General features: G+C 48.1%; 3 protein-coding genes and 1 pseudogene across 9 annotated transcripts in view; 2 read left to right on the top strand and 2 right to left on the bottom strand.

Moving 5' to 3' along the window:
- MICOS13 (mitochondrial contact site and cristae organizing system subunit 13) overlaps window positions 1-1421 on the top strand; it is a 6454-nt gene extending 5033 nt beyond the window's left edge. The window contains exon 4 of the mRNA XM_086946774.1: window positions 1246-1421. Coding sequence (XP_086802900.1) covers window positions 1246-1343 — 98 coding nt within the window. The 3' untranslated portion in view covers window positions 1344-1421. The remainder of the gene's footprint in view (window positions 1-1245) is intronic.
- Window positions 1422-8424: 7003 nt separating this feature from the next.
- On the bottom strand, window positions 8425-49268 carry LOC147673085 (spindlin-W-like). 5 transcript variants are annotated; one of them, XR_015302596.1, is made up of 6 exons: window positions 45604-49268; window positions 21934-21978; window positions 19192-19445; window positions 17759-17992; window positions 10744-12204; window positions 8425-9902 (listed from the first exon to the last, which is right to left on the bottom strand). XR_015302596.1 is itself a non-coding variant. In XM_086946780.1 (5 exons), exons 2-5 carry the CDS (start codon window positions 21951-21953, stop codon window positions 11999-12001), a joined length of 714 nt encoding a protein of 237 aa, XP_086802906.1. In that variant the 5' UTR covers window positions 21954-21978; window positions 45604-49268; the 3' UTR covers window positions 10569-11998. The 5 variants fall into 5 exon arrangements, 3 of the variants coding, with proteins under 3 accessions (XP_086802906.1, XP_086802905.1, XP_086802904.1); XR_015302595.1 differs by lacking the exon at window positions 45604-49268 and adding an exon at window positions 31215-31366; XM_086946780.1 differs by lacking the exon at window positions 8425-9902 and having other exon boundaries at window positions 10569-12204.
- An 872-nt stretch (window positions 49269-50140) lies between these two features.
- LOC147673086 (spindlin-W-like) lies at window positions 50141-144984 on the bottom strand. Of its 3 annotated transcripts, none has more exons than XM_086946777.1 (5): window positions 144964-144984; window positions 107373-107414; window positions 86415-86668; window positions 84757-84990; window positions 50141-54408 (listed from the first exon to the last, which is right to left on the bottom strand). In XM_086946777.1, the coding sequence occupies exons 2-5, from the start codon at window positions 107390-107392 to the stop codon at window positions 54194-54196; spliced, it is 723 nt and encodes a 240-aa protein (XP_086802903.1). In that variant the 5' UTR covers window positions 107393-107414; window positions 144964-144984; the 3' UTR covers window positions 50141-54193. The 3 variants fall into 3 exon arrangements, with proteins under 3 accessions (XP_086802903.1, XP_086802901.1, XP_086802902.1); XM_086946775.1 differs by lacking the exon at window positions 144964-144984 and adding an exon at window positions 121781-121865; XM_086946776.1 differs by lacking the exon at window positions 144964-144984 and adding an exon at window positions 121767-121823.
- Window positions 144985-214822: 69838 nt separating this feature from the next.
- Window positions 214823-215120, top strand: LOC147673087 (protein S100-A11 pseudogene; annotated as a pseudogene).
- The last annotated feature ends 13616 nt before the right edge of the window (window positions 215121-228736 follow it).

Here is a 228736-nt window from a genome sequence, read left to right on the forward strand (position 1 = left end):
TTTACACAAGGAAACAACTCTCCTTACAGTCAAGTGACTACTTTAGTATGGCTTGTACCTTACTACACACAGTTAACCCTGTGCACATTGTTTTTAAGAAAAGAATTAACAAAAACCAAACATGAAAAACGCCATGACATAAACTAAGTATGCAGATACACAGAATATCATAGGCTGCTTACTACCATTGTTGTGGGAGGGGCATCATGACCTACTCGAGGCTTCACCTTTCATGAATCTGAGCCCCCACACACTCCACAGTGGTAATAAATAGTATATTACTCTTCACATCCATATATATACACAATTACTTTTCGATTTTGTTTAATAAGCATCACTTATGTGTGACTAATGTATTTTTTTCATATTCTGGTTTTCTTTTTAAATTTAGTATAAAAATATGCATGATTTGTTTTGGACTTGCAGCTAAACAGCTTTGGTAGGAGGCAGAACACGTTCACCTGTTAAGCATGGTCAAGTCGTTTCTCGAGACTTCAGCTAACCAGAGGAATGGTTTTTGTAATGGGATTTGATATAGCAGCTTATTACAATTACGGCTGCTATTAGTATGATGATCTTAAGGGTGGAAGGTTCTTCTGGGTGCTTTGTAAACCTAAAATGGTGCTTTGTCCTGAGAAACACACGGTTATATAGTGAAATCTGCACCAAGTGATGCGATCTAGAATTCTTGATGATAAAACACTCACCTGACGCTCCAAACATGCACCGCAGCCATTTCTCACCGTCTTCACATTTTGAGGTGTGACCACATGAAGTTTGCATTGGTAAGAAAATTGAGCAAGTGCTTCATTGAACCAAGGAGGCAGCCTAAAAAGCACCAAACCACTTTTGTTTAAGTCAAATTTTTTAAGTCTAAATTCAGTTATTGCCTATTTCCCATAGCTCTTTATTAAATAGTTTTACTAAGCAAAATCTGTACTTTTTCATTTTATTTTTTTGTGCAAATTTCACAGCCAATTTCCTTTTCCCTTGGTGCCAGTATCGTTTCTGTAATGTGAACCAAACGGTTTGATTAGTTCCATGTTAGAAAGCAGCATCAATGGTGTAAAAGAGCATTTGCACTAGTACAAAATTGGTGCAAACTGTATGTGATGTGGCCACTGATTTTTTGCTTTCTCCCAGGCTGGTGTATTTCGACCCCAAAACTCCCTGAACTCTTGCCTAGGCGTTGTGCCAAACCAAAGCTTCTACAACGTTTAATGCCTACTCGCTCTCTTCTTGCAGGGGTGCAGAAGTCCATTGCTGCTTTGTCTATAGCCCCAACGCGGGCCTGTGAGTACACGCAGGATGGTTGGACGTACATGAAAGGGCTCGTAAAATGAAGACTTGAAGCAATAAGCTCCATGCGGTCAGCTGTTCACAACTATATATGAACCTAAATAAAGAGGCTTCTTTTGAAATCTTCAGTGTAACGTTTTTTTCGTGGGGCTTTGCTGATGTCCCTCCGAGGGCAAGGCAGGTTGAAGGGGAGTTTTACTTGCGATTGTGGGACCCATCATCTCGTTCAGGAATGTAAAAGGTTCACCTGAACACAACCTTCAGTCTCTGGGGGAAGACTTGAGGAATGAATTCACAACAGAACTTTAGAAATAAATAAACTGCTTGCCAAAGTAGCCATAAGATTTTCTAAGCAAATCTGTGTCTTGCACGTGAGCTGCTTGACTCTTTGACAAGGACGTAATATGGCGGTTGCCAGTTAAAGCACCTTCTAACAGTCTATTCCCTGCAGTGCTTTTAATTTCCATTCACATTCTAACCAAAGCAGCAGCAGTCTAAGTCCGCGCTCACTGCAGACAGTGCATGCTTACAACTTGGAACAGTGGTGGGTCTGCAGGTTTGGGTCCCCGAGAATGGGAGCATGCGGGCCAGAGTCACCACCAAGGACGAGTGGGTTCTACTCTTGGAATGCTGGTCTCAGTCTGATGGCTCCAGCCACCACCTGATGGGGAAGTGCACCATTTCTGGATGTATTGCAGTACCTTCTTGATGGGCGGACTGGAAAATAAAGTGCATACCGCTGCTCTGTATTCACAAATGTGGTCTTTTTAAACCATATTGCTTTTGTTTTGTAAGGATATATTCAATGGGCATTGAAGCAGGTCCGTTCCGGCCCTGTAGTCATGGCCATAACTTTTCATGCAAAAGCACTCATTCATTTCTGAATAAGTGCTGAAGGGTTAAGGTAACCATGTTGTTCCTGCTTACATTTCACATGCTTTAATTAATCTTACATTCCTTATGAGTGTTTGCTTTTTCCAGAATGTTGTCACTTTTTTTTAGGCAGCATATTGCTCTTGTCTAGTGCGTAATTTGAAATGAGTCGCCTCTAGGTGTTAGTAGCGGGGCACAATTGGGTTGTAGTTGAAGGCAGTGCGAGTTTCCCTCAGTGGGGTAGTATGGTGTTCAGTGGAGAGAGGATGTGGCACTATGGTCAGAGCTGCCGAATTTGGAACTGGGGAGCCAGGTTCAGCCTTCATGACCAGTCCACCAGACCAATCTCCCTGAGGGAGCACATTTCCATGCTAGACCTTGGAAGGACCCGCACAACGTTAGAAGCCCTGGTGTCTTAGCACCAGCAGGTGAACCCTAGCAGTGGCAAGTGTGGGTTAACCTTGAAGGCCTGTCTACCACAATCCCTATTGAAGCCCACCGCAAGTCTTTTGGGCAGGCCTACGAAGCAGCACACCCTAGAGCAACAGTGACTCTGTCATTGAGGTCACAGGACCCTTGAGCAGGGAGGCTTTAGGGCGGTGCAAACGGTGAGATCGCATTGAGCGCTGACTTTGGGTCATGTTTGCGAATATATTATGTTTCTAAAAGCACTTGCTGCCTCCTTCCTGGTCTCCAGGAATTTTCGGCAACAACAAAAATGTCATGAAACTCTGGTGATCAATAATATACATCTTTGTGAGACCTGCACCTAGCTTTTCCATCTAATGAGACAAATGTAATCCATTTAACAGTTTTAAAATATGGACTTATTTCATTTGTATATTTATCTTTTTGTCCATGTTATCCACGTTAGGTCTCTTCAGGGATGCCAAATAAGATCAATAGTCCTGCGATGTCACTTTCTATGATGTCACTTCTTGTGATGTTACCAAGGGCGGCTCCTTCACTAGGGCGGAGGAGCGACGCCCCACTACTTTCTTGCAAAAGCAGAAACACAAAATGCTAAAACGACCATTTTATGTTTCTGCTTCTAGCACTGCGAGAAAGCAGAAGTGTTTCGTTGGGGGCGGGCAGGTCTGTTTTAGGGCAGGAGAGGATTGCCTTGCCAACTGCTAAGGGCGCTGACTGTTCGGCCAAACCAGTCATGCGCACTCTGGCCTTTCTCTATGTAGGCTGCAATGCAGCCTACATGGGGAAAATGGCCTCCCCATAGGCGCCTGGCTGGTCGGCGTCCTGATCAATCACAACTCTGCCATTGCAGCATTATGATTGGCTTAGGGGAGGGAGGCTGCCTGCTTCCTGTTCTCCACCCCCCCCCCTTCCGAACTCCTGCGAGATCCTCCACCCGCGAGTCATGCTGGCTGCGACTGGAAGATATATGCAAATTAGAGGGGCCTCACATCTTCTCTTTCGCCCGGGGCCCCAGGAGTTCTAGGACCGGCCCTGTCTGGAATGCTGCAGCATGTCATTGATGGGGTGGGCTCTACTCGTAATACTGGGGTAGCATGCAAGCTTGGGTCACACAAGTTGAAGAAGCATTGGTATAGAAAAGTTACCTATATAACGAACCATCTTTTACCTCTGCTCTGTGTGCCTGATTGCATGTGAAACCGTTATCTTGACTTCTTGTTGGCCCGGGCATCATGATAATCCACCATGTGCTCGGAGGCCTATGCCTGTCCTGATAATGAGGTGTGAGCGGGAAGGATGTTCCAAGTGTGCCCTCTTAAAAAGGATAGAACTACTGTCCAGGTCCTTGGAAAGTCCTATAAAGTGGGTTTGACACTATATTGAGTTTTTGTGAATCATAGTGTGAGCAGACTTTTTTTTTTTTCTCGGTGTCAAGGAGAGTGCAGTCTACAATAATCGTGTAAAGTTCTTCTCGTATGTGATTTCCAGGCCCCTAAGCGGACATTCATTGTGCATGTCGACTGCATCTATGTGCAAGTCTTGATTGGTACATGCATGGTGGTAGAACTGGGTGAGTTGGAGTACTGGTACCAGTGAGATACCTTTTTTTTATGGCCTCTAGTTTAGCATGGCACAAGATGAAGAGTGGATACAGGGTCCTCAGACATTGGAAGTGTGTTGACTGCGTTCGCGTGTGTGGAGGGCGGAGACAGACACTGACTTGACAAAGGATGGAGACCGCTACCCTTAGTAATTCAATGAGATCCTTGTTAGCCTTGGACTACTGAATATTGCTTCCTGAGCGATGCCATTTTGTGAATGGTAGAGGTGAAACTCCAAGTTTTTGTTAAATGTGTGGAAGTATCATAAGTGGAAATAAAGCTGTAGTAAATGTTGGAAAGAACATTGGTGTGTTCTTAGAAGAATGGTTGCAATAAAGTTGTACTACATCGACACAAGAGGTTTTGAGAAGTCTGATTGTTTAATGCAGGGGACCAGCCTACTTCTAGGTCGACTGAGACACAACAACAAGGTTTGGAAGATTACAAAAAAGTCACAGCAACAAATGTGGTTAGCAGAAGGAAAATATGCAATAAGGGGAGCGTGTATGTAGGTCTAGGATGAAGGAGCAAGCGTGAATGTACCAAAGGATTGAGTCATTTGGGAGAACTGTGTGCAAGACCATTGGAGCAATATTGGGCAGGTCTTTGGATAGGATGGAGGAGCACTGCCAGGCTGTGTGCCCCACCCCAAAATAGCAAACAAAACAGGTGATGGACAGAATGTGGATCAATGTCACACATTCACCCCAGTCCAAAGATCTGGGCCCAAATCCATCGTTTTTTTGCACTCCACACCACCCTGGGTTAGACAATGGCGATATGCAAATCAGCTCTGACCCTGTGCCCCATGGGAACAGTCCAGTCCGAACTACAAAAGCCATGTCCTTCCCAGAACGGAATCAAGCATCCGAGGACCGGACTGGTTTCGAGGTAACACCTCTCATCAGCCCGGCTAGCTTGACTCCAGTGGTGTGGAGTGCCTGGGACCCACGTCTGAGCATCCCCAGCGCACTTATGGCGGCAATTGCAAACAAAACAGGTGATGGACAGAATGTGGATCAATGTCACACATTCACCCCAGTCCAAAGATCTGGGCCCAAATCCATCGTTTTTTTGCACTCCACACCACCCTGGGTTAGACAATGGCGATATGCAAATCAGCTCTGACCCTGTGCCCCATGGGAACAGTCCAGTCCGAACTACAAAAGCCATGTCCTTCCCAGAACGGAATCAAGCATCCGAGGACCGGACCGGTTTCGAGGCAACACCTCTCATTAGCCCGGCTAGCTTGACTCCAGTGGTGTGGAGTGCCTGGGACCCACGTCTGAGCATCCCCAGCGCACTTATGGCGGCAATTGCAAACAAAACAGGTGATGGACAGAATGTGGATCAATGTCACACATTCACCCCAGTCCAAAGATCTGGGCCCAAATCCATCGTTTTTTTGCACTCCACACCACCCTGGGTTAGACAATGGCGATATGCAAATCAGCTCTGACCCTGTGCCCCATGGGAACAGTCCAGTCCGAACTACAAAAGCCATGTCCTTCCCAGAACGGAATCAAGCATCCGAGGACCGGACCGGTTTCGAGGTAACACCTCTCATCAGCCCGGCTAGCTTGACTCCAGTGGTGTGGAGTGCCTGGGACCCACGTCTGAGCATCCCCAGCGCACTTATGGCGGCAATTGCAAACAAAACAGGTGATGGACAGAATGTGGATCAATGTCACACATTCACCCCAGTCCAAAGATCTGGGCCCAAATCCATCGTTTTTTTGCACTTCTGGCAAGGACATGGCTTTTGTAGTTCGGACTGGACTGTTCCCATGGGGCACAGGGTCAGAGCTGATTTGCATATCGCCATTGTCTAACCCAGGGTGGTGTGGAGTGCAAAAAAACGATGGATTTGGGCCCAGATCTTTGGACTGGGATGAATGTGTGACATTGATCCACATTCGGTCCATCACTTGTTTTGTTTGCAAATTCCGCCCTAAGTGCGCTGGGGATGCTCAGACGTGGGTCCCAGGCACTCCACACCACTGGAGTCAAGCTAGCCGGGCTGATGAGAGGTGTTACCTCAAGTCCGGTCCTCGGATGCTTGATTCCGTTCTGGGAAGGACATGGCTTTTGTAGTTCGGACTGGACTGTTCCCATGTGGCACAGGGTCAGAGCTGATTTGCATATCGCCATTGTCTAACCCAGGGTGGTGTGGAGTGCAAAAAAACGATGGATTTGGGCCCAGATCTTTGGACTGGGATGAATGTGTGACATTGATCCACATTCGGTCCATCACTTGTTTTGTTTGCAAATTCCACCCCAAAATAGGACAGGGAGTGGACAGCACAGAACTCCGACAGGGCTGGAATAAAAAAAGAACTGTATCAGCTCTGCACAGAAGCAGCAGTGCAGGCTGAAGGGCAGAATTATAAGACGCTCCGAAGAGCAGCACGTGAAATCCCAGAGGTCAGATTGGCACCAGCCAGGCCCAATGGATTGTGGCTGCACTGGCACAAGCTAACAAGGGGGAAGATGATATGGTGAAGCTCTACCAGGAAGTCTGATCTTTCCCATGCTCTGGTAACATAACTCGCCATAATAGTGCCCATCGTTCACTAACTCCGCTCAATGAAATAAAAACCACAGCCTGCTTTTATAACTTAAAAACAAAAATGCTGTTTTTAATTGCAAGTCTTAGCTAATATTACAAAGCAACAACATATTTCATAGAAACTTTGAACAGGGGTGCACGGGTTGTGCAAAGACTACTGCAAGAGTGCGTAAAAGTGACAGGTAACTCGTGAACCCAGCTCCCTCTTCAATTAATGCAGCAGAGACTGGGGTACACGAGGAATGATAAACCGAGGGATACTTTTAATACTCTACCTTCATTCTCACACTAGAGTTTTGTTTACAATGCTTCTCTTCACAGCACAGCGAGTAGGCAGGGACAGGTCGTCAACTTTTGACAGTGGGTGCAGTTAGGACCAGATAGTTAGAATGAAGTCCTGCACCCTTTATGAGGATCTTCAGCAGATAAATATAGTGCACTAGAATCACATCCAAGGAGAGCTTCATGTTCGTGAACAGAGACTTCGATCACAGGCTGCACAAGGGATGGCACAAGAGCAGGCCCCGACTACGGTCTCCATATGCATTCTTAAAGCCGGCATGGTAGCACCTTTACGATGCAAGCTGCTCACAAGGCACCGCTCATCAACGTCTTGGAAGCAAAACTGCAGCTGTGTGGGGGCGGTTACAGCAAACAGCTCTGAAGTCACAGAAGGAACAGGAAGAGGTCCAAACGAAGGGAGGGTCGTTGTCAGACCGGTGTGCCTCCAGATATGGAAGCAAAGATCACACATGCCGTAAAACAAACTAGCCGAAAGTGGCACCAACAACTTTAGTCCGAGCTCGTGCTAACTAATACTCAAAAGATGTTGTTGGCACAATTCAGCCCTGACCCACCCGGTAAAGAAGCCCTGGGAGGAGGGGTTGATTTGGAGCGAAGAAAGAAATCTCCAATTTCCTCACCCGCTCTCTTCAAGAGGACGGGGTGTAGAGACAGTGAGGTGAACAACTGTATAACCAAAAGACTACCGTTTGACCCTTTTACAATCCTGCCCAGGGTTCACAGTGTACTCCCAGAATGCTGTGGCGTTCACCCTTCCTTCAGGCTCTCAACTGCACCACTAAGAATCTTCAAATGCTTGAAGTTGCTCCTAAGGAGTCCACCACTACAGGAGACTGAAACCACGAGTCTCCTTCCATATACTGCTCTGTTTTCATCAGTAGTCTGACCATGGGCAAGTCGAAATGAAAAGGAAAGAGTAATAAGTTGCCATTTCAATGCTGGGATGTGCTTTACTATGAAGTGGGGATTCACCCAAGCTACTGACCATTCTTCCAAAACCAAACACCTTAGTTTTAGCCTGAACCAGATTTACATAGGTTAAGGTGTCCACTCACCGAGCCACCACTATAACCATGTGTTGCTTCGTAGCCAGGAGCTTCCACACTGTCCCATTACATCAGGGCAAAGGGCAGCTGAATCTGAAGGATTGAATACTAGATAAAGGCCACACGTGCAATCACACCAGCCTCCAACGAACAATATGTTCAGCTTTGAGAGGCTATTTAAGAAATATCGGTCTTAGAGCACAGTGTTTTCACAGGCCCCCAGCCCAGGGCAAGAGTTGGGTTCCCAACTGAACTTTTAGACCCCAATCCAAAAAAAAATCAACAAACTTAGACATTGTTACACCCAGCGAGAGAAGAAGATATCTTTATTGTTCAATTAATTAAAATTGTTACAATATTCTATCAATAAAACAAAAGCTTGGTTAGGAACTCACACAAATATTAAGAATAAAGTAATCGTTTAAAAAAGATTTAAAATCATAAAAATGACTTATGTTTATTTTCTTCACTGGCAGTAAAATATTATAGATAGAATTTAAGAAACTTTTTATCATAGTCTCTCTTTCTCAATGGCCGACTAAGTCCTGTTATAGTTCGGTTTTCAGATTGGCTCGGATGGCATCTGTAAATTTCCCTAGTCGGGCCACAATTTGAGGTGTTTTAGTAGAGAACCACAGGTCGGACACTTCACTGCAACTTTGTAGGCCAAGAAACCTACAAATAGGGAGAACCAATCGCTGCCTCTCACTGACTAACTTTGGGCAGCAGCACAACAAATGGAGCCAGGATTCACAATGGTAATTACAGAGTCGACAAGCCACTGAGTTATCCTGCCGGGCCCAGGTTGAATTGAAATCCGTAATGGGCAAAGCGAGCAGTCTCATGTAAGAGATTCTTCCCTGGGCCAGGACTGTCAAAGCTTGCTCCAGGTAGGGCTGCGGTTTTCCCATGGTATACGAGGAGTCCAGCGAGGAGCGATTCAATTGGTGATGCAGGCTTTCCAAGTCCCTTTTAGAGGATATTTTCTTGGCTTGTGTATTCACTGTTTTCCTCCAAGCTATTAGCGGGATGTCAGGGTTATGCAGATTTTGGATGTTGATGTCCAATAATCTAATGCCTCCTGCCATGGGGAACCCTCCTCTTCAAAGAGCATTTTAATTTGTACATTGTTACACCCAAGGAGTCTCCAAATTAAATGGACAAAAGAGACAATACCTGTCTTCTTGACAGCTAAACATTCTGCTGCAGAGGAATGCGGCCAATAACTGCAGTTGGAAGATCAATTAAAACCGACAATCTGAGTGCAAGTAACTACAAACACTGGAACGGTCTGCTCAGAAACACGCTCAAGTTATTAACCAATGACAGCTCTTAGCCGGTGTGCATAACCGCTCTATGCCGTTCCAGTTCTATAAACTCAAACACTGATGGAATGACAAGCAATACCACACAATCACAACACACAAAAGCCCTTCTGAGTTTCCATAGTGAGGCACCTTTACAGGAAACTGATAAGAGTTCACCTCTCCTCCTGGAGGAGAGGAAGCAGCAGAGACAACGCTGCAGCTGTCTGGCCACAAGATGATCATTGTGATCGAACTGAACTCTTCCCTGACAAAACATATCATTACTAGGGTGAACTTAAACTGGTGCTTTACCGTAAAGTAACAGGATTTACTGGCATAATTTCCTAGGACGTACGTAAATGGTGGTTTTCAGCAAGAGTGAATTCATCAAATTGTTAAAGTGAGATCTCCTGACACCCCTTGTGAAGTCAATTGTTAGCCAGAAGCGAGAGGACGAGATCAAATCATATGCCTTATGGTATAGCTGTGCATCTTTGTAAGGCCCTCCCAAACACAGAAATTATTAGGAAAGGGGGTCTGTAGCAAACTACTAATCGCTGGATATTCAGTAATACTAAATTAAACAACTATTCTACAAATGGAGCCAATCGCAGGTGCCCTCACACAAGCCAGCCTGCTCAATCTTTGCAGGCACAATCGGGGAAAGGGAAATGGAAACCTTCAGTATTGTTGGACTCCTATGGACAATTTGACAGTAAAACACATTCTGCCACTCTCCCACACAGTGCTTGAAAGTGCTTTTATTTTCTTACCATATTGTTCACATGTACAAAGCTAGGAGTCACACCAACAACATGATCTTGGATCATGTCCTCTGGTGATGGAAAGAACAGTTTAACACTCTTGCTGATTTTAACCCCTCCCATGCTCATGACGAGCTCAGCTAGTCATGAGCCACGGTTCTCGTGTGCTCATGACGAGTTGAGCTCGTCATGACCTTTAGAACGCTCCCACGCTGGGCAAATTCCCCTGCTGTGCGAATGTTCTAAAGAAACTGGTGTGGTCATGACGAGCTCAGCTCGTCATGAGCAAACGAGCACTGTACTGCATGACTAGCTGAGCTCGTCATGAGCACAAGGGCGCTGTGCGCGTCACCCCCCCACCCCCCCACCCCCCCCCCCCCCAGCACAGCGGGGGAATGTGCCGAGCAGGGAAGGGGTTAAAGTATTCCTATTTTGTTACTGATTTGTGTAGAGGTAACAGATCATTTCTATATTTTTCCCAATTAAATTCAGGGAATCGGGAAAGACCTCTACTTGGTAAATTTGCCTTCAATGGACATCCTGCTTTGCTTTACATGTAGAGTCTCAATATTTTTAAATTGAACAGAATTTCCACTATGGAAAAAGTTTTAACACTGGCTGCCCTGAAGAGACCAACATGGGATACCATACCCTTCTGGAGCATTGCCTAGTAGCACGCACAACCTTGAGCCAACGGACATGCAAACAACGGAAAGCGTGGATTTGTAGTGCTAAGAGATGTCTGCCAAAGGTTTGTATGGGACCGTTTTAAAATGTTTGCTGATGAAGATTCAACAGTAGGATGCTGCCTTATCCTCTAAAGCCACAAGTGGCTGCATGGAAACTACGTGTGTAATTACCTGTTGGAAGACTGACCCACACAAACATATATAAACATTGGCATATTACAGACCTGCTACCTAGTTAGTGCAGCATTAGAGCTGTGTAATACATAACTAAGGAAATAAAGTTCCAGAGCTGGCCAAGTGACCTGGTTGCCAGCTCTGCTAAGACGTGCTCTTGGGTCAATCCAGTACACAGCACTAGCAAACAGCCAGTGTGGCTCACACTGACTCTTTTATCCACTTGAGGAGCTGGGACATGCACAAGCACACATACCACCAGCTCCTCGATGTAGGACAGGGACACGAGTGGTCAGTGAAAGAAAAAATGCTTTTCTCCAGTTTCCTAAGCCCCAGTTCCTAAAGTTGTGATTTACAGTTAAGATCTCTGTAGACTATTGACTGTGTTGGAATACACACACCATTACTCTTTCTGTTGGGGATTGCGACAAGTAACTGATCCTTTGGGATTGTGTAAAAACAGTTTCCTGGTGGAGGAGGATGGAGATGACCAGAACCACCTGTCACCCTAACCACTAACACTGTTATTTCCTATTGCATGAAGCGAGATGCAAAACAAAGACATCTCAAACGAGATCACAGAATAAACTGGAAGCTACTCTTAAAGCAGTTGTGCATGTTTGTTTTCATGTATGGGACGTAAAGGTCACAGGCTGCAGCTCTCGAAGACTTGTTCTCAGCTTCTGAACTTTGACCATTTTTAGAGCAAACACATCGGAGTCGGTGTGAATGGCACGAACAGCCACTCAATCTACCCCAAATACACCACAGCACATGCATCCTAACTTTTACCTGCAGTTTTTAAGCAAGCAATACGGTCTCTCCAGAAGGACTGAAAAGTGGACTTGTGCGTCAAGAGAAACTTGGGGCAAAACCAGCTCTATGAATGAAAATCCAAGGGCCCTTTCACCAGGTGCCCGCTCTTATCTCATCCCCTCCTTTTAGAAGGTTTTGACCAGGTCATAGACATAGATGTGAAAGTCGTCATTGAATTTGATGAAGTACACGGTGGACTTGGCTGGTACCTGGTAGATAAACATTCCAGTCTTCTTCACTCCTTTCTCGTTGACATACTCCACTGGCTTGCCAACTAAGCTCTCTTCCTCCTCAGAAAACCCCTGGTCTGGTGACAGCAGAGGCTTGTTCTCTGAAGAAAAAAAAAGAAAACTTTTAAAAATAATAAACAATAGACGGTGCACATAAGAAGAAAATTCCTATTATTTTTGGAACAACACTCAGTGTTTGCAAACCATGTCTCTTGAGTTTTGGAAGTGGCTGCTGGCGAGGCGCAGTACTAGGGCAAAACAAATGCCTATCTTCAAAACGCCTGGAACCCACACTACTATACATTCCCCAAGGGCCCAAGAATGACCACACTAGTGATTATGGTTATTACCTTGCCAGGTCTTTTGAGGGGCATGCACAATCATGAGATTTTGAAATGAGATTATGCTACAGCACTAAAGCTAATCAACCAGACCCTCCAGGATATCGCGATTTCGCGATTTGCAGCGAAATCGGCACTTTTTAAAAAATGCCGCGATTTTTACAAAAATGCCTGCGAAATCGGCATTTCTGTAGAAATCGCGGCATTTTTCGCTATATCCTGGGGGGTCTGCTTTATCCAAAGACATGCACCGGTTGCCCCACACCTGTAGATGATCTACAGACACTGGGGTCAGAGGGTTAAAGCAGCTCGGCTGCAGCTGGCAGTGTGAAGGTCTAGGCTCTTTGTCATTCAGAGCTGCCCGGGACTGCGCTCGTTCGCACCTCTTCCTGGCCCACAAGAATGACAATGGGAGCCCTCACCTTGCACATCAACAGGAGGGGGAGGGGGATGGGTTGCCACAGAGGATGGAGCAGGAATCGGACAGAGCAGTTCTCCTTCGAGTGTAATGTGAAAGGGTTTGCAGTGACAGGAATAGGAACTTCGAGTCTTAGGCCTGTGAGAAGGCTCATTTACTGACCTGGCAAATTTAAACACAGTCAGCAAGTCAATTTGGGAAAGAAACGGAGAACAATTTAAATTGAAAACAAAAGACACGCTACCTTAAATCTGTTAATATATATTTTTTAACTCGAATCTTGCATTGCTGAGAGATTATCTGCAGCATGCACACCCGGAACTGTCTATGTGCTTGCACTTCTACTCTAATGTGAATTGTATTAGCAAAATGTCTGACCTTGCTTTAAAGATGTTGCACTAAGTGCTCCATCCATGTACGATTTTTAGCATTGGATCGTAGCAAGCTTCTCCTTAAAGCTGAAGTTTAGTGCAAAAACGCTGGGCTCTCTATGAGCATACCATGAAATCATGGTTTTATTCTATAGATTAAAGAATTAGCAGAGTATCAATTTTCCGATTTAAAAAAAGGACTACAGGCCATAGAAGGCAAACAAGCAATGGCACCTTTCTGTACTCCAGGATATGGGTTGAATGGATGAAAGAAAGATTGAATAAATGGATAATGAGAGAGGATGGATGGATTGATGAGAGGGGAAGGATGGAGAGAAAATTTAAATAGCTGGATGTATGGGTGGAAGGGTAGCTGGATGATGGATGAGGGGAAAGATGGATGAGGGGAAGGATGGATGATGGATGAAAGGAAGGATGGATGAGGGGAAGGATGGATGGATGAAGGGAAGGATGGATGAGAGGAAGGATGGATGGATGAGGGGATGGATAGAGGGGAAGGATGGATGGATGGATGGGTGGTTGAAAGGATGGATGGATGATGAGGGGAAGGATGGATGATGAGGGGAAGGATGGATGGATGGATGTTTGAGGGGGTGGGTGAAAGGATGGATGATGAGGGGAAGGGTGGATGGATGGATGATGAGGGAATGGATGGATGATGAGGGGGTGGGTGAAAGGATGGATGGATGATGAGGGGAAGGATGGATGGATGATGAGGGGAAGGATGGATGGATGAAGAGTGGGTGGGTAGATGGATGGAACGGGCATCCGGTGGGATATCAGGTTGTGTTCAAAATACACTGTACTATTTAACGTGCTTACTAATAAAAGGGGCGATAGGTATAGCCATCATTAGTGCAGCAGGTACAGTGGCACCAAGCGCAAAAAAGCAGCGCAAGGGGCTTGTAAATCTGCCCCAAAGTGTCTACATTGTAAAGAAACCAAATATACATAGCTTCACGTTGTTAAATAACTAAAAAAACTAAGATATCTGTGTTTGTTGTAGGAAAAATGGCCACATAAAATGCCGCAAAATTTCCATATTTGTGCCGCTAAATTTCCCTTTTTGTGCCGCTAAATTTGCTATTCCATGCCGCTATATTCTGGGGGGTCTGATCAACAGCCTTTATGTAGAACAATCATTTTTCCTGCGTGGACTGCTATATATGAGGTTCTCTTGCCTTCAACCACCCAACAAGGCAATACAAAAGGGGATGATGGACGGAGCGTTTGAGCAAATCAAACACTCACCCCCAGTCAACTGATCTGGGTTTAATCCTCACCATTCTTTAGTTTAAGCGCGAGGAGCAGTTGCTACGAGCGGCGGAGAACAGCGATCAGACTCGGCTAGCAACTGCTCCTCGCGCCAGACACTGCTCGCAGTCACCGGGGCACGAAATACTTACACCGAGGTGACATAAATATTCCCAGCCAGAAATAGAGGCGACAATCAATCAAACCATCCTTCTAAGCCACCGGACTGCCCGTGGGGGCGCCGGTAGGATTGCCCTATCACACCAATTCTTTGGTATTATAACACAGAACAGATTGAACTACCCAGTGAATCATTCCCCAAGACAGTAGGTGATTCATACCCTGGAAGCTTGAACTGAATTCCCAGTTGACCAGCTTTATTGGTGCCCGATCCAGACCATTCATTGGACTACGGCCAAGCCAGCCCTCTACCCCTCCCCCGTCCTGAGGAAGACCCGCCGCCGAGGCCCCAAACATCCCATGAGCATCAGGGTCGAAACGTCGACGCTTTTATTACTAATGTGCCTGTACCCATAACGTCCCCATCCTCTCTTTACCCCCAAAACAAATCGTGCGGACAGGCACATACCAACAGCGGAAGGTTGCCCGCTTTGTTCTATTGTAAATACCAGAACTGTATATTAAATTTCTTTTCTTTCTTCTTCTAAACACTTGAGCACCCTTTACTTTCTCACTGACTATACTTAATAGTCCTTGCGCCGTTCATGATTACTATTGTTTTATAAAAACTGTAAATAAATATGTAATTTCTCTAGAAGTACAAATTTTCAGAGTGTGGTGACAATTTATTGATTTTGTTGACATGCTAGGGTATTATTTCATTTTCATTTAATGTATATAGAGCCAATTGAGATAAGACGTATATCTCCCTTATCTAGCTTGAGTCAAAGCATGCTGATTTAATTTGCATTCTCCGAATCAAAAATGTTTTTCATGTAAAGTTTGTTTCCTAATTGATAGTCAAGGACCATTGTTTTTTCTTAAACTAATTCATACCCAGGTCCTTTGATTCTATGGGCAATACCCCATTGATTTAATGCTCACCATTCTTTAGCTCACTCAGCCACCCCAGTTCAGACATGGCCATATGCAAATCAGTCTGACCCTGTACCTCATGGGAACAGTCCAGCCCGAACTGCCAAGCCATGTCTTCCCTGGACCAGAAACAAGCATCCTGGGACCGGTTTCGGATTCATAATCCTCATCAGCCAGGCTATCTTGAATCCAGTGGCCAAGTGAGCAAGGGACTCACGTCTGAGCATACCCTGCCAACTTAGAGCGAACAAAGCGATACAAAAGGGGATGATGGACGGAGCGTTTGAGCAAATCAAACACTGACCCCCAGTCAACTGATCTGGGTTTAATCCATCACCATTCTTTAGCTCACTCAGCCACCAACCCAACGGCATAAATATTAGGAATTTAAATTCAAGTAAACAAACATATCATGCAAACCCCGGTCTAACACACAGTGAGATTAACCCGTTAAGCGCGCCGCAAATTCCGCCCCAGTGTGGACGTTCGATTGCGCTAACGGGATCCGGACGTCCAACGGTCGTGCGCAGCACAAGCGAGGTAGTGCACGCGACGACCGTTGGACGTTCGCAGCACTGAACGGGTTAAAGCATACATTCGGCACTGTCAGATTTACTATTCTAACTACAGTCCAACAGACATTGTGGAAGATGTATACACTGAGCTGGATAAGATTTACTATTCTAGCTCCAGTCAAACAAATATTGTGTTAATGTATATCTACATGAGGTGGGGGTGGCTTGGGAGGTTAATTTCCTATTTTAACCCCAGTCAACATTGGAAAAAGTTAATAAAATCATTTTGGGGGGGGGGGGGGGGGGGGGGGGGGAATATACCGCACATTAAAAAAAAATTTGTAAAATAATTAAATATGTAAACACAAAATGACATCAATAATTACAAATTTACCCTACAATAATTAATATACATTTTAATAAATAACAATACTAATTCAAAGCTCTATACACTCAAAAATCCATAACAAAACTAAAAAAATTGTTTAAAATCATCAGAACATTTATGTATTTCAATTTAATATATATATGTAAAAAAATATTTTCAAAAATAAATGTGCATAATGAATACTTTAATCACTTAATTTCTATGTGTATGTGTTATTTAAACACTAGTCACCCACCAATAAAGCGCACAACCAAATATCAAAATATGCTAATTAATTAGATGTACACAAAAAACAATACATAACATTAATTAACTAACAATGAATACATCATTTGAAATATAATCCTCCCAAACTACCAATAAAAACCACAACCCTAAATTAAAATGTATTTAACAGTTTTAAGCTTTACTGAACTTATAAGAAAGAAATAACAAAAACATAGCAAATGAATCAATTAAAACAAACATACAATTTAAAAATCGGCCAATTCAATACCCAAATAAACCCCAAAACATATATTACTATAATATTACATACACAATAAAGTTCATAGTAACAAAAATAATGAAGAAAAAACATAATGAAAATATTATTGTAAACAAAATTTAAACCGTCAATATTCCTCTAATAAGTTAAAAAAAATGTATTCCAATATTTCTACCATGATATTATTGTAAACAATATATTTGAGCTGATAATAAGACAGTACAGGTTTGCCATGCAGGAACTACAAAAATATTTATGGCTCCAGCTGTGCATGTGTGGTGGGCTGAAGCAAAACGTGAAAGATAATGTACTAGACCGACGGATGAAGCCTGGAGCTGAATACTCTCTCTACGTATATTAAGTACGATTCCATTGAAAAAGAATAGTCTAATGAGACGGCTAAAGAGGCCACACCAGCCAGAGGCCAGATCAAAAGCGGAAGAAATCCCGATGGGAGTGATGTCCTTCTATTCTCTTTTGCGTTTGTTTGCCCTGTACTGCCCTCTTTACCCATTCCATCTCCCCTATAGCCTTAGGTCACATGGACTCGCTCACAATGTTGATGAGTGAGCGATCGTAAGTTTAGTTAACGGCTGGGATGGATGGATGCCAACCTGGTAACTAAAAGTCAGTAACTGTTCATGCTGTCATGTTAGCTCGCGCCTCCTCGTTCTACACTGGTGTTACTTCAGTGGGTAACAGAGCGCAAAGGACTGCAGGCTGGAGCTATAGCCCTTATGAAATGGAGGGCCACAAGCTTTTGAAGTTACAAATACAGGAGCCCAATGAGGCTGCTCATATTACCTTGGTCTGACCGGATTCGCAGGTCCCCTTCCTTGTAGTCATCGAGGAGAAGGTACATATATAGGATGGGATCCTTCTCGTAGGTGATGTAGTGCCAGGTGCTCATGATGGGGGCACGGCACAGCACCATACCGCGCCACTGCACGTTATTTCCATCATCCTTCTCGAAGACGTGCTCCACTGCCTTCCCAACAAGCTCTTCTGCTTTGCTCTCCTCCTCTGGAGTGGAGTGAACTGCATGGGGAAAAATAAGAGATTTAAGGCACTGCATTTTACACATGATTGTCTATTCAGATTACTGTGGGTTAGGGAAGAAACGGAGTCTGAAAGAAGTGCCACAAGCTGTCGAGGAAATGTGAAGGGCATGCATTTTTTAAAGCTGGCGATGAAGCAAACCAAAAGTTTACAGCACACAGGAGGTGGCAGCTAAAGGATCCGTGGCCCTTGTCTGGGACCAAATTCTGTCCAATAAGGTTTGTGGCGGCATCTTCCAAAACATCTCTCTCCGCCTGGATATGCATGTATATCAGGCACAAAATTAAGAGCAGGATTGTGACTATTTCATTCTGAAGTGCTGTGTGTGTCAGTTAAAGTTACGGTCAGCACACCTTTGAAGGCTCATCTGTGATAGGATTGTCACAAGGGAGAGAAGTGGGGAGCATTTGGGCAACAGTCAACAAAAATATGCAAAATATGTACCGAAAAGTTGTAGCAAGCAGAGACTGCAGCAGTGCAACAAGCTTGCGAAATAGGAGACCGGTAGAATCAACAGGCTTCACCGCAGGTCAATATCTACACTTCAAGTGAAGAGGTGTGTTTTATGTCACACTTCTTGCCAATTTTTAGCCAGCTTGATGTATTATATTCTTATTTATAGAGCCCCATCACAGAGCTGCAAAACCTACAAGACTTGCAAGGACAAGAAGAAACAGAACGAGGTCTACATATAGGGAAGAAAAAACTAAATTCCTCATAGATTGTGTGGTTCACTGCTTGTGAGAGGAGAGGCTGTATGTGGACAAAGACAATGAGCTCCCTCAAGTGGTCTGTTCAATGGCCACCAGGCAGACCAGGTGCTTGAGGGGATTTTTACTGTAAGAAGTTGCGGAAGCCACCCTACGTTACTCTGATCCACCCAAACGCAGGAAGCAGGTCAACAAAGATTGTATAACTTCTTTTATCAGTCCATGAAAACTGTTTCCAGATACTCCGACGGCTTGCTTCGCCCACCTCCTGCCTAACACAATGGTTAGTTGGATCAGTGGCTCCCCTTCCCATCTTCCCATGTGTTTTAATCAATCCTTCACATTTCAAAATGAACAGTATATACATGTGTTAATCTCAAAGTTCACAGATGTGATGCAAGGACTGTATTGTGTCTCATTTTGTGCAACTGTAGGCTAGACCCCAATGTGTCATGGGTGTGTACTCACAGGGTTTTCTAGGGATGGTCTTCAGTTTCTTCACCCGCTTATCCTTAAAGAGCTCAATCCCGTAAACAGAGTCAAATCCATCGTAGATCACCAAGTACAGGCTGGGATTCACTTTCAACTGATCCAGAACCAAGCCTTTCCATTGGCTTATTTTTCCATTTTGTTCCTGCCAGCCATGTTGTACCCTCTCCCCAATGAGGCTGGTCCCCTGCAGGCCCCCGGCGACATCCTCAGAGTCCTCAGCACTGAGATTCCTATAAGAGATAAGAAAGAATGGCTCGCTGAGATGTGGACACAATTAAAGGGGGGGGAAAGTCATGGGTGCCCCACCAAGTGACATGTCCCTGTGCATGAGAGACAGACAGAAGTGTGATTTTTCTTCCAAAATGCTTGTAAATGCAATCTCGTGTAAGGTCTCCTGGCGAGCCAATCAGGAGCAAGCAAGTGCTGAAAATTCTGTAGGTCTTTGTGTGTGCGAGCCAGCCAGTGAGGTGTTTCAGGTTTTGTCTATTTATTTTTTCTATGCTTGAATAGCAAATTGAAATACATAGTTAAAATGTCAGATCTGTATAATTTTAATATCTCTGCAATACTTATTGCACTCGTCTTTCTAAAAAACACAATTTTCATTTTACTGCATATCTCATGGCTCTCTATAGCCATCCTACGATTGATTGGTAGGCCTGGAGAGCAATCGGTCACAAATCGGCTATGTTGCCCCATGTCAAGTGTGGTATCCGCAACAAGGTCTGGCTTTTTAGCCAATAGCCCGCATCATGCTGAAACTCTGGAGCCCAGAGATTAAAGTCAAATATGGACGAGTAGTCCAAAAAGGCAGTGTCCTAGTGATTAAAATGCCCATGCTGCGTAAGGTGGCATACATGAAACCGGGCCCTGTGGCAGCACTGCATTCACGTCACGGTCCGATCCAAAAGACAGGCAGACTTGGAGAAAAGCAATGAAATGTCAGCGTTAAAAGTTAATGGGCAGCAGAACTGAGAAATACCCATTCACATAACACATTCACCTAGGAAAAGACTTGCTAGCTAATATTCACTGGTGCTGGGCATAGTCCGTGACATGCCAGAGTCAAATCTGACAGGCCAGGCTGGACAATGATCAGTCATAAGTCAGTTGTGTCTATCATTTTTTGTATACTCTTATTTCTGTGACATGATGCTGAACATCTCGCTGTCGGAATGCTCCTCGGAAGTTGACATTTGTAATGTTATTTCTATGCTGTCTGTTGAATACCCTAGGTCTTTCCTACAATTTTACATATCTTTGTTCATGCCCTAGTGTTATATGTACAATGCTGTTCCAGAAATTGTCATTTCAAGAAACGTCACACAGCCCTACATTTTAAACCCATCGCTGTAAAAAACACTGCCATGGCTCAATGTTTGTTGATCACATGGCTCCAGGTTAAGCAGCACTAAGTCATAAACTAATATATACGGCACGGTGCACCACAATGACGTGTACGCTCCCAGGGTTTAACTTTCAAGAGCTACTTTATTTTACAGTCTGGTCTATTCCCTTGTTTTCAAAGGCAGACCTGAACCGATGTCACTGTGGGGTCTCTTAAGAACACATTACTTCAAGTAACTGAACGTTTGAGGAGAATTAATCCTTGTCCCCGAGACAAAAATAATCATGTCCAACCCCTCTCTGCCTGTTCGCCCAATGTCACTACTTTCCAGTCCTGTGCATTTCTGTTACTAATTGGTGGTTTTATAAGATGTGTAAGTTCAACTGGTTCAAAGCAGGCAAACACAGTCTGCAACAACCAAATTCATTATATTGTTGAATTAAATCACAGGGCTAAAAACTTGGGGGTACAGACAACAGGAAAACTAGTCTGACCGCATTGTGGCAAACAACATAAGGAACAGAGGTTTTCCTCAAATCCAAGTAACTCGCGAGACCGACAGTACAATAACACTGCCACTATGCGGTCAGCTACCCTACCCTCAGCAAGGTGAGCGCTATGCCACAGTAATATGAACCGAGTCTTTACCCTCGACATACACTTCAAAATGTTTTCACTCCCGCTGATCTCGTCCACTTGTGTTGTGGAAACTGACCAATGAAGGAGAAGACAGAAAAAGAAGGAATACCACAGTCCAAATGTGCAGAATTTCTACCCACAAGTGAAATTTCACACGGCTAAAAAAATAGACAGAAATGTTGTGACGTTGCAGATTTCAAATTGAGTGCCACTCACTTCATTGAAATATTGGAACACTAAATGTGCAAAAACATGTCAAGCAAGAATAGAATTAACAAGAACTTTTTCTGTAAGGAAAAGCTGTTTTAAAAATCAGTATTATTTAGCATAAAATACCAAAGCTAAATATTTGAGTGATTGTAATTAAATAACACCTTTTTAGTGTTGTAAAGGGTACCTACAATACAATAGGCGATATTAAACAAAAAGTGATCAAATGAGACTGTACACTTAAAATGGTGGAACTTTTCAGTGAAATGTTCTAAAATGTATTTAGGAATCAATGTGTTTTTCTGCTGAATCCAATCACCAAAAAAGAATTCAATATTCGGTCTGTGCACCACAATACCCCTTACCCCCAACCCCAGCCTTCATAGGACTAAAAAACAAAAATCTGTTACCTACATGAGAGTACTCTTCCCCAAGGTCAAAAAGATGGGATTAGCCAAGCGCTGTGACCTGTGTATCTGCCAAAGAAATGGTGCATTAAAATACTTTATCTTCAGACATACCTTAACTTTTTTGGGGCCATGGCCAACTGGGAGTGCTTCACACTGCTGAGAAAAAAAGTTTAAATCTTCATTAATGTATTATAGATTGCAGATTTTACAAAAAGGCATTGGAGTCTCTAAAACGGATTCAGTAAGGTAAGAATGTGTTTGAAAACGAGCTCACTTTCTATGCAACTTGTAATACATAACCTGCAGCACCGGGAGAGCTCCACGCCTCCAAGAAAGAGTGAAGCTGCCTAAGTGAGTAGCGAAGCTTGCTCCGACGCCCCCCTTGAGCTCTTCAAGGTCTTCACTTTGAAGAGGAAGTGAAGTACACAGACAAGGCGGCAGAATCCTGGCCTGCAGATTTGTTTATTCCCCCCACTGCACTCCTGCAGCCCTTCAAGAACTTGGGTTTAATAAACAAGGCAAAAACCCCAGACTACAGTAGCAGATCAATTTTTGAGCTTTGAGTGCATAAAGGACCAGGAGTCTTCCCAAGCCATAACTCAAAGGTCAGCTGCACTAATCATTCTGCTACTTATTGTGCCTTGAAAATTCACACAGTACACAGAGCGTACAACACAGCGCTCGTCTAGAGTGAGATGTCTGATTATTGTAAAGACTTCATGAACATGTACACCTTTTTGCTAAGCTCCTCTACCTTGTCGTCTCACTTTTAAACATGTTCTACCCTATTAGACCTGCTTCTGGCCCGCTTAAGCCACCATGTCTGTTTTTGCCCCCCTTTCAGCAAACTTAAGTCCCAGGTTGGAGCCTGACCGTTCTCCGTCTCAATCATCCAAATTTCAGCAGTTTCTGTCTCATCTACCAGATTTTTGACTTCATTTACCAATTACGAGGTTCAAGCCCAGTTTCTAACACATCCCCAGTCTTGTGTGTGTTTCAACTGAAACTGTCTAGTTCGTAACTTACTTCTTAAACTGACAAACCTGACAACCTTCTGGATTTGTGGACATGGTTACCAAAAATGGCACATATTCATGGGCGTTGATTCACTGGGATAACCCAGGGGATGTGCGGTTTGTCAAGCTCCCTAGCAATGCATTCTCAGGTTGGTAGCTGGATTCGGGCAGTTATTCTGGTTTTCCCTGAGATCAGCAGCCGTGGAGGTACCGCAACATGTGGAACCACTCTGATCAGCGATCACACTCGGCAACTCTGGGCATTAGCTTGCCTCATCTTCACTAACGGCCCCACCAGACCGCCGGGGATGCCTGGTCTCACCCTGGAGATACCCATTAAGGGACCATCTCTCAGGGAAGCCAGGAAGGGTTTCGCAGCGGTCGAAGCGCCTTGGGACCCTCCGGGTAAGTAGTGCGCTATATAAATGCCTATACATTTACATACATTTACATACCATATTCTTACGGAAAAATACAGGACTGTAATGGCAGTGGAGTAAAAAGTACTGGAGAGAACGTTATATAAATATTGTGAGGGTTAATGTGAACCTCAGACCAGGGTCTAGAATCCGTGCTAAGGAAAAAGTAAGGTTTAGTGTTAGTGAGTGGCTAGAACCTGGTTTAATAAAGGCGAGTTAGGGCTATGGATAGGGTAACGCTGGCTAGCATTAGGGAAAGGGGTAATGTTTGGTACAGAGAAATCAGTGCCACCTTCAGAGCTGGGGAAAGACTTTTGTTCCGGTAAAAGGTTGGGGAGAGGAGTAAGAAAAGAACAGTGCCAGCCTCAAGAGAAGGGAAAGAGTTTTGGTCCGAGAGATGTTGAGGAAAGCAGTAGAGGAAGGTCAGAACCAGCTTTAGGGTAGATAAAGGGTTTGGGTTAAATAGATGGTTAGGGGGAGGGAGAGTGTTAAGAGTTTTGTGCAGAGAACATATTGAATAAGAGCAAGAGAAAGTTAAGATACTTGATAAGGAAAGAATAAGAGATAAGGTAAGAAAGTGTTAGGTGGCCGATGACTGAACAGAAATGTATAGTTTAGAATGAAGGGCAGCATTCAAAAGGGTAAACGGAATCTACACCCGATGTTATATCAAAAAATAATAATAATTAAAAAAAAAACACAAGTCTTGGGAATAAGACAAATTTCTCCAAAATTAAAGGTCTGTGAAATCTGCGAAACTAAAAAATTGTATAAAGGGATCAAAGTTCAATCAGCTTGAGAGTAATCGCAAAGCCATTTTTTGGTGTAGGTTCAACATCATTGTGCAGAGTCTCTCGCTCAGGGTGCAGATCTCACGCCTGCTGCCCAGTTTCTGTCAGTCTTCTTACATCAAAGAAGGGAAACCCAAAAAGGGAACCTCAGTAGCTATGAGGTGGCACTGCCACAAAAACACAAACTCTACAACACAGCATGACGGGCTTGGTGTTCAGGAAGGAGAAAAAAGGTCAACACTTGGGGCCAGTGGGAGTGAGACAGATAAAGGTAGATGATGAGCAGGAAAAAAAACAACAACTCACAATGCCCAACATAAGACAGCAGCTACAATGTGAAGGAATGGACAGCCAATGGCGAGCTTGCAGGTGATGCAGAGCAGATAAGGAGAGGCAACAGACTGGTTGTATAATACTGTGTCAAAACAAGACAGAGAGAGAGAGAGAGAGACAATGGTCGAGGAAAAGAAAGTAGTCTGTGATATGGAAGCTGAAGTCAGGAGTTGACAGTGACTGTAGACCCTCTGACACACAAGATGCCAGATTGCCACGTGGACTGGTAGTAGGAGCAGGGCAGGGAAGCAAAGGTGGGGTTATTGCCCAGTCACTAAGGTAACCATCACCTTGGGCTCTGCAAAACAAAGCTGCCCTGGGCTGCTACTTATAGTATGTGGTGCAAGTCAAAATAGAGGGACCCTCTAAACTGAATTAATGGATTTCAGTTACAAAGAAGTAACACTGGGACATACAGTGTATAGCTATCATTATAATATGTTAATGCCAATATTTCAAGTACACTAGAAAAAATAAAACAAGGCAGTCGCACCACAACTAGACAATCTATAAAAGATGGTAATGCCTTCACTTGAAATTTCCAAGTGGGTGAGTGTTGAAGATGACCCAGAGACAGACGGTGGGTGTTGAGTCTTCTTTACGGCATCCCACTTGAGAACCATGGTGCGGCCAGCAGACACCATGTACAACTGTATGCCAACATACATTTCTATGGCTCCCAACCTTGCACCTGAAGCACAAAATTCCAATAATCCAGTTTTAACAGGACCTGAGACAAACCCCCACTCTTCACACAGAATCCAACTCTAAACCCATCATATTCCTCAGAACGCAGGCTATACCTGCTGGCGTCCAATTCAACCAGGGTTACTAAAACTTGTCCACACCTGTTCGACAAGGGCTATTAAATCATTCCCATCTTTCACCCAACTAACCAAAGGCCATTATCTAGTGATGTGACTAGTTCTGCAGTGAGTGATATGACTCAGCCATATGTACACTTATGTCATAGCTCAAGACTCCAACATCAAAGTCAAAGTCAAAAGAAACTTTATTTTGATTGAATTTACAATCATAAAAGTACATTGTAGAAAATTATTTACAACAATTATAAAAAAAGTTTTCATATGAGCAATATTGACTGATAGATACAGAAAACATTAAATTAATCTTTAAAAGAATCGTCTATACAGGACACCCTGTACGGCAATGGAATAAAAGTTATTCACATAAAAAAGAAGAAAAATTTACGATGCAGAAACAATTAGTTGAGATCGAATTTTCAGACATGCCTTTAAGAAGCAAGCTAGAGATTTGGCAACAAATGGGGTATCTAAAAACTGTAGTGCCAAAAGAGCAGGTTTGCATCTTCTCAATCCTGTTTGTCAGAGAAGTGGGACCAACCAGCGTTTACGCGGGGTCTCGTAGAAGCTACAGAATAAAGTTACGTGCAAAGTAGACTGAGAAGAACAGCCGTCACAGGGACATCTAGCTAGTTCACGAGTCCAATCTGAGGGCTCAGGGAACGAGACAAGACGGTAAAAGGAATCAAACCGAAATCTAGTTAAAACATATCTATCATAATTTGACAAGTAAAAAGACAAATAGGGTTGTATGCCATAGGAGGATTGTATCGTCATTAAGTGGGTATTTGATTGTTTGCCAATTTCAGAACACATGCGTAGGTCTCTTAAATGGGCGACACATAAATTCTTCAAGGTCTTTCTGGGTATGGCCATTAGTGAGAGAGGGTTGGTGAAAAACGCTGGACAATTCAAATCATTCAAAAATTTTAAAACATATATTAACCAGGCAATCTTTTTCCAGTGGGTCAATGTAAGGCAATCAGTTATTAACGACCGAGTAAGGAGACATTGCTCCTTAGTCCATATACGGTGCCAAAGGAGGATCGGTTGGTAACTAATGGTGTCAGATAGATAATCCCAACCGAGCTCAATATGGCTACCGTAATTAGGAGCACTTCGGGGGAGGGCTAATACATATTTCAAGAAATCATTTTCGATTACTTGGAGCTCAGTAGCAGGAGCATAGCCCCATACACCCGCTCCATAAGTAGCCACACTCAAGCATTTGGCTTGATAGATTTTCAGTATCACAGCAGGAGCGGACTTGCCCAACTTCCTTGAAAAAGAGGTCAGCGCCGTTGTTGTGCGCTGAAACTGCAATTTCTTGCTGGAGGTGGCGGATTTCTAGGACATATGGTCGTCGATGAGGATCCCTAAGTAAGGATATGTTCTAGCGTTTTCTAGCCTGGTGTTGTCAATATAGAGAGGTTTGCATTTCTGAGCTTTCTTGCCAATATGCATAACAAAAGTCTTGGATTTATTTACTTTTAAGCCAAGAGAAAGCATATATTGACAATACTTGTCCAGTTGGAGCTGGAGCTGATTTGGTGTTCTCGCTAGAATGACGGAATCGTCGGCATATAGTAATGCAGGGATTGGCCGGGTGTTTATGCAGGGGAGATCCTTATTGTCTACCAGCATCGTTTGTTCCAATCCGTTTGTATAGATATTAAATAAAAATGGAGCAAGGACGCACCCCTGTCTGACGCCTTTTGCGAGGCTGAATGATTCCGATAGCTCTCCATTGATGCCATACCTCACACAAACTTTAGCATCCGAGTAGAGCTCTCGAAGAAATTTCAGGAGTGGAGGATCTACGCCCAGGTTACTCAGGATCTCCCACAGCTTAGAGTGGATTACGCAGTCAAATGCGGAACTTAGGTCCACATAGACCAGGTAGAGGTTACCGCCTTTGGCCCAAGCATATTTACCCATGAGTAGTGTCAGATTAAGGGCCTGTTCTACAGTGCCCAATCCCTATTGGAAACCGAACTGAAGGTCGGTTATGATCTTGTTCTCTTTGGCCCAGTCCTGGAGACGTTCCAAGATTAGTCTCCCAGCGACCTTACCCAGCGAGTCCAAGAGGGAAATGGGTCTGTAGCAGGCTGGGTTGTCGCGTTCTCCCTTTTTAAAAATGGGTAGAAGCACAGATGTAGACCAAGAATCGATTAGGCCGACCTGTGAAGCTGCGGACATAACTTGCATGACAATTGGAGACCATAGGTCTAGGTTGCTCACAAAGATGTCAAGTGGGACTCCGTCAGGGCCGGGAGCTTTCCCGGTCTTTGAGGAAGTCAGCGCAGCAGTCACCTCCACAAGGTCGAAGTGGAGGTCAATAGGATAGGTATTATCCCTAGTAAGGACTGCCTCCCCGATTCTGGAGGCCTCAGTTGTTAAAGGGGAGTCCCCAAAGATCTGTGAGTAGTGGGCTACCCATTTTTCAGCAGGTACTGCCACGTCTAGGTGACGAACAGCTGTGGCGTCCACTAAAAAAGGGGACTTAACTGTTCGCCAAAACAGTGTGCTGTCCTTGCTCAATGTGCTCTCATGCAGTTGAGCCCAGAGGTTGTTTTTTATTTCCAGTTTACGGGTTTTTTGGGCCTGCTTATAATTCCTTCTTAATGAGGCTATTAAGGCCACGTTCCTATCTTGGCTATATAGAGCTCGTTTTAGCGCGCTAAGGGCTTTGCGGCAATGGGAATCAAACCACCCCCGGGAATCCTTATCGTGTGTCTTATGTTGGCGAGTGAGCTCCTGCCGAATAGCTTCTAAGATGTTAACGAAACTAGAGAGGATCAACTGGGGAGATGAGGTCTCCTCTAAACAATTGTATATTAGGGGAAGGGTTTTTTGAATAATCCTGCTGGTGACCTCGTTGGGATTGATCTATGACCATTTTACTGTATAGCCATTGGTTTTACCCATCTCCAGGGATTGCTGCGTTAAAAGACTAGTCTTAGAGTGGGCTGAGGAGACTGAGTTAAATATAATGGTGATACTGTTGGAGTAATGATCACTGGAGGGATCAGTACCGGTTATAAAGTTTTTTAATCGATTATTTAGAGTTTGCGAACACAGGATATAACCAATGGTAGAGGAGAGACCTCTGCCATGAAAGGTCGGCTTGAACTCGACAACGGGACACACTGATTCGTTCGCAAATTCAAGTTCTAGTGAAAAAAGACAGTTGTTTAAAGTAGTCCCAATACTGGAGTGAGCAAAGTGGGTGATGGGGACATCATGCTCGTCTTGGAGCCCGCAGATACCTTTTTTATAGTTGCTACATAGATAAACATTAAAATCCCCACCCCACACAACATGACATTGTAACTGCGAGTTCTTAGCTTTCTGATCATGCAAATATGATGTGATTTCTATCAGAGACTTTACACAGTCGGCAGGTCCAGAGTTATTGTACACGTTGATAAAATAATAAATGGAGCTTTTGTCGGAAGCTAGCTTAAGGATTTGAAGAGTTGGGGACACTGAGGGTACTTCAATAGTTGTAAATGGAATTTGATTAGAGTTGTAGATAGCTAGGCCACCCTTAGGTCTTCCGTGTATAGACGGGCTGGCGGGAATATGGAAAGTTTTATAGCCCTGAATGTGAATAGGGTCAGTAGCCCAGGTTTCCTGGAGGCAAACTATTTTATGCCTATTAACCAAGTCGATCCAAGACTGAAGATGTATCTTGGATCTAAGGCCCGCTACATTCCAAAAGATTACTGGAAGATCCCAGGTTGGTGGTAAAGTGGAATTTGTGATCTGTGGATAAGCAGGGGATGGTGGATCGAGGATCTGGGCGGTTGGGACAAGGGTGGAAAAAGTGAGTTTTGTATCACAGGAGGTTGAGGTGATGTGTTGTTGAATCATGTGAGTCTCCTCGGAGAGGGTTGGATGAACATGGCTGGGATCTTGATCCCGAGGAGTTGTCAGTTGAGAGGGTAGAATTAACAGTCGGGTACAAGGCTCAATGTGAAAGCCAGACGGAGAAGGCAGAGTGGATCCTGCCAGCAGAGTTTTTCTGGAGATATGTTTAGAATGAATCTGGGTGTTATTGATGGCTTTGACGTTGGTGAAGGGGACTGATGGTCAGTCGACCATATCCAAACATTCGTATCTGTTGGATAACGGTGGGCCTCTCCAGTTGGTAAAGTGACCAGGGGCTGGATTGCTAAATCCGTAACCTGCCCAATGGCCTCGATCTCTATTCCCACCCCAGTTCCCCACTCTCGTCCAGCTCCAAGGGGGACCGGCATTATGTCGTGGAGCCGGGGGGTAGAAGTATGACAGGTTGTGGGTGGCTATCCCTTCAGTAGAAGTGTGATCTCCCCAGGAGCAGATATGCTCAACTGTGTTAGGGTCGGCGAAATTCACTATGACGCAGTCACCCTGAATGTTTTTAGGCTCAGTACCTAGCCAGGGCACTCTGCGCACAGTGGTGACTCTGTTGTCCAAAAAAGTTGGTAGAGGTCTGTTGTTGGACAACCAGTATATAACTTTAATGACCAGACCGGTTCGTCTCCAACATCAACAATATTGTTTACTTATATGAAACTGGTCCTCTCTCCCACAGGCACCTTTGACATTCCCCACCCCTCTGCCTCGGTCCTCCCAAAGAGCACTTCCCTGCCCTCACTCCAAAGGGGGTGGTAGCACTGCTGTAAAAAAGGGGGATCAAGACTGATGTGATGTTATTATTGAGTCAGGAGAGGGTTGGCTCAAGTGAGTATGCTGAATGTGTGTCAGGACACATTCATCCGCACATTGTTTGCTTTGCCTGCAAAGCAGCAAACCTGCATGGGGATGAAGGAAGTCTCTTATTTTCAATTCCAGCTAGATCCTACACAAATGTATTGCTTAAAGTGCCATCAGCAGCCTTTTATTTCAACTCTCATCATGGCTGGATATTACCTGGAGCCTAACACCCTGAAGGAAGCAAAGACACTCTGCTTGCCTATTCACACATGATTACAAGATAAACTATGATTTGTAGGCAGGTTTTGACTTTTGTTACCTCTGTATCTAGTTAACATGCATTGTAAGAATGATATATTCAGTGAAACGGTGTTCTGGTTCTAGTTTAAACGCGTAAAAGCACTGAAATTCAGTGTTAGTTATGGCATGTGTTGTGGATTTGGTAACCATAACTGGTGAATTTCAGTGGTTTTACACGTCTGAGTAAGGACCATAGCCCAGTTTTAATATTCGCTTTTCAGTCGGTCATTGCATTGATACTCATACCATCCTGACGTCAGAGATTAACATGGCTAATAGCGTGCCAGATTACATTGTAGCACTGTGCAGTCTGAGCTCCAGCAGCTGCGCTTGAGCCCCTAAGCCTGCAGGGAGCAACGTGCACCTCGCGCTGCCCCAGCAGCTACAGTATGGTGGATTATAGAACACTCCAGCGATGGAAAACTGGGGCGCTGTAATGCATCAAATTTCATTTCAGGGCAGTAATGCGGACCAACACACTTAAATGCGTCAGTCTAACGCCTGATGCGTGGTACCTGGCAGGGTTGTTGGCATGCCGAAGCTTAGATGCTTAGCTTAGATGCACAAACTGATGGAATGTTAAACTTCATGCATATCCATGCAGGGCAGCAACAACGGGCAAATCAGTCAACTCAGCATGTATTACTTAATTACCATGCATGCATTCACACTGTGCAATGTTACGGAGTCTGTCCGTTGCCAGGCTGCACGCGGCTCTCCTATGCAAGTGCGCGAACCCCCTGAGCTACCCTGCAGCTTTTAAACCCTGGAACTTGCAGAGTAAACAGGGACCACTGCAGGCGAAGCCTCAACCCGGACCATTGTTTTAAAATGTTGCTCGTTTCTGACAAATGAGGGCGCTCCCGCACCCCTGCACAGTGCTGTTTGTTGGGGATTCGATGATTTAAACACAAAAATATAATTTTACCATTTCCAGCATCACACACTGCACTGCCCGCCCCCTCCCTCCCCCGCCCCTTAACGGTTGCAGCCCCCCCCCGGCCCCACCTTCCGCTCGCACCGGATCCGGGGCACCGGAGCCGCAAACCGCCTCCATAGAGTCACGGTCGCGGCAGCCAATGGGGAGGCCGGGTTACACTGATCGACAGACGAAGCCACGCGCGGGTCGGATTCTTGTGCCGTAGACGAGGTGATTGGTTATTGAAAGAGCCCGCCCACGAGGCAATACCTGCTCGGCGCTGGAAGAAACCGTGCTCACAGCCGCCCCCGACCCGGAAGTGGTCCGAATCTGCTCCGGAAGTGGTGGTCCAGTTCGGTATGGATTGGCCCGGCGACTTCCGATTGGCGAGGGATGCGCTAGTGTCTGGGGCCAGGTATCGGGGGGGGGGGGCGCGCGCTCAAGCACCGGCACAGGGACCTCGGGGGCACGGGGTCCGACCACAGAGACAGGAGGACTGGCCATTGGGTCGGGTCTATGGAGGTCCAGCGGCACAGGGGGTGGATGCAACCTGTAGTGTCCTGGCTAGGGGAGACACTATTGCTGACTAACAATGAGACACAGGAGACACTGTTATGATAGTGGCCAGCGCTAAACTGCCACGCCCAGGGTCCCCCAGGCTATTTATTAACTCTTCTCACGTCGCGCTGGCCTACGCTCTGCCGACACTTTTGTTACGTGGGGGGGGGGGGTGTCATGGTCAACAGGACCACCCCTAAATTTAGAGGCGACGTGGACTCTTCCAGTCTGCCGAACACTACATTCCTCCTTTACCAGGAAAGACATGTCAAACGAATATAAACACAAGTCCAACTACAGGACAAACAATGTATGGAAAAACAGTTCAGTATAAACCACCATCTATGGGGCGGGGTGCCAATAGAACAGTCTTACTTGGTGTTTTCCGTCTTAACTGTTCATCGGGCTGCAACTCTATCCAGTGTCGCCGACTAGCCTCCGAATACGTAGTCCTTGAATTTCTGGGAAGGCTTCGGACACGGTCTCAGGTTGTATCTGCTCTGGCTGTTCCGCAGCGAAGGCGTTGGGGACTCTTCCACAAGACTACTGCAGGCAGACGGACTCTCTGCGCCGTTGGTATCTTGATCTGCTGGTGCAGTCCATGGACTGGGGCTTCGACCTTCTGTGGCAGGTTGGCCGAGATCGGACTCTTCGTTGTTGGCATCCGATGGCTCACTGGGAGAGGCTCTTTGTAGCATCTCAGGCATTAGGCCATCATAGTTGTTGGATAATAACCAGCCACACGATGATTCAGGAGAGCTGAGTTTATTAACGTCTGGTCTCTCGCACTGCGCTCACCTCAGTGAACGTTCTATGTCAAACGCCCTACCAACATTCCAATGGGCCAAACAATAGCGGAGTGGGAGGAAGGGGGGAAAAGGAACATACCATTGGTAATGTCTAACAATAATAATAACCACATATCTTAGCGCACATAAACAAGATGGGATTACAACACATCTCCCCTTGTACATGGACAACTCAAGTGAAAGGTCCTCGGAGAGGAAAGGTTACATCGCTTAAGTTACATAGTCCTTTTGCCAACTAGGTGGCTGACGCATCCTGGTCACTCTGGTTTCCTGCATGTCCGATGAATCATCGTCTGGGGTTTGCTCACCAACAGCCGTTGGTACGCACACATCTGGGCAAGCACACACATTGTCTATACTCCATGTACTTCCATCCTCCAGCACTAGCGAGTTATTATTCACTCTCTGTATCCTTGCAGGTTTAGAGAAGGAGGACACTTTAGCTCGACCCACAGCAGGTCTTTTGACCACCACCCATTGGCCCACATAGAACTTCTTGGATGATGTTCCCCATTTCTGGTCGTATCTGGTTTTGTACTCCTTTTGATGTAGTTCCACCTTGTCTTTCACAGACTGCCTGTCCACCCACACAGGACTGTTCCCATTCAACCAATTAGGGTTAAGCTTGGACCCAGGGTTTCTCCCTTTGAGGGACACAAATGGAGACACCCCTGTCACTGCATTAGGGGCAGAATGATATGACCACAGTGTTTTCCTCACTGCCTCCTCTACTGGTTCACACATAGTAACAGCCATTTGAATAGAACTCTTCACCATCCTGTTTGCCCTCTCCACCATACCGTTAGCCTTGGGACAGTAAAGGGGTGTTCTTATGTGTGAGATGGCTAAATCAGACAAAAACTTTTTCATGACTTCTGACGTAAATTGGACCCCATTGTCTGTCACTAGGGAACTGGGGATACCTTCTGTAGCGAATATTTCCTTCAGGAATTCTATCATATCCTGAGTGGTTATAGAGTGGACAAACTTGGTGCTGATCCAATGTGAATGGTAGTCTATAATCACAAACATGAATCTCTGGTTGGCTCTGAGGAAATTCATGGGCCCAATTATGTCAAGTCCCAACTTGTCCCACGGTTTACTGGGAACCTCTATAGGAATAAGGGGGGCTTTGTGTACAACTTTTGATTTGTCACTTCTGCCACACGCTTCACAATCTTTGACCATGCTTTCTACCAACCCATCCATACCTGGGAACCAATAGTGTTGTCTCACTTTACTCTTTGTCATACTTCTTCCTGGATGACCCTCATGTGCAAGCACAATGATCCTGTTTCTCATTCCAACCGGGGGAATGACCTTGTTCCCTCTCCACAGCTGACCATTCATGCTGGATATTTCATTCTTCACAGACCAATAAGGTCTGAGGTTCTCAGCTAACTCTCTATTGTGCTCAGGCCACCCTTTCTCAACAAATTTCATAAGATCCTTTAATTCTGGGTCATTTTGGGAATCATTCTTCCATTCCTCTTTACCAATGGCTGGAAGTTCCACCGCAAGTATAGTTTCATCTGGTGGCTCACTTACATTGTCTTCACCTTTTATGGGCAACCTAGACATACAATCTGCAATGGTATTTTTCTCACCAGCCACGTAACACATTGTGAAATTGTACCCTTGTAATGCCAGTACCCATTTGGCGATACGTGGAGTGGCTCTCTCCAAATTCTTAGTTGAGAATAGGGGAATCAATGGTTTATGGTCAGACCTTAGTGTGAAAGGGATACCCCACAGGAAGAATTTAAAATGGATTATAGCCCAGTAACACGCTAAGGCTTCCCTCTCAATGGTGGAGTAATTGGATTCAGGGTCCTTAAGTGTTCTGGAAGCGAACGCAATGACCCTTTCGCATCCACCATTGGTTTGAGTGAGGGACGCCCCTAGGCCCTTGCTGCTAGCATCTGTAGTAAGAGTGGTCTTTTCATTAGGATCGAACATCCCCAAAGTGGGTGCTCTTGCGATGGCTGCCTTAATGTACTTAAATTCCTTCTTGCACTCCTCACACCACTTAAAAGTGCAATTTTTCTTTAGGAGTTCTCTCATGTTGCTTGTGTGACTAGAGAAATTCTCCACAAACTTGCTCATGTACTCAACCAAACCCAGGAAGGATCTGACCTCCTCTTTAGTAGACGGAGAGGGAGCAAGGGATACAGCATCTACCAAACTGGTTTTTGGTTTTATCCCTTCACCGGATGCCTTTCGGCATACGATTATACTGGTATGCTCCGAATGGCGTAATGAAAGAGGTAAGGTTCTTGGACTCCGGATGGAGGGCAACCTGGTGGTATGCCGCCGAGAGATCCAATACACTGAAAAATTTGGCACCCTTTATGACACTGAGCATCTCATTTATTCTAGGGAGAGGATGCCTCTCTACCCAGATGTTGGCGTTGAGATCCCTAAGATCCACACACAAACGAATCCCTTTGCCACCACCTTTGGAAGCGACCACAATGGGGGCTAACCACTCAGAACTCTCAATTTTTTCAATCACCCCCAAGGACTCCAATTTCTCCAACTCCTTTTTCAGGGAATCTCTCACCACCAATGGCACTAATCTGGCTCTGTGTACCGTGGGCTTGCAATGTTTTTTAAGTTTTATTTTATGAAGGAATCCCTTTAACAAGCCTAACTCACTGGAGAATACTTCAGGGAACTCTTCACACACCTCATTACCGATATTGGGTTGCTCAATCAAATAGACAGGTTCTGAGGCGTTGGGGTCTAATCTTATGCCTAGGTCCTTTTGATGTCTCCATCCCAGTAAGCACGAACCTTTCTTGGTTAGATACACTTTACCCACAGTAGCTCTATCTTTAAATCTGATGTGCATAATGATCATTCCTACCACAGGTATGGTGTCATGGTTATAACCACCCGGGTTGATGTCAGTGGGCAAGACTTCATAAACTTTGTCAACAGACTTGGTCTTGAACGTGGTTTCATCTATAAGAGTGTACGGTGAACAAGAATCCGCATAAACTCTATACGCCACACCATCAAGCAATATTTCACATTCTGGATAGCTACATCCAGTATTTTCCAACAATTCATTAACCATAAACACAATATCCTCCCTTGGTTCCTCATCATCCCAAATCATATGGGTCATTTCTTTCTTTATATCATGACACACCTTGGTGAAGTGTCCCCTCTTGTTGCATTTTCTGCATATGGCACCCCTTGCTGGACATTTTATACTATTCGCCAGGTGATTAGGATTACCACAACGCCAGGAATTTATAAAAGCGTAACCTCTTCATGAACGAGTAAAGAGCCTCACGGAAAGAAAAAGGACGCTGGGCTCCATAAATAACTCGTCAGCAAACACAGTTCGCATGTCACATAAGACTCACGGTTACTTGACCTCGGCGTCGTGGTTCACAGCAGTGCTGAATAAACGGGGGAAGACCAGAACTGCCCCCCGCGCAGCCCCGTCGCCAATTTGTTGGATAATAACCAGCCACACGATGATTCAGGAGAGCTGAGTTTATTAACGTCTGGTCTCTCGCACTGCGCTCACCTCAGTGAACGTTCTATGTCAAACGCCCTACCAACATTCCAATGGGCCAAACAATAGCAGAGTGGGAGGAAGGGGGGAAAAGGAACATACCATTGGTAATGTCTAACAATAATAATAACCACATATCTTAGCGCACATAAACAAGATGGGATTACAACAATAGTCATCACCAAAAGGGACTCTTTTGAAGAAAGACGCATTGCGTGTTACTGTCTCGTGTCCTCTCTGAGCTGTCACCATGGTGCCTTTTACCGCTGTAACCAGCCAGGGGTGAAGCTCGAAGGGTAAGCGGAACTTTCCACCAGGATGGCGGTCCCGTACCAACACTCCATCACCGACAACAATCGGACTCTCCTTAGCATGTCTCTTCACTGATGCTGCTTTGTTGTTCAGTTCACGTCAGCGTCGGACTGTTTCAGGGGGTTGGGTGTTTCCGCCCATGTTGGGTGATGTGGTATGGAGTCAGTCATGGCCCGCTCTTTAATGTCTACATGAGTCCTCTGGCAGGGATAGTACAGCCCTTCGGTGTGCGTATTATCACCTACGCGGATGATACCCAACTGATGGTCTCCTTGGATCACACAGAGGGTTCATCCAACACCTTAGGGCCCTGTCTAGAGGCAGTAGCCAAGTGGATGCATTCCTCATGTCTCAGACTCAACGGGGAGAAGACGGAGATTATGCTACTGGGCAATTCCGCACCGACCATTCTGGTTCCCATCTGGCCCGGGTGTCCTTGGTGCTCCTCCCTTGCCGAAACCCCACATCAAAAGCCTCGGAGTCTGGCTTGATAAAGCATTGGATTTTTCTGTGCAGGCCACTAAAACTGCTTCCACCTGCATTGGTCTGTTGAGAATGCTCCGGAAGATTCTCCCATTGCTTCCTTTCCAGGCGAGGAGAATCATGGTTCAGGCCTTGATACTCTCCCGCCTGGATTATGGAAATGCATTATATCTGGGAGCCCCGGCAGCAGTGATCAACAGACTCCAAGTTACGCAAAACTGTGCTGCTCGACTCTTGTTTGGCATCCCTCGCGGGCAATCAGCAAGGAAGGCCTTGAAAGAACTCCACTGGCTCCCAATAGCTGCCAGAATGCACTTTAAAGCTATGTGCATTGTGCACAAAGCTTTTCACCGAACAGGTCCAGCCATCCTGCGCCCTTTGGTCGTACCTTACATTCCGTCGAGAACCCTTCGTTCCAGCGTCCTTCATCTTGCCACGACAACTAAAGTCAATAAGGCTCGCTGGGGAGGCCGGGCGTTTTCACACTTAGCAGCTAAGATGTGGAATTCGCTCCCGCCGAATATGCGGGAAATCAGCAATCTGATGGTCTTTAGGAAGACATTAAAAACTTACCTGTTCGCCAAAATGTGTTAACCTTGCTATCTGCTCACCACACTATTCAGTTCAAGCGCTGCGAGGCCTTAGGGTATGTGCGCGCTATATAAATATAATTTTTCATTTCATTTCAAAGCACAGCTGACACGGGGAGATGCCCGGTGTGCAATGAGGCGTGAGTCGGTACTCACGGAGAAACTGGTACATTGCCTGCACAGGTTAACTCCATCTGCCAGGGTAATTTGTATTGTTTTATTCAAAGTGCGCATCAGTCGCTCTACTTCACCATTGGCTTGCGGCCATCTCGGTGTGATTCTTTGGTGCTTCACTTTATGGGATGCAAGGTAATCCGTCAGCTCTGCACTGGTAAACAGTGGACCGTTACCTGTCCGGATCTCACCAAAAAGTCCATGAGTTGCCATTAGTTTCTTGAGTTTCTGGTTTATTTCCACTGCTGACGTTGACATGACAAACTCTACTTCGGGATATCGGGAGAAGTCGTCTACCACCACGAACATGTTCTTTCCGCCAGGTAGGCTGCCAAAGTCGGCAGTCACTCTCTCCCTCGGGGAGCTTGGAGCGGGTTCTGTGATGACAGACGCTGGTTTGTCAGACAGGCTCAGTGCGAGGCACACTGGACAGTGTTGAACGACTGCTATCTGTTGATTTAGGCCTGGGAACAAGAAGAGCCACTTGTCTAGTCAGGCTCTGCGGCAGGACAAGGCGAGGGCCTCGTAGCAGGCAGCCTTCGGTGGACACAGACAGTTTGTGCCGGACTTGGTGAAGGTCTTTCAGGGTTGCTTGGGCTGTCTCCGTTCTCCGAGGTGACTGGTTCTGCAGGAGTCTCCAGTCGTCTGAGTTGACTGCTTGGATGGTGATTTGGAGGCAGTCATCGTCTTTTGGGGCTGCGATGACCTCTTGTAGGGACATCAGCAGGGGCCAGGATCGTTCCACTACTAACCTCACGAAGTCCTCTGTGGCGGCCGCTTCAGCTGCTTCTGGGAGCTTCAGGGAGAAGTTAGCAGTCTTCCGGGTGCCAGGTTGGTACTCCACAGTGAGTTGGAACTCCTGAAGTTGCAGGATCCACTTTTCGATTTGTGGGAGGAGGGCGAGACGATGAGCCTTGGAACAGTGGAATCAGTGGTTTTGTGGTCCATGATGACTGTGAATGGGTGGCCATACAGGTATATATGAAAATGGAGGCACCCCCACAGGATCGCACTGGCTTCCTTTTCAATTTGCGAATACCGCTGCTCGGTGGGTGTGTGAGTCCGCCTTGCGTAGGCGACAGGTGCCCACTCGCCACAGTCTTGTAGATGAGCACGAACCGCGCCGAGGCCTGTGGGGCTGGCGTCGACTACTAGCTGGGAGTCGTGTCGCGGGTCAAAGTAGACGAGTGTGGTGTCTGCGGACAGCGCTGCCTTAGTTTGCTTGAATGCAGTCTCCTGCTCTAAACCCCAGGTCCAGGGAGTGGTGGTCTTAGTGAGGTCATGCAGAGGACCAGTCAGATCCGATAGGTTCCTGATTAAGCGTCCACAGTAGGTGACCATGCCCAAAAAGCTGCGGACACCAGACACGGATGTAGGGGCTGGTGCATCCTGGACATCTTTTACTTTTGTCTAGTCCGGCCAGACGCCTTGGTCCGAGAAACTGTATTCAAAGAAGCTGATGTCAGGTCGTAGGAACTCACACTTTTCTCTGTGCAGGGTCAGGCCACAATCGCGAAGGCGGGCGAATACTGCTGTCAGGCGGACGACGTGCTCTTTCAGGGATGGCGGTACAAAAGGGGGCGGGGGGGTGATGGACGGAGCATCTGAATCAATCAAACACTCACACCCAGTCAAAAGATCTGGGTTTAATCCATCACCGTTCTTTAGCCCACTCTGCCACCCCAGTTCAGACATGGCTATATGCAAATCAGTCGGACCCTGTGCCTCATGGGAACAGTCCAGCCCGAACTGCCAAGCCATGTCTTCCCTGGACCGGAAACAAGCTTCCGAGGAACGGTTTCTGGCATTCTAGCTGTATTCAGCCCAGCTTGCTTGAATCCAGTGGCAAAGTGAGCAAGGGACTCACGTCCGAGTCTGTCAGGCGGACAACGTGCTCTTTCAGGGATGGGGCGTGAACCAGGATATCGTCGCTCACGTTGAGCATCCCTTTCACCCCTCGCAGGACGGTCTTGATGATGTTCTGGAACACCTCAGCTGCGCTCGAGATTCCGAAATTGAGGCGTGCGTAGCGCCAGAAACCGGCGTGTGTGGAGAAGGTGGTGATTGAGCGAGATTCCGGGTGCAGAGGGATCTGGTGGTACCCGGAGCGGAGGTCCATCTTCGAGAACCATTTGGACCCTGCCAGCTCGCCAATGATGTCATCCACCGTGGGTGTCAAATGGCGCTCTCGCTTGATTGCAAGGTTCCGGACCTGCATGTCCACACAGATGCGGACTGCGTCAGGCTGCTTCGGTTTCCTCGTGACCACGATGGGAGACACCCACAGGGTGGGGCGTGCACTCGCTCGATTATTCCATTCGCTTCCAGCAGACGGAGCTCCGCTTCGACCTTGGGGCGGAGGTGGAAGGCCACCCTCCTGTGCCTGAGGGCAATCGGGGCTACCGACTTGTCTATATGCAGCTTGATGGCCGGTCCTTTGAGGCATCCAATCCCATCAAAGAGGGGCGTGAACTCGGACAGCAGGCGTTCTAGACCATGGGCCATCACAGTGAATGCAAAGTGGATGGGACGAAGGTCCTGTGCTGTGCGTCAACTGAGTCAGGATCCAGCTCCCTCTTGCGAGACGTAGACTTTGGTCCGCTGATTGATCTGGTCATGAGATAGATCGGCCTGAAAAACACCACAGATCCGGAGCGGCGTGCGTGTGCCGAAGGCGTACACTTGGACATTGGTGTTGCGGAGGGCTGGCAGGTTGGGCTAGAGCCTGTAGGCGCTGGCGGCCATGAGGTTGATGGTCGCACCGGTGTCTGAGCGCTGCAACCGGGTGGTTTTGCACTCTGATGGTGCACATGGGAGCAGCCTGCGGGGAGCTCGAGAGGGCATGTAGCATGTGTACCACATGCACAGTGGAGTCTTCGTCCATGTCGCCGCTTGAGGAGTCATCTGGGAGCGGCTTGAGAGCTTGCACGTGGCGAGGAGTGCCTTGTGGTCGTCGCTGCAGTTTCGAGCGGCAGACTTTGGAAAAATGATTGAGTTTTCCTCATGCACTGCAGGGTTTTCCTTGGGCTGGGCAGGCGCCGTCATGTGGGAGGGGGGCGCCACACCATCCGCAGAGACGGGGCTTTGTTTTGAGCTGTAGGCTGAAGGTCTTCTGGGCCGTTGACGGGAGTCACGGGTTTCGGTGCGGACAACGCAGACCGGTTCCTCCTTGACGACCACTGAGGATTTGGTCTCCATGTGGGCCGCTCTGGCCTTGGATAGTTCTTTGGAGCATCCTAGAGTAAGGATATCCCTCATTAGCATGTTGTGCTCTTGTAGGACACGCTAGCGTAACTTAGTGGAGATGCAGCCTTGCATGAATTGCGCTCGGATCTCGTCGTCTTCATCAGGAAGGGTGCAGGTGCTGGCTAGGTCCTCAAGGCGGGCGTAAAACACATCTACAGACTCATCCGAAAGCGGTTTCGTCTGGCGAAGAAGAAAGCGTTCATAATCTGGGCTAGCGTAGGGCTCAAAATGTGCGGTGATGGCATCGCGCATGGAGGCATAATTTCTCGGGGGGCCCAGCCTCGCGGACAGTCTTCGCGATCTTGTGGATCGCTGCGCCACCTAGGTGGAGGAGCATGGGTCTCCGTCTCGGGCCGGGATGTTTGCAGCATCAAAGAAGGTCTCTAACCTCTCTACCCATGCCTTCCATCGTGCAGCCTGAGACAGTGGCGGTCCGGTGATGGTGAAAGGCTCCAGAGGCGGGATGGACGACATGCCTGCAAGCTGTGGGGCGGCAACTGGAGATCACTGGAGTGTGCAACTGCAGGGCGGCGTAATCACTCTGTGGCGCTGGGTGCAGCGGCGTGGTTCAGGTGGTGAGAGAGAACTGAAGGAGGCCAGGACAGGCTGCAGGGGTGTGGTGGTTGGGCCCAGCGCTGAGGAGTCGGGGCAGGCGGTGTGAGCAGGCAGCCTGGGAGGCACTCGTGGATCGGCAAGGCTGGGGGTGAGCAAAACCCCAGGAGTATGCAGCCACACTGAGGGCAGCGAGGCAGAGGCAGCAGGGCGTCCGGGCCGACAGAGCAGCACAGCAGGCAGTGGGGGCTCTAGCGTCTGCAGGCCACGTGGGTAGAGACCAGCGGCAGCGGCCTTAGTGGAGTGCATGCTTGCGGCGCTCAGGCTGAGGCCCTGGAAGGTTCGCAGAGGGCCAGTAGGCGGGGGCAGCAGGGCTCGAGCACACGCCTTATTGTTTCCGCGGTGGTGACGTCAGGAGTCTGCCGACGCTGGGAGCGCTGCGGGCACGGGCGGGAGTCCAGGGCACTCTCGTGTGCGCTCGCGATGAACCAGCAGGCGCTCCACACAGCAGGCGTATTTGAGCTGTGGAGGACCGAGGCAGATCTTAGGCCGTCAGCAGGCCGCCAGGACGTTGACACCTTGGGAGCAGTAGGCAGACACGGCAGGGGCGCGGGCCAGGCCATGGGGCCAGAGCGCGACAATGGGCGCTCACACCGGGCGACAGCGCGGAGCACGGTGAGTGAGAGGGGAGGCGGGCAGCAGGCAGCCGCGCCAACCATGTCGCCATGTAGTGTCCTGGCTAGGGGGCCTAGTGCGTACTAACAATGAGACACAGAAGACACTGTTATGGTAGTGATCAGTTCTTAACTGCCACGCCCAGGGTCCCCCGGGCTATTTAACTCTTCTTACATCGCGCTGGCGTACGCTCAGCCGACACACTTTTGTTACGTTGCGGGGGGGGGGGGGGAGAGATGGTCAACAGGACCACCCCCAACTTTAGAGGAGACATGGACTCTTCCAGTCTCCCGAACACTACACAACCCATGACAGTCAGGGCCCGGCAGAGGACCCTCGAGGGAGTGAGGGCCCTGAGAGGCCCACCCTTCCGCAGAGTGAGCACAAGGGGAGTGCTTGCCCTGGAAGACCCCGAGGCATCGGGGTTTCCACAGGGAGATGAACCACCTGCAGACTGGCATAGGGAGAACGAGGGGGGGGGGGGTAACTCTGCCCCTAGGCATCAGAGAGGGGGTCCACAGGCAGATTAAACACTTTCTGACTGGCTCCGGGAGGTCCAGGGAGACCCCTTCCTCTTTGGCATCTGGAGTTCCAGTGGGTCACTGGGTGACTGGCACAGGGAGGATGGGGGGGCAGTGTCCTCTGGAAGGTTCCTTCCCCATAGGCCCAAGTAAATCTAGGGGAAGAGTAATACTGGCTGACTGGCATAGAGATGGGGAGGGTGACCTCTGGCAGACTCCCTCCCCCAAGGCATACGGGCCAGGGAAGATGAACTATTAGGAGATTATGGGGCGACATAGGGAGCAGCAAGCGCAAACTGACCTCTGGGAAACCCAGCCTTTAGCACAGTGAACCCCTGGGGCAGATGCGCCTCTGGGAGACCAAGCCCCGGGAGCTCAAGGAGAACAATCTGTGTAGCACCAGCCTCTGGCACAGGAAGCACCAGGCGCAGAGTGACCTCTGCAACACAGAGCCCCTGGCACAGGGAACTTCGGAGGCAGAGCATCCTCTGGAAGCCCTCCCCGCATCAGGCATAAGAAGCTCCAGCGGTAGATCGACCACAGAGAGACCTAGCACACCTACAGGGACTTCCAGGTATACAGGAGTCTCTTGGAGACGCATCCTCTGGCACAGGGAGGCCCATATGCTTACCCCGGCATAATACATTTCAGGGCTAGATTGACTACAACAGACCTGGCCAGCCCAAGGGGCCCCAGGTGCAGAGGGACCTCTGGGAAACTGGGCACTGAGCTCCAGGGATGAGAGTATTACCTGAGTGACCAGGCCTTTGACGTCTGCACTTGGGTGTCCAGGGTCACACCTATCTCTGGGAAGCCCAGCCCCTGGCACTGGGTACTTCAGCAAAGGCAGAGCAACCTCTCGCACTGGCTTAAGGAAGGGTGGTCCGCATTTTGGAGACAGCAGACAAATGCATAAATCTGTATCCTTGGAAAAACCTTTGTTGGGTCTAAAATAATCGCCCTCAAGTCACCAGCATTTTGAGTTAAATGCTTGAACGCTAGCAAAATTAGGCTGTCACCGGCAAATACATTGTGCTGCAGACAAACCTGCCTCGTGTGATTTTAGGGTGGACTGATCACATGCCTCTGAGATTTGTACTTCTGAAACGGTGACAACACCCAGTAGTAGCATCTCACCTTCTGTGCTGTGGTGTTTCTAATGATACATTTGTTGACCTACACTTGAAGCTCTGGGGCTCTAAAGGATGGAGTGAGATAACAGAGTTTTACTCAATCAAATGAGCTCCACAGTTGACAGAAATGACATAGGCCTAAGTCAGTATTTATGTACCAGCTCGGAAGAGGCAGGATGGAAGTGAGGTTATAGACCCCATGCCACCCAAGAGTGTCCTGTACTCTCCTGGAGCTAACCTGCAATACAACCCAAGGCAGACCCAGTCAACCAGCATCAGCTCAGTTGTCTCTAACAGAATGGCAGATGGAGAATGGATCTGTATGCTTCCAGCTGGAAATTAGTCCATCCCAGATTGCCGTCAAGGAATCCTTCTGTTACTTTTATTGCTTCTGCCTCTCTCCTTACACATTATGATGACTTAACCTTCATAGCTTCAGTTTAATTACTCTGCATGCCCAAGCTGGTTCAGAACTGTTGCTATTAAGTTGAAAAATGTAGGAATGGGCAGGCACCAGCTATATTATTATTTTACACCTTACTCCTCATCTTTATCTATTATATATTTTTACCCTTGCTCACCCCTCCTCTTCCAATGGATCAGTTAGTATTCCCTCTCTCTATCTCCTTGTGTCTTGGTTTATCCCTACCCTTCCTTTGTCATTTCATCTTTTTCCCAGTGGCTCCCTTTGTCCAGTTGACCCCGGCCCACTCTGTGATGAGGTGACAGCCTGATCGACAAATAGCCCCAAGAATTGCCAAACTTAAGACTCGAGTACCTGGGGCTACCTTTGTGGGCGATGCTGTGGTGCATCACAAATGAGAGTGCCTATGCTTTTTAGACCCAGTGCCAGGCTTGGGTCTTTGCCAGCCATGGACAGTCTGTGTGATGGATGGCATAGGCACCTCTATATTCCTGTGCTAACCATCAGGCAAATTCACATTCTGATGTTGAACAGATCCCAGATGCCTAAAAGGGAAGGCCACCACTGCAAACCACTTGACTAGTTTCTTTGGTAATGGTTTGGCAGCAGCTTTTCTTCTTACGAAGCAAGCATTGATCCAAGCTGGTCGTATTCCCTGGATAAGTAGGGGTAGCTGCACTCCCCCCTTATGCATGTGATGGCCTATTATCAGCAATTGCGATCTCCAGGTGGATACTAAAGATAGAAAGCAAATTGTCACAGAATTGCGAACCTGTGTTTCTCTATCAGTTGCAGTGTCATACTTCTGGTCTGTCCAGGAGACTGATTCAGCCCGATTGTGTTGACCAAGGCAGTCAAGGGTTACTGGTGATGATCCTGTTTCATCAGTTGGAGATGTTGATCACTCCCATTCTTCACACAGAGTGTTACTGAACCCCACACTGGATAACCGGTTATTCTTATTTGGCACGTAACTCTCTCCAGGCAGACCCAGTAGGTCGGCTGTGTGGACACTCAAAATAAATTTTACACAACACCTGCTAACAAGATCAAGGTCTAGCCAGTGCTATTTCGTAAGGGAAAAGTACTTTAATATGCACAAACAATTGTACTACTTCTAAAAGTTTGAATCATAAATGGTTTCTGTATGGTTTACATTTTTAATTTGTTGATTTCCAATACATAAGCAAAATAAACCGAACATAAAACTAAGATAAGCAGTGAAAACCAGAAGTCTCGAACATTTGGCCTGAGTTCTACCACAAACAGTATTATAGTGCATAGGCGCAAAACAAAATAAACATAGTTAACTTTGAATTCTCAAGTGAAGGTTGCGTAAGGTTACTTTTTAAAGATAAAGACAAACTAAAAACTTGTTTTGCAATGACTTGGTTTCAGTATTTGGAACTAACTCACATGTTGGTGGTCCAAACCACTGTCCCACCACCATAAGAAATAGATGCACCTACCTTTCATTGGCTGATGAGGGCTTGCACCTCAGAGCCCACTGGTCTCAGTCCAGAGCTTCTAGTATCAGCACAAACAAGGCAATGGTGTCGGATGCCACTGGTGCAGAAGACGTCAGGGTAAAGCTGGGGGCTAGGCAAGTCTGGGAGCAGGGACCAGAGGTTCCAATGGTAAGTTTTTCAAGAGGGCAATCTGCTCTACCTACTGATGGTAATTGGGTGGCTTCCACAGCACGGGGGAACGGGTCATGAACAAAGCATTCTTGCCTTCAGTGATGGTGTGACTGTGAGCTTCCCTTGAGGTGCAACAACTTTCATTATCTCAAGGAGTGGCGTACTTTATGGGCTCCAAAGTGGTAGACCTTCCATGACTGACTCCCGCAGGGCCTCAACGTTAAGTTGCTGTGTGCTGGGCTGTTGCAAGGTCCTCCATGTTTGGTGAGCTGACGCCCATATCCTTCCATCCATTGGGGAAATTCCTTTCCAACAGCAGAGTATTCACCCACTATTGAGCTCAGACAATGAGTTTACCTTAGTTAACACTTTTGGCTCGGCTTCTGCAGCAAATGGAGTTTCACTTCTTCATTTATGTACACCGCACACACCTACTGCTGGATTTGCCGGGTAGTGAGGCTAATTCACACCGAGAAGACCTCTCCCTGGTGGATGAATGAAATGTGCAGTCAGATAAATCCGTCCAAGATGGAGCTTTTGCTTTTCCACAACAACCTCAACACTTGGGACCTATTCTTGGCATCGTGGCTCAGAGATAACAAATCAAAATGAATCTCACCTACGTATTTTGTTTTACCTCAACCATTTCATAAAATTCTCACTCGTATACCCTGTCCATAAAATTTTAATACTGAATGCATTAATAGATGAAAGCATCCAGCTTTATAGTTGTGTTTACTTGGGACTTCTAAGAAAGTCAGTAAACATATTCAGAATACAGCTGCTAACAAAATAGGATTTAATTTCCGTCCAAATCCACTAATTTGCCTGGCATCTTGAGAAAAGGATGCTGTGCAGAACACACTACCTGATAAATCGCAACACCAATCTTGTTTTTCCTTGCCATAACAAATCAAAGGATTTTCAGACCGTTGTGCTTGTGAAATCTCTTTTATTTAATATTTCTTAAAAGGGGTTTCTTATCAGACCCTATTGCTAAATTACGGTGTTCATTCGTTTTGTGTGGAACTTTTTTGTTTTTAACTTCCTCTGGCTACAAGCATTATATGATACTTCTACTAAAGCTGTTCACACTGCTTATGTTCCATTCACTGTCCAGATCTCTTCCCACAGAAAAGGCAGACAGCTTCTAACAGTATGCTAGAATGCTTGCTTTTTATTACTTAGTTGTGTAAAGCAGATGCTTTAGCACATTTGTGACATTTCCTATACATGCCTCAGTACCTTTCTTTGCACTTTGAAGGCATTATCAGATAGATTTTTTTCAACCTAATCTATTTGGTCATTATGATCAAATTCTAAATGTTGTAATAGAAACTGCATGTTAAAAATAAAGTTAATATACAAGAGCTATTTTACTACTTTATTTTACTACTAAACAGGCAACCACAAGTGTGGTTATCTTGCAGACAACAGGGCCATTATTTGAATAGAGTAGCAGGTGCAGTAGCACCGGGCCCAAAAGCTGTCAGAACTCCTCTAAACACCTAATATTGCTATTAAATCAATGTATTTCCCTCTTTTATTTAATTTTTCAAAATGTTGCCATTTCTTACCCGCACTGTACCATTAGTAACAGCACAATATATTGCATTTCTACATAAACAAGTCATAACACTTTAACAGACTTTCTGTAACTTATACTGTACAACTACTCAGCAAGCTACAACTTGCAACAAAAACCAGCTTATTATTAAACACATAGGCGAAACCTAATGCATTTACCATTGCTTGTTATCTTAACCTTTGTTCATCCTCGATTGGCTGGATGTCCCCAAGTTTAGATTATCTAGCGAGAGGTGGCAGAAGATCTCAGAGCTGAGGATACTTCTTTACCCTGACAGAGTGGCGAATAATTACCCCAGAAAGAAAATAAAGACTTTGCTTTTTGGTAAATCAGCATAACTATGTTTTATCAGGAGTCTCTCTGGGATTCACAGACACACTCTTTATACAACAGTACAAGAGACACTTTCAGAGTGAATATTATGCACAACAGAATTACCCCAAAGAAACACAGCTAACTGACTGTAAAGCTGGCGGGATACATTTAGAATGAAGGAGGGTCCTGTTGAAAAGGGTAATGGGAATATAAAAAGTAACCAGTATTTCTCTGTAACACTGGACAATAGAAGTAGTACCTGGGAAAATAGTAGAAAACTGATTGCTTTAATTCTCTGGAAAGTTGCACATTTTTTACACTTTTGTATTCCCACTAACCTTTGTGCAGCAGCGACAAGGGGGTTAGTAGACGGAATAATGGTGCAAAGGGGGTTTGTTATGAGAATTCTGGTTAAGAAGGTGGTGTGGGTTTTGGACATAAGAGCATGTGTGGGTGCAAAGTTTATGCACCTTGGAAGATCTGTGTGTCAAGACCCTAATACCGATCTTGATAAGGTCCTCAGGTCAGAGGTTCACTAATAGACCCTATACGTCGTTCCAGAATCTAACTCAGAATAGAGTAGGACAGAATAGGTCCCTGTTGGAACAACAAGAATAGCACAGGTTACATACTAGAGCAGCAGCACAGGCTGAAGGGTAGAATTAGAAGATGCACGAAGAGCAACACATGAAATCCCAGTGCTAAGATGGGCATAGTGCCATAGGTCCGGCTCAGGTGCAGTAGCAGAGCTGCTACTATCACTGTAGCACCGAAATAGCCAATAGTGAAGACGATTTGGTAAAGCTCCACAAGGAAGTCAGATAGTTCCCTTGTTCCAATGCTACTATTATGTTATGTTATAAATGTTTGTATAGCGCACGGCTGCCCCAGCCAAGGGGCGTCCCGGCGCTAGCTGTCTATGTCCAGAAGAGACTGCTGAAGATGTAGACTGCAGGTGACACAACATAACTAACAGAAGAGGTGGGTTTTTATAGCTTTTCTGAAGGATAGAAGATCCTTCATCTCACGAATCTGAGCTGGGAGTCCATTCCAGAGCTTAGCCGCAAGGTATCTAAATGAGCGACCGCCCATTCGACTTAATTTAATGCGGGGAATAATGGCCAGGTTCTGTCCCTCCGACCGTAGAGTGCGTCGAGGGACGTAAGATGAGCGGAGTGGACATAGCATAGGGGGGAGGGAAGCAAGTTTCAGAATTTTAAAAGCAAGGCATAAGGTTTTAAAATGGATCCTCTTTTCTACAGGGAGCCAATGTAGACTCTTGAGGGTAGTAGTGACAGATTTGTTGCGGGGAAGGCCCGTCAGAGCTCTTGCGGCGGCGTTTTGGACTCGCTGTAATCTGGCTTTCTCGGCTACGTTAGTTCCCATCAGCAAGGAACTAGCATAGTCCAACCGCAAGAGAATTGCTGATTGATCACCATACCCGCCAATTGGTGGTACAAAGTATTTTAAGATAGGCCGAAGGTTTCGCAAAATTCCGAAACAGGTGCCCGCCACTTTTTTAGTATGATGGGTAAAATTCAAAGCAGAATCCACCCATACTCCTAAGTTTTTTACCACATTTTTGGGCACAGGTGGTTGATCCAGAGTCTCAGGCCACCAATTATTTCCCCAGGCCGTAGTATCTTTACCTAACAGCAAGACCTCCGTCTTGCCGGCATTGAGTTGGAGGTAGTTTGATGACATCCAGCTGGTGATATCTGCGAGAGTCTGTTTAAAATTCAGCGCACTCAGGCCGCTCTCGTCTTTTAATGCTACCACCAGCTGGGTATCGTCAGCATAGGACACCAGTAAAAGCCCGCGCTTCCTGGCTACCTCTGCCAGAGGTAGGACATAAATATTGAACAGGGTGGGGCTGAGGGCAGACCCCTGAGGTACTCCCTGTTCAACGGGACATTCCTTGGAGAGATATGGTGGGATGGAGACCCTGAAGGATCTATCAGACAGGAAAGCCTTGAAACAGCCAAGAGCTTGACCAGAGACCCCTACTTCCTCTAGTCTGGACAACAGCACCTTGTGGGAAACCGTATCGAAGGCAGCACTGAGATCTAAAAGAATCAGTGCTGCCGTTCCTCCTGAGTCTAGTATAGTCCGGAGATGTTCAATAACACTCAGGAGGGCTGTTTCGGTGCTGTGCCCGGCCCGGAAGCCATGTTGCGACCTGTCTAGAATGGAGTTAGACACCAAAAAATTGGTCAAGGTGGAGTTAACATGGGCTTCCGCCACTTTGGCTGGCCAAGGAAGTAGAGAAATGGGCCTGAAGTTTTCAGGTAAGTTAGGGTCAAGTGTGGGTTTCTTTATAATGGGAGAAACCCATGCTTGCTTCCAGCTGGCGGGAATACTGGCCGTGAGAAAAGACGAGTTGATAATGTCTCTGAGTGTTCACCACACAAACGATTACTATTCACTAACTCCACTCGATGAAATAAAAACAACAAAGTCCTCTTTTAAGAAACAAAAATGCTGTTTTTAATTGCAAGTCTTAGCTGATCTAACAGCGCATTAACATATTTCAAGAGAACTTTAACAGCGATGCAATACTTGCACCAACCACAAGGGAAAGCAACTGCACTTGTGCGTAACAGGCTATGTAAAGGGACAGGTCATTCATAAACACAGCTCAAGCTTCTTCTTTATTCAGCGTCGCTGCAGAGATGGCAGTACCCCAAAAACAAGAAGCGGATGGATACTTCCAATACTGTACCTTCTTTTTCACACTTGCTTCTCCTCCATGAGTTTGTTAGCAAAGCTTCTATCCACAGCAGAGTGACTGGCAGGGGGTCAACAACTCTTTGGCAGTGGGTGTAGTTAAGACCAGGTAGCTAGAATGATGGTACCGCCCTGAGGATCTTACAGGGTGGGGGGAGGGGAGTGAATATAGTGCACTAGGAGTACATATAAGAGCTTCAGGTCACCTGACATGACTTCACCCACGGGCTTCATAACAAATGGCTCAAGACCAGGCCCTGTCCATGTCCTCCGTGCACTGGTAATACTGCGCTAAAGCTGAAGTGGTACTAGCTTTACAATGCAAGCTATCTGCAAGCCACCATTCATCAACACTCTAGAATCAAAACTGGATCTGAGCTTGGTATGATTATAGAAGGCATCCTTACACTCCTACAAATCTGGGGTAGAGGGAGAAGGATAGTCCTACCCAGTGCTTCTCCAGACACTGAGGCAATGATTAGAAGGAAGAGGGGGGAAAAAACTCTTGCTCGGTGTGGACACAGCAAAGAGAAGCTCCAGACTCAAAGAAGGAATAGGAAAATGTACAAACCCAGGAAAGAGGGAGCAGGTCAAATCAGGTGCTACCTCATAACTTGTGCTACGAATCCCCAAAAGACATTGTTTACACAGTTTTGTCCTGACCCACCCCGGTAGAGAAGCCCTGGAAAAGGGAGAGGGAGTTCATGTTTTGGGGGCTAAGAAATTCATCTCAAATTTCCCCAATGTATTCAAGGAGGCGGAGGTGTAGCAACAATGAGGCAAAAAACTGGGTAAAAAAAAAAAAAGACACCACTCTGTCCCTTGCAGAATCGGAGGCCTGTGTCAGTTTAAAGTGCATTCTATAATGTTTTAAGTTCACCTCTTTGGCCTCCAACACTCCACCTCTAGGAACCTGGATATGCTTGATCTTGCCTCTAAGGAGACCACCAGTACACGAGACTGAAACCACGAGTCTCCTTCCATATACTGCACTATTTTCGTCAGTAGTCTGACCATGGGCAAGTCTACAAATGTAGAAAGTAAAAAGGAAAGAAAAATAATTTGCCATTTCAATGCTGGGATGTGCTTTACTATGAAGTGGGGATTCACCCAAGCTACTGACCATTCTTCCAAAACCAAACACCTTAGTTTTAGCCTGAACCAGATTTACATAGGTTAAGGTGTCCACTCACCGAGCCACCACTATAACCATGTGTTGCTTCGTAGCCAGGAGCTTCCACACTGTCCCATTACATCAGGGCAAAGGGCAGCTGAATCTGAAGGATTGAATACTAGATAAAGGCCACACGTGCAATCACACCAGCCTCCAACGAACAATATGTTCAGCTTTGAGAGGCTATTTAAGAAATATCGGTCTTAGAGCACAGTATTTTCACAGGCCCCCAGCCCCAGGCAAGAGTCTGAGTGCAAGTAATTACAGACACTGGAACGGTCTGCTCAGAAACACGCTCAAGTTATTAACCAATGACAGCTCTTAGCAGGAGTGCATAACCGATCTATGCAGTTCCAGTTCTATAAACTCAAACACTGATGGAATGACAAGCAATACCACACAATCACAACACACAAAAGCCCTTCTGAGTTTCCATAGTGAGGCACCTTTACAGGAAACTGATAAGAGTTCACCTCTCCTCCTGGAGGAGAGGAAGCAGCAGAGACAACGCTACAGCTGTCTGGCCACAAGATGATCATTGTGATCGAACTGAACTCTTCCCTGACAAAACATATCATTACTAGGGTGAACTTAAACTGGTGCTTTACCGTAAAGTAACAGGAATTACTGGCATCATTTCCTAGGACGTACGTAAATGGTGGTTTTGGCTAGGAGCGAATGCCTCAAATTTATACAGCGAGATCTCCCGACACCCCTTGTACAGTAAATTGTATGTTGGAAGCGAGAGGACAAGATCAAATTGTATGACTTATGGTATAGCTGTACATCGTTTTAATGACGGACAGTGGGCATGTGGCAAACTAAAACAGTACTAATCACTGGATATCCAAAACTATGAAATGAAACCAATATTCTACATCTCGTACCAACCCAGGCGCAGTCAGTGAGAACTCCCCCCGTACAAGCCAGTCTGCTTGATCTATACCGTTACCATCATGGAAAGGTGGGTTTAACCCTTAAGTATCGCTCAACTCTCATATGGACTATCCAACAGAAAAACACTGTCGCTCACTCACCCATACAAGTAAACTGTGCACATAAGTATTTTCCTTTTCCTAACATTTTAGTTTATATGCACAGAGATGCAAGTCACAACTACAACACAATCTGGGAGTCAAAACCTCTTTGGACAGAGAAGGAAGTTTAACATTCCTGCTGAATTCACTGTATTCCTATTTCACTAGTGATCTACGTAGAGTATGAAGTAATAGGTGATTCCTATGCTTTATTCACTATTAAATGTGGGGATAACAGACAGTGAAGACCACCATTGGTTAAATTATCTTTCTGGAACACTGGCAGGCTGTAAACACATTTCCCACGCAGATTCACAGTGCTAAGAGGTAGGGGTTGTTTAGGATAGCTTTAAATGTTTGCCAAAGAAAAATCAATGGAATGATGCTACCACATCCTCCAAAGGTATAAGAGGTTGTATGAAATGCATTTGTATAACTCACCTGCATGAAGATTGATCCAAACAAACACATGAACATGGCACATTTCAGAGCAAACTTCTACATAGTTGCCCTCGCACAGCATTAGATCTGTGCATTACACAATGAGCGAGATGAAAGCCAAGAGCTAGTCCAGTGACCCGGCTGCCAGCTCTGCTAAGACGTGCTTTTGTATTAACAATACAGTAGAAAGCACTAGCAAATAGCCAATGCGGCACACACTGACCCTTCTATTCACCTGAGTAGCTGGGACACACACACCACCAGTGCCTCGATGTACGACAGGGACTCAAGTAGTCATTGAAAGAAAAAAAGCTTTTTTCCTGTTTCCCACGCCCCCAATTCCTAATACTCCGAATCACAGTTTAAGGCCTTTGTAGACTATTGACTGTGGTGGAATACACACACCATCACTCTTTCTGTTGGCGATTGCTGCAAGTCACTGATTCTTTGGGTTTGAGTAAAGTCAGTATCCTGGTGGAGAATGATGGAGAGGACCAGAACCACCTCACTTAGTAACCACTTAACACTTATTTCCTGTTGCATAAAGCGACATGCAAAACAGAGACACCTCAAACTAGATCTCATAATAAACAGGAAGTTACTCTTAAAGCACGTGTGTACATTTGTTTTCATGTATGGGGATGAAGGTCACAGGCTGCAACTATCGAATGCTTGTTCTCAGTTTCAGAACATTGACCATTGTTAGAGCAAACACATCGGAGTCGCTGTGAATGGCACGAGCAGCCACAAAATCTACCCCCAATACTCCACAACACATGCAGGCTAACTTTTACCTGCAGTTTAACTGATTGTTACTCTCTTCAGGACAAGAGGACTTGAACGCAGACCTATGTCCCAAATGAATTTTAGAAACCAGGATCTCAAATGGGACTCAAACACAGAGGTAAGGTGCAAAAGAAATGTGAAAAAACCCAGCTTAAATGGGTTCTTGAACACAGACGTATGTCTCAAAGGAAATTTGAAAAAAGAGCTCAAATGGGAAACAACAATCTACTATCCCCCAACTTTGGAGTAGCCCCTCATAAGACCGGGGTGAGATCAGTCTTTTCTAAGCCCAGATCTATCAATTTCAAGCTAAGGCTCTTCCATATTGTGCCCAACTCTTGACTCCTCTTTTCAGTAAGTTTTAACAAGGTCATAGACATAGATGTGAAAGTCATCATTGAATTTGATGAAGTACACAGTGGGCTTGGCTGGGACCTGGTAGATAAACATTCCAGTCTTTTTTACTCCTTTCTCATTAACATATTCTACTGGCTTGCCAGCCAGGCTCTCCTCTTCCTCTTCCACGTCAGAAGATCCCCGGTCTGGCGGCAGCAGAAACTTGTTTTCTGAAACGAAAAGAAGGAATAATAAATGATTGCAAGCCCCCATAAGGACAAGGTTGCTTTATTTTGGAGTTTTAGAACACCCACTGACTATTTGCACACCCCATGTGTTTTGATTCTTGGAAGGAGTTGCTGGAAAGCTGCAACACTAAGGTTCTAAAACAAATTAAATCTACGCAATGCGTCGAATACACACCACCAAACATGACATCAGATCGCCACCGAAGGTCCAGCTTAAACACGCTTCAAAAGATAATCGTATGAGTAGTGATTATTGATGTATTTTGGTTATTATAGAACCGGTTCTATTGGGTACAAGTACAATTATGAGATTTTTAAACTAGATTAAGCAACAGCACAACAGTCCAAGCCTCGAAAAATGGGTGTCATTGGGGAATGATCCCAGTCAGATTGAACAACTTTTGGTACACCATGTTTAGTGGGTTTCTCCTGCTTCCTAGCCCTCTGAAGCATTTACAGGGACATACAGAACAAGAAACTGTATAACATGATATCATTTGCCACACAGTAACTAAAATAAAAGGGTTATGGCTCCAGTGGTGATAAGATGGCATCATACCAGAGCACAAAGAAACAAATATCCGAAGCTGTGAACCTTTTAAAGTGCACCTCAATTCAACAGTAACACCAGTAGGTGACTTTTATTACCTGCAAACGTAGTATTCTTGCAGGAACTTCTTTTGCTGGCTAACTCTAAAATAAACAACACTTTCTCAAACCTTTACCAAGTCCACAAATTGGTCAGGAATGTTAAAAACGGAGCTTTATTGAGAAGTACCACTTGACCACTCTACTTATGAGGAGCAGGATGACAGGAAGGTGGTGTGCAGGTCACTCACGAATCCAAAGATGCTGGTGTTGCTGAATCCAGTAAGCCCTGGATCCCAGCACCATAAAGCACAAATAGGTCTCAAAGCTTGAACTGTACAGTCCTGCTTTACGGCGTTGCTGCATGAATAATATCAACGTCAAGTCAGGAGTGGCTGGCGCAGAACATAGGAGTGTATCAAGGCAAATATAAGATGGCACAAATTCTACGGCAAGCCAAGCTGAAACCTTTCCATGTAAAAGGTTAATATTTAACTTTACAAAAGGGCCTAATTTCCGTCTGTTTAGTGTGATAATAGAAACAAAGAATTCCACCGTCCAAGACACAAACTAAAGAGCCCACAGAAGAACTGGTTATATTAATAAATAAACATTACCAAGCTGCTGACAAGACCAGTATTCCTAGCAGTTCTAAAAGTACATGACTGGAAAGCATTCTACTAACAACATCAAGTCGCATATTTTTGTAATCCTTTCTATTCAAAAACAATATGCTGTCTCTAGACGTATGCAAGATCTCGAAAACACTCAATACTGTTTTTATTTGAAAAATGCATTAAGGAAAACATGTTTGCGTCTGGCAACATTTTAAGGGGTGGGAGAGAGTGAAATGGGGACATTGTATTTTGAAATCCACTGTGCCATAATGCATTGTAGGGTCAGTCTGGACATTTGTTTTTGACAGAGAATGGTGTACAAATCAGAAGTATCATTTCCCACTTTTCGGCAACTGGCTTGCACATGGGCTGTTTATGAATTTTAAAAAGTAGCCATGATCGAGTACCAAGATTACACTAAAATAGCATTTCCTGATCCATCACGATATTCTGATATTGGTCAAATGTAAAAAACGAGCAAATTTGGAAAAACACTCTTGGATGTGAAGATCTAATACCTAGTGAGGAAAATGGAACAAACATTAAAAAAAAATAATTAGTAGGGAATCAGAAGTCCCTCCTTTTGCACACAAAAGTAGACAAAACCTTATTTTAGATTCATTATGTCTTAGGCTTGGCCTCTGGATGATAAATGGGCACTCATGCAAAGCACCCACTGCCTTCCAGGAGAGAAAGAAACAAGCATTGAGAGAGCCAATAGGTCTTGCCTTTTGGATGCCAATGCTGACCTACTAGTTTCACCATTGTTTTATTGCCACACCAGGTTACTGTGGCAGGGGCCACTGTGTAAGAAATACGCCTGGTTGTATATATGGAGTCTAAACACAGAGTTTTTAACGGTTGTTAATTACACAAACACATGTGAAAATGCACTGCATTGGCTGAACATTCTGGGCAAATCATTTAATCTCCCCGTACTCTCATGTAAAGCGCTTCAATACCTTTAGTTCAAGACTGCGCTAAATAATAATGTGGGCGAGAGTCTTGGCTCAACATTCTGGGCAGACTATATAATGATCTGGCTGCAATGGTGACACGTGAAAGCGGGTGCTTTGGTAATAAAGCACTGAAAAGATCGAGAGCTTGTGTGCAGTGCTCTTGAACAAAGGAAACATGAGTCCCTTTTACAATTGCTAAAATGGGACAAGTGGAAGAGTACAAGTACCAGGTAGGGTGACCAACCGTCCGTAAATTTCACGGACCGTCCGTAATTGGGACCTCACGTCCGTTGTCCGTGAGGATCCCTTTTACGGACGCCTTTTGTCCGTAATTTGGGCCTTTGGGGAACAGCCCTGTTCCCCTGTGAGAATCCTCTACTCCCTGATGGGGCCACTTCGCACTCCTCTGAGCGGAAGAGCAGCCCCATCTTATACTTATGAACTTTTGTAAATGTTGTGGTGTATCTTTTGATGCTTAAAAAAACTTTTTTCAAAAACTTTTATAAAACAAAAAAGTAATTCAACACAAATGGTTGTCCAGCCTAGCAATTGTGTATACTAGGTTGCGCATTATTGCAGAGACGCTAGCTGCCCGGCTTCTGTTTTGTTTATTCCATCCTGCCTATTGTCATTCTGAATGAGGCCGATTGCCACATACAGAATGACAATCGGCCAGTCTGGCTTGAAAAGCATGTGGTGGGCCTCTTCCAGCCTCGGGCATCCTGGAAGCAATGTAGGAAAATGCCCACACTGCTACGAGAGAATCCTGTTCCTTAAAATAAGCTGGTGAGAGAACTTTTAAAAAGTGTTATAGTTCTTTCACAGTCCCATCATTTTAGAACTGCTGCATTTTAAATATTATATTCAAGGAAGGCATTGTTTCTGCTTATTGTTAATGAAACTAACAATAATTGACAAAGCCAGTAGTCCTGGCTTGTTGTAGGTGTTATTTATTATATGCCCATTGGGCATAGCTGCGCATTATAAATGCCATTTCATTCATTCATTATATGGGTGCAATAATAGATGCAGAAAACCAGTCTGCCGGCACACTATGCTAAGCACAGATTTTTAGCTTAGGTGTTTTAAGCTACGGCCTTAATTACATCGAACACCCCCTTTGGAGAGACCCCACAGTTTTGTGATCCCACTTAAATCCCTGACAACACTATGCCACAGTCACCTCACCTCCTAGGACGGTGCATCAAGCATGACTTTCAAGGTTTCAGTTTGACTATGTGCAGGGGCATTTTGAACCCCTCTCTTTGCTTTGTGAACCACAGCGAGGGGTGAGTTTCTGTTCTGTAGACAAAGGCTCGGCTCACAATTTATGTGAAAAGGTGGGTGAGAGAGTAAGTGAAGGGATGGGTGGATGTCTGGATAGATAAGTGAAAGGGTGAATGGATGGATGAATGAATGAAATAGCGAATGGACAGATGATGAGAAAAAGAATGGGTGGATAGATGAGTGAAATGATGGATGGATGGATTGATGAATTAATAAGTGAAAGGGTCAATGGATGGATAGATGTGTGAAAGGGTGGATGTAGGGATGGATGAGTGAGTAAAGGGGAGGGTGCATTGGCAAAAGGTTGGATAAATGAGTGAAAGAGTGAAAGGGTGGATGGATCAGAGAAAAGATGGATGGATGATTTAAAGGATGGATGAGTGATAGGGTCGATGGATTCATGATTGGATAAGTAGATGGATAGTTGGTGGATGAAAGGAAGGATGGATGGCTAAGTGAAACGGTCGATGGAGAGAGAAAGGGAGGATGGATGTGTGGATGACTGAAAGGGTGAATGTGTGGAAAGGTGAGTTACTGTGTGGATGGATGAGTATGTGAAAGGGTGGCTGGATGGGTGAAAGGGTAAATGACTGGATGGGTGAGTGAATGGATAGATGGGTAGAAGAGTGGATGGATGAGTGTGCGGATAGATAGGGTGAAAGGGTGGATGGATGAGTAAAAGGGTGGATGGAGGAATGATTGAGTGAAATGATGGATGGAAGGATACATGCTGGATAGGTTTGCAAATGGTTGAATGTGTTTGGATCTGGATTAGCTGCATCTTGTGCTTGCCACTTTACAACTCACAATGTCTATCCGATCGGATCTTCCCGACCATTTCTCACACCAAACATGCCTGCTCAACAACATGAATTGTATACAAAATATCAGACTTGACAACCCAGTGCTGTAACCATATATATAGATTACTATCATATGAAATACCACAAAAAGACCTGCACAGTTGATCAAAGCTGCGTGCATATTGAAAACCCGTGAAGTACACGATTGTTTCAACCTAATATAAACCTATTTTGACTAGTGCTTAAAAGGTTGTCTATTTACTTACTTACATACTATTGCGCAACCTCCTCTGATGTGTCTGTAAAATCTACCTTTTGTCCAGAAGTTGTGTCCTGAATTCTGACCTCCTGTCCTGAATTTTTGTCCTGAATTTTGACCCTTTGTCCTGAATTTTTACACTCAGCGTCCTGAATTTGCACCCATGCCAGTTGGTCACCCTAGTACCAGGGGGCTGCTCCGTGGGAGTTATCAATGACGAAATGGTGGGACAAAGTGGAAAGATTAACCACTCAAACAAGATTTTGTAAAAAGCACTGACAAACAAATGAAATGCAGTTGGTGGGCTGTAAGCACACTAAGTATATCATTTCTCGGAGCGAAAGCGCAAGCACTGTCTAGGCTGGACCTAAAAATGAGAAGACAGGGGGAAAGCAAAAGAGGGAGTAATTGAAAATGAGTGCAAGCACATGCAAGTTCACACCAACCGACAAGGTCTGTGGTCGCACAATGGAAGAAAACTATCCTCTTCTCTATTCTGATAGAGAAGCACATGAAAAAAGCAAAAAGATACCAGGTTGCTTTCCTTGATGGCTGCACCATAGCTCTGAAGACCAAACTGAAAAAACATAAACCACATTCTTATTTGCCAAGAGTGAAGACTCTTCGATCAACTGATTTAAGAAGAGCATGACGAAAGTCTCCATATTAATAACGTATTAACTTGCTGTCCCTCTTGCAGACAATATAAGCACATGGGCAAAGAAAAACCATCAAAAAGCCAAGCCATAATACAGTAGGGCTGCTGGCCTATACATTACACCACACCTGACAGACATCTGCAGTCCCTCTCCGGAAGATGCCCCCCAAGACATGGAATTTGCCAAGAACTGTTTCTCGGGTGCAAATAAAACAAGCACTGGAAATGCAATACGTCTCACAATTGCTTGAGTTAGAGCTATTGGCATTGTAAATGGCAATGTCCTTTACCTATGTGTTATGGAGTGTGTGTGTGCAGTCGAATTATGTGGGTTGGATTGGAATTGTTAGTAGTGGAATAGTTTGGCATCGAATTGTGTGGTATGGAGTGGATTTTCGTAGTGGAATTATGTGGCATGGTATGCAGTGGAATTATGTGGATAGTAATTATGTGGTAATGAGTGTACTGGAATGATTGGGATTGCGTACTATGGAGTTAAATTATATGGATTGGGTTGAGTGGTCTAGAGTAGGGTGGGGTGGATTGTATTGTTCTGGGGTGGACTGGGGCGGATTGGTGTCGGGTGAGGTGAAGTGGATGGATGTGGATTGGAATGCATAAGAAGGATACCTACAGAACCACATAGGAAAGGAAAACTATTATTAATATAGTTTGTGGTTAAAGTAAGAGGTGGAGAAATAGGATAGAAAATATAATTTGGACTAGTTCTGTCGGATGTATGATGTTAGCACGCACACTTTTACCACGCATACCATTACCACGCATTTTTTACAACGCATAGTGCTTTGGGTGCTGGATAGTGAATAGTTTAATTTACTATTCCAACACCAGTCCCCGTGGACACTAGGGAAGGTTATTGGATAGTAAATTAACCTATTCACTAGCCATTCCCTAAGTCAGATTGCCTCAAAGCGCTATGCGTTGTAATGGTATGCGTTGTAACAGATGCGTGGTAATGGTAGTGGGTGCTAAAAGATGCGTGCTAAAGGTTGTATACCGTTCTGTCTTGCAAGTATGATTTTTAAAAATTCTCTCTCTTATGCTGACCACAATCAATACTAAAAAAGGCCACATATGAATTCAATTAATGTACAAGACAAGCGCACCAAGAAAACCTAGAAGGTTTTTACATTAACCCTAAAAAAGTACTAATCTTATTGCAGACCACCTTTGTATCAAATACTTGCATGCTACGTAGCCAATTATTACATATGAATGCTAAATTTGGGTGCCTTCATAATCCAAGCATTCAGCGTGATTGCAATTAAGTACATCTTAAAGAAAATAATGTATTTCATCTTCTTTGCTCTAGAACAAGGTTTTGGACACTGCCACACTTCTATTAATACACAAGTTACTACTTGTGTAGCAATATATCTGTAAGAGACATTAGTTAATGATAGATTCCTTACCTTAGAATATCCCCAGTCGTCAGACTGGATCCGGAAAGATTTGCTTAGCAGTACCCCTGCGCATCAGTAGGTGGCGTCCTGCGGATCCGCGTCCATCACTGGTGTCATAAGGGCCGAGATGACGTTACGGAGAGTACTTAGGCGCCACCCATGCGCGGACGTCAGTTCTGTAAACGACTTTCCGCACCAGGAATGCAGAGCCATGCAAGATACTGACCATTGGTACATAAAACTAGGGCCCTAAAAGGGATGACCTTAACCCTAGTAATCAGTTCGCAGAACGGGGAGGATGGGTGGGGCGGTAAGGAATCTATCACTAACTAGTGTCTCTTACAGATATATCATTACACAAGTAGTAACTTGTGCATCTGAAAGAGACACGTTAGTGACAGATTCCTTACCTTAGAATAGATACCCCAACAATACCAACCCAGGTGGTGGGTCTGCGAACAAGATTACACCAGAAAGTCATGGAGCACAGAACGGCCAAAGTAGCCGTCCCTTCGGACTCAACTGTCAAGGCAGTACTGCTTGGTAAACGTGTGCAGCGAGGCCCACGTAGCTGCCTGCCAAATGTCCTGCAAGGGAACGCCGCGTCCCAAGGCAGTAGTGGCTGCTGTTGCCCTGGTGGAATGGGCACGCAACTCTACAGGAGGCTCCTTCTTAGCCAACGAATAACAGGCTTTGATGCAGAGAACGACCCACAGAGAGATGGTCAGTTTGTGCACGGCCCAACCTTTTTAGGCGCCCACGTAGCCAACAAAGAGCTGGACGTCCACCCTGAACTGTTGTGTGCGGCTCAGATGGAAGGAAAGCGCACGTTTTGGGTCCAAACTGTGGAGCCTCTCTTCCTCTCTGGAAGGATGTGGAGGCGAAAAGAAGGTGGGCAAAGTGATGGTCTGCCCGATGTGGAAGGACGTGACAACCTTTGGCAAGAAAGAAGGACGGGTCCTCAGAACCACCTTATCCGGATGAATAGGAAGGAAAGGAGGTCTAGAAAAAAGAGCCTGGAGCTCACTCACTCTTCTGGCAGAGGTGATAGCTGCCAGGAAAGCAGTCTTAAGAATGAGAAGACGTAAAGGGCAGTTATGAAGGGGCTCGAAGGGAGCGCACATCAGAAATGTCAAGACAAGGTTTAAGTCCCACTGAGGCAAAATAAACGGCACCGGAGGGAACGTGTGCGTAATGCCTTTTAGAAAACGATTCACAACCGGAGACTTAAAAAGAGAAGGCTGATCAGGAAGCCGTAGAAAGGCGGAAATGGCCAAAAGATAACCTTTGATAGTGCCCAGAGCAAAGCCCTGCTGGGCTAAAGAAAAAAGGAACAAAAGAACCTCGCAAAGGAGGATCCACAGCCTTCGCCGTGCACCATGCCACAAAGTTGTTCCACCTGCAGGCGTACACCGTTTTTGTAGAGGGACGCCTGGCTGCCAGAATGACATCACATACTATGGGAGGAAGATAGAAAGGTGTCAACCGTCGCCGCTCAATCTCCACGCATGGAGGTGGAGGTGGAGGCTGGACAGGTTCGGGTGGAGAACCGTCCCCTGCTGCTGCGACCGAAGATCCTCCCAAAGAGGCAATCGGATCAGGGGATCGATCGCCATGCTGAGAAGCTCGGGATACCAGTATCTTCGTACCCAATCTGGAGCCACAAGGATGACTTGAGCCCGGTCGCGTCTGATCTTCTTCAGCACTCTGGGCAGAAGTGGTATAGGCGGAAGGGCGTACAACAGACCGAAACTCCACTTGTGACGAAAAGCGTCACCGAGCGAGTGCCGCCTTGGAAATTTCAAAGCGCAGAATTTATGACATTGCGCGTTCCCTCCGGTGGTGAATAGATCCAACCAAGGCTCTCCCCACTGCTGAAAGAGACCTTGCACCACGTCCAAGTTCAGACCCCATTCGTGATCCATCAAGCACCGGCGGCTGAGTTTGTCGGCCCTAGCGTTCAGAGAACCGGCCAGGTGTTGAACCACCAAGGTAATGCCATGATGCTCCAGCCATGTCCAGAGGCACAGAGCCTCCTGACATAGGGTCCAGGACCCCACAACGCCCTGTTTCTTGCAATACCACATGGCCGTGGTGTTGTCCGTTAACACCTGCACTACCTTCCCCCTGACATAGGGGAGGAATGCCTTCAGTGTAAGCCGGATCACCCGCAGCTCCAAAAGGTTGATATTGTATTGTATTGTATTGTAATTGCATTTATATAGCGCTTACTACCCCTGACGAGGCGTCGAAGCGCTTTTTCGGCGGGTAGCACGCTACTCCGGGACCCACAGAGGATTAGTTTTGAATTAGTATAGTGAAACATGCAAGTACATTTTAAGTGGTGGATATGTTAGTCAGTTATTTGGATTTGGAATGATAGCAGAAGGATAGAGTAGGACAAAGGTTAGTATTTATTTATCGCTCGCTTGTTGACGCATGCTATTCAGGGAGCCTATAAAGGATTAGTGGTGAATTAATATGGTGAAATATGAGGTAATTTCAGTGGTGGATATTAGTGTGTTACTTGGAATGAGAAGGATAGAGGATGGATAAAAGGGAAGAAAGATTTGCATTCATATAGCACTTGTTACCCCTGATGGGTGTTGAAGCGCTTTTTTGGCGAGTAGCACGCCACTCCGGAACCCATAAAGGATTAGTGTTGAAAATTAGTATAGTATGAATATGAATTAATTTGAGTAGTAGATATGTTATTCAGTTATTTGGGCAGTATATTAGTATAGTTGAATATGGAACATGGAATTTGAGAAGTGAACATGTTAGTCTGTTAATTTTGATAGAAAAAGGATAGTGGAGGGATAAGAGAGTGAAGGATTTTTTTTTTTTAAAGAGAAAAAGGGCAGCATTTCAGGCCCTAGTCCCGACCAGTCTCGAAAAGGCCCAAACAGGCAACTACCCTTGTCCACCCTTAGCCTTGACGCCCGGGCTGAGACGCCCTAAGCCTGGCCCTTTTTGTAGCCCTAATAATCAGGTGACCCCTTCAGCCAATGGGAACCCTAGCCCTAACACTATCCAATCACAACACTAGCCCTAACAGCCAATGGTACAAGTAGCCCTAGTCCCTACTTCCAATAGAAAGCCTAACCCTACTCTTAGTCCCACAACTGGTCCGAAAACCAATCACACCAGAAGCACTAAATCGCTACTTCCAATTAAAGGTCTAACCGTAGCCCTAATCCCACCCTACTCCCAACAACCAATAACATAGGAAGCCCTAGTCCCTACTTCCTATAGAAATACGAACCCTAGCCCTAGTCCCAACCCTGCAATGATTGAATCACAGACCGAGAAACCAATCAGAACCCTCAAATACCCAGCCAATGAGGACATTAACCCTAACCCAATAGAAACACCAGATACAACCACCAATCAGTGTACACATGTCAGACCCCCCAGGATATCGCGATTTCGCGATTTTGCGATTTGCCGCGAAATCGGCACTTTTAAAAAAATGCCGCGATTTTTACAAAAATGCCCGCGAAATCGGCATTTTTTGTAGAAATCGCGGCATTTTTCGCTATATCCTGGGGGGTCTGCTTTATGTGGCTATCGCCTGTGGGCGAGCAGCCAAGATACTCAGCAGCATTGGAGAGGCACAGCGGGGTGGCAACCCTCACACCTCCAGCCCTTGATGACCTGTTAAGAGGTGCTTCGAAGGTGACTGAGAGGAGGGGGGGGGGGCAGCCCTGACACCTCCAGCCCTTGCTGACCTGTTAAGAGGCGCTGCGAAGGTGACTGAGAGGGAGGGGCTGCAGGCTCAGGAGCAGCGACATCTATTCACATGCAAACAGCCCTGAATGCATCATGTCTCTGCTATTTGGAGGGGGCGCGCACATTCCATTTCTACCCAGGGCCCCAAACATCCAAGACTCGGCCAGATTACACCCCTGATTACACCGAGGCAGCACGTGGTTCTCTTCACAGAGCGTAATTACTGTCACTAAATTGTAAGCAACCCTCGGTTCTTCAACATGCAGTCTATAATGTAAGAAAATAAAGAAATGGCACAATCGCATCCACACTGATTAACAAAGTATGGTGGACAATCAGTTCAATCAGTTCTCTTAGAGCATATCCTGTAAGTAATCTACATCACAGTGGGGGATGGCATTTTGGACAGAGAGCCTGTCTTCTCGTTGTCTTGTGCAGGAGGGGGCGAGGAGCCCAAGATGATACTAGAATACTGCATGCCCACCCCTGTGCCCACCCTGGTGGATCCTGTTCCCTCTCCTGTGATGGCTCCTGCCCTCCCCTCAGTGATGGCTCCGGTCCCCCCATGTGGTGGCTCCAGTCCATCCCCCGCCTGTGATGGCTCCTGTCCCCCCATGTTGTGGCTCCAGTCCACCTACACCTGTGATGGCTCTTGTCCCCCCCTGTGGTGGATCCTGTCTCCGCCCTGGGTGGCTTCTCTCCCAGTCCTGGAACGGCCCCTGCAGCGAGGGTGAAGTTCTTGATGGGCCTCTTCTCAAAAGGCTCAGCTCAAGATTAATATGGAAAGGTTGGTGAGTAAGTAAGTGAAGGGATGGGTGAATGGCTAGATGAATCAGTGAAAGGTTGAATGTATGAATGAAAGATTGAATAAATGGATAATGAGAGAGGATGGATGGATTGATTGATGAGAGGGGACGGATGGAGAGAAAATGTAAATAGCTGGATGTATGGGTGGAAGGGTAGCTGGATGATGGATGAGGGGAAAGATGGATCAGGGGAAGGATGATGGATGAGGAGAAGGATGGATGGATGGAGGGGAAGGATGGATGGATGAGGGGAAGGATGGATGGATGAGGGGAAGGATGGATGGATGATGAGGGGGTGGATGGATGGTTGATGAGGGGGTGGATGGATGGTTGATGAGGGGGTGGATGAAAGGATGGATGATGAGGGGAAGGGTGGATGGATGGATGAAGAGGGGAAGGGTGGATGGATGGAGGATGAGGGTGAAAGGATGGATGGATGATGAGGGGGTGGGTGAAAGGATGGATGGATCGATGAATGATGAGGGGAAGGATGAATGGATGAGGAGGGAAAAGGATGGATGGGTGATAAGGGGAAGGATGGATGATGAGGGGAAGGACAGATGGATGGATGGATGATGGGTGGGTGAAAGGATGGATGGAAGGAAGGATGGCTAAGTGAAAGGGTCGATGGAGAGAGAAAGGGAGGATGGATGGATGACTAAATTAGTGGATGGGTGGAAGGATTAGTAAGTGAAAGGATGGCTGGATTGGTGAAAGGGTAAATGGCTGAACGGATGAGTGAATGGATGGATGGGATGATGAGTGGATGGATAAGTGTACAGATGGATAGGGTAAAAGGGTGGATGGATAATGGAGATGAGTGAAAGGATGGATGAGGGGATGGATGAAGGGATGGATGAGTGAAATGATAGATGGAAGGATACATGATGGATAGGTTTGCAAACGGTTGAATATGTTTGGAAATGGCTGGGCTTACTTATATACTATTGCACGACCTCTGATGTGTTAAAACGTACCTATTGTCCTGAAGTTTTGTCCTGAATTTTGACCTCCTGTCCTGAATTTGTGTCCTGAATTTTGACCCTTTGTCCTTAATTTGTACACTCACTGTCTTGAATTTGCACCAATGCCAGTTGGTCACCCTATTCGCGGGCTTGGGGACGGAGCGCCGTGCAGAGATGTCTGTCCCTCAAGATAAACAGACAGAACCACTCAGCCGAGAGAGCTGAGGCGCACACGGGACGGGGTATCTGCAGAGGCGCGCTGGACAAGGGATGAAGTCAGAGGGTTGAGCTCACCTATTGCAGACCATTTCCCCCTGGGAGTGAGCCATGGGAAAAATCCTAGAGGCGAGAAATTTAACACGGGCGTCAAGTGGCCCCATGTCATGGATGTCAACTTCAACCAGTCCCCGCTTTTAAATCGGAGACGATTTGCAGGCTGACATTTTGCAACGAAACTACAAGTACCAACATGCAGTTCGCTACTGTTTAACAAGTGACCACTTGGCGGTTTTGACTGCTCTTTCTCTAGTGTTTAGATCTGTCGAACGGGCATCCGGTGGGATATCAGGTCGTGTTCAAAATACACTGTAAAGGGGCGATAGGTATAGCCATCATTAGTGCAGCAGGTACAGTGGCACCAAGCTCTAAGGCTATTGCAAGACACAAACTGACCTGCAATGGTACGCCTCTTCTGGCGCAGGGCTTTGCAACGTGACGCATCTGGGAGATGCGTCACGTTGTAAATACCCCGCACCATGGTGCATCTTTTGTGCCTCCGCTGCGTCACAAAAGTGACACAACGGTGGCGTAAAAGCAGCGCAAGGGGCTTGTAAATCTGCCCCAAAGTGTCTACATTGTAAAGAAACCAAATATACATAGCTTCATGTTGTTAAATAACTAAAAAAACTAAGATATCTGTGTTTGTTGTAGGAAAAATGGCCACATAAAATGCCGCAAAATTGCCGCTAAATTTCCATATTTGTGCCGCTAAATTTCCATTTTTGTGCCGCTAAATTTCCATTTTTGTGCCGCTAAATTTGCTAATCCATGCCGCTATATCCTGGGGGGTCTGACATGTGCCAACCATCAGCACACTATATAAGGTCCCAGCAACCTCAGACAAGGTTTGCTGGTCAGGGAGTTGGAAGCTGCTTGCTCCTGTTCAGAATCTCCTAGGAGACAGACAGGCTCAATCCACAACTTTGGACTTCAGCAGGTAAAGGCTTCACTAACTCGAAATCTAACAATACTGTTTGAATAAAGCTTTACTCCCCCTGCTGGCCAAAAAACGAAGTGCACAGGCCCCAGTAAATACAGTTTCAACAGCTCACAGAAGCACCCTCTGATGTAGAAAATCCCTGTTGCTGGGAGAGGGGGGGCAGGGGGGCTGGCCTCACTGGCTTGTGAACACAAAATGGTGGCTGGGGCTGCACTGTTTCAGCACACAGGCCTAAGCACAGAGCAAATGAGAAATTTGGAGGGAAAACAGATTTGTCACCAAGGAATGAGAGGGACAAACTACAGAAATTGGACTGCAAATCCCACAATTCAACACACTAAATGAAGGCAATCATGGGCAGGGAAAACCACACATTTAAAACACAACACAGGTGATAAAATATGCAATTACAGGCAGGCTAAAACTACAATTTTTAACTGTAACAACCACAGGCATAGACAGTAAACAGGTGGTTATGGAGCCGGGACTCCGCCGGGGACCAGAGGCCTCTGATGTCTGCCTCTCCCAAGTGGCCACCCCATCCCAGGAGGACCGCATCCGTCACCACTGTGTTCTCCGGTTGGGGAAGGGAGAGGGATCTGCTCTTGACCCAATCTCGATTCATGAGCCACCACTGTAATAGTTGAGCAGTGCCCTCCGAGATCTGGACATGATCGGACAGGTTGCCCTGATGCTGCGCCCACTGGAATTTCAGGTCCCACTGCAGAGCCCGCATATGCCATCTGGCATGTGTCACCAGCAGGAGGCCATCAGGCCCAGGAGCCGTAGGGTCATCCGACTGAAACCCAGGATAGAGGCCGAACGATCTGAATCATAGCCTGACTCGCTGCTCGGGAGGATAAACCCGAAACCGTGTCGAATCCAGAACCGCTCCATTGAAGGGGAGCTTCTGAGAGGGACTCAGGTGCGACTTCGGCACGTTGATGGAGAGCCCCAGCAACTGCAGGAGGTCAGCCGTAGTCTGAAGGTGGTTGACGACTGCCTAGGGCAAGCCAGCCTTCAACAACCAGTCGTCGACGTAGGGGGAAGACTGAAACCCCCGACCTGCGCAGGTGAGCCGCGACCGCCGCCATCTCCTTCGTGAACACCCGAGGGGCGCTGGTAAGGCAGAAGGGGAGCACGGCAAACTGAAAATGCTCCTGGCCTACTGTGAACCGCAGGTAACGCCGGAGGGCCGGCAGGACAGGGATGTGAAAATAAGCGTCCTGCAAGTCCAACGCTACCATCCAGTCTCGAGGGTCGAGGGCAGCAAGGACCTGAGCCAGAGTCTGCATTTTGAATTTCTCCTTCCGGGGAAAGCGATTGACGTCCCGGAGGTCCAAGATGGGGCGCAGGCCCCCCTTGTCTTTCTTGGGAACCAGAAAGTTGTGGGAATAACAACCACTCCCTACTTCCTGTACAGGAATGCACTCAATGGCCCTCTTGGCCAAGAGGGCCGTAGCTTCCTGTTGGAGAGGAACCAAATGATCCCTTGACATGCTGTGGCACCCAGGCGGCATGGCTGGAGGGGAGGACTGGAAGGGAATAACCCTTGCAGATTATCTGCAGCACCCACCTGTCCAATGTAATTTCGCACCAGTGGTGGAGGTGGTGGCGGACCCTGCCACCCACCGGCGTGGGGTACTCCCTGAAGCTCACCAGACCCACACCTGCGGAAGCCACAGCCGCGCGGAGGCTGGTTCTGCACCGGCTTGTTAGAGGAGCGTGCCTGGGTGCCTCTGCACTGACCACGAAAGGAACGAAACCCATGAGTGGCAGGGTTCTTCGTAGAAAGACCCAAGGACTTGGTCGTGTCCCGTGAGTCCTAAAAGCTCTCCAGTGCACTGTTGGTCTTATCGCCAAAGAGGTGGAAGCCATAAAAGGGCATATCCATGAGCGAGCCCTGGACGTCGAACGAGAACCCAGTTGAATGCAACCAGGCGTGGCGGCACAACACCAGTCATGGAAATTGCCCTGCCCAACGAATCAGCGGTGTCCAAACCACTCTTGATGGCAAACTTAGCCACATCCTTACCTTCAGCAATCGATTGGGAAAGAACAGCCTGGACCTCCTCAGAACACTGAGGAAAGACTTGAGCAACTGAATCCCACACTGCGTTGGAGTAACGGCACAACAAGCAGGCGGTGTTAACCGACCGGAGCCTTGTCTTAATTAAATTGTGGTGGATGCCCCAAAAAATACAATTCAATTCAGTGGAGATTATCCCGGAAAATAACACTCGACATGGACGGGACCTAGTCCCTCTTTGATTTCGCCTACTCGAATGCTGCCGCATTTCAGTCTCGGACGGCTGGACATTCGTTGCTGCCTCCGTGAAGTCTTCCCATGAATAGAAATGAAACATCTATGGGAAGCAGGTTGGCAAGCATAGGCTCGAAAAAGAGGAGCTGCTTGGACCTTGTTAGTTAGTTTCTAATTTGTCCTTTTGTTTTAATCTTCCAGTTAAACTGCATACTACGCGGTTAATTGGGAGCAAGTATGGACATATGAATGACTATTGTTTGAGGAAGACTTTTTCTGAGTTTTTGAACCCAATTGCAGGTAATCTCCACTCTCCCTTCTATGCGTGAGGCTACCTATGAGTGTACCACGAGTCCTCTTGCAAAAAGAAGAACAACGTTTATGCTAAGCGTGTTCTGAAGCAGAGGCTCGATTAAGATGAGCGACTTGGACCTTAATAGTGGATTTCTAACTTTGTTCCTCTGTTTTCATCTTCCAGTCAATTGCATACTACGCGGTTAAATTGGAGCGAGTATGGACACAGGATTTATCATTGGTTGAGGAATATTTTTCAGAGTTATTAAGCCCAATTGCAGGTAATCTCCTTTTTCCTTCTATGTATGTGGTTACCTATGGATATATATATACTATTGAGTGCACCATAGGACCATGTTGACCCTAATACATACCTTGTATGAATTATTTTAGGGCATTATCCATCGAGCACTATCGATTGGAATTCGGTTTCGACCAGGAAACTATAAGGTATTTGACCTGGCCGGTTTTCTCTTTTTTAACTTCAACATTAAATGTACCTAAAAATTGACATTGACAAGTCCCTCCTGTCCGTTGATCCCTTCTATAGGACATAGAGCCATCATTTTACGTGGAATCTTCACCGCTTTACACCTCTCTGGGTAAGCGTTTTGAATTATTGGGCAGTTTCATCCAATTACTTAGAATTAGGCAGCAGTTTAAATTCCTTTTTTTTTTCTTGTAGGGACATCTATATTCCCTTGGTTGCCCTATCTAGAATTGTCCTGATGAAGACCCGCATGGCCCAGGCTTAAAAATGACCATGGCCCTAAGACGAGTCGAAACGTTGACGCAGTATTTATATAACCTGGACCTGTTTGATTCTCTACATTGATGTGCAAAATTTATGATATATTCATTTACACTGTATGAGAATATTTTCCTTTGAGTATTTTGAGGGTCAGGTTGTACAGGATGGATCAATGCTTGATCCGTTACTGTTTTTGCGAATCAGTTTGAGTATTTTTGTGTCACTATCTAGTTTGATTTTTCACTTTCTTTCTCCTCACTATTCACCTCTTGGCACTTCTTTGCTATGTTGCACGCTCCTTTGGGGCAACCACTATGGATTGTAATGTTTTGCAATCAAGAATTTTCGGGAATTTGTTTGACCGAGGAGCAATGAATTAAAAATACTGCTCTTTATTGTCACTGCTGTGTTTTTATGCCCCGAGTATTATATTGTTATATACACATATGCATTTATGGATAGAGCTGATCAATACATGCTCCAAAACTGTTGAATTAATGAACAATTTCTAATGGATTCAGTTTATAAATTATAGAGGTTGGACCACTGTATTCTTATAACGTGTTATACCCAGGTCCTGTACCTTTTGGGTTACCCCATTATCTTAACAGTCCCAGTCTTCGTCAGCCTCGGACGTAGAGGGAGACAGCCGCAGCAGCAGAGCCGGAGAAGTGACGAACGGTGTCGGGAACGGAACCGAGACTGGCGCCGGCCGTGCTGGACCCGCTTCCCAATGCAGATTCCAGGCCGGAACAAAATGGTCCTGAAACCGGGGCAGGAGTGGGATAAACTGCACCCAGTGGGGCGCCAGGGGTGGAGCTGAGGGCGGCACAGAGGCCAGAACCGGCACCGCTGTACCAAGTGGCGCCGGGGCCGGAGCCAGCGGCGCAGGATCCTGTGGTGCCGGAGCTGCCGGGCCAGCAGAATCTGGACACGGGACCGCGGGGCCCGAAGGCGCGCCAGCAGGAGCCCGGTGCCTAAAAAGGCAGTCCACGGCAGCAAGAAACCTTTGCACCTGTTCGGGAGTCGCCGATGGACCCGGGTATGGTGGGTAGGCTGCGGGACTCCCAGGCTCCAGAGGAGCCGCAGGGGCGGAGCCCCTGTTCCCCTCGTCCGCCTCAGAGGAGCGACAGGGGGACGTCTGAGAGCGAACACGCTTCTTCTACTTCTTTTTATGGCGTCGCTGACCGGAATCTGAAGGCGAAGACTTGGAGCGGGACCAGCCCCTGGACTCAGAGCGGCGGTGCGACAAATGCTGAACCTCCAGCAATTGCAGACGTCGCTCTCGCAAGGCTTTCGGGGCAATGGCTCGACAGTCCCGGGAGTCGTGATCCAGGCAGTAGAGGCACACATCGTGGGAGTCCGCCACCGACATATTACGGCGGCATGTCCCACAAGACTTAAAGCCGGGCATCCCTACATGCACCAGGAGAAACAAGCATTTGCAATGCAATAGGTCTCGCATTAGGAAAGTTTGAGCTATTGGTATTGTAAATGACGAATTTTTTATTTGTGTTGGTTTTGAAAATAGCGAAAATAATAGCTTTGTCATTTACAATGCCAATAGTTTTAACTTTCGCAAACGTGACACCTATAGCATTTGTAATACAATATGTGTTGTATTTACATGACTTAGATGTATTAATATTACAAATAACAATGGCTTTTATTTTTTAATAATGAATACTTAAATAAAAGTTATTGTAATTTATAATGGCAATAGCTTAAACTTTTGTAAATAACTTTTGGGAAGATTATGTTCAGTGTATTTTATGGTGATGAAAATCCAAGAACAGAAGTTAAATATTAAAAAATTTTTGTGACATTTGTAATAGAGCTTGAAACATTGAGAGAACATATTAGAACCAGGCGGTGCTGAGTGATGCTGTGGCCTTCAGTGGTGCTGAGTGAAGCTGTGGCCTTCAGTGGTGCTGAGTGATGCTGTGGCCTTCAGTGGTGCTGAGTGATGCTGTGGCCTTCAGTGGTGCTGTGGCCTTGAGGGGTGCTGTGGCGTTGAGGGGTGCTGTGGCGTTGAGGGGTGCTGTGGCGTTGAGGGGTGCTGTGGCGTTGAGGGGTGCTGTGGCATGCTGTGGTGTTGAGGGGTGCTGTGGTGTTGAGGGGTGCTGTGGCATGCTGTGGCGTTGAGGGATGCTGTGGCATTGAGGGATGCTGTGGCGTTGAGGGATGCTGTGGCATTCAGTGGCGCTGAGTGGTGCTGTGGCATTGAGGGGTGCTGTGGCATTGAGGGGTGCTGTGGCATTGAGGGGTGCTGTGGCATTGAGTGGCGCTGAGTGATTCTGTGGCGCTGAGTGATGCTGTGGCGCTGAGTGATGCTGTGGCGCTGAGTGGTGCTGTGGCGCTGAGTGGTGCTGTGGCGCAGAGGGGTGCTGTGGCGCAGAGGGGTGCTGTGGCGCAGAGGGGTGCTGTGGCGCAGAGGGGTGCTGTGGCGCAGAGGGGTGCTGTGGCGCAGAGGGGTGCTGTGGCGCAGAGGGGTGCTGTGGCGCAGAGGGGTGCTGTGGCGCAGAGGGGTGCTGTGGCGCAGAGGGGTGCTGTGGCGTAGAGGGGTGCTGTGGCGTAGAGGGGTGCTGTGGCGTAGAGGGTGCTGTGGCGTAGAGGGTGCTGTGGCGTTGAGGGTGGCGTTGAGGGGTGCTGTGGCGTTCAGTGGTGCCGAGTGATTCTGTGGCGTCGAGCGATGCTGTGGCGTGGTAATCTGTAAGAGTTGTCCGAACAAATGGACTAAAATATAGGGGAAATGGAACGCGTATCGGGGAGAGTTATGTGCACCTATGTCTGATACTGACAGTGATGCTCAGAGCCAAAGACATCTGGACTTTGTTACTAATTTGTGAATGGTTGGGGAGGGAGATGGGTGAGGGGGGCTTCAGGGAGAAGATGGAAATTTGACAATGTATGCTTGTGTTTTAATATTGCACAGCAAGCTGCAGTCTCATCGTATTTCTTTGTTTTCTGTGCAATAAAAAGATCTTTTAACAAATAAAACGGAGTAGATTAGTATTTGAATCATTAAATAAATGTTGCCCAACAAAACTAGTAACAGACTGCAGTCTGTTTCCATCCACATTACCATCAGCATTGCATGCCTATTAACAAGAAGTTGCTATATACGCCATGCAATCTTAACTGAAGTGCAAGTAAAAACATAGGTTTTTATTTAGGTCAATTACCAGCTACAAGTACTAGCTTCTGCCAAGGGGTCTTATTTTGTGTGAGACACAATAATCCAGCCTCAACTTTACAGTCAACAAAACGCAGAATGTTGGCATTTGAAGTTCTATTTTCACGTTATAAACTGTGGACCTACATATCCTAGCATGCAAAATGCCACTGTAAAACAAGCCGGCAGAGTAAAGGCAGCGCTGGGAAGGGGGCTGGGCAACCATGAAAGCATCCAGATTCACGAGCAGATGGTCCCGTTTATGACCTGCGTGAAGTGGATGGTAGCAAATGGACTCAAAGCGGCCAGTCGCTTTGATGTTTTTGGCTTGCTTTGTGGGATGGCGGGGCGGGGAGCAGCTTGGGAGGCTCATCAAGTCTGTAACATAACATTTAAACAATTATATGTACGTTTATAAGCAAGCCCCAAATAAGGATAATCACGGTCTTAACGTTTGTTGATGACCAGGTGATTCTAGTATTTGGCATCCTTGCAAAGCAGCCGTTCGGCGACTAATGTATTTTTGCATTTTAGGAAGCCAAAATATTCCTTGCAAATATGAATATCATATAGTTTATGTGGTTTCAATGTATAATACCGAAGACTTTCAAAGTCAGTGGAGTGTCAATTATTTATGTACGGATATTTAAGAAATACTTCATTTTGGTCTTGGTGCAAGTAATTTTCAAAATGTTGATCGGTTGTTTGCGTGAATAATTACTATTAAGTAATTTCATGGTACTGAAATAAACGTGTCCGTGTTGTTGAGCAGCTTTGATTAAACTGACCAATTGGAATGTAAAAATAGTTCAGTTATCTGTGGCTACGAACTAAAGAATCCTCACATTAACTTACCAGGCTAAATTAGCAAATAAGATGCACCATTTGATATGTGACAAAGAACTCTACACCCTGAAACGTATCACTACCCTTTCATCGCTGCCCCCTGTCAAGTTTTGGAAATCTCAGCTAAGTTAACGGAGAAGTGCATCCCATGAGTCATAGAGGTTTATGTTATGTTATCACGTCTTGACTGTAATGAATGGGGCCTGATGCGAGGCACAGACTGGGGGGAGCGGGGGGCGGGGGAGCGAGTGGGAGGGAAGGAGCATGGTGGTGTGCGAGGCGGATGGGGGTTGGGGGGGGTGGGTGGGGGAGCAGGTTTTGTCACTTCCTAAAGTATTCTGGTAGCACCTAGCCACGGGCTATTCTATAAATCCCGCCTAGGAGCAGCAGAAATACTGCATGTATGTACTGGGGAACAAGAGAGGGGCTTCTGTCAGAATCCGCCGATTGCTGCAGCTTGCCCACAGCGAAACTCATTGTAATACAAGTCGGATGGGGGCGGGCGCTTAGATGGATGCGGGGGTGCGGGGGAACGAGCGAGTGGGAGGGAAGGAGCATGGTGGTGTGCGAGGCGGATGGGTGGGGGGGGCAGGGGAGCGAGCGAGAGGTAGGGAACGAGCATATTGGATGTGAGTGAGATCAAGCGCGCGCTGGCGAAGCGTCACGGGCGGGGGAGCAGCCTGGGAGGCATTCCATTGAAGTCTGGTGCTGCAAGGCTTATGGGTTTGACGTTGGTCGCGCGTCTCACACGACTGGGTCACATGAACTGCACGTAATCTGCTTGGAATCCGCTTGGTCAAAGAGTTTGTTTCAACTAGTATACACTCGCCTATTTATCCCTGCAGGATATAATAGTCGAGACCTAAAAGGGGAGAGACAAAAGTCTCAAAAGAGTAGTCAAAAAGTGACTATGGAACGTGCTCAATCCGGATCTGCGCTTGCGGGCGCGGAAAAAGAAAGAACTGACGTCAGCGCGCATGGGTAGTGCCTAAGTACTCTCCGTGACGTTATCTCAGCGCTTACGACGCAAGTGACTGACGCGGAGCCGCAGGACGCCACCTACTGACGCGCAGGGGTACTGCTAAGCAAAACTTTAAGGATCCAGTCTGTTGCCTGGGGATATTCTAAGGTAAGGAAACTATCACTAATGTGTCTCTTTCAGATACTGGCATATATGTTAAATGAAAAGCTATGTAACATATGCAACAGTTTATGAAGTTTTCAATACTGTGCTTGTAGACTTGACTTTCAAGTGGCCAAGAATGTATAATTCAGCGGCCCACAGCACAGAGAAATCCAAATATATCTAAACCTTTCATCCGCGAAATATGGTGGTTATCGTCAGAACATCTTTATCTATATCATGTGCTGAGCTGAACTTGCCAAATCACATAACCTATCAGAGTTTCGTAAATTGAACATAATGTGTTTTGCTATGCGCTGCTTCAGTGTTTGAAGTTTGCTATCCCTGTTGTTTAAATGTATTTGTGTAATAGGCACTCATGGCAGCGAAAGGCACAAGGAAAGGCCTGACACAACTCAACTTTTAGGGGAGCGAAGGGGGCCTGTGTAAGATGGGGCTCAATACCACATTTCTGTGTTAAGGGAGCTGTTGGCGCTGGTGCTCTAGACAGGATGTATAATTTGACTAAAATGCACAAGTTAACATGCCATCAGCAGAGAAAAAAAAACACAAGTTTGCTATTTGTCAACAGCTTTGATTTAACTTTTGATCTTAATATCGCAGACAAGATTTTTGTTCACAGTTACGTGAATGGACTTGTCGTATCCTTCTGTTGCTAATTTCTAAGGTGGCTCAGTCCTCATCCTTTCAGTGACCAGGATTTGCAGAGGGGGCCCACCAAACACATCCTCCTACTTGATGAGCCACCTTCAAGCGAAGCCCGCTCAGGAAATAACTCCAAATACAGACCACTGCCTTTGTGCCGGCTACTAACACATCCATTAACTCTACTGTCACCCTTATGAAACCCGCAGTTATGCTTTTCTGCCTGTCTCCAAAACCAACCCTCGGATGTCACTGTGAACCTGTGACCACCGCCCACTACTCCCCTGTCCATCACCGACAGAAAGACTGATGGCTGGTCCCCATCTAACCACTGCCTACCAGTAAAGACAGAGCCTTTCAGCTACTGCCCTCCCCAATGCCACTGTGGTATTTTAAAACATGTTAAACAATCTCTTCAACTGACCCCACCCACAAAACCTTTTTTGCTGCTAGCCTCTACGGCATCAAAGCCCTTCCTGCTACTTTTCATCCTCTGCATGATGCACACAATAATATTACATGTACAATAAATGCTCACACCAACATTAATTTACACTATATACCCCACTAAACCATAACTCCTATCAAAGGCAAACGTGATCCATGTGTAGCACCAGTCAACAAGTACCCAAAGGACAAACACCAGCGAGAATGCACGATTCATGTAATTGTACTACAGTGCAGGGGCGTAACAAACACCCCCGCAGTGCAGGGGCCCTAGTCTTCAGTAGGTGAAGGGGGCCCCCTCAGCTCTTCAGCAGAGAGCTGTGAGAGAGAGGCTTGCTCTGAAGCAGCTGCAGTGTGCAGCCTTATCTGAGCTCCTCGCGCTGCTGACCCAGGACTGAAGATAAACAAAGTAACACGTTACATTGTTTCTCTTCAGTCGGAGCCACGAGCCAGGCCCGTAAAGAGGATGGGGGTGGGGCCCTCGAGAGAGCATTCGCCACAGGCACGGCCTCCGAGAAGGGACAAGGCAGCACAGAACTGACAGGGCCAGGAGCAGATTGCAGCTCCCTCCAAGAACAGGATCTGCTGGGACTCATTGGAAGGTAAACAAGCACTTGCAAGCACTGGTTTTGAAGTATATGTATTTGCATGTATGCAAGGCATATATGTTAGTTGTGGAATTGTGTTGTGTGGATTGGATTTGTGTAGTGAAATAATGTGGGATGGTGTGCAGTGTAATTATGTGGATAGTAATTGTGTGGTACTGAGTGTACAGTAATTATGTGGAGTGGGATTGTGTGTCATGGAGTGGGATTGTGTTTCATGGAGTGGGATTGTGTGTCATGGAGTGGGATTGTGTTTCATGGAGAGCGATTATCTGGAATGGTATTTTGTGTTGTGGAGTGGTGGTATGTAGTGGAGTTTACTTATCTGGTGTGCTGTTAAATATTGTAGCATGATGTGGAATTTTGTGGTACAGGTTGGATGTATGTGGTGTGTTGTGTAATTGTGTTGTTGGTTTGAATTATTGTATTGTAATTGCATATATATAGCGCTTACTAACCCTGACGAGGCATCGAATTATGTAGTTTGTTGTTGAATTATGTGGTGTGAAATGGAAATGTGTAGTGTTAAATTTGTGTGACGTGGAAGTGCGTTGAGTGAAAATTATGTTGAGTGGTATTATGAGGCATGGTGTGAAGTGTAGTTATGTGGAATGTTGCTACGTGGCCTAGACTGGATTTATGTGGAATGTATTGGAGTAGAGCATAATTATGTGGAGGTATATTACGTGGTGCTGAGTGGTATTATGTGGAGTGTAATTATGTTGTGTGATGAATTGTGTGGGGATGAATTGTGGAATTGTAGGACGTATGGAATTATATGGCCTGGTGTGGTGTATAATTGTGTGGAGTGGAATTATGCAGCATGTTGCAGAGTTGTATTTTGTGGAGGGTAATTGTGTGTTTTGGAGTGGAGTGTAAATATGTTGTGTGAAGTATAACTATATAGGTTGAAATGGAATTATGTGTAGTTGAATTGTGTTGTGTGGAGTGTCATTATGTGGTTTGGAGTGGTATTAAGTTGAGTGGAATGTTATTATGTAATGTGGAATTATGTGGTATGGAGTGAAGTGGAAATATGTTTTTTTTATTTTTAGGATTGTAATTATGTGGTATGGAATGTTGTAGAGTTAAATTATTTATACTTGAATTGTGTGGAATGAAATTATGAAATGTTCAAATGTGTTGTGTGTATTGTAGACTTAGCATAGCTGCCAAGGTTTCAGATTGCAATGTGTGACATTTTGATAATTGTAGTAGAATTAGGAGTGACATTTCAACGACTATGAGTGACACTTTCTCATAAGCAAAACCAAGCAATGAAAAGGAGAGAAACATATAAATATTAGAAATTACGCCCATTTGAGCAACTAGGAACTCTAAGAAAGTCACTGAACTAAAGTGAGCTAATTGCAGGCTACTGAAAACTGAGCAGAGTCAAACTGTGTGAATGTCACCCATGATTACAGTTAAATTATGAAAACGTCACACTTGCCAATCTGAAACCTTGGCATCTATGAGTGAATCAGTGTGAAAATGTGCTCTAATTGAGGTGTATTCCTCTGCACCCTCATGGTGACCAGCCTGCCAAGTGTCTTTGCAAACTTGCAAGCGCCAAGCAGTTTTCCATCAGCTACATGTTAATGTATCACTACAAAATAAATGCATAGGAGGTTCTCTGCAGAAATCAGAGGTTTGCCTGCGCCAGGTTACACTTACTCCAGCACTTTAAAAGTGACAATTCATTCAAGGACCAATCAGGCCTCTCATAATGTCTGGTTACTCTGCATTGAAATGCTGCAAAGTTTTTTTTAATGCTAATCTGTGGTCAGATTAAACCTTCCAAAAAGAGCTGCTTTCATCTATGAGTAATCAGTCTGTTTCTGGGATGCTAAAATCACCGTAAGACCCAGTGACTTACCCTCTAGTGCCTCCTCAGTGATCTTCTGTCTGACGTAGGGTGCAACTGTGATCTAACATTTTAGGACTACGTGGTCTAGACTGCCCGGGGCTGAAGTGTTTCGTCCATTTAGCCAGGAGTGTGAGGAGGAGAGATCCGAGCCTGAAGCAGTAGGTGCAGTAGTGCCTCTGATGCTCTCAGACTAGAGTCAGGCCACAGCTCTCTGCGCCACGGTAGGCACCTAGACTCTCTGCGCAATCAGCTCATCTGCGGCGCAAGGTCTGTAGGGGTATTAATAAAACACCTGCTGGACGGAGGGGAACCTGAGGCCTCTTCTGTGTGTGTGTGTGAGAATTGGGCCTCACGGGCCTGCGACCAGCAGACAGAGGCCTGAACTTGAGAGGCTGGATGAGGCAATATAGTAGACTGTTCGAGCATGCCTCTCGATGGACTCTAGTCAAAAGAGGAGCATTGAGGACCGCAGGAGGGCCAACAGGCGTTGGATGGCTGTGAGGTGTGTGACCACAGTAACTGCTGCTGAAAGTAGCTATTACCGCAATGTGAAAGTTTAGAAGAAAACAATTGAGAATCAGCCTGGAAATTAGACTCCTGCATGATATTCCTTTAATACTTTCTCATCGCTATTTCCATTCCCCCCAAAAACAAAACTGCAATGAAATTGGGCACTTCTGTGCTATGGTGTCATCGTGTTGGAATCTTAGATCCCGTCTCCTCCATGCAGAGCGGCTGGTTTTGCACATCGCTCCCCGCAAGGAAGCGGAGGTTATCCCGGGTCACATCACTCACTCCAGAGCTCCGGTGCCCTTCTCAAGCCCCTAGCTCCTGTCAGGAACCAGTCCTTGCATATGTCGCTCTCGAAACGGCTGACCTTGTAGGGCTGCCAGTGCATGGCGCACGCCTGCAACAAATCCTCACGAGACTTCATTTTATGGACATACTACGGAAATACTGCAAAATGTTGTGGGCATAGGAAAGGGACATTCATTACAGGGCTACCACGGGCCACATGGAAATAATTGCACCAGAATTGATTAGCAGCACTGGTACTCGAGGAGGCGCGTGCCTGTTATGCGTGATTTTGCATGGAAGGTTTAATCTGACCACAGATTAGCATTCAAAAAAAAAAACTTTGCAGCATTTCTACTCAAGAGTAACCAGACATTATGGGAGGCCTGATTGGACCTTGAATAAACTGCCACTTTTGAAGTGCTGGAGTAAGTATAACCTGGCGCAGGCAAACCTCTGATTTCTGCAGAGAACATCTTACATATTTATTTTGTAGAGTTTCATTAACATGTAGCCGATGGAAAACTGCTTGGCGCTTGCAAGTTTTCAAAGACACCAGGCAGACTGGTCATCATGAGGGTGCAGAGGAATACACCTCAATTAGAGCACATTTTCACACTGATTCACTCATAGATGCCAAGATTTCAGATTGGTAAGTGTGACGTTTTCATAATTTAACTGTAATCATGGGTGACATTCACACAGTCTGACTCTGCTCAGTTTTCAGTAGCCTGCTGTTAGAGCACTTTAGTTCAGTAACTTTCTTAGAGTTTCTAGTTGCTCAAATGGGCGTAATTTCTAATATTTATAGGTTTCCCTCCTCTTCAATGCTTGATTTTGCTCACGAGAAAGTGTCACTCAGTCGTTGAAATGTCACTCATGATTACACTGAAATTATGAAAATGTCACACATCGCAATCTGAAACCTTGGCAGCTATGCTAAGCTTACCACACAGAGCACATTTGAACATCTCATAATTCCATTCAACTATAAAATAATTTAACCCTACAACATTCCAAAACACATAATTACAATCCTAAAAATTTAAAAACACATTTCCACTACACTCCATACCACATAATTCCACATCACATAACTTTCCACACAACTCAATACCACTCTAATCCACATAATTACACTCCACAATTCAACTACACATAATTCCACTTCAACCTATACTTCACACAAAATCTTTACACTCCACAACACATAATTACCCTCCACAAAATACAACTCTGCCACATGCTGCATAATTACACTCCACACAATTATACACCACACCATGCCACATAATTCATCACTCAACATAATACCACTCAGCACCCCATAATTTCCCTCCACATAATTATGCTCTACTCCATATTGCATAAATACACTCCACATAAATCCAGTGTATGCCACGTAGCAACATTCCACATAACTACACTTCACACCATGCCTCATAAAAACACTCTACATAATTTTTACTCAACAGCGCACCCTTCCACGTCACACAAATTCAGCTCTACACATTTCCATTCCGCAGCACATAATTCAAACAACATAATTCAAAACAACACAATTACACAACACACCACATACATCCAATCTACACCACAAAATTCCACATCATGCTACAATATTTAGCAGCACAACACAAACTCAACTACATACCACCTCAACACAAACATTCCAGATAATCTCACTCCAAGACACACAATCCCACTCCAAGACACACAATCCCACTCCAAGACACACAATCCCACTCCATGACACACAATCCCACTCCATGACACACAATCCCACTCCATGACACACAATCCCACTCCATGACACACAATCCCACTCCATGACACACAATCCCACTCCATGACACACAATCCCACTCCATGACACACAATCCCACTCCATGAAACACAATCCCACTCCATGAAACACAATCCCACTCCATGAAACACAATCCCACTCCATGAAACACAATCCCACTCCACATAATTCCAGTACACAATTACTATCCACATAATTATACTGCACACCATGCCACATTCTTTAACTACACAGATCCAATCCACACAACACAACTCCACAACTAACAATTCAAATTCAAACCATATATGACTTGCATATATGCAAATGCATATACTTCAAACCCATATATTGAATGTGCTTGTTTACCTCCCAACGCGTCCCAGCAGATCCTGTTCCTGGAGGGAGCTGCAATCCTTCTCCTGCCCCTGTCAGTCCCTTCTAGTGCCCTGTGGAGAATGCTCTCTGGAGGACCCCCACCCCTATCTTTTCCCTTGTCAGCTCTCCTCTGTGCTGCCTACTGCGCTCTCTGAGGGCCCCCACCCCCATCCTTGTTCCAAGCCTCTGACGGAAGAGTAACAGTGCAACATGTTACTTTGTTTCTCTTCAGTCCTGGGTCAGTGGGAGGAGCTCAGAGCCGGCTGCACACTGCAGCTGCTTCAGAGCAAGCCTCTCTCACAGCGCTCTACGGAAGAGATGAGGGGGCCCTCTTCACCTACTGAAGACTGGGGGCTGCGGGGGTGTCTGTTACGCCCCTGCCTGTGGGTACAGTCTGGAAGGGTAGAAGGGGCGCCTATAAAAAGAAGAAGAAAAAAAAAAGAACAATCACTGCGAGGCAAACACCGGCATCCAGGGTGTGCAGCAAGTGAACAGCGTTAAAATGCCTGCATATCCACCAAGACAAACTGTGGAATTTAAAAACAAGGATAGAGAGGAAAAAAGTAAATATGCTAGAAGGATCACAGGGAAGGTACATAAGAAATAAATAAAAATTAAAACAGGCAAAGTAAACCAGCAAAAATGATCAATTCACTCAGAAAAAAATGGCTTACTGACACCCTGAGGGTGGAAAGCAGTAATAGCAGGGCCCAGGAAGGGTCTTAGCAATCCTTGAAAAGGACCCGGATGTGGGGACCCACAGGGGTTTTCACTCCTTCCCTGATCTTAAGATGGCTGCCAGGGGAGACTTTTCACCACGAGGAGCTCTGAACTTGGGAGTCTGTCCCTTCCTCACCTCTCCTCTCCTCTCACCATCTTTGTCCCAGTGGCCAGCTGGAGAACGTAGCTGAAGGTTCTCCCCAGTAACACCAGGACCGATGTCTCTCCTGACCTTACTTCCCTCCTCCCCTTTCTCCCTACACCCTACCCCTCTCGAGTCGACTTTGGATCACTTCCTGTTCCTCTCTCTATTCTGGTTGAACCCGAAACGCATACATGGCAGACTCCCATGGGAGCTGCACTGATAGCTATAGGGGAGATTGGCTCCAGCACACCGCCATGGCCGTCACCTACCCAGCCGGACTTCTGACATTTGTCTTGTTTCTTTCCCGCCGCTGCTTTTACTCTTTAATTGTTTTATCGCTGAGACCTAGCTGTTTGGCTGATGCCCGGTGGAGCTACCTGATAGCTAAAGAGGAGATGGACTGTGGACTTCCCCCCTCGGTCGTCACCTACCCAGCCGGACTTTAGGCAGACCCTCCTTTGTCTCTCCATTCTATCTAACTCCTACCCCTTTACTCCACCCCCTTACCCTTCTAAACTCCATTTATTTAGTCTTCTACACTCTTGAAATGTGTTTCTAGTAACTGATGTAATTTTATCATTTCGGTGGAACCTTATTTAAATCGCTCCGATACCTCCGGGTCTAGCCAGCGATATATAAAACTTTTAAAATAAATTTAAAAAATGAATGCTGGTTAGAGAGACAGCCCTCAAATGATCAAGTGTATAGCAATACCATTAGTTAAAACAAGCTCATTACACAGACACTAACTAATAAACTATAAGCAAAAACAAATACACTATAAGCACACTGAAACCAGTGCAGTGTCTGCATTGGTTAGTTGCTAGATTGCAAAGTAATCTTGAACTAGGAGCAGTGCGTGGTAGTCAGGATTTGCGATAACTCTAGAATAACCTGTGACAACAGCATCAATGGTACCAGATAGTGCTCAAAAAGTTCAAATAATGTATGGTTAGGTCACTACCACTATAGGCCACACCCTCAGTTCACCCTCGCTGTAGCAAAGCATTGGCAAGAGGTGGCACTTGGGGTGCAGAGTCTCACTTGCCACCCTTGACAGCTGCACACCACCTTTGCGAGGGCACCAGAGCTCCATAGAGCTGGAATAAGAAAGAGGACTAGACTCCTGTATGATGCTGCTCCCATTACCTTGGTCGGAGAGGATTCGCAGGTCACCTTCTGCATAGTCATCAAGGAGATGGTACATATATAGGATGGGATCCTTCTCGTAGGTGATGTAATGCCAGGTGCTCATGATCGGGGCCTTTGACAGCACCATCCCACGCCACTGCACGTTATTTCCATCATCTTTCTCGAAGACGTGCTCCACTGCCTTCCCAACAAGCTCTTCTGCTTTGCTGTTCTCCTCTGGGGTGGAGTGAACTAGATTGAGGGTAATAAAAAGGAATTTAGGTGACTACATTTTGACTGTGGGGTAGGTGCATAAGAGCTTCACAGACATGTGCCACATGCTGGGAGGGGGAGGAAGGGAGTGTGCAGGTTATGCTTTGGTAAAGCTGGTGATGAAGCAAAACCAAAGCTTTCAGTACAGGCAACAACGTGGCATGTTGGTAGGCTCTCTGGTCTAAGTCCAAAGCTCTATACATTTGGGCATATCTCTTTCTACTCAATTATACACATTTAGCTCGGAGTTAGTCCATAAGGATGGCGAACACAGAGGTACAATAGGCACAAATGTAACAGCCAGGTCGGTCATGCTAAAACATACTGTATGTCTGTAAAAGGATTTTTTGTTTCGAGGGAGAGATGTTTGTAAGCCAGTGGATGTCAGTCAAAAACATGAGAAACCACAATAGAACAATCACTGGCAATGCCAATAGCTAACACTTATGAATGCACTGTCATGCCAGACCTAAAAATCCATGTACGTTAATGACTGCCTCCTATCTGTGCTGCTGCCATAGAAAAACACCAATAATTATGTATTTATCTAAGACACTTGAATAGCATTAAAATGCCTTGTGAGGGCCCTTTCAAGCTCAGGCAGCTGGATAAAAAAAAACAAAAATCACAGTTGTGTGAAGGCAGTGCATACGCTTAATTATTGCTGGTGAGGCCCACTTACACTCAGTTTTGGGGACCAGCACTTATGCTTCCTCATACATTTCCCAAGAACAAGAGAGGGAAATCCCAACAAGCAGAAAGAGAAAGATGGGAAAAAAAGTCACAAAAGGAGAAAGCAGGATCCTGCATCAGTGTGATTAATCAGGCAAGTAATGTCTTGTGGTTAATTAAAGAAGCGTGAGGTGGAATCCAGGGAACACAGCCTTGGCATTTGAGGCTCTGATGTCGGCCGTGGAGTTCTGAGCATAACTTTAGGCACCACCACTTATTCGTCTACAAATTCAGGACTGGTGGAGGGCAAGTTCTTTTTTGTGGATGCACACAACTTCTGCCCAATCAAACATACTCTTGGCTCCCAACATGAGGGCCGAGCCAAAGTCTCTCTTCTGATGGTTTTAAAATAATTGTCAGGGGACAGTAAGACTATAAACCCTGAAGTAAACACAAACTGCAGAGCTGCAGCTTGACCACGAAACAACAGATTTAACATAGTTATACTTAAATTGCTATTTTCCTCATCTGTTTGCCTTACTCAACAGCTTGCTTAATTAGTGGCTTTCTGTAACCATTTTCTTATGTGTTTTATTCAGTCCCCAACATTTCACAAGTAACAGTATTTACATGTGAGCCTCAAAATGTATTCATGCAATGCCAGGAACACAATGTCTTTTATATTGTGCAACTGTGTGCTACAGCCCTCTGTGTCAACCGTTTGTACTCACAGGGTCTTCTGGGCATGATCTGCAGTTTCTTCACCCGCTTATCCTTAAAGAGTTCGATGCCGTAAACACAATCAAAGCCATCGTAGATCACCAAGTATAGGCCGGGATTCACTTCCATCTGATCCAGCACCAAGCCTTTCCATTGGCTGATGGTACCATTGTTTTCCTGCCAGCCATGTTGTACCCTCTCACCAATGAGGCCAGACAACTGCAGGCCTCCAACAACATCCTCAGAATCCTCAGCATTGCGATTCCTATAAGAAATGAGAAAAGATGGTAAGATAATCTGTAAAAAGTAAGAACTGTGCTAAATGCTGCTTCAAAGCACTTAAACTGACCCAGTAATGAGACCCAGAATTAGCATACTGTAGACTATTTAATCAGTAATTTTTGATCTGTGTTTGAACAAAAGCTTTTGAACAATAACAAATTACCCTATTGTGAATACTGTAAACAGATCCCATTGCGAGGGCCAAACGATCCTAACACAGTGACGAGGTCCTATATAAAAAAAGAGGGAAACAAGAAGTGCAATTTTCCATCAACATCCCTGAATCTGCACTGTTGTGCACCGTCTCCTGGTCGCTAGTTATGTGTATGGAGAATCTGCAGGTCCGGGGTGGTCGGGAGCCAGTTTTCAATGACAAGATTCTGATTTCAATAGGGTAATAAGAAAACGAATAAGTCCATGGTTGAAAATACAGAAACACTATGTTCAAAATTGTTAATTCTGTAGAACTGTAATAATCTGTGACAAATATACTTTTGTAAGGGGTGCCACGTCATTTGGTCCTCTGCTGCCCCATTTTTCCCCAGCCACCATTTTATTTTACTCTTTTAATATTGAAAATCCAATTAAAATAAATAAACGACTCTTTACAGATTATAAGAGGCTACAATGGTTAGTTTTCACTAGCTTCCAACAAAAGAAGCACATTTTAAAAATGGACACAGGCTCTATATAAATAGAAGTGACAAGGAATATCATGCACAAATCTTTGGGTTTTTTTATTAAAAGGAAAGCTGTTGGAAAAGAAGGGCTTTGTAGCCAAGTAGACAGCAGCCTACATAGGCTAAAAAACACACACTGCTCACTTATGGAAATAAATTCCATCAGTATCCCATCATAGCCTGGCAGTGACAGTTAAGCCACTTCTCTTTTTTCAAAAAAGAAATGAAGAGTTGTAAGCCCATCCCTATTAAAAGCATTAGCCAAAAAAGATTCCGTAAAGGGCGCTTTGCCTATCTGGCATTTGTACTGGAATCAGAATCAAGACAATGTCTTGTAAAACTTATGCACAGACCTCAAAGTGAACGGTTTACATATTTGAGTAACTGAACCACACTTTAGTAATGTAGCACTAGCCACTTTACCCCTTGTAGATGGGTTCTGGGCTTACCCGCAAAGTTTTGTTTGTAGTACTACAACATAATAGAATATACAAAATGATCCCTCTAGAAACAGACTGTTATGAAGTGGCTAGATTTGTATGAACTGGGCTGTAATTGATAAAAATGAGGTTTGATTAACAAACGTCTCAGTCTTATATAGGAAAACGCCAAAACCGTTTTTAACACCTAGAGGACGTAAAGCTCACTATGGTAGATAAAACGTTGGAATGGAAAAAGTTGGATTAGTTTGGAATTCGAACACTCCCTTTGCAAGGAAACTGAGACAAGTTCTTAAAACTTTACTTTTGTAGAAAACTAAACAAAATAATGCCCAATCTCAACTACTTGGGGCCCAAAGTGATCGCAATAAGGAAATCTGTTTTCCAAAATGTCTTTCAAGGTAGCCTTACGAACTAGGTCAATTCGAGGGTACTTTCATTTAAAGAGTACTTACTGTGTTGAGCTCCCATGGAACAGAAGGTCTAAATATCTTCTAGTAAATCTTGTATAACTGGTTGAGTGAGAAAATAAAAGAGACTTGTGAAAAACATTTTCTACCAGAAGTAATGGCTGTAAAATCTACCATCATCATAAAAAAAACTGCAGCTCTGCTTTGTCTAAATAGAGAAGATATGGGGGTATCAAATTCTCCTGCCATCTGTTGAGGTCACATTGGAGGACCGGTCTTACTGCTGGATCTTTTGACAGTTGCTCTGCGAGTTGAAACTACGAAAGGTGGAAGCGTCTGATTGTGGTAAGAAAGTGGGAAAAAGGCTAAATAAAAAAAATATTGAAGTGGCAGCTTCCATGAGCTTACTGGGCGGTTCAAGCAACTCAATTCATACTGTAGATCTAAGCACCCCAACGCATAATGGAGGTCAAAGCACCTCGAATGTCTTGGGTGTCCTATGTGACATATATACACCATAAGAAACACAGGGGGTCTATTAGCTAACTATTAGAGCTATGCTATCACTACGGAGTCACCTAGATCTCAACGTGTGTGCAAAAGAATAAGGACAAAGTAAGAAAACAAGTGGATACAAAGGTGAAAAAGAGATCGATACATTCTAGACTATTCATCAGTGGCTGATCAGTCCAAAAGAGTGATGTAGGGTTTCCATCAAAAAAGACTTTTGTGATCAGTCATATCATCTGGCCAAACCCTGGAGTGTGAACGGCTAGTTCCCTGATCAATGGGACTGAACCACACAGTGTTGATATCTTAGGATTTGGTCCACCAGTACTGATGAAACATCCGCAATGACTGATCTATTGATGGTTTTGAAAAAGGTGCAACAAAACAGAAAATGTGACTTAAAATAGGATGGAATGTCCTCCTTTACGCAACTTTATTCTATGGACAAGACATGCCTCCTAATTAAAAACAGAACAGTGCAAGATGACAGTAACAAATATCTGTCTGTAAAGGGGCCCCTTTACAGACAGATATTTGTTACCATCCTATTTTAAGTCACATTTTCTGTTTTGTTGCACCTTTTTCAAAACCATCAATAGATCAGTCATTGCGGATGTTTCATCAGTACTGGTGTCGTAATTGGCCCGATCGGATTAGCGATTAGCTGAACCTACACGTTTCGCTTCTTAACTTGGCTATATACGATAAACGCCATTTTGAATGTTGCAGCGGCCATCTTAGACCATGAGCGGCCTCGTGGCCGACGTGCCCTTTAGTCCTTTGTCCGTTCCACTGACCACTCTCATCTGCCCAGCAACAGGCTATTTTTAGTACTGGTCAAGCCACACATGCGCAGTTCTCACTGACCCGTAAACCTTCAGGAATGTGCCGCTAACTGACCAGTGGGTTTGAAACTCTCCAATGAGCTGGCAGTATTCCAAAACATGACCATATATGTCTCTAAAATTGTGTCTTAACTTATGCCGCCTATCTTTTATTGCCCCAAAATTGTATATAAACGGGGTCACACCGGTGTTCGGTGTGATACCTCTTGCATTACCGAAGGGTGCTGTTTGAGTGTACCACCACCCCATGGGGTCCTAATAAACTTGTTCTTTGCATTTTATAGTTTCGGTGCCAACAGGTCTTGTGTAAGTGGGTAATCTCTGAAGCGTGTAGGCCTTGGGAACCCCGAAATACTTCAATTGGCGACCACGAAGGGACTCATCGGCGACTCGGATGCCCGAAGGAGAGGTCGTGACGAAGGCTTGGAAATCCGCCATGGGCGCGCGCTGCCACGAGTGACCCGAGTCTTGGCTGCCACGGTGTTTTTTCCTTTCCTTCCGATCTGATCTTCCAGGTGGCGCCGGTCTCCGACTGAGTTTTCGAAGTGCCCGCATCACTGAGAGAGTGCCGTTTGGCTGATTTGGCTTACAAGACCTTGGCAGTTGGAACCTGGACAGTTGAGTAGTTGGTAAGAATTGTGTTCGGTAAGGTAGTCTTCGGACGCTTACTGAAGTTCTACGAATTGTGTTCGGTAAGGTAGTCTTCGGACGCTTACTGAAAAATCTGTGCTTTGTGACCGGTGAGGACGCTTGCCGAATTCTATGAACTTTGATTTGAGTTAGCTAACATTGTGAATTTGTGATCTTTGAACTTATATGTGTAGTGCACTTCACATAGGCAGGCATGTAGAGATGTTTCTCTAACTTTGTTTTTTTTCCTTGAGCGGCACAATCGTGTGGAGAATTGTAAGTGCCATTTTTCTGGTATCACGCTTTCGTGATACTTTTCGAACATGCCTGTTTTTAGCACACTCCGAGGAATGTGTTGTTTTGGAGAAGGTGCCTCAATCAGGTTAGCGGAATCACAGCCGGCTCCCCCAGAGGGGACTCCAAATAGGGAAATGTATATCAAGTTCGGCCTCCCCCCTATTATGTACAGTAAATTGTGGCATAAGTACACTAAGGCCGATCCCGAATTGCAATGGCCCCTACACGGGTCATACGATTTGAGTAAAATCCAATTTGTGGAGCAATGTATGTTTCAGCGCAGGTCTAGACAAAATATGTTTGATTGTGTGCGAATGTGGGAGAAAGCGGCGCGTGAACGAATGAAGCGTGAGGTTGCCTTGGCGGACAAAGAGCAGCGCAAGGCTGCTCGGGATAAGGCTTTACAGCTTGAGGAAAAGGAGGCTCAGGAGAAGAAAGAAAGGGAGGAACGGGAACGTAATTTGCAAACTGCTGGTCAGTTTCCTATTCGCCGACCACTTTATCCTGTCCTTAATAATGAAGTTGATGATTTTTCTTTGTTAGATCGGTCACCGCCTCCGTATGTTACGCCGACGGCTCCAGCTGTGGACTCTGACGATGACGGACGGGATAAGTCGGGCAAGAAGGGTGTATCGGCTCTCAGGTTTACTGCGGAGAGGTCCGCTCATTTACGTAGTTGGGCTCGCAAAGTGAATAAGCATAGTGTTACTCAGGATCAATTGATATCAGAGAAAGCAGGGTGGACGGATCTTGAAGTGATGTATTTTTTGTCTTCCTTGGCTGATGAGGTTGTAAGCGCATATCGAGATCTTTCTGATACGTTAGAGCCAAAAGTGTTGTCGGTGTACCGTGAAAATTTAGCTAAAGGTGACTTTGATCTTTCAGATGTTGACGACCTGTTCAAGCAATTGATCAAGCTGCGGGATGAGACAACCCATTTGAGGCAGGAACGGAAGCGGAGGCAAAAGGAGTCCGAGCCGGGAAATGACGGGGCGGTTAAGGAGTGTTCTCTCCGTGGTTCAGATAAGAGCTCTGCGTTGCATGTTATGCCTATGCGTGAAGCCGCGCCTTTGTATGTTCCACCAAAAGGGGAAGGTACGGATGATGATAAGTTGTCGAAGGATGCGAAAGGGTATTTTGTGTATAATTGGGTATATACGCCATGGAATAGGGCAGATGTCATGGCACTGAAAAATTCTTTACCTGATCTCCGAAAGAACCCAGCGGCATTTTATGAGGGGGTGGAGGGGGCTATATCGTCTTGTGTGATGACTCTTGTAGATATAGATTTGTTTTTTGGGCTAATTTTACCACCTGATATGTGGAGGCAAATTCGTAAAAATAATGATGAAACGATTTTGGGGGGGATATGGAAAGAGATAAATGCTGCAGATTTAGATAGAGAACCAGCATGTAAGCCTTGTCAGCTAATTCTAGATCTTCCGGCAGCTATTTTGCATAAATTGAAAACGCTTGTTCCCGCCAAAAAGATAGATTGGACCATGTTAACGTCGTGCAAACAGAAACCCGATGAAACGGTCTCAGATTTCTTTACCCGCTTCGAGGAGGCATTTCATGATTACAGTGGTCAATCTTTAACTGACGATACGGGTCGGCATTTGTTTGTAGATAAGTATGTGGCTAATCTCCTACCAGAGATTGCAAAGCGATTGAAGTTGAGTGAGAGTTCCTGGGCCACGGCGACCCCTGCGTCCTTGTTAACTATGGCTCAGTATTATGAGCGGCAGGAAGTGGAGGCTAAAGAAAGTGTGGAGAAAAAGACGAAGGAATTGAAAACGAAGGTGATGTTGGCGCAGGTTCGGGGAACACAGGGTAGAGGGAATGAGAGAGGTAGACGAGGGGGAGGTAACGCATTATATGGTCGTACGGACATTGCGGAGGATCAGTGTGCTTATTGTAAGGAGTTTGGGCATTGGGCCGACGATTGTCCGGTACTTCGTGAACAGCGTAGTCAGCGTGGTCGAGGTAGTGGAAGGTCAAGAGGAGGTTATACTGGAACGAGAGGTGGTGGAGGTGATCGTAAACAGGCTGAGGAGAGGGGCCGTGGCCAGGACGAACGAAATACGTTTGATAGACGGAATCAATATCAGATTTCGGAAGGAGAGAACGTGGAACATCAGGATTATGTGCATGCATAGGATTGCGTAGGATGGGGTAAGGAATCAGTTGAAGTGCCAGTAGATCAGCAAGGTCCATATGTAACAGCGGGTATTTTGGGTTCTACTGATCAGTTTCTAGTCGACACAGGAGCTACTCGCAGCGCTCTGTCGAAAAACTTGGTTCCGAGGGCTCCCCTGTCTGGCGAAATGATTACGTGTGTAGGGTTTGATGGCACACCCTCCCCCAGCCCATTGTCCAAGCCCCTTGCACTATGCATTGACAAATATTTTAGTTTTGGCCAATTTTTGTTATCGCCCCATACCCCAGATAATATCTTGGGCATTGACTTGCTTAAATATTTTCGAGCAACAATACGCTGCGCTCCAGAAGGAGTGCGGGTTATTCTGAATGACAACTACCCTGACCCTGACGATTGCCCCGACCCTGACAGATTTTGTGTCATTTTAGATATTCCTGCTCTGGCCTCTCTGCCGCACACGTTGTGGGCGACATCAGATACGGATGTGGGAGAGATGCGCATTCCACCAATACACATTACTGTTAAGGAGGGGGCCCCCCTACCACGAGTGCCACAGTATAAGATCTCGAAGGAAGGTGAAATTGCACTGACACATATTGTTCAGGATTTGATTTCTGCGGGGGTGGTGGAGGAGGTCCCTTATAATGTCTGTAACAGCCCTATTCTACCGATTCTTAAGAGAGACTCAGATGGCAAGATCTATCGATTTATTATTGATTTGCGTGAAATAAATAAAATTGTCATTCCCCAATACCCGGTGGTGTCTGATATTACGACCTTGCTTACCTTGGTTCCACCGACAGCCACCACCTTTAGTGTTATTGACTTAAAGAATGCGTTCTTTTCCATCCCTGTTCACCCAGATAGCAGATATCTGTTTGGTTTTACGCTCAATAATAAATCGTATAGATTTTGTCGTGTTCCCCAAGGTTATACTGAGAGCCCTAGCATCTACAGCCAGGCTTTGAAACGTCAACTAGATTCCTTTACATTGCAGTCTGGCGTGGCACTCATCCAGTATGTGGATGACCTTCTGCTCGCCGCCGACTCCTATGCACAATGTGAACAGAGTACGCTTGCGTTGCTTTCCTTTTTGGCACACAACAATCACAAGGTTTCCAAGAAAAAGCTTCAATACTGTAGACCCCAGGTGACCTACCTCGGTCATCTGTTGTCTAAGGAGGGGCGGGCATTAACATCTGATCGAATTCAGGCAATTTTAGACACACCAGTCCCCCGCACGCAGAGAGATGTGCGTGCCTTCATAGGGTTGACATCTTTTTGTAGACAATGGATCATGGGTTTTTCACATATCATAAAACCTTTGCTAGCATTGTTGTCCAAAACTACACCGATGCCTCTTGAGTGGACAGACGAATGTCGGAAAGCCTTTGAGCAGTTGAGACAGGCTCTTTGTTCTGCACCTGTGTTAGGAACACCAGACTATACGAAACTTTTCACACTGTACGTGCACGAGAATGATGGGTGCGCATTGTCAGTGTTAGTGCAGTTACACGGGGATAAGCAGAGACCATGTGCATACTTCTCTGCCATTTTGGATCCTGTAGCACGAGGGTTGCCTGGGTGTTTTCGGGCGGTAGCGGCAACAGCAGTAGCCATACGACAGAGTGAGGGCATAGTGTTATCACACAAACTATTGGTGTTAGTTCCCCACGCAGTAGATGCCCTGTTAAACCAAACAAAGACCCAATATCTTACGAGCGCACGACTTACAGGATATGAGCTGACGCTTTTAGCGCCTCACATAACATTGAAAAGATGCGCTACTTTGAACCCCGCGACTTTATTGCCCTATCCGGCCGAGGAAAGTCAGGAAGAAAAACATCATGACTGTGTTTTCCTGACTGAGGAACAGACAAAGGGTCGTGTTGACTTACAGGATGTGCCACTTCCTGATGTGGATGGGGAACTGTGGGTTGATGGATCGTGTTTGAGGCTGCCGGATGGTACGACTTCTGCAGCATATGCGATCACGACTCTTAAGACGGTGGTTGAAACAGCTAGAATACCACAAAAATCGGCTCAGGCAGCAGAGCTGATAGCCTTAACAAGAGCCTGCGAATTGAGTGCTGGCCTATGTGTGAACATATACACAGACAGCCGGTACGCCTTTGGAGTGGCCCATGACTTCGGACTTCTCTGGAGGGAACGCGGGTTTCTGACATCACACGGAGAGCACATTATGCACGGAGAGTTAGTGCGTGATCTCTTAAACGCGTTGCTTTGCCCCAAGAAAGTAGCAATAGTGAAGTGCAGTGCCCATAAAAAGATCACGGATAAAGTGGGTCAAGGAAACGCCTTTGCAGACAACATAGCAAGGCAGACGGCCATGTCCCGAACTAGCTCCCCTATGTACGTGGTACAATCACAGGCCGAGAGATGGAGTGATGCTAGAGCAGAGATACGGGATATTCAAAAATCAGCTACAGAATCTGAGTTTGCGGCTTGGGCAGCAGATGGGGTGCTAGATGACGAAGGTTGTTGGAGAAGCAAAGACATGGAGAAGTGGAAATTGCCTGCGGCTTACTTACAGGCGATGGTCCAGATGACTCATGGACTGGCCCACGTCGGAGCTCTTGCAATAACTCGGCTTTTAACACGAGTTTGGGAACATCCCGAGATTGCGAACACCGCAAAGAGAGTAGTGCAGACCTGCCTGGTATGTTTGCAACACAATCCTGGAAAGGGGGCCTATACTCCCAAAGGAGGGTTCGTTCCACCTTCTGCACCGTTTGAAGTGCTTCAAATGGATTACATCCAACTCGAGCGCTGCAATAACTTGAAGTACGTCTTAGTGGTGGTGTGTGCTTTTAGCAAATGGGTTGAGGCCTACCCCACGAAAGACAATACGGCTTTAACAACAGCTAAGGTGTTGCTTAAGGAATTCTTTCCTCGCTTTGGAGTTTGCAAATTTTTGTGGAGCGATAATGGGCCCCATTTTGTTGGAAAGATTGTGGAATATGTACTGAAGGGGTTAGGGATTCAGCAAAAGTTCCACGCTGTATTCCACCCTCAGTCAGCAGGTTTGGTCGAGCGGTACAATGCCACCTTGAAGCTTAAGCTGGCCAAAATCGTGGCGTCTACATCGTTGAAGTGGCCAGATGCATTGCCGCTAGCACTGCTCTCTCTTAGATCAGTACCCCACTCACGAACAGGCCTTACGCCCTATGAGGTGGTGTTTGGCCGCCCCATGAATATCTGGGGGGTGCCCAAGCCGCGATTAATACATGATGTGCCTTGTGTTATGATGAATGATTATTTGGCACGATTAACAAATGATTTGCTCTCTATTCATCAACAGGTTCGAGAAGCGCTCCCTGATAACTCCACTGGAGAAGGCCACGATCTTCGTCCTGGGGATCATGTGATGATCCGCTCGTTTGAGAGAGCAAGCAGTTTGGAGCCCAGGTGGAAAGGCCCCGAGCAGGTCCTCTTGGCGACCCGCACCGCAGTACGAGTGACGAACAGAAAGCGGTGGGTGCATTCGACCCATTGTCGCCGTGTCTCTCCGGACCTGGTGACTCCTGCTGTGCTGACTGATTACAAAGAGATCTTGGAGAAAGAAAAGAGCCCAGCTGTGACGTCGGCCGAAGTGGAGGGAGTCTTCCCGGACCAACCTGCTACTGGAAGAGAGCGCTACAATCTACGACCGCGATAAAGAAGATTTTTTGTTCCTTTTTAGACTGGTTGGTAACCGCTCCAGGTTTGTGAAACGGAAACCGGGAATTCCAAGGGGGGGGGATCAGTTCTGCCAGAGTAGCGACACCCGTCTTGGCCCGGAGAAGAAAACAACGGCTACCTCGGAGTTCAGCACCGTATTTTTCTTTTTTTTAGGGTATACACGTACGTGTATCAGAGACTATTTGTGAAAAACTGTGAACAATTTGTGTCGTTTGAGACTTTGCACAGACTTCCTTGAACTATGGCATCAACGGCATCGCGTGATAAGAAAATACTGGGTGCCTTTCTTTTTGTTTTCACGATTGTGGTGATAGCTGTTATAGCTTGGGTAGTTGAACTTGTGGTGCCTGTACGAGAACACTTGCTGCAGACTACCCCGGCACCGTCTGAACATTTCCATTTTACATTGCCATTCCATGAAGAACGCCATCGCCAAACGTACTTAAATAACAGCTTCATTCAGATTCTTCACCACACGCATAATATGACCAATACCTCTAACTGCTGGGTGTGTGGAATGTTGCCTGGGCATCAGAAGAGAGGGGGCACCCCACTTATTCCACTCCCGTTTTCGCACAATGGGTCATGCAATGCCTGGTACACCCTCCTCTTTACTCTGAGATGGCCAACCAAAGGGGGGGTGCTTTTTCGTTTGAATAAAGTATGTTCCCATGACAAGGATGGGTTTCCCCGGGCTGAGGGTACACGTTTTGAATGGGAAGAATACAGGCCTGATAATGTATCCGCTCCACGAATATATAGCAATCAGCGAAATGTGAATGTATCCAGTGCTCATGTCATAAACGTCATTGCCACAAAAGCCGATTTATGTATCCGAAACAAGGGCACGATTGCAGTGGGGAAAAGCGAATGTAATATTACTCTCACGTTTGATAGCCCGAATGGCATTTCATTTGTTGCATCTCGAAACACCTACTTCATCTGTGGAACGAAGGGGTACCATCAGCTTCCAGTGGGGTGGTTGGGCACATGTTATGTATCGTTTGTGCTGCCTCCTGTATTCATTGCCCCTCCGATGTACCACAACGACTATACTCTGTACCACGATTTTGTTCTGAATAGAGTTAAGCGAACTGTTGCTCTAGAGGATATTGATCAAACGGACACTGCATTACAACAATATGTGGATTTCAATCTGGGACTATTCTCCTTTGTGGGGGCTGCATTGAACAGCCGGAAAATCAGACGGCTGACTCGCGTTGTCGAGGCTGTTGCGAATGACACTGCTGTTGCCCTGGGGAATATTACCGAAGAACTGCAGATTTCTAGAATTGTCACCCTCCAAAACCGGATGGTGCTGGATGTTGTTTTGGCTGATCGTGGGGGGGCATGTAGAATCATCGGAAGCAGCTGTTGTGTCTATGTCCCTGATAATTCTCCATCTGTGTATGATGCGATTTCCAAGCTGCATAAAATCGCTGCCGAAATACACCCGGACAATGGAACTTGGACACTTTCTGGATGGTTCTGGTCCATGATTGCAACTTGGGGCTGGAAACTGTTGACAATTCTTTGCATACTTGTGGGAGCAATGTTCTTTATATGCTTGTGTATCCAATGTGGCCCTGCCTTATGTTCAATGTGTCTATCAGCTTGTTTACCATCGAGACGAGCTCTTGCTCAGGATAAAATGATGCTACACACAGAGGTGACAAAAATTATGTTAATAGACATCGAGGACGAACATCCAGACTATGTTCATTATGAGGTAGATTCAGCTAAACGCTAAAAGGGTCGTCTGTCGTAATTGGCCCGATCGGATTAGCGATTAGCTGAACCTACACGTTTCGCTTCTTAACTTGGCTATATACGATAAACGCCATTTTGAATGTTGCAGCGGCCATCTTAGACCATGAGCGGCCTCGTGGCCGACGTGCCCTTTAGTCCTTTGTCCGTTCCACTGACCACTCTCATCTGCCCAGCAACAGGCTATTTTTAGTACTGGTCAAGCCACACATGCGCAGTTCTCACTGACCCGTAAACCTTCAGGAATGTGCCGCTAACTGACCAGTGGGTTTGAAACTCTCCAATGAGCTGGCAGTATTCCAAAACATGACCATATATGTCTCTAAAATTGTGTCTTAACTTATGCCGCCTATCTTTTATTGCCCCAAAATTGTATATAAACGGGGTCACACCGGTGTTCGGTGTGATACCTCTTGCATTACCGAAGGGTGCTGTTTGAGTGTACCACCACCCCATGGGGTCCTAATAAACTTGTTCTTTGCATTTTATAGTTTCCGTGCCAACAGGTCTTGTGTAAGTGGGTAATCTCTGAAGCGTGTAGGCCTTGGGAACCCCGAAATACTTCACTGGTGGACCAAATCCTAAGATATCAACACTGTGTGGTTCAGTCCCATTGATCAGGGGACTAGCCGTTCACACTCCAGGGTTTGGCCAGATGATATGACTGATCACAAAAGTCTTTTTTGATGGAAACCCTACATCACTCTTTTGGAATGGTCAGCCACTGATGAATAGTCTATAATGTATCAATCTCTTTTTCACCTTTGTATCCACTTGTTTTCTTACTTTGTCCTTATTCTTTTGCACACACGTTGAGATCTAGGTGACTCCGTAGTGATAGCATAGCTCTAATAGTTAGCTAATAGACCCCCTGTGTTTCTTATGGTGTATATCTATTTGGAGCTGGGGATAAAACCAGGTGTGGGTCTTTAAACTCTATATCCCTTGGACCCCCCCCCTTTTGAGAAGTTGGTGTATTGTACTATGTGACATCTCATAAAGGTGTCCGAAGCGGCACACATATCTTGAGTGCTCAGAGTACAGCAGACGATACTGCCATGGAAGATAAAGGGCCTCAGAGTGAAGAATTACTAGATGAATATATCCTTGACCTGGATCACTATGATATGGACACTGAAGGCCTCTTCACAGAGGGGGGAATGTCGAATGTCTGTCATCCTCTAAGGGGATAATAATGGATCCCCTTGGTAAGGAGCTATTTCCTCCCCATAACATCAGGCATCCAAGAAGTACCAAATGATAGCCTCAAGATCACGTTGGGAAATATATTAGACAGTGGATAAGAAATCCCCTAGAAAAAGAGGCACATAACAATTTGAGAGCAGAGTGCTCTAGACCAGTGATCCAAGAGAAAGTTTGCCTAACACCGAACCGGGATCCTAAACTTATCACCTTTTTATTCAAGCTGGGGAGAGACCCCAGAAAAGGCATGGAAAGAACCTGCAAGTCCTGCCAAGATCGCCTTCTCAACATCCTAAGCTCCCTAGCTAGAATAAACAGCTTGGCAGAGGAGGCCCATATTAATGTGACCCCAGTAGATATTAATCTACTTAGGAGCTGTAGCCAGAGAGATTTGATTCACCTAGGAAATGGCAATCTAGGGGTGAAGGCCGAAATGCGTAGGGTTATCCTAAGCAATATTCAACCCAAATTTGGAGCCATGGCGGATAAAGAACACTTTGAAATCCCCAAAGGCCTCCTGTTCAGAGAGGATACGATTAAACAATAGGAACATTTCTGGCTACATTCATGGCCTTGGACAAAGCACAGACAAATATGAGAAGGGTTTCTAACCCTATTGTTTTTGGTCGGGCCGGAAGAAAGAGTCTTTCTTCCGGCCGAGATGCTTAAAGGCCCAACCTCAGACAAAGAGGTTTCAGTAGAGATTACCAGCCAGGTACTTCACAGTCCAGTACCCCTAACGAGGATGAACCACTCATACCAGAAACTTCAGATCCTGTGGACAAGGATCCAATTTTCAGAGTGAGTACGAACACTTCACATATTTATTTTTCCCCAGTAAATGTGGAGGAGAGGTTGACAAGTTCTTTTCCCAACTTTGGAAATAAATTACACAAGACCCTTGGGTCATGGAAACTTCAAAATAGATTTCGCAGAGATCCTGGTCCAATCCTCTCTCCTAAGAGTATTGAAACTTACCTTAGAGCAACAGAAGGTGGTAGAAGAGGTGGTCTCTATGATACAAAAAGGTGTAATCGTAGAGGTTCCTTGGGAATGCCACTCTTCCTTGTGGAGAAAAAAGAGAACGGATGGAGACCAGTTATAAATCTCAGGTACCTGAACAGATTTCTAGTCTATAGACATTTCAAGATGGAGGAAATCCATCTCTTGAGAGACATTCTACTAGAAAAAGACTGGGTCGTGAAGTTGGACCTGAAAGATGCCTACTTCACCATTCCCATGGAGTCTCAAGGTTACCTCCAGTTCATATGAAATCACAGCCTTTTTCAGTTTCAGGTTCTTCCCTTAGGCCTATCCTCAGATCCTTGGTGTTTCACCAACGTAATGAGAGGGTGATTCCTTTCTGAGAGAGAGGAGGATAAGGTTGTTTACCATGACAATATCCTTATGATGTCCCAATATCAATCTTAGGTTTTAAAGGATCTGGAACTGGTGGTAAACTTCTAGAGAGTTTGGGTTTCATAATAAACAAGGAGAAGTCTATTCTGGTTCCTTCCAGGGCCCTAGAATGTGTGGGTTTTACGATAGACACAATTAAGACCCTTCTTCTTTTGCCAGAGAAGAAAATTACCAAGATTCGAAAGGAGATCAGATTTGTGTTGAGACTCGAGACAGCTGGCCAGACTCCTTGGTCTCGTTTCCTCTTCTATTCAAGCCATATTTCCGGGGCCATTACATTATCAAGCTCTACAGAGGGTGAAAGCGAGAGTTCTAAGAGAAGGATAATTGTATGGGGACAGGGTGATCCTAGATCAAGACGCCAGAATTGAATTGGACTGGTGGTTGAAGAACATGGATACCCGGAATGGCCTGGCAATCTTTGGGAGTTCCCCCGAATATATACTAGAATCCCACAACATAAATTATCTGGAGTTGACAGCAGGTCTCTATGCTCTAATGAGCTTCAAACACTCGCTGCAGGACAGAACTGTCATGTTAGAAATGGACAATGTGCCTGCAGTGGCCTACATAAATCGGTTAGGGGGTACAAAATTCTCAGTCTTGTCGGATTTGGCCAAAAGAATTTGGATTTTCTGTTTAGAACACAAGAAAAGCTTGAGAGCAGAATACTTACAGAGGAAAAACAATATTGCAGCAGATTGGAACTCTAGGTTCTTGAAATACCACAGCGAATGGAAGCTGAACGAGAGCCGCTTCAGACGTCTCCGTCACTTATGGGGTCCTTTGGAGGTGGATCTCTTTGCAAGTAGGTTGACATTTCAACTGAAGTACTTCAGCTGGATATCAGACCCAGGTCCTCAGGCAGAAAATGCATTCCTTCAACCCTGAAAGGGATCCTGAGCGTACACCTTTCCTCCCTTTGCAAGGATCCAGAGGATTCTCCAGAAGGTCAGACAGGAGCAATGTTCCCTGGTACTAGTAACTCCCTTATGGCCGTCCCAGGCTTGGTTTCCAACGACCTTGGAACTGGCCTGCGATATGCCCTTGCTTCTTTAGGAAGAGGAAGGCCATTTAAGGGATGTAGATTGAAGAGAACACCCTCTAATTTAGACTGAAATTTTGAACCTTCTTGCCCGGAAAGTGTCAGGAAATCTAGTCATATGTCATGTCTTTCAGGAAGGGCTGAGGAACTCCTCGAGGAATCCTGTGCTCCAGGTACCCACTATAGATACAATGGAATATGGAAAACATGGGTACGCAGGTGCTTGGAGAGGGACTTGGATCCAGTGGAAGCTCCTATAATTGAAGTGGTTAACATCTTTGTAGAACAGTTTGATAGGGGCCTTAGTTATAGGTCACTTAATTGTTACAGTTCTGCAATCTCCGCAGGACTCGCATTAGCAAATGATAGAAACATTGGGGAAAATGTCATAGTATGTAGAATTCTTAAGAGCATTAGGTTAAGGAGAACCCACTGATCTAGATATGAGACTGTTTGGGATGTTAAAATAGTCCTGGATCTTTTCACAGTCTAGTAACAGATATTTAGATCGGAAGACACTTTCTATGTAGCTAGATTCTCTTCTCTGTTTCATTTCTTGTTGTAGTGTATAGGATGCTAAAGCTTTAGAGGTAAGCAACGGGGTTTAAAATGTCTTTGGAGTGAGATTTGAAATTATTAGAAGAACTAAGACTATGTCAGAAAAATTATTTAAATACCACACAACACCTCGGGTCTACAAAGGTAGGTGAAAAATGAGGAAAGGTAAGGATAAGCATATGTCAAAAAGTTAAGTCACCAACCTCCTCTATTTGAGAGGAGAACCTCTTTTGCCAGAACCCATCATTCACAGATTGTGAGGTTTCATCATTTGGGTCTGGCCTCCTCTCACCAGGGAACTCAGTCTCAAGAATTGACTGGGGTACCCTTAGCTGATTGAAGAACTAGAGGATGGCTGATGAGTCCACAGAGTACAACATAGAACCCAAAGGCATATATTCATGCTATGTGAAAAGGGTTTCCAACAAAAGAAGACGAAACGTGCAGCGCTAAATAATACGAAAAAGGGTATTAAAAATGACTGAAGGAGCTCCATACCAATTTTATTACCGGTGCAAAGAAAGCGCGACTAAACTCACGAACCATTACATAGCTGCAGGACACACAGACAGCGATCTCCATTGGGTTGTTCTAGAGAAACCATATATCCCTGCACATGTTACAGATATTCAGCATTTTCTTCTGCGCAGGGAGCAAAGATGGGTATATAGATTGAAAAGTGACCTCGTTGGGCTCAATGATGAGATACCATGGTTGTCACTTTGAACATCTGATTGCAGATTAGAACAGTACATACAGAATCCACCTATGTGTATGTACGTACTTAAGGCCCAGGGAGAATGGTTGGGCATCACTAACTGGGTTTGAATAACCATTGTACACACTTTAGCTTTTTGCATTGCTAAGCTTATTTTAATTTTTTATTATATTTGTCAAAACACTTGATATTAATAAAGAATGTATCGATACAGACGACAATCAAAGTACGCAGGGCTAACCATAACATCTAATAATCATTCGGCCAATTCGTTACTGTGCAATGATTGTTGCATGTTTTCAATAACGTTCATGTAAAGACAAGTATAATAAAACAGCGCGTGTGCCTAGGACTATTAACAACGCACTACCATTTGATTGTTGTGCAATGCTTGTTGCATGTTTTCAATAAAGTTTATGTAAAGACAAGTATAATAATACAGCTCGTGAGCTTAAGGCTATTAACAACACACAATCACTTGAACGTTGTGACTATGCGCAACCGGGGAGCGCTTTCCCTAGTTGTCATGCGCAGTAGGACCACATTGCAGGTTTCCTTACAGGCAGTAGATCAGAGACCTATTAGGACCCCAGACGCCAGGGTTAAAGGATCGTGTCATGGCCGCCACCGGTACCTCCAGTCATTATTCAATGACCGTCCTGGGGTACCGACGGGAGGTAAGGCCTATTTTGATAAAATTCGTGACTCATATTCTTTTAGGCTTTCGAATCACTTGTCCGGATGTTTTCTCTGCCGCGAGAGACGCTGCGTCTCTAGAAGGGCGGTGCCTTAGTTTGTGACTTTCAACCTAACGGGCTTTAGAAATGCATGTCCGTATAGTTCTCTGCCGCATAAGACACGCTGTTTCCACAATGGCAGAGATAGAATGATAATCATAGATGAAGGCAGTATTCCTCTAATTTAAGATTCACTCGTTATTTAACTCAACTATACACACTGTTTAAAAACAATATTCAATAATAGTCACAAAACTATGAATTGATCTGAATGTTGTTTCTGGCCTTTATTGCATGCCATGAATGAGTGTAACCATTGGTTACATTGGATTGCATTACACCACCTTTTAATATGCAAATCAATAGAGTTGCTTTTTGAATCATTGGAGGAGTCCACTGTTTGTATTGAGAATGCATCGCTATTGTGTAGGATGTTTAATAAATAAGAATCTTGTGATAGATAGACATGCCATGATAAATTGCATCATGGACATCAATTTCTGTTACAGAGCGGGGCCCCCTTCCCTGAGTAGTGACCAGGTAGAGGTGAGGGTGACACCCAATTGATATGGCTATGTGTATGTACTATATAGACTTCTTTGAAACCACTTCAGGGTTTCATTTTAGCCCTTTCATATGAGAGGGGCTAGCTTTTTGGCGAATAAGTTAGGTATGGGTAAGCAATACTTTAACATATGTATATTGTCTTTGCAGGTAACCGGTAATTTCTTCCACTTCTGCCTAGTTGGACATTACCGGTGTAGTATATGAAATGTTTCATTTGACATTCATCACTGTATAGTTTTTCACTTTTCGATAATTAGCAGCAACTCTGTCTTTTTGTTTGTCTGGTCCTGAAGAATGCCCCGATATTAGTAGATCCTTGTGAGGGCAGAAACATGTCGACCTAATTTCTCTGCTTAACAGTTGATAATCTCAAATGTTAGCATACTGCTTTTTAATCAGGACAAGGGTATTCTTGGAATAAAATTGGTATGGAGCTCCTTTAGTCATTTTTAATACCCTTTTTCGTATTATTTAGCGCTGCACGTTTCTTCTTTTTTTGTTGGAAACCCTTTTCACATAGCATGAATATATGCCTTTGGGTTCTATGTTGTACTCTGTGGAGTCATCAGCCATCCTCTAGTTCTTCAATCAGCTAAGGGTACCCCAGTCAATTCTTGAGACTGAGTTCCCTGGTGAGAGGAGGCCAGACCCAAATGATGAAACCTCACAATCTGTGAATGATGGGTTCTGGCAAAAGAGGTTCTCCTCTCGAATAGAGGAGGTTGGTGTCTTAACTTTTTGACATATGCTTATCCTTACCTTTCCTCATTTTTCACCTTCCTTTGTAGACCCGAGGTGTTGTGTGGTATTTAAATGTTATATAGGGGAAATACACCTTGAAGGTCTTTAAAATTTCCCTGAGACCTCCCTTAATGTTTTGTTTTCCAGAAAAATTATTTGCCCTAGGTTTGAGTCTTGCAAAAGTTGTGCATAGAAGAATGCATGAAAGAATATGATTCCAGATTGAGCAAGCATCGTTCTGATGGTGTTGAGCAACCACTCATCTCCTTTTGTGAAACCTTTCAAGGCTGTAACGTCTGCTTCTGTAGCAAGGTGTGTTAAATGGACTATGAATTTTGGAGGTGTTGACCTTAAGAACCTTCAAGCACACTCTATAAGAGGAGCTATGGTTAGCCAATCCTTCTGTAAAGGTGGAAGACTAGAGGATATCCTAGGACTGCCGATTGGTCAAACTCTAATACCTTCGCAAAACAGGATCAAGCACATGTCGGATGTTGTTTTACAGGCCTATCAACATGCATAATGGTAGCCTCCGGTCTTGTAATGAAATAGCGATTCTCCTAATTAAATGCCAAGAGAATCTGGATTTCATTAAAGACAGAGAGGTTAACATTATCCCACACCTCCCATCTCTGGAGTTGGTTGAAGGGTTTGGATAATGATATAAATAATAATAAAAAAAGAAAAAGAAAATCAAACAATACAAAACTAAAGGAGGTTAATAAAAAAATGTTTTATATCTCATTGTATTAGTTTGTGTGCTATTTATTTAGAATGTCATACACCTATAGAGAATGTTCTAATATCTCTCTTCATTTTCAGATAAATTCCAGTAGTTCGCGTCTCCATCACCTGGAAACCTCTATGAACTGAGTGCCTTCTTTCCTTGTTTCTACAAAGCAAGTTCTTCGTTGTTTAACCACATGGCTGCTGGGCGTTTTCCCCCCCTGTGCTGGAAAATGCCATTTTAGTGGCACCATGACGAGCTCAGCTCGTCATCAGCACACGACACCTTTGGGTGATGACGAGCTGAGCTCGTCATCAGCATCGAAAGGGTTAAGGAGTTTCTTCACTTCCTGTTGTACTATATAGCTTTAGGACTTTTCATAATGCATGATGGAGAATTTTAGACCGTATTTGAAAGAGGCAGAATGCACTGTGGGCATGTCTATTAAGGTCTTGCTGTATTCTGTTATAGAACAATTTTGTTTGTGATGTAATACTTAAAAGGGGCTGTGTAGAGTTTGCATTAAAGGAATAATGCATAATGTTAACCTCTGTGTCTTTAATGAAATCCAGATTCTCTTGGCATTTAATAAGGGGATACGCTATTTCTTTTATTCTAATAAAGAGAAGCACTCACTGAACTGTAGCAGAAAGGATTAGAGCCAACATCGACAATCCTTGTCCGCATGCACTCAACAGAGAAGCTCCATATAAGACTGCTCTGATCTGGACTGGAAGCCCAGGCCTTTACGAGATTCATTGGTCTCTTATGGAGGCCAGCGTCCCCTGTTTTTTACCTCACTTCTTTCTTAAACTTGTGCCCTCATTGATCTCTTCTATATGGAGTGACTTGATCGGCACAAGAATACAGTTAAAAAAGAAATACAAAGTTTAGAGAACAAAATTTCCATCCACATCTGAAATTAAATAAAGCTAAAAAAAAATTAAAAAATTAAAAAAATTAAAAAATCAGCAACGTTATTATGTTAAGTCTCAAATTGTGCAAACCTTATTGTTTTTGTTGAATATTCCAACACAAGTTGTTGGAATATTCCAACATGTCTAGCAAAAATGGAATTACCAGTCAGTATTTCTGGAAGGATAAAGAAGTTTGAAAGAATCACTATTCTTTTACAAACATGCCAAATGTAAACAATCTGGTGTGAGAGAATTCTTAAGCAACACATTTTAAGGTATGAAATGTATCCGGGGTAGTAAAATTGATCAACAAAATGAGACAATATTGATTAAACACTTTTAAAATACTAGAATTTCTCACTGAATTGTATTTATGATTTAATGTCTCCTTTGCTGAATTCAGATCACCTTAATATAAACAATCTGTTGCTGTTAAAAGTCGCAAACTCGGTGTTGTGCCCTTCCTGCGTCCCCCACCAATTTTTTTCTGGGGTAATCAGATTGGCCACTGCTTGACAGTGCCTCCTCCCAACATCGGAAATTTACATCAAACATGATAACATTAAAAATGCCATAAAAATATTACATACAAGTAGATTCTTCTATAACGTACCTTAACTTTGTTGGGGCCATGTCCAACTTGAGGAACTTCTCTCTAGAAGAAAAGCAAAAGTTTAATGTTGTATTTTCATTTATATATTATGTATTGGAGATGCCCAAAATGTAGTGGGTCACTGAAACTGGTTCAATAAAGAAGGTATCTCATTGAAATTGAGCTAATATTTTATACCGTTTGTAGCGCATAATCTGCTGCTAGGGCAGAAGGCATCATTTAAAGAAACAGTGTCACTACAGAGGTAGGCAGAAGAGCAGAAAAAGGTACTGAAAGGGTGTTTAATCCTCAGGGTGCATAAGGAACCAGCCATAACGAAGATACGCTCCCCTGATAGCTTTTCCTGTTTATTGGGGCTCGTCATGTCACAGTACATGAAGCGCACACCGCAACTCTCTGCCTTTGCGACATCTGCTTTGCCGGAAACATTTCATACTATATTCATGCCTTCTTGTCCTAGCACTTTTTCAAAATATGTTCTATCCTAGTCGATCGGTCTTTGGTCTTTTTAAACCACTGTGTCTGACACTGACACACTTTCAACAACCTCAATTTCCAGTTTCTATCCCACCTACTCAGTCTCCACAATCCCAACTTCATCATTTTCTGTCTCCTCTACCATGTTTACAAGTAAATATTTTATAGCCCAGTCGGCACCACTTCACCCTCTTGCCAGTGTTTAATTTGCACCTACCTAGATCGCAACTTGTCAATCTAACAACCATATCAACCCTTAAAATTCATGCTCCAGGTTCCTAAAAATGGAACATAGTTATAGCTGTAATTTTACTGGAGTGACCAAGAGATGTGCGGGTTGTCAATCTTCCAAGGAATTTCTTTTCAGATTGGTAGCTGTATTCGGGCAGTCACTCCGGTTTACCCTGAGGGCAGCACCAGGGTAGGTACGGGGTCATGTGGACGCATGTCATATTCTTCCAGGGGAGAACATGAAAAAAATGCTGGAGGAAAATAACAGGACAGTAGTAATAGTGGAGTAAAACAATGCCAGGAAAGAGTATATAAACATTAATGAAGAGGTTAAAGTGGAGGTGTGACAAAAACTGATGGGTATTGGAACAAGTGATGCATCACCTGGAGATTAATTTCAAATTTAAAAAAATGTCAGAATTAAGACCGAAAGGAATTGGTTGGCACGGTCCACAAAACGTCTTACAACAGATGTTTGTAGGAGACACCTAATAGATATCCTCTTTTTGGAGTTATACCACACTTAAAAAAATCTAAGATGTTGGCATTTACACTGGACTTTATCAAGCGGGACATTGTTAAATATGGCTCTAGCGACAGCTTCTTATTTCAAGTAACACACACAAGAACCCAGGGGCGACAGCAGACAACACATTCATTTTTTCAATAATTATAAGGTGTTAACCATAACCCATAGCTGGGTATATATGCGCTGTAAGTATAGGGAAACAGACATGAACATGTGTTCATCCATACTCCTACTGCCTAGTCCTCACTAGTTAAGACTTGAAGCACATCATTCCAATGTTTTATTACAACAAAAACGAAGACAACCTAACTTTACATATGCAAGTCATAGCATACCCTTCTTATTCAGAGAGACACACACCACAAACACATAACTGCAAAACAAAACATATTTGGCATAATGTTATTCCTCCCCATGGCAATTCTGTGAAGAAACTGAGGCTGTATAAGACAACCTACTCCAGTTCAACTCCCCTGCTCTAATTCAATGTGAGAAATCAGATCCATCCTGTCGACACTATCATACGTGATATTCTTCAGAACCAAGGTTCTTTCAATATTTCATCACTAGTCAGATTCCAAAAAGTACTTCTTAACATTACCCAAGTAACCTCATCAAGAACACATCACCCTCTCACTCCTTGCTTTAACAACTCTGCCTTGCACTGGACATTACTACACAACTAATCCACTGTGCAGTACACGCATGAGCTTGAGGCCCATCCTCGTCGCCAGCTCTCAAGGCGACAAAGGAGACATTGATAGTGTTAAGTCATCTTCATTGAGACGCAAAGGGTAAACAGACACCACATGCAACTGTGTGCCAGAAATGAACGGCCTACATTTCCAAACTTGAAACTTTAATAACATGTCACAATTCCCGTTCTACAGAAACAAAGGTACCTCAAGTATTTCACGCACAGCTCAACAGTCAACCCATTAGATTCCTAAGAATGCAGCCCATAACTGCTGGTATAAACCTGCAGCTGCAAGTGCAGGGCAATAAAGGTGGCAGACTTCGGAACTGCCAACAGCATTGGTGATCCTGACCCTTCTTATGTTTGTCTGAGGCTCGAACCCATAACACATAACGTGTATTTGTAAAGTACATACATGTTCACCAAGGAGGGTATCGGCGCAGAGTAACAGATCACCCAACTCAATGGTACTCATTTATTTTCCCTTGGCAGAAGACTGTCTAAATCATGGGTACTCACAAACTTTCTCTCGGGGGCCAAATTTACAGTTTGGTTTGTGTCCGAGGGCCGCATTGGTGGGGGGCGGGGTCAGTGGGGGAGGGGCGGGGCTAGAGCAACAACATAAAACTGACCATGAGGTTGATCACAGGTCCCTGCAGCGGACACCTTCGTCCACTGAGCTGTCACGGCATACACACATCTCTCTCTCTCTTTCTCTCTCGGTCTCCCTCCCTCTCTATAGCTCTTTCCCTTTCTCTAGCTCTCTCTCCCTCTCTCCCTCCCTCTCTCCTGTCTTTCTCTGTCTCACTCCCTCTCTCTCACTCCCACTCTCTCTCACTCCCTCTCTCTCTCCCTCTCCGTCTCCCTCCCTCTCACTCTCCGTCTCACTCGCTTTCACTCCCTTTCCCTCCCTCTCCCTCCATTTCCCTCCCTCTCACTCCCTCTCCATCTCCCTCCATTTCCCTCCCTCTCCCTCCCTCTCCCTCCCTTTCACTCCCTCTCCGTCTCCCTCCCTTTCCCTCCTTCTCACTCCCTCTCTTTCCCTCCCTCTCCCACCCTTTCCTTCCCTCTCCATCCCTTTCCCTCTCTCTCCCTTCAATTCCCTCCCTTTCCCTCCATCTCACTCCCCATCAGTCTCCCTCCCTTTCCCTCAATCTCACTCCCCATCAGTCTCCTTCCCGTTCCCTACATGTCATTCCCCATCAGTCTCCCTCCCATTCCCTCAATCTCACTCCCTATCAGTCTCCCTCCCTTTCCCTCCCTCTCACTCCCTCCCTCTCACTCCCTCCCCCCTCCCTCTCACTCACTTACTCCCTCCCTCCCTCTCACTCACTCACTCCTCCCTCTCACTCACTCACTCCTCCCTCTCACTCACTCACTCCCTCTCACTCACTCCTCCCTCTCACTCCCTCTCTCCCTCTCACTCTCTCCCTCTCACTCACTCCCTCTCACTCACTCACTCCCTCTCACTCACTCACTCCTTTTCACTCACTCCCTCCTTTTCACTCACTCACTCCCTCCCTCTCACTCACTCCCTCTCTCACTCCCTCCCTCCCTCCCTCCCACTCCTTCCCTCTCACTCCCTCCCCCCCCCTCCCTCTCACTCACTTACTCCCTCCCTCCCTTACTCCCTCCCTCCCTCTCACTCACTTCTCCCTCTCACTCCTCCCTCTCACTCCTCCCTCTCACTCCTCCCTCTCACTCACTCCCTCTCACTCACTCTCTCTCACTCACTCTCTCCCTCCCTCTCACTCCCTCCCTCCCTCTCACTCTCTCCCTCCCTCTCACTCCCTCCCTCCCTCTCACTCCCTTCCTCCCTCTCACTCCCTCCCTCCCTCTCCCACTCACTCACTCTCACTCACTCACTCTCTCTCACTCACTCACTCTCTCACTCCCTCTCACTCACTCACTCCCTCTCACTCACTCCCTCTCACTCACTAACTCCCTCTCACTCACTCCCTCTCACTCACTAACTCACTCCCTCTCACTCACTCACTCCCTCCCTCTCACTCCCTCCCTCCCACTCCTTCCCTCTCACTCCCTCCCCCCTCTCACTCACTCACTCCTCCCTCTCACTCACTCCCTCTCACTCACTCACTCCCTCCCACTCACTCCCTCTCACTCCCTCCTTTTCACTCACTCCCTCCTTTTCACTCACTCACTCCCTCTCACTTACTCCCTCTCTCTCACCCCCTCCCTCCCTCCCACTCCTTCCCTCTCACTCCCTCCCCCCTCCCTCTCACTCACTCCTTCCCTCCCTCCCTCTCACTCCTTCCCTCCCTCCCTCCCTCCCACTCACTCCTTCCCTCCCTCCCACTCACTCACTCCCTCTCACTCTCTCTCTCTCCCTCTCCGTCCCCCTCCCCCTCCCTTTCCCTCCCACTCCCTCTGTCATCTCACCATGTGGGGCGCACACAACTCACAGCCGCACCCGAGCACTTAACAGGCCATTTGCATGTTAATGTGGCCTTTGTATTTCACCTCTTCTTAGGCCCCTGCAGCTTTACTCTGGCCATTGCCTGGATCGCCCGGCCGGCAGCTCCCACAGAGCAGCAGTCTCTCGCGCTGCTGCAGACACTTACAAAAAAAAAGGTTAAACACAGGTATGATGTCTCGGGGGTCCGCGGGCCGCCAGGAAAGGCTTGCCGGGCCGCCACAGGCCCGCGGGCCGTACTATGAGTACCCCTGGTCTAAATAGACTGTCCAGGGGTCACGGATGGGAGATACCTGCAGGGGACGCATTATTGCACGGAGTCCTCGGACCCCGCCAGGTGAAGCAGGGTGGGGACCCGTGCCACTGTGTTGTACCAGGTGCAGACCCAGCCACCCCTCTGGCTGGTTCAGTAACAAGATGAATTATAGGAGCTCAGCGCACAGTGAAGGGAGGTCGAGGGCAGGGGTGCCGGCACCAGCTCCACGGAGGGCTCTCTGGCTGCACAGGAGCTCAGGGAACACTGGAGGGAGGTCCAGGGGTGCGGACACCAGCTCCACGGAGGGCCCTCTGGCTGCACACGAGCTCAGAGCACACTGGAGAGAGGTCCAGGGCAGGGGTGCAGGCACCTGCACCATGGAGGGCCCTCTGGCTGCACAGGAGCTCAGGGCACACTGGAGGGAGTCCATGGCAGGGGTGCAGGCACCTGCACCATGGAGGGCCCTCTGGCTGCACACGAGCTCAGGGCACACTGGAGGGAGGTCATGGGGTGCGGACACCAGCTCCACGGAGGGCCCTCTGGCTGCACAGGAGCTCAGAGCACACTGGAGAGAGGTCATGGGGTGCGGACACCAGCTCCACGGAGGGCCCTCTGGCTGCACAGGAGCTCAGAGCACACTGGAGGGAGTCCAGGGCAGGGGTGCAGGCACCTGCACCATGGAGGGCCCTCTGGCTGCACAGCACATGAGCTCAGGGCACACTGGAGGGAGGTCCAGGGGTGCAGGCACCTGCACCATGGAGGGCCCTCTGGCTGCACAGGAGCTCAGAGCACACTGGAGAGAGGTCATGGGGTGCGGACACCAGCTCCACGGAGGGCCCTCTGGCTGCACAGGAGCTCAGAGCACACTGGAGAGAGGTCCAGGGCAGGGGTGCAGGCACCTGCTCCATGGAGGGCCCTCTGGCTGCACATGAGCTCAAGGCACACTGGAGGGAGGTCATGGGGTGCGGACACCAGCTCCACAGAGGGCCCTCTGGCTGCACAGGAGCTCAGAGCACACTGGAGAGAGGTCCAGGGCAGGGGTGCAGGCACCTGCACCATGGAGGGCCCTCTGGCTGCACAGGAGCTCAGGGAACACTGGAGGGAGGTCCAGGGGTGCAGGCACCTGCACCATGGAGGGCCCTCTGGCTGCACAGGAGCTCAGGGCACACTGGAGGGAGTCCATGGCAGGGGTGCAGGCACCAGCACCATGGAGGGCCCTCTGGCTGCACACGAGCTCAGGGCACACTGGAGGGAGTCCAGGGCAGGGGTGCAGGCACCAGCACGATGGAGGGCCCTCTGGCTGCACACGAGCTCAGGGCACACTGGAGGGAGTCCAGGGCAGGGGTGCAGGCACCTGCACCATGGAGGGCCCTCTGGCTGCACAGGAGCTCAGGGAACACTGGAGGGAGGTCCAGGGGTGCAGGCACCTGCACCATGGAGGGCCCTCTGGCTGCACAGGAGCTCAGGGAACACTGGAGGGAGTCCATGGCAGGGGTGCAGGCACCAGCACCATGGAGGGCCCTCTGGCTGCACACGAGCTCAGGGCACACTGGAGGGAGTCCATGGCAGGGGTGCAGGCACCAGCACCATGGAGGGCCCTCTGGCTGCACAGGAGCTCAGGGCACACTGGAGGGAGGTCCAGGGCAGGGCTGCAGGCACCTGCACCATGGAGCGCCCTCTGGCTGCACACGAGCTCAGGGCACACTGGAGGGAGTCCAGGGCAGGGGTGCAGGCACCTGCACCATGGAGCGCCCTCTGGCTGCACACGAGCTCAGGGCACACTGGAGGAAGTCCAGGGCAGGGGTGCAGACACCTGCACCATGGAGCGCCCTCTGGCTGCACACGAGCTCAGGGCACACTGGAGGGAGGTCCAGGGCAGGGGTGCAGGCACCTGCTCCATGGAGGGCCCTCTGGCTGCACACGAGCTCAGGGCACACTGGAGGGAGTCCATGGCAGGGGTGCAGGCACCTGCACCATGGAGGGCCCTCTGGCTGCACACGAGCTCAGGGCACACTGGAGGGAGTCCAGGGCAGGGTGCAGGCACCAGCTCCACGGAGGGCCCTCTGGCTGCACAGAAGCTCAGGGCACACTGGAGGGAGTCCAGGGCAGGGGTGCAGGCACCAGCACGATGGAGGGCCCTCTGGCTGCACACGAGCTCAGGGCACACTGGAGGGAGTCCATGGCAGGGGTGCAGGCACCTGCTCCATGGAGGGCCCCCTGGCTGCACAGGAGCTCAGGGGACACTGGAGGGAGTCCATGGCAGGGGTGCAGGCACCTGCTCCATGGAGGGCCCCCTGGCTGCACAGGAGCTCAGGGCACACTGGAGGGAGGTCATGGGGTGCGGACACCAGCTCCACAGAGGGCCCTCTGGCTGCACAGGAGCTCAAGGCACACTGGAGGGAGTCCAGGGCAGGGGTGCAGGCACCAGCTCCACGGAGGGCCCTCTGGCTGCACAGGAGCTCAAGGCACACTGGAGGGAGTCCAGGGCAGGGGTGCAGGCACCTGCTCCATGGAGGGCCCCCTGGCTGCACAGGAGCTCAGGGCACACTGGAGGGAGTCCATGGCAGGGGTGCAGGCACCTGCCCCATGGAGGGCCCCCTGGCTGCACAGGAGCTCAGGGCACACTGGAGGGAGTCCATGGCAGGGGTGCAGGCACCTGCTCCACAGAGGGCCCTCTGGCTGCACAGGAGCTCAGAGCACACTGGAGAGAGGTCCAGGGCAGGGGTGCAGGCACCTGCACCATGGAGGGCCCTCTGGCTGCACAGGAGCTCAAGGCACACTGGAGGGAGGTCATGGGGTGCGGACACCAGCTCCACAGAGGGCCCTCTGGCTGCACAGGAGCTCAGAGCACACTGGAGAGAGTCCAGGGCAGGGCTGCAGGCACCTGCACCATGGAGAGCCCTCTGGCTGCACACGAGCTCAGGGCACACTGGAGGGAGTCCAGGGCAGGGGTGCAGGCACCAGCACGATGGAGGGCCCTCTGGCTGCACACGAGCTCAGGGCACACTGGAGGGAGGTCCAGGGCAGGGCTGCAGGCACCTGCTCCATGGAGGGCCCCCTGGCTGCACACGAGCTCAGGGCACACTGGAGGGAGTCCAGGGCAGGGGTGCAGGCACCAGCTCCACGGAGGGCCCTCTGGCTGCACACGAGCTCAGAGCACACTGGAGGGAGTCCAGGGCAGGGGTGCAGGCACCTGCACCATGGAGGGCCCTCTGGCTGCACAGGAGCTCAGGGCACACTGGAGGGAGGTCCAGGGCAGGGCTGCAGGCACCTGCACCATGGAGAGCCCTCTGGCTGCACATGAGCTCAAGGCACACTGGAGGGAGGTCATGGGGTGCGGACACCAGCTCCACAGAGGGCCCTCTGGCTGCACAGGAGCTCAGAGCACACTGGAGAGAGTCCAGGGCAGGGCTGCAGGCACCTGCACCATGGAGAGCCCTCTGGCTGCACACGAGCTCAGGGCACACTGGAGGGAGTCCAGGGCAGGGGTGCAGGCACCAGCACGATGGAGGGCCCTCTGGCTGCACACGAGCTCAGGGCACACTGGAGGGAGTCCAGGGCAGGGGTGCAGGCACCTGCACCATGGAGAGCCCTCTGGCTGCACACGAGCTCAGGGCACACTGGAGGGAGTCCAGGGCAGGGCTGCAGGCAAAAGCACCATGGAGAGCCCTCTGGCTGCACACGAGCTCAGAGCACACTGGAGGGAGGTCCAGGGCAGGGCTGCAGGCACCTGCACCATGGAGAGCCCTCTGGCTGCACAGGAGCTCAGGGCACACTGGAGGGAGGTCATGGGGTGCGGACACCAGCTCCACAGAGGGCCCTCTGGCTGCACAGGAGCTCAGAGCACACTGGAGGGAGTCCATGGCAGGGGTGCAGGCACCTGCACCATGGAGGGCCCTCTGGCTGCACAGGAGTTCAGCGCACACTGGAGGGAGTCCATGGCAGGGGTGCAGGCACCAGCACCATGGAGGGCCCTCTGGCTGCACAGGAGCTCAGGGCACACTGTGGGAGTCCAGGGCAGGGGTGCAGGCACCTGCACCATGGAGGGCCCCCTGGCTGCACACGAGCTCAGGGCACACTGGAGGGAGGTCCAGGGCAGGGGTGCAGGCACCTGCTCCATGGAGGGCCCTCTGGCTGCACACGAGCTCAGGGCACACTGGAGGGAGTCCATGGCAGGGGTGCAGGCACCTGCACCATGGAGGGCCCTCTGGCTGCACAGGAGCTCAGGGCACACTGGAGGGAGTCCAGGGCAGGGGTGCAGGCACCTGCACCATGGAGGGCCCTCTGGCTGCACAGGAGCTCAGTGCACACTGGAGGGAGTCCATGGCAGGGGTGCAGGCACCTGCACTATGGAGGGCCCCCTGGCTGCACAGGAGCTCAGGGCACACTGGAGGGAGTCCAGGGCAGGGGTGCAGGCACCAGCTCCACGGAGGGCCCTCTGGCTGCACAGGAGCTCAGGGCACACTGGAGGGAGTCCAGGGCAGGGGTGCAGGCACCAGCACCATGGAGGGCCCTCTGGCTGCACAGGAGCTCAGTGCACACTGGAGGGAGTCCATGGCAGGGGTGCAGGCACCTGCACTATGGAGGGCCCCCTGGCTGCACAGGAGCTCAGGGCACACTGGAGGGAGTCCATGGCAGGGGTGCAGGCACCTGCACCATGGAGGGCCCTCTGGCTGCACAGGAGTTCAGCGCACACTGGAGGGAGGTCCAGGGGTGCAGGCACCTGCACCATGGAGGGCCCTCTGGCTGCACAGGAGCTCAGGGCACACTGGAGGGAGTCCAGGGCAGGGGTGCCGGCACCAGCTCCACGGAGGGCCCTCTGGCTGCACAGGAGCTCAGTGCACACTGGAGGGAGTCCATGGCAGGGGTGCAGGCACCTGCACTATGGAGGGCCCCCTGGCTGCATAGGAGCTCAGGGCACACTGGAGGGAGTCCATGGCAGGGGTGCAGGCACCTGCACCATGGAGGGCCCTCTGGCTGCACAGGAGTTCAGCGCACACTGGAGGGAGGTCCAGGGGTGCAGGCACCTGCACCATGGAGGGCCCTCTGGCTGCACAGGAGCTCAGGGCACACTGGAGGGAGTCCAGGGCAGGGGTGCAGGCATCAGCACGATGGAGGGCCCTCTGGCTGCACACGAGCTCAGGGCACACTGGAGGGAGTCCAGGGCAGGGGTGCAGGCACCTGCTCCATGGAGGGCCCTCTGGCTGCACAGGAGCTCAGGGCACACTGGAGGGAGTCCATGGCAGGGGTGCAGGCACCTGCTCCATGGAGGGCCCCCTGGCTGCACAGGAGCTCAGGGCACACTGGAGGGAGTCCAGGGCAGGGGTGCAGGCACCAGCTCCATGGAGGGCCCTCTGGCTGCACAGGAGCTCAGGGCACACTGGAGGGAGTCCAGGGCAGGGGTGCAGGCACCAGCTCCACGGAGGGCCCTCTGGCTGCACAGGAGCTCAGTGCACACTGGAGGGAGTCCAGGGCAGGGGTGCAGGCACCTGCTCCATGGAGGGCCCTCTGGCTGCACAGGAGCTCAGGGCACACTGGAGGGAGTCCATGGCAGGGGTGCAGGCACCTGCTCCATGGAGGGCCCCCTGGCTGCACAGGAGCTCAGGGCACACTGGAGGGAGTCCAGGGCAGGGGTGCAGGCACCAGCTCCATGGAGGGCCCTCTGGCTGCACAGGAGCTCAGAGCACACTGGAGAGAGGTCCAGGGCAGGGGTGCAGGCACCTGCACCATGGAGGGCCCTCTGGCTGCACATGAGCTCAAGGCACACTGGAGGGAGGTCATGGGGTGCGGACACCAGCTCCACAGAGGGCCCTCTGGCTGCACAGGAGCTCAGAGCACACTGGAGAGAGGTCCAGGGCAGGGGTGCAGGCACCTGCACCATGGAGGGCCCTCTGGCTGCACAGGAGCTCAGGGAACACTGGAGGGAGGTCCAGGGGTGCAGGCACCTGCACCATGGAGGGCCCTCTGGCTGCACACGAGCTCAGGGCACACTGGAGGGAGTCTAGGGCAGGGGTGCAGGCACCAGCTCCACGGAGGGCCCTCTGGCTGCACACGAGCTCAGGGCACACTGGAGGGAGTCCAGGGCAGGGGTGCAGGCACCAGCTCCACGGAGGGCCCTCTGGCTGCACACGAGCTCAGAGCACACTGGAGGGAGTCCAGGGCAGGGGTGCAGGCACCTGCACCATGGAGGGCCCTCTGGCTGCACAGGAGCTCAGTGCACACTGGAGGGAGGTCCAGGGCAGGGCTGCAGGCACCTGCTCCATGGAGGGCCCTCTGGCTGCACATGAGCTCAAGGCACACTGGCGGGAGGTCATGGGGTGCGGACACCAGCTCCACAGAGGGCCCTCTGGCTGCACAGGAGCTCAGAGCACACTGGAGAGAGTCCAGGGCAGGGCTGCAGGCACCTGCACCATGGAGGGCCCTCTGGCTGCACAGGAGCTCAGGGAACACTGGAGGGAGGTCCAGGAGTCCAGGGCACCTGCTCCATGGAGGGCCCTCTGGCTGCACAGCACAGGAGCTCAGGGCACACTGGAGGGAGGTCCAGGGGTGCAGGCACCTGCACCATGGAGGGCCCTCTGGCTGCACATGAGCTCAGGGCACACTGGAGGGAGGTCATGGGGTACGGACACCAGCTCCACAGAGGGCCCTCTGGCTGCACAGGAGCTCAGGGCACACTGGAGGGAGTCCAGAGCAGGAGTGCAGGCACCAGCTCCAAGGAGGGCCCTCTGGCTGCACAGAAGCTCAGTGCACACTGTGGGAGTCCAGGGCAGGGGTGCATGCACCTGCACCATGGAGGGCCCTCTGGCTGCACAGGATCTCAGGGCACACTGGAGGGAGTCCATGGCAGGGGTGCAGGCACCTGCACTATGGAGGGCCCCCTGGCTGCATAGGAGCTCAGGGCACACTGGAGGGAGTCCATGGCAGGGGTGCAGGCACCTGCACTATGGAGGGCCCCCTGGCTGCATAGGAGCTCAGGGCACACTGGAGGGAGTCCATGGCAGGGGTGCAGGCACCTGCTCCATGGAGGGCCCCCTGGCTGCACAGGAGCTCAGGGCACACTGGAGGGAGTCCATGGCAGGGGTGCAGGCACCTGCTCCATGGAGGGCCCCCTGGCTGCACAGGAGCTCAGGGCACACTGGAGGGAGGGCCAGGGGTGCAGGCACCTGCACCATGGAGAGCCCTCTGGCTGCACACGAGCTCAGGGCACACTGGAGGGAGTCCAGGGCAGGGGTGCAGGCACCAGCTCCACGGAGGGCCCTCTGGCTGCACAGGAGCTCAGGGCACACTGGAGGGAGGTCCAGGGCAGGGCTGCAGGCACCTGCACCATGGAGCGCCCTCTGGCTGCACACGAGCTCAGGGCACACTGGAGGGAGTCCAGGGCAGGGGTGCAGGCACCTGCACCATGGAGAGCCCTCTGGCTGCACACGAGCTCAGGGCACACTGGAGGGAGTCCAGGGCAGGGGTGCAGGCACCTGCTCCATGGAGGGCCCTCTGGCTGCACAGGAGCTCAGGGCACACTGGAGGGAGTCCATGGCAGGGGTGCAGGCACCTGCTCCATGGAGGGCCCCCTGGCTGCACAGGAGCTCAGGGCACACTGGAGGGAGTCCATGGCAGGGGTGCAGGCACCTGCTCCATGGAGGGCCCCCTGGCTGCACAGGAGCTCAGGGCACACTGGAGGGAGGGCCAGGGGTGCAGGCACCTGCACCATGGAGAGCCCTCTGGCTGCACACGAGCTCAGGGCACACTGGAGGGAGTCCAGGGCAGGGGTGCAGGCACCAGCTCCACGGAGGGCCCTCTGGCTGCACAGGAGCTCAGGGCACACTGGAGGGAGGTCCAGGGCAGGGCTGCAGGCACCTGCACCATGGAGCGCCCTCTGGCTGCACACGAGCTCAGGGCACACTGGAGGGAGTCCAGGGCAGGGGTGCAGGCACCTGCACCATGGAGAGCCCTCTGGCTGCACACGAGCTCAGGGCACACTGGAGGGAGTCCAGGGCAGGGGTGCAGGCACCTGCTCCATGGAGGGCCCTCTGGCTGCACAGGAGCTCAGGGCACACTGGAGGGAGTCCATGGCAGGGGTGCAGGCACCTGCTCCGTGGAGGGCCCCCTGGCTGCACAGGAGCTCAGGGCACACTGGAGGGAGTCCATGGCAGGGGTGCAGGCACCAGCACCATGGAGGGCCCTCTGGCTGCACAGGACCTGCTCCATGGAGGGCCCCCTGGATGCACAGGAGCTCAGGGCACACTGGAGGGAGTCCATGGCAGGGGTGCAGGCACCAGCACCATGGAGGGCCCTCTGGCTGCACAGGAGCTCAGTGCACAATGGAGGGAGTCCAGGGCAGGGGTGCAGGCACCTGCACCATGGAGGGCCCTCTGGCTGCACAGGAGCTCAGGGCACACTGGAGGGAGTCCAGGGCAGGGGTGCAGGCACCTGCACCATGGAGGGCCCTCTGGCTGCACAGGAGTTCAGCGCACACTGGAGGGAGGTCCAGGGGTGCAGGCATCTGCTGTCACGGTTCGCGGCGTTGCCGCGGCCGGCCATCCCCGCATACACACACGGAAGCCGGGATACTCACTTCCGGCTGGAAGTCGAGTTTCCGGTCTAGTCCCGGGAGCACGGAAGCACTTCCGGGGGAAGCACTTAAACAGCGCATTTCCCGCCGGCTCGGTGCTTCGGATTCCTTGCTGGGGATCACGCTGCTGAGACCTGCCTATTTCAGAGACGAGCCGCGCTGGAGCGCTGCTCGGCTGTTCCGTCAGCCACACGTAGGAGTGATTCCATTCACTCGTCTTGTAACTAGGAGGCAACCCGCGCTGGAGCGCAACCCTGCCTCACGTCTACGTCAATCAGAGGCGCTTGTTCATTCCGTCTCCTGAGGGTTCCAGAACCGTGCCCGTTTCTTTTGTTTCCTTAACCCTTATTGCGCAGGAGCGCCTAGAGGGTGTTTAGAGGACCTAAGTTGCGTTTTGGGGTTTGTACTTCGGTGTCCCACCGCGCAGAAGCGCCAAAGGGATACCACTGGTGGAGTGACTGGTGACCATTTACTGCTACATCTTCTTCCCGGAAGCATTGGTGAGTCCTCAGAGGGTGACAAGGTCTGTGTGTGTATGTGAGGGGTGGTTCCTTTTCGGGTCTGACTCTGTTTCTGAACTATCTCCTTTGGTTTCCAGTTGACACCCGGACGCCCCCGCCAGCTCCACGCTATCCACTAACCCTACACCCTGGCTCCCATCCCTGCGTCCATCTCATCCCTGTTGGGTATCGCCTTCCACGAGGGTCAGGTGGGTACAGGGACGGGTGCTCTTGTCGTCTCTGCGGAATTGCGTCACAAGCAAAGGTAAGACTTGTGGGGCATCGGACACCTGCACCATGGAATGCCCTCTGGCTGCACAGGAGCTCAGGGCACACTGGAGGGAGTCCAGGGCAGGGGTGCAAGCAGCAACTCCACAGAGGGCCTTCTGGCTGCACAGGGTGCCAGCTCTCCAGCTCAGCCAGGGCTTCCAGCTCGAGCCCCCGTGCACCCTGGGACACATTTACTAGCCAGAGTGGCCGGTTTGGGGGTCAGTAGGGTGTCTGGGCCCCCACCCCCGCAGGCCCCTGCCTGTGGCCCTGACACCTGCCGCGTTGTTTACATCCGTGAAGCCGCTTGTCTCTCCCAAGGTGCGGGGGCTCTCCCACTCCCGACCCCTTCCTGCCCGCCCTCTGCTGCACCTCGGGGGAGATCTCCCACTCAACACGGCCAGAGGACCACCCCCCCGCAGGTGACAACCGACCTCCCAGCCCCCACCTTCTGCTTCCACCGGCTCCGGTGCACCGAGGCCGCCAACCGCCGTCAGCGAATCATCCAATCGGGAAGCCGGGTTAAACTGATTGACAGGCGAAGCGGCAGGACTGGGCGGGGCCTGGCGGCTTCCAGTGCCACGGACGCGGTGATTGGTTAGAGAAAGAGCCCGCCCACGAACAAGACACTCTTGGCGCTGAAAGAACCCGTGCGCACCGCTGACCCGGAAGAGGACGCCGGATGCTCCGGAAGAGGTGGTCCAGCTGGACGTGGGCCGCCGGCTTCTGAAGTGTATCATTCATGGCACCTGCTGGGCAGTGTCTGAGCAGGGAAGGGCAGATGTGGGGAGGCCCTGCTGTTCCGCATAGGAAAACAAACATTTATTTTTCTGTTTGATGATGCAGAATAGCAAAACCAGAAGGATGGGTGACACTTTCAATGAATTGCCAATGCTCTCGCTCCAAAGCGGTTGTGCTTGCTCAGGAGACTTCCACATGTCTTCCAAGACTGCTGGGTTTCTTCTGGGCTGCACAAAGCTCCATCTTCTTTGTGAACTGATGCCCAACTCCATCCATCTGATAGGGTGATTCCTTTTCAGACAAACCTTCCAAATCCTGTCGCTCCCTTTCGTGGGGTTCTTCTTTGATGAGTGTTCGAGGAAGGTCACTAATTTGGGATCTAATTCCAGGGTCTCTGTCACCCTATCTGGGATAGCGCGGGCGAATTTTGAGACTAGATCGGAGTCTAGGGGAATCAGGGGGTGTTGGGTATAGGTAAGAGGTGAGGAAGAGTCAGTGTCTTAGGGAGGGGAGAGGGACTAGTCTGAGTCAACGTCTTGGGAAGGAGAGGGGTGTGCCACAACCTGTGTTATAATGGCAAGCATGGAGTACACGTGGTCGGACGGCAAGGATTGGGAGATGCAGCCATAGCAGCCATGTGCGGTCAGTCACCTGAGTGGGAGCAGTCATCGGCATGGGACAGGAACAGAAGGGGGAGCTGACAGCATACCGTGTGTGAATGGTTGGAGGGCTGCTACAACAGCTCTATTGACTGACTGAGAAATTCAAAGTCCCCAAAAGGTTTTTTTTCAAAGAGGAGATGTCCTTCCTCCATGTCAGGATCATAGGCCTCACTACGGTAATACCGGTCTTCTGCCATTTTTGCTGTATAGTATGCAGATAATAATGTTGGAATGCTGGATACAAGCAACGGGGGAGGGACCTCCTGTATAAAGAGCCGCAAGGAGGCAAACAGAAGTATAATAGACTAATCAGCCCCTCAGGTGAAGCCTGTAGACAACCATTTATACTTACCCACACAGGCATAGGGGAAGTGTTGTGCAGGGCCCCTCCGACGATCTTCAGCTCTGGGAGGTGCAGGCGTTCACTTGCGAGGCAGCTTGACTCACTCTACCTGATAGCACCAAGGTTTCTTGCAGCATGTGTAACGTGCAGACAGCAAGCTAAACACAGGACAGAACTATCCTAGCGTTTAAACACTCTGCTCCCTACTTCCTGACCACCCCCATCGGGTGCCGAATAAGCGGCAGTGGCCCAAAGGGCACGCATACAATTTGGAAACACTGTAATCAGACAAAGCACAGCAAATGACTTCATAAGCACCGTAGCAAAATTGAACTACTTTTTTTAGTTTGGAGCTGCAAAGAAAGAGGATTTAAGATGGCAACTTGGCATTATATCAGCATGGGTATAGGCTGATTGATGTATTGCTAGTGACATAATTAAAGAAATGTTGGGAAATGTAATCTATGTGAAGGTTAAAATGTATTTGGCTACTTTGAAAACGATGTAAATAAACAGTGAATTAAGAGAAGGCATAATCCAAACACTGGCACTGGAAGAAACCGTGCACACCGCTCACCTGGAAGAGGTCGCCGGATGCTCCAGAAGTTGTGGTCCAGCTGGACATGTAGCATGGACCAGCGGCTTCTGTGCTGCCTCGTGGTATCTGCAGGGACAGTGTCTGAGCAGACGTGGGTGAGTTCCTGCAGATCATCTGCATTTCCGAATAGGAAAACTAACGTTGTTTTAATGTTTGGCAATGCAGAATAGCAAAGCCAAAAGGATGGGTTACTCAATTTAATTGGATTGCCAATGCTCACGTTCCAAAGTTATTGTCCTTCGATAGGTAACTCCCGCAAGTCCTCACAGACAGCTGGGGTTGTGCTGGGCTGCGGCATGCTCCATCGCCTCTAGTGAGCTGATGCCCAACTCCAACCATCTGACAGGCTGATTCCATTCCAGACACAACTCAGTCACAAAGGTCTCTGCATCACACACAAAACCTTGTACGGCCAAGCGCCAAGTTACATCAAGAACCGCATTGTCCCCTACGCTCCCAGTAGGACATTGCGGTCAGCAGAGACCACTCTTCTGGCCTGCCCCCGCTTCAAACTGTCCTCCATGGGAGGGTGAGCGTTCTCAACCGCCATTCCATTGGTCTGGAACAGCCTTCCAGTGAGTCTCCGCAAGGAAGCAAATCTCCTCCCTTTCAAGAAGAAGCTTCAAACCATGCTCTTCCTGGAAGCTTGGGGCACGACCTAAGCAGCCCCCTCCCCGCCCCATCTCTCCACCTAGTTCAGGTTCGCCCTCCGACAGTGCTTAGAGACCTTTGGGTGATAATGCGCGCTACAAATCAAAATTAGAAATTACATTACAAAGCCCAGACAATATTCCTGGTTTAATGGGGAAAGTGCATACATGAACAGGAATAGCACTCCCATGCAGATACAATTTGGGGGTCTGCTAATTTTAAATTCTTGGGTGCACCTCCAATACTTTGGGCATGTTCCTTGAATGTTCACCGGAGACCCTGCTTCTCCTTTCCCCTACTACTGGCACCTGTCTACTATCCTAGACAGGAATGTTAACTCCAAACGAGGGGGCACTCAATCATCCCATAGGAGACAATGTCTGAGTTTAACACATATAAGGGCTGGTCACTTCCCCAACCCAGCAGGCTCCTGCAAGGAGGGACTGGGGCAGCTGAATGCTTGGCAAGACAGATATCTGCTTGGTTTGCAGTAAGCACACAGGCCCATCAACTCATCCTCATTCAGTGAACACATTTATTTATTTATTTATTTATGGATCTTGTAGAGCGCACAGCTACCTCCGTCGGAGGTGTCCCGGCGCTAAAGACTGTCAGCGGAGATAAAGAGGTACCTATCTAAGATGAGGAAAATAGCCATGTTTTCAGGCGGCTGCGAAACAGTGCTTCAGATGAAGCAAATCTGAGGTCCAAAGGGAGGCCGTTCCAGTGTTTCGCAGCAAGGACAGCGAAAGCTCTGCCACCCATTCGTGTGCGGCGGAAGCGTGGCATAACCATAAGACGTAGGCTGTTGGAACGTAGGTCTCTCACTGAATGGGATAATGTCAGTCTCTTTCTCAGGTATTCTGGACCGGTACCGTTGAGAGCACGGAAAGCAAGAGTGAGTATTTTAAACTTAATCCGAGAGGCTATAGGAAGCCAATGGAGCTTTTTACGAAACATGGAGATCGAATGTCGGAAAGGGATATTACCAATCAGTCTTGCTGCCGCGTTTTGAACTGCTTGCAGGTGTTCAATTTGATACAAAGGGGCCCCCGCATAAAGACTGTTGGCATAATCCAAATGGGACGTTATTAACGCCTGGGTAACTGTTCTGCGCGCATCCATTGGCAGGAATGGAAAGATTTTTTTCATCATTTTTAGCTTTCCAAAGCAGGCAGCCGTGACTTTATTAATTTGAGGGCCGCAGGAAAGCGTGTCGTCAAACTGGAATCCCAAATTACGGGCGGTGTGCACCGGAATAGGGGGGGGGTTAAGTACCGTAGGCCACCACAGTGAGGGGGGTATTGTCATTTTTTGATTAAAGAACAGGACCTCCGTCTTATCCGTATTGAGACGAAGGTGGTTCGAGGCCATCCAAGAACAGATTTCTCCCAAACAGTGGCGGAAACTAGAGAGGCTGGAGTCAGAGTGATCTCTAAAGGTAGTTGATAATAGTACCAACTACTTCTAGCTATGATAGCCCAATAGTTCCTATGTTGGAGAGGCTGTGCATACTTTACCAGGAGGGAGTCAGTGGGCAAACCTCCCAAATACTGGACAGATGGCTACTTTACCCCATAACTGTGTTCACTTCAGTTATTTCGGAGTTATTTTGTTTCTCTGCTTCCCCAAAGTGGAATGGATTAAGGCTAAATAGGTCGAGCCCTGATAATGGAGTTAAACAGGGAGTAGCACTGAAGGATCCAGGAGGGAAGCAGTGGAATAACAGGGAGATGGAGAGCAATACTAAGAGGGCAGGAATGTAAAGTGGAAGCAGCAAAGAAGGAAAAGGGCAACAAAAAAAACTCTCCCATGTAGGTCCTTGAATGTAAGCAGTGGAAGGATACCAGGTATCCTATAAAAGGATAGTAAAGAAGGTATGCTCCAAGGGAGAGGTACCCACATAAAAAGGAAGGAATCCCATCAAATGAGAAGGGAGCAAAAAAGCTTGAGAAGACAGCTAGCCATTGATAAGCAATGGGCTCCCTCAAATCCCTCTGTAAGTATTGGTATATATATTTCAACAACAGATGGCTGAAGTTGTCAGTAGCCAAGACCTAAATAGTCTCCAGGAATTCCTTTTATAATCACTTGGTTTTATCAGGTCTTCCCAGGATGCAGCAGAGATGCCCGGCCTACAACGAAAGAGCCATAAACAGAAACAACGCATAAGGCCATAACACAGTAACTTAAAGGAAAATTAAGCTGGACTTGCCCAGTTTGAAATTAACAGTTTCTTCTGCTAGCTATTATTTTTCAATGTTATGCTTGCCTGTTTCTTCTGCACAGATTGCCAAGTTAAGCAGAGGAAGGTCCGCAAGATTTGAAGCTTACTGCAGTTTAGCCATATGCCACACACAGCTTTCATGTGACTTGTTACATGGCAGGACATTAAAGTCCTCAAGTTCATAGGGTGTACTCACCAAGATTTCTGCTAATCCAGCCCAGAAGCTCTATTATCTGTGCTGTATCAACCCACCACCGAAAGCTCATCTTGTTAGTCTTAGGCTCCTTCCCCTGAAGTTTTACCTCATGCAATGTGAGCCATCATAGGGTGGCCATGTCTGTTTGGGCATTTCACCGCATGCAAAAGCAATGTTGTGGCCTTCTGGCATATTCAACAGTCCGAGCTCATCCACAACACTCATCAGGGATGCTACTTTGTGTCACCTGTAGGGAGAAAAGGAAAACCATCCCAGTCTTCACTAGGCCTGGGCGGAGTTCCGCTACACGTAACTTCCGAAGTGACCCAAAAACTCAGCTGTGCTACACAAAATTCCGCAAGCTGCAGAGTGCATTCGGTCACGATGAATTTTAGCACTGGGTGTTTGTCCTGTGCTGGAAAATCATCGCAAATGGCACCTTGTGCAGCGCAAGAGGGCGCTGCTTCTTTCTGCCACTTGAGTAGATTTTCTACTTGAGTGGCAGCTTTCTCAAGGCGAGCGGTCGCGACAATCCGCAACCACCCGTGTTGAGAAATCTCGCTGGGAGTTGGTTTGCAGTAAGATTTTCCTCGCTGGTGCTCACTAACTTAACATTGGCGAGCGAGGAAAAATCTCTGCTCCACGGTGCAGAGTTTTTTCGTAACTTTGTATTCTGTGCAGAGTGGGAAAAACTCTGAACAGAGCGAAGTTCACCACCCAGGCCTAGTCTTCACCTGTCGCCTCAACAAAAGAAAATCCAAATTTTAGACCTTTATGGGCTTCTAATTTTACCCTCAGTCCCAAAGAGATTTTACTAAAAACAAATAAAAGTATTGATATGATTGATAAGAAAATACACAAACAATGAACAGGTTTAATTAATGGTGAACAGCATCACAGAATGATGGAGGCATTTTTACAGCACGGACAGTTGTCTTAAAAGAAGTACCCAAACAGAAAATGTAATACATTTCTGGAAGCTAAAATAATTATCTACGTAGCAAAGAGTCGCTGGCAGACTGCACAAAAGAAATCATGAAATGAGGTAAGCATGAAAAGCATTTCTCCTTAGCCATAAAATGTCATAAAAGTGGAACCACCAGCATAGAAATCCCAAGTGCAGGACTCACAATATAGACACTTCTTTATTTTTAGTGACATTTACAGACAGGAAAATTCAATTCCATACAGTGAAGTAGGCTGGCCATTATGTTTTGCAAGAGGCATTTCTTACCTGTTAATTCCTTAAGTGTGTGTAATAAGTATAGATGTAGCCAAAGGTAAGTTGATTTAGTAGGTTTATTGGATCTTCAGTACAGGATTACATGAAGAATGAGGTCAATTTTTTTTTTCAATTTTCAAAGCTTTATTCGACAGCAGTCATAAAAGCATTTTGACCCTAACGCTATACAATAAATACTAATCTAAAATACTTTCATAAAAACACATATTAAACAATTTATGCTGACGAAATTGATATAGGTATAAAAATCATTCCAATACAATCTTTACATTTGATAAAAAAAGAGAAACATTGCTTTACCCAGTAACATACGTGTGCGGATTACCCATGCCCAACCGAGGAATTTGGCGACTGCGATTGCAAAATAAGGTGTGCAATCTGTTTCTAATATTCTTAGTGCAACTATTTGCCTGCGAGTCCCCAGATTCAGACACACTGGTTTTAGCCATTTGCGGCGTGGACCTGCATATATAGGACAAGCAACCAACACATGGGAGACATTCTCAATTTGATCTTTGCAGTAGAAGCAATGTTCATCCCTTGTTGGGGACCAGTGTTTAGTGAAAGCATTGACTGGAAGGGTTCCAAATCTAAATTGGAAATGCAACTTTCTGTCCTGTGGCTTTTCGATGGTGTCCCAATAGGTTTCACAGAGTGGGACCATTTTGATGTCTAGGAAGCGGCCAGTTAGATTGGAGCTGCATCCAGTACGATAGGCTGTAGAGTAAACCATCTCCAAATAAAGTTTCTTCAGATTTGCCTTAGTAGGGAAACATGGCGTGTCCTTGTTTCCCCAGAGATGGTCTAACTTCAACTTGGCCAGCAACCCCCGTAGTTCCTTTAGCCACAGAATAGCGTGGAAACGATCCATATTGATGACGTCAGCCAGTGCTGCAGCATAGTGGGAAAGTTCCGGGGTCACCATTAAGCGTCGCCAATATAGCAGGGGGCGCAGGCGAGCTAGGTCCTCTACACTTTTCCTTCCCAGGTCATACAATAAAGGTATAATCGGGGTACTTTGTGGGGCCATTACTAACCGCCGTAAAAACCTATTCTCTGCTCGTGACAGATTTTTTTAGGTTAGTAAATCCCCATAATTCTGCACCATAAAAGGAAGCGCTAATTACCTTCATGTTATAGATCCCAAGGGCACAGTTCACTGGTCTAGTCAGTGAGGTTCGATGATTAAGTGCTACTACGCCTGCTAGCTGATTAAACTTTAGAACTGCCGTATCAACATGAGTATCCCATCTCATGTTGCCCTGGAGTGTTATACCTAAGTAGGTAAAAGCCTCTACCTGTTCTAAAGGGATGCCATTATATGTAATTACACCTTTGTATGTCGACCTTTGGTTCATGCACATGAATTTTGTCTTGGAAGTGTTCAGTTCTAGGCCACGAATCTCACAGAACTCACCAAAAGCATTGATTGCCTTTTGCAAGCCGCTTGGAGTGCGGGAGAGTATTAACGTGTCGTCCGCAAACATGAGTACTGGCACGTGGGCACCAGCCAGTAATGGAGCATCTGTCGGAGTTCTTTTTAGATAATCCACTATTTCGTTAATATAAATTGAAAACAGTGTTGGGGCCAGTACGCACCCTTGCCTTACACACGCTCAACAGGAAAGGGCTCCGTTACTTCGCCCTGGGCACCCCACCTGATTTTGGCATCATTATTTTCGTGCAGGCGAACCAGGAGTGTGAGGAGTTATGGGCTTATACCGGCTTCATCTAGGACCCTCCATAGCTTTGGTCTTGGAACTAGGTCAAAAGCGGACTTCAAGTCAACAAAGACAGCATAGAGAGGGCCGTTTATCAAGGTCACATTCCTCCAGTACAGGGCAATAAAATAGAAGACCTGATCGATGGAACTAGTTAGGGGGCGGAAACCCGCTTGGAATGGGGACAAGATGTTATTCTCTGCTATCCATGTTTGCAGCTTATTTTGCACTAATCGGCCCATCAGTTTTTGTGCTGAGTCTATGAGACTGATGGGTCTGTAGTTGTTTGGGAGTGATTTGTCACCTTTTTTAAATATTGGGATTATTTCCGCACCCTTCCAAGAGGAAGGTACTTCTACACCTAAGGCCACTGAATTGGCTAGCCATACGAAATACTGGCACCACGTTTCTTGATCACTTAAGAAGACATCTGCAGGGATGCCATCCATACCTGGCGCTCACCCTCCTGTCACACACTCCAAAGCAGTGCTAACATCATTCACGTCAAATATTTGGTGGTTGTAATAGACGGTTGGTGGCAAAGTATAGCTTTCTGGCGCCAGGTTACAAGCATATTGGGGCTTAAAAAACTCGATCTACTTATTTTTGGGGACATGGCTTTGTGGGGGGGTAGCAATTCCACCCCTGTCCCATTTTACGGTGGCCCAAAATTGCTTTGGATTTTTGTTCGCGCATGCAAGCTTCAACTCGCCCCAGTATTCCTCATCCCACTGCCTCTTAGCTAGTTTTAGTGCATTTCTGTATAAGTCCCTAGCCTTCCTTACTATTTCAGAGTTCCCCGCCTTAAGTGCACTACTCAGGTTCTGGCGAGCTATTCTGTAGTTTTTGTCATACCACCCCTGCTTTGGTTGGTTTTTCGTAATCTTATTGACTTTGTTTTTTTTAGGAAGAATCCCTGCAGTCTGCTAAAAAATTTAGTATGGGCCTCTATCAGGTAGGTCCGCCTACCACCGTACAAGTCAGAGGCCACCAAAGTCATCTGCGGCGTCCCTCAAGGATCCTCACTGAGCCCGACTCTCTTCAACGTCTACATGAGCCCCCTCGCGGCCATCGCACGCCAACACAACCTCAACATAATCTCCTACGCCGACGACACCCAGCTGATCCTCTCCCTGACCAACGACCCCGCCACCGCCAGAGCCAACCTGCACGAAGGGATGAGAGAGGTAGCCGAGTGGATGACGACGAGCCGCCTGAAGCTGAACACAGATAAGACGGAGGTCCTCATCCTGGGCTCCTCGCCCTCCGCCTGGGACGACTCCTGGTGGCCCCCCGCCCTGGGCACCGCACCCAAACCGACGGACCACGCACGCAACCTGGGTTTCATCTTGGACTCCTCTCTCTCCATGACCAGGCAAGTCAACGCCGTCTCCTCGTCGTGCTTCAACATCCTGCGCATGCTTCGTAAGATCTTCTGGTGGATCCCCACAGAGACCAGGAAGACCGTCACCCAGGCCCTCGTCACCAGCCGACTGGACTACGGCAACGCACTCTACGCCGGAACCACCGCCAAGATCCAGAAGAGACTCCAGCGCATCCAGAACGCCTCAGCCAGACTCATCCTCGACATCCCACGACACAGCCACATCTCCAGACATCTAAGAGACCTGCACTGGCTCCCGGTCAACAAGAGAATCACCTTCCGCCTCCTTACCCACGCACACAAAGCTCTCCTCGACCAAGGCCCGAGCTACCTCAACAACCGAATCAACTTCTACGCTCCCAAACGCCACCTCCGATCCGCCAGACACGCCCTCGCCGCCGTCCCACGCATCCGCAGAGCCACCACAGGAGGAAGGTCCTTCTCCTACCTGGCTGCCAAGACCTGGAACTCCCTCCCTGCCGACCTGCGCCTGACCCAAGACCACCTCTCCTTCAGGAAGAAGCTCAAGACCTGGCTGTTCGAGCAGTAGCGGCACCCCCCCCCCCCCCCATAGCGCCTCGAGACCCTACGGGTAGGTAGTGCGCTCTATAAATGCCCGTGATTGATTGATTGATTGATATCAAAATTTCTGGGAAGTTAGGATTGTTAGCAAGTGGTCTTAAATTGTTTATTTCTTCTAGTACAACTCTCTTAAGCTCACCAACCCTTTCAGGATCCTCTACTAGCGTCCCCCATTTTAGATGTTGTTGGTTATTTGAGCATACAACGTCTAGGCTCTCCATGCCTTCCTCATTGCTTACTCCTATGACCAACTGGTAAGATTGAAAAACCAGACAAAGAGGATTGTGATCACTTTCGACCCTATTTACCACTGTCATGTCTAGCAGTTTACCCCAAGCCCTGATGTCCACCAAGAAGTAATCTATTCTACTGGATGCCCTTCCGTTGTCGAATGTATTACTCCCCTGGCGATCAGCCGGTGTACGCCCGTTTGCAGCTCTCAGGCACCTTGCTAGACATAGGCTTTTGGTTTGGATAGCCACAGCACTCCATCTATTGATCGTAGCCACCTCAAGCTGGGGAATTCCCCATTTACTGTCTTCCTCCTGGGCAAGATACTTATCTTCTTCTCCCAGAGGTTCAAAGGTGGTATTAAAGTCCCCCCCCCTACAATAATGGATAAATCCATTGGCAACGCTTCCAACTCTTGGTCAAGGATGGATATGACTTCAGAGGACTTCCCCCCCCTTCACTCCCCTAGCATATACATTGAAAACAGCCAACCCTTGACCATTATCCTATTTTATGTTTACTGCCAGTATATCATGTGTTGCCATGGATCTTTGTTCTATAGTACAGTGTAATGATTGGCGGATCCAAATCAACAAGCCGCCTGATGGGCGTCCTTTTGGATTTTTTATGGCCGGAATATAAAAATGTATATATCCCTGGTGATAGACTGGTGTCAAGGACCAGGTTTCCTGTAGTAATATAATATCATGCTGGTCGATAAAATCACACCATTCAGGAGAGAGCAATTTGTTTGCTACACCAGCAAGATTCCAAGAGATAAAGGTGAGCTTGGATTTATCAGTGTTTAGGCCTTCCTGTCCTATACAGGAAGATTTTGCTGAATTCTCGAAATAAGGGGGTAGGTGTGCGGGCACTATTACTGAGGGGGTACTTAGGGAATCAAATATTTGGGACCCAGATGCCAAGCCAGTATCCTTCTCAGAGCCATGTTCTATATGCCTTTCAGGGACATCCGTCCCCCCTCCCCTGGTAAAAGTATCCATGAGTCCCCTATTATTTTCTACTGATAACGAGGTCAGTGAATGCTTACTTTTAACAATACTTGGGCTATTGGTCACCTTGAGGTTGTTTCCATCCGTAAGTGTGCTACATTCGAGTCAATCACACTCATTCAAATTGGACAAGGCTTCATATCTATTTACAAGGTGCAAACCCCATTCACTACTTTGACCACCCCTTGCCTTTCTCTTTGGTACAACAGGCCATTTGGTCCTTAGCACTCCTGGGTTTGCAATAATTCCCCTTCTACTGTAGAAAAAATCAAGGGTGAGTGGGATTATTTCTGCAGTTCTATGTTGTGAGGGAAACAGATTATGTAAGATGTTGGGCAGTACATCGGGCCCTATAAAATTCAGTACCACACAGTCACCAGCAAATCTTTTCTGGCTGTTCCCTATCCATTCAACTCTTCTAGCTTAGACTAATTCGTCTGAGAGCTGTTGCTTATCCCACGGCAACATGGACATATTATTAGACAACCAGTGGAATGCTTTGCTTAGTAAGGATTGGGGTGATTCTATCTGCCCTTGTTTCAAAGGTGGCACATTGGCCAGAACCAGCACCAGGGGGGACGCCTCAACTATTAGCTCCACCGGGCCAGGTTCTAAGCTAGAGACATTACGTCCCTCTGGTCTAGATTGAAGACCCTCTGTAGGTTAATCAGTCACTCTTGAGGATAAATGTGAGATGATGGGAGGATTCGTGTCTTGCATCTCAGCTCCCCCCTCCACAACCCCTTCCATTTTTCCATGGTGGTCGATTTTACTTAGCACCTGGTTTGGTAAGTCACCTATACTATCACAGGTGTTCTTTAGAAGTCCCTCTAATCTGTTGACCTTGTCTGTTAGACGATCAATCTTGTCAATCAATGGCTTGATAATCCCCCTTATTTTTGAGTCCAACATGCTCGCTAGTCTCTTGAGTTGGGCTTCATCCCTCAGCAGGATACCCTCATCATCACACCCAGGATCATCTATATCGTTTTTCCTAGGTGGGGTGGCTGGTCTCTTTCTGCTGGAGCGCAAACCCACTCGTTTTGGCTGGTTTTTAGTGTTCCCTCTGGTCACTCTGGGTGCTGGCACGGGCGCTGGTGGAAGGGATTCATTCTCAGCAGTTTCTATGTCAATAACTTCAGAATCAACCTCGCCATTATTATCCACATTTGCAATAACTGGAGCATTCTGCATGGGACTATCAGAAGTAGGGTGGGTGGATGCAGAAATTTCGTTGGTATAATCCAACTCCAATAGATTATCTGGAATTTGTTCCGCTGAATCGGTGATAGCAGAATGGGTCAGACCCAGGGAAGACCTTCTGTCATTATTTCTTTTAGCAACAACCTGGACCAAATAATTATCCATGGTGTTACTGGGTGCAGGTAAGGCTTTTTGTTTAGACATTCTGGGCGCTATTTCATATAGCAATATTTCACAAGTGCGATCAATAAGTCAGCGACCCACACACACAGTACCTGAAGGTAAGCGACGATGGAGTGACAGGCCCGCAGTAGAAAAGCAAAGTTCCTGGCCCAGTCCAGTCACGGACAGTCACGGACTGTCTAAGACTGTCCGCCCTTTGTCCGGGCTTCGTCCGGGCGTCCCGCGTTGCGGGAGGACCCGGGCTTTTCAAGCACCTGCTGGCGCAAGGTGATGACGCGCACTGCGTGCACCGAAGCAAGGCCCCCTGGGAAAGCGAGTCTGCTCTGCTGCCGCTGATGTCTCCAGGCGCGGCGGCGGCGGTAACTCGGCGTGTGGCGTGTGGCCCAGGTATCTGTCGAACGGGCAGTGACAGTCTCCAATTTCAGTTCAGGATTATGGCAGCAACCCCCCTTAAGAATCAGGTCTTAAGGGAGGGATATAGAGAGCCCCACCAGGAGCAGCTCCCTTGCTGCTCAGCCCAATCTCTCAACTGTCATCCATCCACCAGGCATCCACCACATTCTATCATTACATCTCACATACCAACATTCCACTATTCATCCACACTGGCTGAGCAGCAAGACCGCTAAGTGGAGAAGATACATAGCACCTAAACCTAGATACCACAGTGTGTTAGACTACTGCTTGGCCTCACCTGTTCAAGTAATAACTGCGTCTTTTCAACTCCGCTTTTCTTTACGAAATGAAACAAAACTTACAGTAAGATGGAAAATAATGTTCAGCTGCACCATTTGCAGTTTTGCACCATATGGTTCAAGATAAATCCGGCAATGAAAAAGTTCTGTGGTGGCCCCCCATACTTCCCTTGATGCCCTAAACACTTGCTTATTTTGCTTAATGGTTAATCTAGCCCTGGCTAGATGGTGGGAGGAAGCATCAAGCTGTCTCCAAAGAAACCAAAGTATCTCAGAACAGAGTACACAGATGAAAGTCAATAGGACAAGCGAAAGAGACTATATATACAAAGCTAAACCTCTCTGAAGAGCTGTAATGAGAGCGAAACACGTGTCAGGGGTTGCTTTTATTAATTTCAGGTTGGCTTGGATGGTATTTTACCAATCCAAAGCTGTAATATTGTGCCTCGAGTGGTAAATGGCTTTTGTCATTTTACAGCTCGGCGTGAATAGCACTGTGCTAATCTTATGCTTAAAGACTTTGCTGTACAAATGGCAAAAGACTTTGTCCATTTCTATCTCGGTGTGGATAGCACTGTGCTAGTCCTATGCTTAAAAACTTTGATAGAAAAGCAGACATTTGAGGTGAGCAAATTTAGAGTGTCGCTGGTGTTGAGGGTGCTCTATACAGGAGCTGCCTTCCACCTAAACTTGGGAACTACCCAGAGTTCCCTCCTACTTTTTTCACATATATATATATATATATATATATATATATATATATATATATATATATATACATGTATATATTTATTTATTTAGTCTGCGGAAACTCTCACAATCTCACAAATGCTCACCAAGAGTCCTGGAAGAACTAAGAAGCAAAGACATCTATATACACAGACATAATGTCTAGACTTATATTCAACAGATAAACATGAACTTATTTAGATCCTATTTTTCTACTTTTTATTTGTACTCTTTAAGTAAAAAAGAGATCATTTATAGTTTGTTTACAAAAACGTACATTCTTAACTGTAGCAAAATAACAATACTGTGGAATAAACACCAAAAGAGAAAAATATATATACACAGGTGAAAGGCCTAGAAACTCAGCATGACAATATGATTTCAAAACGAAGGCTGGCAGTTCAATATATTCGAAAATTATAAATATATTAGCAATTGATTGAATACTGGGAGGGCGAGAGAGCCGAATGACAGTGTTGCTAGGCAAGGAACTCCGCTAGAGGGCTGAGGCAGCACAAGTGATTGTGACATCACAACCTCTCAGTTCTGATTGTGGTATATGCTTGGTCACGTCAGAGCCTTTTCTCCCAGTAACCAATGGTCAGAGGTGGCATACTGTGGCAGAGACGGGACAGAGGCTTTTGTGTAACCGTATTGCTTCAATTACAGAGTAGTTAATTATATTAACCAGCTCATGAAGTATTATGGGGCTGGCGTCTCCCTGTCTCTGCAGTGTACCATGGACTAAAGCTCTGCCCCACTCCTTTGTAGTTGGACTGCTGTTAAATAAGATATACACTGGAAAAGTTTGAAGAAGGTTTATTTTGTAGACACCACCAACAGACGCTTCCTGCCTTTCCAGAGTCCAGTCTCAATCTGTCTCAGAGAGACATCACCATGGAGAATGGAATGCAGGGTCATAGAACATTGGAAAAAATAGAACTCTAAACATCTTATGAGCCTTACAACACATCCTATATACTAAGGAAAAACCCTCAAAAAATAAAAGAAAGAAAACACGTAAAGCTAAAATGTAAAAGAATGGACATTGGCAACAACAGTGCTCAAAGTACAAAAAATGTTATTTAAACAAAATATTTAAAACGTGCAGGAGCGCGATGAAGTCTCTGTGGAAACCTGTTTGATTGAACTTCACCTGAATTAAAAGAAAAGCAATCAGATGAAGCACAATCAAAACAAGGTGATGAAGGAGGTTTAACGTCAGAGAATTTCACAAGTCTAGACATGCTCCATTTACTACCATTTTGCATGGTAACAACGTTTCTGTGTATGGCAATGATTTAAAAAGGACCCATACATTCACTAATACCTTTCTAATGGAACCTTGTTTTTTTCACCAGAACCCATTCACCAATGCTCCACAATCTGCATCTTGTAGAATTTTTCAAATCATAACGTTCCTTATATTTCTTTTGATAAGAGTGAATTCTAGACTCCACCTCTTCTTTTTCCAAAGGAACAACATTGTGAGCAGAAAGCCATGTAGGGTTTAACTTAGAATGAGCTCGCCTGCCCCTCAATAGAAAAAAAGGAGAGTTCTTCAAAATATGATTAACCATGGTGCGATGAGCCCACCACGTGTCACGCAAAACATCTTTAAGAGAAGTCTTAGTATCCAAAGATCTTTGAACACACCCTTTAACCACGCGGTTCATGCGTTCAGCAAGACCATTAGCCTGAGGAGAGTAAAGTGCAGTTTTAAGATGCAAAATCCCAAAGTCATCCAGGAAATTTTTGATATCACTGGAAATAAACTGCACACCATTATCTGTAATGACACACTTAGGAATACCTTCACATGCAAACTGATCCTTAAGAAATTCCAAAACAACTTTAGTGTTGAAAGAACTCACACACTTGGTGGAGACCCACTTAGATGTGTAGTCTACCAAAAGAATTACAAACCTATCAGAAGGTAACATCAAATCAAAAGAGCCCATTATATCTAGACGTAACTTTGACCAGGGTTGACTGGGAACATCAACTGGTGACAAGGGTACTTTGCTAACTACCTTAGATTTGTCATTGGTAGAACACTGATAACAATCTTTGACTACACTCTCCACTTGATGGTCCATATTAGGCCACCAATACCTCTCTCGCAAACGTGATTTAGTGAGACTCCTTCCCAGGTGTCCATCATGGGCATGATTGATCAGTTTAGGTCTCAAAATTAAAGAAGGAACTAATCTATCTCCTCATTAAGACATCATCAATTACAGTCAATTCATCTTTCACAGACCAGAAAGGCATGAGATCAGAATCAATGCCTTTGCTGCGTGCAGGCCAACCTCTTATAATCAAATCCTTCACAAGAGGAAATATTTGATCCTGAGAATTAGCTGCCTCCCATTCTTCAAGAGAAACAGCAGTTTCCCTGACCCAAGAAACACTGATACAGCCAACATCCATATGGTCATCTTGATTTTGTACGGGTAACCTGGAAAGACAATCGGCAGCTTTAATAGAGGAGCCTGGTAAGTATTGCCCTTGAAAATTAAACTCCTCCAGCCCTTCACTTCAACGTTTTAGTCTTGGGGTTAACCTTTCGCTCTCCATACAAGAAAAGACCTGTACTAGGGGTCGATGATCTGACCTCACAATGAAGGGAATACCCCAGAGATAAAACTTAAAATGCTTGACAGCCCAAACAATTGCAAGAGCATCTCTTTCTATGCATGAATATTGTTCTTCAGACTTTTTCAATGCCCTTGAAGAAAATGCCACAACTTTCTCTTCCCCAGCATCACTTTGAGTCAGAACAGCACCCAAACCGTATAAACTTGCATCAGTGGTTAAAAAGGTTTTCTTTTTTGTGTCAAAATGACCAAGACTGGGTAAATGACTGATTGTTTTCTTAACAAGCAAGAAAGCGTTCTTACATTCATCATTCCATTCAAAGCGGGAACCCTTCTTCAAGAGAATCCTAATTGGTTCAACTACGGATGTAAAACCTTTGATAAACTTAGCATAAAATTCAGCCAATCCAAGAAAAGATCTGACCTGATCCTTATCACATGGTGTGGGCGCATCTACAATGCTTTTAGCTAACTCAATTTTTGGTTGGATCCCCTCACTCGAAATCACGTGACCTAGGTAAGTCACTGTTGGAAAGGGGATCTTAGGGCTGGCCGAGCGAAGTCGAGAGGCCTCCTGGCGAGGTTCCTCTCCTAGGATCGTACAGACGAGCAATCACCCCCCTACAGATGGACACCACACAAAGGACCACACACAGGCCACCAGGACCCCGTACAAAATTCAGCGAAGACATCACTGACTTCATCACCCCACACGCCCTCCCCTCAGAAGAATACATTCTACTGGGAGACCTCAATTTCCACCTGGAAAAGAGCAACAACAGTAACACTACCACCCTCCTGGACAACCTCGCCAATCTCGGACTCAAACAACTTGTTAACACCCCCACACACTATGCAGGACACGCACTCGACCCTATCTTCACTTCCAGCAAGCATATCTCCTTCACGCACACCACACCCCTCCACTGGACGGACCACAGTTGCATCCACCTGATTTACAATAAGACCACGATCCACAACCACCCTCAACCAACTCTGCGAAGAAATTGGAACAAAATCACTGTCGACCAGATCTCCACATCACTGCTTCAAAAACCCCCGGCCTACTCAACGAACCCTAACCAAGCCGCCATCAACCTCACACAATGGTTAACCCAAACCGCCGACAAACTAGTTCCCTTGAAAAAACATTAAATCAAACAAGGCAGCGAGAATGCCCCCTGGTTCAACGATGACCTCAAAAAATCCAAGAAGCTTTGTCGTTCCCTTGAGAAAACGTAGAAAAAAGACCCAAACACTACCACCCAAGCCGCCTTCAAAAACGCCACCCGCAAACACCACCAACTAATCCGGTCAGCCAAGAAATCAGCACTCAAAGACCAACTAGACAACAACGCCCACAACAGCAAGGAACTTTTCAACATCATCAAAGAATTCACCAACCCCACAGCCAGCTCAAACGACATCACCCCCTCTCAAGTCCTCTGCGACTCCCTCGCCTCATTCTTCCATGAACAAATCGCCGACATTCATAACAGCTTCGACAACCAACCCGTAAACCAGTCAACCTCACCTACCTCCGAACCTGTAACTCCTCCGAATAACCTTTTCGACTGGAACCCAATCACCACAGAAGACACCATTCGCCTAATGAACTCCATCCACTCAGGATCCCCTACAGACCCATGCCCCCATCACATCTTCAACAAAGCAAACTCCATTATCGCACCCCATCTCCGAGACGTCATCAACTGCTCCCTCAACTCCGCCACATTCCCAGAAAGCTGGAAACACGCCTAACTCAGCGCCCTTCTGAAGAAGCCCACAGCTGACCCCACCGAACTCAAAAATTACCGCCCCATCTCGCTCCTCCCATTCCCTGCCAAAGTCATTGAGAAAGCCGTCAACAATCAGCTCGCCGCCTTCCTCGAAACCAACAAATCACTCGACTCCTCACAGTCTGGATTCCGCGCCAAACATAGCACTGAGACCGCCCTCATCGCAGCAACAGATGACATTCAAACACTACTGGACAACGGAGACACAGTCGCCCTCATCCTCCTTGACCTCTCTGCAGCCTTCTACACAGTCTGCCATAGCACCCTGATACAACGCCTCAGAAACATCGGAATTCAAGGAAAAGTATTAGACTGGATCATCTCGTTCCTCGCTGGAAGAACTCAGAGAGTCCACCTCCCCCCTTTTAAGTCAGAGGCCACCGAAGTCATCTGCGGCGTCCCGCAAGGATCATCACTCAGCCCCACCCTCTTCAACGTCTACATGAGCCCCCTCGCAACCATCGCGCGTCAACACAACCTCAACATCATCTCCTACGCTGATGACACTCAGCTGATCCTCTCACTCACCAAAGACCCAATCTCCGCCAAAACCAACCTACATGATGGGATGAAAGAAGTAGCCGAGTGGATGAAGCAAAGCCGTCTTAAACTGAACACGGACAAAACGGAAGTCCTTATCCTAGGCTCACCCCCCTCCGCCTGGGACGACTCTTGGTGGCCAACGGCACTAGGAAAAGCCCCCACACCGACGGACCACGCACAGAACCTGGGCATCATCCTGGACTCCTCACTCTCGATGACCAGACAAGTCAACGCCGTCTCTTCTTCATGCTTCAACATCCTACGCATGCTCAAAAAAACATTTCGCTGGATCCCCACCGAAACAAGAAAAACAGTCACCCACGCACTGGTTACTAGCCGTCTGGACTACGGAAACACCCTCTACGCCGGTACCACCGCAAAACTGCAGAAAAAACTCCAACGCATCCAAAATGCTTCAGCCAGACTCATACTTGACATCCCCCGCACAGACCACATTTCCAGTCACCTGAAAGACCTTCACTGGCTTCCCGTCAACAAGAGGATAACGTTCCGTCTCCTCACCCACGCACACAAAGCCCTATACGAACTTGGACCTGATTGTCTCAACACGCGCCTTTCCTTTTACACCCCCACCCGCCAGTTGCGCTCGTCCAACCAAGCCCTCGCCGCTGTGCCGCGCATCCACAAAGCCACCATGGGGGGAAGATCCTTCTCTTACTTAGCTGCCAATACCTGGAATTCCCTTCCCATCCACCTTCGCCTTACTCAAAACCACCTAGCCTTCAGAAAACAGCTCAAAACCTGGATATTCGATAAGTAAACCTCCCCCCCTTCCTCAAGCGCCGTGAGACCCTCTGGGTATGTAGTGCGCTATATAAATTTCGACTTGACTTGACTTGAAAGATAGGTTCTCAACGTTTTTATCAATACTTTAAGGCAGGTTATCGTAACGATACAGGTGTAACTGGATCCAGGGATCCTTTTAGGTTTAGTCTCTGAGGGAAGGGGGTAGCGGGACAGTCTTGGTACCAGCCTGGTACAGGGATACCCTGCACTCAGCTCTCAATCCTCGAGCTGAGGGGTCCTTCGGTATGGGCCGCGGCAGCGCCAGCAGGGCTCCAGAGATGGTTTCACGAAGATAGGCCGCGGCAGCGCCAGCAGGGCTCCAAAGATGGTTTCACGAAGATGGGCCGCGGCAGCGCCAGCAGGGCTCCAGAGATGGTTTCACGAAGATGGGCAGCGGCAGCGCCAGCAGGTCTCCAGAGATGGTTTCACGAAGATGGGCCGCGACAGCGCCAGCAGGGCTCCAAAGATGGTTTCACGAAGATGGGCCGCGGCAGCGCCAACAGGGCTCCAAGGATAGTTCGGCGAAGATGAGCCGCGGCAGCGCCAGCAGGGCTCCAAGGTGGTTACGGGTTCCACGCGGATGAGTTCGTCTCGGTGTCTCTCGACTCCAGGATACAACTGCCGACCTGCTCCGGAGCTGCCCCAGTTATAGGTCTGGCGTCCTTTGATGTCCGGACCCTCGCACCTGGAGGTCGGAGGGGCCGGGATGAGCGTGTCCAGACACCCAGCAGGGGGGTGGAGCCAGCGCCCAGGGAGGCTGGGGGGGATCGAAACCAGGCGTCGGGGGACGGTTGGAGGACCATCAAAACTCTTTCCCCCATTGATCCGTCAAGTGGCCTCTTTACCCCCTGGTCGGATCGTGGTGCCTCGATGTCGGGGCTTCGCTGGGTCTGCGGCTGGGGTCGGGCCGAGGCCACAAGGCCTGGTCGTGGAGGGCCCAAGATGGAGTCTGGGTTTGAGATGGTGGTCCGGGATAGGGTTCGGACCAGCCGAGGGTGTTGAGGGGGGTTTGCCGAGTTCCAACGGGGGAGAGTTGGTGGCTGCCCGGAGGGGCGGCTCTCGTGTAGGGTGGATGGTGCTGCTCTCGGCCGGGGAACAGGGGTCGAGGTAGTCCGGGGCCCGCCATGCGGGAGGAGTGGGACCACGCCACGAGGCCGGGTCCAACAGTCACCGAAGACACTCCAATTTTGCATTTAGCTCTGTTCACTGTCAGGCCCTTCTTGGCCAACTTCTCCAAGACTTTTCTCAAAATAGAGTCATGTTCACTCTAATCCTTGCCATAAACCAAAATGTCATCCTGGAAGGAGATAACATTGGACATCTCACCAACTACCATCTTCATAATCCTTTGAAAACATGCTGCGGCCGACGCCAGCCCAAAAGGCCTTCTGACAAAGCAAAATGCCCCTAGCGGTGTGACGAAGGACGACAGATGCTTTAAATCTTGATGAAGAGGCACCTGATGATATGCCGAAGACAAATCAAGTACACAAAAGACTCTGGCTCCAGATAGCATTGTGATAGATTCAGAAATATTCGGTAGAGGCTGGCGATCTACCCATATCCATTTATCAACCCCCTGAGATCCACACACATGCGGATACTCTTCCCACCATCCTTTGGGGCCAAAACCACAGGGGCCAACCATTCCGAAGAGTCAATCTCCTCAATTATGTTCAACTCTTTCAGCATGTTAAGTTCAGCTTTGAGAGGAGCCAACATCATATTAGGGACCTTCCTGACTTTATATACAAATGGTACATCATTTTTTTTTTGGATGATGCGATGCTCAAATCTTTTAGCAACCCAAGTTTGTCTGAAAATACTTGTGGAAATTCATCAAAGAACTTGTTAGAGGAAGAGACTTGATCGATTAACATGACTTGATCAGATGGTTTGAGAGCATTGGGATTGAGAATGATATCCAAATCTCTCTGATGTCTCCATCCTGTGGTGCGGCTCACTGGTTAGATGCGGCATACCCGGGAGCAGAGGATGGCCCGGGACCAGGGTTCAATTCCTGACGCGGCAGGGTCGTGGACCAGGGTCAGCGGACTCGATAATTCTCTCACCTCGGTGCCTACTCTAACCAGCGATCATGCTCGGCAACTCTGGGCATTAGCTTGTCTCATCTCCACAACGGCCCCCCACATACGCCGGGGATACCTGGTTTCACCTTGGAGATACCCAGTAGGGACCATCTCACAGGGAAAGCCAGGACGAGTTCCCCAGTGGTCTACTGCGCAGAGATACTCCTTCGGGAGTCGATTCTAGCGCATTACAAACCCACAAATAATAATAATAATAATAATAGATGATCTCCTCTGTGAGCAACATAAATCTTACCAACAGTCTCACAACCTTTGAAATGTATTCTCATAACAGTATACCCAGATACATCAATGTGAGAACCACCATAACTGACAGGGTTAATGTCCAGTTCAAGCAATTGTACATTGGGAAAGGTTTTGTTCAAGATTTCATTCCCAATCATAGTGAAGGGAGAACCCGAATCTGCTAATACCACAAAATTTTCACCCCTAATCTCAGTGTTGCATTCAGGCATGGTAATAGGATCAGCATCAATCACTCCATCACTTCTCACACTGGATATAACCAGCCTTGGATTCACAGATACCACTTCAACATTTTCAATACACTGGACTTTTCCGGCCGACCTGCAAGTTCTAGCATAATGCCCTTTTATACCACATTTAGGACACGTTGCTGATCTGGCATACCAATTAGGACAATTGGATGAGTGGGTGAAACTCACACAACGATACCATTTTATCTTGCTACGATCAATTTGAACTCTTGGTCTTGGATGCTGAAGAACTTTACAAATATTTTCCCCAATTGCCCTTGTTTGGATATTAGTAGAAACTCCCACACTAATTGGTTGGGAACTACTGGAAACGTCATGAATATTGCTGGGAGTAGGAGAGCAGTTTGTGAAATTCTTATGTTCCTTCATTTCCTTTGCCCATCCTGAAGTATTTTCAATGCCTTCCACAATAGAAATGGCTTCTCTCAATGAAGGATTTTTTGATAAGAGCTTTTCTTGCACTCTGGGATTATTATTGCACTTCACAAGTTGATCCCGAATCAAGGATTCAATAAGTTCCCCAAATTCACAGGTCCGTGCTAATGTTTTTAAAGAAGTTACATAGTTCCCAATTTTCTCATTAGACTCTTGTGTCCTCATAAAAAATTTGTGACGTTCAAGGACAACGTTAATCCTTGGACCAAAATAATTCTCCAACATTTTTAACGACATTTCAAAAACGTCGGAAGGTTCACCAGAACCTTCACCAATCGGGATTTCATCAATACTGTCATAAATATTACGACCTTCCACCCCCAGATTGTGAAGAAGTATAGCTTGCTTCCTGACTGCAGAAAATCTTTCACAACCAATTGCCACTAAATAAGAGTCAAATAAGTTCTTTCATATTTTCCATGGAAGTAAAGGCTCACCTTTTTTACAGAGGAAGGCTGGAGGTTGGGTCATGGAAGTTGAAGACAGTTTCCAATGCTGTAACAGTTAACAACATAGAGTAAAAAATTGCAATAAATGTGTTAATTCACCCTACAAGCAGAAAAAGTATGTTAAACACTAGAACAAATAATCATAGAATAAACAAAAAGTTGTATATCACTGAAATACACAAATGAATGGTAAAAACAATCATCAAGTGTGTGCATCACTGAAATGCACAAATTATCGATGAATAATCACAAAGTGTGTGTATCACTGAAGTAATACACCGAGCAACGACGTTTTTGCAGAAAAAGTTTAGAATCCAAAGAATAGTAAAAACTTATTTTACTTAATTAATCCTCTGGATCGATTTCGGATCACTTCGCTAGCTCCGTTGTTAAGTTGTGACTATGTTGCCATGGTATCCAAGATGGCCGTGCTCGTGTTCACGTGCGTGACGTGATGACATAACTACACACGTCACAGACCCATAGAGGAGCAAGAAGAGATTCCGTTGTCACGGAGAGCGCAAACAAGGAGAGCAGCGCGAGTGAAGGAAAGAATGCGCGAGTGATGATGGCAGCGCGGGGAAGAAACGGTAAGCGCGGCAGTTGACAGTTGAATATCAACAAGTGTGCAAAGTCTCAGTTTCTCCTTTGTTTCACAGCCAGTCAAATCCAAAATAAGTGCGCAATATTGAAGCAAAGTCTTCAAAACAAAACTGTTTGTGTGAAATCCTTAAGTATTAATGATGTGCATAGAATCTTAATTGTGGCACGATGCATCAGTACGCTTCCCAAAACTGTAGCGAGAGGTGACAGGCACTCTGGATAATTAAAAGTAAATGTACTTACAGTCACAAGAAATCCATAAACGCACTGCACTTGAGGAAAATTATCCTTTGAACAAAACAAATCCACGAATACAGCAGACACTATAAAATGTTGTGGGTTCCAGGGTTGAAAGGTGGTGTGAGAGCTTGTCCCTTCCAAGCTTCCAATCGTCGCCAGTGTTAAATAAGATATACACTGGAAAAGTTTGAAGAAGGTTTATTTTGCAGACACCACCAACAGACGCTTCTTGCCTTTCTAGATTCCAGTCTCAATCTGCCTCAGAGAGACATCACCATGGAGAATAGAATGCAGGGTCATAGAGCATTGGAAAAAATATAACTCTAAACATCTTATGAGCCTTACAACAACTGCCGACCCCGCACATACCACCAATGTACACTTACTTCACTGCCATCTGCAAAAGGAGTAGTGGATTCAGAGTACAGCAGGCAGCTGCAAAAGATGTCCGCTTAGTCCTGCTGGGCCGCTTAAGCTCACTCTCTAGTTGTGCAGTGCACAGAAAAGCACTGACCCTTCTCTACCACAGTGTGCCAACTCTGTTCCTTTGTTGCTAGGAGAAAAGGCTCTGACATCACTAAGCATATCTGACAGTCAGACCCGAGAGCTTGTGATGCCACAATCACTGTGCTAAGCCCACTATCTGAGTTCCCTGCCTAGCAACACTGTCATTCTGCTTGGATGAGGGGCTCCTTGCCTCCAGTCTTCAAACCTGCTCTCTGAAGAGCTCAATGCTCAGCCTCCCGTGTTTCCATGCTCCAGTTAGCAGGTAGGTTTGTACAATCCCCTTACATCCTTTAAAAAAAAAAAAGATTTTATTAACATTTCAAGGAATGCATCTGGTTGGGCACATTTGTTACACATGCACGAGCCGAAAGATGGAGGCTGTGTGGTGTCTTGGTGTAGTGCATTCTACTGGTACCATGGTGATGGAAGATGCACTGCAGCTAGACTCTAGAATGGGGGGACTGAGTCAGTTGTTGAGTACAGCTGGACAGGATAAGGTGTACCTGCTTGCCTTCCAATAAACATACTTAGAAATACTATTTTGGAGCGGTCGTTCTTTACATTTTGGCGACAGAGGATGAGACTGAACGCGGGCGGTCCTTCTTTACAGGCTGCAAGGTATTACATTGAAAAACAGTACCGAGCTGCAGTCTATAGCTGAAAGTTCCCATTGTCCATTGAGTCATAGAATACAAGGCAATGTCAGGGTGCACAATGTTGGACCTGGGGTCACCGGTCCACCTAGGGCAGCCTGGCACAAAGTGGGAAGGCCTAACTTCAGGGCAATCGTGTCGCACTTGCGTCACATTCAACACAGCACCCCAGCGTACCTCCACCAAAAATGACATCACACCGTCTTCAGAAAAGGTAGAAAAACGTTATCTTTCCTTTCAATTAGGTTATCAGTTGCACACAATTTAATAAATCAACATTTTAGGCATTACCCCTGGAACACCTACATTTATAAACACAGGTCATAGCATAAGATTTCATTTCATAAGCGAACCTTATTTAATCATAGCATTAGAAAGCAGGTTAGATGTAAAGATACATTCCTGTTAATGGTCCCTTTCAATACACAACTGAGAGAAAACAAATTCTAGTGGCAATTGTACTTTGAAAAGGAATCAAGCAGCAGAATGCCTAGAATGATGAATGCAGGCCAACACAATAAATCATATATGTTATGTTATAAAGGTATTTATATATCGCGCACTGCTACTCGAGAGTGTCCTCGCGCGTAGGCGAAACAATAAACATGGGAGGCCAGAGGGACTAAATGGACTGTTTAAACAGATGAGTTTTTAGCCTTTTTTTAAATGTAGACAGTTCCTTGATATGTCGGAGATCATCAGGGAGCACATTCCAGAGAGTGGAGGCCTTGACTGTAAAGGACATCCCCCCCAGACGAGCTCTCCGAAATCTAGGGATCACCAGCCGTCTTTGCATGGCTGAACGCAAAGGACGATTGGGAGTGTAGAGGGAGAGCCTGGAACTGATATAGGCAGGGCCCTGACCGTGAAGTGCCTTGTGAGTCATAGTGAGTGCTTTAAAATGCACACGCTGGGCAACAGGTAACCAGTGCAGATTGCTCAGCTGCTTGCGCACGCTTAAGCATCTGGGGATGTTAAATACAAGCCTAACTGCAGCGTTCTGGATGACCTGTAATTTTCCCAGACGGTACCCAGGAATTCCAAGGTAAAGGGCATTGGCATAATCCAGGCGAGCCAGTACTAGTGCCCTGACCACCGTCTCCCTGGCAGCGCGGGGAAGTTAGGGGAAAAAAAATTCTCAGGGCCTTCAGTGTGCCAAAGCACACCCCTTACAGACGCATGATTTGTTCATGGAAGCCTAAATCGCCCCCAAACCAAATTCCCAGGTTTTTTGCTACACCGCAATCTCCAGAGGGGCAAGGAAATCCGGGAGGCCAGAGAGACTATCTAAAGGCAGGTGGAAAATGACCATAGAGGAGCACCTCAGATTTCTCTTCATTACATTACAAGCAGCGATGGGCCACCTCCGTTTGCAGGTCATCCCCCTTCCAGGTAAAGAGAAGCTGGGTGTCGTCTGCATAGGCCATAATTTTGGCACCCGGCTTCTCCGCCAGACCAATCAGGGGAGTAAGGTAAACATTGAACAAAAGGGGTCTCAAAGTGGACCCTTGAGGGACACCTGTGGCTACCCTAGTATCTGATGAAGAGAAAAGGGGGAATCCACACCTGTTGGGAGCGGTTATCCAAAAAGGATCTGACCCATTCCCAGGCCGTTAATACCGATGTCAGACAGGCAGGAGAGGAGCTGGAGGTGGGGTACCGTATTGACTTCGTACTACATTCATTTAAAGACAGCAGTTCAGTACAGTAATTCATACAGGCATTGAATTGGTTGTGTAATACACTCACTTAATGAAGGCAGATCATGAATTAATCTAGCAAAGTAGCGGGGATCATACTTTCAAATCAGCATGGCTACACATTAATTTAAGCAAACCAACATGCCCCAGTCTGTTAACTTGTCAAGCGCTAGTTCCAGGTCAGCTGAAGACAGACTGAAGCAGTTCCTGGGTTCTCAGAACTGTTAAACAATGAATTCCACCTGCAGTATAGTTCTGCTGGTATTAGCTCCCAGGGCCCTCCACACACTCTTCCCACTTGGGCCAAAGGGAGCGATCAGAACTAAGGCCCAACAGAGGTCTTTTGTGCACTGCCTTCCCTCCCACCAGCCCCACTCTCAGCTTACTTCAGTGCCTGAGGCTTTAATAGTTGATCCAGGCGATACTGGTAATCTGAGGTATGAGGCCACCACCTCCGACGCCCTGCTCAGCGGAGGAGGGCCCGTAGCGGCTGGGCTCACTTAGGGGAATTCAGCTGACTCCGTTTGGCGTTCCCTAACCCTCGCGTCCCTCCCTCCAGCTCTCCAATGAGGAAGGAACCTCCCCCGGGGCCGCCCTCCTGCAATTCCGCCCCTTACTCTCCGGCGCTCTTTCCTGTCAGCGCTGGGGCGGGACTTCACTCGGCCTCACTCCGGACTCCCTCACTGCAGAAGCGGCACTTCTCTTTCTCACGCCGGCCCCCAGAATCACCTCAGCGGGGGCCCGATGCTTCGGCAGTACCTGCGCCACTCTCTCTCTCACACCGGCCCCCAGATTCACCTCAGTGGGGGCCCGGCGGTCTGGCAGTTCCTGCGCCACTCCTCTCTCACACGCCGGACCAGGGATAAAAGCACCACCAGCTCTGGCACTTAGGGAGAAGCAACCCCGCTGCAGGGGCTCCAGGCAGGCCTGCGGCAGAAAGGTAAGGCACACGCCGGGGGCGCCAGTCAAGCCAGGGTCTGCGGCAGTGACTTGAGACCTGCACCGGAGGGGCAGGTTCAGGGAAATTTTGTCAGGGAAGCAAGGAGTCTGGCAATAAGGGCTCCGGCGGCAGCACAGCAAGGGCGGGGATTTAATGGCAGGAGTCTCAGAGGTTATAGCACTCACCCCCCCTCTGCCAGTTCGAATACCCTCACACCCCCGATCCAAACCAGGTTTCCTCTCACGAGGGACACAAAATGGATGATGTGGCCTCACCAAGCTGATGATGGCAGGGCTAGGTCAACGCGCAGGGGGTAGCGTCAGCAGAGAGAGGTAGCAGCCCCTAGGGACAGTCAGACCCCCCCTCAGTGCACTAACCTCCCTACTCAGTAGCCTAAACTCCTGACTGGACTCTCTACACAAAATGGCCGTCCCACATCCCGCCTATATATAGTCTGAGCCCTGAGTGACTAGAGTGGACCAGAAGGTTCTGGAACCCCTCATGTCATCCTAAGGCCCAAGGCTCTGAGGTGACAGTTGACAGGCCTCCATTTTGTAGAAGAGCACCTACTCTTCCTCCATTTTATAAGAGCAAATGCGCCTCATTACTGATTAGTAATAATGAGGCGCCCAGAGACCTAAGGTCAACATCCAAAAATCACAGCAGACACAAAAATAGAAGGCAAAAACGGAGAAAAATAAGGAGGGACCACCCAAAGGGCTGACAGGTCTAACACACAATTTCAGGAGTGAGCTGGGCTCAACAAACCAAACCGTGAAAGTGAGAATAACAAAACCAGAACGAAGGGTGGAGAAGGATGCCGGTATGGTGGGGCGGAGGAAGACCAGCCTACGGGAGTAATGCAGTGGCAACAAGCATGCACATTCAAAATAATCTTTAGGCTAAGGGTGCTGGCCTACACTGCTTCTCCAGCGGGGTGAGATCGTGAGGGGTCTGAATCTGCTGTGTGTTATTGCAGGTATGCTAGCAGAGGTTCCCATATGTCCCTGGACCTGACAGGGCAGGCATCAGTTCCCAGTATGCTGATAGCTGCTCCTGGCAGGACGCGGCATCCCTGAGCCATTCATCTCTGCGCGGTGTCCCCCCCTTGCCCCAGTACATCGCAATGCGCCACTTAGCTAGTAACAGTAGCGTGGCTGCCAAACTCCTTCTGTGCTCCGGCAGGTCTTACATAGCCAAGTAAGGTAATCAAAGGGGAGCGATCTAGGAGTGTAAGAAGCATCCCTTCCATAGCCTCAAAAATGGTTTCCAATATCGAAGTGTGCTAGGACAGCCCCAGGCGGGATGAAGGAAGGTGGCATCGGGGGCCCTACATTGCTTGCAGCATGCCTCAGGAACTAGGCCGATTTTACAAAGCGAGTCAGGTGTTCTGTACAGTCTATGCAAGAACTTGAAATTAATGAGCCACAGCAGGTAATACGATGACAGAGCTCTAGCTTGCGTACAGCAGAAGATCCACTGCTCTGGCGTGATTGGCATGCCGAACAAAGCTTCCCACTCCCTGTGGGCCCCTGGGGTGCACACAGGTGCTGTAAATGTAAATGTAAATTGATACTTGTATAGCGCACTACTCACCCGCAAGGGTCTCAAGGCGCTTGTACGAATACCGCTGTGGAACCCATCCTGGCTTTCCCTGTGAGGCGTTCACTCCTGGGCACCCCCAAGGTGGAGGCCAGGCATCCTTAGCATTGTGGGGGTTGTTGTGGAGATTAAGCAAGCTATTGCCCCGAGTTGCAGAGTGAGACTCCATGATTGGAATAGGCACCGAGGCGAGAATTATCAGGTCCATGGAATTTTGAGCCCAAGACCCGCCGAGGCGGGGAATTGAACCCTGGTCCCGGGCTAGACCTCTGCATCAGTGTCTGACGCTCTAATCATTGAGCCACTGTGCGTTGAATATCAGAATACATGCATGTGATCAGCTTCCATGGTGAGGGGCTTGTTAGAAAAAGCGCAAGGATGTGAAACGTTGGAGACCCAGCAGGGAAAGTTGCCGTGTGGCGCGCAATGTCGCTCGCAGTTGTAAATAAGTAATTTTCTCAAAGGCTGTCAGTTCCTCTCCCTCCTGCAGCTCTTTAAAGGTCCTTCCGGGAATGAGTCGCCCATTGTGGTAAGTCTAAATCTCTGCCGCTGTACACACACAGGCCTGCCTCCGGCAGATAAGGCAAGGCTATGCGGGATGTCTGGGCAGAGGAATCAAGGGGGCATGAAATGCCTCCAACCCTGCTCTGAGACGCAGCGCGTGCCATGCCCAAACAATGCATCCCACAGTGTCCATCCCCGGCATCGGCTGGGGTTGTGTTCTGTATAAGACAGTATGTAGCGGCTGAGGTGTTGCCTGATCTTGTTCACGAGCCAAGTGTGCCATAAACTGCATTGGGAACACCCAATGAAAGCCGAACTGCGCTTGGACGCAGTAGTAGTAGAGATTGAAGTCCGGTGCGGCTAGTCCACCCTGCTCAAAGGGAAGCGTCAAAGTCTCCCTGGAGATTCTGGGTTGACTGCCCGCACAGCCATAAAAAATTCTGGATCGCAGTCTACATCTTAAACTGGCATTGAGTGGTAGAGGGAGATTAATTAAGAGAGATAAAAATTGGGTAAGACTACCATTGTTGCAATGGCCACCCGTCCTGTCAGCGACAGTGGTGGTCCCTCCAGACTAGTGTCCAACTCGATTCTAGAGCCAGTCCATTAATCGTCCATAGTTTGACCTCCATAGTTCGTCAGCATTTCGACTCACCCAAATACCCAAGTAGAACACCAGGCCATCTGCCCTCTGCAGTGGGAACTCCACTGGGAATTGCTGTGTTGCTTCCATTAGCAGAAAGACCACCAATTTGGCCCAAGTTAGAAGAATACCAGAGAGACCCCAAAATGCTCCCTGACGAGAGGGGCCAGGTTCTCATCTAGGCGTTTAATATACAAAGTAACATCATCTGCGTACAGAGGGACGAGAGTTACCCGTAGACTCAATGCCGGTCCATGATGAGCATGGTGTTGTCGTAGGCATGCCACCAGGGGCTTTATTGCTATGGCAAATAATAAAGGTGACAATGGGCATCCCTGCTGCGCGCCTCTAGAGAGTGGGAAAAATCGTGTGGGTGGGAGGGAGTATAGCAAGGCAATGAGTTTTATACATTTGGCGCTCAGCCCAACGCGGGAGAGGAGCACAAACATGTATGGCCATTAGAGCGAGTCAAACTCTTTGGTAGCATTGAGGAAAACCGCCACAGCCTGCAGCATCAGGTCCACCTCCTGCATGGTGGCAAACAGCATGTGCAAATTGTGTGCAGTGGATATGCCCGGCAAAAATCCACTTTAATCTGGTCTCAATGCCAAAGGGAGCAGAGGGAGCAGACATGTTGCGATTAACTTGGAGAGTATCTTACTTATTGTCATGGTTAATCATGGAGAGCTGGCGATACAAATCGCATCTTTGAAGGTCCTTGTCAGGCTTAAGTATTATGATAACGATGGCCTCTCTTAGCGAGGGGGAAGCACCCCGGGCTCCAGTAACTCCTTGTATATATTCAACCAATGAGGGGCTAATATCGTGGCATATTCATTGTAGAAGGCGACTGTCTAGGCCTGGCGTTTTGTTGCCCGGTGTGAGAAGTTGGCCTGATATGTAGTGTTTCCAATTCTGGAACCACTGGGTATCAGTCCAAACAAACCCCAAAGATGTCAGGTTGTAAGTCAACCTTGTAGACAAGCTATCCTAGTGGTAGCATGGACTAAGCAGCCTTAAAGGCTTAACTTAAGAGGTCGTGTTAAGCGAGCTTGTTTTACCACATACAATCCTGTAATCAAATGAAAGGACACCACACAAGTATATATTGTAAAAATATATGTATTTATTTCTAAATTAGTCCCCAGTACTCTTTATGAGGAAAGGGGCACAAGCGTTAAATCAAAAGCACAGTAAAACATATAAAGTTGCACAGTTATGGATGAGGGCGGGTGGCCACTCAGACCATATATTAAAAAAGTGGTATAAGGAACACTTATCGAACAATGGTTAGGCCTAGGGCCTAGAGATTCGCTGGGAGCAGTCAGGACTAGCAATGATGAAGTCGGGAGTAGCCCACAGGAGACGGGTGCAGCACGGAAAGTGCGGCGCGCACCAATGTAAAGTCAATGGTGCGTAAAGTTTGGATAAAGTGAATTAAATGATACTTCCGCTGAACCTAGGAACACAAAACTTTAGACACAGACCCTAGAGGTGTGTACCAGTGTAAGGACACCGGCGTTGCAAAGTTACCTCACCCACAGGCCGTGGGTGCACAGGGTTGAAGTGGCGTCGGGTTCTGTCACGCAGGTTCTTGGTGCTTGAAGCTGTTGCAGCTGCAGGCGCTGTGAAGCAGAAGTGTCCGGTGCGATCCAAGGGTGGATCGAAGTAGAAAAGTACCTGAAAGCAGAGGGGACAGAGTCTGGGTCACTCAGCAGTGACCAGGGTGGAACCAGGACGGAACCAGGCAATGTCGGGCGCAATCAGGCGGTTGTCGATAGGCTTCTCTCCGCTGTCACGTGGGCTCTGGGGCATCTGCGACGTCCAGGAGCAGGTCACGATCTGTCCCACGTAGGCTCTCGCCGTCAGCACCGTCGGCTTCAGGATTGCAGCAAACAGCACTTGGCAAAAGCAATCCACGCAGAACCGGGAGATTGCTTATCACTCGAACCAGGAGGGTCAGAGTGGGTGCTCCTTTTCACAGGAGCTGGTGCAGATCTGGAGCAACCAGAAAAGCGAGTCGTATTTCAAGTTTCGTCGGCACAGGGGCCACAAGCCAGCTGGCAAGTGACCGGGCCAACGCGTCGAGCACACACAGGCAGAAGGGCCCCACGCAGCACTCGTCGAGTGTGGAGGGGTGAGCTTTGGTGCAAGTGGAGCTCGGGGCTGGGGCTTCTCAAACCCCGGTGTACAGCTTCGAGGGTCACTCGTGGGCTGCACGGTCAGCGTCTCGTGGCCTTTTCAAGATGGCGTGCCCCACGCTTCCGGTCGCCTCCACGGGTCTCAGCTCTGCAGGGACTGTGGATCGGGCAGGTAGATGGCAGGCAAGCTTGATCTCGTCGATCTCTGTCGCTCGAGTTCCGGCGGGAACTGCAACAAAGCAAGGGTCGAGGGCTGGATGGTGCCTGTTTGCACAGGGTGGTCACTCCTTGACCACAAGGGAGATTCTTCAGTCTTCTCACGTCGTGTAGAAAGTCGAAGGGTCCAGATTTCGTTTCTTATGTTTCTTCAGGATGATCTGAAGTCCGTTGGGACTGCTCCCCCTCTTATTCGAATCTAGGGGGTTGGACATCCTGCTAGGTCCCCTCCTATGGGTGGGACCCAGGAAGGGGGTGGTTACACCCCTCTCCTTTGATCCTGGCCGCGCTGGGACAGGGGCTGGGAGGCCCCAGAACCGGTTTGGCCGGATCCTGCAAGGGGCAGCCTTGTGCTCCCCAGGCAGTGTCTGGTTTCTTTGAAACCTCCCTACTCCAATCCACTATCTCCTGTCTGGGGTGGTTTGACACCGCCCTGTGACAGGAAACTCTTTGTCCCGGCCTCCTCTGCCGGGTTTCGGTCAGCAGCAGGAGGCCAGACCCGTGTCTGTGGCAGGGGCATCCATTTTGTGGATCTGAGGCTCATTTTAAATCAACCGCGTTTCAGTAAAGTAACATGTCTTCTCCCTCTAGAAGGGTGGAATGCTACCCCCGTCGCCAGAACTGGCGAGGGGGTAGTATTCCAATTCGTATGACACCTTACACGACATGTTTTGATAAAGCCAAACCAAAGTTGCTATATAACCGCGAGGATTATAAGGCGCTTAAGAGTATATGGTATGGCATTATCCCGGATCAGCTTAGGGAGTTGTTCCCGACAGCTGCAGACAGGCTCAGCTCATGCCAGAGCTCCATCTCACATAAAACCACGCACTCTGCCTCCAGGATTGATGAGGCCTTCCATAGGAGTGACTCACAGGCTATATATGTGTCCAGATATAGGTTTAGATATAGGTATACTATATCTAAGCAAGGGGTGATTACACCCACTTGCCCCAGCTGAGTGATCAGCCAGTTGTGTCAATTTAAGAACCCGCCAGGGGTGGCAAAAGCTATGCTTCAGCCCCTGGTAGGCCTTGGTGGCACCTATGCCCTGAGCACCTATAGTGCATGGTACAGGGGCTGACAAGGAGTCCATTTCCAATTGTGGTATGTACCTATAGCACATGTATTATAAATTTAGAGAGAGAACAGCAGGCTGGGGGTCTGATTAGCAGGCCCACAGCCTCAGTAAGTCGAAAACCAGTGAAGCAAAAAGCAAAAATTGGGGTGACCATAGGATAGCAGACCCTACTCTCCTACATAACCCCCCCCCAAACGCAGGGACATTAAACTTAACCTTGACCAGATAAGTCTTCATGTTCTAAGTGGAAGTACCTGGAGAGACCATCTGCATTACCATGGTCAGTCCCTGGGCGGTACTCCACTGTAAAGTCCATCCCCTGTGGGGAAATGGACCACCTGAGCAGTTTGGGATTTTCACCCTTCATCTGATTTAGCCACAAGAGGGGCTTATGGTCTGTCTGAATTAGGAAGTGAGTACCAAACAAGTATGGCCTCAACTTCTTCAGGGCCCAAACCACAGCAAAGGCCTCCCTCTCAATAGCTGACCAACGTTTCTCCCTGGGGGTCAGCCTTCTGCTAATAAAAGCAATGGGCTGGTCTTGACCATCTTGATTAAGTTGTGAAAGCACAGCTCCCACCCCCAACTCAGAAGCATCTGTCTGTACAATGAACTGTTTGGAGTAGTCAGGACTCTTCAGGATAGGTGCAGAGCACATGGCCTTCTTCAGGTCATCAAATGCCTTTTGACAGCTAACTGTCCACTGAACCTTTTTGGGCATCTTCTTGGATGTCAAGTCATTCAATGGTGTCACAATGGACCCATAGTTCTTTACAAATTTTCTGTAATACCCAGTCAGGCCCAAGAAGGCTCTGACTTGTGTCTGGGTAGTTGGAGGAGCCCAGTCCTGTATGGTCTGGATCTTGCTCTCCAGTGGTTGAACTTGACCCCCACCTACTAGGTGGCCCAAGTACACAACCTTGCTCTGCCCTATCTGGCACTTAGTAGCCTTGATAGTCAGGCCTGCCTTTTGCAGGGCCTCCAGAACCTTCTTCAGGTGGATCAGGTGATCCTCCCAGGTGGAGCTAAAGACAGCAATATCATCTAGATATGCTGCACAAAAGTCATCCAACCCAGCAAGGACTTGGTTCACCAACCTTTGGAAAGTGGCAGGTGCATTCTTCAAGCCAAAGGGCATTACCACAAACTGATAATGTCCACTAGGGGTCGAAAATGCTGTTTTGGCTTTTGACTCCTCAGCTAGTCTGATTTGCCAGTAGCCAGCTGTCAAATCAAATGTGCTCAGAAACTTGGCAGAAGCCAATTTATCAATGAGCTCATCTGCTCTTGGGATGGGATGAGCATCTGTCCTAGTGACAGCATTGAGACCTCTGTAGTCCACACAAAACCTCATTTCTCTCTTCCCATCTTTGGTATGAGGTTTTGGCACAAGGACCACTGGGCTGGCCCATGGGCTCTCTGATGGCTCAATCACTCCAAGCTCCAACATCTTTTGCACCTCAGCCTTTATACAATCCCTGACATGGTCAGGTTGCCTGTAGATCTTATTCTTCACAGGCAGATTGTCACCAGTATCCACCTCATGGGTGCACCAGTTAGTCTGACTGGGTGTGAGTGAAAACAATTGTCTGTGGGCCTGCAACACCTGTCTGCAGTCCACCTGTTGCTGCTCAGTGAGGCTGCCTGCCAAGGCTACTCCATCAACTGAACCATCATCAGGGTTCTGGGAAAGCAGGTCTGGGAGAGGGTCACTCTCTTCCTCCTGTTCCCCATCTGTGGCCATGAGGAGACTCATGTCCTCCCTGTCAACAAATGCTTTCAATCTGTTCACATGGAGCACCCTGTGGGGGCTCCTAGGGGTACCAAAGTCAACCAAGTAGGTGACTTCTCCCTTCTTTTCAATGATAGGGTAGGGTCCAGTCCATTTGTCCTGGAGAGCTGCTGGCCCCACTGGGTCCAACACCCACACCTTCTGTCCTGGCTGGAACTCAACCATAACAGCCTTTTGGTCATGCCAGGCTTTCTGTAATTCCTGACTTGCCTCAAGGTTTTTGGATGCTCTCTCCATGTATTCAGCCATCCTGGAGCGGAGACCAAGTACATAGTCCACAATGTCCAGTTTAGGCTTTTTGAGAGGTAACTCCCATCCTTCCTTCACCAAACTCAATGGACCTCTTACAGGGTGGCCAAACAAAAGTTCAAAAGGGCTGTAGCCAACCCCCTTCTGTGGGACCTCTCTGTAAGCAAAGAGCAAGCAGGGTAAAAGGATGTCCCATTTCCGCCTAAGCTTCTCTGGTAAACCTTTTATCATTCCCTTTAGGGTCTTGTTGAACCTTTCCACAAGCCCATTGCACTGTGGATGGTAGGGTGTGGTAAACTTATAGTTTACTCCACACTCTTTCCACATTGCTTTCAAGTATCCAGACATAAAGTTAGTACCTCTGTCTGAAAGAACCTCCTTTGGAAAGCCCACTCTTGAGAAAACTGCAATGAGGGCTTTTGCCACCACAGGAGCTGTGGTGGTCCTCAGGGGAATTGCCTCTGGGTACCTGGTGGCATGATCCACTACCACCAGTATAAATCTGTGCCCAGATGCTGTTTGAGGATCCATGGGACCCACAATGTCTATTCCAACTCTTTCAAAGGGTACCCCCACCACAGGTAGTGGTATCAGGGGGGCCTTTGTTGTGCCACCTGACTTACCACTGGCTTGGCAAGTGACACAGGAGCGACAAAACTCCTTGACATTTTCTGACATGTGAGGCCAGTGAAAGTGTGGAACAAGCCTGTCCCAAGTCTTATTCTGGCCTAAGTGTCCTGCAAGGGGAATATCATGGGCCAAGGTAAGAAGGAAGCCCCTAAACTTCAAAGGTATGACCAACCTCCTGGTTGTGCCAGGCTTGGGGTCTCTAGCCTCTGAATAAAGGAGCCCTTCATCCCAATACACCTTATGGGTACCTTGAGCATTCCCTGCAGCCTCAGCAGCAGCTTGCTGTCTGAGGGGTTCAAGTGAAGGGCAATCTAATTGAGCCTGCCCCAGGTCTGCCCTTGAGGGTCCCCCTGTCCCCAGAAACTCAACCTGTTCAGGTTCAAGCTCATCTGAGACAGTCTCCTCTTGGACTGCAGAATCAGTTTCCTGTGAAACTGGATCCTCAACCTGGGGCAAGTGGGAAGGCACAGCCTTAACCCTCTTGCTCCTCCTCTTGGGTTGTGGTTGGTCTATTGTTTCAAGATCCACCACTGGTTCAGGAAGGCACTTCTTAGCCTGAGACCTTGTCACTGCAAGGACATGAGCTGAAATCCCTAGCATTTCTGCATGAGTCCTGTACTCCACTTCTGACCAAACTGAGCTTTCAAGATCATTGCCTAACAGACAGTCTACTGGGAGGTCTGCACTCACAACAACTTTCTTTAGGCCATCTACCCCTCCCCAGGAGAAGTTCACAACAGCCACACTATGGGAAGTAGTGGAGTTGCTTGCATTGGTCACTAGGTAACTTTCACCTAGTACAATCTGTCCAGTATCCACAAAGCCAGGTGTCACCATTGTGACACTGGCACAAGTGTCCCTGTAGGCCTGAGCCAGTTTCTCATTAATTAAGGGAGTCTGCCTATATTTGCCCAGATTACTGGGGCTTACTGCAGTGGGCAAAGATAAGTCCACATCATATAGGAGAACTGCCTGTGTGGGGATTCTGACTAGGCCAGATTCCACCTCAGTACCCAGGGTCAACCCTACTAAACCCTTTGGCTGTGTACCACCACTGTTAACTGTACTAGGGGGTGCAGGTGCTTTAGGAGCTGCAGTGGTGGGGACTGGATTTTTCTTAGTGCATTCACTGCCCCAGTGTGAAACTGATTTGCAGGTATTACACCAAGGTTTCTTTGGGCCATCATTCTTCTTTTTCTTGTTTCCATTTTGGGAACCCCCCTCCTTATTGCTAGTTTGGGGGCCTGAAGACTTCTGGTCCTTTTCTTTATCTTTCTGATTCCCACCCTTCTGGTCTGTTTTCTTCTGGTCACCTTGGTTCTGGTTTTTCTGCTTAATCCTTGTTCTGACCCATTTGTCTGCCTTCTTTCCCAATTCTTGGGGAGAGGTCAAATCAGAGTCAACAAGGTATTGATGCAACAGCTGGTTCTGACAGTTATTAAGGATCTGTTCTCTCATCATAAGATTGTACAATCCTGTATAGTCTGAAACTTTACTTCCCTGCAGCCAACCCTCCAGAGCCTTAGTGGCACAATCTACAAAATCAGTCCAGTCCTGAGTCTGTGCTTTTTGGGTGTCTCTGAACAACAACCTGTATTGCTCAGTGGTTAGGCCAAACCCTTCAATAAGAGCACTCTTCAGAACAGAGTAGTTTTTGGCATCCTCAGGTCTAACAGTGAGGAGCCTGTCCCTCCCTTTCTCAGAAAAGGAGTACCATAAAATTGCTGCCCACTGATCCTCAGGGACCTGCTGTACCATGCAGGCCCTCTCAAGAGCAGTCATCCATTTGTGGATATCATCCCCTTCCTTGTAGGGGGGCACAATTTTTGTCAGGTTTCTATTGTCATAGGCCCTGTCTTTTTCTTTAGGAACTTTGCTGCCACCAGTGGCATCTAAGCCACTGTGAGAAGTTGGCCTGATATGTAGTGTTTCCAATTCTGGAACCACTGGGTATCAGTCCAAACAAACCCCAAAGATGTCAGGTTGTAAGTCAACCTTGTAGACAAGCTATCCTAGTGGTAGCATGGACTAAGCAGCCTTAAAGGCTTAACTTAAGAGGTCGTGTTAAGCGAGCTTGTTTTACCACATACAATCCTGTAATCAAATGAAAGGACACCACACAAGTATATATTGTAAAAATATATGTATTTATTTCTAAATTACTCCCCAGTACTCTTTATGAGGAAAGGGGCACAAGCGTTAAATCAAAAGCACTGTTAAACATATAAAGTTGGCACAATTATGGCTGAGGGCGGGGGGCCACTCAGACCATATACTAAAAAAATGGTATAAGTAACACTTATCGAGCAATGGTTAGGCCTAGGGCCTAGAGATTCGCTGGGAGCAGTCAGGACAAGCAATGAAGAAGTCGGGAGTAGCCCACAGGATACGGGTGCAGCACGGAAAGTGCGGCGCGCACCAATGTAAAGTCAATGGTGCGTAAAAGTTAGTTAAAGTGAATTAAATGATACTTCCGCTGAACCTAGAAACACAAAACTTCAGACACAGACCCTAGAGGTGTGTGCCAGTGTAAGGACACCGGCGTTGCAAAGTTACCTCACCCACAGGCCGTGGGTGCACAGGGTCGAAGTGGCGTCGGGTTCTGTCACGCAGGTTCTTGGTGCTTGGAGCTGTTGCAGCTGCAGGCGCTGTGAAGCAGAAGTGTCCGGTGCGATCCAAGGGTGGATCGAAGTAGAAAAGTACCTGAAAGCAGAGGGGACAGAGTCTGGGTCACTCAGCAGTGACCAGGGTGGAACCAGGACGGAACCAGGCAATGTCGGGCGCAATCAGGCGGTTGTCGATAGGCTTCTCTCCGCTGTCACGTGGGCTCTGGGGCATCTGCGATGTCCAGGAGCAGGTCACGATCTGTCCCACGTAGGCTCTCGCCGTCAGCACCGTCGGCTTGAAGATTGTAGCAAACAGCACTTGGCAAAAGCAATCCACGCGGAACCGGGAGATTGCTTATCACTCGAACCAGGAGGGTCAGAGTGGGTGCTCCTTTTCACAGGAGCTGGTGCAGATCTGGAGCAACCAGAAAAGCAAGTCGGTTTTCAAGTTTCGTCGGCACAGGGGCCACAAGCCAGCTGGCAAGTGACCGGGCCAACGCGTCGAGCACACACAGGCAGAAGGGCCCCACGCAGCACTCGTCGAGTGTGGAGGGGTGAGCTTTGGTGCAAGTGGAGCTCGGGGCTGGGGCTTCTCAAACCCCGGTGTACAGCTTCGAGGGTCACTCGTGGGCTGCACGGTCAGCGTCTCGTGGCCTTTTCAAGATGGCGTGCCCCACGCTTCCGGTCGCCTCCACGGGTCTCAGCTCTGCAGGGACTGTGGATCGGGCAGGTAGAAGGCAGGCAAGCTTGATCTCGTCGATCTCTGTCGCTCGAGTTCCGGCGGGAACTGCAACAAAGCAAGGGTCGAGGGCTGGATGGTGCCTGTTTGCACAGGGTGGTCACTCCGTGACCACAAGGGAGATTCTTCAGTCTTCTCACGTCGTGTAGAAAGTCGAAGGGTCCAGATTTCGTTTCTTATGTTTCTTCAGGATGATCTGAAGTCCGTTGGGACTGCTCCCCCTCTTATTCGAATCTAGGGGGTTGGACATCCTGCTAGGTCCCCTCCTATGGGTGGGACCCAGGAAGGGGGTGGTTACACCCCTCTCCTTTGATCCTGGCCGCGCTGGGACAGGGGCTGGGAGGCCCCAGAACCGGTTTGGCCGGATCCTGCAAGGGGCAGCCTTGTGCTCCCCAGGCAGTGTCTGGTTTCTTTGAAACCTCCCTACTCCAATCCACTATCTCCTGTCTGGGGTGGTTTGACACCGCCCTGTGACAGGAAACTCTTTGTCCAGGCCTCCTCTGCCGGGTTTCGGTCAGCAGCAGGAGGCCAGACCCGTGTCTGTGGCAGGGGCATCCATTTTGTGGATCTGAGGCTCATTTTAAATCAACCGCGTTTCAGCAAAGTAACATGTCTTCTCCCTCTAGAAGGGTGGAATGCTACCCCCGTCGCCAGAACTGGCGAGGGGGTAGTATTCCAATTCGTATGACACCTTACACGACATGTTTTGATAAAGCCAAACCAAAGTTGCTATATAACCGCGAGGATTATAAGGCGCTTAAGAGTATATGGTATGGCATTATCCCGGATCAGCTTAGGGAGTGGTTCCCGACAGCTGCAGATAGGCTCAGCTCATGCCAGAGCTCCATCTCACATAAAACCACGCACTCTGCCTCCAGGATTGATGAGGCCTTCCATAGGAGTGGCTCACAGGTTATATATGTGTCCAGATATAGGTTTAGATATAGGTATACTATATCTAAGCAAGGGGTGATTACACCCACTTGCCCCAGCTGAGTGATCAGCCAGTTGTGTCAATTTAAGAACCAGCCAGGGGTGGCAAAAGCTATGCTTCAGCCCCTGGTAGGCCTTGGTGGCACCTATGCCCTGAGCACCTATAGTGCATGGTACAGGGGCTGACAAGGAGTCCATTTCCAATTGTGGTATGTACCTATAGCACATGTATTATAAATTTAGAGAGAGAACAGCAGGCTGGGGGTCTGATTAGCAGGCCCACAGCCTCAGTAAGTCGAAAACCAGTGAAGCAAAAAAGCAAAAATTGGGGTGACCATAGGATAGCAGACCCTACTCTCCTACATAACCCCCCCCCAAACGCAGGGACATTAAACTTAACCTTGACCAGATAAGTCTTCATGTTCTAAGTGGAAGTACCTGGAGAGACCATCTGCATTACCATGGTCAGTCCCTGGGCGGTGCTCCACTGTAAAGTCCATCCCCTGTAGGGAAATGGACCACCTGAGCAGTTTGGGATTTTCACCCTTCATCTGATTTAGCCACAAGAGGGGCTTATGGTCTGTCTGAATTAGGAAGTGAGTACCAAACAAGTATGGCCTCAACTTCTTCAGGGCCCAAACCACAGCAAAGGCCTCCCTCTCAATAGCTGACCAACGTTTCTCCCTGGGGGTCAGCCTTCTGCTAATAAAAGCAATGGGCTGGTCTTGACCATCTTGATTAAGTTGTGAAAGCACAGCTCCCACCCCCAACTCAGAAGCATCTGTCTGTACAATGAACTGTTTGGAGTAGTCAGGACTCTTCAGGATAGGTGCAGAGCACATGGCCTTCTTCAGGTCATCAAATGCCTTTTGACAGCTAACTGTCCACTGAACCTTTTTGGGCATCTTCTTGGATGTCAAGTCATTCAATGGTGTCACAATGGACCCATAGTTCTTTACAAATTTTCTGTAATACCCAGTCAGGCCCAAGAAGGCTCTGACTTGTGTCTGGGTAGTTGGAGGAGCCCAGTCCTGTATGGTCTGGATCTTGCTCTCCAGTGGTTGAACTTGACCCCCACCTACTAGGTGGCCCAAGTACACAACCTTGCTCTGCCCTATCTGGCACTTAGTAGCCTTGATAGTCAGGCCTGCCTTTTGCAGGGCCTCCAGAACCTTCTTCAGGTGGATCAGGTGATCCTCCCAGGTGGAGCTAAAGACAGCAATATCATCTAGATATGCTGCACAAAAGTCATCCAGCCCAGCAAGGACTTGGTTCACCAACCTTTGGAAAGTGGCAGGTGCATTCTTCAAGCCAAAGGGCATTACCACAAATTGATAATGTCCACTAGGGGTCGAAAATGCTGTTTTGGCTTTTGACTCCTCAGCTAGTCTGATTTGCCAGTAGCCAGCTGTCAAATCAAATGTGCTCAGAAACTTGGCAGAAGCCAATTTATCAATGAGCTCATCTGCTCTTGGAATGGGATGAGCATCTGTCCTAGTGACAGCATTGAGACCTCTGTAGTCCACACAAAACCTCATTTCTCTCTTCCCATCTTTGGTATGAGGTTTTGGCACAAGGACCACTGGGCTAGCCCATGGGCTCTCTGATGGCTCAATCACTCCAAGCTCCAACATCTTTTGTACCTCAGCCTTTATACAATCCCTGACATGGTCAGGTTGCCTGTAGATCTTATTCTTCACAGGCAGATTGTCACCAGTGTCCACCTCATGGGTGCACCAGTTAGTCTGACTGGGTGTGAGTGAAAACAATTGTCTGTGGGCCTGCAACACCTGTCTGCAGTCCACCTGTTGCTGCTCAGTGAGGCTGCCTGCCAAGGCTACTCCTTCAACTGAACCATCATCAGGGTTCTGGGAAAGCAGGTCTGGGAGAGGGTCACTCTCTTCCTCCTGTTCCCCATCTGTGGCCATGAGGAGACTCATGTCCTCCCTGTCAACAAATGCTTTCAATCTGTTCACATGGAGCACCCTGTGGGGGCTCCTAGGGGTACCAAAGTCAACCAAGTAGGTGACTTCTCCCTTCTTTTCAATGATAGGGTAGGGTCCAGTCCATTTGTCCTGGAGAGCTGCTGGCCCCACTGGGTCCAACACCCACACCTTCTGTCCTGGCTGGAACTCAACCATAACAGCCTTTTGGTCATGCCAGGCTTTCTGTAATTCCTGACTTGCCTCAAGGTTTTTGGATGCTCTCTCCATGTATTCAGCCATCCTGGAGCGGAGACCAAGTACATAGTCCACAATGTCTAGTTTAGGCTTTTTGAGAGGTAACTCCCATCCTTCCTTCACCAAACTCAATGGACCTCTTACAGGGTGGCCAAACAAAAGTTCAAAAGGGCTGTAGCCAACCCCCTTCTGTGGGACCTCTCTGTAAGCAAAGAGCAAGCAGGGTAAAAGGATGTCCCATTTCCGCCTAAGCTTCTCTGGTAAACCTTTTATCATTCCCTTTAGGGTCTTGTTGAACCTTTCCACAAGCCCATTGCACTGTGGATGGTAGGGTGTGGTAAACTTATAGTTTACTCCACACTCTTTCCACATTGCTTTTAAGTATCCAGACATAAAGTTAGTACCTCTGTCTGAAAGAACCTCCTTTGGAAAGCCCACTCTTGAGAAAACTGCAATGAGGGCTTTTGCCACCACAGGAGCTGTGGTGGTCCTCAGGGGAATTGCCTCTGGGTACCTGGTGGCATGATCCACTACCACCAGTATAAATCTGTGCCCAGATGCTGTTTGAGGATCCATGGGACCCACAATGTCTATTCCAACTCTTTCAAAGGGTACCCCCACCACAGGTAGTGGTATCAGGGGGGCCTTTGTGGTGCCACCTGACTTACCACTGGCTTGGCAAGTGACACAGGAGCGACAAAACTCCTTGACATTTTCTGACATGTGAGGCCAGTGAAAGTGTGGAACAAGCCTGTCCCAAGTCTTATTCTGGCCTAAGTGTCCTGCAAGGGGAATATCATGGGCCAAGGTAAGAAGGAAGCCCCTAAACTTCAAAGGTATAACCAACCTCCTGGTGGTGCCAGGCTTGGGGTCTCTAGCCTCTGAATAAAGGAGCCCTTCATCCCAATACACCTTATGGGTACCTTGAGCATTCCCTGCAGCCTCAGCAGCAGCTTGCTGTCTGAGGGGTTCAAGTGAAGGGCAATCTAATTGGGCCTGCCCCAGGTCTGCCCTTGAGGGTCCCCCTGTCCCCAGAAACTCAACCTGTTCAGGTTCAAGCTCATCTGAGACAGTCTCCTCTTGGACTGCAGAATCAGTTTCCTGTGAAACTTGATCCTCAACCTGGGGCAAGTGGGAAGGCACAGCCTTAACCCTCTTGCTCCTCCTCTTGGGTTGTGGTTGGTCTATTGTTTCAAGATCCACCACTGGTTCAGGAAGGCACTTCTTAGCCTGAGACCTTGTCACTGCAAGGACATGAGCTGAAATCCCTAGCATTTCTGCATGAGTCCTGTACTCCACTTCTGACCAAACTGAGCTTTCAAGATCATTGCCTAACAGACAGTCTACTGGGAGGTCTGCACTCACAACAACTTTCTTTAGGCCATCTACCCCTCCCCAGGAGAAGTTCACAACAGCCACACTATGGGAAGTAGTGGAGTTGCTTGCATTGGTCACTAGGTAACTTTCACCTAGTACAATCTGTCCAGGGTCCACAAAGCCAGGTGTCACCATTGTGACACTGGCACAAGTGTCCCTGTAGGCCTGAGCCAGTTTCTCATTAATTAAGGGAGTCTGCCTATATTTGCCCAGATTACTGGGGCTTACTGCAGTGGGCAAAGATAAGTCCACATCATATAGGAGAACTGCCTGTGTGGGGATTCTGACTAGGCCAGATTCCACCTCAGTACCCAGGGTCAACCCTACTAAACCCTTTGGCTGTGTACCACCACTGCTGACTGTACTAGGGGGTGCAGTTGCTTTAGGAGCTGCAGTGGTGGGGACTGGATTTTTCTTAGTGCATTCACTGCCCCAGTGTGAAACTGATTTGCAGGTATTACACCAAGGTTTCTTTGGGCCATCATTCTTCTTTTTCTTGTTTCCATTTTGGGAACCCCCCTCCTTATTGCTAGTTTGGGGGCCTGAAGACTTCTGGTCCTTTTCTTTATCTTTCTGATTCCCACCCTTCTGGTCTGTTTTCTTCTGGTCACCTTGGTTCTGGTTTTTCTGCTTAATCCTTGTTCTGACCCATTTGTCTGCCTTCTTTCCCAATTCTTGGGGAGAGGTCAAATCAGAGTCAACAAGGTATTGATGCAACAGCTGGTTCTGACAGTTATTAAGGATCTGTTCTCTCATCATAAGATTGTACAATCCTGTATAGTCTGAAACTTTACTTCCCTGCAGCCAACCCTCCAGAGCCTTAGTGGCACAATCTACAAAATCAGTCCAGTCCTGAGTCTGTGCTTTTTGGGTGTCTCTGAACAACAACCTGTATTGCTCAGTGGTTAGGCCAAACCCTTCAATAAGAGCACTCTTCAGAACAGAGTAGTTTTTGGCATCCTCAGGTCTAACAGTGAGGAGCCTGTCCCTCCCTTTCTCAGAAAAGGAGTACCATAAAATTGCTGCCCACTGATCCTCAGGGACCTGCTGTACCATGCAGGCTCTCTCAAGAGCAGTCATCCATTTGTGGATATCATCCCCTTCCTTGTAGGGGGGCACAATTTTTGTCAGGTTTCTATTGTCATAGGCCCTGTCTTTTTCTTTAGGAATTTTGCTGCCACCAGTGGCATCTAAGCCACTTATTTTTTTCTCCCTTGCCAAGGTAAGTTTAGCTTGTTCCAAGGTAAGCTTAGCTTGAGCCAGGGCTACCTCTTCCCTCTCTATTTGGAGTTGGACAGCCCTCATCCTGGCCCTATGCTCTTTTCTCTGGGAGGAAGTCATTCCTCTTTGAGATTCTCTTGAGGCACTAGAAAGGTGAGAGTCCCCTGATAGAGATCTCTCCCTCCTATTACCTGGGAGAATTTGGTTATGAGATCTGGGGTGGTGCTGGCCCCCCCCATTCCCATGTAGGTCCAAGTTGGCCTGGTTAAGGCTGGCAACCTGTACCTGGTTTCCCCTCTGATCCTGATCTTCAGGCTCTTCTAAATCAGAGCCTTCCTCTTCCTCTTCCTCCTCTACTACATCATCTTCTGGAAGATCCTCATTCTCAGGGGAGTTTATCCCTTCACCTGATTCTAAGGGAGCCTGACTCACCTTATCTAGGTCATCCTTTTCTAGGAGAGCTATTAGGGAAGGAATGGTAGGGCCTCTGCCCTTTTTTAGCCCCCTGGCTGTGCACAAGGCACTCAGGTCTTTGTGGCTAAGGTTGTCATATCTGGATGTTGTCCCTATAGGATCAACTTCTACAGGAGCAGAACCTGAGGGTCTACCTGTATCAGACATGACTGCTAGTGAGGTGTAAGTGGTGCACTTACCTACACTAAGTGGTTTCCTACTGTACCTTGCTAGTGAGTTGTAGTCAGGGTGTGCTAATCCCTTTAATCTACAACTACTAAGTTCAGTAGAACTTAATATGCTAAGCTTTTGATTTATATGTACCTAGAGGTACTTGATGTGATCTTTCAATTTGATAAAGATTGCAATGGTAAAACAAACAGCAAGCTCAAATCCGCACCGCTGCACACCAATGTGAGAAGTTGGCCTGATATGTAGTGTTTCCAATTCTGGAACCACTGGGTATCAGTCCAAACAAACCCCAAAGATGTCAGGTTGTAAGTCAACCTTGTAGACAAGCTATCCTAGTGGTAGCATGGACTAAGCAGCCTTAAAGGCTTAACTTAAGAGGTCGTGTTAAGCGAGCTTGTTTTACCACATACAATCCTGTAATCAAATGAAAGGACACCACACAAGTATATATTGTAAAAATATATGTATTTATTTCTAAATTACTCCCCAGTACTCTTTATGAGGAAAGGGGCACAAGCGTTAAATCAAAAGCACTGTTAAACATATAAAGTTGGCACAATTATGGCTGAGGGCGGGGGGCCACTCAGACCATATACTAAAAAAATGGTATAAGTAACACTTATCGAGCAATGGTTAGGCCTAGGGCCTAGAGATTCGCTGGGAGCAGTCAGGACAAGCAATGAAGAAGTCGGGAGTAGCCCACAGGATACGGGTGCAGCACGGAAAGTGCGGCGCGCACCAATGTAAAGTCAATGGTGCGTAAAAGTTAGTTAAAGTGAATTAAATGATACTTCCGCTGAACCTAGAAACACAAAACTTCAGACACAGACCCTAGAGGTGTGTGCCAGTGTAAGGACACCGGCGTTGCAAAGTTACCTCACCCACAGGCCGTGGGTGCACAGGGTCGAAGTGGCGTCGGGTTCTGTCACGCAGGTTCTTGGTGCTTGGAGCTGTTGCAGCTGCAGGCGCTGTGAAGCAGAAGTGTCCGGTGCGATCCAAGGGTGGATCGAAGTAGAAAAGTACCTGAAAGCAGAGGGGACAGAGTCTGGGTCACTCAGCAGTGACCAGGGTGGAACCAGGACGGAACCAGGCAATGTCGGGCGCAATCAGGCGGTTGTCGATAGGCTTCTCTCCGCTGTCACGTGGGCTCTGGGGCATCTGCGATGTCCAGGAGCAGGTCACGATCTGTCCCACGTAGGCTCTCGCCGTCAGCACCGTCGGCTTGAAGATTGTAGCAAACAGCACTTGGCAAAAGCAATCCACGCGGAACCGGGAGATTGCTTATCACTCGAACCAGGAGGGTCAGAGTGGGTGCTCCTTTTCACAGGAGCTGGTGCAGATCTGGAGCAACCAGAAAAGCAAGTCGGTTTTCAAGTTTCGTCGGCACAGGGGCCACAAGCCAGCTGGCAAGTGACCGGGCCAACGCGTCGAGCACACACAGGCAGAAGGGCCCCACGCAGCACTCGTCGAGTGTGGAGGGGTGAGCTTTGGTGCAAGTGGAGCTCGGGGCTGGGGCTTCTCAAACCCCGGTGTACAGCTTCGAGGGTCACTCGTGGGCTGCACGGTCAGCGTCTCGTGGCCTTTTCAAGATGGCGTGCCCCACGCTTCCGGTCGCCTCCACGGGTCTCAGCTCTGCAGGGACTGTGGATCGGGCAGGTAGAAGGCAGGCAAGCTTGATCTCGTCGATCTCTGTCGCTCGAGTTCCGGCGGGAACTGCAACAAAGCAAGGGTCGAGGGCTGGATGGTGCCTGTTTGCACAGGGTGGTCACTCCTTGACCACAAGGGAGATTCTTCAGTCTTCTCACGTCGTGTAGAAAGTCGAAGGGTCCAGATTTCGTTTCTTATGTTTCTTCAGGATGATCTGAAGTCCGTTGGGACTGCTCCCCCTCTTATTCGAATCTAGGGGGTTGGACATCCTGCTAGGTCCCCTCCTATGGGTGGGACCCAGGAAGGGGGTGGTTACACCCCTCTCCTTTGATCCTGGCCGCGCTGGGACAGGGGCTGGGAGGCCCCAGAACCGGTTTGGCCGGATCCTGCAAGGGGCAGCCTTGTGCTCCCCAGGCAGTGTCTGGTTTCTTTGAAACCTCCCTACTCCAATCCACTATCTCCTGTCTGGGGTGGTTTGACACCGCCCTGTGACAGGAAACTCTTTGTCCAGGCCTCCTCTGCCGGGTTTCGGTCAGCAGCAGGAGGCCAGACCCGTGTCTGTGGCAGGGGCATCCATTTTGTGGATCTGAGGCTCATTTTAAATCAACCGCGTTTCAGCAAAGTAACATGTCTTCTCCCTCTAGAAGGGTGGAATGCTACCCCCGTCGCCAGAACTGGCGAGGGGGTAGTATTCCAATTCGTATGACACCTTACACGACATGTTTTGATAAAGCCAAACCAAAGTTGCTATATAACCGCGAGGATTATAAGGCGCTTAAGAGTATATGGTATGGCATTATCCCGGATCAGCTTAGGGAGTGGTTCCCGACAGCTGCAGATAGGCTCAGCTCATGCCAGAGCTCCATCTCACATAAAACCACGCACTCTGCCTCCAGGATTGATGAGGCCTTCCATAGGAGTGGCTCACAGGTTATATATGTGTCCAGATATAGGTTTAGATATAGGTATACTATATCTAAGCAAGGGGTGATTACACCCACTTGCCCCAGCTGAGTGATCAGCCAGTTGTGTCAATTTAAGAACCAGCCAGGGGTGGCAAAAGCTATGCTTCAGCCCCTGGTAGGCCTTGGTGGCACCTATGCCCTGAGCACCTATAGTGCATGGTACAGGGGCTGACAAGGAGTCCATTTCCAATTGTGGTATGTACCTATAGCACATGTATTATAAATTTAGAGAGAGAACAGCAGGCTGGGGGTCTGATTAGCAGGCCCACAGCCTCAGTAAGTCGAAAACCAGTGAAGCAAAAAAGCAAAAATTGGGGTGACCATAGGATAGCAGACCCTACTCTCCTACAGCCACACAATTTTTTCTCTCTTGCTAAAGCAAGTTTAGCTTGAGCCAAGGCTACCTCTTCCCTTTCTATTTGGAGTTGGACAGCCCTCATTCTGGCCCTATGCTCTTTTCTCTGGGAGGAAGTCATTCCTCTTTGAGATTCTCTTGAGGCACTAGAAAGGTGAGAGTCCCCTGATAGAGATCTCTCCCTCCTATTACCTGGGAGAATTTGGTTATGAGATCTGGGGTGGTGCTGGCCCCCCCCATTCCCATGTAGGTCCAAGTTGGCCTGGTTAAGGCTGGCAACCTGTACCTGGTTTCCCCTCTGATCCTGATCTTCAGGCTCTTCTAAATCAGAGCCTTCCTCTTCCTCTTCCTCCTCTACTACATCATCATCTGGAAGATCCTCATTCTCAGGGGAGTTTATCCCTTCACCTGATTCTAAGGGAGCCTGACTCACCTTATCTAGGTCATCCTTTTCTAGGAGAGCTATTAGGGAAGGAATGGTAGGGCCTCTGCCCTTTTTTAGCCCCCTGGCTGTGCACAAGGCACTCAGGTCTTTGTGGCTAAGGTTGTCATATCTGGATGTTGTCCCTATAGGATCAACTTCTACAGGAGCAGAACCTGAGGGTCTACCTGTATCAGACATGACTGCTAGTGAGGTGTAAGTGATGCACTTACCTACACTAAGTGGTTTCCTACTGTACCTTGCTAGTGAGTTGTAGTCAGGGTGTGCTAATCCCTTTAATCTACAACTACTAAGTTCAGTAGAACTTAATATGCTAAGCTTTTGATTTATATGTACCTAGAGGTACTTGATGTGATCTTTCAATTTGATAAAGATTGCAATGGTAAAACAAACAGCAAGCTCAAATCCGCACCGCTGCACACCAATGTGAGAAGTTGGCCTGATATGTAGTGTTTCCAATTCTGGAACCACTGGGTATCAGTCCAAACAAACCCCAAAGATGTCAGGTTGTAAGTCAACCTTGTAGACAAGCTATCCTAGTGGTAGCATGGACTAAGCAGCCTTAAAGGCTTAACTTAAGAGGTCGTGTTAAGCGAGCTTGTTTTACCACATACAATCCTGTAATCAAATGAAAGGACACCACACAAGTATATATTGTAAAAATATATGTATTTATTTCTAAATTACTCCCCAGTACTCTTTATGAGGAAAGGGGCACAAGCGTTAAATCAAAAGCACAGTAAAACATATAAAGTTGCACAGTTATGGATGAGGGCGGGTGGCCACTCAGACCATATATTAAAAAAGTGGTATAAGGAACACTTATCGAACAATGGTTAGGCCTAGGGCCTAGAGATTCGCTGGGAGCAGTCAGGACTAGCAATGATGAAGTCGGGAGTAGCCCACAGGAGACTGGTGCAGCACGGAAAGTGCGGCGCGCACCAATGTAAAGTCAATGGTGCGTAAAGTTTGGATAAAGTGAATTAAATGATACTTCCGCTGAACCTAGGAACACAAAACTTTAGACACAGACCCTAGAGGTGTGTACCAGTGTAAGGACACCGGCGTTGCAAAGTTACCTCACCCACAGGCCGTGGGTGCACAGGGTCGAAGTGGCGTCGGGTTCTGTCACGCAGGTTCTTGGTGCTTGAAGCTGTTGCAGCTGCAGGCGCTGTGAAGCAGAAGTGTCCGGTGCGATCCAAGGGTGGATCGAAGTAGAAAAGTACCTGAAAGCAGAGGGGACAGAGTCTGGGTCACTCAGCAGTGACCAGGGTGGAACCAGGACGGAACCAGGCAATGTCGGGCGCAATCAGGCGGTTGTCGATAGGCTTCTCTCCGCTGTCACGTGGGCTCTGGGGCATCTGCGACGTCCAGGAGCAGGTCACGATCTGTCCCACGTAGGCTCTCGCCGTCAGCACCGTCGGCTTCAGGATTGCAGCAAACAGCACTTGGCAAAAGCAATCCACGCAGAACCGGGAGATTGCTTATCACTCGAACCAGGAGGGTCAGAGTGGGTGCTCCTTTTCACAGGAGCTGGTGCAGATCTGGAGCAACCAGAAAAGCGAGTCGTATTTCAAGTTTCGTCGGCACAGGGGCCACAAGCCAGCTGGCAAGTGACCGGGCCAACGCGTCGAGCACACACAGGCAGAAGGGCCCCACGCAGCACTCGTCGAGTGTGGAGGGGTGAGCTTTGGTGCAAGTGGAGCTCGGGGCTGGGGCTTCTCAAACCCCGGTGTACAGCTTCGAGGGTCACTCGTGGGCTGCACGGTCAGCGTCTCGTGGCCTTTTCAAGATGGCGTGCCCCACGCTTCCGGTCGCCTCCACGGGTCTCAGCTCTGCAGGGACTGTGGATCGGGCAGGTAGAAGGCAGGCAAGCTTGATCTCGTCGATCTCTGTCGCTCGAGTTCCGGCGGGAACTGCAACAAAGCAAGGGTCGAGGGCTGGATGGTGCCTGTTTGCACAGGGTGGTCACTCCTTGACCACAAGGGAGATTCTTCAGTCTTCTCACGTCGTGTAGAAAGTCGAAGGGTCCAGATTTCGTTTCTTATGTTTCTTCAGGATGATCTGAAGTCCGTTGGGACTGCTCCCCCTCTTATTCGAATCTAGGGGGTTGGACATCCTGCTAGGTCCCCTCCTATGGGTGGGACCCAGGAAGGGGGTGGTTACACCCCTCTCCTTTGATCCTGGCCGCGCTGGGACAGGGGCTGGGAGGCCCCAGAACCGGTTTGGCCGGATCCTGCAAGGGGCAGCCTTGTGCTCCCCAGGCAGTGTCTGGTTTCTTTGAAACCTCCCTACTCCAATCCACTATCTCCTGTCTGGGGTGGTTTGACACCGCCCTGTGACAGGAAACTCTTTGTCCCGGCCTCCTCTGCCGGGTTTCGGTCAGCAGCAGGAGGCCAGACCCGTGTCTGTGGCAGGGGCATCCATTTTGTGGATCTGAGGCTCATTTTAAATCAACCGCGTTTCAGTAAAGTAACATGTCTTCTCCCTCTAGAAGGGTGGAATGCTACCCCCGTCGCCAGAACTGGCGAGGGGGTAGTATTCCAATTCGTATGACACCTTACACGACATGTTTTGATAAAGCCAAACCAAAGTTGCTATATAACCGCGAGGATTATAAGGCGCTTAAGAGTATATGGTATGGCATTATCCCGGATCAGCTTAGGGAGTTGTTCCCGACAGCTGCAGACAGGCTCAGCTCATGCCAGAGCTCCATCTCACATAAAACCACGCACTCTGCCTCCAGGATTGATGAGGCCTTCCATAGGAGTGACTCACAGGCTATATATGTGTCCAGATATAGGTTTAGATATAGGTATACTATATCTAAGCAAGGGGTGATTACACCCACTTGCCCCAGCTGAGTGATCAGCCAGTTGTGTCAATTTAAGAACCCGCCAGGGGTGGCAAAAGCTATGCTTCAGCCCCTGGTAGGCCTTGGTGGCACCTATGCCCTGAGCACCTATAGTGCATGGTACAGGGGCTGACAAGGAGTCCATTTCCAATTGTGGTATGTACCTATAGCACATGTATTATAAATTTAGAGAGAGAACAGCAGGCTGGGGGTCTGATTAGCAGGCCCACAGCCTCAGTAAGTCGAAAACCAGTGAAGCAAAAAGCAAAAATTGGGGTGACCATAGGATAGCAGACCCTACTCTCCTACACCCGGTAATGCCTGGATGATCCGTACCACCACCTCCACCTCCACCTCCACCAAGAACGGCTCATCTTAATAGGCTCAGTGTCCACCCTCCAACCAAAGCAACTGTATAGAATCAAATAATTTCTTGTGATCTGGGGGTGGGTCTCTCTGTTGGGTGCTGTATAGGGATGTATAAAAGGAGACCATTTCTGGCTGCACAACTGCCTGCTCCGACACCAATGAGTATAATCGCTGGCCCATGGCTTCCTAAGAAGACCCAGCTCATTCTCCCTCTCCGATCCTACGGGCTCTAGTTTCCCTGCTGAGATGGTGCATTTCACGAGTGACTGCTTCTTCAAACTCGCTCATTTTCTCTCTGATGTGACCCAGTGAGGCCTTACTTTTTGTGGTGAAAAACTCAAGCTCCAGGTTGCGTATTACACCCTCTAACCATAGTAGGTCCCTATGGATCGAGCGCAACAGCCCAGACTGCTTGCTGATGCACTTGCCCCGAATAACCATTTTAAATGTTTCCCACAAAGCCCTCATTGATCTCAAAGAACTCGACTATCGCCTGTCTAATGGATTGCCTGAACACCTGGGGCCTTATTTATGAAAGCCTTGCGCCGCCGGTGCGTCACTTTTAAAATGGGAAAAAGTGACGCATCGGTGGCGCAAGGCCTTCATAAATAAGGCCCCTGGTCTTATAGGGCACTGGATTGGAGCTTCCAGCTAAACGCCCGCATCAGGTACTTGGGTAGATCTAGGTGAGCAGCACCGGGGAGTGATCAGATACAGTGCAGGGCAGGTGCACCACCCCCATCACTCAGGAGGCCACGTCTTACGAGGTCAGCCAGAAATCAATATGCGACCAAGAAGGACCAGCAGATGAAACACAGGTGCCGTGCGCCATACCAGTTACCAGTTTTTCTGTGGCGCCAGAGGCCCACCAGACCGTAACCCATCATGATGGACTTTAATGTGGCAGTTGTTTTCGGGTGCGGCCAGCGGGAATTAGTAGATCTATCTCTGGTGGGATCCAGCACAATGTTATAGTCACCCCCCCAGATCATCGCCCCCGGGCCAAAGGTGGAAGCTAATCTCCATATATTTGTAAAAAACTCTGGGTCATCAGTGTTAAGCCCCTATATTGCGATCAGTCTGACAGGGTGATCGCCTAGTAAGCCCGCAACCACCACGTATCGTCCCAGTGTGTGGCATAGTGCTGTGCGTGTGCGCCAGTGTAGTCCCAACCGTATGAGTATGGAAACCCCTCTCATGCAATCTGAATAGCATGCCACATACTTTTCGCTAACCCACCCCACCCGCAAACGTTCTTGCGTGTGTTCTGTGAGGTAAAGTTCCTGCAGGAAACAGATGTACGCCCCATGCCAGTCCAGGAGTGCAACAACCAATCTAGCTTTACTCCTTTCATTCAGCCCTCGTACATTCCATGTGATGCATTTAGTTCAGTCATCCCTCTCTAGCGGTGTTCGGGCCCATTAGGAGTAGATAGTTCCCCCCTGACAGGAGTGCTACATGCAAGTTAACGTATTGGTCAGAGGCTGGACGGGAAACGGAAAGAGGGAAGGAGAACAAAGACACTCATGAAACATGGCCATATGAGCACACCTGCCCAAGAACCTACCCACCATCCACTCCAGCCCCCTAAAACGGATAAATAGTACCACCCAAAAGACCTGGGAATCATCTCCAGGGAGGACCGATGAGGTCCCGGCAAATCTCAGCAGATGTTGACTGGGTGGCTGGACAAGCTTGTGCGAGAAGGCGGAGGCCCATCCTGGCAGAGTGAACGACTACAGCATGACTGTCTGATAGTCTCTGATGTGAAATAGAAAGAAGTGAGGGGTAGAGACCTAACAATGTAACGCCGGCCAGTATCATGCAGGAGCAAGCAGACCCCACCCCCAGAGCAAATATTGTTACTACAAAATCAATTGTTGTCGCTGGTGCAAGTCACTGCTTCCTTGTCCGCACCCGACCTCTGTCTGGCTGTGTGGAATTTACAGACATATTTAGCAGCGCTCTTCGGATTCGTGTGGTATGAAGTTTTACCAGCATGGAATATTCGCAGCTTCGCCGGATAGAGAAGGGAGTATTTGATGTCAAGTTTCTGCAGAGTTTGTTTCACTGTAAGGAATTCTCGTCTTGCTGCCTGCACTGCAATGGTGAAGTCAGGGAAGAGGTTTCCGCATTTCCCTGGTAGACTACATTCTGCTGGTCCCTTGCTAGGCGTAACACTGTATCCCTGTCTCTATAATTTAAAAGATGTGCAATAATTTATCTGGTCGGGGTGCCCGGAGGCGGTCTGGGGCCGAGTGATCTGTGTGCACTTTCCACAATACACACAGGCGGCAGTGAAGCCCAAGCAATGCTCATAGCATCTCCTCAACATAGTCTTCAACTCTGCCCATCACAATAGACCCGGGAATTCCCACAATTCTCAGGTTGTTGCGGTGTGATCTCATCCCCAGATCTTCATTCTTGTTTCCAATTACCTCTGGCACCTTCTCCATACTTGAGTTTCTCTCGGGTAGCACCGCACTCTTCCTCCAGTGCGGATATAGGTTGTTCGACTAGCTCAAGGCAAATGTACTTCCTGGGGTCACACAGTCCTCCCCTAGGTGTGTGCTGGGTCAGCCACACCTCTCTTGCACTACAGTTCCTCAGTGGCCCGCCGGCCCCCCTGGGAGCCCCGCCAGCCCAGGCCTGAAGCTTGCCAACAATAGCCCATCCTCCTCCCTGGGTCTACTCTTGTGGTCCACTTGCCAACACTTTCTGGCCACCTGGAAGGCCCAATCCAGTGTAACCCCACGCTGATCTCACCTCCGTTTTCCAGCGACACTCCTCATCTGCAGCCAGCCAGGGTCTGAGCCCTAGTCAGCGCCACCAAAGCGCAAAGCCACCGGCAGCCGCTATTGCCTCCCACTAATGTTTTCCACTGCCGCCAATAGTGTCTGGAGCCCCAGCCGGTCGCCTCACAATCTCCCAAAGTGCTGCAGGCCCAACAGCCCAACTACCCGCTAGGGCAGCCACAGGGCCGCACCATCCACCTCATGACCCCCGTGGTGGGGCTCCTGATGCTGCAGCAGTACCACGGTGCCTGGGGCACACCAGCACCTCTCTGATGCCACGACTCGCTCAAGCTCCAGCAATCACAGTAGGGTGTACCCGCAGGCTCTCACATCCAGCTGGGCCGCAAGCGCGTTGAGGATAGCGACTTCACTTCTCCTCCGCCTACAGCCATCAGATCGGCCTTCACCGCACGGCCCGACTCCTGTCCCTCAGCTCCTCTGCCTCGTGAGCTCCTCAGCCAGTGGTCACACAGTCCTCGCTTCAGTGCCTGCCAAGTCAGCCACGGCACTCTCACCCTGGCCCGGGGACTTGCTGGCCTCCTGGAGACCCCCGCCAGCCAGGATCAGCAGCTAACGGTAAGGTGAGCACCAGCCTGTCTTCCTCACCGAGCAGCTCGTCTCAGTTCCCCGGGTCAGCAACCTCCTGTCCAGCATACACAGAGCTCCGTTGCAGCCCCCGGCTGTGCCTGGTGTCCACTGCAGATCTCTAGGCAAACTCTGCAACGCCAGCACAGCACCGGGCCCACCAGGCCTCATCACACCAGAGAGCGGGCTCGCTCGGCCATCTGCAATAAGTCCCCACTCTGCGATCTAAAATACCACGAGCAGGTTGTCTCGGAGTCAGGAAACCCGCCCTCGTCAATTCAGCTTTCGATGCCAGCCGAAAGTGACAGGTAATTGTCGGATTGCTCGTCTCGCCAGCGGAGCCACTCTAAATGGCGGCGATATCGCTAAACAGCACCCCCATCGCCTTACATCCTTAGTCTCCTTGATTAGGTGAACAAACTGTTCATGCCAGTCTCCAGATTCAATCTTTAGTGTTTGGTCTTCGGTCATAAATCTCAGTTTTATCTTCACTTTCCCTCCTGTAGTTTTGCTACCATGCCAAGTCATCGGAGTAGCTATTCTTTGTAATCAGATCTGGCCTCAAGCTTTCATGGGAAGCTTCTTCCATTAGTCAATCTCTTTCATTAGAAATGGTTTTATTTCCAGTTTCCGAATAAACAAAATGGCATCCACCACCTCAGTGGGACTGCCTCGTTTTCTGCCCACAGCTGGAAATCCTCATTTCATGTCAGTTTAGCTGTCAGCTGCTATGCATGACAAGTTCTGTACAGGTTAAAAGGCAAAGACTCAGTCAATAAGTGATTGGAGAGTTAGCTGTTTAAGCCCAAGAGCCAACTGTTGCCATTGGTAATATAGAGTTCTTTAAAAGATACCCTATCTCCCTCGACTTTAACTGCTCGTCTGAGGGAGATAGGGGTGGAGGGTCCTGCATTGAGCTTGCTGTCCTCTTTCCTCGATCAGAGAGAACAAAGGGTCAAGCTAGGAGAGTTCCTCTCCCCTGTTAAGCCTGTGCAATGTGGGGTTCCACAGGGGTCGGCCCTGAGCCCGACCCTCTTTAACATTTATGTGGCCCCACTTGCTAGACTAGTAAGAGCTCAGGGGATGGAGGTGGTGTCATACGCCGATGACACCCAGATCATGGTGTCCCTCTCCCACTCGTTGAGTACCTCCGCGTTCAGCTTCAGGAATTGCATGCAAGCTGTCTCCGATTGGATGATTCAAAACGCCCTGAAGCTGAACGGAGAGAAAACAGAGGTCCTGATCTTCGGAAAGGATCAAAACAGCTGGTCCAATGAATGGTGGCCTCCTTCTCTTGGAGCCTGTCCTGTACCGTCAAATTCCGCCCGGAATCTTGGCGTGATTTTTGACACCTCTTTAGACATGTCACTACAGGTTAATAGAACTGTTTCCACCTGTTGGGGAGTGATCAATATACTTAGAAAAATCGCCCACTATCTTTCTCCTCAAGCTCGCAAACAGACTGTGGTAGCCTTAGTTACATCACAGCTGGACTATTGTAACGCCCTTTATGCAGGCATCAATAAAGGCCTCATCCAACGCCTCCAGACCATTCAGAATGCGGCTGCCAGATTCGTTCTGGGCGTCCCTAACACCGCTTCTGTCTCTCTTGCAAGGAAGAGTCTCCACTGGCTCCCTATCCAGTCTAGAGTCTCTTTTAAAATCCTATGCCTAGTTTTCAGTGCCCTATCCGGCAGCAGCTCTGAGGCCATAAGCTCCCTTTTGAGTCCTTACACCCCTAGCAGAAATCTTCGATCTGCCAACAAGAACCTTCTTACCGTCCCTCGGACAAACAAGGTCAGATGGGGCGGAAGAGCTTTTTCATCCGTGGCCCCTAATTTATGGAATGCCCTCCCCTCTGAGATTAAATCCCAACCCAACATGGTTCTTTTTAAGAAGGCTTTAAAGACGTGGTGTTTCATCAAGGCCTACCACTAATCATGCTCTCTGACCATACGAGTTCATTTGGTTAGGCGCCTTGACGCCCTCTGGGGCTAAGTTGCGCGATACAAATCCTGCTTCATTCATTCATTCAAAAGTGTGGGAAGTAACCCATGCTGGGCTGAGAGTAGAATACGAAGGAGGGGGAAAAAAAGGATGACAGAACTGTCTTCTTCACTTCCAATATTGATTATCAAGCAACACACACATCTAGGGGTGTGGCTTTTATACTCCTGGAAACATCATTGAAGCCAGAGGGTCATCCAGGCCTTGTTGTTCACAACCACCCAACAGGTTTCTGGGACTTTGAGTCCTGTAAAAGGTCAGCCTTATACATGCATTCGTACATTATTCGTACCCGTTATACCACTGAGGTTGCTGCAGCATACCACTGGTTGTTTCCTCCTTTGAGGTGCCCTTACAGCTGTACAGGGGCATAACAAGTACAACAGAGAGCCGGTCCACTTTTTCAGAGCTCCTCACAGGTCACAGGCGCAAGGACCAGTTCTCTACTGTTCTTCCGCATGTCCAGAAAGTATGAGGGTAAATCTTTACAAGGTTCACAAGCATCTGGCTGGGTACGACTCCTGGGCACTCCCTAACCAATGTGCAAAAAGTTCCCAGTGGCAACCCTGCCCACTTTTTTAGCAGTTCCTGTTTGCCTCACTGCAAACAAATCCAGAGATTTGCTACAGGGCTGCAGTGGCGTAACGAAGTTTGAGTCCCCCCTCCTCCCCCCCATTCTCCGCGTCAGTCAAGAGGTCTCAGGACAGTGACCCGCCATACTACAGGGGCTAACCCGAGCCATAAAAAAGGATTCTGGTTCCTACATTGGTCACATCCGCTCTTTCATTAGGCGACATAGATATATCAGTAGATACTGCTGTTAAGCCCACAAGCAAAGTTACATAACACTGCCTGCATTTGGCCCGCCAAACACATTCTCCTACTTGATGACCCACCTTCAAGCAAAGCCCGTTCAGTTAAAAACTCCAAACACAGACCACTGCCTTCGTGCCTGCTACTAACGCATCCATTAACTCTAGTGTCACCCCTGCCAAACCCGCAGTTATGCTTTTCCGTCTATCTTTAAAACCACCCCTAGGATGTCACTGTGAACCCGTGATCGCCGCCCACTGCTCCCCTGTCCACCACTGACAGAAAAACTGATGGCCGGTCCCCATCTAACCACTGCCTACCAGTATAGACCGAGCCGGTCAGCTGCTGCCCTCCCCAAAGGCACTGTAGTAGTTTAAAACAAGTTAGACAATCTCTTCAACTGACCGTTCTTGCTACTTTTCATCCTCTGCATGATGCACACAATAATATTAAATGTAGAAAGGGTCCAATTTTTGTTTCCTCACGCCATTATTAATTTACACTATGTACCCCACTAAACCGTACCTCCTGTCAAAGGCAAACATGATCCCATGTGTAGCACCAGTCAGCAAGTACCCCAAGGACAAACACCAGAGAGAATGAGTGATTCATGCAATTAAACCTACAGGGACAACGTAGTATTTCCCCACCCACTGTCAGCCCAGCGAACTCTACAACCACACAGTAGCCATCAATACCGGCAACATCTAAAGCGCATTTTCACTTCCCTTCAATGGCAGCTCATGATACATATACCTATGACTTCTGAGGGGCATCTACCACAGACCACAGCATTCATTGTCACCCTAAGATTAACGGAATGCTGTCGGTGAACGCTTCTCTTCCCCCTTCCTTACTAATAACTAATGGAGGATAACGAAAACAATATATAGTATTTTCTTTTGCAAATAGCCTATCAAGCACTTGCTGCCCGCAGTCCCCACCAGATCCACACGTATCAATATTCTGCTACCACACCATCCTGTCAACCCTATTATTATCTGGAGATGTTTTTTATCCCTTCTGTGAACTGGGAAAAGCAATACCTTGCATGAAAAGAAGTCCCTTCAAAACCTTTGCTACTTATACAGGCTTGCAAAGCACTTACTTGTTTTACTAACTTTCGTTGCAAAGCAAACGGGTTAGAATGTGAAAGTTAATACTGACATTGAAGGATTTTCTGCATGTCTGCCAGACATTTGTTCTTTCGTGCATGCGCACACAATGCAACAATACAATTTAGCTTAACACATTTTTCAGAAATATACTGGAAGGTAAAAAAACAGCCCATATTATTTTTTACGAAGAAACATAGATAAACATCCTTTTATACTCCGTGACATAAAAGCCTTAGCGTGCACAGCTTGTTCAAATCCACGACACCTAATTCAGCCCTGCCAAGTACCACGCATCTGGCGTTAGACTAACTCATTTAAGTGTGGTGATCCGCATCACCGCACTGAAATGCAAAATCATGCATAACAGGCATCGCGCCTCCTCGGGTACAAGTGCTGCTAATCAATTCTGGTGTAGTATTATTTCCATGTGGCCGCCGTCTGTTTTCTGGTACTTCCCCGGTCTCCTAAAAGGGATGCAGTAAATTTCGTTTTGCAGTACAGCTGCCTGTGCGGTAGTCCTGTAATGAATGTCCCTTTTCTATGCCCACAAAATTTTTTCATATTTCCGTAGTATGTCCATAATGTTAGGTCTACGCAAGGATTTGATGCAGGCGCGCGCCATGCACCGGCGGCCCTACAATGTCAGCCTTTTCGAGTGCGACATATGCAAGGATTGGTTACTGACGGGAGCTAGGGGCTTGAGAAGGGCACCGGAGCTCTGGAGTGGGTGATGTGACCCGGGATAATCTCTGCCTCCCTGCGGGGAGCGATGTGCAAAAACGGCCGCTCTGCAGATGAGCTGATTGCACTGAGGGTATAGGTATCTACCATGGTGCAGGGAGCTGTGGCCTACCTCTAGTCTGGGAGCATCAGAGGTACCACTGCACATACTGCTTCAGGCTCGGATCTCCCTTCCTCAGACTCCTGGCTAAATGGACGAAACACTGCAGACCAGGGCAGTCTAGACCACATAGTTCTAAAACATGTTATATCCCAGTTGCACACTACCGCAGACAGGCGATCACTGAGGAGGCACTAGAGGGTAAATCACTGGGTCTTACTGTGATTTTAGCATCCCAGAAATTGACTGATTACTCATAGATGAAGGAAGTTCTCTTTGGAAGGTTTAATCTGACCACAGATTAGCATTTAAAAAAAACTTTGCAGCATTTCTACTCAGAGTAACCAGACATTATGGGAGGCCTGATTGGACCTTGAATGAACCGCCACTTTTAAAGTGCTGGAGTAAGTATAACCTGGCGCAGGCAAACCTCTGATTTCTGTAGAGAACATCCAATGTATTTATTTTGTAGAGTTACATTAACATGTAGCTGATGGAAAACTGCTTTGCCCTTGCAAATTTGCAAAGACACCAGGCAGGCTGGTCACCATGAGGGTGCAGAGGAATACACCTCAATTAGGGCACATTTTCACACTGATTCACTCATAGATGCCAAGGTTTCAGATTGGTAAGTGTGACGTTTTCATAATTTAACTGTAATAATGGGTGATATTCACACAGTCTGACTCTGCTCAGTTTTCAGTAGCCTGCAATTAGCTCACTTTAGTTCAGTGACTTTCTCTAGTTGCTCAAATGGATGTAATTTCTAATATTTATGTTTTCTTTCTCTTCATTGCTTGGTTTTGCTCACAAGAAAGTGTCACTCATAGTCGTTGAAATGTCACTCATAATTAAAATGTCACACATCGCAATCTGAAACCTTGGCAGGTATGCTAATTCTACCACACACAGCACATTTGAACATCTCAATTCCGTACCACACCATTCAACTATAAATAATGTAACCATACAACATTCCATACCACATAATTATAATCCTAAAAATACAAAATAAACATAAAGTTAAAGCGTGAAGTTGGAGGGTGGAGTTGGAGGGTGGAGTTGGAGGGTGGAGTTGGAGGGTGGAGTTGGAGGGTGGAGTTTGAGTTGGAGTTGGAGGGTGGAGTTTGAGCTGGAGGGTGGAGTTTGAGCTGGAGGGTGGAGTTTGAGGGTGGAGTTGGAGGGTGGAGTTTGAGTTGGAGGGTGGAGTTAGAGTTGGAGGGTGGAGTTTGAGTTGGAGGGTGGAGTTTGAGTTGGAGGGTGGAGTTTGAGTTGGAGGGTGGAGTTTGAGTTGGAGGGTGGAGTTGGAGGATGGAGTTGGAGTTGGAGGGTGGAGTTGGAGTGTGGAGTTGGAGTGTGGAGTTGGAGGGTGGAGTTTGAGTTGGAGGGTGGAGTTTGAGTTGGAGTTGGAGGGTGGAGTTTGAGTTGGAGTTGGAGGGTGGAGTGGAGTTGGAGTTGGAGGGTAGAGTTGGAGTAGGAGGGTGGAGTTGGAGGGTGGAGTTGGAGTTGGAGTTGGAGGGTGGAGTTTAAGTTGGAGCGAATAGTTTGAGGGTGGAGTTTATGTTGGAGGGTGGAGTTTGAGTTGGAGGGTGGAGTTTGAGTTGAAGGGTGGAGTTTGAGTTGGAGGGTGGAGTTTGAGTTGGAGTTGGAGGGTGGAGTTGGAGGGTGGAGTTGGAGGGTGGAGTTTGAGTTGGAGGGTGGAGTTTGAATTGGAGGGTGGAGTTTGAGTTGGAGGGTGGAGTTTGAGTTGGAGGGTGGAGTTGGAGTTGGAGTTTGGAGTTGAGTTGGAGTTGGAGGGTGGAGTTTGAGTTGAAGGGTGGAGTTTGAGGGTGGAGTTGGAGGGTGGGGTTTGAGTTGGAGGGTGGGGTTTGAGTTGGAGGGTGGGGTTTGAGTTGGAGGGTGGAGTTTGAATCCACAGATTACCACTCAGCACCACATAATTGACCTCCACATAGTTATGCTCTTCTCCATATTGCATAAATACACTACACATAAACCCAGTCTGTGCCACGTAGAAACATTCCACATAACTACACCTCACACCATGACTCATAATACCAATCAACATAATTTTCCTCAACAGTGCACACTTCCACGTCACACAAATTCAACTCTACACATTATCATTCCCCACCACCACATAATTCAACAACAAACTACACAATTCAAACCAACAACACAATTACACAATACACCACATACATCCAATCTACACCCCAAAATTCCACATCATGCTACAATATTTAACAGCACAGCACATAAGTAACCCCACTAAATACCACTACACAACACAAAATACCATTCCAGATAATCTCACTCCAAGACACACAAACCCACTCCAAAACACACAATCCCACTCCATGACACACAATCCCACTCCACATAATTCCAGTACACTCAATATCAAACAATTACTATCCACATAATTACACTGCACACCATGCCACATTGTTTCACTACACAGATCCAATCCACACAACACAATTCCACAACTAAGAATTCCAATCTAAACCATATATGACTTGCATATATGCAAATGCATATATTGCAAGGGTGTACAACTGTTACCACGCATTTTTTACCACGCACTACACTTACAACGCAGGCATAACAACGCATACCATTACAACGCATTGCGCTGGGGGGCGCTCTAGGATAGGGAATAAGTTTAATTTTATATCCAACACCTTCCCTAGTATCCACGGGGACTGGAGTTGGAATATAAAATTATACTTACCACTATCCAGCACCTTAAAGCGCTATGCGTTGTAGTGGTATGCGTTGTAAATACCGCGTTGTAACGGTATGCGTGGTAATGGTATGCGTGGTAACGTCATACATCCATTGCAAGTGCTTGTTTACCTTCCAATGAGTCCCAGCAGATCCTGTTCTTGGAGGGAGCTGCAATCCTGCTCCTGGCCCTGTCAGTTCTGTGCTGCCTTGTCCCTTCTCGGAGGCCGTGCCTGTGGCGAATGCTCTCTCGAGGGCCCCACCCCCATCCTCTTTCCGGGCCTGGCTCGTGGCTCCGACTGAAGAGAAACAATGTAGCGTGTTACTTTGTTTATCTTCAGTCCTGGGTCAACAGCGGAAGAGCTCAGATAAGGCTGCAGACTGCAGTTGCTTCAGAGCTTGCCTCTCTCTCACAGCTCCCCTTCCTCTGAACCCCCTGTGACCTTGTGTTACTTTGTTTCTCTTCAGTCCTGGGTCAGTGCAGGAGCTCAGATAAGGCTGCACACTGCAGCTGTTTCAGAGCTTGCCTCTCTCTCACAGCTCTCTGCTGAAGAGAGGAGGGGGCCCCCTTCACCTACTGAAGACTGAGCCCCCCCCCCCCGCACCGCGGGGGCTGCGGGGGTGTTTGTTACGCCCCTGCCTGGCACTATTCCATTGACAACTTTCCAGCATGAAGGGAGGACTTCTTGTCTTTAAACGTCCCTAAATTCCAGGGAGATACATATTTGCTGCCACCTCAGATTTCTTTTCTGCCCAATGTAGGCACAATACCAGCTAGAGACCCGGCTTTGGAACCACCTCCTTGTGTTTTTGTCCCTGATCATTTTTCTCCAGAGTTTAAACACCATCCAGCAGAGCTGGCCAGGACCAGGCCCTGGCAAACCACTCAGCCGCCACCCCCGGGGGGTTTGGGTGTGCAGCCGATCTGCTTGCTAGGATGATTTTGTTACAGGGGGTCTATATTGCCGGCCCGCCAGGGGCCCAAAACCGGCCCCCACCCTGGAGGCCGATCGGGGAAACGCCCGGTGCTCTCTACAGCCAGTCCGGCCCCGCCATCCAGTTCCATAAAATTGTGTGGGCTCAAAGGTCTTGATGATCAATGTGCCCAAGCTGGGTCTAAGATCATGCGAAGATAATGACTCCCTCGTCAATAAAGTTACTAACTGGATCAGAAAACTAAAGGGGTGTCTTTCCATAGTCCATTCAGATATCATTGAGGCCCATAGCATATCAAGGGGCAACACCACTCTTGATTGCATACGTTTGGTGCTTGCCAGCGAAGCCCTATCTCAGGGCTTAATAAGCATGGACCCTCGGTCTAAAACTTCTTCAGGCTCTACAATTTTATTTAAACTTAATATCATCAATACGGCCTGGTCTGCCACTCAAGCACATTCTTTTTCGTGCAATTCTAATCTTCTGCGGGCTGTTGATAGGTTTTACGCCCTCCAGTGTATGGCCTTTTAGGTCCTCAATCATATCTCAACTTCCAACTGTTAACAAATATTCACATTCAAATCCTCTCTTGCTAGCACCTTTATGGACTTCCCTTCCAAATTGAAACGCTCCTCTAAATGAGACAGACTACCTCCACCTAAGGTTTATACCACTCATTGTACTGTTCCCTTAGCACTTTCCCGGAGGACTCTGCCTAACCCGTCTGCTCCTTGCATATATACAATAGTGGATTCCTAGATCTCGAACACCAATACTCGCCTGCTTCCATGAATTGTTGCAGGGATGGCTAATAAAATTATGGACACCACTTGAACAACTTTATGGACCCGTTCCATATAATTCTAATCCAGGATTCCTGTGCTGTTTCCTCGCTCCAAAGACCTGGGTACATCACCTTTTGCAACAATGCAACACCATCCTCGAAAGGTGATGCCCCAGGTGGCCTGATAATTTGGCTCAAGATATCCCATTTTGCCAATGCAAAAGGCTGGATCTTTCATCCCTTGATAGCCTAGGGTTAAACCGTAGCCCCTACTAAGGGAGTTCCATCAACATTGTGAACATTTACAATTACAATTTTTGAGCCCAAGACCCGCCGAGGCAGGGAATTGAACCCTGGTCCCGGGCTAGACCTCTGCATCAGGGTCTGCTGCTCTAATCATTGAGCCACGCTTCTCTGGTCACCCCAGATCCTTAAAAGTACCCTGATCATCCCTCATACTTTTGGAGGGCATTTCAAAAATACACAAAGCCTCTCAATTGCAGACCATCCCCCCTGCACTGGAGGTCTATAGAGCTAAAACCCAACAGCAGCGCTTTATGGTGCGGAGTTATGGGGAATTTCCAATCTTAACTACTAAAGAGAAAGGAACTTAAGTACATCAAACCCTTGCTCAAACTAGCTCAGTCTGAGCGTCTAGGGGAGGAAATGAAACATGAAGAAATTACGCTACAGCAGACACCAGTAGAAAGCGATAGCAAATTATAACTAGAGGAAAAGCAATGCAGGCCTAAACCTAATGATTATGCAAGAGAGGTGAAGAGTTCACTTGACAATAGAACGCAAAACCTGCAAGGTCTTCATTAAAGGTATACCTGTGTTTGTAAGCTTGAAGGATTTTATGGTCTCAGCAAAAGCTTGTATTCTGGTGTCCCAGTAAATTAAAAACATGATTGAAGAATAGGTGCAGGAGACTGAATTATGCAAAAGTATGCAGAATCTGATAAGAAGTCTTGGGGGGGGGAAAGATATACAAAAGCACATGCATTCAACAGTAGTAAGCACAAGTGATGAGATGTTTTCTGTAACCAATATGTAACTGCTAAGTAATTAATCTTTTGTAATAAGTATTGTTCATGATGCTATATGAGTGGCTGCCTGTGAAGCAGCAAATTGAGACCAGCTGTTTACCTGTGTGGAGACAGCTACTATCCCTGCTGCGACAGTAAAAGACTGTTTATCTTGCCAAAAAGAGTCTTGACTTTTTCCTTATTTTAGGCATCCCACAATAGTTGGTGAGCCAGCATAAGAGCCCCCTTTGCCCTCAATCGACTGCTGCCACAGGAATTCCACCTACCCTCGCTTCGTAGATCATTGTGCATCTTTGATGAGGTAAGCAGACCTAGTGTTGCCTAATGCTCTGCATATTCACTGGGGCGAGTGGGACCCAGCAATTGCTGTCTTTAAGGTGAGAACAATGCAGATTTTGGTCCATGTTTTGTATATTATATGACATCTCTTTGGCAATGGTAAATGCAGATGTAATGTAAATATACAGTTATCGCAAGCAAGATTGTGTGCATGTGTTGTACAATATTAAGTTAAGGCGTTGGTAAGTCGGTAGAGTGTTTATCTTGATATGAAGTGGTCATTGTGGGTGATTCGAAGTTGGGTTTCTAATATGTGTTCCAATATTTCACATAGAGGGACTGATGTTGCTAAACTTTACCTCCAAGTATGACCTGAACACTCTAATTACCGTCCTGGACCCAATGTCCAAATGTTATTCCATGGTCTATGAGACACATGGTTTGAGGGTTATCCTCTCTTGAGCATGGATGGAAGTGGTCAGTTTCTGTCGACATTATTTACAGTTTACAGTCAAAACAAGGGTGAATAACATTTAGAAGTAGTTGAATTGTTTACATTTTAAATATGTTGATGGTGAATGCATGAGTGAATGTAAATAGAAGTGTGTGCCACGGGAAACATCCTTTACGACGCAACTTTTACAATGCAGTGCCTTTACAACGCGGTATTTACAACGAAAACCATTACACCGCATTGCGCTGGGGGGCGCTCTAGGATAGGGAATAAGTTTAATTTACTACCAAACACCTTGCCTTGTGTCCACGGGGACTGGAGTTGGAATAGTAAATTAAACTATTCACTATCCAGCACCCCAAAGCACTATGCGTTGTAAAGGTTTTCGTTGTAAATACGCGTTGTAAAGGCATGCGTGGTAAAAGTATGCGTTATAACGTCATACATCCGTGTGCCACAGAGTGATATTGTTGCATGTTATCGTTAAGTACAATGTTTGACATATGACTGAAAAGACAAATGTATTTTGTTTTGTTTATGCAGACTACTGTAAAAAATTTGAGAGAAGAAATAGAGTAGACAGATAAAAGTTAAATGGCAAACATTGTTAGAAATCCAGGGGACTATGGAGACTCCTTTAGAGCATATGCAAAAGACCTTTCCAGGTGACCAGAAAAGGTTACAAATGACTGTAGGGAGTGGTTTAAGGCTTTTCAGAAGCACAAGTATCCCTGGTCAAAGGAAGGGACATTCAACGACAAAATATTAGAGCACACTGTTACACACCTTAAGAGTAAATATTTAGGAGCTAAATTACAGAAGCAAGAAGCCACCTTAGCTTTACAGTGACTTTTTTGTAAGGTGTCCAAGGACTCCTCAAATGTTGATACCCCAGTACCCCGTCCGCTCCCCCACCTCCGTATGACTCAATGAGGACTTCCTCTAAAATACCTGGTATTTATGCACTGCCACAGCTACAGGAAGCTGCAGTGAGATTTGAGAATCCTGAAGTTGAGACTTCTTTACAATCCCCAAAGGTACCCCCTAATGTTGCCTAACAGATGTCAAAACCAAGACACACAAGTACTCCCAGACAGCAAGTAAGGGTGAGTGACTCTGTTTTCAGGACAAATAGAAGAGCAGTTTACACTGCACTTAGATCAAGCTTCTCCCCAGGAGGATAGAGGTGAAGAGCAGGATCCAGAAGACAGTGACGATCAGTTGCATGCTTCAGCAGCAACATCGCATCTATTACACAAGAGAGATGCAACAGAAAAGGAAGTCAGGGAATGGCGAGATGGAGATGACGCTAGATGGAATGACTATGTAGACAGAGCTGTTAGTATGGCGCGATGGCTAGTATCCCAAGAAACTGATGAGTATTTTAGAAGGACTGAAGATTATCTACCCCCTTGGCAGAATGAGAAGGGGAGTGTAATAGTTTCACCAGACAGTGTTTAGGAATGGGTATCACGAAGCGAGGAAGCGAGCAGAGTAGAATATTGTGATTATCTTTCAGGACAGATTCAGGGAAGTTTTGGGAGGATGACAACTAGAGTAGAGTCGATACATAGACGTGTAGACAACATGGGTTAAATAATCTTCAGAAGCTAGGCACTCAAATTATTACGTTAACATTCAAGAACGGCCCCTTATTGATTTTGACCATACAAGGGAAGCGATCAAATCGCCTAATCACACCAGCACTAGGAGGAGGAGAACAGGACCTGTTCTCTGGAACTAGGAAACCCTGAGCAACTGTCTTGAGTGTTTGCAGTTTCAGGGAACAAATGGCCAGCCAGACCGTACGAAGGATCTTGTGAAGCTATGGGAGGACTGACACTACAAGGTAAACCAATGCAGAGGAGTGTTCAATCAGTTTTACGTAGCAAGGATCTAACCCCTAGTGAGATAGTTGCTGACAGAGAAAACAGTTGGTACAGTGTTGTACCGTATGTGCATAATTTAGCAGGATAGACTGAAGGTTTATCCCCACAGATGAGCCCTTAGCCACAGGAAGGTCCCTTTAATCCATGTGACATGGGAAATGCAGAAGATTGTCTTCTTTATGGTGAGGGAGATAGAAAGGGATTATCCCGACATGCAAAAGGTTTAGAGTATGTGGCAACAATATGCCAGACAGCATAACCCCCAATATTCTGTCACTCCCATATAGCTGATGTCCCTGTTTTGCAAGTGACCTAGGGCACCTCATTATATTCCTAGGCCACAAATTGAAAAGGAGAATCTCAAAAAGTTGTTACCGCCACTTCTGGAGGCAATAGGAAAATGGATTCGAGCTTTTGAAAAGCAAACTGCAGGCATCACCCTGACAGAAGGGAACATAAAAAGTTTACTTAGCCCTCCCACAGGAGATGAGACAGATAACGTTTTCCATAAGGTTGGAGTGAGAAATGTTCCCTTCACTGAGACTAGGTATGATGGATCTCCATTCAACCTAGTTACGACAGTAGATTGGGATCAGCTGAGGAAAATGTATCCTGACAGACCAGGCATCGGGTCCCTCATGGATAAATCAATGCAGCAGAATGAGGAGTCCACTCAGTTTCTTAGCAGGATGAAGGAAACAAGCATTGGAAATGCAATAGGTCTCGCAGCATTAGAGTTAGTGCTTTTAGAATTGTTTATGGGTTTTTTTGTAAATCTTTAGCATTTTTGTTTCCTGTAGCCAATGCTAAAGAATTAAAAAAAAAAACCATAAACATTTCTAAAAGCTCTAACTCAAATGCTCCGAGACCTATTCCACTGTGTGAGGGTGAGGGGTTGAGGGTGAGTGAGGGTGAGTGAGGGTGGGTGAGGGTGAGTGAGGGTGAGGGGTTGAGGGTGAGTGAGAGTGAGGGTGAGGGTGAGTGAGGGTGAGTAAGGGTGAGGGTGAGTGAGGGTGAGGGTGAGTGAGGGTGAGGGTGAGTGAGGGTGAGGGTGAGTGAGGGTGGGTGAGGGTGAGGGTGAGGGTGAGTGAGGGTGAGGGTGAGTGAGGGTGAGGGTGAGTGAGGGTGAGGGTGAGTGAGGGTGAGGGTGAGTGAGGGTGAGGGTGAGTGAGGGTGAGGGTGAGTGTGAGTGAGGGTGAGTGAGGGTGAGGGTGAGGGTGAGTGAGGGTGAGGGGTTGATGTTGAGGGTGAGGGGTTGAGGGTGAGTGAGGGTGAGTGAGGGGTTGAGGGTGAGTGAGGGTGAGTGAGGGGTTGAGGGTGAGTGAGGGTGAGGGTGAGTGAGGGTGAGGGGTTGAGGGTGAGTGAGAGTGAGGGTGAGTGAGGGGTTGAGGGTGAGTGAGGGTGAGGGTGAGGGGTTGAGGGTGAGTGAGGGTGAGGGGTTGAGGGTGAGTGAGGGTGAGGGTGAGTGAGGGTGAGGGTGAGTGAGGGTGAGGGTGAGTGAGGGTGAGTGAGGGTGAGGGTGAGTGAGGGTGAGGGTGAGGGGTTGAGGGTGAGTGAGGGTGAGGGGTTGAGGGTGAGTGAGGGTGAGGGTGAGTGAGGGTGAGGGTGAGTGAGGGTGAGGGTGAGGGTGAGTGAGGGTGAGTGAGGGTGAGTGTGAGTGAGTGAGGGTGATGGGTTGAGGGTGAGTGAGGGTGAGTGAGGGTGAGTGAGGGGTTGAGGGTGAGTGAGGGTGAGTGAGGGGTTGAGGGTGAGTGAGGGTGAGGGTGAGTGAGGGTGAGGGGTTGAGGGTGAGTGAGAGTGAGGGTGAGTGAGGGGTTGAGGGTGAGTGAGGGTGAGGGGTTGAGGGTGAGTGAGGGTGAGGGGTTGAGGGTGAGGGTGAGTGAGGGTGAGGGTGAGTGAGGGTGAGTGAGGGTGAGTGAGGGTGATGGGTTGAGGGTGAGTGAGGGTGAGTGAGGGTGAGTGAGGGTGAGTGAGGGTGGGTGAGGGTGAGTGTGAGGGTGAGTGAGGGGTTGAGGGTGAGTGAGGGGTTGAGGGTGAGTGAGGGGTTGAGGGTGAGTGAGGGGTTGAGGGTGAGTGAGGGTGAGGGTGAGTGAGGGTGAGGGTGAGTGAGGGTGAGGGTGAGTGAGGGTGAGGGGTTGAGGGTGAGTGAGGGACCGCAAAGCTATGGGGGGCAGAAATACCACAGGAGGGGGCTATAGCATAAATACCACTGGGAGTTGATAGAGCGGGAAAACCGCCAGAGATTTGCAGGGCAGAGAGAGCACCACAGCGAGACAGCAAGGTGCGAACTGTGTGAGATATTGTGACCGGCGCACGGTGGGGCATTCCCAGGGTAGAAACGCACTGGGACAGTGGCAGGACAGAGAACCCGCGCGAAGCTGGAATGGCAAGAAGATCTCTGGGGTTGGTATGGGTTGAGTACCACTAAGGCTGGTAGGAGGGGTGTACCACGTGAGACTGGGGAGTGTGAAATAGGAGCAGCTTTGTGAAAAACGCCGGAGGGTGGTCCGTAGAGAATTTGGAGATTATTGAAAGCATGGCGGCGCCCCCAGATGTTCTTGTTCTGCGTACAGTGTTGTGGACGCGCAAATAGCCGGAAATACGTGAATTGCTCACGGCAGCAGCGGCGGTGTTGCAGGACTCCTGCATGGTGCTTGCCAGAACTTGGATAACTTCAGAGAATACGGATAAAGTACATTTCAATGCACGCAGGAGACTCCAGGAAAAGGTGCAAGGCGCACCGAAAATGGAACTGCCTGACAGGATGCAGATTTAGAAGGTCGCGTGCCAAATGCAAATAATTAAGACAGTGCTGCATTCCGTAATGTAGCCCGTGAAGCAGCATGCTGGAACAATGACAGAGGGATCTGCTTAGCAAAACAGTCATTCCAGGGAAAACAGCATGACCAGGCGAGAGCAGAATGCTGTGACGCACTTAAAGCAGGCATGGAAATTCTGCCAGGCTAACTCAATCTATCTTCGATGATTCAAGTCTCTTCTGCAGGTAAAGATTACGAAGCGGACGGCACATGAGCGTTTGTTATAATGCAAACCGCTCGAGCTAACTCGACAGACGTCTGAAGCAGGACCAGGGCGCCTAGAAGACCACCCGAGGTGATACACAGTGGTATGCAAGGGATGGCACCCACTCATTCGATCTCACGCAGGTTCACATAATAACAGCTCTCTAACACTCTAGGTCAAATTTTGAGGTGCATATTAGGGAGTCAGGGAGGAGATATGGTGGTGGTGGGGGGGAGGGGGGGTAGTGTTGCTAAAGGAGATTTTGAAAATCGTCAGGTCATTTAAGATATAAATGCGCGAGCGATAAGGATTAACACAACCAAGAATGGGGAAATGAAGCAAAATACACGCAGAATGGGGCAAGTGGCAAGACAAACTTGAAACAAAAGGGGGAGGGTAAGGGTTCGTAGGCATGCTATAGATGCCGATCCTGCCACGCCTCTGTAGCAAACTAGAAACTATATGGTAGGCAGGGACATTCGGAAAGATGTCAGCTACTTTAGGCAGTGTTCTATCTACCGTAACAGCATAAAAAATGTTTTAAAAAACGGTTCGACTTAATGGTTTGACGGTAAGAGCTGTAATTTTAAGTACTGAAAAATAGAGCTTGTGCAAAATTCCATGAAAAATAAACTGGAAATCTTTAGATTTATACAGCAGCTGAGGAAATTGCCCACTTATTTTCATTTTTTTCCATTTCAAAATACTTATTTTTTTTCACGCTGCATACAGACATGTAACATAATTTTGTTAAAGATTTGATCCAAACTTCAAGTTACCGGCAATATTTTCCATTATACAGAAAACCATGGCAGTTCACAGCAGCTGTGCTTTAATGTACAACAAATCGGGAATCTTTTTTTATTCCACTGATACATTTGCCTTTTAGCGGAATTGGAAGTAACATTTTCTTAACAGCTAAGGTGTGTTTAAATTGTGCCTGTGGTGGTGGGCCCGCACACTCGATGGTGACCCAGAGCTAAACAGAGAAAGACAGAAAACGAAGAAAGACCGAGGAAGATATAGATAGAAAAACAGTCACAAAGGAAGACAACAAAGATGAAAACAAGACGGAGGGAAGAGAGGGGAGGGGGGAGGAGAAATGCGACACGGCTGGAAGGGGAGGGGGCGGAGCGGGTACAATAAACAAGACGGAGGGAAGAGAGGGGAGGGGGGAGGAGAAGTGCGACAGGGGAAATGCGAGACGGCGGGAAGGGGAGGGGGCAGAGCGGGTAAACAAAGACGGACGTGCACGCGCTTTTAAGCTCAATGCGCATGCGCATTGAGCTTAAAAGTCACGGGCACTGCAAGGAATCGCCACGATTCCTTGCAGTGTGGATAAAGAGCGGATAAGTCCCAATACTCTCGCCTTGCTCGATGCGCATGCGCATCGACAGGCGAGACCTAAAAATGACTCAAGAAGTAGGTCAGGGTTGGTAAGTAACAGGGGGAGATGCTGTGTTGTTTTACAATGTAGTGAAGAAGAGTTCACCTTCTGAAGTGCAGGATATCTAGACAATATAGTTGCATTGTAAGCCAAATCCAGGAGAGAGAGAAACAAGGAGGAGGTGACAGAGAAAGCAGCAGCCAAGTTAGTGCAGAAAAAGTTGGCAAAGAAAGGAGCAGTAGAATGAGCTTTAGTAGCAGTCGCCACTCAGATCACTGCAATGTCGGTGGGACTGGTCCCAGGGACCACCCAACAACACTACCCACAACCGCATGATAGTGTAAGGGCAAAAGGAAGTAGCAGGGGAGTATTAGGAAGGGGCAGGATAGGCTTCCAGAGGATGGATCAAACATGTCATTATTATCACAGATATGGACATTTCATAAAAGATTGCAGAACTAAGAGATGGGTTGGACAAAATGGAAGGACAGTAGTTTACAATCAGCCAAAAATACAGTAGTGCAGCAACAGTCACACCTAAAATAATATATGTACCTCAGATGCCACCACAAACTGTACAGCAACCAGCAATGCCTCAGGTGCAAACAATGCCACCACAGCAGAGTTACCAAGCTCCCCCAATGGCCCTTCCACCTCAAAGTGGACTAGGCGGTGTGATTGCGAGAGAAGGAAATCCCTTCCATACAAATTATGTGGGAGAATATACGCAATTAAGGTGGCCACAGAGTAGTTCTATGTGTCCAGCACTGTCAGTGACACGCAGGCCAGAAGAGGAACGCACTGCGACGGCAGCTATCAATGACAAGAGGTATCCATTCCTCATAGATATGGCAGCAACTCAATTCTTGTATTAGAAAGGGAGACTTTCCAATTTATAATAGATCAATGGACAAACAAGGATTCCCTGGGGCAGTAAGGAGGGTTCCAGTAACGAAGCCAGTAGAGATGGAAATAGGAGGGAGGTACATTGATGGCTGTTTACTCTTCTTTCCAGCGGCACCAGCTAATCTACTGGGGAGAGGTCTTCTGGTCAAATTAAATATGACTATTAATTTCGAGCCTGATAGAACGAAGATTTGTTCTACCCCTTCAGTTCAACCTTCCATGATCAAAGCTGTAACAGTAGAATCTTCGACTAGAGATCAAATTAGAGCGTGTCCCACTGATATAGAAACATTCACTACAGCAGTGTATACATTAATACAGAAACACCGGAGTTACTGGGAAGAAGGGGTCCAGTTACCAAAAGAGGGTCTTTTCTGGCAACAAGAGCAAGATTCTTGAATACCTGACAGTGTATTGATATTGCAAATGAAAGCCATAGGGATAATACCAACCTCTGTCACTCTGACAGCCAATGATAATAACCATGTCTTTTAGGCATGTGTTATATTCATTGAGTCAGGTAAAACGGTTAGCGAAATATTGGATGATCAACTATTTGATGATATACTAAGAAAACTGTTGTAGTCTTTCAGAATGATATAACGTTGAGGACGGTATTGAAAGTGAGGACGCGAACACAGGTAGGGAGTTTGACTCACTTAGGGATGCAGATCTTTCCCAAGTACCCGACACCTTGTGGACTAAGGGTCCCATGACGGAGGCCTTATTCGTACTGCTCCACCATTCAGAATTACATTAAAAGAAGGTGCTATTCTACCTAGGGTGAGACAGTATCCTCTTTCTAAAGAAGTGATTAAGGTATCGCCCCCACTATACAGGAATTGTTAGAGCAAGGAGTGATTTACCCTGGAGTGTCCACTTGTAATACTCTTATTAACTCGGTTAAGAAATCTAAGGGTAATACTTGGCTTGGTTCAAGACCTGCGCCCCCTGAATGATGTACCAGAATTTTCATTTGTTCCGGACTCTTCCATTATTTTGACAAATATTCCTGAGGATGCTAAATATTTCTAGGTTATAGAGCTCAAGAATGTTTATTTAGCATCCCTCTCCATCCAGACAGCTGTTATTTGACAGCTTTCTCCTATCGCGGGACTCAGTATTTGTATTCTTGTTTACCTCAAGGGTATTGTGAGTACCCTAGCATTTCAACTAAGTGGTGAAAAATGATGTGTCAAACTTTCATAGTGACAGTACATTGTTAAATGTTTAGCGTTTCTTCCTCCTTGTTCCCCATTTTTAGGTCTCGCCTGTCGATGCGCATGCGCATCGAGCAAGGCGAGAGTATTGGGACTTATCCGCTCTTTATCCACACTGCAAGGAATCGTGGCGATTCCTTGCAGTGCCCGTGACTTTTAAGCTCAATGCGCATGCGCATTGAGCTTAAAAGCGCGTGCACGTCCGTCTTTGTTTACCCGCTCCGCCCCCTCCCCTTCCCGCCGTGTCGCATTTCTCCTCCCCCCTCCCCTCTCCTCCGTCCGTCCGTCTTGTTTGTTTGTTTAATTTAATTAACCCGCTCCGCCCCCTCCCCTTCCCGCCGTGTCGCATTTCTCCTCCCCCCTCCCCTCTCTTCCGTCCGTCCGTCTTGTTTTCTTTCTCTCCTGCCTCTTGTGTTTTTCTCCTTCACTGTTGTTTGTTTGTTTAATTTAATTAACCCGCTCCGCCCCCTCCCCTTCCCGCTGTGTCGCATTTCTCCTCCCCCCTCCCCTCTCTTCCGTCCGTCCGTCTTGTTTTCTTTCTCTCCTGCCTCTTGTGTTTTTCTCCTTCACTGTTGCCTTTTCAGAGTTGCCTGTGCGCCCTGAGGACGGTTAATCACCCCGGCTCTCCCCTGCTTGCACCCCTGGCGCCTGAGCCCACAGAGGCCCATTGAGTGCCGACCCTAATTGGTGTGCGCCCACCGTCTTCTCACCGGCGTCTCCAAGCACTAATTGGACCGGTCTCCCCCTTTCCTCGCTGCCTTGGTGATTAATGTGTGCGCTTTCGAAGCAATTGATCCAGGTTTAGGGTGCACTGAGGGGGGGGGGGCTTTTAAGCACTGTACCCGTCCTGGATGGGGCTGCTGGCCCATCACAGGGCACCTCCCCGGCCAAGCAATTAAGTGCCCTCAATTGGAGGCTTTCAGCTCTATTTCTATTTTAAATAAACATTCTGCCGCGACCCCAGCACTGGGTTCAGATCACTTGACTGGGCGTTTCCCGGCCTCCGAGGACTCTCGGTCCTGACGTGAGTTTCTAGAGGGAAACGTAACACACACACAAACATAGGTTTTGTGTCCCTTCAGGTATGTCGTACTTTGGGTGAATTTCGGTGCGCCGTGTATTGGAAGAGCTTGCTTCTTTTGACCTCCTTTGACTGCAGGGAACAACAACCTCTCCCAGAGCTGAACCTACAGACAGTTTATTACAAGTAGACCGAATATATTTAATTGGCTTCACAGGTGTGAAAGGTGTTGCCAAAGTAAACACTTCGAGTACGTGCTGTGGTACAGTCTCTCCCGTGGTGGTCAGTCACATTTGTTCTCGGTATCTTTCGAAGCACGTTTTAGGCATTGTCTCTAGTTAGTGACGTAATTTGCTGCCCTCCCCTGACCCCCCACCCTGTTAATGGTAAGCCTCCTTGAATCATGCTCAGTGTTTACTTCACTTCAGTGCTTGGAATGGGAAAACAGAAGTGCAGGTACTCAGTAGCAGACTCGGAGTGCCTGCTTGTTTCCTCAACCCCTCACCCTCACTCACCCTCAACCCCTCACCCTAACTCACCCTCACCCTCACTCACCCTCAACCCCTCACTCACCCTCACTCACCCTCAACCCCTCAACATCAACCCCTCACCCTCACTCACCCTCACCCTCACTCACCCGCACTCACCCTCACCCTCACTCACCCTCACTCACCCACCCTCACCCTCACTCACCCTCACCCTCACTCACCCTCACTCACCCTCACCCTCACTCACCCTCACCCTCACTCACTCTCACCCTCACTCACCCTCACTCTCACTCACCCTCACTCACCCTCACTCACCCTCATTCTCATTCACCCTCAACCCCTCACCCTCACTCACCCTCAACCCCTCACTCACCCTCACCCACCCTCACTCACCCTCAACCCCTCACCCTCAACCCCTCACCCTCACACAGTGCAATAGGTCTCGGAGCATTTGAGTTAGAGCTTTTAGAAATGTTTTTTTTTTTTTTTTTTAATTCTTTAGCATTGGCTACAGGAAACAAAAATGCTAAAGATTTACAAAAAAACCCATAAACAATTCTAAAAGCACTAACTCTAATGCTGCGAGACCTATTGCATTTCCAATGCTTGTTCCTTCTGTGCCCCATGCCCTTTTGCCTCCGTTTCCTCGTATTTGTAATTGTATTGCCTTATTTGTTTAGCGTTTCTTCCTCCTTGTTTCCCGTTTTTTATTCTGTGCCCTGTGCCTTCTGTTTCCATCGCCGTTCCTGCCCCCGTTTTCTCGCCGCTGCACTCCTTGCGGCCTCGCCCCCCGCTCGCCCATTCGTCCGCTTCCTTCTCCCAGCTCCGCTCCCTCCCACCTCCCCTTCTTATGGCGGCCGAACGCAGCGGGCACGCCTAAGGCAAGCCCAGCGCCAGAACCCCTGGCCCCCGCAAACGCCATGACGCCCGTCTCTGCTACGATGCCAGCACCCTCCATGCACTCAACACCGGACAATCACGCACCTGCTTCTTGGCCGCCCGAAGCGCACCCAAGGACCCTTCTCCCAGAACTGCAGCTTCACCAGCATCCGACCTGCCAACCCGCCCACCAGGAATGAACCCAACTACCTCAGATGCATTCTTCTCAACACCTGTTCTGCCCGCAAACACGCCGTTGAACTCTGGGACCTACTCGACTCAACCTCCCTAGACGTCGCCTTCCCGACGGAGTCCTGGCTGAACCCCTCCTCGGCACCCGACATCGCCATAGCCATCCCAGACGGCTACAAGATCTCCTGCAGGGACCGCACCAACGGAGTAGGTGGAGGAATCGCCATTGTCCACAGGAACACTCTCAGTCTCGACCAACACCGACGACACCCTCAGAACCGCCGAACACCTGCACTTCCAGATCCACACCGATCCTAACACCACACTCAGAGGAACCCTCGTCTACAGACCCCCCGGACCCCGACCACAGTTCAGCGTCTCCATCGCCGACTTTGTCAGCACACACGCCCTCACCTACATGGACTACATCCTCCTCGGGGACCTGAACTTCCACCTCGAGAACAACAACGAAACCAACTCCACCACCCTGATCGACAACCTCGGACTCAGACAACTCATCACAACACCCACCCACTCTGCCGGCCACATGCTTGACCCCATCTTCTCCGTAAGCTCCCACGTCTCCTTCAACCACACCACCAAACTCCACTGGACCGACCATTGCTGCATCCACTTCACCTTCCAGAAACCCACCACCGCACCCAACAGATCCCCCGCCTCTGCAGGAGCAAAGTCACCCAAGACCAGCTAACCACCACCCTCGCCCGGAGCCAACGCGCCGACTCCACCGGCCCAGACACCGCCGCCCGCAACCTCAGACAGTGGATCGACGACTGTGCCAACACCGTCGCCCCGATCAGGAAACGCTCCAACAGTCACACCAGCAAGAAAGCCAGCTGGTTCACTGCAGACCTCCAGAGTTCCCTAGAAACACTGAAAGGAATAACTTTGGATTTGTGTTGTCAAACCGCTTTACGACCTTTCAATGAATAGCTTCAAAATCAGGACCTTTCAATAACTGTCACTGAAATAATCATTGTAATGCAGCTCAATTAACAAACAAACAGGAAAAGCAATCTTACCTTCAATGTGGAACTGTATGATGTCCTATAATGCTGCGTAATCTGGTAGCCTGGTGGGGGCAGTTCCTAAGAAGTAATTATAGTAGTGAAGTAGTCACAGTGTGTGGCAGTCAGCCTGTACAAAGCTTTGTTGAATCACAATTGCAGATGGATTCTTCTGCAGCATCTTTGACAAGATCGCTGTGTTTTTCAGTTGCCAGATAAGTTGAACTTCAGCTTTGTTTGGAAAGTACTGATTTTGTCCTCCACTCTGAATTCTTCAGAAGGTTCAGTTTTGACGTTAAGGTTTTTATGGCACCAGTCATGTTCTCAGTTGTATTCTCATTGCTCCCTTTACTTTTTAGGAGTGTCAGTAAACTATGACTGCAGCACAAATTCCTTTGTTCTTATTCAACTAAAAAGAACTTTGAAAGATGCTGAAGATTCTTCTCTTTAGCTCTCTTTTTTCTTAATGTCAATACACCAGGCCTCCAGTAAACACTGCTTTTTTCTTATCTTGTGCAGCAAATAAACATTTGGAAAGTTGCTGAAGATTTTTCTCTCCAGCTACTTTTTTATTGGTGTCTGAAACCCAGGCCTGAAGTACACATTGCTTTGTTCTCGTTCAACTACTAACTGTTACTAACATAAGGACTTTTGAAAGATGCTGAGGATTCTTCTCTATAGCTATCTTTTTTCCTTGTTCTCAATAAACCAAACCTCCAGCGAGCACTGATTTGTTCTTGTGCAGCAAATAAAAATTTGGAAAGGTGCAGAAGGTTCTTCTCTCCAGCTACTTTTTCTTGTTTGTAAAACAGGCCTGCAGTACACATTCCTTTGTTTTTGTTCAACTAATAAATAAACTGGGGGCTGAAGATTCTTCTCTGCGGCAACTTGAATCTTGGTGTTCGCAATGAAACAGATACCTAGATTTGGGATTTCCCCAGGAACTGTTATTGAACAAGTATTGATTGCAAATTAATTCAAATTATTTCAGTGAGAGACTTGACACTGCAGGGTGTCCACTAATCCCTTGTAATCTGGGGGGTAGCTTGAGAGGGCAACTCTTATGGAGTCAGTTAAATGTTCGTTGGTGTGAGAAACTTAGATTTTACGAAGTTCATACCACAAAATGCTGATTCAGGAAGATAGGTAGAGCCAAATAGGGAAAAAAGTTTCAAAGCAGCTGTGTGGATGTTCTTAAACTTTTCAGCATCCACAAGACTCCAGAAATTATTGTCAGATTGCCTTGATTTCAATTCAATGTCATTTTGAAGCGTGACAATCTCCATTTCCATTGTGACAGAGTCAAGGTTCAAAAGCACACTCATTTTCTCTGAAATGTCACTAACATCCACTTCCATGAAGGGATTTGAAGTGAACATCACGCAGGGCTCCAGTTGCTCAAAATCACTAAATCTGTCATTGAACTCTTGATTAAGCCTCATGAGAAGGCTACTGTATTTTTCTATGTCCAGGAGCTCAGTCTCAGCTTTGTTTTCTAAAAGGATTTGGAGCACAGAGGGAAAGTGCAGCATCTTTCTTTTCTGTACATGCTGTAGGAAAAGGTTAAGTTTTGATTTGAGTGTTTTCACAGAACTTTCCATATTGGTTACAGTCTTGTTTTTGCCTTGCAACTCGTTGTTCAATACCTTTAATTTGTCTGTCACATTTGTCAAAAAAGCTCAATCGAGCAACCATTGAGTGTTTGACAACAGTGTGGTACTTTCATTTCTAGACTCCATAAAAGCTTTGACTTCTGGCAATAGCGAAAGGAATCTTTGCAGTATGTTTCCCCTGCTAAGCCAACGGATTTGAGTGTGCAGTAAAAGGTCACCATACTCAGCTGATTGTTCTTCAAGTAACCATTTGAAGGTTTGGTGCTGCTTGGCCTTTGCACAAATTGAATTAATCATTTTAACAACAGGAATCATCACATGATCAAACCCCATTACCGTGGCACCTATTGCCTGTTGAAGTATAATGCAATGGTAGTTCAATAACGGAGGGAAATCTAGATCTGCTTTACAATTGGCAATGAAGCCAAAACGACGCCCTCTGATTGCGTATGTACCATCAGTGGTTATCGCCACTAACTTTTTCAATGGGACATTTTGTTTCACAAAATACGTTTTCACCTCATTATGGATGGCAGATCCTCTGGTTGTGGTTTTCAGAGGAAACAAAGTTGCCATAGTGTTTGACCCTAACTGCACATCTGAAATGGCAGACATAATTTCAGGGCTATTTTTAAAGTCTTTGAATAAGGAGTTGGCCATTAGTAGCATTGCTTCCTTCACAATGGCTCCATCTGAAAATGTAACTATAAAGGTTGCTTCAGCTGCCGCAGTGGCTTTCTTCGTGGGCTTTGTAAAAAAAAAATTTGCTGTGTCTGCATGCAGATATCAGTTTGTTTACTTTTTGTGACCTCAGGCTGCTTCCTTTAGGGAACTGCCTCTCAAAATGCATGTGCTTTGTTGAAAAATGCCCCTCAACATTGCCCTTTTTTTCCACTGCAACGTATGCTCCACAGATTAAACATGCACAGTGGTCTTTAATTTGTGTAAATAAAAATGTGCTGATGGAGGTAGTAAGTCTTACTCTTTGCCCTTTTGGAGGGACCTGGCTCTTCAGCCATTATTAGTTGTTAAGGCTGTAAACAAGAGTAAAAATGTTGATGAAGTCAACATCCAATCCATAACAGGCAAGAATACCACGTAGACACCTTTAATAATGTTACATTACAGACCATTTGTGAGTTGCAGCCATACTGGTAAATTAAACCGCACAGTTGGAAAGTGAGATAACTAACTCACCTTAGCTATGTTTAATTATGAACACAGGAGGACTGCTTTTCACACTGGACCTGAGATTTGAATCATTATGACCAAAGCATAGTATTGGGCTTGTACAGACTTTAACCGCCTTCTGTAAATAGGAAGAGGACATAATTGTACCACACCATTCACAAAGGTGAAGGTTTTGAAACTCATTTCTATAGGGTACTCCTACATTTGTAGCAAACATTGGACTTTTTGGAATTAAGACAAGCTTTCAAAACTACTCCAGATCACGATATTCCATGGCAGCTGCAGATTTTGTGGCGTAGCCCTGTGACATCAGGCTTATGGTGACTTGGATCATCCACATTTCAAACCAATATTACCTTCCTAAAGAATACTAATTCTCCATTCTCTTGGGATTACCTGCATTTTTGAGTCACAAAGATGTTCACACGTACGCTAGACAAGTAAACATTTCCCAAATTTATTCAAAGAAGTTAGTACATACTCTTTTTTTATATGTAGCTTCAAAGCAACAATTACAATATACAAAAAAATGTCCTGGAAGTCCTAACTGAGTTTTACACCAAACATTACTTCATTGGGTGAGATGCAACCTATGCCATATGCATACTCCATCCATATATTGCACACAGCTGACGGAGGCAGGGAATAATGTTAACTGATTATCCCAAAATACTTAGGAGTGAAAATGACTCCGTATAATGATGAACAGTTCTTTGACTGGCCCTATTACAAAGAGCCAGGTCGTTGAACACTGCTGCTCTAAAACGCCACGGTGCTCTGCTCGTGTCAAATCTTCAGTAGGCCACAGATCACAACTCACTCAATGAAGCACTAAAAGTGGCCACGCCATCTAGGGAAAAGGAGATGCCCATGGGTGAAATTTACAACATGAAATGCAAAAACCTGGGACCAATCACAGCTCCCCTCTTCAGCAAACTGTGGGGTCCTGACCTCGGTAGTAACCAGATAAGGCTGCTAGCAGACTACTACAATCACAAGAAATACCAATGGGACCTATAGAGAGCTGTTCAAAGCTGTCAGCAGACTGAAAAATCATAAGCTGCAACTGCATATCTGTCTTACACCTCATCATTCATCACACTGCTACACGGGGTGTCCCATAACATAATAACGTTTATTATGTTATCTGGTAGCAGATAATAAATAAAGCAAGTGCACCTTGGTGTTCATCAGACAAGCCTTGGAAAAACTTTCCATATAGATCATAAACTAAAGAAAACACTTTCAGCCACACACCTTACATGACAGCTTGCTGCCCACGTAGATAAGTGCTTCAGGGCCACACATTGGGTTAGTAGGCGCTAATAATACTGCAACACAGTGCCTCCCCTTTCTTCATTATCACGCATGACACCACCTTGAAATGCATAAGTTGAGTGTGCACTGTACAAAATATAAAAGGCCACGCAGCCTGGACTTGAATGGCCTCATAGATACATGGAGGCAAGGCAGCGCACATCGCTGTGTTGTGTTACGGCGTGGCTTGAGCGCCGAGGGTGATGGCGGCGTGAGCCTAGAGCTCCGTGCCTCTTCCCCTGATAAATCCTGCTACATACGGCGGAGAGCCTGTGTAAACCCCGGCGCTGGAAGGGCGGGCCGTGGTGACTGGCGAGGCGGACGGAGAGCATCAGCGAGGGCTGCTCCATCGAGTGTGGCCGCCGGGCCCCGGAGTGGCCGGAGCCGAGGGGAGGAGACACCTAAGATGGCGGCTGCGACGGAGTGCAGGGAGCGCTGAGTCAGACCGAGCCGCCTGCAGCAACGTGGCCTGGGGGTCGAAGACGGCCGCGAGCCACAAGGTATCCGGAAATCAGCTCCCCGACAACCCGAGGATTGGGCAACCCTGATAGCTGCAGCTATCGCGGCAGGAGGGACCGGCCGCTGGTGAGACGCGAGCGGCCGCGCTGGAGGAAACGGCTGCCCAGACGCGCCTGTGGAGGCGGGGGAGAAGTGCCGAGTGCCGCCCCAGGGGAACCGGAGGCACGGGACATAGTCCTGAGACCCAGGCGACACAAGGAGGTGAGGAGCGGTGACCGTGCAGCGGGCCGGGGGGGTGACAAACTTGACCAGTGGAGGCGGGCGCCGCCGGCCCCCCCCCCCCCGGGCTCTATCGCGGACGATCTGAAACGCTGGGGGGACCATCTGTCAGGCCCAAAAGCGGCGGAGGGGCCCCGGAAGGGCCAGGCTCCCTGGAGTGTGAATAGACCTTTGGGGGAATAGCGGAGAGGGACGCACCACGGAGGGAGCGGATCGAGAGCCCCAATATTTCCCCCCCCCCCGGAGGCCTTAACAGCGGGTACGGGAGAGGCAGCGGCAGCCACACGTTGGGTCGCACGACAGAGAGGCCCAACCGAGACCCCGGTTTTCCCCTCCCCCCAGAGGCCACAACACCACGCGCAGGAGGGGGCAGCAGCAGCCGCGCAACAGGGCTGCATAGCCGGTTGGAGACCTGAGAGTCTACGGTGGCCTGGGGGGAGCGCTGGACATTGGACAGACGCCTGAGACGGGGCCCTGACATCATGGGGAAGCCGAGGGCTAAGGCGGAGGGGGCAGCGACCTCGGACACTGCGGAGGGGGACCCTGCGGAGCCCAAAGACCTGCAGCAGTTGCAGGATCGCATTCTGGAGGCATTACGGCCACGCGCGACACGCTCCACAACAACATAGCACAGGTGGCGTCGGGGCTGGGCCTGCTCCGGGCGGACCACGACAAGCTGAAGGACAGGGTCAAGGACAATGAGATCACGATTGCATTCCTAGCGCCCGCTCAAAAAGTGCTAGAGAGTAAGCTTACGGAGGCCCTGGAGAGAAGAGCGGAAGATGCCGAAAATAGAAGCCGACGCAGCAATGTCCGGATAGTAGGTGTGCCGGAGACTGAAGGGGTGAAGGACATGGTGGCCTATCTTGACGAGTGGCTAAAGACGGTTGTAGCGCCGGAGGGATTGTCCTCATTCTTCACACTGGAGCGAGCCCACAGGGTCCCGTCCGGACCACCTAAGCCAGGGCTACCACCCAGACCGATAATAGCTAAGCTCCTACATTACAGGGACAGGGACCTGCTCCTGCAAAAAGCCCGGGAGGACGGCCCTTTTCAGATCGCGAACAGCAGGGTCACACTCTTCCCAGATTTCACCTTCGAGACGCAGAAGCAGCGGGCCTCCTTCCTCACAATTAAAAAGGAACTACGTACAGAGGGGATCGCCTACTCCTTGCTTTTCCCAGCCAGGCTCCGGGTGGTGGTGGACGACAAAACGCTCTTTTTTAACGCGGCAACGGACGCCTGGGACTGGTGGGAGACGTACAAGGCTGGAACTGATGGGGTCAAGGCACGAGAGGAAAGGGAAAAGGAGCGGGAGCGCTCGCCAGCCCGGCAGCGGAAATCGAAACGATTGAGGAAACGGAAGCAGGGGAAGCATGGGCCGACGGCTTCCCAGACTGAAGCGAAACGACAGGCCGCGTTGCTGGAGGTGGCGAAATTGGGGCGGGCTGAGGGCCCCGGCTCTAAATGTGCTACGGACTCGGACACTTATGTATCGGCTTCGGGATCGGAGTCGGACCTTTCTGGGGTCCATCGATCCGAAGGGCCGCTGGTGACGCCGCAGACGGCGGATGGGATCCTGAATGTCTGAACTGCCAGAAGCGATCAATGGGTAATGTTTGGGGCGCTGGGAGGGGGCCCATAGCTCCATACCTACGAGGGCGGGGGCACATCAGAGGGCTAAGAGCCGGATGATCACGGGGAATAGGGGAGGGGGCGGGGAGGCGGGCGGCGCAGCTCCCCTCTGGACGAGGCCGCGCTCCGTAGGCCCTTAAGGCACCCACGGTTACGGCTGTGTAGTAGGGACCTGGATCAATCAGGCGCGGGTGTTTGGATGGGGACTGATATTTCGATATTGGGGCCTGTTCTGGGGGTGGGGGGGGGTTCCACAGTTGGGGTTTGTTTGCTCTCTTTGAAGTCTTGGACCCTGGGTACACCGTGGGCCGGACAGTTGGGAGGTTTTGTTTTGTTCAGGGGGGGTACCACCACCGTCGAAGGGCAGACACTGAGGAATGTGCTCCGACCGGATCATTGGGACAATGGCTAGTGCGAATCGCTTGAACTGCATCACCTGGAACGTGCGGGGCCTACACACCATGCAGCGTAGACATAAAGTGCATGCCTATTTAGTGAGGAGGGGGGTGCATATTGCAATGCTGCAGGAAACGCATCTCACAAAGCAGGAGGGGACAGCGCTGCAGAGGAGGTGGCGGGGCCAGATTTTTCACACCTGCTATTCAGCCTATGCTAGGGGAGTCCTGATTTGGATTAGGGGAGGCACACCGTTCCAACTCACACGCCAATGGGTAGATAAGGAGGGGAGATATGTGGTGGTAGAAGGGAAGCTAGAGGGCAGAGATATTGTGCTAGCTAGTATATATGCCCCGAATACTGACCAGCTGGCTTTCTTTGCGACACTATCGGGGACGCTGGCTCACTCCCTGGCGGGCCCGGTCCTACTGGGAGGTGACTTTAATTCCATAGCAGACCCCTCCTTAGATAGATCCCACCCCCCACTGCATGATTCCCCGGTACACAGGCTATCTAGAGGTAGGAGGGGGTGGCAGGAGAGTTGGGAATTGACGGACGTGTGGCGAGGACAACACCCGACTGACCGGGATTACTCCTTTTTCTCTGGCCTACATGATTTGCATGTCCGACTAGATGCGATACTATGCTCCCGGGGGGTACTGCTGTGCGTCACGGGGTCGGAATACCTGTCGAGGACGATCTCGGACCATAATCCACTCTTGGTCCGACTAGCGTGGGTAGCTGAGAGGCCCAGGGTCCCGACCTGGAAACTGAGGCCCGAGACTCTGGAAGACCCCCTATTTGGGGCGGCACTGGCGGAGGGGGTGAACTTATATTTCGCGGAGAATGAGGAGACGGCAACCTCTAGGGCAACAGAATGGGACGCCTTTAAGGTGGTGGTGAGGGGTATCTGCATCAGGGACTATGTAGGCGTGCGGAAGGTATTGCTGAGCGATCTGGACAAGGCAGATACCAAGCTACGGGAGGCGGAAAGGGAGCGGCCCGGACACCCGGACCTCCAAGAGGCGCTTTGCTCGGCTAGGGAGGCGGTAGCCATTGAAGTGGAGAGGCTCCGTGCCTTTGACTATAAAAGGTATGTGTTGCGCTCCCACGTCGATGGAGATAAGGCGGGCACCCTTCTAGCCTGGCTTTCGAACCCCACTAGGCGATGCTCTCCCATACTTCAGCTGCGGGATGCAGCTGGCCTGGTGCAGCATACTCAGCTGGGAATAGTTGACGGATTCCAAAAATGTTATGAGGGCCTGTATAAGAGTACCCCGGGAGATCGGACGGGACTGGCCGAGCCCTTTTTGAGCGGCCTGCCCCTGCAGCGGCTGGAGGAGGAGCAAGCGGAGGAGCTGGGGTCGGACATCGAACTAGGGGAAATTAGGAAGGCGGTACGGAATATGGCGCGTAACAAATCGCCGGGGATAGACGGGCTTCCCATAGAGTTCTACAGTAAATATTTAGACATCCTGGCACTGCGACTCCTGATCGTTTACAAAGAAGCAAAGGCAGCGGGCCGCCTACCGCAATCAATGCGGGAGGCGTTGGTGGTGCCACTGCTGAAGCCCGGCAGGGAAAGCAGCGACCCCGCGTCTTACCGGCCACTCTCTATGCTCACCGCAGACTACAAGATCTTGAGCTCTATCCTGGCGGCGAGGCTCCTACCACACAGGACTGGTGCACGCAGACCAGAACGGTTTTATACCGACTCGAAATACCACGATCAATGTTAGACGACTTGTTCGCCTCATGGACGAGCTGGAGGGGGGGGTCGGGAATGAGCTGGTCCTCTCGGTAGACATAGAAAAAGCTTTCGACAGCCTAGAGTGGGACTACCTCTATGCCGTTATGGAACGATTCGGTCTGGGTACAGGCTATATCCAATGGACGAAGGTCCTCTACGCGGAAGCGATAGCCAGGGTACGAGTTGGGTCGACAGTGTCCCTCCGCTATCCGGTAGAACGGGGCACCCGGCAGGGTTGCTCCCTGTCGCCGCTTCTATTTGCACTGGCTATCGAGCCACTAGCGGCTGAGGCCCGGACGGGGCGGCATTTCCTAGGGGTGCGAGCCCGAGACGGGCAGCAGTTCATCTCGCCTTATGCTGATGATTTACTGCTTTTCCTACATGACGGAGCTGCGGACCTGGAGGGTGCGGAGGCACTACTAGAGCGCTTTGGCGCGCTGTCGGGCCTGAGGGTTAATTGGCCCAAGACAAGTTTGTTCCCGCTATTAGAGGGGGCTGCTCGACCGCAACACCGATCGGCATTGGCCTGGGAACCGGCCTGTATTAAGTACTTAGGGGTCCATATTTACCACAAGGTGGAGGATTTGCTCGAGGGCAACCTAGGGCGGTGCATGCGAGGACTGAAGGGCTGTATGGCCTTCTGGGCCACGTTGCCGCTCTCGGTAGCAGGCCGGATCTCCTTGTTGAAGATGGTCGCCCTGCCGAGATTATTATATTACTTTCGAACGCTCCCAATTTGGATTCCTGGCTCCTTCTTTCGGCAGCTCCGATCTATGATTACGACGTTCCTTTGGGGAGCGGGGCGGTGCAGGGTAGCGCTGGCAACGCTTTCCCGCCCGAAGGATGAAGGGGGACTGGCGGTGCCGGACTTTGAGCTTTATTATTTGGCAGCCCAACTGCAGGTCTTCACGCAAGAGGTGGCACGAGTATTCCGGGGCCCGGAAGACGAAAGGCTGCAGGGGACGCCCCGACATGTCTTGGCGTACATTACCCTCCAACAGCGGATAGATAGTCGGGACTTATCGTTGGAACAACGCACGTACCGTCAATGCTGGAATCGAGCGCAGAAGAGGGCAGGAATTCGGCGCCCATATGCACCGGAGATCCCTCTGGGCATGCTGACAGCGTTGCCGCATGGTGGTGACTGGTCGCATTTACAGAGGTGGGAGGAGGCAGGGGTGCAGGTAATTGGGGACCTATATGAAAATGGCACGCTACTCCCATTCCAAGCACTGCTGGAGCGCTTTGACCTCCCGAGAGGGGGATTTTTACTTCATGCGGCAGTGAGCAGAGCAGTGCAGGCCCACTGGGGCACGGGGCTAGAGGAACCCGCGACGGCAGCTGCATGCCAATATACTATGATGTCGGCGGGTACAATCAAGGCGGTGACGTGCCTCTACAGTAGAATGGTGAGAGAGAATCTCCCTCCTCTTGCATCGCTGAAGGCCAAATGGGAGGTGGACCTGGGTAAAGACATACCTGACACGACGTGGGCGCAGCTGGTCCGTAGGGCTCGCAACAGCACGAGGAATGCTAGATTCCAACTTATCCACTATTATGTGCTACATAGGGCGTACATGACCCCGGGGAGGATCAAGAGGTATTTCGGTGCGATAACGGCGGCCTGCCCCCGGTGCCCGGAAGAGGGGGTCGAGTTAGTACATATGCTGTGGGCGTGCCCGGCCCTTCGGGATTATTGGCAGACCATAGGCGACGTGCTGAACGAAATAACTGAAAGGTCCATCGACTTTGGACCGGCGGAGTGTCTTTTACATTGGTTCCATCATACCCCCAAAACCAAACTCACGAGCAAGTTTATTGACATGGGATTGATGGTAGCTAAAAGGGAGATCACTAGGAACTGGAAAGCGAGGGTGGGTCCGACTCCCAGGAGGTGGAGGCAGGAATTTCTGAAATGGGCGACCGCTGACAGCACGCACAGGTACCAGCTTGCACGCAGGACCCCTAGCCAGAACGCAACTGAAACAGCGACCGCATGGGAAGTGATGGTACAGGCCCTTAGAGATAGCGAGGAGGATGAGGTGGAGGAGGCCCCCGATGCGGGAAGGGTGGTAGGGGCTAGCTGAGGTCCCAGAGACTGCAGGTATATAGGGTCGACAAAGCACACACTTTATCAGAAGAGGAATGGTCGTGGCAAGGGCCTTCGACTGGTGGTGGGGGGAGGGGCGGGCAGGGGGGGGGTTTAGGTTTTAGCGCAGGGGGGGGAGTTGGGGTTTAGCGTGTTGGTTAGATGAGGCATAAAAAGTAGTCATGCACACAATCCTGAGACTAGCTACTCCTATATTTTTAACGTCAGGCATGGGGGAGCCACAAACTGTTTGCCGCCCAACCCCCGGGTTGTGGGCACGAAGGCTGTGTATGGGACAACGGATCATATTACGTAACTGCTCAAACTTACGGGGATGTATAATTGTGCATTTGCCTGCTCTAGCATGACTACAATAAAAATTATTTAAAAAAAAAAAAAAAATTCGCTGTGTTGTGTTACTCTGCCCCAGGGAGGTGTGCATCAACCCATAGATTTTGGCACATTCTCAGATTCACTATTCGTGGTGGACCTGGGAATGCGTCAAAATCAGGGCTACGCCATCCCAGTTGAGGCATAACAAAGAGAAACACCTTTATTGCTCCTCCTTTTTTTCCCTTTTTAAATGTGTGCTGCATTCTGCAGCACACCTAGAAAGAGGAAAATGCCTCAGAGGATTGTTTTTGTGCAAGAAGGTGCCCCTTCCTGCGCAGTAAAATTCTGTCTGCAACGCAGGCACCCTTGCACCACGGCACAGGGGTGCCTGTGTTGGCACTTGAAAGGAGATGGGTAACCCAATAGACCCTTGTAGGCTTGGGCAGTGAGCAATTGAGGTAAAGGGTGGCTACAAGGGATTTAGTTTGTCTATTGACTTGTGATCAATTTGTGAGTTAGTTAACAGAGATCTAACTCTGATGTATCCATAGGATAACGACAAAACTTTTCTTTGATGGAAACAATACATAATAAGTAAGGAATAATGGAAAAGCACCCGGAAAAGTAATTTTATCTGGAAAACATTGTATTGAATAAATCAAAAAATAAAATATATACGGGGATATAATGAACAAATCAAGTAAAAGCAAAAAATGTTATGGACAGAAGTATGCACAAATCAACAAGTCAGTGCATAACAGTTCATCAGCGCCTGTAGATTATAGGCAATAACCAAGTCAGACAATGTACGATGGTTAATTCTTGGTGCAGATGAATTGCTTATGGAGATGATGAAGAGGTCGACGTTTCGGTCTTGGTTGCAGATGTCTATAAGACCATCATCAGGACAGAAATGTTTTTGCAATGAGTGCCCCTCTGTGATATGGCGAAAAATGCTCAAATGTATGAGTCACTGCAGATGGATCGCAATAACGCTCTTGTCTGTGGCATACAGTTGCCCAGATGCAATGTTGGAATCTGTGACCGGCAAAATTGTCAGGTCAGAGGAAGGCGCAATCTATGATTCAGCAAGCGCTTGTAATAGGCAGCGTGTAACGTGTAAGAGCTCGGTAACATCGGTCCGCATTGGCACTTGGCAGCAGTTTGTGTGCCAATGCAGGGAAATAATAGGGATACGTCATATTATGTTACATATGGTGCATTTCTGCCCTTTACCTTTGCGCAGTAAGATGGCTTGCTGCACTGTGTGAAAGTTAGCAAAATATGTCCCAAGAATAGGGTACTATAGCACTAAATGACATATTTGTATTTTGTGTGATTTGACCTAGTAGTTTTTCAAAATTTCACCTAATTGAGTGAAAGGAAATTGTGTATTTTGCACACACCTACCATTAATAACCTGAACCAGACAATATCAAGTGTAGACATTTTAAAGATAATAGACTGTTTCCCTGAAAAGTACATTCCCCCAGCCTGAAGAATATCACTCTGCTGTTCAAGGCCAGACAAGCTGTGGCCCCTTATTTAAAGAGATGTAGTACTGGGCACCAAGGGGCCCACAGCTAAGCCACAGCCCCACCCCTGATGTAAGAGGGCCAGGGTTGGTGACAGCCCAGGGAGCTTTGAAGCTTGGGTCAGAGACATGACATCGCCACCATCTCAGCAATGCATAGCTGGAGGTAGGGGGAGCTGGCCACGAGACCCCCTCACCCCAACTGGATATGTAGAACTGGTGAGGACCACATGGAAATTTGGACCTAGCGTTGGACCCTGCTGATGGAGCCCTGGGCTTCAAAATATATGCCTATGAGCAATGTGGAAGCGCCTGGAGCTCAGAGGATGGGCCACCATGACAGACATGGGTGGACAGCTGCTGCTCCATGGGCCCGTTTGGCCCCCTCCTTTCTTGCGTGTTTATTTCAGGCCTGGTTTATGTGGTGAGTGAGTGCAGTGGAACGCCTCTGGCTGTCAGCTGGCAAACCTTCCAGACCAGCCATGTTTTTATAGCTCGTGCTGGTACAGTTCAGTGGCTTCATAGCGCTTTAAATATTATGCTTTTATAGTTCTTCCTGGTACAGTACAGTGGCTTCGTAGGGCTATAAATTTGTCAGAACTCTGCGTTACCCTTTTATCACCTTCAGGAAGATTGAAGGCTAAGTTTGCCTTACCAGACTGAGGCCTCGTCCAGCTGGTGTGACACTGTCTTGCAGCAAGTGGCAGTACCTTCGGAGTCCCTCAGGTCTGTGCCGATAAATTCCAGAGTCCATGCATAACCACTGAGTCCGCTTGTGTAGGCACACTTTTTGTAGATACCAAAGGACAGGTGTTGGGGAGGAGAAATGTCTCATGAATGGCTCTGGACCTGCCTCAAGGTCATCAGAGGATGCTGTAGGTTGGCTGTGTGGCTGATCAAAGCTGGGAAGCTCTCTGCTCGCCTGCTGCTCGTTGCTCCGAGTCCAGAGACAGTTCAGACACAAATGGCCAGCCCTTTCCAGAACTTTCACAATGGCACAGTTGTGTACAGATCCGCCTTCAGAAATGGAGCATTGCATGGAATACCAGATCACCACTTTTCAGAGGTACGCTGGCAAGGACGGAGACCGCGGCAAAATGTAATTCAAAGAGTTTGCGCATTTCATTTCCAGAGCGTAAAAGCTTAACAAAGAGGCACTGAAGAAAATGATGGCCTCCTAGTCTAGTGTTTGGTGGTGTTGATGGGAAGAAAGATAACCAGATTGACTTCCAGGAGTTTTTGAGCCTGATTGGGGGTATGGTGATTGCCTGCCGCAAAGCAATAATGTGAAGGCAAATTTGTACCCAAGCCAGATCTCAAGTATGCAGACGTACATCACACTTTGCTTCCTCACAGTTACCTTCCATAAAAGATCACAGCACATTTGTCATAAATGATCAGAAATGGGGCCATTTCTCACAGTCAATGTATTTTCGTTGTTGATTTTGACTGGAACCCACACTCTTCTGATCACCTCGAGGGGGTAATGTCCAGCAAATAGTTTTATTTAAATTTAAATTAGCCAGTCCGACCTTGCTGAGCACGCTAAACTGGCAGCTCATTTGTTATTCTTGGAGCATGAAAAAGATCTGGAATGTGGAGCAAAGAAAACAGAAGTGCCTCCTTTAGTAGCTTCTTTTACTTGAGCCCAAGGCAAACCCAAGAACTGCCCAGTCATGCAGTAGCGAGTACATTTGTCCAATTAAACTACTGACCCAGCCACATGGAAGTAGTGCCCCATGCCATGCTGCAATCCCGAAATAGCTCAACCTTTCCTCAAATAGTGCTCTGTCCACGCCGGGCCTGCAACCAGGGCCATGAGTCAATGCTGGCAATGTTCCAAGCAGCCCTTAGGTCACTACCCAGGCATGGCAGCGACTGTCTCTCTCTCTGCTCCCAGTGTTGCACATTTTCTCATATCCACAGACAAAATATATATAAGAAGGCAGCCACGCGACCATGGTCTGATGCCAGTCGAGCCTACCGAAGGATGCAAGCACAGAGATTACAAACATTTATGGGCCGGGTTCTATTCTTGTTCGTTGATCTTTCAAGAGAATACTCCTGGTATAAACTCATAAAGCCAATATGCCAGCAGTTGCCTTATTTGTAAACAAATAAGAGATAATAATTTAAAAAATAAAGGATTATCAGGGGAAGCTGTTTGTTTGTGTCCCCCGCCTCAGCACACATAAGGCGGTGGCTGGAAGCATTTGTGACACAGATTGAGCCAGAGAAGGGTTCATTGGTACACCCCGCGTGCCCTCCTCGAGTGCTACTACCACCAGCTCCCTGGGGCAGGGGCTGACAGCAGTAGCAGCAAGATGAATGATACTGCCAGGCAAGCCATCTTTTACCCGACCCATACCCAAGAGATGTCTACACACAAAAGCCCTGTTCAGCAACTTGAGAGGGGGTGAGGGGCAGCACTGGACATTGTCTGACTCGGAAACATAAACCAGGTCTGACATAATCGTAAAATTGATTTTTTTTCATTCCCGAATCCTAACGCTAGGGAGTTCTCTATTGGTATCCCTGCACTAAAAGTAACAAATGCGTGTTTATCACCTCGAGAGGCCTCCTGACACGGCTTACCTGCTGCTCTGTGGCAATTAATATAAGTTGGCTCGAGTCACTGATTTACTTTGAGTTAAGTTACAGCACAAAGACTGATACAAAATCTTCAAACTCCACTCACTGTCCACTATCACTGATGCATACGGGGCGAGCAGCCAGCACTGTTCCAGATTTACTAACTTTAACACCTTAGATGCGGCGCAAATATCCCTCCCCAGTGCTGCGCTGTCCATTGGAACTAGTGCTGAATGGACGTCCAATGGACGTGCGCAGCACTGGGGAGGTAGTGCTGCCGTCGGCCAACGCCCCGACGCAGCACTTAAGAGGTTAATAACCGCAGCAGATGAGAAGCGTTAACCTCCAGAATGCGGAAATATTCCTGTCAGATTCCATCATTAGGCTTGAGAGGGGGTGGAGGGCCAGCAATGGACAGTGTCTGACTCGGAAACATAAACCAGGCCTGAAAAATATTGTGAAATGTTTTTTTTTCATTCCAGAATCCTAACGCTACGGGTTCTCTAAATTGATATCCCTGCACCAAAATTAACGAATCCATGTTAACACTTTGAGCGGTCTCTCGACACAGCTTACTGTACAACGGCCCCTCGCGGCGGGATGCCTGGCTTTAACCTTGTGGATACCCTGCCGGGGTTATCTCACAGGGGAATACCAGGACGGGTTCCCTAAGCAAGCGCCGGGAAACCCTTTGTGGGTAGCTGTGCGCTATATAAGCTCAAATACATACATACATACATAGGAGAGTAGGGTCTGCAATCCTATGATCACCCAGATTTTTTGCTTTTGTTTCACTGGTTTACGACTTTCTCTGGCTGTGGGCCTGCTAATCAGACCCACAGCCTAGCTGTTCTCTTGCTAAATTGACATGTGTACCTTAGGTGCATTACCCAATTGGAACTGGGCCACCTTGTCAGACCCTGTAACTCAGGGCATCGGTGTACCCAGGGCCTACCAGGGGATGAAGCATGTATTATGCCACCCCTGGATAGCCATCTAAATCTGACACAACAGGCTGCACGACAGCTGGGGCAAGGTGGTGTACTCGCCCTTTGCTGTAGATATAGTATACCTATATCTAACCCTAAAATGGACACCCGAATTCCTATCAGTCACTCCTATGGCAGGCCTTGACAATCCTGAAGGCAGAGTGCGTGGAATCGTGTGAGTTGGGCTCTGGCACGAGCCGAGCCCGGTTGCAGCCTGCGGAACAAAGACCCAATGGCTGTTCCATGATAACGCGTACCATATCGCTAACTTCGGTATCGCGTTATCAAGACACGTCGAGTAAGGTGTCATACGAATCGGGATACTGACCCCTCACCAATGCTGGCGACGGGGTTAGCATTCCACCCTTCTAGAGGGACACGACATGTACGTAACTGTGAACCCCGGTTAAAGTTAACTGAAGCCTCAGCTCCACAAAATGGATGCTGCCACCACAGACACGAGTCTGACCTCCTGCTGCTGGGAGTCCTTCCAGCGAGGAGAGCTTGGACAAAGGGTTTCCTGTCTGGGGCGGTGCTCGCACCATCCCAGACAGGGTTTTGTGTATCCTGGGTAGGCAGGGCTTTACAGGAAGGTGACTGCGGAGTGGCACCCCGGTGCTCACTACGCATCTGCCGGCTAGAACCAGTTCCAGGGGCACCCAGCCCCTGACCTGGGGAAAGTCCGGCATGGGAGAGGGGTGCAACCACCCCCCTTCCTGGTCCCACCCCTAGGGCAGGACCTAGTCGCGTACCCACCCCTTTCTTTAGGCTAAAGGCAGGAGCGGGGACCCTTCCAAATTAGATCATCTTTGAATCAAGAATACTTTCTACGAAAGGAACTCTCGACTCTTCTCAAGATTTCTCCCTTGTGGCTAAGGAGTAGTCACCCTGCATCCGCAGGCACCATTTAAGAACTCTGCGGTTTGCTGCACGTTCTTCCTCAGGAATCCGACTGCCCAGCTCGACGAGAACCGGCTTCCCTGGCACCTCTGACCTCTACCCACATCGTCAGCTCAGCTGAGATCCGTGGGTGCGACGAGACCGAGGGACCGGCCATCTTCAAAACCTGCACGATTTCTTAACCAGCACGACCACCGAGGGATCCTCTGGTGAGTGCTCTGGGGTCCGAGAAGCCCCGACCCTGAGCAGCTCCAGCACCGAAGTGCAGCCTCCCAGTATCTCCACGATCTGCGTGGGGCCCTTCTGCTCTTTGCCGCTCAGCACGTTGTCTGGTTACTAGCCGCTGGCTTGTGGCCTTCTCGACGACGCCCGACAACCAACGCTGCTGGTCTGGTTGCTCCAGACTGGCCCTTGCTCCCTTCTAAAAGAGGAGCACCCCGGACCCTCCTGGTCCACTCAAGACGCCATTTTAGGTCCACCACGTGGCACTGAATTTGCCAAGGCTTGTTGCCCCAATCCTGGGCCCAGCGACGCCGACAGCATCAACCTTCGTGGGACAGCTCGCACCTCCATCCTGGTCGCCGACAACGCCTCCTGGTCCGTGAGACTGCAGAGCCTAGCGTCGCCCACTCACCTAGTCGAGGTGACGATCATCCGGTGCCCTCCTGGTACCCTCTGACTACTGGCTAGTAGTTACGAACTTGGTCCCCTCTGCTTTCAGGTGTCATCCATCTCTGATCCAGGCTTGGATCTCTACGAACTATCTCCACTGGTCGCCGGCCAGCAACTCCTTGCTTCCGGCTCCTGGTTCGTCAGCGAGGACTCCCGACGTCTGTAAAGACTTGTGCAGCCGCAGCCCCTGGGCTAGGTAACTTCGGCATTTCGGTGCCCGCATAGCCTCATGATCTAAGGGTCCCGAGTTCCTATCGCTTCTGACTTACCTCATCGGGTTCGCCCGAGACCACTAAACTTTCCGTGCCCTCGGGCATTTGTGTAGATTGTGCACTTGAAGTATTTTCTTAAGAGTTTCGTTGTGTGCTTAGTACCCTGTCCTCATAAAGAGTACAGGGCTGTTGTGATTCTAATAAATACAGTTTATTTTCATAACACTTGTGTGGTGTCCTTTCACTTGGTGTTCAAGGGGTATGTGATGGTATAACGGCTGGCTTAACACGCCCTCTAGAGTTTAGCCCGAAGACTGCTCGTATCCACGCTACTAGGATAGCTGGTCTAAGGTTGACTTACAGCCAATCACCATAAGGGTCGTTTGGACTGATGCATAGTGATCACTAGAATAGTGAGCACTGCATATCAGGCCAACTTCTCACACTTACCTGCTGCTCTGTGGAAATTAAAATAAGGTGGCAGGCTATACTGAAAAGGGCAGATGGCGCGGGTCCCGGCAGTTCTACTGCTTGTGCAAACTGCAAACCAGCCGCTGTGCCCTGCCACGCCTGCTGCAACGCCGCACTGGCACCCAGACTGGCCCTTGCGGGCACCGGGCAATCCCCCGGTGCACCGCAAGGGTGGGGGCCGGGTTTGGGCCCAGGGGGCCGTTTTTGTTACAGGGCCATTTTTGCAGCATAGCTGCAAAAGCGGCTCTGTAACAAAATCGGCCGAAAACCGGCGCGACAAAGCGCTCGGTCGCACCCCCAGGGGGCCGGCCGAGCAATTTGCCAGGGCCGGTTTTGCTTCTCAGTCCGGCCCTGCACCCGTAGCACTCGCGACTCAACAGCACAGTGCCAGTGAAGAAAAGGCAGGGGCACTTCGAGATGGTCACGAGACACGGATCACGTAGGAAGGAGAAGAACATCATCCTATTCTGCCCGCACCGCCCCAGCTAAGCTCAAGCCAATCTGAGCAGCTGGATTGAGTGAGGGCGGGGATCGGAGCCTGAAAACAACCTAAAAGCCCAAATAACACTAAAGGGCTACTAAATTGAGCACCATTCAGCGCGAGCTACTCGCAGGGTCTTGGCGAGCCACTGGTAGCTCGCGATCGACCGGTTGGAGGACCCTGCTCTAGGACATAAACCTATTGCATAATTTAGTGGACAGCTGGATTTGGTGATGTAGACATTATCCTTGCGAGCAAGCTCTCGCCACTGAAGCCCTTACAATGCAGAAGAGCACCCTCATTGTTATGCAGGCACCTTTGATGCTCTATGCAGGACATGCAATGCGTTCTATCATTCAGAAGGCTAAGACTACTCCAGCTACATAGTGTGTGTCCAGATATGACAGGCTATTGTCACTACCATCTTTGAAGGTCGTGAAGTGTCATACAGTGAAACTTGCAACATTCTTTGCTCATCCTATATTAGACTCTGAGAATGATGCACACGACTGTGCAGCACCATGAAATGCATAAGTTGATCACCAATTCAGAAACCATAGACCACTTCCCCACCATCTGCTCACAGACCTTCTTAGACTTGCTGGCCCGAGTCAAATCAGGCTCGCCTAGAGATTGCTGCCCTCCATACATTCTAAAGGAGATCTTTTCTGCCTTACCACATATCGTGTTGCCCTTTTTAAATGAGTCTCTCTCGCAGGGCCGGTCCCTAATGCATTCAAGAATGCAATAGTGGTCCCTCTCCTAAAGAAACAAGGAGCCGATCCTCTGAATCCTTCGAACTATCCCCCCATTTACTTACTCCCCTTCTTGGCCAAGATATTAGAGGCCCATGTCGCCAGGAGTTTATCCAACTTCATTGAACACTCTGAACACCTTGACTCTCACCAAGCAGGCTTCCAGCCCGCTCACTCTACTGAGTCTATTATACTCGCGGTCCTGGAGGCCTTACAAGCTAATGCGGACAAGGGCACCCCCCAGCCCTGGTGCTTCTGGACTTGTCGGCCGCGTTTGACACAGTCGACCATGAAATCTCCATGGACCCTGTCAGACAGGCCGGCATACAGGGTTCAGCCTTCAACCGAATCAAGTCCTTCCTCGAGGGCCGCACCCAAGCAGTGCGCCTAGCTCCTTTTACTGCTCCCAAGATCGCTACCATGTGTGGGGTCCCACAAGTATCATCGCTGTCTCCCCGCCTGTTCAATCTCTACCTCCTGCCCTTGATTCACTCCCTAAGGAACAGGAAGGTAACCATTTCTAACTACGCAGATGACTTTCAGCTTGTTTTCTCTATTGATAACTCCTCTAACTCAATCCAGGAATTCCAAGCCACCATGCTCCATATCCAGCTTTGGATGGATCTCAACAATCTTAAACTCAACCTGGGCAAGACCGAACTAGTCCTGGCCGGGAAAGCCCAGATCCTTTGGGGCCCCCACTATTGGCCGACTGAACTGGGAACTCCCCCCATCCCCGTCCCCCTTCGTAAAAAGCCTAGGAGTTACCATAAATGCCGATCTCTCACTTGGATGCCAAATAGGGGCAGTGGTTTCCACCGGCTTCTTCCAGCCACGCAAAATCAGGAAGATTTCCCAACTGCTAACCCACGCCACTCTCATACAGGTAGTGATCGCCCTGGTACTCTCTCATCTAGATTTCTCTAATTTTATCTACCTCGCTTGCCACTGTTCTTACTTCAACATCTCCAGCTGGTGCAAGACTAATCCACAAACAACCAAGATGGCAATCTGCGAGACCTTACTAGCAAAACTTCACTGGCTCCCAAACGCACAGCTTTTAAGACGGGGTGCCTAATATTTAAGGCCCTTCATTGTAGGAGCCCTAAATTTATCAGCTGCATGATATTGAGGCATGTTCCGCCCGCAACCTGCGCTCAGCACATCTCCAGCTGTTAACTACTCCCAGCTTCAAGCTCAAACGCCAGGGAGGGTGTAGGTTTTCCTATCTGACCTCCAAATTCTGGAACTCTCTATCACTAGTGATCCGATCTTGCAACAACCTCCTGGGGTTCAGAAAAATGCTCAAGACATGGTTGTTTGAGCAGGCTCATGCGTAATCCGCTGCAGCCTTGATACTGCCCAAAGCAAAGTGCCAAGAAACCTCTTGGTGTATGTGCGCTATATTAATTTTTATTAACATAACAACATAAATTCCTAATGAATAAAGTCAAGCAACAGAGGATCCTATTCCAGGAAGCATTTTCTATTTTGCTGATGGTTCCTCTACTATTGAGCAAGATACAGGAGTAAGACACACAAGTGCAGCAGTAGTCCGAGCACAACAGCATGAGTCTCAGACACACATCAGAACAGTAAACACTCACATCACATTATTCTGCACAAACAGCAGAACTGATAGCATTGAAAGCAGCTCTTAAGGAGAGAATAGGAAAAGCCATCACAATCTATTCATTTTCTGCTTATGAGACTACCACTATACATTCCAGTATTATGAGATGGAGCAGGAGAGGCTTCCTTAGGTCAGACGGAAGTAAGGTTATGCATAGGAATCCTTTAGAGGCTTTAATAGAAGCACTTGCGTTACCATAGGCAGCGGCGAAATGTGCTGCACATACAAATGGACAGGATTTTGTGTCAGGGGGAAACGCAATAGCAGATCGGGAAGCTAAAGATGCAGCTAGGCGCCCACCCCTGCCTGTGTCATCAGGTTCACAACATGTCCCTGTGGTCCAGACTGCCTCACCGTCTGAATCTGACACTACCACAGTTAATGTCATGTGATGCCATTCCTGCTGCCAATGCCAGCCGGAGTCTAGTATTCCGGTGCCAGTCTTCCTCTTCCTGTATCATCAACAGTAAACACATAGGCACCCTCACCCCCAAGACCCTAGACATCACTGCCATCACGCCCCGCTGTATGTACAAATCACTGGGCATTCCCATAAGATATGGTAGAGGGATCCCTCTTGCGCGCAGCCCCTCATGCACTGCGATATATGTACCACCCCCATTTATGCAACAGTGTGCAGGGGTAGTATGAATTATGCAAAACTAAGTTGCATTAACTGTAGGAGAGTAGGATCTGCTTCTTATAGTTACCCCCGCCCCTTTTTTGCTTATGTTTCACTGTTTTTCGACTTTAGTCTGGCTGGGGCCCTGCTATCCAGAACCCCAGCCTAGCTGCTTCCTCTCTAAAATGATTCCATGTACTTTGGGTACACTCCAGATTGGATACTGGGGTACCCTTATGAGTCCCCAGTATATGGTACACTATGTACCCAGGGCACAGGTACCCCAGAGGCCTACCAGGGGCTGCAGCATGTATTATGCCACCCCTGGGCAGTCTTCCAAAATGACACAACAGGTCTGCTACAGCAGCCTGTGTAAGGTGGTGTAAGCACCCCTTACTAGATCTAGGTTCCCTATATCTACCTTAAATCACACCCATGGCAGGCCTTATCAATCCTGAAGGCAGGGTGCTGGGTTTTGCGTGAGAGGGTGTTGGGTTTTGCGTGAGATGGTGCCTATGAATGAGCAGGGCCCCTCTGCAGCCTTCAGAATCTATTCTTTGTGGTTGTTCTGTGATGCAGCCAGACCATATACTCTTAAGTGCATAGGGGTTCGTCCCCTGCGTGGCAGGCACCAAAGACGCATCTGACCGGTTTGCATCTCTGAAGATCCTGCTGAACTTCAAAGAATTTGCAACACAGGAGGGGGGTTCCCAGACTTTCCAGAGGCTGACCCGAGCTGTGCCGAGTAGTATGTATATTGCTTCAAGTAAAAGGATGTGGGTCCTCCATAAGTCGCCCTGGCTGTTGTAAAGTTCGGGGGAAGAGTCTGTCTGCTCGCATGCCCCCCTGCAGCGCCCCTTCGGTCTGGGTCCATCACTGCATTCATACCACCTCCCTCCTGTAAGGAGGGTCCCAGCGGGTAGATTCAGAAGAAGAGCGCTAATTTTCGAGAAGAGGACTGCATGTAGTTTCGGTGGGATGTATAATGAGCAAAAAGTAAAGGATTGGCCCCCTACATACCTGCAAGGGACAACACCCCAAGTCATCCCACGAGACTTTACGGACCGTAAAGGGCAAGGAGATTTGCAGCAGAATATCTTCACCCGAGAATCTGCGGAAACCCAGGAATGGGCCGCAAGCTTGTACCCAAGGCAGTTTAGGCTTTGTAGTGATGTCCTTTGAGGTGTGTAACCTGCAGCAATATGACATCCTGAGAATGGTGCTTAATGTGCTGTAGGACTAATGTGCGTTTAATTGTTTCCTTGCCCATTTACGTTCTATGTCCAAGCACGCAGTAGGCAGGTTGTGTTTCTGTCATAGGTATGTCAAGTCTCATGTATGTGTCATCTATGACCTTGATGAGCAGAACAAATCAACATAACAGTGTAAACAAACAATCCCTCCATCCCCCCTCCCCCCTCCCTGCATCCCTGCTTGGTGAGTAACGACCGCCCCTCATCCCCAACATGCAGAGTGCCTGTCACCCAACAAGTGTACCTATAACCACATAGAGGGGTAGTGTACACGCCGCCAGCGTCAATGAAGTAAAAAATTATCAAGAAGGAGTCATAACCCCAAAATCACAGACAGTATAAAAGTAAAAAAGTCACCATAGGTTGGGGTGTATCCCTGGGACAAATAGAAGAAATAGATAATTAGGTGTAAATAGCAGAGGCCCAGGGACACGCAACTTCCCTTATACCTCTTTCACCCTTTGTCTCTATAGTGAAGAACAGAAAGCTGCAGAGGACACTGCCCCAGACAACAATTGTCACTTATCTGCGTCATGCATCCGGCTGGGAGGTTAGATCTTGCATTTTCTGATATTGCTCTCTCGTGGCGGTCGTCTGCCCCTAATTTCTTCCTCGCCCAGTCGTCCTCCAGCCATTCCCAAGCCTCTTCCAGCGTTGTGAAGAAGAATGATTTCCCGTCTGCCAACACCCTGAGCTTGGCAGAGAACAACATCATACATTTGAAATGTTTGTCCCGGAGAGTTTTCTTTACAGCATCACAAGTCCATCGTTGGTGCTGTACCCGTAGTGCGAAGTCGGGAAAAAAATGGATATTTGCATTTTCGTACTGCAGGTTGCCATGCAAGCATGCCGCTTATAGGATGGTATCTTGGTCTCTAAAATGGAGTATGCGGGCTAAGATTGTGCTCCGGGTGGAGGGGACTGGACGTGACCCCAACGCTTGAGGAGCTCGCTCCACAGAGAAGGAGTTGGACAAACGCTTAGGCTTGAGGGTGTGGAGAATCCAGTCTTCGAGAAAGAGGTCTGCAGATTGCCCCTCTGGGACTCCCAGTACTCGGATAGTATTGCATCAGGCGTTGCCCTCCTAATCTTCCAGGTGGGCCATCATTTCTGTTTGTTGTCTTGTTAGGACAGTCACTTGCTCATCCAGACATTTAGTCTTTGCTTGAAGGCCCCCTACGTTTGTATTGGCCATGGATATTTTGTATGCAAGCTTGCGGAAATCTGCTCTGAGTAAGTTCACCTCTTCCGTTACTATATCCAGCTTAGGTTCCAGTGTACTTCGGGGCTCTGTTATCACCTTCATGATATCCTTTAGTGAGGGATCGGACACGTGTTCATCTTCTTCTGTAGTTGTAGAGCTCCCCACCGCTCCTTTCATCTGTCCCATTGTGACAGTGTACTTATCTATTTGGTTGGCCTGACCAGGAATAGGGCTTTTGGTTCGGACCATGTTCGGCCTGCTTTTCTTTTTAGTGTCTAAGAATTGGTGGTCACAGGATACCACGTTCAGGGATGGTGCCAGTCTCCTGACTTTAGTTGCCGCTGCTGTGCCGCTCGGGTATAGATTACACCAGAGGGCGAGTCGCTCAATGCCTTCCTCCTCCATCCAGGTCCATCCTGCTCACCGTACTCCCATTACGCCTCAGCTCTTCGATTTGGCCGATCACTTTGGGGGAGGAGGCCCCGGCATCTAAATCTAGGGACAGGAGAGGGCAATCAGCGCCGGGCAGCCCCGCACACAGCTAAAGCAATACATACCGGACACTGCGCAGATGGGTCCAGTGTCTTGACCAGCACCTTATTTCTCCTTTATTACCCTCTCTTGCCTGCTGCTGCGGCCAGTGGGGTGGGGTGGGGAGAACGGGGGACAGTGGGGGGCACCACCGCTCAGATGTTTAAGGAATCGCTGGTTGCACCACATCCAGTCCGGATCTTGGAGTCGTGATCAGCTGCCGCCACTTGTCTTCTCCTCGCCGCAGCTTGTGCTGTCTTGGCCAGGCGCCGCCTTGTCTCCGGCTCCTCTGTTGATTACGATGCGTACCTTATGCTGCCGAGGAGCGGCTCAAACTGTGTTGTTCCAGGTCGCCGGGTGGTGTCTCAATCACGTAGGAGGGTGGGAGACCTCAGGATCTCAACCGCCCTCACCTACATTCCCGCACTTCTGCGACCCCGTCTAGTGGGGAGTCACAGCCGGCACAATTTTGGGCCTCCATCGTGTGCTGCTTGCAGTTTCCAGAAGCCGCCGCTGTTCCCTCTAGCTGGTGATAAATCACTTTCACTTGCCCTCATACCCTTCTGGCAATTTAGCAATACACTGGCGGCTAGCGGAGCTCGCTCAGAGTGTGGCCATCTTCGTCGGATGCAGGACACGCCCCCATCTACCCAATTTCAGATCTACAACTGTTTGCTAAAATCAAGGTTTTTCTTGATAAGATTACCCCTTCCCTTGCAAAAAGCCTTTATATTAAATTTCATTTTGGCATTTTACCTCTAAGGGCCTTCACTAACAAACGGTCCTTAGACTCTCCTTCGACAGACTGAAATTCGTGTGGGTATAAATTTGAGGAGATCTATCATTTTGGGTTTTTCTGCCCATATTATATCGGCCCTGGATGCAAGTGGATTCGTCCTTTGTGCCTCAATTTGGGCTATGACAGACTTTTGACTATACACAGGATCTTTATTGCCAATTCCTCCAGGATCATAGTGTTTACGATTAGTTGATATTCGTTTGTGGCCTAGTCCATATGACCAGGCTTTCTTTACCCCAGACTTAGAACTTCCCTTAGAAACCTCTACTGATCAACTCTCCCTAAATATGTGTTATCCCAAGCATGAAGCAAATGAAATATAACATTTTATACTCATATTTTGCATGTACTCCGCGTTTTTAAGTTAGGACAGCTTTTATCCTCACCTTTCTCATGTTTATTTAATTAGGTTCATTTAGGTTATTTTGAGTAGAACATCTCACTTATCAGATGGAGGCCCACAGATCTCTATTCTTTTATGATGCTGTTTCAGTATGCACTTTATCTGAATGTTAATTGTCTTATTGCTTTTGCACTTTATATGCACAAACCGTGGTATCCGTTTCTGCGATTTTATAGCTTATCTTCTGTAAAGTATGTGTAACATGTTTTAATTCTGTACCTTTATGGTCTTCTGGCTTTTTACTACTACTAGATCTCTTTGTTTTTGGGAAAGAGTGCATTTCGAGGGCTGAACAGTCTCCTTTTGGGGTTTATCACACCCATTCCCCAGTAGATAACCCAGATACCTAACTTGCTTAGTGGCTACTTAACTTTTCTTCACTTTGATGTATAACTCTTCCTCTTTCAGAGTTGTTAAAATAACAAATCAACCTTGTAAATATTTTGTACAGGGCTTACAATCTGTGTACATGTGAAAAGAGCTGCTGCTACTTTTTGGCTAGCTTTGTGCTGTACAAATACCTCACAGATACAATCTCCACACTTAAATATCTGAGTGTCCGCCCTCCAACCACACGAATGCAGGCACAATTACATTTAAGGAGGGCATAAGAGCAGACATGACACCGGGGCAATTTGTATGGGAAGGCTGTACTCAATTTTGTCTTGTGCCATGTTAAACGAGGGTTATCCAATGGGATCCCACTTTGATCTTCTAATTAAAGCTGAGTTTGACTATAAAAAAAAGAGTTGGGCATAGGGGCTTTTGCTGCCTAGTTACAAATTAAATCCAATTCACCTAATCTTTCGGCAAGGGGAGGATGAAGATCAACACTCCAGTCCTTCAGCCCTTAGCCGAGTTGTATAATAAATCCACCTGCCCTCCCCTAATCAAGCTGGAAGGGTGTTTTTTAACATTGTGTTGGGCTGCCTACTTCTCACTGGTCATGTGGCAAAGCTGGTAAGAGGTTTGAGTGTGAAGGCTTCTTTTTATACACATCTCCTCTGCTTGTTAGACATGCTGAGTGGAGATCGGTATAAGTCAACAGACCCACGGCTTGCCTACTTCTTCATATTGCACAACTGGCTCTACTGCTGGTTTTTTCCCCAATCCCATGTTGACAAAGAGTAGGGAGGGGAGATGTAATTGTTTTTGTCTACTGGTCACAAATGATTACAAATCTATACATAACTGGTGAAAGTGCACTAAGAAATGATATTTTCCCTAATAACTGAAAAATAGCTAACTGAAAATACAGCAAACCTAGAAAGGCACCAATGATGGAAAAGCTTCGATTCCAATAAGATTTGACATACTTCTGTTAAGCCGATTCCATGCTATGCACTGATAAACTTTCCTTTGTGAAAATCCATTATTTACAAAACTTTA

The sequence above is a fragment of the Lissotriton vulgaris genome, chromosome 12 (genome assembly GCF_964263255.1).
Source record: "Lissotriton vulgaris chromosome 12, aLisVul1.2, whole genome shotgun sequence".
NCBI classification, from domain to species: domain Eukaryota; kingdom Metazoa; phylum Chordata; class Amphibia; order Caudata; family Salamandridae; genus Lissotriton; species Lissotriton vulgaris.

Excerpts from the sequence above, each read along its gene's own strand:
- LOC147673085 (XM_086946780.1), bottom strand. The coding sequence starts at position 21,953 with ATGGCCCCAAAAAAGTTAAG. Across the intron at positions 19,446-21,933 it reads ATGGCCCCAAAAAAGTTAAG|GAATCTCAGTGCTGAGGACT; the intron begins GTATGTCTGAAG and ends TATCTCTTATAG. Across the intron at positions 17,993-19,191 it reads GACCATCCCTAGAAAACCCT|TTCACTCCACTCCAGAGGAG; the intron begins GTGAGTACACAC and ends TTCCCCATGCAG.
- LOC147673086 (XM_086946777.1), bottom strand. The coding sequence starts at position 107,392 with ATGGCCCCAACAAAGTTAAG. Across the intron at positions 86,669-107,372 it reads ATGGCCCCAACAAAGTTAAG|GAATCGCAATGCTGAGGATT; the intron begins GTACGTTATAGA and ends CATTTCTTATAG. Across the intron at positions 84,991-86,414 it reads GATCATGCCCAGAAGACCCT|TTCACTCCACCCCAGAGGAG; the intron begins GTGAGTACAAAC and ends CCCTCAATCTAG.